Genomic DNA, 288,358 nt, shown 5'->3' on the forward strand with positions numbered 1-288,358 from the left:
TTATCATATGCCATGAAACTCCAGGAGTAAATTCTCTCAATTAGTGGAAAGCTTGATGTTTGAGATTTATATAAACAAGAAAAGCTTGAAAATAGACCTGGCACTTTTAGAAGTTGCAAATTGGATCTGTGAGTTTGCAATTTTTAACTCTATTTTGAGCTTCACAAGCTTTGTTTATAAGAGTGTTCCCAAGGAGTTATATATGGACATGTGAGAAAAAAAGTCCACATTAACATATTCTTGGCTATTTAAAATGATACTATTTGAAATCTACTTTAACTAGAAACATTAGGGCTATACCAAGTTGGAGAGACCTTTTCACAAATAGTAGTGGCCATCCTAAAAGGAAGAGAGGCGAAAGATGAATAAGTTGTAGATTGAAAACAACGAATCGTGATAAAGGGATCCACTTGTAGTAGCCTTGTATGACTCATAAAAATGGCAAGTAAAGTAGATAGAGGAAATGAGTGAAATGGTAGGCCTTTGTGTACATATTGGAGATATTGAATACGAGTGAAATCATAAGCCTTTGTGTACATATTGGAGATGTTGAATAAGAGTGATTTGTTTCCAGAAGAATGGACTCACCATGGGAAACAAGCCTTTGTGTACATAGTGGAGATGTTGAATAAGAGTGATTTGTTTCCAAAAGAATTGACTCACCAAGGGCAACAAGCCTTTGTGTACATAGTGGAGATGCTGAATAAGATTGATTTGTTTCCAAAGGAATTAACTCACCAAGCGCTTGTTATGATTGAGGCTTGTGATTATAATTTTCTTGATGCAATAAAATTTGAATGAGCTAGTCACCTCCTATTGACAAAGTTGTTAAGTTTGAAACTTTCAATTCATTTTGAAATACTATCTTCCATGCCTACCTCCAAAATGGCAAGCCCATCTTCCCCACCAATTGTTTCACCATTTTCTTTATGCAGCATGGATAGGGTAGTTGATAGTACCCTAGTGTCATCCCTTGGAAGGTTGGAGTAGTGTTGATTACATCAAAATAAGTAGCTTTCGCTAGAGATTGCAATGATGGGGGTGCCAAAGAAGGCATTGCTATTTTGTGAGAATTTGAGTGTAGGACTTGATGACTAAGGAAAATCCAACCCCAAAGCTAATATGATAACATCAACATACTTAGAGAGGTGGTGGAGCACTCCTTTTTGAAAGGCCAATAGATTAAGGACACCATGTGGGACTTCCAATCCTTCGATACTCCTTAATTATCATAGGTAGAATCGATAAGAGGCTACCCTCTTAGATGTTAGCCACCCCTCAAATCTTGTCCTCCTTGATTTTAGTTGATTTTAGTATTTCATGATAAACAATATAAATTTATCTTGTGACAAAATAAATAAAGTCTTGTATAACCCATTCTATTACTTCATGAAAAAATTTATAAGTTAATATATTGTGATGAAACAAATTAAAGGCCTCCTATACCTCATTTTACTACTTCTTGAGACAAACCATATGAGTTAGAAAAAAAATATATTACCTTTTTGCTAGAACATTTATACATGTTTAATATCTATCTAGAGGCTTCTTATGCATCCAAATATAATTTACTTGAGGTGAAAAGTGAGGAGACTTGATTGGACATTAGCAATAGAGTATTAGCTATTCCATATAAGAACTACACTTTGCCAAATCTTTCTTTCCACGTAACGAACTTTGCAAGCATTTTGAGCTGAACTTCTTATGCATCCAAATATAATTTGCTTGAGGTGAAAAGTGAGGAGACTTGATTGGACATTAGCAATAGACTATTAGCTATTCCATATAAGAACTACACTTTGCCAAATCTTTCTTTCCACGTAACGAACTTTGCAAGCATTTTGAGCTGAACTTTAAAGAAAATAAATTATTTAGAAACATAATACATTTGATATGTCTGCAAACTACCAAGTTTTTGAGGTGGAATTTTAAGAAAGAAAGTGATTTGGAAAATTTTGACATGTGTGCATATAATCAAATTTAGATGTGTAATGTGTGTGGATGTTGTATATTTGTAGAAATTTCTTTAAAATAGTTTATAACCTTGATAATGAGTATTTAATCTTGAACAAAAAAGAAGTAAAAGATTATGACATCTTAGATGCAACATGGGTTTGAAGAGCTTTGCCTTAGCAATTCTAAGGACAAACATAAGCTTCCCTTGAAATACCTTCACGCATTTATCCTATGGAATTCCATGACTTTAAAAAAAAAACTTGTTCCTTATACTCCACATGAACTTAAGAGTTGCTATTGCCTTGATTAGTGAAGAGAGAAGTCATTATGCCAAAATTGTCCTTTAAATTTGGCTCTCAAGTCCAATTCTTGACTTTCCTCCAAACTGGCACCCCATCGATGTAGTCCTACAAGATGTGTTTCTTCATCTCCTTAGGCCGCTTACAAAAAGGACATAGGGGGAAAACAAATACTCTTTTAGCTAATTAGTATAGTAGGGGAAGCTTTGTAATCATTATCCTCCATCTTAGAACATTGATATTGAAGGATGGAATTGACTTCCATGGGTGTTTCAATTTCCTACACCATGAGGAAAGTTTGGACATGGGAAACTCTTCTATTTGGCCCATACTATCATAGGTATGACTAGAGAAGGCGCAGTAATGTCTCTAGCTCTCTCATATCTTCATAATTGCTTCTTGAGTTTACTTAAGAGTGATCTTAGTATTGGACGCTGCGCGTCCACCACTGCAAAGTCACTTTGGAGTGTCTTGATTTTGTCACTTTTCTTTTGTGCTTAAAAGCTATTGGTGTTACAAAAGATTTAGTGACAAGCCATCGTTTACATGCTAAAACAATCAAACAGGGTTTGGAAAGAGCTACTTTGGTTGGCAATATACTTGTGGACATGTATGCTAAATGCAGATTTCTTGCAAAAGCACGAAAAGTGTTTGATAGGATTCATATGAAAATTGAAAGTTCTTGGAATGCATTAACCATAGCATATGCTGATCATGGATTTGGTGAATAAGCATTTAATTCCTTGGAGAAAATGCAAGTTCATGGAGAGGTCCTCAAAAGGGGATTTGAAAGTAGTTCCTCCATTGGCAACACCCAGCCAGTTAAAGTGGGTCTTTGTGAGCATCTTGGAGAAACATTCAAAAAAGAAAGTTAAGAGAGATGTTATTCCTATGCCAACAACAAGTGATGTTATGTTCACACATGCAAATGTGACAAAAGCTTAGGTTGCTCTTGGATACAACCCCACTTCAAACTTGGACATTGGATTGCAACTTTTTGTAAAATGGTACAAGTCTTGCTATATACATGAAGGTGATGAAAGACATTCAAAAGGGATACAAACCCTATTGATGCAAGACTCTATAATGACCCTATGGATGCAAGAATGTGTACATGAACATGTTCCTTGTTTTGATACCCTTCCAAAAGAAAGAAGATCAGACATGTACCAACATACATGGAGAACAACGGGGCAAGAAGATGATAGAGGAGAAGAGCTTTGGTTAAAGCTTTTAAAAGACTTAGCTCTGATAAGAAAAGCTACAAGATTTTTGGACCGTGTGCGATAGATTGAACGAAGGTTTTGGAGAAGGGCACACTAAAATTCAGAAAGGTCGAGATGGATAGGAGGGCAACAAGCGGAAAAGATGAGGACGACGATGACCAGCATGGCCGTGGAGCTTGAAGTTATGGCATTCCTGTTATGAATTAAAAGATGTTTTCATTATCCTATCTCACCACCTCGGATGGGAAGGAGCAATGGCCTGCTGATTTGTTGGAAGGTTGATATGAGAACTATTGTTGAAGGCCATGGGATCGAAAGTAGGAGGAGAGTCTTGCCTGGCCTAAGAGGCATGATTCCGTGTGAAGAGGATGATGAAACATAGTCATTGAGAAGACCTCGAGCGACTGAGGCTTTGTAGTGAAGACCAACTTTCTCTTCTTCATCATAATTCATGTAGTCTTATCTTCTATGAAGTTCTTCTTCTCTACAATTCCTCTATAACTGCAAAAGACCCTCGACAGTGATGATGGGCCACCTGCATGATGATGACGATGACCATGAGCAAAAGAGGCCTCTTCTTTTTCAATGTGACTTTGCTGCTCCTCACTATAGCACCCTAGATGTAGATGTGCAATATGCACTTAGTTAGCAGAGCTAGATAGTAAAAATAGCATGCTGATCATGGCATGACGGGCTGCATACAATGACGTTTTTGAGAGCACCTAGGCGACAAGTTATAGTTTGAATAAAGAAAAACAAGGTTGTACCCATAGCTTGTAGGTCGAGTGGAGTTCACTGTGAGTCGTCCTGAGAATACCAAGGTCTTACTATTAAGCCAATTATTCCGGCCTACAACTCGTAAAATCCCTGTAGCAAGGCAATCATGTCTTACTAGTAGGGAAGGAGGGACGATGCTGAGACAAGGACCAGAAAGAAGGAAAGAACTGTGGGGAGCGATGGGTTGTCTATCCACATGCGACTCTGTAAAATCCCAAGAGATGAAGTGAAGGATACAAAAGGCTTTCACAAAGAAAGTTCAGCGCTCCTTTTATGTAATGATGTTGCTGCGAGGGGTTACCAAAAGTTACTCATATTATTCAATACGATTCACTCGAAGACGCCAATGAATATGTCCACAGAGTAGGAAGGACTACACACCTTGGCAAGAAAGGTGAAGCACTACTATTTCTACAACCTCATGAGAGAGATTACTTGAGAGAATTGGGAAAGCATGGGGTGAGTCTGAAGGAGCTCATCTATGAGCTATAGCTCATGGAGTTTAGACCATCATGACATTGTGAATTTTCGTCAGCAATAGCTTGCACCTAGTTGTGTCACTTGCCAAGTTGCTAGAGTGTGCTTGTCCTTTATTGGTTACTTCCCATGATACGCCTTGTAATTAACCTCTTGACACACCTTCATTGAAAGCATCATTGAGTCAAGTTATGCTCACAACTGAAGATTGTAAGTATGAATATACTCTAAACTTAAAGATTCATGGTGAGAGTAGATATTACAACTTGATTTGGAATTTATGGCTATCGGTTTAGCTCCCCTGATTGAGTGCCTTTGGATTTATAATTTTTCTTGGATTTGTACTTGGAACTCCCATCTTGCTTAGCGTCCCTAGGATGAGTGACTTTTGTGTACCCCCATGCGAATCCCATGCGACGATGTAGGTACTTTTGCTTGTGGGATGATTTTATTTCATATAGTTTGAATACCAACACTTATCTTTGTTAGGAGTTTGTCAGTGATTTATACATATATATATTGGTTATATACTGAGTAGCATTACTCTTTGCTCAGTCAATTGTGCATTTAATCAATCTCTATAGTTGTCTTGAGATTTTCTACATGCATGACGTGTATGTTTATTAGCTGATGTATTGTTTACTAACACTTTGAGTTTGTGACAATCTTTGGTACTAGTGGTCTATACTTAGTCATTGCTAGTTGCATTCTTTGTATACTGGTTGCTACTTAGATATCCTTGGAAGTGAAAGCTTGCTTTCTTGGTTATTTGCTCACAGTTGTGACTATTGTCTTTATTTTAGCATTGCTATAATCATAGTTTTGAACATATTTTAGAGAGCACATAGTTTGTTTCTAGCACTCCTTTGATTGCAGTTTATGGATATCTCTAGTCCCATTTGTTCTCTTCCTTTTACCCTCCCTTTTGCATTAGTTTAGTGACTCTTTTGTTGAATTTACATTAGCATGTATTCTTGTCATTCGCAGATATTTGCAATCATAATGCCAAATTTATCAATCCATAGTCCTCTTTTCAATATTGAAAAACTTGATGGAAATAACTTCCAATATTGGAAGCCAGAGATATGGCAAGTCTTGATGCAAAAGAGGTAGATTAAGCCATTGAAGTTAGAGAGCATAAAGCCTAAGCTTTATGATACAAAGGACTGGGTAGAACTTGATGAGCTATGCAAGTTTACTATCATTCTGTCATTATTAAAGCGGGTGTATCCTAATGTTATTGATACTAAGGGGTGATGCTTATGCATTATGGATAAATATTTATGATCTTTATGACAAGCAAAGTCCTGCATCTTAGTTGTACTAGCTGAAGAAGCTTGTGGACCTTAAAATAAAGGAGGGTACATATATGTCTACTAATTTGAATGAGTTTCTTTAATTTTCAACCAGCTTGTATCACAAGGCATTTAGTTTGAATATACTATCAAGTCTTTGTTCTTACTTCTTACACAACTTGAGTTATGGAATAGCTTTCATATGGCTATTAATGCTCATCCCCCTGAGAGTGTGTAATATTTCCGCTCAAAAATATTATTGAACTTGACTCCCCGCACGCCGCGTAAAACCTGTGCAAAGTTATCTCCCATATCGTAATTATTGGCAGCTTAATCCGTACCCCGCACGCACAAAAATGAGACCTCCGCATTGTGAAACCGAGGCCGGGGTTGAAGACCGTAAAAGCCGCGGGGAAACACCCTTTTTGAAGGGGCAATTGGATAAATTTAAGTCATTTTTTTATAAATAATTATCCCTTCCCCCAGCCGATGCATGGCTAGAGAAGAGGGAGTGTGGGGAGGAATGGCCTAAGTTGGAGTCGTGTGTGGGAGCATAAGGAGAGAGGGCCATGCTTAAGCCACGTGGTGGCTACAATCTCCCCCCCCCCCGCCCCCCCCCCCCAAAGCACTATATAAACACTCCCTTGTGGAGCAAAGGGGAGGAATGAGGCGGTCGTGCTGTTGAAGAAGGAGGCTGCTACGCTGACAATCAGAGGGGGAGGAAGAGGTCGTTGCTACCGCCTGCCTGAAGAACACCCCACCGTGAAAGTCGCCAGTTGCCACTGCTGCCATACCACCGCCGCCATACTTTGCCTTGTCACCAGAAATCCCCCCTGTCGTCGTTAATTTCCCCTCCCCCCCTCAATCATTACATTTTTTCCCATGTGGTTCTAGGAAGCAGAAGCTTCCTAGAAGCTTCTTGGAAGCTTCTAAAGGCAAGGCCTTAAGCCTTGTGCACATGGATTGACCCCGAGGGAAAAAATCCCAGCCTCCTTAGGCCCTGTGCATACATCTCATTCCTAGGGTTCAAGATCCAAGCTTCCAAGGGCCTGATCCTGTGCATGAGAGAAAATTCGTAGACCATAAGTCTTTGGGACGCGCATATAACTCGAGGGAAGCTGATGCAACAAAAGTACGCTACATAACGATGGCTCCCAAGAAGAAGCAAGGCGCAACCGGGGGAGGCTCTTCCCCAAACATACACATGGACATCTCCCCGATCCCACAAGCCCAGGTTTTACGATTTTGATTCCACGCAAAAGTAATGTGTTAAGCATGATAACTTTCATGGAAAGAGAATCACTTATGCATCTTTCTAATTCACCTAGCATAGTTAAAATGCATTTGGGGAAAATTTGCCTACTCGAACCATTTACCAAAATTAAAGCATGACATGCAATTGGTTTATTTTCATTTCCAATCTTATGAATGTAAATTACCTATCCATCTTACGAGCTTAGTAGCATGTTGCCTTTCCGCGCATTTCAAAGTGACAAGCTTGAACGCATTGTTAAGTGCATTTTTTATTGGCCATGGAAAGAATAAACAATATGCTACTTTTAGGCAATAACTTCCTTATTGTGATTCGCATGAGGAAAAATCGTTATCATCTGTTAGTTGTTGTCCAAAAAATTGCATAGCATGGGATTGGAACCACGAACTTGTAAGTTGCATGAAAAAGATGCTTGGAAATGGATTAAGTCAACACTAGCCTTAGTCTTGCATGAAATTCATTTACGATGTTGTATCTAAGGGTCGCATGTTACATATTCGTCGTGCATAAATTTCATTTCATTGAGTTGCATTTAGAAAAGATTGCATGGCTTATCAAAGCATGAAATTCTAAAGCTTAGACAAAAGGTTGTAGGTATAATTCCTTGATGTAAATCCTAGTAGGTCCTATGTAAGTTATTCTCCAAATGATTATATGTAATGACTTTAGCAAGGAAAGATGGGGTTATTGCAAACCTTTTGGTGTGTAGAAGTAATGAATTGCATGTTTACATGTATTGTGATATTTTGCAATCTAGTTTAGCATCTCTAGGAAAGGATCGTCCTTGTCGCAAGACAAGTAGATCAATTTTACCCAAATCACTTGTGATATTATAACCGTTAGGGTTTCCTATAGGCATAACTAGTCAACACGATAAACACCTCAAGTACTAGTTAGGGCTTGGTATGTCAGAAATGCAACCTAGTATCGTACTTGGACGCCAAGTCAAAGCCTTCAATCCCAAAGGTCCTACCCACACTCACAGAATGTTTGGGTCAATTGGACACTCATGCAAACAATGATCTAGGGTTTCTACCCTAAGTATCGTCGACCAAATGCTAAAACTCGGATTGAGTTTGGAAACCCTAGGACCGAATGTTGCCGGCCTAGTACAAATAGGGTTGGGTTGGTAAGAAGAAATCCCAAACCCTGCGTCTTGTCTAAACATAATTCCTTGACTAGAAAATGCCGTTCAATGGGTGAAATGATCCCATGAGTTAGGTGTGACACTTGTGCAACAAGTTGCAACGTCGCGCGGCTTTGTAGTTTAACCACAAGATAAATTTGCTACTCCTTGGAATAAGGTTGGCAGGTGCTAGTGCAAGTCTTACTTGCAAGAGGATGAGTAGACATCGTGCTACATCACCTTTCTTTGGCTGATTTGCCAAGTTAAGGGAAGTTATGTATTTTCTTGGTAAGCAAAGGATCAATCAAGTTAGAGCGGCATGGTCACCAGGATTAACTATTAATTTATGAAATCTAAGGTGTTGGTTTAAGTTGGGTTGACATGGTATGACCCTAACCCAAGGACAAAAGGGTGTACAAACAAACCCTTGGGGATCTTACTAAGTCGCAATTAATCCCGGATCGAATGTTGGATGCATTCGGAGAGAAGGATTCACTCCTTAGTAGTTGGCCAAATAAATGACCACTAGATTGATTGTGCTTGTAACAGTTTAGCAGCACTGTTTACATTGTTTGCTCAAGGAACTAAAAGATGGAAAGTTAATTAATGCTTCATGTTGAAGGCCTGAAGGGAGAGACAGTATCAGTTACCCCCGACTATCTACCTGACCCTAACCAAGGGGGTTGTTAGCCACGCCGGCAACGTGGACCGAACCCACCGCGAGAGGTCTCTCCATTGGGCGCTACTTGGAGCAGGAGGACGCTTGGGTGCCAGGGGGGCTTTGGCCGTAAATTCCTTCCCTTTTTTCGGGCCGTGCACAAGAGGCCAAGGCGACTCGGGATTGGATCTTGAGGCTCGCATACTATTCTACAGGCGAAATCTTAGATTAGTAACCACTGTGGATTGCTGGATTGCCTTTGGGTGGATTATGGATAGCCTTTGGATAGATTATGGATTAGCCTACGGGCTAGATTATATAATGTTTTCCAAAGATAAATAAGATCAATTATTGTAAAGGAACTTATTTGACACTGCTTTTCTATGTCAGTGCTAAGATTATGTGAAGGAACCGATGTCTAATTGGCTAATTAAGGAAGCTGTTTTATGCATGTCCAACTAAATGTGGTAGGTAATTAGACAACTAAAACAACCCTGAGAAAAGTGCGGTGGATGTGGCCATGGGACCGTCCTACGGATGGGTGGTCTCGGTTGGCCGAGAACTTTTCTCAAGCGAAATGGATAGCAATGAACTTTTCTCGAAGGGAATGAACAGTAGGTAACGTTGACCTAGAGTTCAGGTTGCTAGAATCCCGATTTATGTTGTTTTAGGGGAACGGAATGGGACTATGCCTTATAGGCAGAGAGGTCAAGCTTTGCATCCCTCTCGTTTTCCATTCTCCTTGAACCAAGTGCAGCATGAATTCACTTTGACCCTGACATTTCTATGTAAAGTAGTTTGACGCTAGCTGCCGTTCTAGGAGTTTGACCACTAGGAAAACCCTGATTCAGGTCAGTTCTAACTGGGAACTGTCGGAATTCTTCCGCTACGTAGCAAACTCGGGAAGACCTGGATCGCAAATCCCGTAACATTGCAAGGAAGTGCTGAGCGGGGCTTTCTAGACCCTCTTTCCGATGGGCTGCTAAGACATGTCCTGAAAGCGAACAGGTGGACACGTTACAGTTGGTATCAGAGCCAGCCCACAAATGATCTGTCTTTATAAGAAAACTTAATAAGAAGAAGTAAAGCAAATGTTGTTGTTAAAAACATTTCCTTACTTATCGATGTCTTGCAAAGTCATGAAGCATGGAACAGATTCATGGTGTTCCAGGTCATATTTATGACCGCGATGCATGTCTCATATTATCGACGAAGGATCGATATGATGAACATCCTAGATTGCATTTACAATCCATCGCCTCTGTACGTGGAACGGAGATGGACGGGTGATTCAAGAATCTATTAGATCGCTGCCCACCGGTTTGCGTACCTTTGAACCAACCTAAAGAGAATCAAGTGGTTGGAGGACTTGAAGATCGTGAAGCTATTCATTTTTGTTGAGGCTTACGTAAACGCAACTTTACATGTCGAAGATCGGAAGGTCAAGCTGAACACAATGTGTACGAGGAAGTGACCCGCATAATCCCCGCCGACAGGATCAAGGTGTTGGGACTCTACGAGAAGAATGGGTACCAAAGGAAAGGATACCCCAATCTTCCAATGACTTATCGATTCCTGAAAATCCATGACCCAAATCCATACTATTACCCGGTTCCCGTAGCTGAATGTAGCACAACCTTATTCTCTTTGAATTAATGTATCATCTTGCTCTACCATCCCAAGAATTATTGTACTCCGAAAGGGCTATGCACATATGAATGAAATAAGACTTTTTTTTATCAATGATTGTCTTGTCTATGAGTATTGATAAAAAGTTAAGTGATTAAGTTTCTTGGTTGAAAGCTAAGTTGGGCATGAAATATAATGTACGTAACGTTTAGTGAGTTGTTAGCATTAAGAATCTCATACCTAGGCACAACCTGTGGTACAGATTCCTAGTCCGACCCCTACACAAAGTACGGCCATGATTCAGGAGAATAAGTTTCTTCTCGAGCAGATCAAGCTGCTAGAATTCGACGGCAAAGAAAGGACTATCCAAGCTGACGCTGAGATTTGGATTGAGTCCATGAAAGATTACTTTGAAGCGGCCAGTACTGCACCTACCAACCAGGCATTGCTCGCCAAGCTGAAGCTCACTGGCAAAGCCAGACTTTGGTAGAAGCAATGGTGCAGAGACCAAGGAATCTTGGAAGGATCCGTTACCTGGGAAAAGGTGAAAAAAGCTGTGCAAGGAAGATACTTACCACCTGCATATCATGTGTAGAAGATGAACGAGTTCTACAAGTTGAAACAACTTGGTCTGACCCTGGACACATACTACTTAAAGTTCGTCTCTCTTTTAAAGTATGCGCCACAAATGGATATGACACAACAGGTGTCGAAGTTTTTGCCGGATTAAGCCCACTTGTAAATACTCACCTCGAATCAATGCGCCCAATGGACCTTCCAGACGCACTCATTCAAGCTGTGCCCATAATTCAGGAGTTGCAGACCAGGCCAAGAAATAATAAGACTTGGTCTTATAATGATCAGAATAAAGGAGTATATAGGTCTCAAGCAAAGAGAGTTCAAGGTCAAAATCGGGGACAAAGGAAGAAAGTAAGGACCAACAATGTCAATAACTTTGTTCCTACCCAAGGTAATGGCCACAATCTCTGTTGCTTCCATTGCAACGAGCCCGGTCATTTCAAAAGGCAATGTCCCAAACTTGGCAAAGGACAATGTCAAGGACCATTCCAAGGAATCGCCCGTGGCCAAGGAGCCGCCACCCGAGGCAGAGGAAGAACCGCGTGTGTTGCCAATAGGGAAATGTGCAATGAAGAAGACCCGACCATGAAAGCAAGCTTTGAAAGGGCAACAGTCCATGCTGCCCTTCACAAGAAAGGCCCGAATCGCCAGTTTTCAGTGATTCAGACACCATTGGACTATCAAGGTAAAGGCTTCAAAACCTTAATTGATTGTGGCAGTACGCATTCCTTTATCTCACCAGCTTGTGCAAGAAGATTAGTAATAGCCACCATAGAAGCACCTACCTTGCTTGTGGAATTAGCAAATGGTTGTGAGGCTACTTGTACCAAGCAAACTGTTTAGGTGGAATTCTTTCTGGGAGGAAATTCGACTTCGGTCAAGATTCAGGGTCATGAACCTAGGTATCCATGAGTGTTTGCTCGGGATGGATTGGCTTAAACCTAATGACGCCCACATTCATTGTAAAAAGGGCCAATTTTCCTTTCGAAACTCTGAAGGGGAATTGGTCACAACTCAAGGAGAGGCTGGAAAGCCGGAAATTAAATTGGCCAAAGCATCTCGGATAATAAAGGGAGTTAGAAAGGGACTACATGTCTAATTAATTAAGCTTGATAAGTTAGATCAAAATCAGGAGCCTAGTGAAGAACCTTCATGGCTAAAGAAGTACATAGACGCATTTCTTGAAGAGCTGGCAAAACTTCTGCCTCAAAGGGAAGTGGATCATGAGATCAAGCTAGTGCCGAGAGCTGCATCAATTGCAAAGAGGCCTTATAGAATGTCCATCCCGGAAGCAATTGAGCTGAAGGAGCAATTCAAGCAATTGTTAGAACAGGGCTACATCCGTCCTAGTAGTTCACCATGGGGAGCTCCACTGCTGTTCTAGAAGAAGAAAGATGGAATGCTTCAGCTGTGTATTGATTACAGAGGGTTGAATCAATCAACCATTAAGAACAAGTATCCTATTCCAAGAATAGATGAACTTCTTGACCGCCCTTAAGGTGCGAAGATCTTCTCCAGGATTGATCTCAGGTCTGGATACTATCAGATAAGGATCAAGGAAGAAGATATCCCAAAGAGGGCATTCAACACAAGATATGGACACTTTGAGTTCCTAGTCATGTTGTTTGGGCTGACAAATGCACCTACCACATTCAATAGGTTAATGCAGGATATCTTTAGGCCATATCTTGACGACTTTGTACTCGTCTTCTTCGACGATACTTTAGTCTACTCCAAACAAGAAGAAGATCATGAACCCCAACTTCGAATTGTCCTTGAGACAATGAGGGCACACAAGATTTACGCCAAGATGCAAAAGTGTGCATTCTTGAAATGTCAAATTGAATATCTAGGATTCATCGTGTCAGCGGAAGAAATTCAGTGGATCGGCCAAAGTCAGAGATGTTCTGGAGTGGCCAATACCAACAACTGTCAAAGAAATACATAGTTTTCTTGGGTCGACAGGGTGGTACAAGGTCTTTATCAACAAAGACTATGCTTTGATTGCAGCGCCTCTGACGAATCTACTGAGGAAGCAAACATCGATTGTATGGTCAACTATTGAACAATCTAGCTTTGATAAACTAAAGCAAAGTTTGGTATCAGCACCTATCCTGAAACTTCCGAACCTCAATAAGAAGTTCGAAGTAGTAACTAATGCTAGTACGCTTGCCTTAGGATGTGTGCTTATGCAAGAAGGTAATCGTATAGCATACTCTTCAAGAAAACTGCAGAGCCATGAGAAGAATTATGCTATCCATGATCTAGAGTTGTTAGCTAACATCCATGCTCTAAATCTTTGGAGACATTACCTGCTGGGTAACAAGTTTACCCTAGTGACAAATCATAAAAGTCTCAAGTGGATCTTTACCTAGAATGAGCTCAACATGAGGCAACGTCAATGGATTGAAGTGCTGAAGGAGTATGATTTTGAAATCAAATACCGGCCTAGAAAGGAGAATGTAGTTGCTGATGCACTCAATCGCAAGGCACTCCTAAATTCTCTAATCTTGCAAGACCCATCAACAACTAAATCTCTAGCCACGAAGGTATCCATGCCAAACAACCCAATACTTGAGCTAGCTAAAGAAGAAGCATGCCATGATCCAACCTATCACAAGATGCTAAGGGAGATCCCTATCAAGGATCAGGACCAAAAGCTATAGGCTAAGTATCAAGAATTCTCTATCAATAGTGGACTTGTCTACTATAGAACGAGATTATATATACCGGCAAGTCAGTCACTCAAGCAAAAGATACTTTGGGAAGCTCATGATTCCCCTTTCTTAGGACATCCTGGCTATGCCAAGACCCTCAATGCAGTCAAGAAAAGCTACTATTGGGAGAGGCTTAAAGGTGACATTCTCAAATATGTCACTAAGTGTTTTTCTTGTCAACATATTAAGGCCGAATATGTCAAAGTGCCAGGAAAGTTGCAACCACTTGACATTCCCCAAATGAAATGGGAATTCATCAATATGGACTTTGTTGTTGGCCTACCCCAAGTTCAAGGAGGATACAACTCCATTATGGTTGTGGTGGATATGCTCACTAAGATTGCACACCTTATTCCTGTTAAGACAAACTATAGAGCTTCAGACATTGCAAGGTTGTTCATCAAGGAGATATTCAAATTGCATGGGTTGCCCAGAAGAATCATTAGTGATTGTGATTCTCTCTTCACATCACACTTTTGGAGAGCTATCTTCGAAGCCATTGGGACTCAACTTTGTTTTAGTACAGCTTACCATCCCTGATCTGATGGTCAAACGGAGTGATTCAACCAAGTCATTGAGGATATGCAAAGGGCACACTGCTGGCCGTGAACCAAAAAGGTGGATTCAATACTTGCCACTAGTTGAGTTTTCCTACAATGCTTCTTACAAACAAAGCATTCAGATGACGCCTTTTCAAGCATTGTATGGGCACGACTGTCAAAGTCCTTTAAACATCTCAGATCCAACCTTGAGGGTTGAAGCCTCAAGGCAGATACTGGAAGATATGGATGACCAAATGAAGTCAATAAGAGAGGACATCCAAGCCGCCAAGGATAGACGGAAGGCATATGCGGATTTGAAACGTCAAGATAGAACCTTCAAGGAAGGAGACATGGTCATCATTTGTGTATGCCCAAAGAAGAGTTCCCTATCAAGAAGCTAAGTCCAAGGTATTGTGGACCCTACAAGATCCTCAAGTTCCTAGGACCCAATGCTTATAGATTGCAACTCCCGAAGAACCTAAAGGTTCATAATTAATTTCATATCACCCTACTGAAGAAGTATGTACCTAATCCTAGCCATGTACTTGATGACCAACAAGTTGTAATGCCTAGCCAAGGAGTCCTTGAGCTACGGCCTGATAGGATCTTAGATGTTAGGGAGAGATAATTGAGATCCAAAACCTTGAGAGAATGACTCGTCCAGTGGAAAGATTATCTCGAGGAGAATGCCACTTGGATGGATGAAAGCACTCTCAACCAACAATGCCCCCAGTTCTTCTTGAGATGAGGACATCTCGATTCCTCCAAGGGGGAGAGAATGTAATATTTTTGCTTAAAAATATTATTGAACTTGACTCCTCGCACACCGCGAAAAACTTGTGCAAGGTTATCTCCCATATCGTAATTATTGGCAGCTTAATCCGTACCCCGCACGCTCAAAAATGAGACCCCCGCATTGTGAAACCGAGGCTAGGGTTGAAGATTGTAAAAGCCGCGAGGAAACACCCTTTTTGAAGGGGCAATTTGATAAATTTAAGTCATTTTTTTATAAATAATTATCCCTTCCCCTAGCTGATGCATGGCTAGAGGAGAGGGAGTGTGGGGAGGAATGGCCTAAGATGGAGTTGTGTGTGGGAGCATAAGGAGAGAGGGCCATGCTTAAGCCACGTGGTGGCTACCATCTCCCCCCCCCCAAGCACTATATAAACACTCCCCTGTGGAGCAAAGGGGAAGAATGAGGTGGCTGTGCTGTTGAAGGAGGAGGCTGCCACACTGACGATCAGAGGGGGAGGAAGAGGTCATTGCTACTGCCTGCCTGAAGAACGCCCCACCATGGAAGTCGCCAACTGCCACTCCATTGCCATACCACCACTGCCATACTCGGCCTTGTCACCATAAACCCCCCCTATCATCGTTAATTTCCCCCCCCTCCCCCCTAATCATTACCTTTGGGAAGCAAAAGCTTCCTAGAAGCTTCTAAAGGCAAGGCCTTAAGCCTTGTGCACACGGATTGACCCCGAGGGAAAAAATCCCAGCCTCCTTAAGCCCTGTGCATACATCTCATTCCTGGGGTTCAAGATCCAAGCTTCCAAGGGCCTGATCTCGCGCAGGAGAGAAAATTCGCACACCGTAAGTCTTCGGGACGGGCGTATAACTCAAGGGAAGCCGCTGCAACAAAAGTACTCTACATAATGATGGCTCCCAAGAAGACGCAAGGCGCAGCCATGGGAGGCTCTTCCCCAAACATACACATGGACATCTCCCCGAGCCCACAAGCCCAAGTTTTACGATTTTGATTCCACGCAAAAGTAATGTGTTAAGCATGATAACTTTCATGGAAAGGGAAGCACTTATGCATGTTTCTAATTCACCTAGCATAGTTAAAATACATTTGGGGAAAAATTGCCTACTCAAACCATTTACCAAAATTAATGCATCTCATGCAATTGGTTTATTTGCATAGGTGTATTCCTTCTTGGGATGAGACGTCGCCTCCCTGTATACATTTTACACTCACATCTAATGTTTTTGTATATGATATTCAATTAGTTTGCAACTATAAGGCATGATTGATACACATTTTTCTTACCATTTTCTCAAAGTCTGAGATCTCTTGATCAATGATCTCTGATTGAAACTTGACGAAGTATCGTATATGTTCTATAGATAAGCAACACTTTCGTCTGATTGCCAGCTTCCATTGAGAGTAAGGACACAGTACACATTGATTAAGATATGCCTCACGATCTTGAACATCATGACCATCATTGTTTTCCATTTTTTCTACGTTATGACAAACAATTGGTTTTTGTTTTCGTTCTCTTTTTCTTTTCTTAATTTGTTTGAGAAGGGATTTCTTCTCTTGTAACTCAACAAAATTAATGTCAACTAAAGTCTTAGTTTCTCCCCCTTTGTTTGCACCTTTCTTTGCGCTCTTCATTTTATGTTTTCTCCCCTTCTTTTTCTTTCTCTCTCTCTCTTTCTTTATTGCCCCTCTCTTTGTTTCTCTCCACCCCCTCATGTTTTCTCACTCATTCTCATCTCTCCCTCCCTCTCTCTCTCTCTTTCCCCATTTCTTAGTTATCGTTCATATTTATTCTCTCTCTTCACGATAACAAATCCTCTTTTTGTTTCTCTCCACTCCCTCATGTTTTCTCACTCATTCTCCTCTCTCCCTTCCTCTCTCTCTCTCTCTCTCTTTCTCTCTTTCTTTGTTATCTTTCATGTTTATTCTCTCTCTCTCTCTTGTTCTCTTTTCATTTTTCTTTCTTCTTCCTCCTCTCTCATTTTCTCTCTCAGTGCACCTCATTCTCAAGAAAAAAGAAAGAAAGAACAAGAACAAACCTCATTTTCTCTCTCAATAAGAGAAAGAAAGAACAAGAACCAAGAACAAACCTCATTCTCTACCCCCTCATGTTTTCTCACTGATTCTCCTCTCTCTCTCCATCTCTATCTCTCTTTTTCCATTACTTGGTTATCTTTAATGTTTATTCTCTCTCTTCGCGACAAACCCTCTTTTTGTTTCTCTCCACCCCCTCGTGTCTTCTCACTCATTCTCCTCTCTCCCTCCCTCCCTCCCTCCCTCTCTCTCTCTTTTTCTTGATTATCTTCTATGTTTTTTCCCTCTATCTCGTTCTCTCTTCCTTTTCCTTTTTTCTTCTCCCTCTTTCATTTCCTCTATTTTTCCCTCAATGCACCTCATTCTCAAGAAAAAAAAAAACAAGAACAAATCAATAAGAGGAGAATGGATTTTTCGTCTCCTCTTTGTGACAAACCCTGTCTTTGTATCTCTCCACCTCCTTGTGTTTTCTCACTCATTCTTCTCTCTTTCTCTCTCTCTCTCTCTCACACACACAGCTATCTTTCATGTTTATTCTTTCTCTCTCTCGTTCTCTCTTCCTTTTCCTTTCTTCTTCTCCCTTTGTCATTTTTCCTCTTTCTCTCTCAATGCGCCTCATTTTCATAAAACACGAATAAAAGAAAAGAAGAAAGAACAAGAGCAAACCAAGAGGGGACAATGTACTCACTGCAAACACTCGAGGATGGATTCTTCGTCTCCTCTTCGTGATGGTCTCTCTTCTTCCTTCGTGCATTTCCTTCTCTTCTTCCTGAACGGCGATGGTGGCGGTGAGAAGCTCTCATTCTCTCTACTTCTCTCTTCCTCTCCCTCTCCCTCCCAAAGGTACGATCTGTTTCTCTCTCTCTCTTGTACTTTGCGAGGCAAAATGTCGTGCTCGGGTTTCACCTACTTTTTTTTCCTTTGAGTATCATCACTATTTGTGCTATTTGCATCGCATTTGCGATGCAAATAGGGATGCCACTAATATGTGTCTCAATTGTCCGTCGCCATGCCCCTATATCCTTGTAGTGTATACTTGTCAAGCAACATTGGGATATCAGAAAGGGTATCATGAGGTACCTCAAAGACAATGCAAATATATGCATTTACTATGGTGGCGAGGATACTACATTCGTAAGTTACACTAACTTGGACTATGCAAGATATACAAATAGTAGGAAGTCTACCTTTGCATATGTCTTCACTTTTGCTACTTGTGTTGTGTCTTGAATGTCCACGGTGCTTAATTGCATGGCCTTATCTACTATTGAGGTAGAGTATCTTGTGACCATGGAGGCTTGCAAGAAGGCCCTATTGTTAAGCCATTTGGTAGCAATTCTTGGTAATAATGTCACTCCTACATTACATTCGAATTCTATTAGTGCCATTTAGGTAGCCCATAATCGTAGCCTATAGTTCCATCTTCCATGGAGAGACTAAGCACATTAACGTATGGCATAACTTCATTAGAGTGGTGGTAGGGAACAAGTTTGTTGAGCTTATTAAGATCTTCACGGACAATAATATTGTAGATTTGCTCGTTATAAGGCTCTAAGTGGAAATTTTTACCTTCCTTACGAGATTGGTGGCGAGGGCTCAGGCGTACATCTTTGCTCCGTTCTTTACCACGATAATATATTTTATCGCATTACAAAAAAAATTGTGTGAAGATTAAATTTGAACGTTATCATTTATCTCTTGTTTACAAATTCGTGTTGTCTTTAAGAGCGTCAGAAAACAGATTTCTGTGCCGTGTGTCGTGTCGGACCCAAATGAATACGCACGTGACGCCATCTATCCTCGGGAGTCGGCTCGAGTCTGCTCATTCCGGTGGTTTTGTCAAAGCTGGGGAAGGTCTATTTTAGAAATTCTCTTGATTTTTTTCTTGCAAAAAACTCTTTTCGGCATTCTAGCCCGACTATTTGGGAAGTTGGCGTATCTTTCCCCATCAATACAGTATTTACTATTGGGACTGTAATGATAGCTGATGCACTCTCGCTGGACTCTCCCTCTTTTCTGTCTTCCTACCTTCCGATCTCGCTCTCTCGTCCTCCCTCGGCGAGGGTTTCCCTTCTGTTTACCTGCAACTTGCCGCAGAGTCTGACACGACAGCAACTTTGTTCGCCGATCTCACAGAGCCAGAGAGAGAAGGGACTCGGGAACGATCGGAATGAGGGAAGGAAGGAGGAAGCCGGGGAGAAAGATGGAGATGCCCTCCATCGTTCCAGCTGAAGCAGCTTATAATCGTCTCAACACCAGCTGCTCTAATTCTAATGGTCGATGCAACGGTGATGATCCTGACATCTCGTCCTCTGCCGCCCCGACTAAGACCACTAATGCCAGCCCTGCTGCGCTCCCAACCAGCCAGGTGGAGCCGCCAGCTGGCGTTCGTGCGCGGGCCATCCGGCGCATCGAGAACACAATTAGCCGCCAGGTCACTTTCTGCAAACGTCGCACCCGCCTCTTCAAGAAAGCCCACGAGCTCGCCGTGTTCGGTGACGCACAGGTGGCCGTTATCGCCTTCTCTTCGAAAGGCAAAATGCACCAGTATGCCAGCTCTAGGTACTCTCAGCTCTCTTTCCACACTGGTACCGGCTTTCATCATCAATAGGCCAGTAATTTAGACATTATACATGCTCCATTTAGACAGTATACACATGTTCCATTTCTTCTGTGGTGTACTACAATTGCCTTTGGCTTTTAGCATGTCCCACATCCTGGAACGTTATCGGGATTGGCGGAGCTCACTCTACCAAGTTCCTCCTCCAGTCAACCCTGCAGATCTCTCGCTGCAAGACGGAGTAGAGGTACTACAGCTATTCCATTCTCCTTGTTTCGTCTTTCATTACTGAGAAAGGATTATCGGGGTTGCTCCGCTACTATCGTGTTTATTAATCCGGCTCTTTGCGGAGGTCAATAGAAAGTCAACATTAACTTTTGCTAGAATTACTAAGGACGCTAATATTTGTGGAAAACGTAGATAGGAAGTCTTCATGGAGCCGTGGATAGGATTGCGTTAGACATTATTCGAAGGAACAACGCAAAGAAGTCATCATGGAGGTGGCTCAAGAAGTTAGTTTGCTTACGATTGCAATGATACGTTGGGAGTTGCGTAGACTGTATATCAAGGTTGTAGAATGTGCCTTATAAACTTGACATTACTTCCCAAGTTGCAAGACTTACAAGAGATTCAAATCGTCCTTGGCATGGCGGTGTGGCGGTAGCTTGAGGGCATCTCCCTCACTAGACGATGCATTTCATTCAAATTGTCTCCGAGGCATGATGTATGGAAAATTTGTTTAAGATTCCACTAAGAGAAGAAAACATGTGAATCGGCAATATGAGAGGATGTAGGGATATGGGCATATTAGCCCATAGCAAAGAGGCCCTATGGGTGCTTAATGCATGTCTCTAGGTAGACCATGTAGGTCATATGTGATTCAGAAGAAAATAAAAGTCCCCTTAAAGCACGATGAAGCTATCCTATGTCCTAGGCAAGTTTTTCCTCAAGCAAGTTTACTAGATAATATTTCTCAATTGCAATGGGAACTTAAACCAAGGAAGAGCATGTAAGTTCTTCCAAGCATACAAGGAAATCATCAAAGTACAAATGATGGATATTCTATTTGAATCCTTAGACATACTTACTCTAAAGAATGACACAAAGATCTTCTCAAGTTGGATGAAGAAACAAGTATTGCTTCCAAATGTAATAGCTCCCAAATGCCTGAGATAGTCCAAGAATGGAGCTTCATAGACATATATAAGTCCACTATGACTATCCAACAATCCTCACTCATATGCGATGATGATTCCTTATTGTGGAAATTTTGTATCTATGAGTCTAGTATATGAATATGGACTCAAAAAATAGATAGATATTTAGGAAACTAGGTCTTGACTAGGGAAGATCCATATAGTGGACACTTTAGTAGGTGTATTTACCTCCACCTTCTTGCATTCACCACTCTATGTATGTATATGTAGTCATGGATAATGCAATTTAATTCATAATATCCATTCTCAATCTCAATATTATTGCCTCTCATCCTCTCACGACTTGTTCTCATAGATTTCAAATGTGCCCTTTCTCATTTGTGGAATCATGTGTACTTTGACATTCCATTGCAAAAGTCATTGGGCATGGGATTCTAGATCTTAGATATTGAGCGACGTTGCTCTATTCTTGCTTTCATCATCTTTCTAAGGTATTGATTGTTGCACGTGCTTTGGTTGCACACTAGTGGATTCATTTTCATTCATCTAATTTGTTCTTTGTGCTTACTTATGTTTTGTGTTTTAGCTCTATTATCTTCAGTCTTTCCTTTCTTTTTTGCATTTTTTTATTATTTTATTATAGCATTTGAATTTCAAGTTTGTTTAATCTTTGATGTATTGAGTTTAGTTTGCATGATGTTGTGCTAACTTAGGTTTGCTAGTTAATTGTTTGCACATTGGTTGTTGCTGGTATTTTCGTGTATCCATCTACCATTGGTATTTGTTATGTTGGCACTGTGCAACATGGTATCTATTGTCTAATCGTACATTTTTCATTGCTGCTCATTGGACCCATTCATCATGCTGTATATATACTTGATTAATTGACATGTGTATCATTGTCCAAGTTGATTATGTTTGCTTTTAGCATTATGCTCTCCTATTACAAGGACTTTCACGTGTGGATCATGTTATAACATTGTTGATTGCGTTAATTGCATTTTTTTCACTTGTTCATATTTAATTGTTATCATTTGTTGTTGCCTCGTTTTTAGGTGGTGACCTTACTCTATGTGTGAGGTGTTTATTGCATCATGTTTCCTATATACATATCTTTGACCTTAGTATTTTTTTTTTCATTATTAACTTTCCTATAGTGTTTATTCTTCTTTCATTAAACATTATTGAGGTATTGAATTAGATACACTTTCATCTTGTTATGCATAATACTTGTTCACATGCATCTAAGTTTCACTTTGTATAGACATTTCTGCATCTCAGGCACAATATATTTTCTTGAGTTAATTATGTTTATGATAATAAGATATCATTGGATTCTTCATTTCCTATCTAACCTTTCTTATAGAGATTGATTTGAGTTTTACGGGTCTTAACCTCAATCCATGTGAGCTTGTTTGGCTTGCTTTATCTTTCTAAGATATAGATCTTTGGAGTTGTTTTAACCTTCTCTTTCTATTAGGTCAAGGAGGGTTCTATGCTAGATTAACCATGGCAAACATCTATTTGGTGGTGATGAGATGGGCATCATAAAAGGAATGAGTGACTTAGGCATGGATGTGTATGATTCCACATGCATCATTAATGATCATGTACTTCTTTATCCTTAGTTTTCCTTGGTCGTTCAATGGTTGAGACTGGCCACTTGTTCACAGAAATGATGCTTGTCTCTTCTCCTTCTGCTCTCATTGAGGTAGAAATACAAGAGGTAGCAATGGTAGGCATGTAATGCTCCTATTTCATACCTTTCTTAGTTTCCTAAAAGTTAGTTGGATTGTCTTAATTGTGATTTTTCCATGGAAGCAACAAATATTTAATTCCCAAGCTAGCATACATAACAAAGTAGGGCATCCCAAAACTTATATTTTATGTGGATCCCTTTGAAAAATCATGTTCCTTGATGTATATATTAACCCCCTCCTACTAGCTCTTCGTAGCTCTTCATGCAATCACTTAAGTGTTATAAATGTTGGTAATACCTCCAAGTACTTTGGATAGCGTATGGGGCATTGTTTGTGAGATGCACTTTCCCATTCTCTTCATCGGCATTCCCTTCATCTTTCCTAACTCGTTCCCCCACCTCCTTGAAAATAGACAAGTGGGAAGAGAGGTGAAGCACCCAAGAGCACATATACACAAAAGAAATGGAGACTTAAGAACATAGAGAAATAGAGCTAATCTTCTTCTTCTTCTTCTTTCTTCTTCTTCCATACAAAAAAACCACATCTATATCATGAGAAAAGACTAATATGAAAGTATCACAACGTATATACAGGAGGTCACCCATTGTGAACTTGCAAGGAAAAAAGAGGTGGCGCAATGAATGTGCCATAGCCAAGGATAGACTATGTGGGTGTAGTCCAACTATAGAATCACTGGTGTATTCTCATGTCAACCATCTAAGATGCCAGTGAATAATATTGTATCATATCACTAAGGCATATAGTGGATGCCAGCTCATATAGAGCTTGATATCTCAACACTTTTCCTTGCGCTCAAGCGTGAGCTTGTAATCTTCAAGCATAGTCCTGAAGCGTTACAGCTTCTCGAATCCCAAGACCTTAGTGAAAATATCAGCAGCTTCATCCTTTGTGCTGACATAAGTTAAGTCAATATCACGTCTCAGAACCCACTCTTGAATGAAATGGTAATGAGTCTCTATATGTTTGGTCTGCACATCATACTTTGGGTTCCTACCTAATTCAATGTTATTAAGGTTATCACACATAGCTTATAATTATCTTATGCATATGCATCCCCAAATCACCAAATAGCTCGTATAACCAAGCCATCCCACATGCTTAGTTCTAGCGCCTTTGTACTTTATCTCTATACTAGACAAGTCATTTGTCAATTGTTTCTTATTGCTCAAAGTAATAGGAGCACTCCTAAATAAAAGCATAAAACCACTGGTAGATCTCCAATTTGAAATTATACCATCCCAATCTACATCTATGTAACCATCTAGTCCATTGATACATCTTCACCATAGAGTAAGGCATAATCTAATGGAGACTCAACATAATGCAATATGCGCTGAACTGCATCCAAATGTGGCTTCCATGGAAGCTGTATAAACTCTCCAGACTAATTATGTAGTTTAGGTCTGGCCTAGTGATTATCAAATAAGTAAGGTTACCCACAATCTTCGAATACATTGACATTCTCGATCAAGACACCCTCATGTGCATTAAGCTTAGCATTCATATCCAAAGGTAAAGAAATATGCTTGTAATCAACCATGCCATACTTCTTCAATATATTCAATGCATACAATCTTTATGACAACCACACTGTCCAAAGTTCTAATTTTCTTAATTTCAAGAAAATAGCATAGTTCCCTTAAATTGTTCATCTCAAATTGTAATATTTCTGCTGAAAATATGACGAGGCCATGTGAAGTTGGGCAAATGGCAATGTCGGTATTATGGTCATGAACGGTGCGGTTTTTAATTAGTATACTTTCCACTGGCAAATCGAGTCTAAGGTCTAAGAATACGCATAGCTTCATAAGAACCTCCTCTTAGGAGGAGATCAAGATGAAATTAATTGATTTATGGTAAATTTTTTAAATTATCCCCTCTTTACCCCAGCCGAAGGCTGTGCTGGAGGAGGGGGAGTAAGGCGCGGGTACATAAGCCTTGCTGGAGGACATAGGGGAGGGAATGGCCATGCAATCGGGCTACGTGGGGACGAGAAGGTCCCCTCCCCTCACCTATAAAAGCCCTGTGAGAGGGAAGTAAGGAGAGAGAGAGCCATAACGTTGTAGCCATTGCCATGTGAGAAAGAAGAGAGTAACATTGCCTCTGTGTGCGCCGTGAGGCTGAAGAAGATCGAGAAGAGCCGCGAGGCTGACAAACGTGAGAAAGAGAGGAGTAAGGAGGAGCTGACGCTGTCGTGTGAGATAGAGAGGAGAGCTACGTCGCCTGCAGCCTCAGCCGCTGCCAGAAGTTGACGCCATCAACCGTCATCTAATCGTCTCCCTTTTTCTCCCATGTGGATATCTGAAGACCACAGAAGCTTCAAGAAGCTTCTTGAAAGCTTCTAAGGGCCTCCTTCAGAGCCCCCCCTTTCCGCGGGGTTCCATCCAAGCCCCTTTAAAAGCTCATTCACCCCGGAAATTAAGCCCCTTTTTCTCCCCTTGGGTTTTCCACAAGCTCCCATTAGCCCATGTTTCTAAACCCTTTTCTGTGGCTCCTTTCCTATTGCCCTCTCAAGCGGGTTTTTATTTCCCCGGGATTTAAGCACCTTCCCGTGGTGCATTTAAAACCCCCCCTTTCCTTGGTTTTCCATAAGCCCTTCTCGAGCAATCTTTACACCCCCTTTTTCCCTTGAAGTTTAAGCCCCCTTGCCCCCAAAACCCACATTAGACAGGGTTTTAAAGACCCTTTCCGTGGGAATCCCCACTCAAATTCATATTTACTTGCGGGCTCTTAAAAACCCTTTTTATAGCCCTTCTCAAGTGGTCTCTTATAACCCCGGGAATTAGGCTTTTCTTTCCCTTGCATCCCCGGAAATTAAACCCTTTTGGGCCTTGATTTCCCCAAAAGTCACCTAGCCCGGGCTTTTCAAGCCCCTTTTCATAGTATCCCCACAAAGTTTTAAACCCTTTCCTATTGCAACTCCCACAAGCCTATAAGGCCTTCTAAAGCTCGATTCCGAAAGACGGTGCAATCGGTCAAGGAAGCCGAATCTCAAAAGGAGTTTCGCGTGCGAGGGAGATAGGCCAAGATCATAAGTCTGCGGCCAAGGCAAGAAGGTTGAATACGCGATGGCTCTTAAAAAGGCACAAGGCGCAACCGCAGGAGGATCATCTCTTAACATCCATGTGGATATTTCACCACAAGTCCAGGTTTTCTTCCTAAATTTTGATTTATGTCTAATATTACAATTGTGCATGGATCATTTATGGAATTAGGATGCACATTTTTAATTGAAATACTTTAGCTAAAGTAAAGGAAATAGCTTACGATCAAAGAATCGGTCATTTGTATTTTTCAAATAAACGATTGAAAAAAGAGCATAAGATCTCTATGCATTCCTAGCAAGTGGTTTTTATACATTACAAAGTAACAAATTTAGATCAACTAAAGATCATCTTTATAAAGTCGAAATTATTATTATACACTTCGATTATGTATGGAAAGAATAAATCGCATGTCACATTATTAGGCATCTTTCCTTTGAAATGATTCATTAAAAGAAGGTTGCTAATAATCCGTAAGAATTTGCAAGACATGGAAATGGTTCTTGAGCTGCATGAAGTAGATTAAACTCTAGTCAATTGGCTTAAATCTCAATCAACTACGTCAATATTTACGAAAGGTTGTGTAATTCTCATTCAGCGTACGAATATCTCATTTAGAAAAGAAGTTAGAAAAAGGCTACATGGTTCACATAAAACCCTAAAGCTTAGTAGCATGAATCTTGATTGCATGTTATAAAAGGATCAATAGGAATTATGCGATAACCTAACATACGCTTTTATCTTAACTAGAAAAGTTAGGGATTGTAAATCTAATCATACATAGGCAAATGAATCATGTGATTACGAGAAAGGTATCGTAAATATCTTCAAGAATAGACAAGTAAATTGGTTTATCCTAAACACCTAAACCGCAAGGGACTCGCTTAGGAGTGGTTAAATCGATGCAACATATCCGAAGTGCTAACTAGGATTTAGCACGTTAAGGACATGATCAAGTCGCTCTTATTGCTAAGCTGAAACTTTCATACCCTAAAAGACCTGCCCACATTCATGGAATGTAGGGACAATAGGACATACTTGCGAGAAACGATCTAGGTTTTGTACCGTAAGGTTCGCTCGCTAAAAGGATGAAACTTTGTTTAAATTGGAACCCTAGGACCGACAATGTCGGCCTAGTGCAATCAGGAATGGATTGGATATGAAGACAACCAATCCTGTTTCCTATCTAATCATGATTCCGTGATTAGAAAACGCCGTTTGATGGGCAAAATAGTCCCATGGATTAGATGCGACACTTGTGCAATATGTTGCAGGGTCGCATGATCTTGTGATTGATCACAAGGGAATGGTCAAATTCCTTGGAATGAGATTGGAAGATTCTTGCACAAGTTTATCTTACAAGACGATGAGTAGTCGTCCTGATATAGCATCTTTCTTGGGAAAAGTGACCAAGATAAGAGAATTAGATAATTACTTGGAAGCAAATGACTAATCAGTAAATTGGAATAACATATTTATTGCTAGTAGAACTTAAGGTATTGGTTAAGTTGGGTTAATAGGGTACGGCCCTAGCCCAAGGATATAAGGGTTATCAAACAAACCCTTGGGAATCTGGCCAAGTCTCAATTGATCCCGGATCGAATGCTGGATGCATTCGGAAAGAATGATTCTTTCTTGGAAAAAGTGACCAAGATAAGAGAATTAGATAATTGCTTGGAAGCAAATGACCAATCAGTAAATTGGAATAATATATGTACTACTAGTAGAACTTAAGGTATTGGTTAAGTTGGGTTAATAGGGTACGGCCCTAACCCAAGGATATAAGGGTTATCAAACAAAACCTTGGAAATCTTGCCAAGTCACAATTGATCCCGGATCTAATGCTGGATGCATTCGGAAAGAAGGATTCACTCCTTAGCAGTTAGCAAAAAATAACGACCACTGGAAATGATTGTGCTTGTAACAGTTTAGAGAGCATTGTTTGCTTTGTTTGCTCAAAGAATTAAAGGATGAAAAGATATCTAATGCTTCAGGTTGAAGGCCTGAAGGGAGAGACAGCCTTAGTTACCCCCGACTGTCTTCCTGACCCTAACCAAGGGGGTTCTCAATTGCACTGGGAAGGTGGACCGAACCCGCCGCATGAGGTCTCTCCGTTGGCCACTACTTGGAGCAGGAGGACGCTTGGGTGCCAGGGGGGGCTCTGGATGTAAATCCCTCGCCTTCCGGGCCCTGCACAAGAGGCCAATGTGACTCAGGATTGGATCTCGAGGCCCGAATACTAGTCTACGGGCGGAATCTTGGATTAGTAATCCTTGTGGGTTGCTGGATAGCCTTCGAGTGGATTATGGATAAGCCTACGGGCTGGACTTTATAAATGTATTTTAAAGATAAATATGATAACTTGTTGAAAATGAACTTTTTTAACATTGCTTTTCTATGTCAAGTGCTATGATTACGTGAAGGAACCGGTGCCTAACGAGCTAATTAAGGAAGCTGATTGATGCATGTCCAACTAAATGTGGTAGGTAATTAGATAACTAAAACAACTTGAGGAAAGTGTGGTGGATGTGGCCATGGGTCCGTCCTACGGATGGGTGGTCTGGGTTGGCCGGGAACTTTTCTCAATCATGATGGATAGCAAGAAGACCGTTTCAAAGGATGCAAACAGCAAGGATGCTGACCTAGAGTCTAAGTTACAATAATCCCAGTTTACGCTGTTTTAGGGAAATGGAATGGGACTATCCTTATGACAAAGAGGTCGAGTTTTACATCCCTCTCGTTTTCCATTCTCCTTGAACCAAGTGCAACATAAATCCACTTTGGCCTTGGCGTTTCTGCGTAAAGTAGTTTGCTCAAGGTTCGACGCTAGTTGCCGTTTAGGAAATGACCATTAGGGAAAACCCTGATTCAAGGCGGTCCTAAGTGGGAACGACTAGAATACTTCCGCTACGTGGCAGACGTGGAAAGTCCTAGATCGCAAACTCCATGACATTCCATGGTAGTGCCTGGCGGAGCTTTCTAGACATCCTTTCCGATGAACTGCTAACACGTGTCCTGAAGATAACAGGTGGATACGTTACAGTTGGTATCATAGCCAACCAACAAAAGATTTGTTTTTAAGAAATCTTAATAAGAAGAAGTAAAGCAAATGTTGTTGTTCCGAACATTTCCTTACTTTCGATGCTATCTTGCAGAATTATGAAGTATGGAACAGGTTCTTAGTGTTTCGAGTCATGTTTATGACCGCGATGCATGCTTCCGATTATCGACGAAGGATCAATATGATGAACATCCTAGACCGCATTTACAATCCATCGCCTCTGTACATGGAACGAAGATGGATGGGTGTTTCAGGGATCTATTACATAGATGCCCATCGACTTGCGTACCTTCGAATTAACTTGAAGAGAATCAAGTGGATGGAGGACTTAAAGATCGTGAAGCTGTTCGTCTTTATTGAGGCTCACGCAAACCCGACCCTTTATGTCGGAGTTCGAAGGGTTAATCAGAATAAGTATGTGTACAGTGAAGTGATTTGATTAATCCCTGCCGACCGAATCAAGGTGTTGGGACGTCACGAGAAGAATGGATATCAAAGGAAAAGATACCCTAATCTTCCAATGATCTATTGATTCCTAAAAATCGATGACCCCAATCCGTACTACTACTCAGATCCTATAGCTGAATGCAACATCTTATTCTCCTCGAATTAATGTAATAGCTTGTTCCATCGCCCCAAGAATAATTGTACTCCGAAAGGGCTATGCCCACATGAATGAAATAAGACTTCTTCTTAACAATGATTGTCTTGATTGTGAATGTTGATAAAGAAGTAAAGTGACTTGGTCACTTGGCTAAAAGTTGAAATAGATATGTAATGTGGAATTCTTTCTGGAAGGAAAGATGACTTCGGTCAAATTTAGAGTCATGAACTTAGGTATCCATGAGTGTCTACTCGGAATAGATTGGCTTAAACCCAATGACACCCACATTCATTGTGGAAAGGGCCAAATTTTCTTTCGGAACTCTGAAGGGGATTTAGTCACAACTTAAGGTGAGGCTGGAAAGCCAAAAATTCAATTGGCCAAAGTATCTCGGATTATAAAGGAAGTCAGAAAGAGACTACATGTCTACTTAATTAAGCTCAATAAGTTAGATTAGAAACAGGAGTCTAGTGAAGAACATTTATGGCTAAAGGAATACACGGACGTATTTCCCGAAGAGTTGACAGAACTCCCGTCCCAAAGAGAAGTGGATCATGAGATCAAGCTACTACAAGGAGTTATACCAATTGCAAAGAGACCCTATAGAATGTCCATACTGGAAGCAATTGAGCTGAAGGAACAACTCAAGCAATTGCTAGATCAGGGCTACATCCGTCCTAGCAGTTCACCATGCGAAGCTCGAGTACTGTTGCAGAAAAAGAAAGATGGAATGCTTCGACTGTGTATTGATTACAAAGGGTTAAATCAATCAACTGTCAAGAATAAGTACCCTATTCCTAGAATAGATGAACTTCTTGATCGTCTTCAGGGTGCGAAGATCTTCTCCAAGATTGATCTCAGGTCTGGTTACTATCAGATAAAGATCAAGGATGAAGATATTCCAAAGATGGCCTTCAACACAAGATATGGACACTTTGAGTTCCTAGTTATGTCATTGGGGCTTACGAATGCGCGTGACACCTTCAACATGTTAATGTAGGATATCTTTAGGCCATATCTTGATGACTTCGTACTCGTCTTCTTTGACGACACTTTAATCTATTCCAAATAGGAGGAAGATCATGAACCCCAACTTTGGATTGTCCTTGAGACAATGAGGTCACACAAGCTGTATGCTAAGATGAAGAAATGTGCATTCTTCAAGCGTCAGATTGAATATCTGGGATTCATCGTATCAGCGGAAGGAATCTCAATGGACCTAACCAAAGTCAGAGATGTGCTAGAATGGCCAATACCAACAACTGTCAAAGAAATACACAGTTTTCTTGGATTGACAGGATGGTATAGGATTCATCATAAAAAACTATGCTTTGATTGCAGCACCTCTGACGGACTTACTGAAGAAGCAAACATCCATTGCATTGTCAACTGCCGGACAATCTAGCTTTGATAGATTGAAGCAAAGTTTGGTAATAGCACCTATCCTAAAACTTCCAGACCTTCGTAAGGAATTTGAGGTAGTAACGGATGCTAGCACGCTTGCCTTAGGATGTGTGCTCATGCAGGAAGGTCATTCTATAGCATACTCTTCAAGGAAACTGAAGAGCCATGAGAAGAATTATGCTATCCATGATCTCAAATTGCTAGCTGTCATCCATGCTCTAAAGATTTGGAGACACTACCTGTTGTGTAACAAGTTTACTCTAGTGACTGATCATAAGAGTCTCAAGTGGATCTTTACCCAGAACGAGCTCAACATGAGGCAACATCGCTGGATTGAAGTGCTGGAGGAGTATGACTTTGAAATCAAGTACTGACAGGAAAAGGAGAATGTAATTGCTGATGCACTCAGTCGAAAGGCATTTCTTAATTTTCTAATCTTGCAAATTCCGTCAACAGCTAGATCTCTAGCCACAAAGGTATCCATGCCAAACAACCCAATACTTGAGCTAGCTAGAGAAGAAGCATGCCATGATCCAGCCTATCAAAAGATGCTAAGGGAGATCTCTATCAAGGATCAGGACCAAAAGCTACAGGCTAAGTATCATGAATTCTCTATCAATAGTGGACTTGTCTACTATAGAACGAGATTATGCATACCGGCAAGCCAGTCACTTAAGCATAAGATATTGTGGGAAGCTCATGATTCCCCTTTCTCAGGACATCTTGGCTATGCCAAGACTCTCAATGCAGTTAGGAAGAGCTACTATTGGGTGAAGCTTAAAGGTGACATTCTCAAATATATCATTGAGTGTTTGTCTTCTTAACATATCAAAGCCAAACATGTCAAAATTCCAAGAAAGTTACAACTACTCGACATTCCCCAAATGAAATGGGAATTCATCAATATGGACTTTGTTGTTGGCCTACCCCAAGTTCAGGGAGGATACAACTCCATCATGGTTGTGGTTGACATGCTTACTAAGGTTGCACACCTTATTCCAGTAAAGACAAAATATAAAGCCTCAGACATTGCAAGGTTGTTTATCAAGGAGATATTCAAGCTACATGGGCTATCCAAGAGAATAATTAGTGATCGTGATTCTCTATTCACATCACACTTCTGGAGAGCTATCTTCAAAGCCATTGGGACTCAACTCTGTTTTAGTATAGCTTACCATCCCCAAACTGATGGCCAAACGAAGCGAGTAAATCAAGTTATCGAGGATATGCTTAGGGCACACTGCTATCGTGAGCCAAAAAGGTGGATTCAATACTTACCTTTGGTTGAATTTGCCTACAATGCTTCTTACCAACAAAGCATTCAGATGGCCCCTTTTCAAGCATTGTATGGTCATGACTGTCGAAGTCCCCTAAACTTCTCAGATCCAACCTTGAGGGTTGAAGCTTCAAGGCAGATATTGGAAGAGATAGATGACCAAATAATGTCAATAAGACATGACATCCAAGCCGCCAAGGATAGACAGAAGGCATACGCGGATTTGAAGCGTCAAGATAGAATCCTTAGGAGATTGCAAGAAGTTAAGTCCAAGGTATTGTGGACCATACAAGATCCTCAAGTGCCTAGGACCTAATGCTTATAGACTGCAACTCCCTGAGAACCTAAAGGTTCATAATCTATTCCATATTAGCCTATTAAAGAAGTATGTACCTAATCCTAACCATGTACTCGATGACCAACAAGTTGTAATGCCTAGTCAAGGAGTCCTTGAACTACGCTTGACAGGATCTTAGATGTTACGGAGAGACAACTGAGATCCAGAACCTTGAGAGAATGCCTCGTCCAGTGGAAAGATTATCCTCAAGAGGATGCCACTTGTATAGATGAAAGCATTCTCAACCATCAATATCCCCAGTTTATCTCGAGATGAGGGCATCTCGATTCCTCCAAGGGGGAGAGAATGTAATATTTCTGCTGAAAATATTATGAGGCTGTGTGAAGTCCCTTGCATCCCCGAAAATTAAACCCTTTTGGGCCTTGGTTTCCCCAAAAGTCACCTAGCCCGGGCTTTTCAAGCCCCTTTTCATAGCATCCCCACAAAGTTTTAAACCCTTTCCTATTGCAACTCCCACAAGCCTATAAGGCCTTCTAAAGCTCGATTCCGAAAGACGGTGCAATCGGTCAAGGAAGTCGAATCTCAAAAGGAGTTTCGCGAGCGAGGGAGACAGGCCAAGATCATAAGTTTGCCGACCAAGGCAAGAAGGTTGAATATGCGATGGCTCCTAAAAAGGCACAAGGTGCAACCGCATGAGGATCATCTCCTAACATCCATGTGGATATTTCACCACAAGTCCAGGTTTTCTTCCTAAATTTTGATTTACGTCATAATATTACAATTGTGCATGGATCATTTATGGAATTAGGATGCACTTTTTCAATTGAAATACTTTCGCTAAATTAAAGGAAATAGCTTACGATCAAAGAATCGGTCATTTGTATTTTTCAAATAAACGATTGAAAAAAGAGCATAAGATCTCTATGCATTCCTAGCAAGTGGTTTTTATGCATTACAAAGTAACGAATTTAGATCAACGAAAGATCATCTTTATAAAGTCGAAATTATTATTGTACACTTCGATTATGCATGAAAAATAAATCGTATGTTGCATTATTAGGCATCTTTCCTTCGAAATGATTCATTAAAAGAAGGTTGCTAATAATCCGTAGGAATTTGCAAGACATGGAAATGGTTCTTGAGCTACATGAAGTAGATTAAACTCTAGTCAATTGGCTTAAATCTCAATCAACTACGTAAATAGTTACGAAAGGTTGTGTAATGCTCATTCAGCATACGAATATCTCATTTAGAAAGAAATTAGAAAAAGGCTACATGGTTCACATAAAGCCCTAAAGCTTAGTAGCATGAATCTTGATTGCATGTTATAAAAGGATTAATAGGAATTATGCGATAACCTAACATATGCTTTTATCTTAACTAGAAAAGTTAGGGATTGTAAATCTAATTATACATAGGCAAATGAATCATGTGATTACGAGAAAGGTATTGTAAATATCTTCAATAATAGACAAGTAAATTGGTTTACCCTAAACACCTAAACCGCGAGGGACTCGCTTAGGAGTGGTTAAATCGATGCAACATATCCAAAGTGCTAACTAGGATTTAGCACGTTAAGGACGTGATTAAGTCGCTCTTATTGCCAAGTTGAAACTTTCATACCCTAAAAGACCTGCCTACATTCACGGAATGTAGGGACAATAGGACATACTTGCGAGAAACGATCTAGGGTTTTTACCCTAAGGTTCGTTCGCTAAAAGGATGAAACTCGGTTTAAATTGGAACCCTAGGACCGACAATGTCGGCCTAGTGCAATCAAGAACGGATTGGGTATGAAGACACTCTAACCCTGTTTACTATCTAATCATGATTCCGTGATTAGAACACGCCGTTCGATGGGTAAAATAGTCCCATGGATTAGATGCGACACTTGTGCAACATGTTGCAAGGTCGCATGATCTTGTGATTTGATCACATGGTAATGGCCAAATTCCTCGGAATGAGATTGGTAGATTCTTGCGCAAGTTTGTCTTGCAAGAGGATGAGTAGTCGTCGTGATATAGCACCTTTCTTGGGAAAAGCGATCAAGATAAGAGAATTAGATAATTTCTTGGAAGCAAATGACCAATCAATAAATTGGAATAACATATTTATTGCTAGTAGAACTTAAGGTATTGGTTAAGTTAGGTTAATAGGGTACGGCTCTAACCCAAGGATATAAGGGTTATCAAACAAACCCTTGGGAATCTGGCCAAGGCGCAATTGATCCCGGATCGAATGCTGGATGTATTCGGAAAGAAGGATTCACTCCTTAGCAGTTGGCTAAAAATAACGACCAATGGAAATGATTGTGCTTGTAATAGTTTAGAGAGCACTGTTTGCTTTGTTTGCTCAAAGAATTAAAGGATGAAAAGATATCTAATGCTTCAGATTGAAGGCTTGAAGGGGAAGGCAGTCTCAGTTACCCTCGACTGTCTGCCTGACCCTAATCAAGGGGGTTGTTAATCGCACCGGGAAGGTGGATCGAACTCGCCGCGTGAGGTCTTTTTGTTGAGCGCTACTTGGAAAATGATAATAATAATCCAAAATTTGATGGAAAATGTCTAATTCTCATAGCAATAAATGTGATTTAGAAAGTGGCCGTATAAGTCCACGATATAACAACCTACTTGTCTCGTGAAAAGGATCACATGGGCAATGTTGGAAATTTTAAAATTATGGAAGAGTGACCTACAAGTAGATGTGGACAGATGGGATTTAACTTATCAATGGCCTAAGAAAATTTATGAGGAATGAAAATTCATTTTCTCATAGCAATTAGGTGTCATGTTAGTGGGTTTTAAAAATGGAGAAGGGGAGCCTTAATAGTAAGTTAAAAGAGAGCCATCATTTAAACCTTTTTGAAAGGCTTATTTGAAATATGAAAGGCCATTATAAATAAAGAGATAATCATTGTTTTAGAGAACTTTGGGCTAATATTTGAACTACACGCATAGATTTTGGGCAATTGATGGAGGGTCAATGGTGGACTATGGTGGAGCAATCTTCCCCTAGTGGTTTGAGGATTGCATTGAAAGTGACTTACTCTGTGGTGAAAGATTGAGATCGTACACTATTGAGTATAAAATAGATTTTTTAAGAGCATGAACCATTACATGATATTGAACTTAACTTGACCATAGAGTGATGCTTAACATTCATAATGGAGTTCTCATGGATGGATGAAGTTTAGCTTGATGTTGACAATTTAGCCAATAGTCTTACTGTTTGGTATTAGTAGTATTCCCTTTACTATATGTTGATAAAGATTAACCATAAATTTGAGAGAACACTTGAGAGAAAGAAATCAATAAAGATAAGAGTGCATGACAAGAGAATAGGTACAATCTTTATCCATGCATAAGTAAGCACCTTCCTCATGCATGTATATATGGAATTGCATCTTTTAGCTTTTAGTGCTAAAAAATCATGAAAAGTATCATTTTAGCATTTTTTATCTCCTTCCTTAAATGAGTTTCTTTCATCCACAAATGTTACCATGATAATAGTTAATCTTGCACATAATGGATACTTGAATAGGTTCTAGGAGCTCAAGTATACTTAAGATCTAAGGGAGTATCCATCAGAAGAATGTTTTCATTTTGGTGGATAGTGGTAGCATGCATAGTTTCAAAAATAAGTGGCCCATAAATAAATTGAAGTTTCTTCCCACTAATTTTCAGTAATCAATTAAGATACAAGTGGCTAATGGGGATGAAAAGATCACCACCCAAATGTGCTCAAAGAAGCGCACAAATTCAACCGATAATGGCACCCAAATAAATAATAATCTCATGCACTAAAGATACTCCACTATTAAGTACAAAAGTATTATATTTGGATTACTTTTTCTACTAATAATCTACTCACCAAAAATGTAGAAGACATTAATTACCTATTTATATGCTTGGTAAAAAGTAACCAATATTATGCATATGTACTTGCCACAAGTTATTATTATCCAAAAAATAGATAATGATAATCAAACTCCAAAAATAGGCTAGTAAATATGAAAACAATTTTAACTATTCTTACACTATCTATTTTCTAAAGGTTGCACAAGATTTTTGTAGAATGGCAAGATAATATACTTATGAAAAATCCTTGTAAAAGTAAAGAAGCAAATGAGAAAAGTGTTGTATTTGAGAGGAGGATTCCAAAAATCCCAACATGAGAAGCAACATATGAATAGCAACTTTACTACATATGGATAAACAATTGCATGTGTTATAGAAAATCCCTAAACTCTAACCTTGTCCTATTGGACTCCTAGATCGTTGGAGGAGACTTCAACAATCTAGAGGCTCTGGAGGACCAGCAGGGCAGAGGCAGAAACTACCAGGGCATGGATGGAGAGGATCAAGAGGCATGGAAGTTCTTTCTGCTTGCAGTCAGAGCATGTGATGCATGGAGAGACCCTGCCTTCCACAGGAGGGAGAGGTCGTTGGAAAGATTCTATGTGGGAGAGTGGGGAGGCTCTCGTGGAGGCCAGATTGAGTAGTTGGCAGGCACCATGTTGTCTGATCATTGGCTAGTTCTCCTGACACTTGACCCCCCAGCATCCGCCCTAGACACACGATCCTATCCGATCCTTGACTCGATCTATAGGAGGGAGAAGGCGATGAGAAAGATAGAGCAGATCTGGACCAGAGAATGGGACAAGAGGGACTAAATAGAAGAGGAGGTTGCAGAGGTCCTAGCCGAATCGAGCAAAATCTGCCACCAAGAGGCAGCCATACAGGTCCGACAGCAGTGCTAAGAGGAGGAGAGAGTACTACGGCGGGACCTTGCAGCCACATAGGGATTATGTAGGAGGCTCCAAGGGATCCCACCCTCCACGCACAAGAGGTGCGTGCACGAGCAGCCATTGCCGGCCTAGAGGACATGCGCTCAGAGTTCTCTTTCCGAACCGCAATAGCCTTCTGGGGGGTGCGGAAGGCAGACACGATGTGCAAGGAGTTCCTTCAGGTGCACCAGCCTAGCACTGCAGGAGAGCAGATACATAGCCTTTGGGATCAGTATGGGAGAACCAGATCCAGCCTAGAAGAGGTGATGGAGATTGCCACTGACTATTACACGTGCGTTTTCCAACAGGAGACTGCTTCAGCTAGAGGATAGAGATGTAGACAGCATGTATGGGATCACATCCCATCCCTCATCTCACAGAGGAGATGGGATGCTCCCTCCTAGCCCCCTTCAGAGAGAAGGAACTAGAGGAGGCTTTCCATGCTTAAGATGGGCAAAAATACCTGGGGGAGGATGGCCTCTCTAAGGCCTTCTTCACTATCTACTGGGAAGTGGTAAAGGACCCTGCACTTCAGGACAGATGCTAGGGAGCCTCTCCGCACGCCTTATCAGTCTCCCAAAGGGGGAGACCGGTTGGAGCTTTCCCAGTGGAGACCGATTACCTTACTCTCAGTGGCCTATAAGGCGCTGGCAAAGATGATCGGTAGGTGACTACGCCTTGTGCTTCCAGATATCATCCATGACACACAGACATGCTTTGTCCAGGATAGGGGCATCCCAGACAATGTATTTACCTTGTTTGAGGCGACAGAGTGGGCTCAACACAGTGGGTAGAGACTGGCCGTACTACTCTTGAATTTTGAGAAAGCTTATGACATGGTGGATTGGGATTTCCCAGAGGGTACCATGGTGAGGCTGCGATTCCCCTAGGCTTGGATTCGTGGGGTCTCCGCCCTGTAAAGATTGGCCACCAGCAAGGTTCTCATAGGCGTAAGGCGATGGGAGAAGTTTTGGCTGGAGAGATCGGTTTGATAGGGCTCTCACCTGGCCCCATACCTATTTCTACTCTTCGTAGAGGCGATGTCTCACTTCCTCAGATCACGTGTCAGCAGATTATGTGGCCTCCAACTTCCAGTGAGAGAAGTAACTAAGTTGTTAGACTCAGAGTACACAGATGAAACATCCCTCTATATAGAGTCGATGATGAGTTGATGCTGGAGAGAGTGAGATTGGCTTTTGACGTGTTCTGTTTTGCAACGGTAGCGAAAATCAACTGGTGAAAGTTCGTCGGTTTTCTCACAAACCCAACTCTAGCATGGAGTGGGGCGTCCACCTAGTATTTAGATGGGTGAGAGCATAGGGCAGACCATCAAGTACCTGGTGAAAGTCGGTTGGTTTCCTCAGAGATCCAACTCCAACATGGAGTGGGGTGTCCACCTGGGATTTAGATGGGTGAGCATAGGGCAGACCGTCAAGTACTTAGGGTTCCAGGTCGGACTTAGCATCACTCCTGCCTAGTAGTCTCTTCCTGTCCTTGATTCTATTCGGACAAAACCGACCTACTAGAGCACAGTTTGCCTCTCATTTGCCGGACGAGACTTGGTGGTTAACCAAGTCCTCCTAGCAACGGGTTGGTACATCGCCTCGTGTTGGTGCTTCTCCTCATCGTGCATAGTGCAGCTTCGCCGCCTAGTGAGGATTTCCTCTAGTCAAGGTCTGATTGTTCCAGGGATTCCAGGGCCAAGGTAGCCTAGGCGACCATCATACAACATAGATCAGAGGGAGGGCTTGGGATGGATCTTCAAGTTAGCCTAGATCGCCTTTCCTTTGTAGCCTACTCCGTGTGTGGCAAGGCTTCCGTAAGGCTCTAATTCAGAGCCCCCCCAGGATGCCAGGAAGAAAAAGACTGTCAGCTAGTGATATGGAACCCCCAGGTCAATGATCAGGAAGGGGCACATATAAGTGAGCGCCCCCACATCCAATGGGCTGGGTGGGAGGCCAGCCCGGCTCGTACCATCAGGACATGGCGAGAAGTGTACAGGATGGCAGGCGAGGAGATGCTATAGAGAGTATCAGGCTGCCAGAGGGGAGTGGAGTTGAGGAGAAGGGAGATAGACCCACCAATACCTCTAGAGTGACTTGCTCCCACTATACAAGAGCCGATAGAGCCCGCGGAGGTATGGGCAGCTAGGTTTTCACCAGCAAGCATCCCCCTTCAGGTGATAGGTAGAGTGGGTGGTGCCCCACAAGGGACTTTCTTCGCCATTCAAGAGAGGGGATGTCTGGCCTAGAAGACATGGCGACTGGACCCTTATGTTTTCTAGGAGCTCAGGGAGTGGCGCCTTTAGATTTGGGAGAGTACACCACTTGATGAGCTGGAGTGGGATCCAGGAGAGTGGATGTGGCCGGCATCTGCGGTCGTTAAGAAGTCACCCAGGTTCCTAAAGTACACTACCAGAATTGGTAGATATGTACTGATGCAGGAGGATATGGACTGGGCGCTGTCATGTAGCAGACACTGGGGGGAGAACAGCATTACGGATCCCTTTCGACGGACCTTCTAGCATTGCCTATGGGATAGCTGGAGGCGGAGGAGGGTATCATACTTCTTATGGCGTGTGGCACATGGAGGCTTGGCAGTGGGATATTGGCTTGCCCAAATGTAGGAGGGAGGCTGTAAGCGCTGCACTCAGCAGCCTCTAGAAACCCCAAAGCACCACCTTTGATCATGTGAGGAGGCATAGCTCATGTGGAGAGGACAATGCTGCATCCTTCGCCGTATAGCACCTAGCCTTGGGTGTATCTCATGGGGAGCTTTCTGTTGGCAGGCAGTCAACCAAGGCCGTCACCTTTTGTATGAGGCCAAGATGTAGAACATGATATTCATTATTGAGGCATCGTCGTGTGCAGTGGTTGGTTTGGTGGCTTTACCCATCCGCCAAGTACTGGTGCCCATAGCAGACCACTTAGAGGTATGGGAGATCCTAGGGAGTCTTACTGGATGGCATATCTGGAAGGCATGGTGTTAGGAGGCTTTCCACGGAGAGAGACTTTTAGCACATGTGACCTTAGTAGAGCTCTGGACCTCCATCATCCACTCCCTCCACGGCCAATGGGATCGGGTGCAAAGCGAGTCCAGGGCTCATTAGGAGCTGCGAGGTCACTTCATGTGCACTTGGGGCAGTCAGGGTCTGTTTTTCGTGATGCAGGCAAGTAGCCCCAGTTTGTGATATACCCCCCCTTCCCCTCCCCCCCCCCCCCCCCCCCCCGCCCCCATGGATTCTTGCCCCCTTCCCCCTCAGACCGCCTTGAGAGGCTTGTATACATGATGTATTGGTGACTTTGCGTTAGCTCCAGCTAGTCCATGGAGCATGAGCACTCTCTTGTAATCATTGTTTTTCAGTAATATAATCAGCCACATTTTATTTGCAAAAAAAAAAAAACCTTGTCCTATTAAGTTTCTTAGATACAGTGATAGTTGCCTCCTTTTTAAGTTATTTTGATAGACTACTAGTTCGTGAGACCTGTCCATGATGCAAGCTTGTCTCTCTTACTTGTTGAAGTTGATATTGTACATCTTGCACAATTGGAACGACACCTTGGGATTCCTCTACATGTAATTGTGCATTGCTCTCATGACTCATGCAACAATTGCCTATATAGTTCAATGCTTTGTTGGGTATCAATGACACTTTTCATCATAGGATCTAGTAAGGCTAGGCAAGATCCAAGGCAAGATCCAAGGCTAGGCAAGATCCAATATGCAATAACTCAATGATAACTTGGATCTTTATTTTACAAGATGAAACAAAATTTCCCTATCTTGAATTAAAATACGAAGAAAATCAAGAAACAACATATGAGACAATTAGCCATTGTCGTGCCATAGCTGAATCTTACACTGATCTATAATACAATGTATCCATAGCTAAATTGAATCAAGATACAATGAGAATCATGATGAAGGTTTTTGTAAAAAATCCACCTCTTATAATTCTAGGCATTGAGTATACACCCTCAATATTTTTGGGGAGGTAAGAAACCCTCAAGCTCTAAGAAATGGAGAAGTTTACAAATGTTCAAAAAGATCCTTACATTAGCAACCTCTTGCCTTTTATATTTCAACCTAAAGTAACCTAATCCTCTAAACCAAGGGTGTAAAATTTGTTTTCATACAATCCATCCCCACCCCAAAAGTTTTCCTAAAATTTTTGAAAAGTAAAATGCTAAATGGATGGTTCAATGAAGAAATAAGAGGCCAATGTTAAAGTAGCCTTGTAGAAGCATCATCGAGGGTCAAACAATGGAAATCTTGAATGCTATTTTGAATAGGGTAGCTATAGAAAATGACCCATAACTTTGGGTATGAATGTTGGATTAAAGCCTATGAGGTACAAAAATGAAGTATACTCCATAGGGTATCCATCCAAATTACCAAAAGTCAAATTTGATACAAATAGGCCAATTATTTTTAACACAAAAATTTAATACAAGAAGATGTCCACAACTCAATGTACTAAGTATCTTCTTAAAGAAGCCATGGAAATTGTTTCAAATATGACGTATCTTGCCATGAAGACTCCTCCATAGTCAAACCCTTCCATTTGAAAAGATATTCCATGACTATACAATTCCTTTTTAAAACCCATCTTCATGAAGGGGAGAGAGATCTTCAAACACTTGAATATCACTACCAATATACTTCTTGATTTGAGAGACATGAAAAACATTGTGATACTTGTGGTTGAAGGTAAATCAAGTTGGTAAGAAAGATCTCCAACTTTCCTTGTAATTTTATATGGACCATAATAGTGATGAGCAAGCTTATTATGTCCTCCCTTAAGAGATACATAATGAGATGTAGGTACCTTCAAGAATATCCATTCTCCTTCTTCAAAATCCACATGCCTTCTTTTTTATCATCTGCATATGATTTCAAAATCTCTTGTGCCTTTCGAATATTTTCCTTATATTTCTTAACGCTTCCATATTTTCCAAGTCTTCTCGAGCAAGAGGATTCACATCATCGTGAAACAATGTTGAACGTAATTGGACCTTGTATCCATAAAATGCCTCAAATGGTGACATGCCTATAGCCATGTGATATGTATGATTGTAACAAAACTCCGCGAGATGAATTAGATCCCATACATTTGGTGTATTATGGCAAAAGTGTCTTAAATAAACTTCTAGCCATTTATTGATCCTTTTGGTTCGTCCATGTTTTTGTGAATGATAGGCCATGCTTGGAGTTAATTTGGTTTCCATAGAAGTGAAGAGGCTTTTTGAAAAATGTTCCATGAATTTTGTATCCCTATTAGGAACAATCTTCATGAGTAACCCATGAAGTCTTAAAATTCATTTCATGAACTAATGTGCAACTTGCTTGGTTGAATATTGGACTTTGGTAGGTATAAGGTGGAGTGATTTAGTAAACTAATCAACCACAATAAAAATATTATTTCAACTCTCCTTAGTGGTAGGTAATCTTATAGTAAAATCCATACTTATATCAATCCATTTAACATGTGAAATAAGTAATGGTTGAAGTAGAAAACCAAGCAATAAATTTGAAATTTTATTGTCTGGACATGTTAAGCACTGTATAACATAATCTTTGACATCTTTCCAAAGTCCTTTCCAATAAAATCATTTATGGATCTTATCAAATATCTTAAATAATCTAGTACACCCTACTAAAGAAGGACAATGCATCTCTTATAAGATATGTTTCACAAATGATGTCTTAGGAGTCAAATACATTGTCGCCCTCAATCAAAGAACTTATATTACCACTTGAAATTAAGGACTTTAGATTCATTTCCTTATTGTAATTTCTTCATTGCATTGGCAATGTGCTTGTTCAATAAATATTTATCTTGAATATTATGGATTCAAACTTAATGAAGAATATAAACAGTAAAAAAGAAACATGCTCACATCCTTGATAATAAATCTACTACTACATTATCCTTCCATATAGGAGTCTCAATCATAGCCTTGTAGTGTAGCTAACCATCATCTTTGCTTAGGAGAAAGATTAAACTGTGAAATAAAATACTTCACCACTCGATGATCACTATTGACTTTGAAATGCATGCCATAAATTTAGTAATGCCACTTCGTAATGGTATGAAGTATGGCTAATATATCTTGCTCATAGAAGTGGAGTTCACTTTCTTTCTCATGTAGCTTTCCACTTTCATACGCAATAACACCATGATCTTGACCTAAAATAGCCCCAATACCACGACCAATAGCATCAACATATATAATAAACTCCTTTGAAAAGACTAGACACACTAAATAGGTGTTGAAATAAGAAGACTTTTCAACACATTGAAGCACTTTGTGGCTATAACATCCTAAAAGAAAGCTTCTTTATTTAATCTATTAGAGGAGATTCTACATAGACATAATTATTGACGAATCTCCTATAGAAAGAGAATACTCCTAGAAATCCTTGCAATGAAGTAGAAATTTGTGCTATAGGCTAATCCTTAATGCATTGTACCTTCTTTCCATACATGATAATCTCTCTCACCCACAATGTGACCCAAATATTCTACCTCACTGGCCATAAAAAGTACACTTGCTTTCCTTTACAAATATCTTATGTCTTCTCAATGTAAGAAGGACTTCATAGACATGTAAATGATCCTCTCTATATCCTATTGTGTATAAAAATATCATCAAAGAATACCAAGAAAAATCTATTCAATAATGGTTGGAAGAATTTGCTCATCAAATCCTTGAAAGTAATAGGTGCATTGAGCATCCCAAATGGTATAACCAAGAAATGATAGAGACTCCTTTTTGTCCTAAATGCTATCTTGTACTCATCACCTTCCTTCATCCTAATTTGATGTTAGCCTAATCTTGGTAAACACCTTTGTATCCTTCAGTTCATCCAAGAAATAATCAATGTGGGGGATTAGGTACCTATTCTTTATGGTTCTTTTGCTAAGATCTCTATAATTAATGCACATCTTGTAACGTTCGCGTGAACTACCTCTTGGGGATAATTATATAAAAATTTTTAAAAAATGGATAATGGAATTTTTTTTTTCCCTCTTATCCCCCCCCAGTCGACGGTCGTGCTAGAGGGGGAGAGGGAAATAGAATGTCTAGCAAGCTCCTTGCTGGAGCTTGCTCACCTCTAATCGCCATAGAGTCGACACGTAGGGAGGGAGGATCCCCCTCCCCTCCTCTATTTAAATAGAGGGAGCTGCCTCCATGAAGGGAGGACAGAAGACATTGAGTGCCGTCCGGTTGCCGAAATGAGGGAGTGAGTCTCCCTATTTAACTTGTGGGAGTGAAGGCCGCTACCGTGAGGAAAGACGGGAGGTGGAGGGAGTGGAATGTCGTGACAACTGAGGGAGGGCTAGAAATCGTGAAGAAGGGTGCTGCCGCCTGTGTGGAAGGAGGATTGATGCACGCCATCGGGCCCTGACATCCCAGTCCGCGTTTCCCCCCAGCTGTCAAATTGCCACCCGAGTCGTTGTTGCTCTTCTGCTTCCACATGGCGTGGAAGCTTCCAAGGGGCCCTTCAAGACCCCCCTTCCTATACCTTTCACCCCGTGTCCAAAAATCTCCCAAGGCCCCCCTTCTTATGCCTTTTGGAACCACACACACACACCCTCCCCCCCCTTGTGTTTTAAGCCCCCTTTCCCATGGGTGTTGGAATCGCTTGATTTAAACCCTTTTTCCCCGTATTTAACCCTTAAGCCCCTTTCTTTTGGGCTTGTTACCCCCCCCTCCCCCCCGGTGTGTAAACCCTTATAGGGCCTTTTCCTTGGGCTTTGTAAGCCTTTCCCTCCCAAAAGAACTAAGACCTTAAAGGTCTTATTACCCCCCTCCTCGTGGTTAAACCCCTTAGATGTTCCTTGCCCTTTCCAAAATACCCTTGGGACTTGGTTTTTTTCCCCTACTCGAAAAAGAGAAGTAGAGTATTGAAGTGCAAGGGAGCGACGGTGGAATTCCGAAAAGGAGTGTAAAGTTGCTTCCACGTTCGAAGGACTACAATTGCGATGCCTCCTAAGAAAGTCCAAGGTGTAGCCGCGGGAGGGTAATCTCCCGGTATCCATGTGGATATCTCACCCCAAACCTAGGTTTTCTGTCCTAATTTTTATTTGATATTGTTGTAATTTAGTCATGCAAGGTTAATTGTTAGAAATAGAATATATTCTCGTCCTAGTTGTTCACGACGAAGGAACTAGTCATCAATACGTTTAAAACATGCGAATTAAGAAAGCATGAATGCATTTCTAGCAAATAGCTTTATGCATTGAAATGAATTATAAGTTAGATTTTTATCCATTGAAATAGTATACTTCGATTAAGCCTAGAAGTATAAACTGCATCTCATACTATTAATCCATATCCTCTTTGCAATGAATCATCATGGAAGGTGCAAGCATGAATGATTCTTACGATGCATAAACTCTAGGAAAATATCGTTTATCAACAGCATAAATTATCAAGTAAAAGGTTGCTTGTTTAGCATGAATTTCGTTCGCAAAGTGTAGGAAGATTATTTGGAATTAACCGATTGAAAAATCAATTTACGCATAGACAACAAATCATGTGGAAGTAATTATCTTCTAGAGTTAACCAAACTGATATAAACTTAAAACACCTAAGCTGCGAAATATTCGTTGGAAATGAGTTATTCCAAGAAACGCCTATAACTTAAATACTTGGCCACATTCACCGAATGTAGGGACAGTGAATTGTAATCGTAAAAGGAACTAGGGTTTGTCCCTGAGAATCTTACAAAGATGAAGCTTGGAAGTCCTAGGTCTAACAACGTCAGCTTAAAGAACCTGAAATGGATTGTTTCGTGACTCCATTATCGTATAGTATGATGCGGGACTTGCGTAGAAAGTACGGAGTCATATGGTCTTGTGATTGAATCACAAGAAGAAAGGCCAAATTCTCGCAACAAGGATGGCAGATCCTTACGCAAGTTATCTTGCAAGAGGATGTATACTTTGATATTCTTCTTGAGTAAGGAAGATTGACTGGAGATTAAAAACCAGAAACTGAAGTACCCAATGAACTTTAAGGTTTGACTAAGTTGGGTTAATAGGATACGCCCTAACCTAGAATATAAGGGATCTTGCCAAGTTGCAAGGCACCTCGGATCGAGTGTTGGATGCATTCGAAAGGAAGGATTCATTCCTTAGCAGTTTGCCAACAACAAAAACGATCAATGGAAATGTTTGTGCTTGCTACAGATTTTAGAGCACTGTTTGACTTTGTTTGACCAATGAATTACAAAATAAATGAATATATATACTTCAGGTTGAAGGCCTAAAGGCAGAGGCAACTTTAGTTACCCCCGACTGCCTGCCTGACCCTAACCAAGGGGGTTGTTGACCGCGCCTGGAACGTGGACCGAATGCGCCGCGAGAGGTCTCTCCGTTGAGCGCTACTTGGAGCACGAGGACGCTTGGGTGCCACGGGGGGCTCTGGCCGTAAATGCCTCACCTTCCGGGTCCTGCACAAGAGGCTAACGTAACTTGGGATTGGATCTCGAGGCCCAAATACTAGTCTATGGGCGGAAACTTGGAATAGTGATCCCTGTGGATTGCTGGATAGCCTTTGGGCGGATTGTGGATAAGCCTACGGGCGGAACTCTTTGTATTTCAAAGATAAATGTGATGACATGTTAATAAGGAACTTGTCTAATATTGTTTTTCTATGTGAAGTGACAAGATTACGTGAAGGAACCAGCGCCTAAACAGGTTAATTAAAGAAGCTGGTTGTTACATGTCCAACTAATGTGTTAGATAATTAAATAACTAGAACAACCCGAGGAAAGTGCGGAGGATGGGCCATAGGTCCGTCCTATGGATGGGTGGTCCTGGTTGGCCGGGAACTTTTCTCAAATCATGAGGAACAGCGGGATGATTGTCAAAGGACACCAACAACAAAAGCGTTGACCTAGAGTTATGATTTAACCCGATTTACGTTGTTTTAGGGGAATGGAATGGGACTATGCCTTATGGTAGAGAGGTTGAGCTTTGCATCCCTCTCATTTTCCATTCTCCCTAAACCAAGTGCAGCGTGAATCCGCTTCAGACCTGGCGTTTCTGCGTAAAGTAGTTTTCTTGGGTCCGACGCTAGTTGCTGTTAGGAAATTACCAATCAGGATTACCCTAATTCAGGTCGATCCTAAGTGGGAACGGTCGGAATACTTCCGCTACGTGGCAGACGCGGAAAGCCCTAGATCGCAGACCCCGTAACATTCCATGGGAGTGCTGGGCGGAGCTTTCTAGACATCCTTTCCAATGGACTGCTAAGACGTGTCCTAGATTATTCTAGTGGACACCTTACACATCTTGTAAGAGCCATCTTTCTTCTTGAAAAGTAATATGGGAGATGTAAAAGGTGACTAACTAAGTTGAATAAACCTCATTTCCAGCAAGTCTTTAACATGTTTTTTCACTTCTTCTCTTTCATACTTTGACAATCTATAAGGTGGATTGTTGATAGGTTTAGTGTCAGGTACCAAGTCAATAGGATGGTCCACTTCTCTCTTAGAATAATGATGTAGAAGGTTGAAATATATCCTTAAACTCTTCAAAAAGTATACATAGACATGGATTATGATCCTTGGATGAAGAAGATTGTTGATTTTCATCCACCTTCAAAAGGAAGAGTGTGAAAATACAAGACATAGTATTGATTTCCTTGATCTTCTTTTTATTGATTATTTTCACTTGTTTTCTATTTATGCCATTAAGTGTTTCTTGTTACCCATTCCAAGTAAATTCCATAAGTACATAATTGAGATCCTAGAAAATTTTGCCAAGCTTTTTGAGCCAATCATAGCCAATAATGATGTCAACAGAATCCATATCGATAATCAAGTCCGTCATAATGGTGCAAGATTGAGATAACTCGATGGGATTTTATAGGCATATCTCCTTGACTGTTGTGCCTCATTTAAAACTTGTATCTTCACAGTGAAGAGTTCATTTCATAGGGCAATAACTTCAAATGATGCAATGATTTTTGGCATTGACAAAGCTATGTGTGCTATTTTTATCTATGAGAATATGAGAAACCATCTTCATTTGTATTCTCAAGCACTTTCTCCTTGTTTTTAACCATTGGAGTACGTGCAATAGAAACGGACTACCTATCAGAAAATGTGTGATATCTTGAGTTGTACTCCTCCAATCGTTTTGACTATTGATTCTAAATGAAGCTTATTATATATGGGTAAGGTAGATTAATTGAAATACCAAGTTGGAATTAGATAGTGGAATGATGTGGGTCAAAATATTAACTCGTGTTTAGCTCTCGAGGAGTTGTCTATAATCACCACTTGTTAGTAAAATGGCCATGTCTTATTATCCGCAACTTTTTAGCTAGCATCAAAGCTAGCTTTATCCTTTTTCAATAAAGTACAAAAAAATTTCTTTGAAATCAAGACATCTGTTTTTGCAATAATTATTTTATGATAGCAAAGAAATTATTAAGACAACATGTATACACTTGTATTCGTACTATTTAGGTCCCCCTGTTTTTTCAAATATAACCACGTCTTCATTACACATGTGGCTATTGGAAATAATTGTGTATATCCTACACATACCATTCAACCACTTATATATGACTTGTAAAATTGTAAATCCCTGCAATTATTTATGTTCATTGGATTACTTTATCTTGTTTTAGTACCAATGAATCCCAATGATCCTTGAGTCTTTTTCACTCTTTCTCAAGTGGTCTTCCATGGTCCACCACTTGCAGTGAGGAATAAAACGGTAGATGGGATACCTTAATAGATTCTGAAACTCTGAAAGATATGCGAAGTTCCTTCCAAGCCAGTTTTTGCACCCTTACAAAGTCCTAAATAGCAAGGGAGGACCATCTATCTTTTGTCTCACTGTCTTGTTTGGATTCGACCTTTTTCTTGGTCGGTATATATACATGGTAGTGCTAGTGTTCCAGAAAACAAAGATAATATGAGGATGATATACACTAGAAAATTTTAAAAGCTCAATGAAATCAAAGAGTGCTGAGAAAGGTTTACCTTTAGTAATCAATGACTTATTGAATTACTAAACTCACATTTTATAATTTCTTAGATATTTCAATATATATGATTAACAAGAGATCAAAATTCAGAGATTAGTCAATCACAAATGCAAAAATTCACTGGAAGTTTTAGATAACAATATGCTTGTATTCATGAATCATTCATAAAAAGTGTCAATGAAAAAAGCAAGTTGAAGGACTAAATTGTCAAACTCTTAATGATGAAATTTCAATCTTCAATAAATGAGCATTAAATTTCAGTAAAATAATATTGAGAATTTCAATCGAGCAATGAGGGTGTACTCAACTCGACCTCTCCTTTAGCAATTGGCTAAAGCTTCAATAAATAGAGATGGTGAGAATGGAAAAGAGTAGACCATGTACCTTCTTCAATTCTTGAGGAAGAAGAATGCTAAGGTTGATCAAACTCCATTATAAAAGTTGATGAAAATCCATATAAAGTCTCCAATGGTAGGGAATCCACTTGAAGTATTTAAATGCCTACAAGAATGCAATTCTTGAACCAATGCCTTTAATAATTACTAAAGAGAAGTTCATGCTCCATCAAAACAATTCAATACTTGATTTGAATAAATTTAAGAGATTTTACACATTTATGACTGTCCAAATATTCAAGGAAAAGAAAAATATCATGAATCTTGATAGATTTCTTCAATGCCAATCCAATCTTCATGGTGTGGCCTTGCTCTTGCTTTCCTAGAGTAGAATGCTTTATAATACTCATGTTTTGAAGTCGGATTCACAAAAAGTTTGAAGAAGCTCGTGGCTACCTTGTTTTCCTAAAACTTGAGGGACAAAAGTACACAATCTTACCAAAATACTTCAATCTTGCATCCTCAATGCATACTGAAGATTAAGAATAGTATTCAACAAGAGATTGAGTAAAGGCCCCATGAAATTTTAAAGATTCAACTAAAATATTGGTTTTTGTCCATAAATTCCATAGCTAGGGATGAAAGAAGGTTCAAGAGTAAAAAATAAGTTCAATGTCTAATCATTGAAGTAAAAGAAGACTTCTTGGAGCTCAGAAGAGTGAAAGTCCTATGAAATATTGAAGAAACTTATGAAATTTTATTGCTCTCTTGAGATTTCAGTAAGAAAGAGAAAGAATACACCATAGCAAACCTCAATTCTTGAAGAAATGGTTCCACCATGTAGAGATTTCACCAAGAAGTTCCAAGAGCCATGCTTGATGCATCAGAGAGGAGATTGATGATAGAGATCACTACCGAATCCCTGCCAATAATTTTGGCATAAAATATGCGAATTAGTCTTTCTTTGCCGCATGATTATTTCCTCCAAATACTCATGAAAATGGTTCTCAACTTGCTCCTAGGAATGAGAGGAATAATGTTGTGCACTCAGAAGAGGGAGATCAAGTCATGAGAAGATTATTTAAGCCAAGAAATTAGCCATGGAGGCTTGAAGCAAGCTGAGAAAAAAGAAAAAATCCCAAATTAACAAAAGTAACCCTGCTTAGGCTTTTCTTAAACTCCATTAATCACAATTAGACCAAGAACCTCCAAAATGGACCTCTTCTTGACCATGAATTGCTAAAATCTCCAAGATCCCATCATTTCTTCTTTTGATCTTCTCCAAGAACTTTAGAAATAGTCAAGACTTACTCTAGAGGGCCCCAACTAGTCATGATTTGAACTATACTAAGTCTTGTAACAAAATCTTTTGCTCTAGCCACCATGTATGGTGCTAGTAACCAGATCTAATCTTGAAAACATGCTTACCAATGGATCAAAAACCATGCTCTCATACCATTAAAATGAAGTTAGTCTATCTTGAATTAAAATACTGAGAAAATAAAAAAATAACATATGAGACAATTAGCCATAGCCATGCCATAGCTAAACCTTTACATTAATCTACAACACAATGTGGCCATAGTTAAATTGAATCAATATACAATGAGAATTATGATAAAGAATGTTATAAGAAATCCATCTCTTGCAATGTAGGCATTGAGTCTGCACCCTTCAATGTTGGTGGGGAGGTAATAAACTCTCAAGCTCCAAGAAATGGAGAAGTTTACAAATGTACAAAAAGATCCTTACATTGGCACCCTCTAGCCTTTTATACTTTACCCTAAAGTAAGCTAATCCTCTAAACTAAGGGTGTAAAATTTATTTTATTACATAATAAGATCGATTATAAGAGTAGATACAAGAATTAACATGAACACAAGACATGATATGAGTGGATTCAATATGAGTTAAACTAGTAAAGGAATTTTCTTATTGCAAGAGCTTCAGAATTGGTATTGGCAAGACTAATGAGCTTCTAGCCCAAGACCTCTAATAAGACTATTATCTAGAGAGTTTAAGAGAGGTAATCTTTTAGGATAGGGCTCATGTAAGCAATGGTACAAGTACTTATGATATAAAATACAATGTAAGCATCGATACCATTAGCAATAAATAAACATTATTTTTATCAAGGATGATGCAAACATTTATATAATAAGCAATGATATATGTACTCTTTTCAAATTTTCTTTGAGAATGTTCTAAAGACTTTTAGAAACTTTAAGAGAAAACTAAGTCATTTCTTAGCTTGAGTAGCCATGATAGGTTATTCACCTCAATCCACCATTTCTCTCATAATCTCACTCTACAATGAAGACCCTAAGAGCCATAATGTGTTAATGATAAATAAATCAACAAGTCCACATCTCAAGAATAATCATGATAAGAGAAGGCAATAAGGAAAGGCCTCTCACTTGACAAGAGTATAGATATGTCATCTTTGCACCTCCACACATACTCTCTCTAGCTAAAAGCATATAAAGGTAAGACAAGCACTAAAATCCCAATAAATAGATCACACACATGGTTGCAACTATGTGAACTAGCTCGTTGCAATCCCCTACATGAACAGACACTCAAAAATCATTTTACAGGCTAGGAGATATGCACTTGAGGATCAGGGATTGTGTGTTGTTTGAAGTGGGGGGAATGAAAAAGGAGGCTTAGGGAGGGGTGTGGAAAATAGGGTCTAGGAAAAAGGAAGGTGTAGAAGAGAAAGGGTCATGCAGGAGGAGGAGTGTTCAGATGTCTTGGCTTGGCAACATGACATGATATTATTCACTAGTGTGTTAGGTGACCAACATGAGGATACACCAATAATTCTATAACTGGACTATACTCACGTAGTCCCACATCCTTGGCTATGGCACATTCATTGTGCCACCTCTTCTTTCTTAGTGAATATACACTTAGTAACTGCATATATATACATTGTGGTACTTTCATATTAGTCTTTTATCATGTTATAAACTTACTTCTTTTGTGTGAAAAAACAAAAAACAAAGAATAAGAAAATTTCAGCCCTCTCTCTTTGTGTTCTCAAGTCTCCATTGCTTTTTTGCGTGTGTCCTCTTAGGTGCTTCACCTGTCTCCCCTCTAGAAGCGGCCCCCAAAAGCATCACGTGCTCATCCCCAATAGATGGATAGTCTTTCCCAGGATTCTCACCAACGGATTGGACGAAATTTTAAACACTAGCTTGTGATTGGTTGTAAGGAGCATACATTTTTGTCCTTCTAGCTCGACACCATCACTCCTTTTTATTCGTATAGTTGATATATTTGTGCAAGTAAATTTTTCACCTTCCCTTTGTTTCAATGATCCTCGTTTGCTGCAGTAGAAAGTAGGAAGATCAAGCAAAGAGATTTTCCAACACGGAAAAAGTTTGGCGACACTCTATTGGCCCCTCCACCCTATACTACAAATAGACCCTTTAGAGCTTTTTCACTGTGATTCTTGGCATCTGAGGTTATTTCAACTCGTTTTGGATCCAGCACAAGTAGTCTCGGTAGCAATTTTTTGGGTAAATTGCAGTTTCGACTATGTTGATCTTTTACAAGTGCAAAGGTTACAGATTTCAAATCAGTAAGATTTCAAGTGTTGATTGGGTTGCAAACACAAAAGGCATCTGCATATAAATTGAAAATTGTGATTATTATTATAGTTAGAGAAAAATATCGTATGTTTAGTTATGGTGCATCAAGTATCAACTTATTTGCAAATTGTAGTTTTTGCAAGGTTTTCTATGTTGTTAAAATAAGTATCAACTTTACCCAGATTATTTAGCGAGAAGCTTCATAACAACAATTACCTTGCATGGAAGTTTAGGATGATAAATTTCTTGAAGGAAAAATGTATTTGGAATTATATTAAAGGAGACATAGTAGTAGCACTTGAAGTTCTTGTACAAAATGTTATTGCAGAATATGTAAAGTCTAAGAAAGATTAGAAGAGCAAACACAAAATAAACTCATGTATTGGCTGTTTGTCAATGTCACATATAGCATGATGAGCTATTTGCAAGAATCTAAAACCTTCGCTATTGCATGAAGGAATTTGGTAAAGTTGTTCTAAGTAAATATAAAAACCAAAATGTTGCTACTTCAGTCAAAACTAAACCAAGTTAAAGGAGGAAACTTGTCCATTAATGATTATACCATGAAGATCAAAAGTATTGTTGAACCTCTTGGATCTATTATTGTAATATATGATAATGGTGATGTTGTGCATGCATGCTTAGATGAACTTGGAGATGAATACAAGAGCTTCACATCATTTATGAATATAAGGGATGATATCCTTAGCTTTGTAAACTTGATTTCTATGCCAATACTTCAGGAGAAGAGCCTTGGCTTAAATTCCTTTTCTTCTTAAAGCAAAAACAAGTCAAAGAGGACAAGTTGCAAATTTTAATAAGAATGGAATTCTAGAAATAGCAGAGTGTTGGTATCGTGGTCAGCAAGGCCATATTTATAGATAATAACACTTATAGATATAGAAATAACACTTATAGATAATAATACCTATAGATAAAGAAATAGCAAAGAGTGTTGCTATGGATAAAAAAATGGATGCACTTATAGATAATAACACATGGAAGTTGATGCATTTACCTGAAGGTAAGAAAGCTATTGTCTACAAATGGGTTTACAAGGTCGAAGATGGATCTATTGAGTGCTATAAAGCATAACTAGTTGACAAAGGATATACATAAGATTATGGCATTAATTATGAGGAGAATTTTGCTCCACTTGCTAAAATGGAAACTATAAGGGCTGTCATATCAATGGTTGTATCAAGAGATTAGATCATGCATCAAATGGATGTTAAGAATGCATTCTTGCAGGAGAGTTGCAAGAGGAAATTTATGTGGATCAGTCACTTGGTTATGTGAATGAAAATCATCGAGATTATAATGCAGGCTTCATCAGATCTTATATGGACTGAAGTAAGCATCTAGGGTATGGTATGAGACAGGATTGCAAAATACATAATCAACATAAGATTTCATAGAGCACAAGCTAATTACTCACTCTATGTATGTGAGAGTGATACAAGTATTGTGATCATTACTATACGTATGAATGATTTGATTGTTATGAGTGATAGTGAGATAGAGATTTATAATGTAAAGGATCTTCTCAAGACTAAATTTGTGTAACATGTCCACCTGTTATCTTCAGGACACGTCTAAGTAGTCCATCGGAAAGGATGTCTAGAAAGCTCTGCCCAGTACTCCCATGGAATGTCACAGGCTTTGCGATCTAGGACTTTCTGCGTCTGCCATGTAGCAAAAGTATTCTGGCCGTTCCCACTTAGGACCGACCTGATTCAGGGTTTTTCCTAATGCTCATTTCCTAAATAGCAACTAGCGTCGAACCCCGAGCGAACTACTTTACGCAGAAACGCTAGGGCGGAAGCGGATTTACGTTGCACTTGGCTCAAGGAGAATGGGAAACGAGAGGAATGCAAGGCTCGACCTCTCTGCCATAAGGCATAGTCCCATTCCGTTCCTCTAAAACAGTGTAAACCGGGATTATTGTAACTAAGACTCTAGGTCAGCGCCCTTGCTGTTTGTATCCTTTGAAACGATCTTCTTGCTATCCATCATGATTGAGAAAAGTTCTCGGCCAACTGGGACTACCCATCCGTAGGACAGACCCATGGCCACATCCACCGCACTTTCCTCAGGTTGTTTTAGTTATCTAATTACCTACCACATTTAGTTGGACATGCATCAATCAACTTCCTTAATTAGCCCGTTAGGCACCGGTTCCTTCACGTTATCATAGCACTTGACATAGAAAAGCAATGTCAAACAAGCTCCTTTTCAACAGGTTATTATATTTATCTTTGAAATACATTTATAAAGTCCAGTCAGTAGGCTTATCCATAATCCGCCTGAAGGCTATCCAGCAATCCACAAGGATTACTAATCCAAGATTCTGCCTGTAGACTAGTATGTGGGCCTCGAGATCCAATCCTGATTCACGTTGGCCTCTTTTGCAGGGCCCAGAAGGAGAGGGATTTACAGCCATAGCGTTGTATAATATGACTTAAGAATAATTATCTACGTACTAGAAATTGTTGGGCTAAAGCAAGTCATGCCAACAAGAAAATTAGAAAGCCCAAAAGGATCATCATGACTTTTTAGCACAGAAAGATAAGAAATACAAATCCATAACTACATATATTAGGGAGGTGCTCACTCATGTATGGGGATAGATTGTATCCATTCTTGTGCCATGCACTCTTATCTCTATTTTTATATTGCACTCATGTCTTCTCTTAGTTTTGTTGTTAAATCTTTTCTTAAGTATAGTGAAGGGAATAGAAGAAACTAAGATTAGCAACTAATGACATGGATCAAAACCACCTTCAATGTATGCATTTGAATGTTGAAAACTTACTTATATTATAATATGGCATGAGGATTACTTCATTAGTAATAATCATTGGAGATTAGCTCCTTGAGAGACTAAAAAAAGAAAAGGTATTCACCAAGATTGACCTTCATGTAGATTATAACCTTGTTAGAGAAATAAAAAATGACAAATGGAAGGCATCCTTTTGTACAAGGTATGGATACTTTTAGTACTTCTTAATATTGTTTTTGATCACTAATTCTCTTGTAGTTTTCAATGCTTGATTAATAATGTCTTTGGTGAATAGCTATATGACTTTGTGATGATTAATTTGGATGATATATTAATATTTTCTAAGGGTCAAGAGACAATTGTTAGGTAAAGATAACTCTTAATAAGCAACAAGATATTGGATTCTGCGCAAAATTTGAAAGATGCTCTTGCGAGTCTAATGGAGATCGAGTTTCTTAGGTATTGTCCTTTATAAGAAGGGAATCTCTATGGACCCCAAAAGGTAGGTACCATTTTGGAGTGGAATATGTGAACTATTACACAACATGTTCAATGCTTCTTAGGATTTGTTAATTTCTATAGGATCATAATAAAATATTACGCCAAGATTTCTACTTCTCTAACTAATTTACTGGGAAGGATATGTTTACGTAGGTTGAGAGTATGAGAAAGAATTTCAAAGTCTCAATATAACTTTCATAATTGCACTCATTCTTATCCAATAAGATCCAAATAAACCATGCAACTTGAAGACATATGCTTTAGATTATGCATTTCGAATTATCTTATACCACATTGGTGATGATAATCGAGCTCATCTTGTAGCTTTTTGCTTTTGAAAGTCCCTAGCTATAGGATTAAATTATGATATCCATGATAAGAAGTCTGGGAAATTGTTTACTCATTCAAGACTTGTCATCATCTGCTTAAAGGGGCTCCTCAAAAAATTAGAGTCTATAGAAATCACAAGAATTTGGATTACATCATGACCTCTTATACAGGAGGCCATTAATAAGAAAAGTTAAATTATTTATCACAAAGATCCTACCTTGTACCCCAAGGAAGGAGACGTAGCTTATGATCAACAAAAATCAATACTTTTGAAACTTGAATAACTCAAGCGCAATACAACTGTCAAGAAGGAATATGAGAATATTTGACTTTAAACCTTTAGTTAAAGAAGCAAACTACCAAACATGAGTTGTAAAATTTATTAGGAGGCAATTACAACATGATTAAGAAAGAGACAATGTAGACTTTCAAGACATTCATTGTTTCATCTATTATCAAGGACCCCTTTGTATAATTCCAAGTTCAATGATGTTAGAGGTACTCGAGAAGGGGAATGATATTCCAACAATAAGGAAATTTGGTTGCAATAAGATAATAGAGCTTATATAAAGTGACTTTTGGTGGCTGAGATGTGGAAGCTACGCTAAGATTTTGTGCTAAAAAGTGGCACTTGTAATAGAGCTAAAGTTCCTTATCATTACCCTAATGGATTGACTTATCCCTTGCTTATATTGGGAGCATGACGTACTCGATTATAGTACATGTGATTAGGGCCATAGTTTGTGACCAAATTTTAGATAAGTCTCTTCAACCTCATGGGAATACAATTCAATCTCTCTTACATGAATCACCCACAAAGTGATAGAAAATTTAATTATCAAGTGCTAGAGTAGTAGATTTTGGTGCAAAGTCAACTATCATCAAGACAGTTGGGTGGACGTGCTACATCTAGCCAAGTTTTCTTACAATAATTCATCCGCACCTCCATAAGGTATATTTTGTTCCTTGCCAAGTATGCCAAATACTCAAGAATTGATGTCCATCTAAATCATGAGGAGAGGAATCAACTATTACAAATGTAGATCATTGCTCTACCATCCACAAGGAATTCAATGTAGAGAATAAATAAGCTTAAGAAAAATACAAGGCAAATGTGAATCAATATTGAATGGAACATCTAGCTTAAAAAAAGAGAGAGAGTCTAGCTTCTACATTGCAAATTGTGTCTCTCTCATCCATTACAAAAGATGAATGATTAGATGCTTGCATAATTCAAGATTATTTTGATCTCCTATCATCTATAGCTCCCCCAAACTATGAAAATTCATGCTGCATGCCGTGTATCATTATTAGAGCCATGTCACACATCAAGTATTCTAAGAAGAACTTCAAAATAATTGCCATCAATTTAGATAGACTATTCTCAAGAATATGAAGTGGATATAATTTTGGATTTGAGGATCTCATCAAATGGACTACAATGCCTCCACAAGGAATTCAACATAGACAATAAATAAGCTTAAGAAAAATACAAGATAAATGTGAATCAATATTGAATGGAACATCTAGCTTTAAAAAAGAGAGAGAAAGTCTAGCTTCTACATTGCAAATTGTATCTCTCTCATCTATTACAAAAGATGAATGATTAGATGCTTGCATAATTCAAGATTATAATCTCCTATCATCTATAGCTACCCCAAACTATGAAAATTCATCTTAGATGCCATGTATCATTATTAGAGCCATGTCGCACATCAAGTATTCTAAGAACTTCAAAATAATTGCCATCAATTTAGATAGATTATTCTCAAGAATATGAAGTTTGGATTTGAGGATCTCATCAAATGGACCACAATGCCCTTGTACACTGGAAGGGATATGATGTAAGTGAGGGAACTTGGGAACTAGCCTCTAACCTCCAATGAGCAGTTGCTAAAATACTTCAGTTTCATCAACATTATCCATTGAAGTTGAAGCCCATGCAAAAAAGAAACACAATCCCTTATGGAACTTGTTATTAGAAGGGGGATTATGGAACTTGTTATTAGAAGGGGGAATGCTCTCATGGATGCTCAAGCTAGAGGAGGCCTAAATTCTCAATTCAAGTTTGTAGAAGTTTCTAGAAAAAACTCAAAGAATACCCTACAAGATTATTTATTTCATCGCTTATGTAATGTTGCATTATCACTTATGTAAGCATTAATTATCTCATTATCAATGACATTGAGTCTTATATCATTGCTTATGCCATGAATTCTTGCGTTGTCACTTATGTCATGGCTATCCTAGAAGCTTCCCTCCTAACCTCCTTAGGGTTTCGTATAAATACAGGCCTTGAGGTACAAACGTGTTAATTCCGCTAAACACAACTTGTGAGATTTTTGCGACATAAGTTATATACTAGTTCAAGGCTTGCATCCAAGTCAACTAATATATATTGTATGCTTGTAGTAAAGATTCATGTTCTTATTGATTAATTATCTTGAAGTTGTGAGAGGGATAATGTTGGCTCTTCAAGAGCACTTGTTGTATTCACAACATGATATGCTATCTCCAAGCTCATACATGATAATACTTTATGCTTCTTATACTTGTAAAAACGAGGAAACCATTAGGCATAATCGTGATAATGAGCGGGATTTCAAAATTATTACATGATAGGCTTTGTGGGTGGTTGGTGTGACTTTGGTGTGTGATGATATGAATATCTTCTTTCCACACTTGGCTATTGTTGGTGTGTTAGGCTCATTTTGCTACTTTGAGGTATATTGAATAGAGGTAGAGTCCTCTCCAAGAGCATCCATGATGCACGTATTTCATGTTCCATGTTTCAATTATGATCCATGAGAAGGTTTTAAGAGATCATTATTGTGCATGATGCATCCATGTTACAACTAGGTAGCCACTCGTTTAGGCCACATGGATTCCTCTCATGTGTTCCATATCAACCATATAATGCTCTCAAAATAAGATGGACTCTCCAATGTAACTTACTATTTGAATACTTGATATGCATGGTACTTGATAATACATTTTCTTATATGTTTGATTCTTATTCTTGTTTCTTGGGTGTCTACATGGTCATTTTTTTCTTGGGTGTCTATATAATCATTTTTTCTAACATGTTTGGTCCTTATTCTTGTTTCTTGGGTGTCTACATGATAATTATTTTCTTTTCAAATAGATTGTGGTATTCATATGCTAGGCTCATTGAACATTTATGGAACTATTATGTTGTTTGGCTAGCACTGTAGACTATCTCCTTGTCATCACCAACAATATTAACCAACATTATCTCCTTATAAGCATTGCAACATGATACTATGTTTTTCATGTTATAAAAACAATGTTATTTCAACCTTTTCTCCGCCACCTTCAACCTCTTATTGCTATATCAACATTTATGGGAAGAGAAAAAGGGTGGCTACCTAATAGCATCCATGATTCTCTCTCTGATTCTCCTCTCTCTCTCTCTTTGTGGGAGAATGAATGGGTGCTCTCTAGTAAGAAGGGCATCTCATGGTCTATGCATGTTGACCATGGCTATAATCCTCATCCATTTTCAAGGCCTCTAGCCTCTTTGCGGTAGCCTTGAGCACAATGTTTTCATCTCATGGCTCATCAATGCCATTGGGTTGTTTCTATGACATAGAAATCAAGCCAAAGAAGGCTATCACTACCACACACATACGGAAACAATACATTCCCCTCGTGGTGGCCATGTCTTTGCCACTCTCACATATATAATTCATTGATGATGTAAGTCTATCACTGTCACTATAACCACCTTGATCCATCTACTTCATGAAATCTATATGTCGTTGCACGACACTAGTATCTAATTCCCTCACCATACCCCTCCCCTGTGACCCCCATCACAATCTTGACAGATCATAACACTCCATAAAATCCTACTCATCATCCATTTAGATAGTGTAGCAAATTTAAATGAACCTCCAGCATCTTCCTAGGCTCATATTGTAGCATGTTGTTGTTATTAAACTTAGGTAAGAAAATATTTCCATTATAATTGGTCCTCACAGGCCATGGCCTACCTTAACTTTAAGAATAGAGCAAGCAATGAAGAAAAAGCTAGACCAATAGAAAACAAAATTCAATGATCCACACTGGATCCACAAGAGTCAAAGGAGGAAAAAGAATGTAGCTTTTGTTTATTTATAAAAAGTTGAGGTTGCACATTTCCAATACTTTCTTTTCATAAAATAGTAGGTCAATAGCACCTAGAAAGGGTTGTAGTTCAAATTTTTATTATTACTAGCTTATATATTTATTGGTTTATTATGTATTCCTTGCATCTTGAGTTGGAGTATTCTCAAAATGTTTTGTGTTTTAGTATTGAAAGCTTCCTCAAGAGAAATTGTTCTCCATGCATTCTTCTCTATTTCTTCCACCCTTTTACTTTGGGCCCAAAATATTTCCTTTCATGCTTGCTATCTATAGTTTTGTTTTTGGTCCACGTTGATGTTCCCTTGTTATTTTGTCATGTGGATATCTTTGTCATTGTATGCAACTTTTGAAATTGTCACTATGTCAACATCATTGTTATCATCTAAAGTGTATATCAAGACATACTCAAGTTGATTTCCTACAATTAGGAGTATAATCAATGTAGTTATAAATCTCATCTTTTATAGATTCAATAACATCAAACATGTGCACACAATCGTCTGAATGCATGATAGAGTAGGTGGTTGATAATGTGCTATCAATTAGGTAGTGTGTATGCCCTTCATGATCCTATCTTGCAAACACATTGACCTTGTTTACTCCACCTTCATTCTCTATGAAGGCTTGCAATCCTTGGAAGTTTTATGGTAGAGGCAATAGATTTTTCCGGTAAACGTAAAATCTAGTTTAAAATCATCTATAGGATCAACCAATTCATTGCTAAACAATGTTATGTTTCTATTGTGCCAAATGTTTCATAAATGTAAGCTTTTTAGCCAATCCAACGTGGTAGGAGGTAGTCCAAAAATTTCCCCCGAATACAAGTTCTTGCAAGGTGAGGAGTGGTAGGCTGAAATGATAGTGTGACTACATTTAGGAGATTCAAAACATTCTAGTTAGCTTTGGAATTTTAAAAAATATTAGTTTCAATTTTTGTGGTCACCTCAAACAATTCTTATTACCAATACCAATTTTTTCTTTTCTATATTAGTGCAAAGTTCTTTAAGCAATATGATCCACATTAGACATATCATTTTAGATTGAATGTTGCTAATTCTATTTTTAGGAGTTCTAGCTAAGGTTCCATTGCTATTAACTTTAGCAATAAGCTTACTTTGGTCATTAGTCAAGGTCATTAGTCAATGGTAATAAAGGTGGTCATTAGGTAATGGTAATAAAGATTTGTCACCCTTTTAATACATAATTCCTCTAGGGTGTTTTTGTTAAGTGTGGTTCCCAATAGTTTCTTCTACTTGAAAGACCTAGATATCTTGCATGGAGAGTTGGTGGATTTATTGAAGTTGCTAAGCTTGTAGCCAATCACTCATGTTAAAATCAATAGCTCTTTCCATGCTTTAATTCCTTATTTAAACATTTGCAATTGATAGGATTTGTTGAGACATCTTGTATCTACCAACTTATGGAAGGTACCAAACCAATTAGAGTGATCGGGGTTGTATCGATTGCCTTATGAAAGATACCAAACCAATTCGAGTCATGGGGGCAATAGGAAAGGGTGAAATTCTTCATGGGGGGATATTACAATGAGCTATTTGTATGGCATTTCGAGAGAGATAATGGCTTTTAGCCAATCATGACACCCTCAATATCTACTACACTACCTGTTGTCGTAGGGGTTTTTGTCAAAAGGTCGTATCCACCCAGGATCAAAGATAGAAAAAAGTAGAGGATAGGAGATGGAGGAGAAGACAAAGAATAGACAAGAGGTAAACATGATAAAGACAAAGCACAATGAATCAAATCAATATGTATTGATAGAACTTGAAGTTCCTTGTTTGGCACTACTCAGAAACAATCTCCAAGCATTAGATCTCCTAGAGATCCCTCGTAGACAAAAAATGTGTATGAAAAAACAACTTCCTCTTTGCACTGCTCAGAACCCAAATCTCATGGCTCCATTGATTCCAAAAGGAGGGTAAAACCTCAAGACACTTGATCTTGAATCTGCTAGTTCACTCCTTCCTCATCTTCTAGTCCAAAGTGTTGTTTGGTGCATGTCAACACGATCGCAATGCGCGCGATTTCGTCCATATTTCTTTTTCATGAAAAATCCAAAAGTAGCTGAAAAACCCCCTTAATTTTTGCATGCCACCCTATTCTATAAGTTTCCATATATTTTTAGGATATTTATAATAAACAATATCCAAAATATCAAAAATAGGTTAAAATTGTTCAAAAATCTAGTATTTTTGGACCATCCATGCCACAGACACTAGCACTAATGACTCAGATGACATTGACTCTCTAGATCAATAAGAAAGTCGGATGATGATGAACTTGAGAGTTTTTCACAGTATGTCCACATAGCGGCATGACATCCACCCCCTTTGAATTTGCACATCCTTTGATATGTGCCACCGATGCACCACCCCAGTCAAACACCCATAACATCAACTTGTTGCTTATCATACATATAAGAAGGTTACCTTTTGGATCATAGATTAAGATACTCGGCATCTGCACAACTCTTGAGCCATACCTAGTATCCCCTCTAGGGTCATAGGACCTTGGGAATGTATCATACACTAGAGGTTGTTGAATCTCTATATACATGCTATCAATGCATCCATCAACAAATACATAGAAACGTGTGTGCTCTTTCAAAGTCCATTGAATGGAAAGTTGCTTTTGAAAACTTTTTTCCTCCACATCCAATATAAATTGAGCCTCTCTTGCATTCAACACATTCTCACTATCACCAAAAATTGTGAAACAATCCATATCTTGAATCATCTTAGAATTGTCTATCAAGGCCTCTAATAGAGTATCTGAAACATTTTTCATTTGTGGAGCATCACATCTAACATCCTCTAAAGTCATATCCTTGAGCTCATGAATTATCTCAGAAACGATAACTTTATCATGCAAATCATATGCATCCAAAAAGTCACCAATATCCCTTTGAGTTCTTGCATCAAGTAAAACATGATCTTCGTAAACCTCTTCAAATGCATTAAGAAAATCTATAGATGTAATGACTGACTCTTCCACTATAGGATCTTCCAAGGCATGTGTGTCTATCTCAATATTAGACTGCAACTTATATGTTTGTCCTCTTGCTTGTTATTTTGTTTTTTATCTTGCCCAATCTCTTCCATAACATGCTTGAGAGGTGGCTAGAATTTGCAACTGTAGATAAATGCACACTTCTTTTTGTCACTTCCTTGAATATCCTTGCATTTTCTTTATCTCTCTTTTGTTTCTCTTCCACGAGTACATCTATGTTTTGCCCTTTTGCTCAATATGCATCTAGTGGTGATTCCCAATCAGTTATATCATGAATGTCCTGCCTTGCATGAGAAATTTCACTATCACTAACTTTCATCTTTTTAGCTATATGCAAAGTATGTATCCGTTGCAGCCTTTGGACCAACCATCACTTGGTTATGCATTCTATCCAAGTGTAGACTAAAAGAAGAAGCATGTACAGCCGCATAAGCATTTCGGATAGCCAAGTCTTCTAATAACTTTTGCATATCTCCCTTTCTAAAATTCAAAGCAAGAGGAAATCATATTTCTTGTGCATGGATCTTGCCATCTTTCGAAAAGATAAGGTGTCGTACCAAGGTCTCCAGATAGGCAGCACAATTCTTTCTCTCATGCTACAAACTATCACACCATATACATCTTTTACTTGGCTTAAGGGTTGTTGCCTCATGGAAGTTACTATATGTATATCCTATACATCACGTGCGTTCAATGCCTATTTATCAATATTCTTCTCTCTAAAATTTTTTATGAATAAAACATAACCCTTTTCTATTCAATCTATAAATAGCCCCTTTATATTGCACCCTTCTATATGTAAAAAATGTATAAAATTTATATTTTAAAAATACTTTATTTTGAACCCAGGTGATGCACATATATATTCATGAGTAACTTACCCGAGGTTGTTGCCTATCCCCTTTCCTCTTGTCATTTTTCATCCAATTTTGCAACCTTCAATTGAAGATCGCACATGCCTTTGACCAATTCATCTAATACATCTTTCTCTCGAACATTGGGAGGAACAGTAGGTGCAGCCATAGACACAAAAGTGGGTGGCTTATTGGATACATCAAGTGTTTTTCCTGTAATAGTGGGCAAGCTAGAGACATGCAATCTTTCTCTTCTTCAATGCTTTTTCACAAGTGTAATAATAACTTCCTTGGCATGTCTCCACTTTGTTTTAAGACCTGTCTCTTTAGTTTGATCCTTTAGCAAATCATCAAGCTTCTATTGAAGCTCAGGATCTATCACTTATAGAAACAATTCAATTTTCTAACTTGCAAGAGCTTGTTGTTCTGCAAGATCTAGTTTCTCAAATCGAATCTCAAATTCTCTTAACAATTTTGTAGCTACATGACCCTTATTGGGTTGTAAAACCCATTCCCAGAAAAGTCTTCAATGTAACATTATTCCCTAAGTGTCTTCTTGAAAGCTACCTAGTCAGCATCCTGCATGTACAATTCAGTAATTTATGCTGTCAATTCATGTACAATAATCTGTACAAAATACTGGCTCCATGCAAGTTGAGCCACTCCAAATAATTCCATCTTTTGAGCATAGGTATGTAAATATGCAAATACATTCCTGCCATTGAATAACTTCATCTCTCACACTCAACTGCTTGTAGGGCATTCATCACAACAGTTTCTATTTGAGTAAAAGCCAGTATCACCTGTTGTTGTTGCACCTATATAAGCATGTTCATATTCAGCACAAACTACTACAAAACATCATTGGAAATTGTGTTTGAAGGTTCTCCCATCTTGTGTTTCCTTCTAACGACCTTTCACGTCGGGTTCACCAATGCCAGAGGGGTTTTTGTCGAAAGGTCGTATCCACCGAGGATTAGAGATAGAAGGAAGTAGAGGATAGGAGATGGAAGAGAAGAAAAATAATAGACAAGAGGTAAATATGATAAAGACAAAGCACAATGAATCAAATCAATATTTATTGATAGAACTTGAGGTTCCTTGTCTGGCACTACTCAAAAACAATCTCCAAGCATTAGATTTCCTGGCAGTCCCTCGTCGACAAAAAAAGTGTATTTAAAAAAAGTTTCCTCTTTGCTCCTCGGAACCCAAATTTGATGGCTCCATTGGCTCCAAAAGGGGGGTAAAACCCCAGGACACTTGATCTAGAATCTCCCAGTTCACTTCTTATTTTTTAGTCCAAGGTGGTGTTTGTTGCCTGTCAACTAGATCGCCATGCGCGCGATTTCGTCCATCTTTCTTTTTCATGAAAAATCCAAAACTTGGTGAAAAATCCCCTTGCTTTTTGTATGCCACCCTATTCTAGAAGTTTCCATAGCTTTTTATCCAAAATATCAAAAATATGCTAAAATTGTCTAAAAATCTACTACTTTTGGACCATCCATGCCACTAACACTAGCACTAATGACTTAGATGACATTGACTCTCTAGATCAATAATAAAGTCAAATGATGATGCACTCTAGATTTTTTCACACTCTGTCCGTGTAGTGGCATGACACCGTGAGTACTCGAGGTATAGTCATATCAACATAATCATTTTTCTTAGTTCTTATCCTATTACACCTTATATGTTTAGCCCAACCTCCTCTTCACATGCTAGTAGTCTATATCTCATGTCATTTTAACCACCCAAACTTCATCAAATAAAATACTTTGCAAGGCATAAGAATCTTTCCTTATCATCCTTTTCTTTTTGAAAATCTACAACATTATACCTCCTTATATGGGATGTGTTGTTTTTGCGAGCTTTCTTAGGGGAGATTTTAAGTCATGGGTTTAGGTGAATGAGTTTCAAGGTCAAGTGCATTTAAGGTAATTCCAAGTCAAGGATATTCATGTAGGTATATTAAGCCCATGTGAGCTATCCAAGGCTTGTCTCCCTTATGGCACATTGGATAATGGAGGTCATAAATCAACAACACTTGTAAATGGAAACTTGCAAATATGCTAGATCAGGGTTCAAACTAGAGTTAACAAAACCTATTGTATTTTATACTTTACATGATGTATGTTTTATTTTAAAATTAAATTATACGTGTTGCATACTCAATTGCTGCACAAAAACCTTATCCCATGTATAAACAAGGCCATGAATAAATTGGGGTCACATCATAACAACTTAGAACAACAAAATGTGGGAAAGGCCATTACATGAAGTAGTAAATATATAATGTGATTAAAGGTGGAAAACATTGAAGGGGACCTTGCTCTCTTCTATGCAATAAGCTTTCCATATATGATGGGCTCCTCCTTTCTCACATGTAAGGACTCATACTCTAGGATGTCGCGTGGTGTGCTAGAAACGATTCTCACCTTTGTTTATTATGTATCCCTCATATCTCTCAACCTCCTTGTTAACTTTTGGAGAAATAAAAAATGAAAATATAATTTTCTCTTTGAACTACTATTTCATCTTGGGATATTCTAATATAATCTCTAGAGTATTTCATACAACAATCAAATTGGCTAGTCAGCTACCCACAAAAATCTAGACTCCTATCTACCTATCTTTGTAGTTGAATTATTGAAGCTATAGTCATTATCTTGAGATAGAGTGAGAAGAATGTTGGTTTCCCATATATGAAGAAGCTAATTATTGAAGGGTTTCTGAAAATTCATTGGGTCTTTAGAGAAATATCAACCATTTTGCATAACTAAGTTTTCCTCCTAGATTAGAGAGTGATAGTAGATAGTGGTGCACTATAGAGGTACTAGTTAGAGTATAATGGATAAGTGTAGTCCACATTATCATATAAACTATTATATTAGAGCTAGTTGAGATCCTTCATATTAGCTTTGGTCGGGTATTATTCCACCGGGTATTATCCCATCACTTGTGCTTGGCAACCTTAGTTGTCCTCTCTCTCTCTCTTGCAACGTAGTCACCCTCCCCCATTGTGCGTGCACACACTCTCTCACCCTACAACACACACTCCCCCCTATAAAGCGCATGCACACACACACACACACAGAGTCTCTCTCTCTCTCTCTCTCTCTCTCTCTCTCTCTCTCTTTGTGTCTCTGTCTATCTGTTTGTCTCTCTCTCTCTCTCGCGTATATTTGTCATAAAGATGCTATTATTATAGCCCCTTGAGTTGGTAAATGTGCCAACCCATCTTGGTTGCATTGTCATGAGATTGGCACCTCCCTTGGGTATTTGGTTATCCTTCTTTTAGAACATTAGAGCAAAGTTGCATCCTTTCTAAATAAGTTACAAGTATGTGCTTACTCAAATAATAGGCATTATGAAAATCAATGAATTGTATAGTTTTGATTCTCATACTTGAATCAAAATAATGAGGTACTGCAATCGAGAACATGAGAAATGAAAGAATGAATAAATATACCCTATCATGTTGATACACTTTTATGTGTACTAATCCTCAATTGAACAATGTAGAATAACTAGACTATAGAAGAAAAGGGCTCACTAAGAGGGAGGTGGGTATGTAGCAATGGGAATTATGGGAAGGGAAAGGAGAATTATGTCATGACTGAACAATGATCAATGATTTCTAACAAAATCATAAGCCTCTAAATAACAAATGGTAAGAAATGCATATCGATGTGGAGTCACTGTATACTTATTGAGCCCCTTTACCATACAATAATAAATTATTAACTCAAAACTCATAAAATACAAATTATAAGAAGAGAAGGAAAATAGAAAAAGCATGCATGGCACAAGATTGGGTATAAACTATCCCCATGCATGGGTGAGCACCTTCCCCATGCATGCATTCATAATATCAGAATAAGCTTTTGTGCTCAAGATACATTGATAGCATCCTTTTTGTATTTCTTGCTTTTCCTCACCTCGTACAAGTTGCTTTTATGCAAATAAATAAAAAATCGCTATTTTAATAGCTCCATAAAAATAAACTTTTGTATTTTCTTATAAATACATCAAAATAAATCTATTATGATTCTGTTACACACGAGCACATGCAAAGTCCTTGTGCTAGTTAGGCACATACAAAATATCATGCTTTCGATAATATTTTTTCATATTGTAGAACACATAACTTCCATGCATTAAATTTTGTGCTCTTAAATAATAGTTTCTCTTAACTCCATCTAATTATTTGCCCACCACAATACAACACACATTAGTATCCTTCCATGTATCTACTAAGTATAATGCTACAAGTATCATATATATATGCTCTCATGATAAGTCAGAGATTACACGGCAAATAGAAAAATTCACAATATAAATATAAATCCATAAAATTTCTTGGGGGTTAAAAATCAATTGTCCTTAGTTACTTGATAACACAAAGAAAAATATGCAAGGAGGGCCAATCACATGCTAATGTTGCCTTGTGTAGCTAGTGAATTTACATTGTATATACTAGTGTGGCCTTCTATAGGATATCTGCACTATAAAATACTTTGTGATATTGTAGAGTTAGCGTTGATTTCTGAATCCTTTGTGATTCTCTCATAAAATGATTATTGTACTTGACTAAAGATATATAATATTGATTTTCTATTCTAGTAGTGATTTGGTCATTGTCAAAGTTACTTCAAGAACTAAAATTTAAGTATTATCTTCCATAACAAAGATGGGTCGTCAAGAGTAAATCGAGGTGTTTGACTGTGAGAAGGGATTATGTATATGATAGTCAGAAGGGATTTCTAGTCTAAATGTAAAATTTTCAGCTAACTTCAAGTTTGGATGCCTTTCAATGTTTAGTCAGAAGGGATTTCTAGTCTAAATGTAAAATTTGAAGCTAAATCAAAGTTTGGATGCCTTTCAATGTTTTAGTCTCCTCCTTTCAATCACGAATCATAGTATAGCAATCTTCATAAGTAAATCTAGGAATAGGATATATCAAATCACGATTATATTACTTATGTAAGTAGACTAAAGTCAAAATTTATTATTGAATACCAAAGTCAATTGAGATTAATGGGTTCTGAAAATGACCACTACTAGAATGTTTGCATGGATGATAGTTAAAGCATCAAATATTTGGGATAAGCAAGGTCTAGGAGATTCCTTACCATAGAATTTCTCAAAAAGTGTTTTATTAGCACTTACATATGTATAGACTATGATAGCTATATACTCAGATACTCAATAACATAAATAATTAATAACCTAAACATTTATATTGAGCTAAGGACTACCCTTATAATAGCAAACAATCATAACTTGGAAAAAGAGAAGAGCATGATCCTTCAAAGTTAAAGGCAAACCTTCTACACTTTAAGAAATGTTTTCATATAAAAACCATCTTACAAATACTCATATTTTCCAAGGTACCAGACACATGTGAAAAATAGAAAATGCATGCAAAAAATGTAGTATAAATATTGGTCTCAAATAAGTGAACAAATGTAACAAAATACCTATGGGACTAAAATGACTAGTCAATCCCAATATAACTTTTAGAAATTCTTCTTGTTGATTTCAGACTATTGTATGGAACATTCAACTTCCATCCTAAAGTTTTTTTTGTTTTTTTGGTAATAGAACTTTCTATGGTTTATTTTGTTAATAAGTTTACTATGTATTTAAATATATCAAATCTCAACTTACCTCTAAGGTTTCAACCACTATGTTTTCTTAGCCTTGTTGTAGTAAAATATTCTAGCATTGTGGTTTTAGTATAGTATGAATCATATTCTCTTTATAATTAATGTTTGAAAATGAAATAGGTATTTCTATCTCTATGTTGTATGTTAATTACTAGATCAATTACTATATTGAAACCTTAGAAACTAATATCCTCACTAGTACCGAGACATAACTAGCCTTAGGTGCTTAATGAATACCCACAATAACTTTCGAGATGAAACTTGGATCTATTGATTTGATTGAGGGACCATTGAAATGCCTTAAGTTGTTGAGGATAGTCCTAAAGCATCTATCCATTTGATCTTGAGGCCTATGTGCAAAATGAGTAGACTAGCAAACTTGGTGTATATAACTACAAACAAAAAATTGTTAGTTTGGTTAGCACAAATATATGCTTGTGTGGGTGTATTTGAGTAGGTTTCCATGGAGACGCTCATATTATGTGATTAATATAGGTTACAATGAATTAAAGTAACTTGATGTAGGGACATGTCTTTAGAAAATACTATAGAGTCACATTTGTTGCATGTGAATAGTACTATGAAATATTAAATAATAAGGGACAACTCCTAATGTAAAAACAAGGCCAAGGGAAAATCCTCCAAGCTTGTAGAAAGAAATTTTGAAGTCTTATATAAGAAGTGCACCTTGTGGTGGTGGAAAATAAACCTTATAAGATGGAAATATTTCTAAGAAAGAGAAAAAATGTGTAAAAGGGTTCATAAAAGCAAGCTCTTTCCCCCTTCAATAAAATGATTTCCATTGTCATGTGTGTGTAAAGGGCCTGTTTATATGTGATTGACCCCCCACCTTGAATTATATGGCGGGTAGTTGTTTTGAATAATTTAAGTAACCTACTACATACAAGGTTTCTAAATCTTTTAAAGATTATAGTATGATTTTCGTAAAAATTAAAAAAAGGTGTTGTGTTGGAAATGAAATGGCACCATATGTTGTCAGAGGTAGCAACAAACAAACTGGTTGCACACCATAGGTTCAATAGATCGAGGTGTTGTAGGCTTTGAGATAATTGATGATGTTGTGGAGGAAATCATCATTTAGTTGCTATCAATTTAAAATAAAAACAATAATTATAATAATAAATTTTTCTTAATAAATCCTTAACATTAGTGATGTAGCATTGCCAATGAATTAGGCCATCAGCCACAATGGTAGTGGAGCAAAGATGTGAGGGCAATGATATTTGTATGGGTAGTAGGCTTCTGGATGATGTTGGCCATCACTTGTTTAGAAGGGCTCATCATGCCCCCTCCCTTTCAAACTAATAATCAAGAACTTGTGGGGACTTTAATAAGCTTATGCACAACCACTTCCTAAACACATCACAAGGAATGATTCCTTCCAATTTTTGCAAAAGAGTTTGTTAGTCTCACAATCCCCTTCGAGAGACGCAATAATCTCATAAATACTCAAGTAACTTAAATGCATGGATAGAAGCTACTTGTAAACCAATTTCCAATATTAGCTAAGTTAAGTACTAGGATGGCTCTTGTTAGAGCTGGATATTCCCTGAACAAGCAAGAGCAGTTGGCTCAATAGGTAGAGTAGGCAAGAGGTGCAGGAGTGCCATGTGGCAATTGATATGGCAGAGTCGGCCAGTTTGTAGTAGTTGAATAGCAGTTGACCTACATTATTTTTTGTGTTTTTTTTTGTCTATTTATAGGCCCTAATTTCAATAGTCTTTCTCAGTTGTTGGTGTTCACATATTTCAGGCTCTATAAACTGTGAACACTACTCTCGGGGCTGACGGAGACTGAGATCTTCAAGGTGGAGACATACGCATGTATTCTCTTTGCACCCTTCGGAAGGCGTCCAAGGGATAACTTATTCAAGGTTTGCCATATATTGTGGTGACCCAATAGCCTTAGCCAATAGCCTTGTGTATCTTGTATCATCTGGTGGGAAGCCAACTCGTGATGTGGTTCCCAACAAGGCTTCAAGAGGCTGTCTTTAGCACCCTTGGAGCTTGTTTCTATCGATCTTTCTGGATCGATGAGGATAGAATCCCTTCGAGGGAGCTTGTATTTCATGCTAATTGTGGATGAATAGAGCAGGATGACATGGGCTTATTTCTTGAAGCTAAGGTCATAGACTTTCTCCAACTTTAAGAATTGGTTGATCTTTGAGGAGAACAAATTGGGCTGGAAGCTAAAGATCTTATGATCAAATCATGGCGAAGAATTTTTTTCTCATGAGTTTACTTGTTTTTGTGTAGATCTTGGTATTCATCGGGAGTTTGCCAATACAACTACCCCTTAGGAGAATGGCATCTCGGAGTGGAAGAATCACAGTGTAATTGAGATAGCATGTACCATGATGAAGCATCGTCAAACACCTCAGTGTTTATGGGGTGAGGTTGGGACTATTGTAGTTCACATCCTTAATCATTCCCCAACTTCCGTTGTTGTTGGCATGACTCCATATGAGGCGTACTTTGGGTCTTAGCTAGATGTTTCTTATTTCAGGGTTTTTGGGTGTGATGCCTATGTTTACATCTCGAAGACACATCGTGATAAATTTGAAGCGGCTTCCAAAAGATAGGTGTTTGTGGGCTATAGCACGCAATCTCAAGGCTACCAATTGTATGATCTTGTTAAGCGGGATGTCTACATGAGCCTTGATGTTTGGTTTGTGGAAATTTCAACCTCAGAGGGAGGTGAGAAACACCCTTTTCTTGGAGATCTTGGCAATGATAGGTAGGCCCTAGCGACTCTTCCTCTCGAGCCTATGCCTCTTGAGGACTCTTCTTCGGATGAGGATCTTAATTGTCAGCCACTCAATTCACTAATTGCTCATTTGTCATCGGTGGACCTTCTAGAAACTTCAGCAGACTGAAAGCAATGAGGTGAGATCTAGGCTTCTCCTTGTTGGACTCATAACACTCTTCATGATGCAGGGATTGAGGGGGTCCCTGAGGAGTGGCATCCACAGGATGGCCCATGCCATTCTTAAAGGAACCAAGCACACCACACCAATCTTGTTTACACTAATTACTATTTGATGACTTGTGTCATGTAGAGTTTGGATCCCACTTTCATGAAGGAGGCTTTACACTATGATCATTGGCAAAAAGGGATAGAGTAGGAACTGGCATTGATTGAGAGCATTGGCACTTGGTTTCTTGTGTCGAAGCCTCCTCATAAGAAAATCATTGGAGTCAAATGGATCTTCAAGACGACCAAGTACCACAGTGATGGCACATTGGACAAGGACAAGGCCCGCCTTGTTGCTAAAGGTTTTGCACAATGCCCAGGCATTGTTTTCGATGATACTTTTTCCCCTACAGCTTGGATGACCACTATGCACATAGTTCTTGCCTTGGCTAGTCTTAGGAGATGGCTAGGTCTATGAGCTGTATATGAAGTCCACCTTCTTAAATGGGGAGTTGAAGGAGGCGATCTATATTGAGCAGCCTCTTGGCTTTAAATCTTTTGATGGTAAGGTGTATAGGTTACAAAAGGCTCTTTATGACCTTAATCAGGCTCCTTGTGCTTGGAATGAGAAGATTGACTCATTGCTCTAGGAGAAATTAGGGTATCCGCATTACAAAGTCGATCCCCAGTTGTATGTACACACCTCAAGGGGAGGTTGTGTTATTTGTCCTTTATGTGGATGACTTAATTGTGATAGGTGACCATACTCAGATGGTCGAGCAGACGAAGACAACACTTCATGAGAAGTTTGAGATGATTGATATGGGACTTCTTTACTTCTTTCTAGTTCATGATATCTATCAAACTCCAATGGGAATCTTTATTTCCCAAGAGCGGTATGTACAATAATTCTTGGCTACATGTGAGATGGAGGGATGCAAGTCTCTTATGATTTCTATGGACTTGAATTGGAAGGCTATAGCTTATTCAGATTCTCCTTTGGTGGATGCTACCCGTTATAGGGAGTTGGTTGGCTCCTTGATATGGCTTCTTAATACCCCTGTTGACTTATGTTATGTTGTAGGTGTGTTGGCCCCGTTTCTGAGTGAACTCAAGATGGTGCATTGGCAAGCTACTTAGAGGATTTTGTAGTTTCTATGGGGGACTCTTGATCTTGGGATCTATTATATTACTAGTACAGGTGCTACGGACTTGGTACTTATAGGTTGGGTGGAGTGATTCAAATTGGGATGGTGATGTGGATCATCAGAGGTCCATGACAAATTATTGTTTTACCTTGGGTGCTGGTGCTATTTCTTGGAGCCACAAGAAGTAATTCACAGTTGCCATATCTTCGATTGAGGGCAGAGTATTAGGTAGCGTCTTCTACTACATGTGAGAGGGTGTGGCTTCACAAGCTCTTACAGGAGCTTGGCTACCCGGCTGACAAGTCCTATTGTTTTGCAGTGCAACAATGAGAGTTGCATTGCCTTAGCTAGGAACCCTATGTTTCATGCTCGGACAAAGCACATTGAGATCCAGTACCATTTCATTTGGGAGAAGATTTTGGAGGATGAGACTATTTACGTGGTCTATTGCAAAACAGAGGATAATGTTGCAGACTTGTTTATCTAGGTGCTTTCCCATGCTTTACTCCTACAACACTCTAGATCCCTTAGCCTTTTATTGTGTCCAAGATCTGAGAGGGGGTGTTAGAGCTTGACATTCTATAACGTGCCCACTTGTCTACTTGCGGGACACGTCTTAGCAGCCCATCGGGAGGAGGGTCTAGAAGGCTCTGCTGGCACTTGTAGGGAATGACACAGGGTTTGCGATCTAGGTCTTCCCGAGTCTCCCCCGAGTGGAAGTGTTTAGCCGTTCCCACTTGGGATCGACCTGAGGTCACGGTTACTTTCCTATCAACAAAGTCTCTAGGATGAAGCTAGCGTCGAGCTCCAGATGTACCACTTTGCATAGGAACAACAGAGTCGAAGTGGATTCATGCTGCACTTGTAGGGAATGACACAGGGTTTGCGATCTAGGTCTTCTCGAGTCTCCCCCGAGTGGAAGTGTCTAGCCGTTCCCACTTGGGATCAACCTGAGGTCAGGGTTCCTTTCCTATCAGCAAAGTCTCTAGGATGAAGCTAGCGTCGAGCTCCAGATGTACCACTTTGCATAGGAACAACAGAGTCGAAGTGGATTCATGCTGCACTTGGTTCATGGAGAATGGGAAACGAGAGGGATACGGAGCTCAACCTCTCTACCATATGGTATAGATCCATCCCTTTCCTCTAAAACAGAATAAACGGGGATTCTACATCTACTGACACTAGGTCTTCATAGTTTTATTATCTTATCATTTGAGAAAAGTTCCCAGCTAATCGAGACCACCCTTCCGTAGGGCGGACCTAAGTCACGTCCACCGCACTTTCCTCAATTTGCTTTAGTTATCTAATTACCTACCACATTATGTTTTGACATGCAAAAGCAACTTTCTTAATTAATCAAATTAATCACGGGTTCCTTCATGCAACTTAGGCACTGACACAAAAACAATGTCAAGCAAATTCATTTTTCTCCAATATCTCCTCTTTATTTATAAAAATTCTGGAGTACATCCAATATCATGCTTAAAGGCTATCCGAGCAATCTACAGGATTGTTGCTCCAAGTTCCATCCGTTGACTAGTACACAGGCCTCGAGATCCCATCTTGAGTCAGGTCGGCCTCTTGTGTGGGATCCAGAGGCAAGGGATTTACAGCCAGAGCCTCCTGTGGCCCCGAAGCGTCCTCCTGCTCTAAGCAGCACCCACGAAGAGACCTCTCGCGGCGGGTTAGATCCATATACCCGGCGCGGCTAATAACCCCCTTGGATAGGGCTAGGTAGACAGTCGGACGTAAATGTTCTTGCCTCTCCCTCCAGGCTTTCAACCTGAAGCATTAAGTGTTTTCCTTGACTTAGTTCCTTGAGCAAAGAGATCAAATAATGTACCTAAGTATAAGCACGAACATTTCGGAGGTCGGTTGTACGACCACTGCTAAGGTGTGACTCCTTTTTTTTCCCGGATGCTCCCAGCATCCGATCTTGGGTCGTTTCGCGACTTGGCAAGATCCCAATAATCTCAAACAAGATTATGCAAGCAAATGATCTTGTTAAGTTAACTTATTTTTTACTTGCCCTTTTCCTTTGGGTTTTACCTTAGGGTATCTTAATCCCTAACTTGAGCATTAGCGGGTCAGTCAAGGTAACGGACATGCCTTATTTGCAACCCAACCAAGGGTCTTTTAATCTTTTAGTTCCAACCAAGCTCAGTTAATACACATGGCAACACATGTCTCTTCATTTAGACCTCCAAGATGCAGTCTAGATGCATGCGATCCTTCCAATTCTCTTAGTGTGGTTCTATGCAGGATTTTCCAATCAACCTTAACCATCAAGCACATGGTGCGTTTAGTATAGTTGTACTCCCTAAAAGTCTTCTATCTCTCTTCATTCCTGGCAATGAGTACTCATTTCTAATGCACCGGATGACATGTGACTTGCGTATATGAAAGTCCAGGGTTTTGTTCCAACGGTGCAAGTGTATCTCATGAATAGAAACTAACATTTCATGTGTTTCTTTTTACCATGATTGCGAAACGTGAATTCTAAATGACTATTCATACACTGAACTGGCTAAAAAGCTATCATTTTATGTGAAGTAAGGCGATAACCTTATCATTTTATGTGTGTAAAAGCTATCATTTCATGCATAAAATCTTATGCGAATTCGAAACTCTATCGTTTCGTGCATACAACTTAGTACTTAGAGTAAACAGAACCCTAAGACTCGTTCTTGTTCCATGCACGTCACCAATCCTTTCATCTCTTCCATGAGAAATAATACCTAATTAATTTTAAAGCTTAGAACCTGGGTTTGATTTTTGTTTGTTGCGTTGGTCGCTCCACTCGCCTCTCCAGCATTACCAGTAGCTTTGGCACCTACGCTTCCCGTGACTTTCTTCTTGGGAGCCATTCGCCTCATGGAGATTGGGTAGTCTGGACCTTAACGGTTTTCAGGTTGACAGGTTTGGGTAGGAAAGACCGTTGGATGGAGTCCTTTGCCAAGGGGATGGTTTGAGTGTGGCTCCTTGCAGTTACTCACCAACTCTCACTCCCTCTCCTTCTTTCTCTCTCTCCCTCTCTTCTTCTTTTTCTCCTCTTCTCCTTCTTCTCTTCCTCTCCTCTTCCTCTTCTTCTTCTTTTCTCCTTCTACCTCTTCTTCTTCTTCTTCTCCTACTACTTCTCTCCTCTCTCCTTCTACCTCTTCTTCTTCTTCTTTTACCTCTCTCCTTCTCCTTCTTCTTCTCCTCTCCTCTCTTCTACCCCTTTCTTTTTCCTCCTACTTCTCTCTCTCCTTCTCTTCCCTCCTCCTTCTCTCGCTCTTTTTCTCTTCTCTCTCCCACTCCTCTCCTTCCCCTTCTCTCCCTCTTCTTCTCCTCTCTCCCACTCCTGTTCTCTCCTCCTCCTTTCCCTCTTCTACTCTTCACTCTCCCACTCCTTTTCTCTCCTCCTCCTCTCCCTCTTCTTCTCTTCACTCTCCCACTCCTTTTCCTCTCTCCTCCTCTCCCTCTTCTTCTTCTTCCTCTACTTCTCTCCTACTCCTCTTCTTCTTCTCTCCCTCTACTTCCTTCTCTCACTTCTTCACTCTTCCACTCCTCCTCTCTCCTTCTTCTCTCCCTCTTCTTCTTTTTCCTCTACTTCTCTCCTACTCCTCTTCTTCCCCTTCTCTCCCTCTACTTCCTTTCTCTCACTTATTCTTCTTCACTTCCTCATGGGTCCACAACTGGTTGGCAAATGGGCAGGGGTGGCTCAAGTCACAGCGGCATATCAGACAACTCAACGACATAGAGCTTTCCGACAACATGATGGAGAAGGCCCCTCTCTCCTTCACAGGGACCTGCTGCGACTGACGTTCAGGGGGGGAGATGGCTATGGTCGGAAGCCTAGGGGGTGCTATTACTGCGGACGGAGGGGGGCGAAATGGCCTTCAGTCGCAGAGGCCCAGGGGCCCTGCGCAGCAGTTGACGGGGGGTGGCGACGTATGGAAGGGGGGGCGTAGCCCTTGTGTCTGCCACCGGGGGGGGGAGAAGATAGGGGAGGGGAGGAGGTAGGTGGCATGGCCACCCCTCCCACCTGGAGGTTGCATGCCTCCCCCCCCATCATCACCACTCCCTCTCTCTCCCCCCCTGACCTATTGTCGGTGGGGAGAGAGGGGGGAGTAAAAAAATTTGTACTAATGATAATATATATTTTTTTGAAATTACAGGGGGGGTTCCTATGGCATGTTACACATTCCCTAGACAAGCAAGAGCAACTGGTTCAACCCGTACAACAAGCAACAGGTGTAGAAGTGCCATGTGGTGAGCAATTAACGTGGCAGATTCGGCCATATTGCAGCAGTTGGGACTGCATTTAATGCAACAACTGACCTGCATTTTTTTGCCTATTTATAGGCCTTGATTTTAGCGTCTTTCTTAGTTGCTTTTCATAGTTTTGAAGCTCCAGACCATGGAGAATGCTCTCGGGGCTGACAGAGACTAAGATTTTCAAGGTGGAGACATACGTAAATATTCTCTTTGCACCCATGTATATTTTGGCATCCTTATACAACATTCTTCAGTGCAGATTTTCTGTCTCTCTCTCTCTCTCTCTCTGTTCACTCTTTGTCTTGGTCATTCGCTTCTGCATTGCTTCACTCTAACAGTTCTTTCCAAACATTCTACTTTATTTAAACTATAATGATGAAGATCACATCTGTGGAGTCAAAATGTACAACTTCTAGGATTAACCTTTATCCATAGTGTGACCTTGTAGAGTCAAAATGTACAACTTCTAGGATCAACCTCTATCCCTAGTTTGGCCTTTATAGAAAATTACTCTAATTGATAATCACAAACTTCCCTTTAAATGGTTTAACAATTTAATAGATGCAATCCTTGTGTTATTGTATCAAGCAATAGTTATCTTTGTTTCTACCTTCCCCTAGGTCTCTTAAATTCCATAGGGCATGACCAACTTAGGTAATACTAGCCATACAAGTTACTACTTCACAAGACAATTTTATGCACATCTCTTTACTTATTAACTTTATGAAAATTCTTCATTCCTATGGATTAGCAAGAGGTCTCAATACTAAAGATATGCCTTATTAGATTAGACTAGGACTATATGACGACCATAATTCTCAACTCGGCTTTATGACACAAAGGAATATAGAGGGACACCTAGAGTCCTTTTTAGGTCGTGGACTTGATGTGCCCTTGTATCTACAGGAATAGTAAGATCAACTTGGGGTTAAGGGACCACCTTCTAGCTAGGTATCACCCAACTTAGCACTTGTCAAGATTCGATAGTTAGATCAACTATCACACAAGGATCAATGGAAGAACTCGCAATGGTGAAACTTGCTATCCAACCCTTAGTCATAAGGTTTCTCCTCCTCTTCTTTTTATCTTTCTCTTCTCTTAATTTCTTTCTATCTCTCACTCTCACTCTTTCTCTTCTTCTCTTATCCTTCCTCTCTTCCTCTACGTCTACTCCTTTCTTTTCTTACCTCCCCTTCTCTTCCTCTTCTTCTTCCCTCTTCTCCTCTTCTACCCCTCTTCTCCTTCCATTCTTCTCCTCTCCTTCTTCTCTTCCCTTCCTTCTTCCCCTCCTCTCCTTATCTTACCTTCCTTCTACTCCTTCCCACTCCTCTTCTTTTCTTGCCTTCTCTCTCTCTCTCTCAACATTAAAAATCCACATATCATATATTATCAATCATTACTATTGATATATTTGTATTAAATACATTCATCATCTATTTCATAATGAATAATTTCTCATTATCAACTGGATTACTATAGATGCATAATTGTTATGCACTCTTATCTCATTTGTGTTATTTCCAACGCTGTTTATATGCAATATGAGCTTTGTGACTGGACTGGATTTCCTATATGTGATTACTCCTGTGAGTCACAAGATTGTCCCTAATTTTTCCCATAACATCCACCATTGTAGCGTCTACCACCATGACTTGTACATCTACTTATCTTAGTGTAGAGCACCTATTCTAAACCATTCTAACTTTGTGACAAATATATAACAAGATTTAAGTTTTGTCTCCTAATATCAACATAAATATTAGATCTATAAAATCAAGGATGGTGTCTCTTATATTGATGGAGGTTTGGAATCGCTTGTGCTCCTCACCTAAACCATCTAAGCAAATAGTCACTATATGTTCATAATCAATTTACACTTTAATAGATTCAAAAGCTTCATCAATGCTCTTTAATCTTCAATGCATAGTCTTTGATAAAGATATTTTCATGCTTGATATTGTTTAACTTAGATTTCAACTACAATTTTCTAGCTTTGGTATTTGTACCAAATAGCTTGACTAGATTATTTTGAGCCTAAGAAGGGCTAATTTCATAATGTGCATACCTAATTATATTTTTTGAAACACCTATGAAAACCCAATACATAACTTTTTGAGCCCTTAGTTCAATTCTTTAAATACCTTAGGTTTTAGGCTTGGCATTTTTCTTTAGTAACTCTGAAACATCTGCATTATCTCCTTCAATGTAGTTCAAATAATTTTTATCCATAAAGAAAATTATTCAAATTGAAATTTCAAGTACAAAAGTTATGCTTGTTAAGATTGTCATTGAAAATTTGATTAGACCCTTAAGAAAACTTGTAGTAAAATAAAAAAATGTACTTTTATAAATAACTTGTCAACTCATGTAAATTCTCACATGTATTAAACTCAATACATAAGCATACCCTCATAGCACCTATAATGTCTGACAGTTTACAAATACTATCTGCCACAGCCAATACTCGCAATATCTTTGCAAAATAACAAGGTTTACATGGTTCATAAACCTTACTAGATTTGCATATGAATAGTCACTAGCTCCTAGATAGAGGCTAAAATACACCTGAAATGCAAATTTGATAGCAGAAGATTAAACAAATTGGAGATTTGTTATATCCTTGAGTAGTCCAAGTTGGAAAGATAGCTTTGTCGATCAGAGATGGTTCATGAACTAAGTTTAATGATAATGTGTTAGCCTAGTGTTAGGTTGTGTTGAGCTTGATAACTTGACATAAAGGAATTCACATTACAAGATATAGGCCTCATACCAACGTTCAAAGTGACCAAAATGTTCACAAAACAAATTGTCCTCGTTGTTGCTAAACACGTCGTTATTAGCGTCTCCATAGAACCGTCGCTATTGTCGTCACTATTAGCGTTGCTATTAGCATTGTTATTTGCGTCGCATGATGCGAATAACGATGGTTTGCGATGGATATTGCAATGATAATAGTGACGTATGTAGTAAATTTGTGATGCTAATAGCAGCGGTTAAAATGAAAAAAAAATTATGGCAGGGTAGCTCCACATGTAGCACTATGTGCTATATTTACATTATACAAATGGATTACATGTAAAGTATACAATGGTCGTGAAAATGAAGGCAAAATGTAGTTAGAACAACAAGATTGATATATAAAATAAATATAAGATAGCTGAATGAAAGCTCTTAGAATCATGACAAGATACAAAGGATGATAATAACATAGGGTATAGAACCGTCACTATTGTTGGCGCTATTGGCGTCATTATTAGCATTGTTATTTGCGTCACTATGTGCTATATTTACATTCTACAAATGGATCACATGTAAAGTGTACAATGGTCGTCAAAATGAAGGAAAAATATAGTTAAATCCACAAGATTGATATATAAAATAAATACAAGATTATTGAATCAAAGCTCATGGAATCATGACAAGATACAAAGGGTGATAATAACATAGTGTGTAGAAAATGCCTACATAGATCGTAGGACCATAAAGGAAGAGGATATGTGCTTCACAAATCCAAGTATGAGCTATAGATCCTCGCTATCCAAAAGATCGTCTCAACATAAAGGAGCATTAAATGGGCTCTACAAAAAAAAAATCTACACATTAGTCCCCATATATAATACATTTTAATAAAAATAGTAACTACGGATAAGAAAGATGAGTGACTTACTGGGATGCCGCATACATACAGTCTATCGATCAATATAGTGAGACTATGTCTCTCTGGATATGGAGTCTCTAAGCTGATGGGATCGCGGTTTGTAATGAAGTGTTGCAAAGAAAACAAAATACAATTGTTAGAAACACAATTGCCAATACAAGCGATATTGCAAAAAAATAAGTGAGAAGAACAAAAGAAAAACTTATAAAGTTCTCAAAATAAGTCATTTGGCCGCCACTCCCAAGATGATAGACCACCCCTGTCTTTAGTCATGTCCTTGTTGCTTCGTGCTCTCGTGCAAAATTTGTAGCCTTCTCCCTGCATCTACGCCACTAATCTGCATCTAGCCACTCGGACTTTGACGTACCACTCTTAAGTGCCTTGCATGCATTCGATCATCTGTGTGATATGTATGCATGTATGCACTCCATCATTGAGCCTGTGGAAAATCTATCTACCGCGATGGGTATCAGAAAATCCTCATGCAAGAATGCTACTATATAGTCCTTACTCCCCTTGGGTATATTCTTCTAATGGTCCAAGATGTTCTGAAAAACTTGTTGGCACAACCTTCTTATATGAGCCATCACCCTCCTTCCCTCATTATTCATGATTATTGCTCCTGTTTTGTCATCTACAAGGTATCCATGCCCCTCTCTAGGGTATATCTAGAATGTGTCCTCCAATCTATAACTGCGCTCCTGGGCATAACCAGGTGACCCTTGTACATTTAGTGTACCCATGGGGGTGGTATCTCTCTAACTAGTATCCATAGGGGTGCTACCTATAGAGGATGATCGAGCAAAAGCTGGAGTCATTGGAGTAGATGTCGATACATATGTGAAAAATTCTACAGGTGACGCAACTCCACTAGAACAACAAGATAGATACACTACATTGGTGCCTTCACAACAACTACCTAAGCCACCCTCTCTCAAACGTGCACAAGAGAGGGGAGTAACACTTGCATCTCGAGTCGACCGCAGGCTCACCACCCACATCTCCGCAGCATTCCCTAGAACCACTTCCTCCGTCCGGCCCAAGTCTCGAGTGTCGACCTTATCTACTGGAAACTGAAGCATGAGAGCGTACCAATGTAGATCTAACGGAACGGCCTGGTGGTGTCCAAAACAGTTCTACTGTATCTCTAAAAGGAGCCATCTGATCTGGAGACATATGTGTAAATATATTCTACAACTCGTCGCTCATCCCTTGACTTATAGTGATTTTCAAAATATTGTCAAAGGTCACCTACATGGACAAAAAGTGATGTTACCATAGTCAATATAAAGATTCAAGTAAAGCACGGTAATATAACTATGAAAAAAAGGATGTTACTTAAAATGCATATTCTAGAGTACCCTTATAAGTGATTCATCAACGAATGTGTGGGCGGATGTTGCAAGTATAACGTAATGTATGGTCCCATGTCAATCTCCTGGCATAACTCTGCATAGACTAGAAGGTTGATAGATAGGTCACCACAAAAGGATGAGTCCACCTTGTTCTCAAAGAATTCTCAGTCTTCTATCTTTCCGTCATCGCTACTCGATTCTATCTCATCTATACGTTCCAAGCCATCTTCAATCTCCACCCCTTGCAATATCAACCCCTCCATCTGCAAACTATCCTTATCTACGCTCAAAACATTGGTTTCATCATACACTCTCGCACTTCGGGAAGCTTAAGACACAACATACCACCATTGAGGTTGTCGGGGGTTTGGATACAAAATTACATGTTCAAAATTACATACAAGAGAGATTCAACATTTGAGACATCTACCATGTTGTAATAAAATTTTAAAAAATAGGTCATGCATCTATTCACAATGTACCGGCAAGGCAAACATATCGTGCAGACCCCTTCATCTTTTTTCAGAATCTATTTCAAGAAATTCAGATAGATCTTGTCGAATGGTTGCCCCGGCTCCTTTCAGTACCACTTTGAACCGCTGCACGTTGAATATGATCATGGAGAAGCTACAGTAATCCACCGTGATAACACTTTGCAAGTTTCCAAAATACTCCATCTCATCTATAACGATGTTTGGATGCATGGGTCGCCATTTTCTCTCTTCCTCAAACTTTACCATGACACCACAATCCGTTGTGGAGCGCATTTTGTCGATGCGCTCGATGCAAAAATGTCGCACGCGCGACCATGCCGCACTGTATATTTTGTACTATACATTGAAACAATTAGATTAGTTGTCACATATAAAATCTAGATATGACAGCTTATAAAACATATGGTCACCTTTGGACTACATCCCCTCGAGAATTCCCACTCCTCAATAGAGACCTCCACCACTTTGTGAGAGGCTATGATCAAAGCTCCATGTAACCATCGTATAGATATAAATCGGGACATCTCATCCATGCCCTCGGGACATCGAATTGGTCGATGGTTCATACTATGTTGAATTTTCAATCGCGTTTCTTCCCGATCTGTCTTGGCTTGCTCGTACCTAACGAGCCACATCTCCATGGATGCATGGTGCAACATACAAAAATGATTCACTTTCTCCTCCATTGCAACATCCATCCTTTTTTCTATCCCATTTTCAACCACCGCATCTCCACTCAGTCTATCATCGTCCTTCGGTGACCATCACATATTATTGTCTAGCTATTGTAAAATATGCACTAATGCCTCAAACACCAACCAACCTTCACCCATGTTACCTTCTAGCCGAGTGACATTCGTGCGTGGGCCATCCCGCACATCGAGAATGCAAGCAGCCGCGAGGTCACTTTCTGCAAACGTTGCACCTGCCTCTTCAAGAAAGCCCATAATTTCCCTGTGTTGGGTGATGCACAGGTGGCTGTTATCGTCTTCTCCTCGACATGAAAAATGCACCATTATGCCAGCTCGAGGTACTCTCAGCTCTCTTTCCACACTAGTATCGGATTTTATCATCAATCGGCCAATAGTTTAGACATTATACATGCTCCATTTAGAGAGTATAAACACATTCCATTTCTTCTGTGTTGTACTATAATTGCCTTTGGGTTTTAGCATGTCGCACATCTTGGAACGTTATCGGGATTGGCAGAGCTCACTCTACCTTCCTTCTCCATTCAACCCTGCAGATCTCTCACTGCAAGATGGAGTAGAGGCACTATAGCTATTCCATTCTCCTTGTTTCGTCTTTCATTACTGAGAAAGGATTATCAAGTGGTTTGCTTTGCTACTGTCGTGTTTATTCATGCGGCTCTTTGTGGAGGTCGATAGAAAGTCAACATTAACTGTTGCTAGAATTTTAGGAATAGGATCTCATGTTATTGGATCTCATTACGAAGGATGCCAATAGTTGTGGGAAACGTACACAGAAAGTCTTCAAGGAGCCGTGCATAGGATTACATTAGACATTATGCGAAGGAACAACGCAAAGAAGTCATCATGGAGGTGGCTTAAGAAGGTAGTTTTCTTACGATTGCAATGATACGTTGGGAGTTGCTTAGACTGGATATGATGGTTGGATAATGTGCCATGTGAACTTGACATTACTTGCAAGTTGCAAGACGTACAAGAGATTCAAATCATCCTTGGCATGGCAGTGTGGCGTTACCCTTAAGGCATATCCTTCACTAGATGATGCATTTTATTCAAAGTGTCTCGAAGGCATGATGTATGGCAAATTTATGTAAGATTCCACTAAGAGAAGAAAACATGTGAATTGTCAATATGGGAAGGATGTAGGGATATGTGCATATTAGCCAACAGGAGAGAGGCCTCATGGGTGCTTAATGCATGTCTCTAGCTAGACCATGTAGGTCTTATGTGATTCATGAGAAAAGAAAACTCCCCTCAAAGTATGGTGAAGCTATCCTATGTCCAAAGTTAGTTTCTCCTCAAACAAGCTTACTAGATAATATTTCTCTATTGCAATGAGAACTTAAACCAAGGAAGAGCATGTAAGTTCTTTGAAGCATACAAGGGAATCATCAAAGTACAAATGATGGATATTCTAGTTGAAGCCTTGGACATACTTAGTCTAAGGAATGACACAAAGATCTTCTCAAGGTGGAATGAAGAAACAAGTATTGCTTCCAAAAGTAATAGCTCCCAAATGCCCAAGATAGTCCAAGAATGGAGCTTCATAGACATATAGAAGTCCCCTATGATTATCCAACATTCCTCACTCATTTGCGATGATGACTCCTTATTGTGGAAATTTTGTATATATGAGTATAGTATATGAATATAGACTCAAAAAATGGATAGTTATTTAGGAAAACTAGGTCTTGACTAGAGAAGATCCATACAGTGGACACTTTAGTAGGTGTACGTACCTCCACCTACTTGCATTTACCACTCTATGTATGTATATGTAGTCATGGATAATACAATTTAATTCATAATATCCATTCTTAATCTCAATATTATTGCATCTCATTCTCTCATCACAGCTTGTTCTCATAGATTTCATGTGCCTTTTCTCCTTTGTGGAATCACTTGTACTTCCACATTTCATTGCAAAAGTCCTTGGGCATGGGATTCTAGGTCTTAGATATTGAGAGAGGCTGCTCTATTTTTTCTTTGATCATCTTGCTAAGGTATTGATTGTTGCATGTGATTTGGTTGCACACTAGTGGATTCATTTTCGTTCATCTCATGTGTTCTTTGTGCTTACTTATGTTTTGTGTTTCATCTCTATTATATTCAATCTTGTGTCTCTCTTTCACATTTTGTCATCATTTTACTATGGTATTTTAATCTCAAGTTTGTTTAATCTTTGATGCATTGAGTTTAGTTTGTATGATGTTGCACTAACCTAGGTTTGCTGGTTCATTGTTGGCATAGTGTTTGTTGCTAGTATTTTTGTGTATCCATCTACTCTTGGTGTTTGTTATGCTAGCATTATGTATCATGGTATTTATTGTCTGATCATATATTTTTCATTGCTGCTTATTCGATCCATACATCATTGTGTATATATAGTTGATTAATTGACATGTGTAGCATTGTCCAGGTTGATTGTGTTTGCTTTTAGCATTGTGCTCCTCTATTACAAGGACTTTCACATGTGGATCATGTTATAACATTGGTGGTTGTGTTGATTGCGTTTGTTTCACCAGTTCATATCTAATTATTGTCATTTTGTTGCCTCGCATTTGGGTAGTGACCTGACTTTATGTGTGAGGTGTTTATTGCATCATGTTTTCTATATACATATCTTTGACCTTAATAGATGATTTTTTTTACAAAAATTTCATGTAATGTTTATTATTCTTTCATTAAACATTGTTCATGTATTGAATTAGATACACTTTCAACTTGTTACATATGATACTTGTTCACATGCATCTAAGTTTTATTTTGTATAGATATTTCTTCATCTTGGACATAAGATATTTTCTTGAGTTAATTATGTTTATGATAATGAGATATCACTGGATTCTTCGACATTTTGTATCTAAATTTCTCATAGAGATTTTTTTGAGTGTTATGGATCTTAACCTCTCCTTGGCCGTTCAATGGTTGAGATTGGCCACTTCTTTAGAGAAATGATGCTTGCCTCTTTTCCTTCTGCTCTCATTGAGATAGAAACACAAGAGGTAGCAATGGTTGGCATGTTAACACTCATATTTTATACATTTCTTAGTTTCTTACAAGTTAGTTGTGTCAAAAATAACATGTACGCTTTGATACCATGCCAAAATAAGTGACGGTGCACAGAGATAGTAGGGTTTGTAGGGAGTAACATAGAGTGTTATATGGCAAATACTGAGAGAGAAGGGAAAATAAAAAACACAACAAGAACATAGTGATGATGCATTGAATCATGCTATGAGAAGAAAAGTTTATATAGCAGAGGTGAAGCTCAAAAGATAACTACACTGACCTCTGTGAATTAGGTAGCAATACTTGTGGAAAATCTACACAGTGAAAGGAGTGAAATGTAGTTCTTCGAGCTGTGGGCTATCAAAGTAATCACTAAAAGGTGAAGGACAACTGTGGAGGGAGCAAACCATAGTCCTCTAATGTCTTCTATTAAGAATCACGTAGTGGGAAACTTACTTGAGCTACTACACCAAACACACACCATACGCACAAGATGAAGCTCATCAAGAACACAATAAGAGAGATGAAGGCCAAAAGATTTTATTGCTGGTTTTTTAAAATTCTTCCATACATAATACAATGTATACAAAGTATAGATACAACATAAAGGAAAAAGTATTCTACTAAGTCAAATAGTGCATAACTAACTATACTATCAACTCAACGTTATAACTGTGTTAGCTGTAGGTAGGTGCAACAAACTAAATATAATAAGTGATAAGTCAGTGGCTATGTGAGGATCACAATGACCACCAATGTGCTAAGTGTAGACGTGCCGATCCATCTAGCCAGGCGGTTCATCATCAATGTCTGTATGTATTGAGCTTGATGTCTCAATATTTCTCTCTCAAGGTCAATTGCAACTCTGCAACTTTAAGTAAGCTTCGAAATTTTCAAAGCTTCTCTATACTCAATGCCTTTGTGAAAATGCCAGCTATCTGATCTTGTGTACTCACATATACCAAGTTAATCTCTTCTACAATTACGTTTTCTCTCACAAAGTGGTAGTGCATGGAATACTAAGCATAATGGTGAGCTGCATAACTTTTAAAATCAAATCTTGTAATAGGGTATCTAACCCTACTAGACCTACGTACTGTTGGATCAATTAATGGAGCCCTTCCATTATCATGTGTTCTCTGTACACTTGGTGTCTTGATTAAAGGAATACCAAGCTCATTATCCAAACTCTTTGAATTACTAAAATCTCCATAAAATCTGAAATGACTAGCAGATGCATCATTATCATTCAACTCTTTATTATTTTTTTAATATTTACTTGCAACACTTATAGTTTAATCTAAAGATGTAGGGCTACCTCTTAGTCTCCGAGACCAAGGGCTAACTGTGGATATAGTACCAAATGATGTTTCTAGTCCACTAGGGCTTTATAATTTTTACTTTTCTTTTTGCACATAACTATCACGATTATCAACATCATCTAATGCAACTAGATTTATATCAACTGCTCATCTCATAAAAAGTAACATCCCTTCTCACTTTGAACTCACCTTTGATAGGGTGATAACAATGACACCCTTTTTGCTCTAAAGAGTATGCAATAAAAATACCATTTTCACGCTTTGGATAAAGCTTCTTTCACAACTCATCTAGCACATGAACACATGCAATATAATCAAATATTTTCAAGTGTGACACATCATGTTTCTTATTTGTAGAGCATTCTTTGGGGTTCATCCCATGAATTGCAATTGTGGGAGTTCTATTCATAATATAGATAGCAATATGAATAGCTTCAAACAGAAAATGTTTTGACATATTCTTTTCAGCCAATGCCTGTGTACTTGTGTAATGTGCTTATTTTTTCTTTCAGCAACTCCATTTTGCTGTAGGGTATACTTGCAAGAAAATTGGTTTTTTATCCCATGAGAACTTAAGAAGCCACTAAACTCATTAGAGAGATACTCTTCCCCTCAATTTAATCTCAAGCGCTTAACTTGCAAGTCTATTTCTGTTTCAATTGTAGCCTTGAAAGTTTCCTTCTTAGCATGACAATGGACTTCAATATGACATGTTTTGCCAGAATAATGGCAAACAATAGCAGAATTTTTAGAACCTCTATTTTGCTATCCGTCTCTTCCTCTAGAGCTCCTTCTACCTCTAAAGTTTTCAGGCCTCTTGAAACCTGCATTTCACAAAATTGTTGATTTAACTTATTTTGCTAGTTATCACCAGCATGTCCCATACCACAGCCTCTCGAAGAGGATCTACCACATTCTCTTCTTGAACTTGAGTAAAATTCTTGTACATATTTACCATTTCTTTCAAATGTGTCACCCTGCATATTGATCTCTTCAGTATTCATGAGAGAGGCTAACTTATTAAAATCCAAAAATGGCTTCTGTACATATATAGAGGTGACAAATGATTTTCAAGTCTTCTCATTATTAGAGGTGCTCAAAGTAGATGAAACCAAATCATCATCATCACGCATTGCATTAATCGCTGTCAAAGCATTTGCAATGCTCGTCACCTTCAATACATACTCATTGATAGACATTTTTCATTTCTTCAAAGTTTTCAACTCTTGCTTGAGTTGAATCTTCAGTGCCTTTGTATTTACTGAAAATATGTTCTTAAAATTTTGTCTAAGCTACATGCGAAGTTTTTACATTGTTGATATATCCCAACATAGTATTATCGATGACTCCAGATAGGTAATGCATCACCTTTTTATCATTTTCATTCCATTATTTTCACGTCTTTTATTCATCTGCAGTTGCAAGGATACTCAACGTTGGCTTCTTTTCCTCAACTGGAACAAACTCAAAAATGTCATTTTCTAATAACGAAGTTTATCACATGAAATTTCCATGAAGGGTAGTTGTTCTTGTCTAGCTTGTCAATGATGTAGATTTTCACTATTCTCACTCATCATCACAAAAATGATACAAAACAAATAAGTCTTTTGCAACCTTTCACAACAAGTGTATAGTAATACACCAAGCAACCTTTTTCATTGATTATTCAATAGTATATATGTAATTTGCACCTTGTTTGCAGATAAGACTTATGTTTGCTTCCTACCAAACACCTAAAAAATTACAGATTCAAAATTTGCAACATGTGTACCCACTTTCGATCAATATGACCGAAATCGCAATACACCCTAAGATTGTTGTTTGCAATATTGTGGCTCCAAAACGGGGCTTGAAACGGCCTTAAATGTCCAGAAAAGTAGTGCACAAGCCCTAAGGGGCTTGCCTATATAAGATACAGTGCTCTGCTTGTACAACAAATCTTAGCAATTAAAGATTTTTGCTATGCCTCTCTTGCTTTTGGTGCCACCATAGACACTATCTAAGAGAAAGAGTGGAAGAATGGGAGAGCTTCTTATCATTGCTTGCTTGCTCGAATCTTTGCTTCTTCTTTTTCACTTCAGCCTTCAAAACTAGCCTCTCTCAGTGGCATCGCTCTGATACCATCTCAAGAATTATGTGGCAGGGAGACTTTCTTGAGGTGCTATACCAAACACACACCATACACAATTAAGAGAAAGCTCACTCAAGAACACAAGAAGAGAGATGAACGCCAAAACGTTTTCTTGCTAGTTTTTTTTCTTATTCTTTCACACATAATAGAATGCACACAAAGTATAGATAAGATGCAACTTAAAGAAAAGTGTACTACTAAGTTAAATAGTGTATAACTAACTATACTAATTGATTGGAGCTATAGATAGGTGCAACAAACTAAATATAATAAGTGATAAGTCAGTGGCCATGTGAGGATTATAATGACCATGATGTATTTAGTGTAGATGTTCGGACCCATCTATCTAGGTGGTCCATCATCATCACTATTCGCATATGTTGAGTTTTCCATCTTAACAACATTTGAGATGTGGAAGATGATCATCAGCTGTCAAGGGAGTGAACCACAGTCTTCTAATACGGAGGAATGACCTGAGTTGTAAAACACAAATCCTAGAGTGTCAGAGTTGTCAAACGTAAGGAGAGTAGCACAGATACTGATGCCTTGTGGATAAGGATGATGCTTGATGATGGAGGATGAGTCAGGCTACAAAATGGTAGGTCCCAATAGCCTTTGTGAGAGACAAGTGATGCCACGTGATGGAGTTGGAGTCAGGTTGCAAAAACACATGTCCTAGTAGTCCCTATGATAGACAAATGATACTAGGTGATGGAGGAGAAGCTAGGCTGCAAAAACACAAGTTCTAGGAGTCCCTTAATAGATAAGTGATGAAATCACTTACACTTAGTAATGTAGATTATCACCAAAGGCTAGGATATTGATGACAAGCTGGAGATGATGACGCCAGGCAAGGAGAAGATATCCACAATGAAAAACATAAGTGAAGGTGGAACCTAAAGGAGAAGGGTGTTGACGCCAAGTAGATGATTGTGACACCAGGTGGAAGATGCTCCAAATACAAGACCTGATGCTCGAACACGGTGCTTGAAGTAGAAGAGGAAGGGTGAAGGCAACCATGAGCCATGAACTCCAGTGTCCTCCTAAAGGGGTGTGAGGGTAGTAGAAGGGGCTTGTGAGAGAAGAGAAGGGTGTTTGATGATGGAGAAAGAGGGATGAAGAATGAATGAAGAGTGGTTGTGGTGGGGTGAAGAATGAACGCACTGCCTCTTTATAGGCATAAGCTGTGTAGCATGGTGCACTGTTGTGTGGGCACCCATTGAAAAAGTAGCCAAAATGTAGGCACTAACCGTTTTTGGGGCTATGAGAGTGCAATACTCTAAATGAAGTCTAGAAATTGAAGAAGTGTTTCTCAACACTCCCCTCTCAGGCCCAAAAAGGGATAAAGAAAGAGGAGCAAAGAGGGATACAATGAAGAAGAAGAGAATCTCAGAGATCTAAGATTTCCACCTGAAAAGGTAACTTGTAGTAAGGAATAGTAGATGCGACGAGCTATAGAACGTGAATCCACTTCGAAAGAGAAGCCACTAGCTTTGTAACTCCATGCTGGGAGAAATCGGAAGGCCTCCTCACCAAAACCTCATATGCCTTGATCTACTAGTCTTGGAGGATCTTGGGTATCAGTAGAAGAAACGATTGCATGAAGACAACCACCCCTAGAGATTAAATGATAGGTGATGAACTTTATGATGAGGAGGTGCCCCCCTTGAGGGTTGAGATGTAGGGGACGCGCTGTCTTTGAAGCTGAACAAGTACAATCCCCTTCTGAGGGCAAAGAGAGTACATCCCCCTTTGAATCCCCCTCTGTGAGAAATAGGGAATCCAAAAACTCATGGATCATGGACTCAAAATCATATGATGGTGAAGGAAGTGGTTTTGATCTTGTTGAAGAAGGTATTTGGGATATCAAAGATATTTGAGAACTCCCAAAGGTAACCTCTCAAACTTTAGTCGAGGGTGGAGAAAAGGGAGACTCAAGAGGCTAGGAAATTGACACTATCTCTCAAACTTGAGTAATAGAAGGGATCAAACAATCATTGTCTCTCGAGTGTATTCTGGATGGAAATGATATTGAGATAAAGGTGGCTATATTTGTATAAAGTGCACAAATTGTGATTGATATTAACATTTGGGATAAACATATTGGCTATGTAAATTTGCAACGGATGAAGAATATGCAATCACATGAGGGCTTGCCTAAGCTCAAAGTGGTTGACGTATAAAAAGTATATGAAGCGTAGCAATTTACAAAACAAACAAGACATAAATTTTCTCATGATATATATATTGAAATGTCAACGTCCACACGAGTTGTCACTCACATACATGGATCACCATTTCTCCATTCAATGATACTTTGTAACTAAATATAAATTAGTCTATCTATCCTAGTCATGGGGTATCTATCTAGTTATCTTTTTAGTTAGTGTATTTACACTATGAACCGCTTGTATATTATATATGTTGTACTATCTTATTCTTGGGAGACTATTATAGTGACGAAGAATAAGAAGAAGAATAAGAAGAAGAAGAAGAGAAGAAAGATAGGGGTTTTTAGCTTCCTATATTATGTGCATTCTCTATATATTGTGCATCTTATAAGAGCTCAAGCTTCCTCTCTCTTCCCTATCTTTTCATGGTATCAAAGTGACAATTAGGCAAGGAGTTGTGAGCTGCAAGCACAAGAGTTTACAAGAAAGTCGTATGGTGGAGTATACGTGTGGAGATCTCTCTCATATGATCTCTGATTGAGGAGTTGTCTTCATAAGCTTAGAGTGCTTGATTTATAACTATACAGTAGCATACATATTCTGGGCTTGTTTTGGTCTCTGGTTGGGAGTTAGAGGCTATTTGTGTGCAAATTTGGCAAGGCAAACCAACTTTTCAAACCTTGTGATTTTGCAAACAGGTTGCGGATGTTGGGTGTGGTAGAAAATATTTAGATATTGTCAAACATTATAAGTGTTTCTCAGGCTATGCTTATGTATTAAGTTCAATACAAGTGAGAGTTTACCTAAATTAGCACGTCATTGGTAAGAGAAGATTTTTAAATATGTTGCATAATGTCTGAGAGATTTAATCAAATTGTTAATGATAAGATTGAGAAGTGTAGCTTTCATGTTTGAAAGTTGAGATTGACCAATTTTCTTAACGGTTACTCTCACTGCATTAAAGGAGATGATGCCAAGGCTCCAGAGTTATCAGAGGAAAATGGCATACATAAGTAAGCGAAGGCATTTAAGGAATGGAATCAAGGTGCTCAAAAAGTTACGTATTGGCTTTTCATCAGCATTTCAAATAACATGATTGGACATATCTATGATGTAGATAGTCCTGTAAAAGCAAAGAATAACTTGGTCAAATAGTTTGGTACAAATACTAAAGTGAGAAAGTTATAGTTGAAGTCTAAGTTGAATAATATAAAGTGTGACAATTTGTCTAATAATGACTACGCACTAAAGATTAAGAGTATTATTGAAGCTTTTGGATCTATTTAAGTGTAGATTGATGATGATGATATAGTGGTTGTATGTTTGGATAGCACAAGGATTAGTATAACCAGTTTGGAGCCTCCATCAATACATGAGACACCATCCTTGGTTTTGCAAATCTAATATCTATGTTGATATAAAGAGAAAAACTTGGGTCTTGCTCCATCTTCATCACAAAACAAGAATAGTTCAAAACAAGTGCTCTACTCTAATACAAGTAGAGGTAGAGGTCATGGTGGTGGTTTTCATAGTAAGAATCAAGGGTAATCTCATGACATGGGAGTAGTTACATATGTATAGTAGAGACCAGTCTGGAGATAGGGGAGCCATAGAGGATGTCGCACATAGAATGCAAATTATGATAATAGAGAATGCTATAATTGTGGTCAAAATGGTCATATTATATATGTTTATCCATAAAAGAGAAGAGATGGAAATAACAAAAACGAGATAAGTTTGTTGTGCAACACATGATGAATGCAATAAATGCAGATGTATCAATAACAATGACTAATGATGTATGGTATGTGGATTCAAGTGCCTCTAACAAACATCTCATGGAGACTAGTTTAGAGAAATAAACAATCCTAAAATCCTTGATTTTGTGAGAATCGCTAACAATACAGTGCATCCTATTGTTCATATTGGGAGTGTCCCATTCTTTATATTTCAAGATATAAAAGTGTTTGTTTTGATGTGTTGTATGTGCTTAACATCACAAAGAACTTGGTTTTTGTTGGGCAAAGAGTTGAGCTGGGATTGGAAGTATAGCTCAATTAGAATGGCTTCTTCATAGAAAATTTCAAGAATGGATGTAAACTAGTTGCAAAGGGCAAGTATGTGTGGGAAGGATGTTTAACTTGGATATAAATGTACCCAAGCTAAAGGTTGCTATGTTTGCATGAGGTGTAGGAGTTGTGGTTGCCATTGATATTTGGTATAGTTATATTAGCCATGTAAATGTGTAATTGTTGAAGAATATCTAGTTACAAGAAATTTTGATAGGCTTATTGAAGTTAAAGGTGGCTAATATGTAGAAAGTGTGTGAAGTATGTCAATTTGGAAAAAAGACAAGATATGTATTATTCTCATGATAAACATGTAAGCATGCATTTGCTTTATATTTTATATTCAGATGTATGGGATCTTATAGATATTGCATCAATTGCTAGATGTAAGTATTATGCAATCTTTATTGATGAGCATACAAGAAAGATATATGTGTACCTCATTAAGGAGAAAACTTAGGTGTCATCTCACTTTAAGGATTTAAATTTGATTGAGAAGCAAACATGTGTGTAGATTGAGTACCTAAGGTTAGATGGAGGGCAAGAGTATTCCTTTGATTTTCTAGACAACATGGAATTCAAAGGAGGTTTACATATATGTATACTTCGTAACAAAATACTGTTATCAAAAGGAAGAACATGTACATTGTAGAAACTACACCAATCTTGATAGTTGAAAAGAACGTGTCTCATTATTATTGGGCTTACGCTATCTCTACAGTTGTGTATATTATAAATAGAACTCCCATTGCTGCAGTGTGATGTGATACCATAGGAGAAGTCTACTAGTAAGAAACCAAATTCATCACATGTTAAAGTATTTGGATGCATTACATATGTACATGTTCTTGATGAGCTAAGAATAAAGTTGGATTTGAAAGCTAAAAAGTGTGTATTTCCTTGAGTAAAAGGGTTATATGTACTCTAATCAAACTACACACAAGTAAGTTACAAGTAAGCCAAGATATTGTGTTTAATGAGATGAGAAGTTGATATGCTATTGAAAAATAGATTGTTGTAGATTATGGAAAAAAAAAGGTGATTGCAAAAAATATGGATTCATAGTCGTCTGCATTGAATGGGCCAAAAGACACTTTGTTTAGTAGATCTATTGAGCTCAGGCAGATCATGGATGAATATAAAAATGCATAATGTGAGTTCAAAATAAAGGTTTTTTAAAACATTGTTTTTATATATTTTTACATAGAGAAGGGTATCATATGAAGGGGTTACTTACAGATTGAATAAAAAAGAGCTGTGTTTTATTCAAGAAAAAATTAAATATTAGGATATTTATAAATAGGCCATGAATGCACATGATATAGAGAATATATATATATATAGTGGATCTCTTGAGCTATTAAGAGACTATAGAGTGGTAGGTTGCGAATATACTCCTATTAGTATAAAAAATATATCACATAAGTAGAAAAAAGAGTGGTTTATTTGCTTGGTGTGCTAGATATTTCTCTAGGATATTCACATGTAGATGGTGAGTCTCATGGATCAAATCAGAGCATGGATGATGAGTTTGGTATTCCACTCACTCGTACATATGGGCTAAGGAAAATGAAGGTTGATGTTGAAGGGAGTGAGCCCTCGGTCAAGCCTATGAGTGGAAGTAAGAGCTATGATTGAAGGAGCAAGAGAGATCGAATGTGGGAACTTCAATAGTTACAATGTATGATCGGTATTCCATATTCAAATGTCAATAAAAGAATAAATAATGAAGTAATAGTTATGGACACTTGTCACCTATAGTATACAGGGGTGCCAAAATTATCAGTGTAACTAATACACTAACGAATAGGCACATGTACATTTATCCCTAATAATCTCCCACTTAAAGGTAAATGTGTCTGAAGTGAAAAGTGAAAAGTAGAAAGAAGAAAGTATAGCATATACATACGATACAACAAGATGAGGAATAGAGGTCATCTCATCCAACATCCATCAACCTCCTAAGAAAGGTAAAATGCTTCGCTACTACGAGACTTTTCGTGAGAAGATTTGTAAGATTTTGGTCAGTTTTTTTCTTGACAAGCATAATGGACTTGTCCTCAATGATGCTTCTAATAAAGTGGTAATGCATCTCAATGTGCTTTGTCTTTGCATGGAAGACTAGATTCTTGGCTAACTAAATAACACTCATAGAATCTAAATACAATGTAAGGACCATATCAATAATACTAAGGTTTGCCACTAGACGGCCTACTCAAAGAGCCTCTTTGCGAGCCTCAATGGTTGCAATGTACTTTGCCTCTATAGTAGAGAGGGTCATGCATTTCTAAATCCTAGACATCCAAGAGACAACACTTCTAGCAAAGGTAAAGACATAGCGAGAGCTAGACTTCCCACTATCTACATGTCATAAATAATGAGAGTGAATGTATCCCATGACTTTTGTATCTTAGTCGCCATAACATATGCACATATCTAGTATGTCCTTAATGTGTCTCATGATACTCTTCACGGCATCTCAATGTTGCCTGCCAAGTGTAGCTACATAGCATGTCATAACTTTGACTGCAAATGCTATGTCAAGAGGAGTGGTTATCATGGCATACATCAAACTACCCACTATGGATGCACAAGGGATCTTGGCCATCTTGGCCCTCTACTCATCTAGAGGTGGACAATCCACGAACAATTAGTCTAACTAACCTTCACATGAGAAGGTAGAGGTCAACCACTAGGTTTATAATCTTGCATATAAAATTGCTCAAGGGCTTTATGAATATACTCTTGTCATAAATAAAGGAGCCCCTTAGAGTGATCACGTGTAATGCACATCACAAGAATATGTGAGGCCTATCCCATGTCCTTCATTCTCAAAGTGCTTCTAAAGCTTAATTTTTGAGGTATCCAACTCATCATGAGCTCTCCTAGTAGTAAGTATATCATCCATATAAAGTATCAAAATCCTAAGAGTTACATCACGAGCCTTCTTTGTATATAAACATAGATCCATAGTATTAGGGCTATATCCTTGTGAATGCAAAAAAGCATCAGACTTACGGTACCATTCCCTAGGTGCATGTTTAAGGCCATAAAGAATCTTTCTTGAACTTGCATACTAGGTATTTCCTATCTTTTTCCTTAAAGCCCATAGGTTTCTGTGTATAAATATCATCATGCAAGTCTCCACATAGAAAAGATGTCTTTACATCCATCGATCTAGTTGAGCAATCAATGCTAGTACCAAGCGTAGGGTCATCATCTTGACCACAGGAGAAAAGACTATATTGAAGTCAATTCTATATTCCCACTTGAAATCGTTAGCTATCAATTCGCCTAATAATTGGGCTTGAGCCTTACAACCTATATGTGAGACCACGAGACGATTGTGGCATGGAGGGTCATATGGAATAGACTAGATTTAGGGGACTTATGCCTTGGAGTCCTCGATATCTATGCTCTTAGTGAGGTTAGCATACGTAGCACTTTTGAATGGAGATTGCAATAGGACTTCCAAAGGTGGACTCTTGGATTGCTAGAGGAGACTTCAAAAACCTGGAGGCCTTAGAGGATCTATAGGGAAGAGATAGAGATTACTAGGTATGGCTGGGGAGGAGCGCGAGGCATGGTAGGTCTTCCTCCTTGTGGTAGGAGCAAGTGATGCTTGGTGGGACCCAGTTTTGCATAGGAGAGAGAGCTTGCTAGACTGCTCTTGGAGATGCAGGCAGCTGGGCAGAGCTCTTTTGGAGCAGTTGGACTATATCTGTGGAAGAGTGGGGGTGCTCTCGAGGAGGCCAGGTAGGGCAGCTAACTGGCACCACTTTGTTTGATCACTACTCAATTCTCCTCACACTTGATGCTTCCACCTCTGCCCTTGACACGTGATTGTGTCAGATCCTTGACTAGGGAGGTGGTCAGGAGGGAGATTGAGTAGCTTTGGACTAGGGAGTGGTGGGCTAGGGGGGACCGGATCATAGGGGAGGTTGTAGAGGTCTTAGCTGAGTCAAGTAGGATCTAGCTACGAGGCAACCCTATAGGCTAGGTAGCAGAGTTGGGAGGAGGAGACAACACTCTGGTAAGACTTAATAGCCACTCAGAGACTACTCTAGTAGGCACCGGGGGATCTCACTCTCCGCGTGCAGAGAGTTCATGCAAAGGCAGCCCTCACCGGTCTTGAGTACAGGTGCTCTAAGTTCTCCTTTCGTATCTCAACAACCTTTTGGGCACGGAAGGGGGACACAATATACTAGAATTTTTTTCAGGTGCATCAGCCTCTTACCTCCGGAGATCACATTTGTAACCTTCGTGATTAGTACGTGAAAGGAGAGAAGGATCGAAGCTTGCTTGGAAGGGCTATGGCGGGAGAGCAAGAGCAAGAAAGAGAGACCAAATCGGAACTCCAACAATCACAATGTATCACCGGGCCTTCCTTTACTCAAACTTTCACTAAAATAATAAAGAATAAAGTGATGGTGGAAAAGAAAAGACAGTACAATGTAGACATGTATAACAAGATGAGAAAAAATGTCATCTCATCCAACGCCATCAATTTCCTAGGAAAGGCAAATCGCTCAGTAGTAGTGAGGCTCTTCTTGAGTAGATCGGCAAGATTTTCATCAGTGGAGATCTTGATAAGGTCAAAAGACTTGTCCTCCATGACCCCACATATGAATTGATACCTCACCTCAATGTGTTTCATCTTCGCATGGAAGACCGAATGCTTTGCTAACTGAATAACACTCATAGAATCTGAATGTAGCATAGGTATAGAATCAATCCCAAGGTCATGAACCAAACGGCCCAACCATATGGCCTCCTTGCAAGTCTCAGTGGTTGCAACATACTCTGCCTCAGTGGTAGAGAGAGCCGTATACTTTTGAACCCTGGACATCTAAGAGACAGCATCTCTAGCATAGGTGAATACATAGCCAGAAGTGGACTTCCTACTATCTGCATGTCTTGCATAATCGGAGTTTGTGTATCCCACAACTCCTGTATCCAGGTTGTCATAGCAAATACACATATCTACTATGCCTTTTAAGTATCTTATGATACCCTTCAGGGCATCCCAATGTTTCTTGCCACGTGTAGCCATATAGCGTGCCACAACAACAACTGCAAAGGCAATATCTGGTCGAGTGGCTATCATGGCGTACATCAAAATGCCCACAGCTAATGCGCAAGGAATCTTGGCCATCTCAGCCCTCTGCTTATCTATCTGTGGACAATCGACCTGTGAAACCTTCACATAAAAAGGTAATGGAGAGCGAATAGGCTTCACGTCTTGCACGCGGAAATGCTCAAGGAATTTATGAATGTTCTCCCTCTCTGAGAGGTAGAGTAGTCCCTAATGCCTATCGACCTTAATGCGCATATCAAGAATGTAAGAGGTCTATCCCAAGTCCTTCATCTCAAAGCTCTTCTTCAACTGAGATTTAAGAGCATCGAGCTCATCATGAGCTTTCCCTACTATCAGCATATCATCCACATAAAGTACCAAAATAAGCAATGAGCTATCACGGGCTCTCTTAGTGTAAAGGTACGGATTCATAGAGCTCCTGCTCTAGTCTTGTAACTACATAAAGGTATCATTGTCTGCTTCAAGCCATAAAGACTTTTCTTCAACTTGCACACTAGGTGCTCCGTGTTAGGTTTTGCAAAGCCCTTATGCTATTCCATGTAAATCTCATCATGCAAATCCCCATGCAAGAATGCAGTCTTGATATGCATCTAATACATGTCCAAGTCAAGCTGCGCGACTAAGGCCAAAACCAAGTGTAGGGTGGTCAACTTGACCATAGGAGAAAAGACTTCATCAATGTCAACTCCACGCTTGTGATTAAAACCCTTAGCAATAAGTCTTGCCTTATAAGCTAGCTTGGGGTTTCCAGGGGTACTTTTGAGCTTGTACACCCATTTGCATGTTAGAGTCTTCTTGCCAGTAGGCAAGGAAACCAAATTTCAAGTCATATTCTTATGCAGGGAGTCCATCTCAGACTGCATAGCCCTCTCCCAGGAGTGATTGTCACCCTTACCCATAGCCTCATCATAGGTGAGAGGCTTTTCTACATCTATAACCAAGAAATAATGCATGGAGGGCTTAAATCTATCAGGTGGACGTCTATCTCTAGTAGACCGCCGCCTTACGGGCAAGCTCTGCTACCTGTCCAACACCTTGGCCATGTGTATCAACCATTGATGCAGGCTGACCATCTTGTTATGTAGGCTGTACTGGAGCATGTGGGTCCTCTTGGAATATAACACTGCTTATCTTGACCACCTTTTTAAGTTTCCTATCCATCTTGTGTTTATGGAAGACTACATCATGGTTGCGGATGACTTTCCATACCTGTGGATTCCAAAGGTAGTAACCCATTTCACTTGCATCTCCATAGCCAAGGAAAATGCATTTGACACTCTTAGGATCCAGCTTGCTACGCTTGTCCTTGGGCACATGGAAGAATGCTTCACATCCAAAGACACGTAGATGCGGATAAAATGGAGTTTTTCTAGTACATATCTCCTTTGCAACCTAGAAATCCAAACCACTGGAAGGTGATCTATTTATTATATGCACAGCTATGTTGATTGCCTCAGCCCCAAAAGCTCTGGTGGTAGGCCTACATGGCTAAGTATACTGGGTACATACTCTTGGATGGTTCTATTCATCCGCTCAGCCAAACCATTCAGAGGTTGGGTATAGGGGGATCAAATGATGCTTAATACCCCTCTCATCACATAACTGCTTAGAGGCTTGTGACACATATTCTCCCCCATGGTCAGTCCTAAGGCATTCCAGCCTATGCCCAGCCTATGCCCAGTCTGGTTCTCAACCAATGCAAGCCATCTCTCAAAACACAGTCAATACATCTCACTTAAGCTTAATGGGATAAGCCTGGACTTTACACAAAAAATCATCAATAAACATCACAAAATACTTTGCACCACCCATAGACTGACAGGGCATGGGCCCATAGACATTTGAATGTACTAATGCCAAGGGCTCACCCATGCATGTCTGACCAAAACTTCTTATGCGTATTTGTAGTGTGTCTGCCATAAAGACAATGCTCACATGAATCAAAACATGAATAGTCAAGGGGTGGCAAGTACTGCAAAACCAGAAAGCATTTTCATTTCCTTCAAAGGCATATGGCCCAAACAGACATGCCAAAGAGACACATGTGGGATGGAACTCACCGACAAAACATGGTCAACGGAGGACCTATCAACTACAAGAAGATAGAGACTGTTAGCTTTGGCACCTCTAGCAAGCACAAGTGTGCCACATGTGATCTTCCAGGCAGAATCCCCAAATAATACATTAAACCCAATATCATCAAGCTGCCCTCTTGCAGACATAAGACTGTGTGTAAGCGCAGGTACATGATGTGCATCATGTAACAGAAAAGTACTATCAGTAGAGGACTGTAGCCGTACGTTTCCAATGCCAAGAATAATAAGTAACCTATTATCACCCAAGCGAACCGAACCAGAGACAGTTTTGTAGGAATGGAACCACTCACGGCATGGTGTAACATGAAATGAAGTATCACAATCCAAAAGCCATCACTACGCATACATAGAGTAAACCTCGGTCAATGGCATAACATCATAAGAACTAACTGCAAGTATATACTTCCCATCGGAGTCATCAGTCTTCATGACATTTATTTCCTTGATTTTCACACTGGATTTCGGAGGCATAATGCTGCGACCTGAGGACTTTTCTTGTACTTTGTCTTTTCCCTTCTCTTTGCGCTTCTCATTGTGCAACTCATGACACTGTGGGCGTATGCGATCCTTCTTATCGCAATGATAATATGTCACATTAGCATTTTTTCCATGAGACTTGCTGCATGGCTTACCACACGACTTAGACTTAGACTTCTGCGATTCTCTACCACATCCATATCCGTGGTCATTCTTTCCATTACCATCTTTGCCTCTAATAATCAAAGCATGCGACACATGAGAGGCATCCAAGTTCTTCTGGTTGATCTCTTCTTGCAGAAGAGCACTCTCTACATGAGGCAAGTTTAAAATAGTAGCAGGAGCACGTAAGGCAGTGTGGAATACATCCCATGACTCACTCAAAGTCCTAAGAAAAAACAATGGAGTAACCTTATGATTAAAGGTAGTGCCTTGCGAAGTCAAGTTTTTGAGAATAGCATGGAATTGGCTCAAATGAGTAGACATTGTCATATTCTCCTTCATATGCAGGTCCATAAGCTGGTTTAGCCAATACATTTGACTTGCTAGACTTTTCTTGGCATAGAGATTCTGAATTTTATCCCAAAGCTACCAAGAACTCTGTGCTTCCTCAACCACATTGTAATGCACATATTCTGTGAGAGATAAGATGAGGGTGGACTTGCATAACTCATCAAGCTCATCCCATTCGTAATCAGTCATAGTTTTAAGCTACTCTCACCATGTATCTTAGTCGCTTGATATGAGATTTTTGCACCAATACGTGCAAACTTGGCTTTTCCAATAGATATAATTCATACCATTAAGCTTAATGACGTTGAAGATAGAGTTGTCAGTGTGGAAGAAGGTGCCATACTGCAGTCCAAAATGGTGCAGAGAGTTCAAAACTACTTGTTTTTTGCTGTAGATAGCCAAAATACCACCAAAACCAAGGAAAAATGACTAGGAACTAATAGCTAATGATGGTGCCCACCAAGTACCATCAAAAGTACATAAAGTTAGGATGATTCAGCAGGAAAATTCTACATCAGTCCATGCACAAGTGCTTGTTGTAATAAGTTACAGCCAGGCAGAATGAGAGCAAACTATAGGTAAAACGAACGCACCAAGTTAACCACCGACTGTCAAATCATAACCAACATCAAGCGGGCATAAATCAACATGTGATAGTCATATGGACATTAAGCAAACACCCAAGCATACCAAATGAATCTTTCAGTAGGTCGGCATACTCGCTGTGTAATAGGGCAAAGTGTACGCAACACTAGCAAGAAGTGACACAAAGAGGTGTATGCTCAGGGATTGCAAAGCCCAAATCATCCCAAGTACATTTGTGAGGACCGCTGCATATCAACCATGCAATATCCAAATGAAGATCCCAATCTCAAGTATCAGAATGCTCAAGTGCCATAAACTGTTGTCTGTCAAGTATATCAAGATGCTCCCACTGGCACAAAAGGTGTACATATCAAGCAAAGAAACTCAACAAGGGTATATGTTAGCACCAGTGCCAGAAGATCCAAGATCAAGCATGAATAAGACCTCATGAGCATATAGACCATGTAGCATCCGTACATAGTATCCATAGACATAAATTATATCCAAACTGTAACTCTAGCAAGCCGCCGAGAAATAGCCAAAGTAAGCTCCAGGAAATCAAATGTCAAGCTAAATCAAGGCTCGGTAGCATCTAACTCTAAACAATGTAACGGGCATGTAGTAGTGGCATAGGCGAAGCATGTCAAGACCAGTAAGACATAAGCAAAGTACATGTCGTTGTCGTGCCGCTACGCGCTATCGAAGTGGTTTTTGTCAAAAGGTCGAATCCACCGAGAATCAAAAGTAGAATGAAGTAGAGATAGGAGATGGAAGAGAAGATAGAGAATACCCAAGTGGTAAACACTACAAAGACAAATCACAATGAATGGAATCAATATGTATTGAAAGAACCTGGAATCTTCACACTACTCAGAAGCAATCTCCAAGTATCAGATCTTCTGGAGCTTCTTTGTAGAATAAAATGTGCATAAATATTATAGTTCCTTCTCTGTTGCTCAGAACCCAAATCTAATGGCTTCGTTGGCTTCGAAAGGGGGGTAAAATTGCAAGATATCTACTCACGGATCTCCCAGATCACTCCTTCTTTTAGTTCAATCTGCAGTTTTTAGCCTGTTTACAGCGAACACGACGCGTGCGATTTTATCAATCTGTCCCTCTTGTGAATATCCCCTAATTGGTTGAAAAAGCAACTACCTTTTTGCATGCCATCCTAATCTAGAATTTTTTTTAAAAAAAATTAGATTTTTTATAATAAATAATATAAAAATAAGCTAAAATTATCCAAAAATCTAATATTTTCGGATAATCCATGCAACTCACACTAGCACTAATGGCTCAGATCACGTTGACTCTCTAGATCAATAAAGAAGTCGGATGATGATGCATTCCATACTTTTTCACACTGTGTCCTCATAACATTACGACAGCGCACACCATGTAAAAAAATCTAGAGTGTGGCTTCCTTTTAGATTTAGAGAGCCAATGCCATTTTAGACATTAGTGTTAATATCCATGGTTTAAAATTATTAGATTTTAGTTAATTTTTAATATTCTAGATATTATCTCTTGTAAAAAAATCTACAAAACTATAGACAACTCCTAGATTAGGATAACATGCAAAAATAAGCATGTAGCTTTCAGCTAATTTGAGAGGATTTTATGTAAAAAGAGAGATTAGTGAAACCCCGCGACACGCGATCACTATTTTGAGGCACTGAATAACACTCCAAAAGTGGGAGATGGAGTGATCTGGCAAAATTCTGGGTAGGTGTCTTGGAATTCGATCCCCCTTTTGGAGCCATTGAAAGGATCAGATTGGCGATCTGAGTAGCATAGAGAAAGGTATTATTTTGTACATGTTTTTGTCTATTAGAGTTATATTTTCCCATAATGCTGAAAGAAATTGACAGGCTTCATCTCTGTTAGTATTCTTTTATATTTTCTAATTCTTTTTTAAAGTATTCTTCTACATCTTCAATCTCTTCGAACCCCTTTTCTTCTGTCTACTCCTCTCCTTGAATCTACCTTCACCCTATTGTCACTTATCTTCAAGAACTTGGCTTGAAACCTTCAACCCTTCTCTTATCTCTACCATCTCTGGAATCTAAGCTCTTGGATCCCCATACATTATTCTCTTGCCAAACTCCTGTGGTGACCTTCAACTATACGCGCTGCGACATTGGTAAACCCGACGTGAAGGTTGGTGTAAGAGAACTCCAAGATGCGGGATTCTTCAGTAGATACTCTACAACAATTGGTGCGCATATTGCAGCAGACTCAACCACAACAAATCCAAATGTTACAATAACAATAACAAAGGCAAGAAGAAGAGAAGATTGATTCCACAGCTATCAAGGCCCTAGAAGAAGTTGGACGTGAATTAAAACAGTTTAATGGTCAAAATGGCTCTCTTTTCATTCGTTTGTATGTTGAGAAAATGCTCTTCTTTGGTGTACCGCAACATGCATGGAGTTGTTATTTTACCAGACTAGCCAAGCATGGACTTCAAGAAAGAATGCATGGTCTTTTCCAACAAGATGCGGATTGGACTGCATTCAAAAAAGCCCTATACGAAGAATGTTTCTTAGAAGACTCTGGACTTATGACGAAGAAAAGTTTCACTGAATGAATTGAAAAACCCAACAAACAACAAAGGTTTAGTTGCAACAACTATAGACCATGAATTTGAAAGTAAATTTCGACAACTTAGTGCTGAAGACCAACAAAGGATGGAAGGTTAAAGGATTGAATTATTTCTTAAGGTTGCAGATCCCATTCTGCAAGAAAATCTTGCTGATCGTCTAGAAGATGCTACCTCCGAATCAGGAGTCAAGACTACATGGGTAGATGTTACTGATGAAGTTAACATGATTTCTCGAAGAGAGCGGATGCGACTAAGATTGGGCTCTACTTCAACTTCAATAACTCCATTGATGGAGCTTGTTCCACCTTCAAAATCCCCTATTCCTTTGACTAATCAACCAACTCTTTCTTCTTCTGTTCCTTCTAAAAACGATGTCATGGATGAACTTATTAAAAGCATGCGTGACCTTCATTTGAATCTTACAAAAATTAGTTCCAAAGTAGAGAAGCTGGATGTCAAAGTTGAAGAACGAGGACAATCATCAACTCAAAGATCCATGAGAGAAGGCTTTAAGAGGCGTTGTATTTGGTGTGACAGCTAATAACATGACAAGAGGGAGTGTTCTGCCTTCTGTGAGGCTGAAGCACAGAAGCTCGTCTTTTGGAAAGATGGAAAAATCCATGCAGTTGAAACTGGTCTTCCACTGGAGCCAAATTTTGGCAATGATGGAATGAAAAAAAGATTAGAAGATTTAGCTGTAAAGAATGCCTATGCAGCAATTGATGCAGCTACCTATGGGCTGCAAATTAACCCAACTAAATCAAGTTTGAAAGCATGTAAAGCTAATGTGCAATTTAAAGTATGGATGCATGCACTAGATCAAATGGAACGTGGTAAAGTAGCCAAATAAGATTTAGCTAATGCCAATATCAGTGCATTCGAGAAAGAACTGGTTGGAAAGAACTGGTAGATTCTTTTTCCACCTTTGCACATTTGGCTGACGTCAATCATAAAGAAGCCTTGATTGAAGAAAAGAGAACAAGAGAATATGAACTAGGGCCTTCCTCTTATGGCCCTCCAAAATGGGTAACTAGAAGAACGCCTGAACAACCAAAGCTTGTTGAAAATATAACCCCAGATCAAGAGATGGAAGATGCGCCACAAACAAAGAAGACTAAAGGAAAGAAGAAATGCAAGCAGCCAGGTTACAAATTGCAGTCTGACATAGAATCTACAACCGATCTCAAACGAGTCCTAGAAGAACGAATTCTAGGAAGCAAAATTGACTTCACCTTAGGCAAAATTCTTGGAATTGCCAAAAATGAAATCCATGATATAATTATCAATGTAATCAAAAGGAAAAGACAATATGTTGGTGATGAAACTGAAGAAATAGTGCATGCTTTTTTTTACAAGCTCTTCGAGTTTTTGTGTAGGATGAAGATAAGCTGACTTCATAAGGAATTCATCTTGAAGCAGTTAAAGAATTAATTGGAGAAATTGAAGCTGAAGATAAAGAAAACATGAATGCAAAAATTAAAGAAGTGAAAGCTAAAAATGTAATGGTCGGTTGGTCCAAACAAGTTGGGCAGCCCACCTCTCAAAAAGAAGGCCGTCTACAGCACATGCATGAGGAGGAAGAGGCTCGGTTCATTCCAAGCAGTCACGACTCCTATATGCATTGGGCAAGAGCAACAATGGAGACACTCATCAAAATTGGAGAAAAAGAAACACCATGTATTGCACTCTTAAACCATGGCTCGGAGATAAATGTCATGGCAAGGAGTCTCTATGAAAGTGGCGGATGGCCCATAGATGCTGATTTAGGATGGCAAATGAGAGCTGAAAACAACTCTTCTAGAGAGTTATATGCTGCATGTCCTAATGTGTAGAAACTATTGGAGACAAAAGACAAATTTCACTTTTTTTTTCAAGACTCTTGTAGTTATCCTATCATTCTTGGGCAACTTTACATTTCTGAAGCCTGCCTAAAAACAAAAGCTCTTGATGATGGTTCTTTCTATGCTCGAATCCGAAGTAAGGATAATGAACAAGCTATCCAATTTCTTACTATGTGTGTTAACCATTATCGAAATAGAGATCAACTGCGTGATTATCTTGTGCCTTCTAATGCCCAAGAATTCAAGGGTTTTCGGGCTGCACTTTTATAAAAGGAGACTATGGTAGTGCATCATATAAAAAGATTGAACCTCCTTATGCTACAGAAACTGTATCTCTAGTAAATTTGTATGTATGTACAGCCAATAGTATGGGCTATTATAAGTCTCTTCCAACCATGACTAAGGTTGAAAGAAAATATTTATGTCATGTAAAAAGGGAGCTAAAAACTTATGACATGATGGCTGCAAATGAAGATATTTTAGGCATTTGTTTTGGACTGATTACTACTGACACATTGGCTGAAATATATGCAGCTTCTTATGCAAAAAATCAGGTAGAAAATCAAGCCATAGAAGTATGTACATTGGATTTTTATCAAACAATTCAAGAATTTGTTGAGAGGAAGACATTGGTTTACTCAACAATGTTGAAGCGCAAGCGGAGACAAAATATAAGACGATGGATAAAAAAGTTAAACCTGTGGCAGTCCCACTGCCTCTTGAAAGTGAAGGGTTGGCTGATAGGACAGCAAATCAGCCAAGTCTGGTGTGCAGATCGGACGCAGGTAGCTCACGTAGTGAATTCCCAAAGGTCCCCAAGAACAAAGTACTCTACTTTTTAGCACAAAAACCAATGTAAAAGCAAGCACGACATGAGACAAGAGACAAATTGGGTTGAATCTCCCCCATGCCTTGTGTGAGCGCTTCACAAAAGCATGTATTTAATGTATATTTCCAATCTTTATGCTCAAAAATAGCCCAATTACAAAAATATGACAAGCTTTTAGCTTTTGAGTTTGCTTTCTACCAAAAATAGGAAAATAAAGCTAATGGACGGTGCCCATAGTGTCTGGCACGCCCAATCTCAATGTCGAAATAGAAATAACATATCCAGGCGCATAAGCGCATACAAAATAATAATAAATAATCGATGTCTCTATAGACATAACAAAATATAGGCGTAGCGCCTATCAAAATATAGTCCAAGAGTCGAAAATCCGCTAGACTCCAATGCTTTCCTCCACACTGCTGCTATCTCTACACATCAACTGAAGCATTCACAATCGTTAGTAAAATAACACAATTAAACCGACAAAAGTGAATACCTAGCAGTCTTCAGCTACATAAATAAATCAACTGGTTAGAAATAAATCCTAACCTTAATTTATTACGAGTGCGCACTCTAAACTCATAAACGTTTATTAATTTAATATGCATTTTGCGGAATCACCCGCTATGGAATCACCCATGTACACACTAAATTAATGAAACGCCCGAAAAGGACAGGCGTCCCCATCAACTTCTCGCACAAAGAATCCTCTTTGCGTATGAGCCCCGGTCATCTAAGTTTACGGAATCCACCGTAAAACCTCACGGAATCCACCGTGGAATATGCCTCCTGGCATCATACCCCCGGGGTGGGATAGCAATTGACCTCAATTGCTATTAGCTCAATGTGGAGCTAACAGAGTGGGGAAAGCATTTAGGTCTCTAGCGTGCATCCATTGTGCTTCCTCTACAGGATGGTTCTTAAATTTTACTAGATATCGAGAATACCTTCGGCCAGTTCTAGTGGTCATGTAGTCAGTGTCTATAATGGCTTCTGGTTCAAGGATTTCAGTCTCTTCTTCTAGTAAAGGTGGGTTTTCATAGACAGGGTGGATAGGTAATTGTCCTCTAAATGGTCTCAATAAACTAATATGAAAGGTATTATGAATTTTCCAATGAGATGGCAGTTCTAACTTGAATGCATTGTCATTAATCTTATGAATGATTCTAAATGGTCCGTAGAATCTAGGGGCTAATTTGACAACTCGATGTTTATCTACACTTTGCAGTCTACGCTTTTCTATTCTAAGCCAAACATAATCATCAACTTTGAAATTCATGGCTTGTCTTTTCTTGTTGGCTTGTTTGGTATATGATTGTTGGGCTTTAGCAATCATATCCTTGACTTCATCAAAAATAGTGTTATGCATAACAGCAATATCATCGGCACTTTGTATTCTATTAGACAAAGATGCAACAAGTGTAGATAATCTATATCCAGAAATAACTTCAAAAGGTGCTTTCTTTGTAGATGTGTGCGGAGTATTATTGTAAGCAAACTGTAATAAATGCAAATGAGTATCCCATGTCTGAGGTTTAGAGATAGTGTATGCACGTAAAAGATCTAGAATAGTGCTATTTGTGGCTTCTGTTTGTCCATTTGTTTCTGGATGAAATGCAGATGAGAAATCAATCTTTGTGCCTAGATTTGCAAACAGTGTAATCCAGAAATTATTACAAAATCTAGAATCTCTATCTGAAATAATCACTTTCGGCAATCCATGGTTTGTAAAAATAGTTTTCAAAAATAACTGTGCTGCTTGTGATGCTGTTAAAGTTTTCTTACATGCAATGAAATATGCTTGCTTACTAAATCTATCTACAATTGTCCAAATCATGTCATGGTTAGATTTAGTATTTGGTAAGCCAGTAATGAAATCCATAGATATATGTTCCCAAGGTTTAGATGGAATAGATAAAGGCATTAATAGTCCATACTGTTTACCATGATGTCTTTTTATTCTTTGACAAATCAGACATTCAGAAACAAAATTAGACACATCTGCATCCATATGCGGCCAATAAAAATCTTCAGTTAACATGCGTAATGTAGAAATGATACCTCTATGACCTTGATATGGGGGACAATGAATTTCATTCAAAACAAAAGATCGGAATGGAATAGTAACACACAGTCTCTTTTCAAATAACATAAATCCATCATTATATGACAATGAATCAACAGGAATGAAATTATTTTGAACTAATTTTTGCCAATCAGAATGAAAAGTAATATCCTGGTGATATGTGTCTTTCATAGCAATCAAAGAATCAAAAGAATCACTCAATGCATCGGCAACTACATTTTCTTTTCCAGGTTAGTATTGAATGATAGGATGGAGACTTTGAATGAATGAAGCCCATTTGATATGGCGGTCAGAAATTTGGGGTTGGCTAAGTAGATGTCTAATGCTTTGCTGGTCGGTCTTTATCATGAATTCTGAACCCATTAAATAATGCTTCCATTGTTTCAATGCTTGGACAACTGCTAAGAGTTCCTTGTCATAAGTGGAATATTTAAGCTCAGAGGGTTTCAGCTTAGAACTAGAATATGCTATTGGATGGTTGTCTTGCATTAGCACGGCTCCTATTCCTGATCCGCTAGCATCGGTCACAACTAAAAAGAATGGTCTATTAAAGTCAGGCAATTGTAGGACAGGGGCATTGGTCAATGCACGTTTAAGTAAATCAAAGGATTTCTGCTGGTTTTCAGTCCATTGATAAACAATACCTTTCTTAAGAAGTTTGGTCAGTGGTAAAGTAAGTAATGAGAAATTACGTACAAACTTCCTATAGAAACTAGCAAGACCAAGGAATGAGCGTAATTCATGTACATTTTTAGGAATAGGCCAATGCAATATTGCATCAATTTTCTTAGGATCAACTTTTATTCCTTCTTTTGATACAATATGACCTAGATATTCTATTTCTGTCTTAAAGAATTCACTCTTGTCAGGATTTGCAAACAATTGATTTTCTTTCAGTAATTGAAAAACTAATGATAAATGCTCATAATGCTCTTTTTCACTTTGACTGAACACTAAAATATCATCAAAGAAAACAATCACACAATATTGATATTTTAGAAAAATACGGTTCATCATTCTACTGAAAGTAGCAGGTGCATTAGTTAATCTGAATGGCATAACTAAGAATTCGTAATGGCCAAACTGTGTCCTGAATGCAGTCTTAAATATGTCGGATCTATCTAACCTCACCTGATGATATCCAGATTTAATGTCAATTTTACTAAATATAGAAGATCCTTGCAGTTTGTCCATAAGGCCATCAACTCTAGGTATAGGATACCTATTCTTTACAGTGATCTTGTTTAATGCTCAGTAGTCAATACACATCCGATAAGTATTATTATTTTTCTTGACTAAGAGCACAGGTGCACCGAATGGAGAACTGCTAGGTCGAATTAAACCTCTATTTAGTAATTCTTCTACTTGAGTCTGGATTTCTTTTTGCTCTATTTAATTGTGCCTATATGGGGCTTTGCAAGGTGGTTGTGTGCCAGGTATTAGGTCAATCTTATGGTCTTCTGGACGTGATGGAGGTAAACCGGGTGGTAGGTCTTCTGCAAAACAATCCTTAAAATATGCAAGAAATTCCTTATGCCTAGGGTGTAGATGATGTTCCTTTGCATGCAATTCATTCACCCAAATGAGATATGATTTAGTGTTCTTGCGTAGTGCACGTTTTGCTTGAGTATGCGAAATCAGTGGAAACATATGAGATGCATGCATACCAAATAATGTAATAGATTTTCCTTGAAAATTAAGATTCATTGTGTGTGTGGAATAATCTATATTGGGATTATGTTGGTGTCTCCATGGCATTCCTAGAATAATGTCGCTAGATTGTAATGGGATAACTAAGAAATTTCTTCTTTCAATATATGGACCAATTTGAATTTCTAAATTTTGAACTTCTTGTGTGCCATTGTACCTAGTGCCTAAAAATGCAGCTTTTACGCGATAGTGCGTAGGTACAGTATGCAATTTCAATTCCTTTACCAATTTTGCTGAAATAAAGTCATGCGTACTACCGTCATCATGTAATATAATTCTTTCTTTTCCATGCACCATACATTTCATAGTCAACAATGAATGTAAAGTAGGCATACCTGGTAAAGTGTCGGAAGTAGTAGTAGGATCATCTTCTTCTTCAGTGAAATCCGGCATATCCTCATGCTCGTCTTCGTCCATAGCTCCAAGGTAGTTGATATGTGCTGATGGCTTCTTTGAATGACAATTTACTGCGAGATGGCCTGGCTGGTGACACTTGTAGCATACGATGGGCTTGGCTTTGGTCACATTATTTGCAATGGCTGGGAGTCTGGGTATATTTGGATTTGCTTGTTGGATAGGCTTAGGATTTGGATTGACAGTAGATGGTAATGTGGGTGGTTTAAGCCAATTCTTGCGGAAAGATGGTGATGAAAAACGACCTGGATTAAACCTTCTGAAATTTGAATTGAATTGTTTAGATCCATAATTACCGTTTGCTTGGAATGGCTGTGGTCGTCGTTCTCTTCCACGTAACTTATCTTCAGTGTCGTGAGCTAAGGAGATGTCATATTCAAGGGTAGCAGGCTTGAACATATTCATCTCAGCGTAGTAATGTCCAAGAAGTCCAGACATGTACTTCCGCTTATGTGTCGTCTCTGGTACGTCTTCAAGCATGCGTAGCTGTAAGAGTGCATTCCAAAAACGCTCTGTATACTGTGGAATAGGCTCACGGTCGCGTTGTTGAAGTAAATCCCATTGCTTGATTGCCTTCTCATGAAATTGCGGTGGTAGAAAATTTTGCATGAACTTCTTCTTGAAATCTTCCCATGTAGCAGGACATTCTATGCTCTTGCGGACGACAGTCCACCAAAGTGATGCTCTATCTATCAGATGATTAGTAACACACTTGATTTTATCTTTCTCAGGATAAGTTTCCTCATGGAAATAGTCATCAAACTGGCTAATGAATGATAAAACAGTCTTTCCTTCTCTTATTCCATTGAAAGTGCGAAACTTGAAACTTCGTTTACTTATCTTGGATTCCTTGCGAATGGTTTGTGCTTCAAGAGTGGCGTCGATGGTACGGCGAATCAGATCTTCAGCTTGGGGTTCTTCTTTATCAGTGGACGCTCCTTGTAGCTTTGTCAATTGCGCTTGCAAGGCTTGCCTAGCTCTTCGCTCTTCGTCCAATTGTAGCATGATAAGATCCAGCTTTTGCTCCATGGTAGGCTCGGGTAGGTCGTCTTCAGCCATAGGATCATCCATATGTGGGGTAGTCATCCTGTAAAACTCAACAAACCTTACTCACTCAAAATCAGTTAGCGGGATGAGCGTAGCTCAAATTTGGGGTTACAAGGCTATGTATTTTTGGGTATTTTCTTCTTCAATTTTCAGAAATTCTGAAATATTTCTGTCTCCGTTTGCTGAAAGTACTTCAACGAACTTGTAGATAGGTAAAACAGCTTGCTGCGAACAACTTTCCAGTTTTGAGTTTTTGCAAACGAACAAGTCTTCTAGGAGTTTCGAGCGTTAGTTAGTTCTGATTTAGTCTGACTTGCAGAGTTGCAGACTTAACAGACTTGCAGGGTTGTGAACTTGCTGAACTTGCAGGACTTGATTAGTGTCGACTTGCGAAACTTGACTTCTGGTGCGCAGGACCCGGAGTTTACAGACTTCTCTGCCTTGTCTGACTTGAGAGTAGCTTGATGACTTAAGCTTAATTTATTAAGCTTAAGCTTAATAAGCTTAAGAAGAAGGCCGCTGTTTTTCAATCGTGTGGGGGGGGGGGCCGTTTTGACTGCGCGTGATTTTCGGACTGATCCTCCTCTTGCCACGACTTGACGATTTGTTGATTAGAAGCTTTTTAAGCTTCTTAAGCTTTGTATTAAGCTTTTACACTAAGCTTTTTGAAGATAGAGATATGGCTTTCTTACTGTTTATCACAACTTGATGAAGAGAATTGATGAGTGGTCCTCCGCCGACAGAGAGTGGTCCTTCGCGATCTAACAGTGGAAACAGGGGTTCTTGATCGCCAGAAGTCTGCCTGTATCGACGGTTCGCGACGAGATTGACTGTAGAGGCCGTTTGTTCCTGGAGCTCCGCCTTCGCCCGAGATTGGTAGCGATTGGAAGCCCTTGATCTCTGCTCCGCTCTGATACCACTGGTGCGCAGATCGGACGCAGGTAGCTCACGTAGTGAATTCCCAAAGGTCCCCAAGAACAAAGTACTCTACTTTTTAGCACAAAAACCAATGTAAAAGCAAGCACGACATGAGACAAGAGACAAATTGGGTTGAATCTCCCCCATGCCTTGTGTGAGCGCTTCACAAAAGCATGTATTTAATGTATATTTCCAATCTTTATGCTCAAAAATAGCCCAATTACAAAAATATGACAAGCTTTTAGCTTTTGAGTTTGCTTTCTACCAAAAATAGGAAAATAAAGCTAATGGACGGTGCCCATAGTGTCTGGCACGCCCAATCTCAATGTCCAAATAGAAATAACATATCCAGGCGCATAAGCGCATACAAAATAATAATAAATAATCGATGTCTCTATAGACATAACAAAATATAGGCGTGGCGCCTATCAAAATATAGTCCAAGAGTCGAAAACCCGCTAGACTCCAATGCTTTCCTCCACACTGCTGCTATCTCTACACATCAACTGAAGCATTCACAATCGTTAGTAAAATAACACAATTAAACCGACAAAAGTGAATACCTAGCAGTCTTCAGCTACATAAATAAATCAACTGGTTAGAAATAAATCCTAACCTTAATTTATTACGAGTGCGCACTCTAAACTCATAAACGTTTATTAATTTAATATGCATTTTGCGGAATCACCCGCTATGGAATCACCCATGTACACACTAAATTAATGAAACGCCCGAAAAGGACAGGCGTCCCCATCAACTTCTCGCACAAAGAATCCTCTTTGCGTATGAGCCCCGGTCATCTAAGTTTACGGAATCCACCGTAAAACCTCACGGAATCCACCGTGGAATATGCCTCCTGGCATCAAAGTCTTCGTGATCCTTCCAACATTAGTCACAAGTTCACATCTGAAAGTATAAAAGAGCTCAAAATAGGTGAAAATTATTTCCTTTCGCCGGCTAAAAAACACTCTTTTATGCAAATGTTAATGAAAAATATAAATGCTTTTGCATTTCAACCAAGTGAAATAGGATGTGTGGATCCAAATATTGTGGCTCCTATGGTCATTTTTACTGTCCCACACGTGCCTTGGAACCTCGATCCTATTCCTATTCCAAGGATGCATTTTCCCAAATTACTAAAACTTCTAAATGAAAAGTTCAGAATGAAGATTTTAGAATATTCTTTAGCACCTTACTCAAATCGATGGTTTACCATACCCAAGAAAAATGGATCTTTACAATTCATCCAAGATCTACAGCATGTTAATCGTGTCACAATTTGAAATGTTTGTTCGGGTCCAATTGTTGACGAGTTTGCTGAAGCTTTTGCAAGTAGAGCAATTTATTCTATGGGTGACCTATATTCAGGATATGACCAATTTCAGCTTTCATTAGAAAGCCGAGACATTACCACAATGAAGACACCTCTTGGATTGGTCCAAATGTGCACTCTACCACAAGTGCAAAAAACTCCATAGCTCAAATGATGAATGCCATGCACAAAGTCTTAAGGGACTTTATTCTACAACTTACTCTTTCATTTCTTGATGATGTAACTATCAAGGGATGTGAAGTCAATGAAAAGAATAAGGAGCTTGACGAAGATGGCTGCAGGACATTTGTAGTTAACCATATTCATGATTGTGACAGGATTTTGACAAGGCTAGAAGAGATACATCTTATCCTTTTTGGAGCTAAGTCGATTTTTGGAGTAGAGGAAGTCCTACTACTGGTCGGTCATCTATGTGGCCCCTATGGACGCAAACCTTCTCCAATCAAGATAGATGCCATCAATAGAATGCAAGAAAAATGCATAAATGTTTCAGAGGTGAGAAGATTTCTTGGTGTATGTGTATTCTATCTCATATGGATACCACATTTTGCTCATATACCTGAAAATATTTATCAATTATTAAGAAAAGGCCAAAGATTCTCTTGGGATAATGAGCATACTCTCACTATGCATAAATTAAAAAAGCTGTTAATTTCAGCCCTCACTCTCAAAAGGAGAGATTATTCAAATGGTCAACCCATCATCCTTACTGTGGATACAAGTGTTAGATATGATCAATGCCCCATCCTCATTAGGTGCTACCAATGATCCATGGTGCTCAAAGTTGTAAGGCCCCCATTATGAGGAGAAGCCAAATGTGAGCCCGGACATTGGTTGAGTCCTGACTTGTATATCAGATGAGGTCTATGTGACCGGATGGCAAAAAGGTGACTGTTGTGGGTCTAATCTTTGGGTTAGACGGAGTGGTTAAGCTGGTAGCAACTCGAGGCACATTGCATTGAGTTGCGTGGTAAGGGAGTTAAAAGGGGCCCCTATTGGCCCTTGGCTGGGGGGTCCCAGGGGGGCCAGCGGCCCCCCTGGCGGGGGTCCGGGGGCAGCGCCCCCGGCCCGATGGTAAAGGGAATATTCCCTGGAATATTCCCTAGCCGACTAGTGGAGGCTCATATGGTAGGTCGGTCAGCAGGCCGACCTAACGACCTTCGCGGGCTATAAAAGCTAAACCCCTTCGCAGCCATCTTACACTAATCTTTCACCCAGTCAGAGTTGTTGTTCCAGCTAGCCTTAAGCTCTTCACCTATCTTCTGTCTAGATCGCCATCTAAGCTTCACATAGTGGAAGCGCACGGGTGGACAGAGCCATCTTTGTATCAGTTGTTTGGAGTTAAAGAATTTATTGATTCTCCTCTTATCTGTTGTGTACTCTCTATCTCTTTCTCAGATTCTGTTCGCTGCGCCGTGTAATATTTTACATGGTATCAGAGCCCAGGGGGCTCTAGAGATCGGAGAGCGTGCAAGAGGCAAAGGCTTCAACAGCAAAGAGAAACTATGTCGACTCCGGGAAGCAGTTCTGGCGCATCAGGAAGCGGTGCAGGAGGTGGTGTTGCTGTACCGGCTATTCAAACACTGAGGATTCGTCCACCAACCTTCAGCGAAGGCAAGTTAGATGGTACAAACTACACCTTGTGGAAGTTCAAAATTACAACTATCCTTGATTCTTATGAGCTTCTGGAGACTGTGCTGGGGATTGACGCAGAACCACAGCCTACCCCCGACCCATCAAATCCTAGTGTGATGATTCCTCCGAATGCAGATCTTCTACGAGCTTGGAAACGAAGGAATGCAGATGCATTGTGTGCCTTAGTTACAAGCTGTTCTGACAGTGTTTTGACTCTGATTCAGCATACAACCAAAGCGTCAGATGCTTGGAATGTACTAAGGAGTCAGTATGAAACACGAAACCAAACAAGGATTCAAAACTTGGAGAATCAACTAGCAGCGGAGAAGTTTGCTGAAGGAGAGACAGTTGAAGCATTCATCACTCGGATTAAGAATCTGCGCGACCAGATGGCTGGCGCTGGGATACAGAAGACTAGTGAAGAGCTAGCTCGGAGGTGTCTTCGGATTTGTCCACAAAAGTTTGATGGACTAGTAACTGCCCTTAATACTCAGGTGAGACCTCAAGCTTTGACTTTTGAGGAGTTTTGTGCATTATTAATGGAGGAGGAGTTGAGGCTGAAAGCCCGAGAAGGAAGCAACAATGGAGATGCTGCATTCTCTGCCAATGCAAAAGGCAAAGGTATTTCCTCCACCAAAAATGATGGTGACAAAAAGAAGAAGGGCGGCAAGAAGAAGTTTCAAGGAGAGTGCTTCTACTGTAAGAAGAAAGGACATGCAATTGCAGATTGTCGTGTCAAGAAGGCAGATGAAAAGAATGGTACCCTTAAAAGTAAAGGGAAAGAGACAGCCAATACGGCTGAAGCAGAGTTGGAATTATTCATGGCGACCATTGAGGAAGTGTGCTCCTCGGCGCAAGAAGAATCTACCACTGACTCTTGGGTGTTGGATAGTGGGGCCTCCCGTCACATGACCAACAAGAAAGGTCTATACAATTCTATGCAGCCTCTACAAGAATCCATCACTGTGACGGTTGGAAATGATGCTAAATGCCCTGCTGCGGGCACAGGTACTATTTCTTTTGTTGCTGCAAATGGTGAAGTCAAAAAGCTTTCAAATGTGTTGTATGTTCCCGAAATCAGGAGAAATCTCTTATCAGTTGCTGCCATAACTGATCTTGGTCATGAAGTGAGGTTCAAGAAGACAGGTGCAGAAATTATTGATAGTGCTGGCACAATTGTTAGCAAAGGAGAAAGAAGGAACAACCTGTATGAGCTAAGTGCTCTTACAGCCACCGCTGGAGTGGGCACAAGTAAGCTTTGGCATGAAAGGTTTGGACACATCGGATTTGCAGTATTGAAGGAGATGCAAAAGCAAGGTATGGTTGCTCACCTACCTACAATAACTGAATTGAAGGAACCATGTGAAGCTTGTATGATGGGCAAGCAACAGAGAAAGGCATTTCCACAAGAAAGCAAGAATAGAGCACATGCTCCTCTAGAGTTGGTGCATGCTGACTTGTGTGGTAAGATGCCTACACAGGCCTTGGGGGGATCTTCTTATTTTATGTTGATTGTCAACGACTACAGTAGGAAGATGTGGGTGTACTTCCTTCGTGATAAGGCTCAAGCTTTTGGTAAGTTTAAAGAATGGCTAATACTTGTTGAGAATGAAACAGGGAAAAGTGTGAAGAAATTTAGAACAGATGGTGGTGGTGAGTTCAACTCAAAGGAGTTTGAAGGCTTTTGCAAGAGCAAAGGCATCAAGCGTCAATTGACGACGCCTCACACACCTCAGCAGAACGGTGTTGTGGAACGCAGAAATCGCACCATTGTGGAGATGGCAAGATGCATGCTAAAGGGCAAGGGATTGCCTAACCATTTTTGGGCTGAAGCTGTTAATACTGCAGTCTACATTCCAAATCGGAGCTATACAAAGGCTCTCAAGGGAAAAACACCTCATGAGGCTTACACTGGTAAGAAACCATTTGTTTCACATTTCAGAATTTTTGGATGTGAATGTTATGCACATGTTCCAGATGAGAAGAGAAACAAGTTACAACCAAAAAGCAGAAAATGTATCTTCTTGGGTTATAGTGATGAGCAGAAGGCTTACAAGTTATATGACCAAGAGGCAAAGAAGATCATCGCGAGCCGTGATGTGGTGTTCAAGGAGGAGCCGCATACAGTGGAGGAGGAGAAGGCAAGTTCTTCCACTTTATCATCAAGCGAAGAAGTAGTCCACTATGAACCTGTCCCGAGAGCTATCCCTATCCTTAAGGAGGAGGAAGCATCATCTTCAGATGATGAGGAAAAAGTTCACCAACCTAACATCACCCCACCGGAAAAGCCATTGCCGCGCTGGGTGAAGCAGCTCTATGACCACAATAATCCTATGCCTGCATCTGTTGAGGAGAAGGCAGACGGACCAAGGAGGTCTCAGAGAATAGAGGAGCAAAGGAGGGCTTCTGCTCACATAGTCAACATGGCCTTGATGGTTGAGATTATGAGAGAAGTAAAGGAGCCAACTGACTTAGAAGAAGCACTTGCAGATCCATCATGGAAGGCTGCTATGCAGGCGGAGTATGACAACATAATGAAGAATGACACTTGGGAGCTAGTGGATCGACCAGCAAAGGGGAAGGTTATTGGCACCAAGTGGATCTGGAAGGTAAAGTACAAGGCTGATGGTACCTTAGAAAAGTACAAAGCTAGACTGGTTGCCCAAGGACTTTCACAAGTTGAAGGGTTTGATTTTCAAGAGTCATTTGCCCCAATTGCCAGAATGACCACTATTCGCACGGTACTTGCAGTGGCTGCCCACAAGAAGTGGCCAGTGTACCAAATGGATGTTAAGTCAGCGTTCTTAAATGGTGACCTCAAGGAGGAGGTGTACGTGGCTCAGCCACCAGGGTTTGAGGCCCCCCATTCTGAGAACAAAGTGTGTAAACTGAAGAAGGCATTGTATGGGCTGAAACAAGCCCCCAGAGCATGGTACCAGCGGATAGATAGGTTCTTTTTAAACCTAAACTTCAAAAGATGTGCCTCAGATGCTAACTTGTATGTTTACAGGGATGGTAAAAAGTCTGTAGTGATTGTTCTATATGTGGACGACCTTCTTATTACAGGTGACTATGAAGATATGATCAACCAAACTCGAAAGGCTTTGAGTTCTGAGTTTGAAATGACAGACTTGGGCTTGCTGCACTACTGTTTGGGGATTGAAGTCTGGCAAGAGCCAGTAAAGATCTTCATCTCTCAGAAGAAGTATGCATGGGAGATCTTGAAGGCATTTGGCATGACCGAGTGCAAGGAGATAGCTACACCTATGGAGGTGAATGTAAAGTTATCCGTTGAGGATACATCAGCACTAGCACACATTGGGAGGTATAGGAGGTTGGTCGGCAGTCTGATCTACTTGTGTAACACCAAACCAGATATCAGTTTTGCTGTTGGTGTTTTGAGCAGGTTCTCAAACAAACCTCATGAGAGTCATTGGAAGGCTGGGATGCGGGTGCTCAGATACTTGAAGAAAACTCTTGACTATGGTATCACATACAGTTTCGGAACCTCTCTTGTGGGGAACTGTGACTCAGATTGGGCAGGAGACATTGATTCCAGGAAGTCAGTTTCTAGTTATTGTTTCTCTTTGGGTTCAAGAATTTTCTCTTGGATTAGTAAGAAGCAACCAACAGTGGCATTGTCTTCTACCGAAGCAGAGTACAAGGCAGCTTGTTTTGCTGCATGTGAGGCCGTATGGTTGAGAAGGATTCTATGGCATATGGGAGTGCAGGATGAAGAACCAACTGTGCTGAGATGTGACAATCAGAGTTGCATCGCCATTGCCAAAAATCCAGTGTTTCATGCACGCACCAAACATATAGAGATCCAGTATCACTATGTGCGTGATTTGATGGAGGATGGGATAGTGGAATTGGTCTACTGTCCAACAGAGGAGAATGGAGCAGATATCTTCACCAAAGCACTTACGAAGGATCTGCTTCAAGTTCATCTTCAGAGACTCGGCATTGGGCTGAGGAGATAGTTCACCTATGGGTGGACATTGAGGGGGGGTGTTAGATATGATCAATGCCCCACCCTCATTAGGTGCTACCAATGATCCATGGTGCTCAAAGTTGTAAGGCCCCCATTATGAGGAGAAGCCAAATGTGAGCCCGGACATTGGTTGAGTCCTGACTTGTATATCAGATGAGGTCTATGTGACCGGATGGCAAAAAGGTGACTGTTGTGGGTCTAATCTTTAGGTTAGACAGAGTGGTTAAGCTGGTAGCAACTCGAGGCACATTGCATTGAGTTGCGTGGTAAGGGAGTTAAAAGGGGCCCCTATTGGCCCTTGGCTGGGGGGTCCCAGGGGGGCCAGCGGCCCCCCTGGCGGGGGTCCGGGGGCAGCGCCCCCGGCCCGATGGTAAAGGGAATATTCCCTAGAATATTCCCTGGCCGACTAGTGGAGGCTCATATGGTAGGTCGGTCAGCAGGCCGACCTAACGACCTTCACGGGCTATAAAAGCTAAACCCCTTCGCAGCCATCTTACACTAATCTTTCACCCAGTCAGAGTTGTTGTTCCAGCTAGCCTTAAGCTCTTCACCTATCTTCTGTCTAGATCGCCATCTAAGCTTCACATAGTGGAAGCGCACGGGTGGACAGAGCCATCTTTGTATCAGTTGTTTGGAGTTAAAGAATTTACTGATTCTCCTCTTATCTGTTGTGTACTCTCTATCTCTTTCTCAGATTCTGTTCACTGCGCCGTGTAATATTTTACAACAAGTTCCATTAGGATAGGATGGGTTGTTGGCTAAGAGGATCTTGAGAAGGTAACACGTATGCAATTCATTTTGGAGTAAAAGTCCTCAATGAATGTCAAATAAGGTATGCACAAGTAAAAAGGGAATTGTGGGGAGTTGTAATAGCATTAAAGTGTGATCGTGAATACTTTATAGGTGCTTCCGTAGTGGCAGAAACTGATTTTCATCCACTCTTGGGCATGATTGTCAACTGTTGTACACCTGATATTGCTATGCTAAGATGGATTGCATATATTAAATCTCTCAGCCCCAAATTAAAGCATATTGCAGGAAAGGTGAATCCAGTTGCTGACATGCTATCACGTGCAAGATATGACAATGAAGAAGAGCTGATGGAAGAAGATGAAGCTGAAGAATCTATACTTGCTAAATTTCTTTCCATGGCTACTGAAAATACATTTTCAGTTACTGCATATGCTGGTCCAAAGCTAAAAACAACAGGATGGTCAACTAGAAGCCAACATGCTCATTGCATTGCTCAAGTTGTAGTTCATTTCCTTGAAGAAGATTATGAAGAAAATTGGCTGAAGATCGGCCAATATTTGAGCATAATGAAGAAGAAGACTTGGAGTGATGAGGAGTTTAAGCATATCAAGAGGAAAGCTTATGGCTTTTTTCTTAAAGAAAGACATCTATTCAAGCACGCAAAGAAGAAGAAAGGACCGCCTGTCCGAGTCTTAGGTAACAAAAGATTGCAACAACAGGTAATGAAGAAATTTCATGAAAGCCTGTGGGCTTGCCATAGAGGCATATGGAGAACCTTTAGTAAAGTTAAATAAAAATATTGTTGGCAAAATATGTATCGGGACATAGCACATTTTGTTGAAACCTCTTATATGTGTCAAATGTATTCTATGGTTAAGCATTGAGATGGGTTACAATCGACAAATCCCTTGTCTATACATTATAGATGGGTTATTGATCTTGTAACCATGCCTACAGAAATATGAAATATGCAGTATTTAGTGCTTGCAAGAGAGGATCTAACCAATCAAGTTGAAGGCAAAGCCTTAACAACCAAATCTACTCAAGCTGTTTGTCGTTTTTTACTTAAAGAAGTGTTTTGTAGATATGGTTATGTGGGTAAAGTAACTGCAGATAGAGGAGAGTTGGATGCTGATGAGGCACGCAACTTCTTTGCTCAATTGGGTATTAAGTTCGCTTTAACATCAGCCTACAACCCTGAAGGCAATGGAAAGAGTAAGAGAGGTCATCAACCTATTCTCAAAGCTCTAGCAAAGTCTTATAGAGGAAATATCAAAGAATGGTCTAAAATGTTACCTTTTGCATTATGGGTTGATCGGACTACTCAAAGTTTAGTGACTGGCTATATGTCGGCTGAACTTATACATGAACAACAACCAATTATGCCAATTGAAAAATCTATTCTCACATGGATTCTTCTACCTTGGGAGGAAGGTATCAATAGAGAAGAGTTACTGACTTTGTGCATATGGCAGCTAAAAAGAAGGCTTGAAGATGTTCAAGCAGCTATTGAGAAGCTAAAGACAGCAAGACTAAAGAACAAAAGAAGATTTGATAAGCGACATCGACTTCCGCCAATAACAATTTAAGAAAATGACCGGGTGCTTGTCTATGACAATAGCTTAGACAATCAATACAATGCTTCTAAGAAGATGGTGAAGCATTGGTTTGGCCCATATGTGGTAAAGGTCGTTCAAGACAATGCCACATATTCATTGGCTGAATTGGATGGAACAAGCATGAAGATACCCATAGATTAAAAAAGAATCAAGCTCTTCAAACGAAGAGAAAGTTCAACATATGAGCTAGAAGACTTGAATATAATTCAAGAGGATGAAGACATAGAGGAAGAAGAAGAGGCAGAAGATGAAGACATTGACATGGCAGAAGATACTTTGTCTGATATTGCAAATCCGTAATACTTTGGCACATGCCAGAGGATGTGCAGGTTAGGAGGGGGTGGATGTCATGCCACTATGCGCACACCGTGTAAAAAAATCTAGAGTGTGGTTTCCTTTTAGATTTTGAGAGCCAATGCCATTTTAGACATTAGTGGTAGTATCCATGGTTCAAAAATATTAGGTTTTAGTCAATTTTTAATATTCTAGATATTATCTATTGTAAAAAAATCTACAAAACTATAGACAACTTCTAGATTAGGATGACATGTAAAAGAAAGCATGTATCTTTCAGCTAAATTAAGAGGATTTTATGTAAAAAGAAAGATTAGCGACATCGCGCGATGCGCGATCACTATTTTCAGGCAGTGAAAGCACTCCAAAAGTGAGAGATGAAGAAGGAGTGATTTGGCAGGATTCTGGCCAGATGTCCTGGTATTGAATCCCCCTTTCAGAGCCATTAGAAGGATCTGAGTAGCATAGAGGAAGGTATTATTTTGTACACATTTTTGTCTATTGGAGTTACATTTTCTCTTAATGCTGAAAGAAACTGACAGGCTTCATCTTTGTTAGTATTCTTCTATATTTTCTAATTCTTTTTTGAAGTATTCTTCTACATCTTCAATCTCTTCGAACCCCTTCTCTTTTGTCTACTCCTCTCCTTGAATCTATCTTCACCCTGTTATCACTTATCTTCAAGAACTTGGCTTGAAACCTTCAACCCTTCTCTTATCTCTACCATCTCTGGAGTCTAAGCTCGTGGACCCCCATACCTTCTTCTCTTGCCAAACCCCTATGGTGACCTTCAACCCTACGTGTTGCGACACCGTAAGTACATCAAAGATGAAGATCCCAATGCTATGCAAAGCGAGCTCAAGCTCAACCAATGATTTGAGAGCAAATCCAAGCTCTATGTTGATCCCCGAGAGTCACTACATCAATGTATACATCCAAGATATAGCCTGTCCAACAAGTATATCCAAATATAATCAAATAAACTTCAGCATTGAATATTGGAGCAGCAAATAAACATCCAAAATTGAGCAAACTGTGGCTCAATCCAAGCTCACAACCATAGATAAATATAGGCATACTTTCCCATATGTATAGGCACCAACCGGGCATAATTGGGTATCAAATGACTATGTAGCATGAGTATAAAGTGTAATGATAGGCAGCTGCCCTATTTTGTGCTGCTTATGGACTATGTAAAACAATCAATGACTGAGCAAATTCAGTCCCAAAAGCATCTCATATCATAGGCATACATTCCCCAGCATTCGAGGAGCATTCGGGACCACAACCGAGCAATCAATGTCAATGCCAGCCAAGCATAAACATAAAGTGGTGATGTAACACTGTTTGTGGCTCCTTGTGGACTCTAGAAAAAACTCTTGGACTAAGGTAAATCAATCCACAAATCAATGCCAATGATAACCACCAATGTTGAGCATCAAGGGGGTGTTTCCAATTGCCAAATGAAGTGTTTTCAAGCTGCTAATGAGTGCCAAGGGAAGGTTGAAGTTTTTTTTTTTTTTGCAAGTCTTCAAGCTGGCCCAAACTGATTTGGGGCTTATGAAAGGGTTGGGCAAAGTCAAGGCAAGGTTGGGGAAGTAGTCAATGGCCCCTAAGAGCTCCCTCTTGAAGGGAAAAGTCACTGATAGAGAGTAGGCATCACAAAAAGCAAGAGAATACGACTGCATTGCTTTACAAAACCTATGGACTAAAGTAAAATAACAAAATAGAGCTTCAATACCTTTGAAGGAATGCCTTGAGGGTGCCCAAATGGGCTAGGTAGGTGCTTGGAAAGCCAGGGGGAGCTCGGAAGAGTCGGCTATGGCTGTCGGGAAGGAGACCCAATGAGTGTAGGTAATCAATAGGAAGCTAAAGGAGTCACAAACCAAGTCAGAATGCTCGAGTAACCATGCTCTAATACGAGTTGAAAGGAGAGATGGATCCAAGATTGTTTGAAAGAGCTATGGTGAGAGAGCACGAGCAAGAAAGAGAGAGAGACCAAATGGAAACTCCAACAGTCAAAATGTGTGACGGGGCATTCCTTTATTCAAACAGTCACTAAAAGAATAAATAATAAAGTGACAATGATGGGTGCCCGCCACTTGAAGTGTGTAGTGGCAGGTACTCTAAGTGTAGTAATACACGAGCGGCTAGGTAGAGGCGCCTTTATCCCCAACAATATAGGAGGATTCGCTCTAGCCCAGATGAGGTAATGGAGATTGCCACTGACTTCTACAGACAACTTGGTCAGCATGAGGCAGTCCCAGCCAGAGTACAACATTGTAGACAATAGGCAAGGGATTGCATTCTATTCCTTGTCACAGAGGAGATGGGATGCTTCCTCCTAGACCCCTTCATAGAGAAGTAAGTTGAGGCCTTCTTCACTACCTACTGGGAGGTGGTGAAGGACCCCCTACTACCGGCCTTTCATGAGATTTTTAGCTTAGGCCAGATGCTAGGAAGTTTATTAGCAGGTCTTGTCAGTCTCCTCCCCAAAGGGGGAGACAGATTGGGGCTGTCCTAGTGGAGACAGATTACCTTGTTGTCAGTGGCCTATAGGGCACTGGCCAAGATGATCTGTAGTCGACTCCGCCCCGTGCTTCCGAACATCATTTATGATACCCAAACAAGTTTTGTCCAGGATAGGAGCATCCTAGACAATGTCTTCACTTTCTTCAAGGCGACCAGTGGGCTCAGTACACTGGTCAAGGATTGTTTGTACTCCTAAATTCGGAGAAGGTCTATGACAGGGTTCACTGGGACTTCTTAGGGACACCATGGTGAGATTTGGCTTCCCCTAGGATTGGGCTTCCCCCAGGCATGGATGTGTGGGGTTTTTGCACTCTATAGATCGGCCACTAGCAGGGTTCTCATAAGTTGCAAGAGAGGGGAGGAATTTCGGCTAGAGAGAGTTGTCCGGCAAGGCTTCCCTCTTGCCCCATATCTATTCTTACTATTTGCGAAAGTGATGTCCTACTTCCTCTGCTCACGTGTGAGTAGGCTATGTGGCCTTTGACTTCCGATGAGGGAGGAGACTGAGCTGCTAGACTCAAAGTATGCAGATAATACTACTATTGAAAGATAAGTATGGAAACTCTCCTTACACTGGAGAGGATAAGGATAGCTAGGTGTAAATGGATTGGAGGATAGGGGAAACCCTAGCCCTAACTCCTCCAGAGGCTTTATAAACAACCTAAAGTACACACTCAAGTAGAGGAGAGTGTACTAGTTGTACCTTGAACAACGAACCAAACAAGATCTTGTTTTTGCACTTGAGCTCTCTCTCTCCCTCTTGTGCACACTCTCTCATTCTTCCATCTCTGATTTGCAACATGGTATCAGAGCCACCTCTGATCCCTCTGCTTTGCTTTTTAGCCTCTTCATACATCTAAGTGCACAAGAAGAACTCTTGCCATTGTAGTTACCTTCTTTTCCACCATAGCCAACTAGACCCCTTGACCTTGGAGGAGCTTGTGTGAGCAAAAGAGGTAGTATGAGCTCTTGATTTCTTTTGGATACTTCATCCTTAGCTTAGGTTAGTCTAGCACGGCGCATCTCTCTCGCTGACATTGGATGACGTGGAGGGCAGCATTTCAGCAAATGTAGAAATCGGTGCAATTTTGATAGCATGAAGTCCCAGAGCTTGTAGCGGCTTGGAGTATGCTCAATAATGGTGGTGACCAAGGGGCTTTGATAGCCCCCTAAGTGGGCTATCTGCACCCAAGAGGGTTCCCAAAAATTCTTCCTTTGGTGCTCCCAGAGAATCAAATCCTAACTGTGGATTTCATGGCAACCATATCCACAAGCTTGAAAGCTTGACCTTCTTGTTTTTTTCATCTTCTGCTATCACTAACAGTGATTTTAATCACTGAGTTATCTCTTCCAAAGTCAGTTACCAATCTGGGAACTCCATTTCATAGGTTCTTTCACTTGGTAAGGCATCACCCAGCTCATCAAGACCAACATCTACCATCTCCAGTAGCATAAACTAGAGATGAGTGCTTGTAAGCACTCAAGCACATTGCTCAATCATTTTGTTGCTAGTATTTACACAACCTAAGTTTTTTCATCACAAAATTAAAACCATTAAGTGCTCCACTTCATTTTGTAAGGCTATGTGTACAACTATAAACACATAGACCATCCTATCCTAAACTTGTGTTACTTGCTGCATATCATGTGTGATTTCTTTCAAATACCTTGGTCAATGAAATTAGAGAGATGAGTGTCATTGTACTCTCCTCGGAGTCATCAACAACAAGCATTGAAATCATAGACCATCCTTGTCCAACACAAGGTTCATCTACTAAACCATACCACAAGGAGGAGTCATAATTCCAGTCTAGGTTCACACCATTGAAGCCTAAAAAGACCATTAAACCTTGGAAAAAGATTGCACATAAGAAAGGTCCGCCAAAGTCATATTTTGAAATACTACATATGTATGATTTTTAGCGTTTCTCTTCATTACAACTCCTGATATCAATTGTTTGTAAGGGTGTCCTTGATTTGCTTCCTCATTCATTGGCAAGTTTGTAAGGGACTAGACACTGCCCTTGTCCTAGCAAGTGGTAAGACCTTCCCAACGGCCATGACTTATGCTGATATCCGCCATCAAATTTGAAAATTTAATGGAAAAGATTTCCATCCTTGGCAAGCCTTGGTCAAATATGAAATGATCGAAAGAGGCTACTAGCTATTCATAAAAGGGACCAAAGTAATTGACCCATCAAATCCCCTTGATGTAGAAGATGATGAGCGCGCTCAGGCAATCATCATGCTTCATTTAGATGAATCTTTAATTCATCACATTGACCAACTCTCAACTGCCAACGAAAAGTGGGATGAGCTTGAAAGGCTCTACGGTGCTAGGAGGAGGAAGAACTCCGAGGTATTTCTCAAGATTGATTTTTTTAGCTTGGAATACAAACAGGGAGAAGGTCTAAGCAAGTTTATTTCACATATGTAGGGGCTTATGGCACAGCTTGCCTCCGTTCAAGCACATGTCCATGATGAAGATGCCATTACCATCCTGCTAAAGTCAGTGAAGAAGGCTTTTCCAACCCTTGTGACTACCTTAACTATTATCTTGAACCCAACTTTAGCAAGTACCATCCAGTCATGCCTGGATGAAGAGAGGAGAAACCATACTAAAGAGTCTTTAGCATTTATTTCCCATGAGCAAGTGTTAGTCTATACAGCTTCCACTAAGTGCTCCTTCTGTTTAAAAAAATGGCATATTGTGAGCAATAGCTGGAAGAAATATCCTAACACAATGAAGTGCAATAGATGCAAAAAGGCGGGGCATATCACAAGTATAAGTGTCCCAGTGTTTCAGAAGTACCTAAGGAATTGGAGGCCAACTTTGCCTCCCAATCCATAGATGACCGACTCTTTTGAGTCTTGTAACACTCTCTACCTATAACCTTCTCTTGTAGCTTGATTTATAAAGGCATCTCATTGTGAATTAAGGGGAGGCATCCTATCATGCTTTATCCAATGCCACCTGGCATTGAGGAGGGGTGTTAGAAGATAAGCATGGAAATCGCCCTTACACTGGAGAGGATAAGGGTAGCCAAGTGTAAATGGATTGGAGGATAGGGGAAACCCTAACCCTAACTCCTCCAGAGGCTATATACACAGCCTCAAGTACACACTCAAGTAGAGGAGAGTGTACTACTTGTACCTTGAACAACTGACCAAATGAGATCTTGTTCTTGTACCTGAGCTCTCTCTCTCTCCCTGTTGTGCACACTCATGCTTCCAACTTTGATTTGCAATAACCGCTCTTTATGTAGAGAATGATGAATTGATGTTGAAGATAGTGAGTCTAGCTTTCGAGGTATTTTGCACTGGAGAAAAAATCAACTGGTGAAAGTTGGTTGGTTTTCTTAGAGATCCGAACTCTAGCACGAAGTAGGGTGTCCAACATCTAGGGTTCTAGGTGGGACTCGAGATCACTCGTGCCCAACGGTTTATTTTGATTCTCGACTCTATTAGGTGGAACGTGACCTACTGGAGTAGTGTCCGCCTTTCCTTAGCAGGCAGAGCCTTGGTGATCAACTTGGTCCTCCTCGCGATCGCTTGGCACATTGCCTCTTGTTGGTGCTTCTTCTCGTCTTCTGTGGTTCAACTTTGCTACCTAATGTAGAATTTTCTCTAGACCGGCTCAGATGTTTTCAAGGATTCCCAGGTTAAGGTGGCATGGGCGACCATCATCCAGCATCGGTCGAAGGGAGGGCTTGGGATCATCAACCCAAAGGTTTAGATCCTAGCCCTTTTGGGCAAGCTAGTGGTCCATGGTCTAACACCAGGTGGGTAGACCTAGAAGGTCCTTCTGTAGGAGGGTGTCCCTAGGAGTGCAGAGGCTTGGAGGTGGTTGGGAGACTATCCTTGAGATGGATCTTCATGACTCTCTAGATCACGCCACCTAGATCTTCCTTCCTCCACAACTTACTTGGAGTGTGGCAAGGCCTTCACAAGGCCCTAGTTCAGAGGCCTTGAGGAGATAGACCTCCAGCCGATTGTCTAGAGCCGCGAGGTCTAAGATTGGGACGGGATACAGATTGGCAAGTGCCCCCACATCCAGTGGGCTGGCTGGCCTTGCTCGTACTATCAGGACATGGTGGGAGGTGTATAGGATGGCGGAGTAGGAGGTGTTGGAGCAGACATCAGGTTATTAACGAGGAGTTGAGATGAAGAGGAGGGCGACTAACTCAGCGATCCCTGAGGAGTGGCTAGACTCCGCGATTCAAGAGTCGGTGGAGCGTGGTGAGGTGTGGGCTGCTAGATTCTCACCGGCAAGTATCCCCTTACAGGTGGCAGGTAGAGTGGGCAATGCCCTCTACGGGACTTTCTTCATCTTGCAGGATGGGAGGCGTTTGGTCCTTGATAGAGGGCAGCAAGTGGAACCAAGTGCATGGCGAGTCTCGAGCTCATGAGGAGCTCCATCTTCACTTTCTGCGCACTTGGGGCAACCATGACCGGTTCTTCATGATGCAGGGGGGAGCCCCAGATGGCGATACAACCCCCCTTCCATGGTTTCTTGCCCCCATCCCCCCCAGACCACCTTGAGAGGCTTCTATACATGATGGATTTGTGATTTGCATCAGCTCCACCTAGTCTATTGAGCATGCGCACTTTGTTGTAATCAGCCTTCTGAGTAATATAATTAGCCACATGTTACTTGCAAAAAAAAAGAAACACACACACACACACACCCCCCCCCCCACACACACACATACACACACAGACACATACATACACATATATACATAAGTATGTGTATGTGTGTATGTATCACACACACCCACATACACATTGATTATATATTAATAATTAACTATGAACTATTATTATGTAAATTATACTTAACTTATAATTAATACGTTGCTAAGCGAGTAGAGATCAAGAACAAACCTCTCTCACTACGCAATAAGGAGATGTAAAGGAGTGTCGGTAGGAAATTGAGTTTGTCTATGGATATTTCTAAACGAAAATTGTAATCGTTTCTTGAATACAACACAACTAACATGAGAATACACACCAAGTAATGGCCTCTTGTAGCAAAAAAGTTTGATAATATATGCGGAGTTTAAGCATCAAACACAAACCTTAGTACAATTGCAAATAATTTCTATACCTTGCCAATGTAAAGGAGTGCCAGTAGGAAATTGACTTTGTCTATGGATATGTCTAAACGAAGATTTTAATTGTTTCTTGAATACAACACAACCAACACAAGAAGACACACCAAGTAATGGCCTCTTGTAGCAAAAAAGTTCGATAATATACTCGGAGTTTAAGCATCAAACACAAACCTTAGTACAGTTGCAAATAATTTCCATACCTTGCCAAAGTTGTTACACAACATATTGAGAATTCTTTGCTTTTTCAAACTGGAAGTCCAATACAACAAGTCTCCTTTGTTTGTGTGTGACCCTCCACTCTTTTCTCACAAGTTTCGACTTGAATTACTTCTTCTCTCACACCTCTCCTTAGATAGGTTTTTCTACGTGCACACTTTGTTAAAAGCTAAGCTTTTCAATCCGTTCCACGCTTTCATTAAGGCTTTCTTGATAAAACTCAAAAGCTGAAGACTTTTAACCTTAAAAACTTTTCGATTTAGAAAGGCTTTCTTGATAAAACTCAAAAGCTTAAGACTTTTATCCTTAAAAACTTTTCGATTCGTCGAAAACTAAAAAGCTTTATAGCTTTTTCACCGTTCTTGAGATTAATCGTCATCTTTCTCACTGTTTACTGAAGAGTTCCGGTAGGCCGCCATACGTGCGTTTGTGCCTTCAGCATTTCAGAATTCGTCATCGCCATATTTGCGTTTGTGCTCGAAAATGCTCTGTTTCATCAAACTGAGCGAATCCACCGCACCACTTGCAGGTCAGAATATTGCTTCTTTGCTGCTCCCCTCTATTTTTTGTGCTCTGGAGTTTTCTTAAGAGAGCGAGCCGGTGTCATTCAAGGCAGGAATGAATCAGAGTGCTTTTTATAAATCTATTTTCTTGGTCACTTTGCTTATAAACGTGTTGACCTGTACCCTCATCGTCCTTATCTGCTCCGATTTTGAACCAAGGCAATCAAATGCACCCACTAGAATACAGATAATGTTGGTATACTCTTTGAAGTATCTGTCATTGCCCGTCGGTTGAAATTAGCTAGGCTGTTGAAGACGAGACAATGGCTACATATATTGTTTCATGTGCATCAAACACATAATATCCAGTTTTCGATGAAGATGCATTCGAGACTTCAATCAAGTTAGTAGTACCTCGTGCTCTCTCTCTTTCTCTCCTTCTCGTTTGTAATCATCCAGTTATTACATTGCCATGCATTCGAGACTTCAATCAAGTTAGTAGTACCTCGTGCTCTCTCTCTCTCTCTCTCTTCTTCTCGCTTGTAATCATCGAGTTATTACATTGCCATGGTGGTCAAATCTAACATCGTCTTCTCAAGTTTCTTTGTGGCTGAAAACAATCATTTCCCCATCGGTGTCAATCCCTCTTGGACCGTCTCTTCACTATCCTTAGATGCTTGCATAGCCTCCAGAGTTCGTGTAGCGTCTCTTCACTATCCTTAGATGCTTGCATAGCCTCCAGAGTTCGTGTAGCATCAAATTTGGATAATCTAACTTGCATAGCTCCCCACTCTCAGATTCAATATAGGTCAAGTACACTTATTCTTCTACACACTTGAGAAGATCTAACTTTCACAATACTTGCACCATCTTGAATAGGAAAATTCTCCTTCAAGAACAATAGCTCTAGAGCATAAATCTTTATGCAACTTCGAATGAAAAAAATTGTTTTTCTTTCTGAATTGCCAACCAACTCATAGCAATCCACCACATTGATGTACACACCCTTTGAGTCTTTAAAACGGATATTTTCTTCATATGCACCTGACTATTGTTCATGCAATTTGTCCTACTAAGAATATGCTATTGAAATATATATGTCGTGCTCAATCAAACATGATTTGAGAGAAGATGCAACATCGAACCCATGCTATGCCATCAAACAAGTGATGCTCCACTCGAAAATAGATACGCATTGGAGAAATAGTGCCTGGCCTATCTATATGTGCCCGTGCGTTATGCAAGATGTAAACACAATTTCTTGATTATTTAAAATCCTTAATGCAACACTCTCAAAAAGGAAAATGTCATATTCCGCTCCACTCACCCAAAATCTCACAATCTCTCTAGAAAATAATAGTCCTCAAGATGTTAACCAAGAAAACAACCCATCTCACAACTGGATGCATCCTTCATGACCCTTAAGCTCACCCAACCACATTTCCCACTCAACCAGAATTTCCTATTTGGCTGATGAAATTCCCAACTCGTGCATGTAAGAAACAGTATGCGCACAATGAAATGTGCTCTCTCAAGTATACGTACGTATGTATGTAAGATTTATTGCATATAGTTGCAGCGGATATCATGCTGTGCTAGTGCTCAATGATGGTGCAAACATGCAACAACCCAACCCTTGGCATGGAAGTATTTGAAAAAATCAGGAGATGACCCCCGAATGCAATGTATCAGATAAGTGCAGCATGAAGTGGTCGTGAACCCATAATCCATGTGATGTTCAAGAGTTTTTAGTAAGAAAATATACTAGTTTCATGATGTTCGGCAGCTCTACTAGCAAACTCTAGCTCCAACCTATTTAAAAATACCAAACTGGACCAAAGCCATCAAGTTTCCACACTCATAAAATCAAACAAAATGATAAAAACAAATCTTAAGCTAAACAGCTACATAAAATCTAACTACTTAATGACAAAAAAACCAATCACATAACATCTAAACTCTTAAAAAAACTTGCTACAGGGGTTTTTGATTGTTATGAAAATGCTTGACAACGTATATATATAGTTAATATTCATATTATATATTAATACTTAAATATTATATATAATTATCATTATTTAAATAAATTATAATTATAATATAAGTATTATAATTATTAATACATAATTAATCATTTATACATTTATTATTATTACTAGATATTTAAGCTAGTTCTCAACGATGGTACAAACGTATATCAACCCAACCTTGGCATGGAAGTATTTGAAAAAATCAAGAGATGATCCCCGAACGTAATGTATCAAACAAGTGCAATGTGAAGTGCTCGTGAACCCATAATCCTTGTGATGTTCAAGGGTTTTCAGCAAGAAAATATACCAATTCCATGTTGTTTGGTTGCTCTACTGGCAAACTCTAGCTTCAACCTATCTAAAAATAACAAACACGACCAAAGCCATCAAGTTTTCACACTCATAAAATCAAACATAATGACAAAAATAAATCCTAAGCTAAAGAACTACAAAAAATCTAACTACTTAATGACAAAACAAACAACCACACAACATCTAAACTTTTTAAAAAAATTCTATAGGGGTTTTTAGTTTTCGCGAAAATGCTTGACAACGTATATATACAGTTAATGTTCATATAATATATAAATACTTAATTATTACATAATTAATCATTGATACATTTATTATTATTATTACTAGATATTTAAATATACATACATACATACATATATACATATTCATTATAATATATTTTACATATACAATTATGTGTAAATGTCATTAATTATTAGAAAGGAAAAAGTGAAAGAAGTAATTCTCAATATAATTTATGGAGTGTTAAATTTATGTAATGTTATTGGGTCAATGCATGCAGATAATATGCATATCATAATAGGCTCCATATGCATACAGATCGCCACTAAATAAATTTGTTTTTGAGAAGCTTTGAGAAATGGTCATAAGATTTCGTTGGAGGTATAGTTTAGGCTTGATCTCGTTAGTGTTGGTCTTTCACTCCATATACATTAATGAGTACCACATATCGCTATATATTGTATTTGCATGCATTCAACATTGTATTAGTCTAAGTTGCCAAAGCTTTTGAAGTTCAAATTATGTTTCTTATATCAACCTTTCATGAACCACCTAATGAAATGTGCTTTCAAAACTCAATGCGAGAACTACCAGAAAAACATTTGTGCAAAGCGCTCAAAGAATCTAGGTGTCCAGCACCTAGTTTATACATGAACTAACAAGCCACCATCTAGATAATAAAGTACAAGTAAATAAATTTTCATTGATATATTTGGCTCTTTGGTTCCTTTAGATGATTGACTATTTGACTCTTTGGTGTAAGTGATTCTTGGCCTCTTATTGTTTATTTTCTGTCAATATAATGCATATAGTTTTGGAGACGTGAGGCCTTTTTCTTACAACAACATATCAAGCATTTGACGGATCTTCACAGCAATAGGTAAAACATGTCTTGTGACAATTGATGTTAGAATTGCTTTTGTTTCAACCCTAAACCTACATTTTTTGTATTGAAATATAGATACTTGATGGGTGAAAATCTCTCCTTTCTACCACTCTCTGATATTAAAATGATTGAAAGTACCTTAGAGGCTGCTGTTCACAAGACGAGACTGCGAAAGGTAAATTGTATCCATAGACATACATGCATGCTTTTATTGAATTAGAATCATATGTATCTTTGAATGTTGGGGATTGGTACAAATATACTCAACCATGAGTCTAATATATTGTTGCAGATGGAACTCCTACAACTTCAAGATCAAACTACTTCTCAAAAGGTGCATTTGCTATGCAATTCTACTCAATGCGAATTGGGTGGGACTTATCTTTTTCCAACCTAAGACTTAATTAATTTGCAAGGTAAAAATATTCAATAAGAGAATGAGAGAATGAGTGGGAAAGAAGATGAAGTAATTTGAATGGTAGTCTTTATCACTTCCATAACTTATTTAATAATCTCATGAAAATATTGAATCATTATATGGGCTATTGGAATTATGAATGTTGCACAAACGCTAAGAAATATGCATGTTCCTAGGGTTTTATATTCTTTAAAACGTCCTAGTTGAATGGTTTGTAAGTTTTTTCACTAGGATATAGATGCCAATGGCATCAATGGATTTGTAAGAAGTCTAACGCAATAAACACAGCAAAAGTGGGGCATTCATTTAAAACACCATAATAAGGAAGAACACCATAAGGACTAGTGTGGATATGTTTTCAGCTTGTGCCGTGCGTTCAAAGTGAACTCAAACCACTCATACTTGTAGGTGATGGTTTAATAACACTACTATTTTTTTGAGTACTGTTAGGACTAGAACTTCACCATCTATTTAGTACTATTTCATACCTTAGTATTAGTATGCATGTAGTCTTCTGGGTCGGCATATGTAAAGCAGACTTTATACTTCATATGATGTGTCGCCTGAAAGTCAGGGCGCAGGTAAAAAACGTCAGGCAGTTGTATTCGAGCAGTTGGTTCTTGATCATGAATGGAATATGACTGTGTGCAGTGCCCAGAAATGGTTGCTGATGTCCGATTCCATTATCTTTTGATTTTCTCTTGAGTGTTGGTGTTATTCTCTTTCACATTGTTCAATCAATAATGATTATGGTAATAGAAAACAGTGTCACAATTGATGAACATCAATTTTATGTTGCTGAGTATGATGTTTGCTTTGTGTTTGAATGTATTTCTTGAACATAATGTAGTGTTGATGGCTACAAATACATTCAAGAAGTTCCTTTACAGCACTGTTATGTATTCAAGTAGAATGATGTTTCGTGGCTATTATGGCATGTTGAAAGGCCATAACACTTTGGCGATCCTTGTCAGGTTTAAGAAAATAATTTCTTGATTTAGATGTAGATCTAGAATCAGGTTCTAAGAGATTCCGGCAACAGGAATGCTGATGGTATCAAGATTGGATAAGACGCCTTCTATGGGTAGTATTTATGTCGGATAATTACCCTTATTTATCCAATCCTATCCTTACGAGGAGTAGCAGGTCCCAGAAAATCAAGGAGACTTTGGCAAGATAGCAACAACAGGTTGCATGGCTGGATGAAAGGGGTGGATTAGAAGGTTTGGACAGGTTGTCTCCAAATTTTTCAGATGATGAGGGAATATTACCTCTGGACCAGCAGGATACTCCTCCTAGGCAGGCATTTGAGTGGCTAAAGCATGCAGTGCTTGGGAGAACATTTTTGTTAAGAGGTGCTAGAGTTTCACCTTAGAGGGTTCTGAATTTTAATCCATTATCACCTCCAAGGAAGCCCAAGAAGAGACCCAAAATGAATCCGAATCAGTTGGTTAATCCAAAGGTTCGTGCATCTAAATTTTCAGGCAAGAAGAAAAAACAACCGGATTGCCATGTGGCACAATTTGAGACCAGATGGATAGCCAGTGGTTTCAATCAAATGTGCGGGGATCAGGTTAAAATGCAACAGTTTTTGCCACCTTCCAAGGAAAGGCTATGAACTCGTTTGCCAGTTTTGGTATGGCAACCTTTAATTCATATGATGCTTTAAAAACAACATTTTTGGGTAGGTTGCGTAAAGATAAAACTTCAGGAGACATTCTTAGGAAGATTAAGAAGATCAAGCAAAAGGCTATGTTGGTGGATAACTATGGCCAGAATTTCAGGAATCTGTTAAATAGGTTGCATGTTGATGATATACCTTCAGTTGAAATGCAGATTACCTACTTTATGAAGGGCTTGAGAGGTAAGATTTGAAATCCCATTGCCAATGTTGAGATGGGCCAAAATGATACATTGGACACAATGATCAAGGCAGCTATGAGAGTGGAAAAAAGACTTGGTATCTCTAGATCTAAGAACACTAAAGATGAGGACTCTTCGGATTGAGATTCTGATGCAGATTCATGATCAGATTCAGATACAGATAGTGATGATGAGGGCAGATTTTAATGATGATTCTTGTGACTCTTGTGAAGATAATTCTAGTAGGAGGAGGCATAAGAAGAAGAAGAAGAAATCAAGATCAGCCAAGACCAAAAAGAAGAAAGCAAAGGACAAAGATAGGAAGAAGTTAGCGGACAACAAGTTTGATAAAATGATAAAATAGAAGTTAAAAGATTTGGGTATTTTTGAAAGTAAGAGGAAGGAAAAGCATCATGAGATATGCCAGAGAAATGGCCATGAAACTGGGACTTGCTGGTATAATCCTAATGTCAGGATGGCATAGCAGATGCCAATGATGCAGGCTAGACTGAAACCTATTCAACCAGCTGGAGTAAATTAGATTACCCCAGACACCATACCACAGAGACCCTTCAGAGAACCTAGACGAATGTAGGTTAGGCAACCTTGGGAAAATTTTCAGGCACAGTAGCAAACTACACAAACGGGAGCATGCAACTATTGTGGAGGTCAAGGACACTTTGTTGGACCAAACTGTGAGCTTTGGGCAAGGTATCGGACTGAGAGAGAAATACCAGTAGCGAGGTTCCACAATGACAGAAGACCTGCAGGAGCATCTGATCAACAACATCCACCTGCCCTAGTTGCAGCAGCAATTATAGAGTTACCTGATCAAGATGAGAAAGGGCAGACTCCTGAAGGTAACGAACTATTGGCTGTATGAAAATTCAGCAAGAGAAGGTTCATGAAGAGGCAAAGGAGGTGTCAGCTAACACTAATGCTATAAATATGCATGTTAATTGTGATTGTTCTAATTGTATTGAAGTAGAGGAATGTCAAGAGGAACCAATGGTATTAGCAGTAACTAGAAGCCAAGTCGGTAAGAAGCTTGATTGGCAGGAACAAGCAAAGACAAGAAAAAAGGAAACACAATAGGTTAGCAAGTTGCAAAAACTTATTGAAGAATTTGAATTTGATCAAGTTGATGATGTAGGGACTTTAGGCATACAGCAGCCTGAACTGCAGGACCAACTTATTGAACATTAGGAGTGTGTTCCTGAACAATAGAATCAATTTCTTGATAGTAGAATTGCTAGACAATTATAGCAAGGAGGTTCATAAGAGCTTTTTCAAGCTTTGCCCAAGTGTTCTTTGCAGTTGACCTTGGAGAAAAATTTGGATTTGATACCAAGATTTAAGGAGAAGTTACTCCTGAAGATCAGGTAGAAGCAACAGGAAGTCCTTGAAAGTACAACAGTTCAAGATTAAGCAATTCCTGATTGTCAGGCAGTCATACCAACTCAACAAGAGGTTGTGGATTACCAAGTACCCACCATTCAAGTTGAGTATGCAGAAAGAAAACATGATGATGTCTTGTTCGATGGGGGTTCAGGAGTTAATATACTTCCTGAACATACATATTTGGCAACTAAGCAAGAGGAGCTTTTACTAGCCCCATTTCAGGTCCGGATGGCAGATCAAAGGAGGTTACAGCCTTTGGGTATCTTAATGAATCAACAAATTTTAGTGGCTGGTCTCAAGTTCAGGGTGAGCTTTGTTGTGCTGAGAGTGTTAGAAATTGGAGACCCTTATGCAATGCTTTTGGGGAGACCGTGGTTTAGATTGGCCAAACTTAAGCAAGATTGGGGAAATGATTATGTGTTTATTCCAAGAGGACTCAGGGAAATCAGGTTATCTATAGTTAATAAGGTTATCTTGAAAAGTTCACCCAGACTTGTAGTAGCTCAGACTATTAACCTTGTAGATGAAGTAGAAGATGATGAGAAGGAATTATTTCTTCAGACAAATCCTTCTATGGTTCCAGTTTTTGAGATAGATGTTGATGGTATTATACAAGGGTATCAAGAGCAGCCCAATGTGGCTGGAAATGCACTTTTGGAGCATCCATCTATTGAAACTGCAGGTAAAAATCAATCTAGACAGCAATCAGAGGGTCTTCATGAGGGTCAGGAGCATCCTGAATTTCAGGATAGGTCAGCGAATGAACATAATAAATTATTTCAGGACCAAGGCACTACTCGTCCTAAAGTTTTGCAGCAAGGACCCGAAAAAAGAAATTTGGTATGGACAGTTTTATAGACAGTTCAGGTGTACTGGATGATGAAGGGCAAAAAGCCATTGTGCAGGCTGAATTAAGGTATGAGCATACAATGAGAAGATTTGCAAGAATTGTTGAAGATGAGGTTCAGGAGCTTAACTTGAATATTGGAGGAGAGCCTAAACCCATCAAGGTCAATATTTTTGTTGAGGACAATTTCAAGCAAAGGAAACCATTTCCTAGACATGTTCAAGAGAGTGAGAAGCCATTGGAATTAATCCACTCTGATGTGTGGACTACTAAAGCTGCATCTCTTGGAGGCTGTCATTATTTTGTCACTTTTATTGATGACTATAGCAGAAAAGTTTGGGTGTATTTTATGAAAAAGAAAAGTGAAGTTTTTGGGCATTTCAAAACCCTTAAAGCTATGGCTGAAAAAGAAACAGGTCTGCAAATAAAATGCCTGAGGTCAGATGGAGGGGGAGAGTAACTCTCAAATGAGTTTGCAAAGCTCTTGCAGGAGCATGGCATAAAGCAGCAATATTCATGCAATTATATCCCACAACAAAATGGAATTGCATAAAGGAAAAACAGGCATATTGGAGAGGTATCTCGTGCCATGCTCAATGAAAAAGACTTGCCAGATTTTTATTGGGCTGAAGCAGTTGCTACAGCAGTCTACATAATGAACAGGACTCCCACTGCAGCAATACATGGAATGACTCCAGAGGAGAGGTATACTGATAGGAAACCAGATATTTCTCATTTGAAAATTTTTGGTTGCATTGCCTATGTACATGTGCCAGATGAGCTGAGATCCAAGTTGGATCCAAAAGCTGAAAAGTGCATCTTTATTGGTTACTCTCTGCAGCAAAAAGGGTATAGATGCTATAACCCTTCTACTCGTAAGTTTACAGTGAGCAGAGATGTTTTTGATGAGATGAGTAGCTGGTATAAACCAGTAAATGTGATTGATGATGTAGATGCACAAAATGGTAATGCTGCACAGAATTCACAGCAGCAGTCACAAAATATTAGTGGACCTGGAGCGTCCTCTAGCAGTGGTTCACATTCTTCGCCATGGACAGGCAGATTGAGATCAGGAGAATCTTCTCAAAGTAATGCAGATAGTGGTATACAGGTATCACGAAAAGGAAAAGAGAAGGTTGATCAGCCCATGTTTGATGTGAATGCAGGTCACTCTTATGTGGATGGTGAATCCAGTGGCTCAGAACAGAGTATTGATGATGAGTTGGGTATTCCTTCTATTGTTACACCTGGAGTAAGGAAGACTAGGGATGTTTTGAGAGCAGCTGGGAGTGAACCCACTTTGCGCAGGTCTACCAGAGTTAGGTATCCGTTTCCCAAAAGGGTGAAGGGATAGAAGTGAAAGGTTTCCACATCAAGAAGGAGCTGGCCGAACACATCTCGGATGATCGCCTTCACATTCAACTGATGCGACTGTTGCGTCTATGGAGTTGGAGCCGATCAGCAGATTCCCCAATTTGATGCACATCCAGCTGAAGGTTTAATACCTTTCCTTCATACGAAACGTGTTAAAATTCAAAGCTTGAATGAGACCTCCGTCAAAACGAAAAGTTGAGAACATGTTGTCATTTACTGCTGCATCATACTGTGGATTCGATTGTCCCTCTCCACTCGACATTCGAATCATCCGATGCCTCCTCATCAGTTTCTACAAGAGGACCCTGCACAGCTGAGGACCCATGGTCTTGAAGCTTTTTCCCCAGAGCGAGCGCAGAAAGGGGTTCCGGGCGAGAGAAGACAAGCACCTTAGAAACTGCCTGCTGAATTTTGATAAATTTCAATAATGATGAAATGGAGCTGAGAAGGCCATCCAAATGAACGATGGAGCCAAGAAAGCTCGGAAGGGAGCAAGGCGGTGCGGCAAATCGGTAGTGATGGAAAGTCCTGTGGAGATATAGGCTGCCTCTCCAGAAGTGGATCAATCTTCCAAAGCAACAGCAAAAATTCACGGAATTGTCATCATCACTGGGAGCATCCAACTCCTTCACATAAGAATTTATCGCATCTACTCCCTGATGTCGAAGTCCTTCCCCCCCCACCATATGCTGAGTTTCCTCAACCTCTCTGATCCTCATCCATCTTCAGACTCCTTCGTCTTCCTATACAAAGCACCCCCTTTTGCATTGTCTTCTGATTCTTGCTTTCTTCCTGATTCGTGAATCTCCTTCGTCTTTTTTTTTTCCTTTCGATCTCTCTTCTTCTGTTTTTAGTTTTCCATGCCGTTAACTGCGTGCAAAATACGATGAGAAAATAGGGCCTCTCCGCATCATTCTAGCCATCCAGAATCAAAAACCATTCTTCCCCTCCAAAACAGCCTACTTTTTTCCCTCCAAAAGCAGTTTCAAACCCAAATATAGGTTTTCCCTCTTCCTCCTTAAATAACCTTTTACACCTTTAGCTTTGACGCTAATCTCCAATTCTACTAGTTTGCTCTTTGAAAAATCCAAATGGGGATCAGTGCTTAGTTTTAGCTAACCTTCAAGACCCCTTTTACTACTTTTTCTGCAACACCATCCACCTCTGAGCCTTTCTTTTAGGGTATTTTTGGAGTCATCAATTGCCCCATTAACAGACAGCTTTGTGATGGGTGATCTACGCACAACTGCAAATTCGGCCTTGAAGATTGGATGGCAAAGTATTCCATCGGTGCCTGCACTTTTCTTAGAGTTCATCATTAAAATTATCAGCTTGATAATGTCCTTTGGCATCAGTTATTCATATTTTTCTAACGCACACACATCATGCATCCAAACGAAATCATACATACGCACTAAGGGAATATATACATTGGATGCGGATTATCGAAATGCATCACACAAACAATGAATCACACGGAGAAAATAACACAAATGCACAACAAAAGAAATGGAGGTGTATACGACTCGGATGCGCAGCACCACGACACCCACCCCCTCTAAACCTGCGCGTCCTCCGGATGTGCCAACTATCCAGGATCATTCAAATCCACAAACAGGTCAAGTCCATCATCTATTTCTAGTAGACCTGTTTCTCCATCAGCTTCATCATCTATGTTCTCTGTTTCTTCTGCTTGTCTTTCTTCTACCTACTCTTCTTCTGTCAATGCTTCAAGTGCATATTCTTCATCTTCTCTTCTCTTGAAAATCTTGACTCGTTTTCTAGCAATAGGCACCCTGAATACTGTTCCATCTAATTCAGCCAGCTCATAGGTACCATTGTCAAAAACCTGCTTCACTTCATACGGTCCAAACCATCTTTGAACCATTTTTCTCATGCTACTATGCTGATTTTCTAGACTACTGTCGTAGACTAGAACCCAATCTCCTTCTTTTATGGCTCTAGGCCTCAAGCGATGCCTTAAATCAAACCTGTCCTTATTTCTAAGACGGGCTACCTTCAAACGATCAACTGCTAGCTACACATCTTTTGTCCTTCTCTCTAGTTGACGAATCCGAAGAGCTAGAAGCTCTTCCCTTGATAAATTCTCATGCCACGGAAGAACACTCCAAGTGAGAGCACAAATTTCTGTAGGCATGACAGGTTTTTGCCCATACATCAACTCTGCAGGCATGTATCCAGTAGTCACACTATGTGTAGAGCGATCAGCCCACAACGCAAAAGGTAGTAATCTCGGCCAATCTCCAATCCGACCTTTATAAGCTTTTTCCAATGCTTTAACTATTGGCGGATGTCCTCTTTCACTCTTGCCATTTCCCTCTGGATTATAGGCAGTAGTAAGAGCCAATTTAATCCCAAGCCGTGAGAAGAATTCTCTAGCTTCATCTGCATCTAGCTCTCCACGATCAGCTGTAATCTTGCTTATACATCCATACCTGCAAAATATTTCTTCCAACAAGAATTTACATACTGTAGTGGTGGTCTTTGTCCGCAAAGATCTGCCTTCAACATAGTTTGTAAGATCCTCCCTAGCCAAGACAAGATATCTCATTTGCCAAAGTCCCACTAGCAAAGTAACCAAGTCTACCACCCACTTATAATGCATACATAGTGGATAAGTCGGATGCAACTCATCACGATGTCGCACTAAAGAGTAAAGCTGGCAGTCCTTGCAAGTCTCCACAAAGTGAGAAACATCTTTATACATCCCTTTCCACCAGTATCTTTCTTTGATTTTCTCATAGGTAGCCCACACACCTCTATGTCCAGCCCATGAGCTCTCATGAAACTCTCGCATAATCTGTATCTGCATCGCTACATCACAAACTACTCTCAAGGGCAAGCCTCCTCTCTTCTTTGGATGCTTCCAAAGAAAACCGTCTTTCAAGAAATACCCATAAGCCTTCCTTCTGATTTTCTTGAATTCATCATCTGTCCAATCAGCTCTTCGAGTTAATGAACTTAGATACTGTCCAATTTGCAGCCACTCGTCAACATAAAGTTCTTCAATAAAGGCTTCAACAGTAGATACATGACAATCATGAACAAGGACAGAAGCAGCAAACTCTGTCTCATCATCTTTTGCAAGCATTGACTCCTCATCCTTATATCTCGCTCTAGATAGCATGTCAGCAACTGGATTATCTTTCCCTGCTATGTGTCAAAATTCTGGATTCAATGATTTGATATAGGCAATCCACCAAAGCATCGCTATATCTGGAGTCGAGCAACTAGTAATCATGCCAAGCAAAGGTAAACAATCTGTTTCCACAATAACTGAAGCTCCAATAAAATACCCTTTGTCACACTTCAGTGCAGTGACTACTCCCCACAACTCTCTTTTGATCTGTGGATATCTCCTCTGTCGCTCATTAAGAACTTTAGCTCCAAAGCGGATAGCATACCTATTTCCATCAGCATCATCCTGTCCCACAGCCCAACCTATGCCAATAGGGCTAGTATCAACTGTCAACATGATCGGCCGTCCACACTGATAATCCGCTTTGCGTAGAGTAGGAGCTAATTGCAACAGCTTCTTGAGCTTACGCATGGCTTTTGAATGCTTCTCATCCCAATGAAATTTCTGCCCCTTTCGAAGCAGCTGATAGAGAACATCTGCTATATGAGCAAAATGAGGAATCCAAATCATGTAAAATACACAAGCTCCCACAAATCTCCGCACCTCTGAAGTAGTCGAGCAATACTCTGCAATCCTGTTTATGGCATCCACCTTTGCAGGAGAAGGCTTCCTGCCATAATATCCAACCATATGCCCAACTATGATGACTTCATTAACACCAAAGACAGATTTCAGCCCTGAAAGTGTCAAATTTACCTCCTCTAATCGTGTCAATATTTGCTCGCAAGCAATCAAGTGGTCAGCCACAAACTGTCTACATCCAAGCAAATCAAGACTTTCATTCTTTTCTTCTTCTGCACAACCCTTAATAGGCACATCATCTAAAAAAGGCATGGTATACTGCGGAATATAGTCTCGTAGAACTCTATGCATAGCATTCATCATATGAACAACTGAGTTTGTGGCACCTTGAGGCAAGGTACACATCCTCACAAGACCAATAGGTGTCCACATAGTAGTAATATCCCTGCTTTCCAAGGCAAGGTGAAACTGATCATAACCTGAATACAAGTCACCTAGAGAATAGATGGCTCGTCCTGCAAAAGCCTCAGCAAATTCATCCACAACTGGACCTGTTCCTACATTCCTGATTGTCACTTTGTTCACGGGCTGCATATCCTGAATAAATCTCAAAGTACCATTCTTCTTTGGTACAGTAAACCACTTGTTAGAATAGGGTGCAGAAGAGGGTTTCAAAATCCCTATTTTAATCTTCTCATTTAGCAACTCTATCAGCTTTGGCAAGTGTGCTTTAGGCACAGGTATAGGACGCATATTCCATGGTACATGAGGAACAGTGAAGATGACCATGGGTGCAACCAATTCGGGACTAATGCAGCCAATTTCATGTGGAAAGAAAGCAAATGCCTTACCATGACGTCCAAGCATCTCTCTAAAACATTCTTTTTCCACTGGAAGCAAAAAATCATCATTTCCAATCTTCAATTCTGCAAGAGTTTCAGCTGTAAACTTATGTCCAATATTTGCAGGGTCTCTCAACATAGGCTGCTTCATAGCTTTTTCAATCTGTTCATCACTATCAGAAGGAAGCGGGCCTACAACCGGCTTAACCTTCTTATCAACTGTTTTATATTTTGTGTCAACCTTGGCATCATTCAAGCACTCTTTTCTTTGCTGCAATTTCTGCAAATTTTCAGCAACTTTCAACTCTGTTGGCTGAAAATTTTCAGCCTTTCGCTCTATGGATTGCATGGGTGCAGCCTGAAACTCTGTATGCAGAAATTTTTCTGCATTCAACTCTGTTGGCTGAACAAATTCAGCCCTCTGAAGCTTTGTTAGCTGATCAAGATCAGCCATAAATTCAGTTTGCTGAGTTTTCTCAGCCTCTAACTCTGTTTGCAACATAAAACCAGAAATTTCCTGAAACATTTCCAAGGTTTGCACAGGTATGATCTTTGAACCCTTACATTCATCAGTTTTCAGCATTGCTCCCATCTCAAACAATGTATCTGCATAAGATATCCCTTCATACAATCCATCTACATGCTCTTCTGCTTGCAAAATACTTGCATTCTTCAACTCTTTCTCCTTACGACCAATGTACTGCCTGGCAGCTCTAGGCAAATCTGAAATTTTCTGATAACTCACTGAATTATCTGAAGAAAAACCAACAAAATTATTGGAGAAAGACTGGCTGCCAGGAGGCCAGATCTCCTCTTTTCTCCGCTTCGTACCACTGGCGTCTCGCAAGACAGCGGTACCTAATGAAATTCCAACTCCTTCGCAGGTAGTGGTGCCTCACGCAAGGAGTCCCTGTTTCTCGGATGATTTACTCCAACAGTCATAAACTGAACAGCTCGCATACCATCTTTACTGCGTATCCGCGCATAAGCTGACCCGTCATCCATCACTTTCGTTTCCATTCTTGCTTCTGTAATGAAAGGCTGTCCAAGAATAATCAGATAAGAGCATGAATCCTGAACAAAGCAATGATAATCCTCTTCAACATTACCAATAGAAATTCTGATACTCGGACAAGCAGCATACATATCACCAGAAGTATTATTGGCGGCTCTCATGCGCCAGCCATGCTCTGCATCCATAGGCCACTTGCCACTCTCATAAACGCCTCGAGCAATAAGATTAATCTCAGAACCATGGTCGACTAAAGCAACCAATGGAATTTGTTTTTCACCAATCCTTACCACTGTCTCAGTGGTTGCTCTAGCCCAATGACTTCGTGAAAAATGGCTGCGAGGAATGAGAATAGGGGTATCATCATCTTCATACTGCATAGGCTGAACTATTTTCTCCAATTGCGGATTGATAGAAGCATTCTCAACCATCACTGCATCATCATGCTCTTCCCCAAGAGCTCCATGCCACAATCCCTGTAAAGCAGGTCCTTCCATCGCATGTCGTTTCCTCCGCAAAAGATCCTGCATCTGATCCTGTATTTCTCTTCTAGCAATCCTAAGAGCTTCTCCAACAGTAAAAGTAACTTCACTATTCAAAATTCTTTCATGAAAAATCTTACTCATATCCGTTTGCATATCAAGGTCTGACAAGAGCTTGAATCCTGGCTCTTTTCTTGGTTGTCTCTTTTCTTTCTGCTTGTCTCCCATTGGTTGATCAGAACCTGTTTGAGCTGGAGAATTTAACATAGGTGGAGCTGTAACAGGTAGTGAAACAAAGTCACCCCCTCTAGTCTTTTTGGAGGAGCTAGGACCCTCCTCATCTCTTCTTCTCTTTTCCTCAACCATGGCATCTAAACCTTGCGTTTTAGCCATATAAGCAAAAATAGAATACCTGTCAACAGGAGAATCCCATCCTGTTTCTCCTCGGATGCTGGAGCCCACACAAGTCATAGTAGATGCTTGAACTTTCCCTCTTCTCGCTATCTCCAAGGCAGAGGGCCATAAAGCAGAGTCTCCATCAGATTTCTGCTCAAGCTGGACTCCAAAAGCTGAAGCATCTCCTCTAACACTCACATAAGCTGATCGCGCCGCCATATCATCAACAAGCTTATTCATGCCTCCCTTTCCGAAGTTCGTGTCAAGAGGAGCTCCAGTCTCTGTCAGCCATATCTTCCCATCTTGTCCCAGAACACTACATTCTTCTTACGTGCTTCCTGAAAAGCATCACAATCTCTGCAGTGTTGGTGCTCTGTACTATCACACCAAATACATCGTCTCCCTTTTCTCTGACCAGCTTGAAATGCAGTCGCTGGAGCAGGTGCTACAGCAGGTACTGACATAAGTTGGTCCTTTAACTTACCAACTTTAGCTTTGACTGCTTCAATCGTCAAATCTGCTAAGCCTTTAATAACATCATCTACAGATAAGGGCACTGGAGCAGCAGGAACTGGTGGATTCACAGCAGGAGGAGTAGGCTTAGGCAAAGAAGTTGCAGCAGGGGTAGAAGAAGAAGTCTCCAAGGATTTTTCAGGAACTGATCCTGTATTACGATGCAATCTTACTCTCCTGCGCTGCTTCTTAACAAGAGCATTCGCAGCATCAATGACATGTCTCCACTCAGTCTTTAAACCTGAATCAGTAGCTTGATCTTCCAAAAGATCATCCAACTTTTCCTGTAAATCAGCATCTGCAGCTTGTAAAAATAACTCCACTTTCTGCATCTCCAAAGCTTGCTGTTCAGTCCCATCTAACTGATCATAGCGGCTTTCAAACTCTCGCAGAAGAGCGGTAACACAAAGTCCCTTATTAGGCATAGAAACCCATGCTAAAAAATTCCTGCGATTCATAAGACCTATATCCTCCAAGAAATATTCATCTTTTAATGCATTTTTAAATTCAGCCCAACCTGCATGTGCTTCTTGAATTTCTGCAATTCGGCCTTCAAGAGCGTGCACCACGATCCGCAAGAAGTAGCGGCTCCAAACATCTTGAGAAACCCCAAAAAACTTCATCTTTTCTTCATACAAATGCAGGTAAGTTGACACTTGCTGGCCATTAAACTGCTTCATCTTATGTTGAACAGCTTTCAAGGCATCCATAGCATCACTGTCACGTTTTGCGTGAGCTTGCTGCTGCATATACATGGTAAATGACTGAAACAGGTTCTTCATGACATTATCATCTGTCATCTCTTCTTGCGAGTCTCCCATCTTGCTGCAAGGTGACGCAGCACTTTCACGTTGGGTTCACCAGAAATGTTGTAGAGTTCGTGCAAGAGCTGCAGAACACGGAGTTCAAGGTACAGCAAGGAAAGAGGCTAACAAGATGATCTCAATAACTCAATATTTGATGCCAAAGATCACTATAATGTTTGTCAAGTAAAATAGATAAGATCCATGTTCAGAAAAATCTGTAGTATCTCATAACCAGCTTTGCATCAACAAGTTTCAGTTTAGAAACTTCACAACTGTATTCAGCAGCAATCCTCCAAAAGAGTACATGTCAGATTTTTCTGTGAGTTTCCATTTAAGGCATTCTCAGGGGCCAGATACCCAAATGGTCCCATAACTCTAGTGGTCACATGTATATTTGCATCTCATGTTGGCTTTGCAAGGCCAAAATCTGAAACTTGTGCCTCAAAACATAGCAGAATATTAGAAGATTTGATGTCCTGGTGGATTACTCGAGGATGACAATCTTCATGCAGGTATGCCAAACCATGAGCAGCACCATGTGCAATTTTCATGCGTGTTTCCCTGCTCACAGTCAACTGATAATTCTGCAATTTGTTGCGGCATATGTGGGAAATTGTGGAGGTACATTCCAATGTCAGCTCTCCATCAACGGCAGAGTTGAGATAGTTAGCTAACTTTCCAAATTCTTTGGTAATATGCTGAATTCTGTCTTTTCTTGTTATTCGGCCATAATAAAAGACAACGCTACCTCTGTTGATGATAGACCACCACCACAATCCAGACCAACAGATACCCTTCCTAATTGCTTTCAGATGATGAGGTTTGTTCAATTAATCACCCTGATTGGCTTGCAAGGAAGCAATGGCTATGGCGGACGTATTGTGGAGGGATTTCGATGCCATCTCTCGATCCGTTTCCCAAAAGGGTGAAGGGATAGAAGTGAAAGGTTTCCACATCAAGAAGGAGCTGGCCGAACACATCTCGGATGATCGCCTTCACATTCAACTGATGCGACTGTTGCGTCTATGGAGTTGGAGCCGATCAGCAGATTCCCCAATTTGATGCACATCCAGCTGAAGGTTTAATACCTTTCCTTCATACGAAACGTGTTAAAATTCAAAGCTTGAATGAGACCTCCGTCAAAACGAAAAGTTGAGAACATGTTGTCATTTACTGCTGCATCATACTGTGGATTCGATTGTCCCTCTCCACTCGACATTCGAATCATCCGATGCCTCCTCATCAGTTTCTACAAGAGGACCCTGCACAGCTGAGGACCCATGGTCTTGAAGCTTTTTCCCCAGAGCGAGCGCAGAAAGGGGTTCCGGGCGAGAGAAGACAAGCACCTTAGAAACTGCCTGCTGAATTTTGATAAATTTCAATAATGATGAAATGGAGCTGAGAAGGCCATCCAAATGAACGATGGAGCCAAGAAAGCTCGGAAGGGAGCAAGGCGGTGCGGCAAATCGGTAGTGATGGAAAGTCCTGTGGAGATATAGGCCGCCTCTCCAGAAGTGGATCAATCTTCCAAAGCAACAGCAAAAATTCACGGAATTGTCATCATCACTGGGAGCATCCAACTCCTTCACATAAGAATTTATCGCATCTACTCCCTGATGTCGAAGTCCTTCCCCCCCCACCATATGCTGAGTTTCCTCAACCTCTCTGATCCTCATCCATCTTCAGACTCCTCCGTCTTCCTATGCAAAGCACCCCCTTTTGCATTGTCTTCTGATTCTTGCTTTCTTCCTGATTCGTGAATCTCCTTCGTCTTTTTTTTTTCCTTTCGATCTCTCTTCTTCTGTTTTTAGTTTTCCATGCCGTTAACTGCGTGCAAAATATGAGGAGAAAATAGGGCCTCTCCGCATCATTCTAGCCATCCAGAATCAAAAACCATTCTTCCCCTCCAAAACAGCCTGCTTTTTTCCCTCCAAAAGCAGTTTAAAACCCAAATATAGGTTTTCCCTCTTCCTCCTTGAATAACCTTTTACACCTTTAGCTTTGACGCTAATCTCCAATTCTGCCAGTTTGCTCTTTGAAAAATCCAAATGGGGATCAGTGCTTAGTTTTAGCTAACCTTCAAGACCCCTTTTACTACTTTTTCTGCAACACCATCCACCTCTGAGCCTTTCTTTTAGGGTATTTTTGGAGTCATCAATTGCCCCATTAACAGACAGCTTTGTGATGGGTGATCTACGCACAACTGCAACTTCGGCCTTGACGATTGGATGGCAAAGTATTCCGTCGGTGCCTGCACTTTTCTTGGAGTTCATCATTAAAATTATCAGCTTGATAATGTCCTTTGGCATCAGTTATTCATATTTTTCTAACGCACACACATCATGCATCCAAACGAAATCATACATACGCACTAAGGGAATATATACATTGGATGCGGATTATCGAAATGCATCACACAAACAATGAATCACACGGAGAAAATAACACAAATGCACAACAAAAGAAATGGAGGTGTATACGACTCGGATGCGCAGCAACACGACAGCGTGTGGTAAATCAATAACAACCATTACATAGTCAATAGACCCAGACACAAACAAAGGATAGAGGCTACAAGCCTTGGCATCTTGAGTAAAAACAAGGTGACCATGACTAATCTTTCATCCAGAATCAAAAAAAGAGACATGATATTGTGTATTATCTAACTTTCCAACAAAGAGTAGGCTTTTGGGCTCAAAGTCAGTACATCCATATGTTATGCAAAACAAAAGAGCTACCTAAAGCAAACTATAGTCTAGCATCGCCAATGTAGTGTCATTTTCCATTCTTATAGAAACTATAATACTACAATAGATATTAAACCAATCTCAATATGGCGTCACATGAAAAAATTCCCCAAATTAAGTATCCAATATTAGAAGTAAATAGATAAAGCATTGGTCAAGTGAATAGCATGAAGAGACGAAGCAACTAAGATATAGTCATCATCAAACTCAAGCTACACTACATTTATCTCTTCAATCTCCATGCTAGACTTACTAGGGATAATGCTATGATAATCAAAATTCAAGTTATCTTCCTTGCACTTTGCCTTGTCATCCTCACTACACCTATCCTTGCGCATTTTATGGTACTATGGCCTAGTATGACCCTACTTCTCACAATAGTGACATGTCAAAGAGGACTTACATGCGTGGGACTTGCTGTAACATTTTCCACAAGATTGAGACTTGCCCCTATGGGGCTGGGGTTCTCTACCACAATTATTATTTCCCTTACCACCATTTTTGCATCTAACAATCAATGCATGAGAAGTGCGAGTTGTAGCAATGCAAGTATCAATGTTATTTCTATTTACTTCTTATGTCAGTAGAGCACTCTCTATATCACTATAAATAAATCCACTATCAGGGGGATGAGTACTCATAGTAGTACGAAAGGTATCCCATGACTAAGATAGTATAACAAGTAAGAACAAATACTTGATATTATTTTTAAATTCAAAGCCCTATCATACAAGGTGATTCAAAATGGACTATTACTCATTCAAATGAGTAGACATGGCCGTACCCTCTACGCAAATGTCCACAAGCTTCTTAGACCATTATAATTGAGATGCAAGACTTCTTTTGTCATAAATATTACAAAAAAATTTCCATTATGTATAAGCACCACTTGGAATGTCAGTGACATCAAAGTACACATGTTTTGATAATGGCATAATGATAGTAGGTTTCGATAACTCATCAAGTTATGCCCAATCCTTTGCATCATAAAGATTAGGGTCTATGCTCTTTAACTTCAATGGTTTAACCTCTCTCTTCTGCACCAAGATTTTGCGTATCTACATTCAATCAAGCTTTTTAATATTGAAGATAGCACTATTGACTGATGAATTTACCATAATGACTGCAGATGTCTACAAATGACAAGAGTACAAGCTACTATAGATTTTTAAAAAACCCAAAATTGATCCAAAAGCATAGGAACAAATGAGGGTATAGCTTTCCACAAACTACAATCAATAGAGCGCCAGAACCGATTGCTTGCTCTCCCAAAGAATGCTAAGAACTGTAATTACAGCAATGCTAAAACAAGGAAAGTAGTATATGGCATTTCCATTGTGGGAAAATAGCAAAAAAACAAGCTCCCACTTCCAAGGATATTTGGGTAGCAATCGGGATACAAAGAATGCAACTCACAACAATGATTGAGCATACACCATCGATACCAAAAAAATGTCATGAACTTAAAGTATCAGTAAACCTTACATCCCATAAGCATATACATCATGCATATAGAAGATCTCAAGAGTAACTACAGAGATTGGTCAAATGCACAATTTACTAAGCAAAGAGTAATGACACTGAGTACATAACCAATATACTCTTTTTTTTTGCAAGTAAAATGCGGCTGATTATATTACTCAAAAAATTTGATCACAACAGAGTGCGCATGCTCAACAGACTAACTGGAGCTGATACAAAGTCACCAATACATCATGTATACAAGCCTCTGAAGGCGGTCTAGGGGGGATGGGGGCAAGAAGCCATGGGAGGGGGGTATATTGCCAAATGGGACTGCCTGCCTACATCACAAAGAACAAGACCTGGCCGCCCCAGGTACACATGAAGTGACCACAAAGCTCCTGATGAGCCCTGGACTCGCCCTACACTTGATCCCATCGGCCGTGGAGGGAATAGATGATGGAGGTCCATAGCTTTGCTAAGGTCGCAAGTGCTGAAAGTCTCTCTCCGCCGAAAGCCACCTGACACCGCGCCTTCCAAAAATACCATCCAATAAGACTCCCTATGATCTCCCATATCTCCGAGTGGTCTGCTATGGGCTCCAGTACCTAGCGGATGGGTAAGCCTCCAGACTGACCACTGCGCATGACCTTGCCTCAATCATGAATATCGTGTCCTATATCTCGGCCTCATACAAAAGGTGATGGCCCTGGGTGACTGTCTGCCAACAGAAAGCTCCCCATGAAATACACCCAAGACTGGGTGCTATACGTCGGAGGATACAGCATGCTCCTCTCCACACGAGTTGCGCCTCCTCACAAGACCAAAGGCAATGCTTTGGGGTTTCCAAAAGCTGCTGTGTGTAGTGCTTACAATCTCCCTCCTTCTACATCTGGGCAAGCCAGCTTCCCACCCCAAAGCCTTCATGTGCCACCAACCATAAAAAATACAACACCCTCCTCGGCCTCCAGCTATCCCATAGGCGGCGCCAAAAGGTCCGTCAGAAGGGCTCCGTGATGCTGTGCTCCACCTAGTGCCTGCTGTGTGACGGTGCCCAGTCCATATCCTCCTGCATGAGTACATGTCTGCCAATCCTGGCAGTATACTCTAGGAACCTAGGTGGCTTTTTGGCGATCGCAGAGACAGGCCATAGCCACTCTCCTGGATCCCACTCTAGCTCATCAAGTGGTATACACTCCTAGATCCAAAGGCACCACTCCTTGAGCTCCTTCCAGAAAACATAGGGGTCCAATCGCCAAGTCTTCCCCTGAAGACCCACCACCCAAATCCTCCTCCATGAAAGGGTGGCAATCCCCTCATCCTGTTGCCCTATGTCAAGTGCCAGACGTCCCCTCTCCTGAATGGCAAAGAAGGTCTCCTGGGGGGCGCCACCCACTCTACCTGCCACCTAAAGAGAGATGCCTGATGGAGAGAGAACCTAGTTGCCCATACCTCCCCTGCCTCTATCGGCTCTCGTATCAGGGGGCAAGCCACTCCGGAGGTATTGCTGCATCTACCTCTCTTCTCCTCAACTCCACTCCTCTCATGCACCCTGATACTTGCTGCAGCACCTCGTCCGCCATCCTGTACACCTCCCGCCATGTCTTGATGGAACGAGCCGGGCCGGCCCCCCACCCATCCCACTGGATGTGGGGGCACTCACCTATTTGTGCTGCTTCCCTATCTTTGACCTGGAGGTTCCAGATCACCGCCTGACAGTCTATTTCCTCCTGGCAACCTAGGGGGCTCTGGATTAGGGCCTTACGGAGGCCTTGCCACACGCGGAGTAGGCTCTGCTAGAAAGGTGATCTTGGGGGGTGATCTGGGCTGAAGTGAAGATCCATCTCAGGGACGGCCTCCACTCACCACCAAGCCTCAGTTTACAATCCTAAAGGCCCTCCTGCAGCAATAAGACCTTCCAGGTCTACCCGCCTAGTATGAGACCACGGACAACTAGCTTGCCCAAGAGGGCCATACTCGGATATTCTGGGTCTATGATCCCAAGCCCTCCCTCTGATCGATGTCGTATGATGGTCGCCCACGCCACCTTGGCCCTGGAGTCCCTGGAGCCATCAGACCCAGACCAAAGTAAATTACGCACTAGGTGGTGAAGCTGCCCTATGCACGATGAGGAGAAGCACCAACATGAGGCGATGTACCAGGCCCTCGCTAGGAGGACCTGGTTAACCACCAAGGCTCAACCAGCTAGTGAGAGGTGAACCGTGCTCTAGTAGGTCAGTTTGCTCCAAATAGAATCTAAGACAGGAAGAAACTGCTGGGCAGGAGTGATGTCAAGTCCAATCTGGAACCCTAGGTATCGGATGGTCTGCTAAATCCCAAGTGGAAGCCCCACTCCGTGTTGGAGTCCGGGTTTGTGAGGAAACCAACTGACTTTCGCAGTTAATTTTCGCACCCAGTACAACGCAGAACACATCAAGAGCCAGCCTCATTCTCTTCAGCATCACCTCATCGTCCTTTATGTAGAGGCCTGTGTCGTCTGCGTACTCTAAATCTAACAACTGAGTCTCCTCTCTCACTAGAAGTCGGAGGCTGCATAGTCTACTCACACATGACCTGAGGAAGTGAGGCATCACCTCTGTGAAGAGCAGGAATAGGCATGGGGCCAGGGGACAACCCTATCGTATCGATCTCTCCAGTCGAAACTCCTCCCCTCGCCTTCCGCCTATGAGAACCCTGTTGGTGGCTGATCTATACAGGCCGGAGACCCCGTGAATCCAAGCATGGGGGAATCCCAACTTCACCATGGTGCCCTCTAGGAAATCCCAATCCGTGTTGTCATAAGCTTTCTTGAAATCCAACAGTTGTACTGCCAGTCTGTGCCCACTGTGCTGAGCCCACTCTGTCACCTCAAAGAATGTAAATACATTGTCTAGAATGCTCCTATCCTGGACAAAGCCTGTTTGTGTGTCATGAATGATATCTGGAAGCACATGGCGTAATCGCCTACCAACCATCTTTGCCAAAGCCTTATAGGCCACTGACAATAAGGTGATCGGTCTCCACTAGGAGAGCTCCAACCGGTCTCCCCCTTTGGGGAGAAGACCGATAAGGCCTGCCAAGAGCTTCCCTGGCATCTGTTGTGAGGTGAAGATCTCCTGGAAAACCCTTAGTAGGGGGTGCTTCACCACATCCCAGTAGGTAGTGAAGAAAACCTTAGAGAGGCCATCCTCCCCCGGGCATTTCTACCCATCTTGTGTATGAAAAGCCTCCTATAATTCCTTTTCTGTGAAGGGGGCCAGGAGGGCGTATCCTATCTTCTCTGTGACGAGGGACGGGGTGTGATCCCATACCTGATGTCTACATCTCTGTCCTCTAGCTGAAGCTATCTCCTGCTGGAAGAGGTGCGTATAATAGTCAATGGCAATCTCCATCATCTCATCAGGGCTAGAACGGGTCCTCCCATACTGATCCCTAAGGCTGCGTATCTGCTCTCCCGCGGTGCGAGGCTGGTGCACCTGGAAGAACTCCCTGCACAACCTGTCCCCCTTCCACGCCCAAAAGGCTGCTGAAGTGCGGAAAGATAACTTCGAGCGCCTGTCCTCTAGGCCAGCAATGGCTGCACGTGTGCGCACCTCGTGTGTGTGGAGGGTGGAGTCCCTTGGTGCCTCCTGCAATAATCTCTGTGTGGCTGCAAGGTCCCGCCGGAGTGCTCTCTCCTCCTCCCAACACTGTTCCCTGGCCTATAGGGCTGCCTCTTGGCAGATTCTGCTTGACTCCGCTAGGACCTCTACAACCTCCTCTGCTATCTATCCCTCTTGACCCACTCTCTGGTCCAAATCTGTTGTATCTGCCTCAACACCTCCACCCTCCTATAGATTGAGTCAGGGATCCGACATGATCGTGTATCTAGGGCGGATGCTGGGGGATCAAGTGCCAGGAGAATCGGGCAGTGATCGGATAATGTGATGCCTACCAACTGCTCAATCTGGCCTGCACGAGAGCCTCCCCACTCTCCCACATAAAAGCTGTCCAACTGCTCTAGCAAGGCTCCACCTAGCCGCTTGTATCCCCAGGAGAAGTCCAACGACCTCTCGATCCTGTGGAAGGCAGGGTCTTTCCAGGCATCACGTGCTCCAACTGCAAGCAAAAAGACCTCCCATGCCTCCTACTCCTCCCCACCCATGCCCTGGTAGTTTCTTCCTCTGCCCTGCTGGTATTCCAAAGCCTCCAGGTTGTTGAAATCTCCTCCAACAATCCAAGAGTCCACCTCTGAGAGTCCAACTGCAATCTCCACCCAAAACATGCTGCTTGCTCTGACCTCCGTAGGGGCATAGACATTGAGGACTCCAATACACGAGTCCCCAATATCCAATTTGATCGATAGAACCCTTCCTGCCACTATCGTCCCGTGGTCTTGTACATAAGTGGTGAGACTCGGGCCAATAGAGGTGCATACGCCTCCGCTCCTGCCGTGGGCAACTATGGCGTGCTCCTAGTAAGTATGCGAGCTGCCCGAAAGTACCTTCCCAACCAGTGCGAGCCTCGGTGAAGGTGAGCTTGTGCTCCTGCAGAAGCAATATGTCTATCCGTCTGGCAAGGGTAGGCTGCAACTCGTGTCGAACAATCAGCTTCCTCAAGCCATGTGCCCCACTGTAGTGGAGACTGTTCACATTCTAGGATGCAAGATGTAAGCTCATGGGAAAACCTGTGACTGACTGAACAAGCATCTATTCGGTGTGGATGCTGCAGATGACGAAGAGAGACTGTGAGGCATGCAGGTGTGTTTTGCCGCCGGTCTGGATGGTAAACTCCAGTCCCCCATGGTGGCCCTCGACCAAACCATAGGGGTGATAGATGCTCCATGTGGTACTATCAATGCATCTATCAGCCATGCTGAAAAAGGCGACTCTGTACACTGGTAGAAGCGGGTTGCCTGTGCCAAGGGCCATTGGATCACATCCCTCGGTGCTCTCCACTGTGGGGGGGGCTCAAAAGATAATGCTCAAGTGCCGGACGGTGGTGCGAGCCCACCAGTTAATGTCCATCATGCAACCTGGCCACTATTATGCAAACAATGCTAATCCTTCATCTCCCATCCACTGGGAGATGCGATTTGCCACCTTACTCTTCAACTCCTCCTCAATCTGTGTGGACATCCACTCCTCTGAGTAAGATGACTAAAGAAAAAAGGCGTAGTTTGGTCCATACGGTGGTGCTAGTAGGTGGACCTTGCCCCTCCTTGACTTACGAACCACAAAGATCCCCACCTCTAGAGTTAGTGGGAACTCTCCGCGCTGCGCAACTCGCAGGTAGGACCGTGGGCCACAGCGGAAGAACTCTTGTCGCAGCAGTTGTGCCTGTCTTGGGAAAGTATGGTGGGTGGCAGGGGCAAATGAGCTGGTGGCTATGTGGATGGGGGAGACTGCTGGTGTGTAGAGGAGGTAGGTGTGTGTGGCTCATCACCTCCTGTGGGAGGAGGGGGGGTGGGTCTGGGGGGCTCACCTGACCTGGGTGCAAATTAGGGGGGGTGATGGGGGTGAAGAGGATCGAGATATGGTGGGATGGCTGGAGATGCATGGCAGGTGTGGGAGGGTGGGATGGTGGCCCTGGCCAGGGGGGACTGTGGGCCAAGGTCACTTGGGGGAGGGGGGGCATGGGATGTTGGGGGGGGGGGGGGTGGATGAGGGGCCTGTGGGAACTCAGGCGAGGCAGTTTGTGGAGCATGTGGAGAATGTGGGGGGTTGCGGTCCTGTCGGGTGGGGCAGACACAGGGGGATGTGGAGTGCTTTGCCAAGAGGGGGCCGCTCGTCCGTCAGCACCTTGCTGACGAGGCTAGGTCTGAGAAGCTAGCTGCGCCCCCCCTTGCCGTCTCCCTCTCTGTCGCCTCTAGACCCGTGTGAAACTGTCAGTGTCCACCTGCGGACATGTGAGCGGAGCTGCCTTGGCTCCGAAATGCGTTCAAATTGCTGCCTGATGCCCAAAGTCGTGGCAGCACACGCACTGCCCTGGTTGCCCAGTTAGAATGACATGCTGCCTAAAGGAATACCCGCCTGCCTCAATCTCTAGGAACTATGGGATATTCTTGACCTCTTTCACTGCCACCCGTACCTTTGAGACCCCTACAGTTGTCACTGTATCCGCGAAGGACGCGGGAAGGATAGTGCCGAAGAGCCGCCCAAAGTCTTCCACCAACTCGCGATACTTAATTGCCAAGCTGGGGAAAAGAAGGGTGACCGGGTGCCGAAGAAACCTGTTGTGGAGTGCAAACGCCTCCACAGTAAAGCCACTGTACCAAGGGTCATTTTCCCATAGTTAAACATATACGATGACACTTTGATTTATCATCCTTTTTCTTTTTTACTAATCCTTTTTCAGTTTGTTATCTTTGTTTGCCTCGTGACGGTGTATCAGCTAGTCTTATAGAAGCATGATTGGTTTTCTCTACTCCACCTAACCCCTATCTCCTTACTCCAAGGTTTGCAATCAAAGGTCATGGGCACATGCTCTTCCCAATAGATCGTATCTCAAACCTTGGAGGTGAGAAGAGTGGTGTAGAAACTATAAACTTCATATTTAGGCAATGAGGGATGTGATAAGAAGATCACAACTATATTCTCCAAAAATCCCTTCCTTTCAAGGGATGCTACTCATCCCGAGTCTCCCCATCTTATTGATGTGGTTCTTCATGGTCAATGAGTCAACAACAAAAAGTTGAGAGAGGCATCTTGAGAGTCATGCAATGTGCAACTAGAGACAAGCACACGCATGTGCTTCAGAGAGGCTTTGGAGCAATCTTATGTACATGCACAAGGATGGAGTCATGGAAACTCATGAAGAGGAAAGAGCATTGAACTAGCCCAAATGAGCCACCTCATCAGCTTTGGATACGATGTGCGGATCCATAAATGGGGTAGTGAAGAAGTCCCATAGATCGAAGGTGTTTAGGATGCACTCCACCTTATAAGGCCAATAATAGTTGGAGATATCCAATGTTTCCTCCTTGGAAAGTAAAGGTAATAGGGCACCTAAACAAAGGGAACCATATTGCCAAGGTGTGGACTCTCCATACCATGGAGGGTAGAAACAAGAAGGAAAGGTGGGTGGGAGGGATCTCAATCATGATCAAATTCTCAATCTCTTTGGTCTTTAGAATGATCCTCTTGATCTTCACAATTATGAGTCTTTACAATGATCCTCTCGATCCTGAAAGTCATTACACCCAACTTTGTAATCCTTGTTCTTCCTTTGTTTGTCCTCAGAGCCATTATCATATTGATGGTCTGCCTTATCTTGCCAATTGTAGTGGTGATCCATTGTCCTTCCAATACATTAAAAATGCACAAAAACACAAAAAGTATATTATGTTCAAATGTGGGAGGACTGTAGAGAGGAGAGAGGCCTAGTAGAAAGGCTGCATGTCTCTATCAGACTCTGATGGAGCTCACAACCAAGAGATGGCATGCATGAATATATGGAATGCTAAGCATATCCTCCTCTACTACCTTAAGGACATGGAATCTCTACATGTGAACATGTGATGGTAGTGTTGTTAATACCAACCATTCTTTGATTGTATTAAGGAGAATCTATCCATGACAATTGTGGCATATAAAGAATTATGGAGTTGCATGATGAGGATTTCTCTACTTCTCTTCAATAGTTTGGGAAACTCTCTTACAAAGTCTGAGGTAAACAATTCTCCAAACTCCAATGATGGCTCATTCAAACTTTACCTTTAATCTATGGCCTAGATCTATGGCTCCACTAGTAAAGCCCTACTCTTTCACACTTTTGATTAAGTATCCCTTGTCTTGCTTTAGAACTTAATGGAATAATCACATCCCAAGAAGCAGCTTCAATTCAGGTTGAGCTCCCGTAAAACCTCCAACCAATGAAGTAACCACACTAAAGTACTTCACTTGTCCAATGTACACAAAGTCACAAAAAGAACCCAATTGGCAACCTTGATACTAGGGAGAGCTTTACTATACTTCATTGTAAAAGCCTAATGCCCAATGGTATTGGGCCAACTATAGCCTTGACAGAATGTCTCTTTCCCTGACAAATTGTCTCTCCAACCTTTTGGCTACTTCACTTTCTAACTTTTTAAATCCTTCAAACATGCTTGGCAAGGTTGCTTCATCATGTTAGGTTCTTACTTGATTGTTTCTTTTTGTCCTCTTCTATCTCATTTTTCGTATAGCTCTAGTCACTATACATACTAGTAATTTTGTTATCACTATAATCTAGTCTTCTTTATCCTTATCTCTTTTTGTTTTTCCAAATTTTCACATTTTAATTAGATCCACTCTGTAAGGTCCTTACCTACCATGGTTTGCTTCTACTCTATTAAGTGTCTCATCAAGTTTCCATAGTCTAGCTTATGATGTCCCCTTTGTCCATGCTATAAGGACTACATATATACTAGTTTGCAACAATCACAATGCTTGTAGAACACCCATAGAGCATGTATTCTCATACATTCTCTATGCCATAACAGCCACGAAACATCATTTTTCCTGAATACATAACAGTGTTGTCACGGAACTTCCTGAATGTATATCTAGCCATCAACACTACATTATGTTCAAGAAATACATTCAAACACAAAGCAAACATCATACTCAGCAACATAGAATTGCTGTTCATCAATTGCGACACTGTTTTCTATTACCATAATCATTATTGATTGAACAAGGTGAAAGAGAATAACACCAACACTCAAGAGACAATAAGAAGATAATGGGATCAAACATCAGCAACCATTTCTAGGCGCTACACACAGTCATATTCCATTCATGATCAAGAACCAACTGCTTGAATGCAATTGCTTGACATTTTTTACCTGTGCCTTGACTTTCAGGCAACACATCATATGAAGTATAAAGTCTAGACAGTGAACTTCAAGTCCTAACACCTGACACAGCCCGGTGGATGACTGGGCCCCACAAGCATATAAATAGCTATCTGAACATATGGAAACTAAATATGATGAAGAACTACTCAGAGAACACAATTATGCCTTGCCAGAGGCCTTGCACCCTTGACAAGTCACACTATGCTATCATGAGTAGAGCCCCTCTAGGATACTCATAATCCTCTTATGCAATTGCATAATTGGTTCTAAGATTCAATGGGATGAACAAAATATATCATGAACAAAACAAAACTACATCCAAAGTGATAGCTACAAAGATCTAGGAGTATAGGGAATGATGTCTGTGCATGAAGATATCTAACATGCCACAGCAACAACATCATGATTCTGAACTATCCCATAATCCATGATAGAAAAATCTTGATAAAGTGTATGAAGCATCTCCTAAATGACCAAATCATGCTCATCAAAGCAAAAATCTCTATGCTGCAACAAAGAAGCTACATGCTCTTCACTTGCTCTCTTTGCATTCAAAGCCTTCTCCAATTTTGCATTGACATCCATGCATTTTGTCTCCAATTCCTCCACTTTCAATTTCAAAGCATCTCTCTCATGCATGACATCCTCATAATCTGCGAACACAAAGACATTCTTAAGCATATGATAAGGACGAGAAATCATGCCATCAAACCTATCTACAACCATTTGCCATGCAAGTTTGACATCATTTACCAATGCATTTCTAATATCCTCAAAGTTAGATTTCAATATCACTGAAGCATCGACTTCAACTTCAACATTGCTCAAAATTTACTTTTCAACTTCCTTCAATGGCTGAAATCTCTCCAACAACATTTGATAATCAACCTAAAGTTGAACATGTTTCCCCATAAAAGCCTGCATCTCCTCCAAGCATTTAGTCTTAAGTTCACTGGTCCATTTTTCAAAAAGTGCAATAGACATTTCGTTTTTATCCAACATCTGTTGCATATCTGCAATTTTACCCCTAAGATCCAATTCTAATGCATCATACTCTGACGGCTTGTGCTGCAACTTTTGACTCAAGTCCTGAGTTGCCTTCTGCCTGGCAGCCAACTGAACCTACATATCAATAATCCAAACAGCAGTCCGCTTATCATAATCCTGAAAGCATGCCATGATTTTCTGCATAACTCCAACAGCATCAGAAAGACTATCAAATTGATCATCATGCATCCCAGAACCAGGAACAATCGAAGGTATTTCTGCTGAACATTTATTCACTTGCTGATCACCAAAGACATTGTCAAGATGATTCCGAGTATCAAGATTAGCATCTTGCTTCTTCTCCTATGATACATACCTACTTCTCAACCATATTTTCGCAATTTTTTGCTTTTTCTCTGCATAAAGATTTCCATCCATATTAAAAGCATCCCCATCATCTTGCTTACCAAGATGAAGTACATCTTTAATACTTGCATCTTTATGATCTCCCTTAGCAAATTCGAAAGCAACCTCCTTGGCATATGCCTCATCATATCCAACCTGTTTCAAGTCACAATAAATAGCGTGTTTTGCAGCATCACCATCAAACATATCATGAGCATCATTGAATGTTTAATCTCATGAGAAACATCAACCTTATGATCAGCTTCCACTGCATCTTCGGCCAAAGAAGTAACATCCATTTTTAGCAAATACTCAGTCGTAAGCTCTGGATACAAGACCCGTGCAATGCTCATACAAACCTGCTAGAAAGCAACCCATCCGAGATTTCTGAAAGATCTTCTTAGTTTTGGAGATCTTTATCTCAGCCTTTAGCCTATCAAACATAACGCGTGGCCAATTTGGCATCCCCAAATGCTTTGCATAGTAAAGAATGCCATAAGTATCTCGAGCAATACTATCGGTCTTAATGAACATCATGAAGCACTCCATGAACCAGCGCAACTACAATTTCTTGACACCATCAATGCGCTTCAGCACATAAGCATTCCTAGGTCTAGCTGGTTCACCGAAAACATATTGCATTTGGTCTTCCGTACACCGATATGCAATTGGATTATCATTCATAGGGAGTGCAAACACTTGACTGACAATGGCAGGAGTTAACTCAAGACGACCTGCAATTTTGCAATTTGAGTGCCTTGAAATATCCATATGTTTGGAGACATGCATATTCGATGCCCAACGATCCCATGGCAAACGAGCATAATCATACAACCCGATTTTTTGCAAACATAACCGGTGAACTTTTGACTCAACATTCAAATACAAGTTGGAGTCCACGAAGGGAGTACCAACAACACTAGGGTTGGAAAGAGATGAAGCATTCAATGGTGTTACCTCTTCATCTCCTTGTTGCACCAACTTGTCGTCATCGTTGGCCACATAGAGCTCATCATCGTCATCTTTGTGGCAACCATGCTTGATCAGGGACAGCTTCCAGGCTGAAGAGCGATGAGTATGCGTCATGGCAGTGAGAGTTGGAGGCCGAGAATGAGTTGAGTGGAGAAGGAGAGAAACCCCCAAAAGAATACATGCCCTTTTCCATTTGCATGCCAAAGTCCAAGTCCTCTCTCAGTCCACCCTGTTGTGTGCTAAGTGTCACCTCAACATCATGGTATTTAGACCATTTACACATGTAACTACCAATAATTGATTCTTTTGTTCCGTTTTGAATGATAACATGAACATTTGAATAATAAGGTTGTACTAACCCCTTAAGCTTAAATCCATTCACTGCAGGGTGTAAAACCTTCCCTTGCAAGTCCTGCAACAAAAAAGTACCCTCACCCATGTCTTTGAAAATGACAAAGGGACCTGCATACATGAGTTTTAACTTACCAGGAAACTTGCCAATGCGAGAGTTATAAACTACAACCCAATCTCCCTCCTGAAACATTTTTTTCTTCACATGTCTATTAACCCAGGCATGTCTCCTCTTTTGTGTGACACCTGTAATATAATCTTCTAATATCCGATCCTCTTCCAATTTCAAAAGTTGTTCTAATATATGCTACATTGATTCTTCAATATCCATCTTGCTCATAACAGCAACTCTCAGACTTGGAACTACAAATTCCATAGGAACTACTACTTCCAAACCATAAACCAGCCTAAAAGGTATAAGCCCTGTTGTAACTTTATATGATGTCCTGAAAGCCCACAATGTTGAATCACGTTTAATATCCCAATCTTCTCGATTATCGTCAACAATTTTTTTCAAGATACGAAGCAAAATCTAGTTGGAACTTTCAGCTTGACCATTAGCCTCAGGATGATAAGGAGTAGACTTCTTATGCATAATCATATGCCCGATAGTCAGTTCTCTAATCACTTGATTCAAGAAATGCTTACCCTCACTGATCAGCTCAATAAGACAGCCAAATCTGGTCATAACATTAGAGTATAAAAACTTTGCCACACTTGCTATTTTATTATCCTTTAATGCCTCGGCTTCTACCCACTTAGTAGCATAATCAATGCAAACCAAAATGTATATGTTACCTGTCCTTTTTGCAATTGGTTTGATGGGACCAACAAAGTCAATCCCCCACTTTTGAAATGGCTCAAGTGGCAACACACGATGATCTTGCATCCTATCCCTGTCAAGTGGTTGACCTTCCTTGAGACATTGCAAAGACTCTTTAGGATACTGATGAGCATCTTTCAACACAGTAGGCCACCATAACACTGCTTGCAGTATTTTCCTGCTTGTAATCTCTCCTGAAAAATGATCTCCTGACAGTCCGACATGAGCTTCATGTAACACTGCTGGTTGCTCAAACTCACGAACACACCTTCTCAAGACATTATCAACTCCCCTCCTGTACAGTGTGTTCATAATAACCTGAAACATTTTGCTCTTCAATGCCAACCTTCTTCTCTGATCTACTGAAAGGTATGTAGGCATAATTCCGGACTTCAGGAAATGCAACATCTTGTCATAATATAAATCAGGATCAAGGACCCGAACCTCAAAAAGTTCAGCATCATGTAACTAATTAGAAACTCCAACTTCAGACTCGTCATTTTCCAATCTACTTAAATAATCAGCTATAGCATGCTCTTTCCCAGGGGTATACACAACCTTGAAGTCAAACTCCTGTAACAACAACATCTATCTTTCCAATCTACCTGTCAATCGAGGCTTATTTATCAAGAACAAGAGTGCTTGATGGTCGACATGAAAAATGACTTGATTTCCCAACAAATAATGTCTAAATTTTTGCACTGAAAAAACCTTTCCAATTGCTTCTCTTTCAGTTACTGAATAGTTCTTTTCAGCAATGCTTAATCTCATGCTTGCATAATAGATTGGTCTATACCAAAACTAGATACCTTATCGTGCATTAGAACAGCTCTCACAGCCAAGTCAGATGTATCAAAAAAAATATGGAAAGGTAAATCCCATGCTGGAGGTTGTAAGATTGTAGCCACCACTAACATTTTCTTGAGAATACTAAAGGCTCTCTCATGATCTTCCCTCCACACAAACTGTATCCCTTTCTTAGTGAGAGTTGTATGAGGAGAACAGATATGTGAAAGGTACCTTAAATACCTGCTATGCCACTTAACTTTGCCCACAAACCGCATGACTTCCTGCACATTACTTGGAGCTTTAGCTTTCTGAACAGCTGCAATCTTTCTGTGATCAATACTCATCCCTTCTTCTGACAAGATATGACCTAACAACACACCCCTTTTGGCTGCAAACACTAACTTAAAAGGATTTCAAGACATGCCAAACATTCTACATCTTTGAAAAAGTAGTCTAAGGTGTTTTAAATGTTCTCTCCTACTGCCCAAACACAAAAATCGTCAGTAAAGACCCTCATAAAAGTTGTTAGATAAGGCTCAAATGTCTTATAAGAAACTCCCTGAAACTCAGGCAGTCCATTTTTCAACCCAAAGTTCATAACTGTGCTAACATAAGCTCCCCACTCTATGATAAAAGCTATTTTATCCATGTCTTCCGGATGCATCCTAATTCGATTGTACCCTCAAAACCCATCCAAAAAACTGTATATCTCATGACCGGCCACATCATCTAGAAGAGAATCAATAAAAGGAGTCGGGAAAGGATCAATAATAGTAGCTGCATTTAATTTCTTGTAATCTACACAAACTCTTATCTTCCCATTCTTCTTTGACACTACAATAATAGGAGATAACCAAGTAACCTCATTAACTGGTTTAATGAGCCCCACTCTCAAAAGCTTATCAATTTCTTCCTTGACCTGTTTGGCATAGTTAGGATTCATTCTATACCTCTTCTGAACAATAGGCTTAGCATCTTTCTTCAAGTTTTATTCTGTGTTGACACACAGCTAGATAAAATCCTTTCATAGCTCTGTTTTCCAAACAGACAGGCTTCACATACCTTATGCATTTCTGCAACCTTGAATTTTGGCAATCCTGCAACAATATTTTGGGCCTGCATTGATTTAAGTCGCTGTACATTAACATGACCAATGCGTTTATGCCAGATATCAATATCTGCAACTACACCGGTCCCATGTGCAAACATTGCTGCACTCAATTCAGACATGTCTACATCCAACGTAAACATTCTGCCCTTCTTCTTTCCTTTTGCTATCAAGCGACCTTTATTTTTCATATCCTCAACAAAGCATCCATGAGGATTAAATCTGACCTGCAAGCCCTGCTCAACCATTTGACCGACAGAAATCAGATTCTTGGTGATATTCGGGACATGAAATACATTGGATAGGTATTTCTTTTTCCCATCCTGCATAGACAAGGGAATTTTTCCAATCTGCACAATAGGATGTGCAGTATCATCACCAGTCTCCACAAATCCTGGTTTTTCCATTTTCCTTGCATCCTCCATCCATTCTACATGACCTGTCATGTGGTTTGATGCATCTGAGTCAACATACCATACATCATTGCTTTCTTCTGCACTTGTCATAGAATTGTTCATGTGCTGCACCATGAACAAATGATCATTTCTGTCATCACCCTGTCTGCTAGAAGATGCATAATTCCCTTGTTGCAGTTTTCCATTCATGATGTCATTCTGCTTTTTATAGCAGTCTTTAGCCATATGACCCATTTCACCACAGTAGTAGCATTCAACATTACTGTTTGCATTTTGACCTCTTTGCCATCCACCACGACCTCTTTGGCTCCCCCTGCCTCTAGAGTTACCACGTCCTCCTCCATAGGACTGGTTTTCTTGAGTTTGCTGCATATTCTGATTTCTACCACGGCCTCCTAATCGGCCTCCTCTACCTCTGCCTCTACCTCTTCCAGTATTTGAGTAGAAGACAGCTTCTTTTGAAGTTCCTCCTGAAGAAGATGCACCACCATTTCTCTGTTCCTCAGAAATTAGAAGAGCAATCAACTCCTCAAAATCAGGAAATCTTTCACGAACTGAAATGGATGTCCGAAACTGTGCATAATCCTTTCCTAGACCATTCAAGGTCACAGAAACTAAATCATCATCTTCCACTGGTGACCCAATGGAAGCAAGTGCATCTGTAATCTTCTTCACCTTCATATGGTAGTCGTTGATGCTCATATTTTCTCTTTGCACATTGTGCAACTCTTGCTTGAGCTGCATTTTCCTGGCTTGCGTATTTGTGCTATACATTTTTGACAAAGTATCCCATGCCTCCTTTGGCGTACTTGCATCCTGAATATGCACAATCATAGAGTCTGAAATGCTGATAGACAGCCAATACATAACTTTCCTGGCTCTCTCATGCCATGCTTTAAATGCCTGCATTTGCTGTTGATTGGGAACATCAGGAAAAACTGGTTCTTCTTCATTTCCTGCAACAAATTCCCAATATCCTTTTCCCATAAGGAAATTCGTCATTCTAAACTTCCATGCTTGGAAGTTGTTCTTGTCAAGCTTTTCAGTGACAATCTGTGAAAGAGAATCAGATGCCATTACAGAAGACTGCAAAAAATTCTGTCACTGCAAAAACCACAGCTTTAACCTCACAAGGGAAAATCTGCAAAACTGGCGAAAGTGGTATTTGACCACACAGTCACTTCCTAGTGAGGATTTTGCATCAACAGGCAACATGGATGATTCTGTAACTCCCAATGTCTCTGCGCACAAGCATACAATGCAATTTTTACAGTAACTATTCACCAACCTGTAGAACAGTGGCTGCACAGCATAAAACTGGGCCTTTTTCTGATTGCGTGCAGAAAACTTCCGCCTCCAAAACAGGGTCCGAAATGGCCTCAAATAAAAAAAACAAGGTCGTCTCAACCTGAGACAATGCACTCCTGCACTTTCCGGCTGTGCTACCTGCAGAGATCTGCTCCCAAAACAGAAAATGAAAGCAACACTGCTCCTCTTACCAGAACACCGCGAGCTTGGCTTGCTTTCTTGAGCTCCTTACCACAAACAAGGCTCTGATACCATGTCAAGATTGTGGGAGAGAAGAAAGGAGTCTCACTTGTAGCTTTCTTGCTTGCACAATGGGGGAATACACACAAGGGTGGAGGCTGAAAACAGTTTTCCTCTTCTTAGTTGTGGAAGCCAAAAGAACTCAAGTACAAAGAAATAGAAGAACCCTAGATATGGGTCTCAAACCAAACTCAACTAACTAAGGTGGCATACTAACTGAGCCACGAACTAGAGTAGATAAGGATAGCTATCATGTAGCTATTATTCAGGGGCGGTGTACCAACCGCATTTGCAACTGACAAGTCGGTGACATAAATACACAACGGTCACCCTGGCGTATCACGAGTGGAGCTCGATATGTCAACAATTCAAGCTTTGAATTTTAACATGTTTCGTATGAATGAAAGGTATTAAACCTTTAGCTGGATGTGTATCAAATTGGGGAATCTGCTGATCGGCTCCAACTCCATAGACTCAACAGTCGCATCAGTTGAATGTGAAGGCGATCATCCGAGATGTGTTCGGCCAGCTCCTTCTTGATGTGGAAACCTTTCACTTCTATCCCTTCACCCTTTTGGGAAACGGATCGAGAGATGGCATCGAAATCCCTCCACAATACGTCCGCCATAGCCATTGCTTCCTTGCAAGCCAATCAGGGTGATTAATTGAACGAACCTCATCATCTGAAATCAATTAGGAAGGATATCTGTTGGTCTGGATTGTGGTGGTGGTCTATCATCAACAGAGATAGAGTTGTCTTTTATTATGGCCGAATAACAAGAAAAGACAGAATTCAGCACATTACCAAAGAATTTGGAAAGTTAGCTAACTATCTCAACTCTGTCGTTGATGGAGAGCTGACATTGGAATGTACCTCCACAATTTCCCACATATGCCGCAACAAATTGCAGAATTATCAATTGACTGTGAGCAGGGAAACACGCATGAAAATTGCACATGGTGCTGCTCATGGTTTGGCATACCTGCATGAAGATTGTCATCCTCGAGTTATCCACCACGACATCAAATCTTCTAATATTTTGCTATGTTTTGAGGCACAAGTTTCAGATTTTGGCCTTGCAAAGCCAACATGAGATGCAAATATACATGTGACCACTAGAGTTATGGGACCATTTGGGTATCTGGCCCCTGAGAATGCCTCAGATGGAAACTCATAGAAAAATCTGACATGTACTCTTTTGGAGGATTGCTGCTGAATACAGTTGTGAAGTTTCTAAACTGAAACTTGTTGATGCAAAGCTGGTTATGAGATACTACAGATTTTTCTGAACATGGATCTTATGTATTTTACTTGACAAATATTATAGTGATCTTTGGCATCAAATATTGAGTTATTGAGATCATCTTGTTAGCCTCTTTCCTTGCTGTACCTTGAACTCCGTGTTCTGCAGCTCTTGCACGAACTCTACGACAACGCATTTCCACAGTATTTTTGCCTTGGGTACATGTCTCTGAAAGGAAAGAGAGTACTTACTCATTTACAATATCTTCTACATCTTGATTACTTGCATCTTCATTCATGAGATCATTCAACTTTATGGTAAGCAAACACGTAACACTCATAAAACATCTGGTTCTATGTGTGTGGGTGAGTGTCTATTAATCATTGGGTGGTGCAAAGTAAATTTTAATATTTATTAATGGTTATTTACATAAGATGAAGGATTTTTCTATTACGAAAAAATCAAATGTTTTGGCTACATTTTAGTGCTTCATAGCTCTGGTTGAGAACTAGTTTTGGTATAGGCTGAAATACCTAAGGTGTGACTATGGGGATGAATATATCTCAAAGAAATTTGAGTAGCTTTACGATGAATAGGGTACTAAGCATCAATTGACTACCCCATATATGCCACCTAAGAATAGTATTGCAGAGTGCATGAATAGGACTATCCAAGAAGAAAGAGTCCGTAGTACGCTTAGAAAGACTTAGTGCACTATTTTTGGGTTGAGACAATTACTATTGTTGTGCATATCATTAATAGATTCGCATGCACTACTCTTGGTTCTTAGGTTACAGAGGAGGTATGGTTTGGAAAATCCCCATTACATGCTTGTTTTAGGGTCTTTGGATGCGAGGCTTTCTACCATGTTTTCAAGGACAAGTGCAATAGGCTAGATCCAAAGTTTGCTAAATGTATCTTTCTTAAATAGAACGTGCCATTTTCTACACTAAATCTCTTCTTATTTTTAGCGAATCAAAGCGTGGAAATTTTGCATCTCACTCCTAGGAGGAGAATGCCCGATGCCAAGAGGTACAAGAAACCAAGTTTTTAATAAAATTGAGGGGTACCGAAAATAATGCAGCCCTTTTTTCCCTATTCGTCAAGTTTGTTGTGGTTTTAGGCTTCTTGAATCTTGTTTATCACTAATCTTTTTAAAAAATGGTCTTTTTCATCATGTTTGTACTATTTTGCAAGTGGTTTCAGGCCAAAATATTGATGATATATTTATAGCTGGGAGTTCTTATTGCTGAGTTGGATGCTTTAAAGACTCAGTTGAAAATTTTTGAGATAAAGGATATGGGTCATGTCTCACATATACTTGGTATACATATTACATGCAATTTCTCTAAGGGACTTTTCTACTTATCCCAGGAGGAGTACATCCATAGTGTACTTGAGCGATTCTATATGCGATATGGTAAACCCATTAGTTGTTCTTTGCCCTCTCATGTGAAGGTTATTTTAGATTGATTGTCTAAAGTCAGATGATGACATAGCTGAGATGGCCAAGGTTCTGTACACATTCATCGTGGTGGGTAGTTTGATTTATCCCATGATAGTTACTCATCCTTATATAACATTTGTAGTGGGAGTTGTGTGTCAAGAATCGCATGATGGGAAGATGTGCTTGAGTTGCTGCACCAAACACACACTCTATACACAAGAGCAAGCTCACTCAAGAACACAAGGAGAGAGATGGATGCCAAAACGTCTTCTTGCTGGTTTTTTCTTCTTCTTCCACACACTATACAATCTACACAAAGTATAGATAAGATACAATATAAAGGGAAGTAGCCTTTTAAGTCAAACAATGCATAATCGACCACACTAATCGACTAGCGCTATATCTTTTCCAGTTGTAGGTAGGTGTAACAAACTAAATATAATAAGTGATAAGTCAGTGATCATATGAGTATCATAATGACCACCAACATGCTAAGTGTAGACGTACGGACTCATCTAGCCAGGCGGTCCATCATCAATGTCCGCACGTGTTGAGCTTGCCATCTCAACACTCCCCCTTAGGCTCAACTCTATCTTTGCAACTCCAAGTAAGCTTCTGAACTTTCGAAGCTTCTCTGCACCTAATGCCTTTGTGAAAATGCCAGCTATCTGATCCTGTGTGCTGACATATACCAAGTCAATCTTTTCTACAAGTACCCTCTCTCTCACAAAGTGGTAGTGTACCTCAATGTATTTTGTTCTAGCATGGAACACTGGATTTCTAGCTAATTGTTTGCTGCTCATGTTATCACAATGAATGACAACTGGACCATCTCCATGCACATCCAAATCACCTAATAACTTTTCCAAATATACCACCTCACATGCTGCCATAGCAGCACCTTTGTACTCAGCCTCTGTACTCGATAAAACAATAGTAGGTTGATTTTTGCTACTCCATGTAACTGGTGCACTACCAAGGAAAAACATGAATCCACTTGTAGGTCTTTTGCCTCACATGCTACCAGCCCAATCTGCATCTGTGTATCTAAAGACCTATACATCCTTACCTACTTCATAAAAAAGTCCATAATTTAAAGTGGACTTTACGTACCTCAATATACGTCCAAATGCATCCAAATGAGGCTTTCTAGACATCTGCATAAATTGACTGACAAGGCCAACAGCATAGCTCAAGTCTGGCCTTGTGATAGTCATGTAAATCAAACTCTCTACTATCCTTTTGAACATAGTAGGATCTTCTATCTCATTCCCAACATCAGCAGTCAACTTCACAATTTGCTCCAATGGTACTGAAAGAGGCTTACATGTTGTCATATCATACTTGGATAACATATCCAAGCCATACTGTCTTTGGGATAGCCATATACCATCATCACATCTGATCACCTCAATACCAAGAAAGTATCTCAGCTCAAACAAAATTTTCATCTCAAATTTCTTCTTCAAGAAGTCCTTAACTTCAACAATCCCATTGTCACTGTCACCTTTAATAATCAAGTCATTCGTATAGATGACTATGATGACCAACCCTGCATCTCCCTTTTTCACATAAAGTGAGTGATCAGCATCAGAAATACAAAATCCAATATTGACAAGATACTCTCCAATCTTGTCAGACCATGCTCTAGGTGCTTGCTTTAGCCCATAGAGCACCTTCTTTAACCTGCACACATATGTGGGATGCTCTAAATCCTCATAATCTGCTAGCTGCGCCATATACACTTCTTCTTGCAATTCACCATGCAAGAAGGTATTCTTAACATCCATTTGCTGCAAACTTCAACCTTTGGCTACTCCCAAGGCAATTATCACACACCTAATAGTTGTCATTGTAGCAACTGGAGTGAATGCCTCGTCATAATCTATGCTATATGTTTGAGCATAGCCTTTTTTAACTGGCCTAGCCTTATACCTACTAACTGAACCGTCTGCATTATGCTTTGACCTTGTAAACCCATTTACAGCGAATAGCTTTCTTACCCTTAGGTAAGGATACCAAATCCCAATTCTTATTGGCTTCTAATGCAGCCATCTCCTCATCCATTGCTGCATTCCAATGAGCATGACCAATAGCATCCTCAAAACAGGTGGGCTCAACATCCTCAACTAGTTTCACTATATAAGCATAATGGTAAGCTACATAACCTTGAAAACTAAATCTTTTAATAGGGTATCTGACCCTGCTAGATTTGCGTACCACCGGATCACTCAATGGAGCCTTTACATTACTATGAGCTCTCTGTACACCTGGTGTCCTCGCTGAAGGAACGCCAAGCTCATCATCCAAACTCTCCGAACCACTAGAATCTCCATGAAATCCCAAATGACTGGTAGATCTATCATTATCATCTAACACTTTCTTCTTTCCTTTTTCCTTTCCTGCAACACATATAGATCCACCTGAAGATGTGGGACTACTTCTTAGTCTCCCAGACCAAGGGCTCACTTTAGGTATAGTACCAGATGATGTTTCTGGTCCACTAAGACTCTGTGATTCTTGTTTTTCTTTTTGCACATAACTTGATCATTATCATCATCTAATACATCACCAGTAGGTGCATACTAGCTGCCCATCTCATCAAAGATAACATCCCTGCTCACTCTCAACTCACCTGTGACAGGGTTATAATAGCGATACCCTTTCTGCTCTAAAGAGTACCCAATAAAAATACATTTTTCAGCCTTTGGATCAAGCTTCTTCCATAGCTCATCTGGCACATGAACATATGCAGCATATCCAAATACCTTCAAGTGTGATACATTGGACTTCTTGCCAGTAAAGCACTCTTCAGGAGTCATTCCATGAGCTATAGCTGTGGGAGTTCTGTTCATAATATAGACAACAGTATGGATAGCCTCAGACAAAAAATGTTTGGGCATATTCTTTTCAGCCATTAATGCCCGTGCAACTTCTGCAATATGCGCCTGTTTTTTCTTTTTGCAACACCATTTTGCTGTGGGATATACTTGTAAGTAAATTTCCTCTTTATCCCATGAGTCGTCAAGAAGCCACTGAACTCATTAGAGAGGTACTCTCCCCCTCCATCTGATCTCAAGCACTTCACTTTTAAGCTTGTTTCTGTTTCAACAACTGCTTTCAAAGATTTGAAGTGCTCAAACACATCACTCTTTTCCTTCATGTAGTATACCCATAACTTCCTTGAACAGTCATCAATAAATGTAACAAAGTATTTACTGCCACCAAGAGATACATTCTGTGTAGGCCCCCAAATATCTATATGTACTAGATCAATTATATTCCTGCTCACTTCTCTATCATGTGAGAAGGGTTGTCTCGCCTGCTTACCAAACTGGCATGCTTCACAGACTTTATGTAATTAGCAACTCTAAAAGAAGGCAACCCTGTAACCAATCCTCTTGTGTGCATTGATTTTAACCTTTGCACATTTGCATATCCAATGCGTTTATGCCATATTCAATATTTGCAACTACTTCTTTTCCTTTAGCATACATAGCAACATCCATTGCAAGAATTCCAGCATCTAAAGTGAACATCTGGCCAACTCTACTTCCTTTTGCCACCAACCTGCACTTATCATTAAAGTCTACTACAAAATAACCTTTTGTATTGAGTCGGACATGCTACCCTTGCTCTACCATTTGGCCAACAGATACTAGATTCTTTGTAATTGATGGCACATGTAATACATCTGTCAAGACTCTTTGTCTGGCCATCATAAAAGGATAAGGGAACCTTTCCAATGTGTGAATTGGGTGACATGAATCATCACCTGTCTGCACATAACCTGGGTTTTGTAAGTCATGCATCTCTCCAAACCATTCAACATGACTGGTCATATGATTAGATGCATCTGAATTGACATACTATATATCATCATGTGTCCCCTTTCCTGTAACTGCATTCATCATATGCTGCATAACATACAGATGCTCATTTTTATTTTCATTCTATCGCGAAGACGATGCATAGTTTCCTTGTTGTAATTTACCACTGCGAATATCATCCTTCTTTGTATAGCAATGGACTAAAATATGGCCTCTTTTGCCACAATAATAACAAACAATAGCAGAATTTCCAGAACCTCTATTCTGTCATCCATCTCTTCCTCTAGAGCTCCCCCTGCCTCCAAAGTTTCCTTTGCCTCCAGAAACTTTCATTTCACCAAACTGTTGATTGAACCTGTGTTACTGGTCATCGCTAGCATGTCCCATACCACGGCCTCTCAAAGAGAATCTACCACGTCCCCTTCCTAAACTTGAGTAAAATGCTTGGACCTGTTCACCATTTCTTTCAGGTGAATCACCCTGCATATTGATCTCTTCAGTAATCATGAGAGAGATCAGCTCATCAAAATATGGAAATGGCTTCCGTACATATACTGAAGTAACAAATGATTTTCATGCCTTCTCATTGTTAAGGCCACTCAAAGTGGATGAAACCAAATCATTATCATCCGGCATTGCATCAATCGCTGCTAAAGCATTTGCAATGCTCCTCACCTTCAACACATACTAATTGATAGACATTTTTCCTTTCTTCAAGACATTCAACTTTTGATTGAGTTGAATCTTTCGTGCCTTTGTATTTACTGGAAACATGCTCTAAAAAATTGTCCAAGCTACATGTAAAGTTTCTACATTCCTGCTATGTCTCAGCATAGTATTATCAATGACTACAGATAGCTAGTACATCACCTTTTTGTCTTTCGCATTCCACTCTTTCCATGCTTTTAACTCATCTGCAGTCGGAGGGATACCCAGCTCTGGCTCATTTTCTTCACCTGAAACATACTCATAAAGGCCCTTTCCAATGAGGAAGTTCGTCACACGGAACTTCCATGAAGGATAGTTGTTCTTTTCAAGCTTCTCAATGATGGGATTTCCACACGTGCACAACAATACACCAAGCAATCTTTTTCACTAATTGCTCAATAATACATGTAATCTGTAACATGTTTGCAGATAAACCTTATGTTTGCTTCCTGTAAACACCTAAAAAATTACAGATTTGCAATCTGTAACCTACGCACTCACTTTTGGTCAATACAGCCGAAATCACAATGTACCTTGAAACTGCTATACGCAACCTTGCGGCTCTAAAACGGGACCTCAAACGGCCTCAGACACCCAAAATAACTGTGGAATATCAAATATGTTCGCACACCAAATCTCACAGCAATCTGAGATTTTTGCTCGACCTTGCTTCCAGTGCATAGCGAGGGGAAAGGTGAGGAGGAGATAGATCGTGGGATGGTGGGGTGATCGGATGTAGGAGGCGCATAGCCTTGGAAGGGGGAGGGCTATAAGATGGGTCAAAGGGAAATCCCTGAAGAGGGGTGGGTGTGGGGGCTGTGGGATCTTTGGTGGGGAAGCCCATGACGCCTTTGTGGGTGGTGGAGGTGGAGGTCTGTGATCCTATTGGGTGGGATGAGCTGGGGGGTGTTGTGGGGTGCTCTGTGGGGGGTCGCTGACGCATGCCCTCCTGCTCTTTGCCTACTGTGATTGATTCTAAGGGACTGACTGAGGTCCCCCTTGTCATCTTCCTCTCTATCGTTGCTAGACATGTGTAAAACCATCAGCATCCACCTGCGGGCCTGCCAGTAGAGTTTGAAGGAGTGTCTATGAAGATCTGACAGTCATGGCACGCCAGTAGAGTTTGAATGCGTGCGATGCGATGACTGAGGCCCACCTGTCAGATCTTCGTGCGATGCCATGCATTGTCATGGCTGTCGGATCACAATAACTTGCAACTTGAAGGAGTGTCTACCCGTCTCAATCTCTAGAAACTTTGGTATGTTCTTTGTATCTTTACATCCACATGTACCTTCGGGAATCCTCTGGCTGTCACTACATATGCAAAGAAGATAGGCATCTCTATGCCGAAGAGCCGTCCAACGTCCTCCACTAATTGGCGATACTCTACCACCAGTTCAGGGAATAGTAGGGTGAGCTGGTGTTTGAGAAACCTATTGCGGAGCGGGAACTCCTCCATTGTGAAGCCTCTATACCAGGGAACCATATAAATGATCCCCTTCCTGGAGGCATAAGGTGAGCTATCCACTAGCTCACGGGTTGTGTCCGCAGAGGTGAGTCGAATGATGAAGATCCCTTGACCCAAGAGAACTACCTCCGCGATTTGCGCTATGCTAATGCATAGCGTGGAAAGAAGCCAATCCTGAAGCTCAATCTTGGATTGAAAGTGTCCTATGACTTGACTAGAGATTATTGTTTCTTTCAGTTCTAGCTGCTTTGTGGCATGAACAACTAAGAGTTGTTCCCCAGAAAAAGGACGGTGTGCAAGGTGTTTGAGTGGGGGGCACTCACAGAATGCACTGGCATCTAACCGGAGGTTTCAATTGTGCGTCCCTGTTGGGAACCTATGGATCAAGCGGTTGTACTACTGGGGGGGGGGGGGGGGTTGGGAATGTTAGTGCAGATGGAGGGAGCAACTGGGGGGAGGGTGGTTGAGGGGACAAGGAGGGGTCGTGTGGTAGGTGGGGGGGCGTTGGCGAGGAGGGGGAGATGCTATTTTCTGGCGGTGGAGGAGATGCTGGATGCCATGGGTGACAAGCGTAAGACTAGAGCCGCATGGGTGGGGGGCCTACAGGCCAAGGGCCGGAGGGTGAAGGAGGCGGGGGACAGCACAGGGGAGATTATAGGGTAGGAGGGTAACTAGGTGGGGGCAACGCGATGGAGAAGAGTGCCTGTCGGGAGGGAGAGGTGTAGCGCACCATGGGGCGTGACAGGGCGGGAGGAATGGGGGGTAGCGGGGGCGCGATGGCGGATCAGTGGTGTGACAGGCAGGAACCATTGTCTTTGTCTAACTGCATATGTTAGATATGTATATAATATGGTTAGGCACCATTAGAGATGGAAAATACCCGTTTTCAAGAGGGGAGGGAAAATGTTACCTTTTGGGGTCAAAATTAATCCACCCTACCGATGTGGCACTTAAGAGGAGTACTAGGGTATAGATATGGTATGTAACTACCTCTACAAGGTCTCACAAACTTCTTATGAGGGTATAAAAAAGTATAAACTGATTTGGAGGCTATTCAATGTAAAAAGGTGTATTTCAACTTGCAATATGATTGGGCATGTTTTGAGGGAAATAAATCTATTTTTTGTGAGAAAATTAAAAAAGTTATTTTAAATACAAATTGCTGATGTGACACTTTTGGAACAGTGGTTAGAGAATGAAAAATGCTAGTTACTAGGGTGAAAAGAAAAGGAGACCCTCTCCTTTCTAGATGGGGCCTATAACAAAAAGTAGAGTGGAGCCTAGGAACGTTGGGAGGACTAGTGAAAGAAAAAGCATGCAATGATGACCATGGAAGAGAGACTCATCCAAGATTGAGGATTCCTAATCAGTTTTTATGGAGGCCCTTTTTGAGTTCATATTTTCCCTAATGGTATGGAAGGCTCCTTAGCCTCCTCATAGGAGGACAAGCTGTAAGTTTTGCCCAGTAGTTTCAACATTATCTATAAGAGTTTGAGACGCTAGAGGGACCCTACAAATTAGCCAGGAGACAATAGAGGACTGGATATTCATTTTGTGTAAACTTTGTCGTTATGACTAGTATATTGGAAGACTATGAGCCTACCACTCTTGAGAAGGTTCTTGCACATAAGCCATGAGCTCGATTCTATCAAGGAAAATGAGACATAGGAGTTAGTTCTGCATTTCCTTGATCCTACGAGACCCTGAATCGAGAAGGGGATACTTTGGTAGGCTTGAGTCACTTTAATTGGCTACATGACACTCGCACTTGTTCCATTACCTAATATGTCTTCTCCCTTGGATTCGGTGCAGTTTCTTGGAGCAATAAGAATCAACCTGGCATGGTTCTTTCATTGATGTAGGCTGAGTACTACGCATTGTGGTCTATCACTTAGGGGGCACTGTAGCTGCGCGATATATTTGCAGAGGTTATATTCCCACAAGTTGGAGGTGGGCTATTGTCCTACCACTCGACAATGTAGTGAAAAAATGAATGGACTAGCAAAATTTGCACTATACCAAATGTGCACCGAGTTTGATGCGAAGAAGACATTGGACAGCTTGCAGATTGGTTTGTCCTCTTTCAGTTGAGGGTATTGGCTCCGCACCAATATAGATCTCCGATTAATGTGCATAGTCCTCCGGGTTGTAGACTCAGCTAGTGGGGTGATATGCTGAAGGTGATGTGTGAGGTGGATCACGAGCATAGGGCCTCAACCTCTTGCTAAATCTTCGCCTCAGGATAGACACATATCCCCACGGGTGAGAAGATCTAATTTACCTCATAGGAGTGTGAAATGGGTAGAGGGTACCCATTCCTTGATGCTGACAGCATAGGCTTTGAGGGAGATTGCTTTGGTGAAGATGTGAGACATCTCACAAGGAGTTCTCACTTCTGAATGTCAAAATTGTCCTTCACACAGACTCCAGAGTGTGAATCTTTAGCTTTTGAGAGCACCTTTGCTCTGATACTCTGTAAAGAAATAGCATGGCAAACATGGAGAAATGCAAAATGTACGAAAACACGAGAACACTATTTGATCATGAATGAATGGGAATACGAATATCTGTAGAAATTTGCTGAATGACAATGAATGAATGATACAATCAGGGGGACCTGGATCCTCTGCGTCTCAAAGGACAGGCGCAGAGGTGACTGAGAATGGTTTCAGAAGTGTGTCGTGATGAATCCTGCAATGCAGCAGCAGTTCTGATCCGTGTGCCAGGCTGAGATGAAGATGTCGATGCATTAGACGGAGAAGTGTGCAATCCTCCAGAGTGTCTGACAGTCTCGGATGATGAGACAGTAGAAAGTACAGAAACCAGCAGTGAAAACCTAGAAGAATGATGGTCAATGATGATGTCTGCAATCCGAATGTCTCCAGATAATGAAATGACCGCTGGGTTGCCTGGTGGACAGGCAAACAAGCCGAGGTGTGGGATGAAGTTGCCTGTCAATCAGCTCTAAGCATGGAAATTTGTTCTTCCTTTTCAATGTCACCTTTATATTGTACCTAGTATTAGCATGCCAGCTTCAATTAGTTGAGTTTTATTCTCTTGCATGAGTGGTCAGGATGCTTTGGCATGCATTCTAAACAGCTTGCCAAATCTGTCTCAAAGTCATTAGTCTGCAAGAAAAACTGTATCCTTAAAACTTTGTCGTACAACATGCACTTGACTTGAAATCATGTCACCATCTTGCACACCTTGCCGCCACATGAATCATCATTAATTGTCATTGTATTCATAATCACTGTTGTTGTCTCATCATTATCAGCATCATTGCCCTCATATATATTGTTCATGATGCTACTTAGTAATTGTGTGCACAGACGAGCTGTTTACATATAGAGGAGGAAAATGAGTTTCTAAAATGTTAAATTTTGTCACTTGCAGTGGGAACATGCTCAGGCTCAAGCTTGGCCTGTGTCCCTTATGTCATGTTTTGACTGATGTGTGAGGCGATGGCTGACTGTGTGAAGTTACACGTTACAAGTAATATTGTTCTATTGATATTGTTGTACCTTTCCTGTGATTGATCTGACTAATTTGATGTGAGTATGCACATTGGAAAGCTGGCTGAAGTTGCTGCAATCAGTCATGGTCCAAACAAATCAAGTACCACCATCGGGATGGCATGTGCCAGACCAAATTTTGCCAGCCATGGTGAGAAGCCTGAACTTTTAGGTGATCTGCTGTTGTTTTCACAGTGAGACTCCTGGGTCCTGAACTGTAAAGCTGAGATTGTAAAGCTAGGGTTTTTTTAAAGATGGCAAAATTCACAAAAGAGTAGGGTACTTCACAAGTTGTCATGGATGGTTGTATCAGATCCTTTGATAGAACTGTTTTATAACTAGCCTAAAAGTAATTCTTTCCTTTCTCTTAAAAGCTCCCCCTCATCCTTCTTACAGCGCAACTAATGACAAATTTCCAAGCTGCTCATACATCTGATGATGCCGATTGTGGTACTGTTATGTTGGAGCTGGGGTAATGTTGTCCAATGCTTCATTTTCCTACATGCTTTTGGCGATTTGATCAGGTGGATAATGGATTGTCTGTCTAAAGATTGTAGTAGTTCACCATACACTTTTTGTGATCTGCTGTACAGGCTGTAGCTGACTACCTGCTTATGACCTATGTGGATATCCTGGAACATTAGTGTAGGACATTCTCCTATGATGATCACAGACAGACAGACAGACGAAGAGCTATTTGGGTTCTGACAATTAAGTACTACGTACTCTGTAAAAGGTACTTAGACCAAAGAGTTGATATATATGATGATGCAGAATGTTAGTCTATTTGCCATATTATAATAACATGGTGTGTAAAAAATTCATGCTAGTGTACATCTGTAGCCACCATTGCAAAGTAACAAAACCTTGGGCAGCCATGAAGTCGAGTATCACCCATCTTTGTGAAAATCTAGTTCTGCTGCTGACCCGTCTTTAACAAAATTATTGCCAAAAGGGTGTAAAGCATCGTAATATCCCCTGTAAGGCAATAATAGTCTCAATCCTGCACGTATATACAGAACAAGTGTCATGATACCCCATTGACCATAATGATACTAAAGTGTTGTACCTCATCATCCACCATAGGATCAATCCAGCCATGTATAACGAGGCTTCTATTTGTGCTCGCTCGATCTAAACTCTTGACACAACAGAATATGGTGAAATATGTCTGGAATCAGCGCACCTTAAGATGAGACCGACAAGCAAGGCTCAGAGAAAGGATGGTAGATACACATTTGAACCGCGATCGAAATACATATAAGTACAGAGTTCTTTTAAGGATGGCCATAGTTGGGATTGGCATCAGTATTGGTTCCGACTAATCCATATTTCTACGTCGAGCATTCATAGCTAATTTGACTGCTTGTAAGACCACCTCAACATTGCAATTGCTATCAAAGGCCAAGTAATACACACTACATCTGAATTCTTTCTTCAACCAGCCCACATGCGCCTATGCGCTAGGATTGAAACCAATTAAAAATAAAAACCAATGTGTGTACCGCCAGTCTGGGAGGGTGAACATATGTGTTGGAGGTAGACTCTATGTTTTGTTCTCGTGGTCTATAACCTGCAAAAAATAGCCAATCACAATCATCAGTACATCGAATTGTAGGGGGTGTGTGCGTGTGGAGGTGGTTACACATATAGCCTGCAAAAACTAGCCAATTACAATCATCAGTACATCGAATTGTAGGGGGTGTGTGCGTGTGGAGGTGGTTACACATAGCTCCCAATTGTAGAAGAGAGTTTCATATACTAGGAAAAAACACAATATGCCTTAAGTTTTAAACTTAAAAGGTGCAATCAATTAAGCTAAACCTTTCACCACCATAAAGACAATAGTATTGCTAGTGTAAGTCTTTTTTAAGTTACCTCTGATCTTCTCTTTCGCTTGGTTTTCATGGGGATGGTTATAGACTGTATACTTAGTGTACATAATGAACAAACGAGTAAATAAAAGTTGGACAGTTGCAACTTGAACAACATTAGAGATGGATGATACTGAACCCAAACAAACAATTGTAGAAAGCAATCACTTAAATTGAGAAGAAAATAGAATAGAGATATGGATAGACCTAGAATGCTTTGTTGTGATTAGTCCCTTTCATTCACCACATGACTAGGTACATCATGATTGTATGTTGAAGTGGCATAACGTATTAAAGTAACTTCATACCTACATGGTTATGCTAAGCATGCTTACGACCGTAATACCTAGCATAAACATGTGTATGGTATTTTGCAGGAATTAAAAGGGAGAAATTTTAATATAATATAGAAAGAGATTGCAATTTTTTTCTTGAATTTGATTTAGAATAACTTAATATATCATTGTCGTTTCCCTTTTCAAATGCACTTTACACTTCATCAATTTTTAGTGGCTTAGCATTTATTACAACTTCAAAAACAATGTCAAGTTTCAATGTGCAATTTGCAAATTTTCTTCTAGTATAAGAAAGAGACAAAATGGGAACTCCAATAGTCATAATATGTGATTGGGCTTTTCTTTATTCAAACTCTCATCAAAAGAATAAATAATAAAGTGACGGTGGCGGGTGCTCGTCACCTGCACTACTGTGCATTGGTGGGTACTGTCAATGTAGTAATACATAGGCGTCTAGGTAGAGGCGTCTTTATCTTCAACAACCTCTCATTTAAAGGTGAATCTATTCCATTGAGGAGTGAAAAGAAAAAAAGACAGTACAATGTATATATGTACAATAGGATGAGAAAAAACGCCATCTCATCTAACGTCCATTAATCTCCTAAGGAAGGCGAAGCACTCAGTAGCGAGGCTTCTCATGAGAAGATCTGTAAGATTTTTGTCAATGAAGATCTTGAAAAAGTCAACATACTTGTCTTCCAAGACTCCACGTATGAAGTGATACCTCACCTTAATGTGTTTCGTCTTCGCATGGAAGATCGGATTCTTGGCTAGCTAAATAGTACTCATAGAATCCAAATGTAGTGTAGGTATAGTATCAATTCCAAGGTCATGAATCAAACGGCCCAACCATATGGCCTCCTTGGAAGCTCAGTGGTTGCAATATACTCGGCATTAGTGATAGAGAGTCATACACTTCTGAACCCTAGACATCCAAGAGACAACACCTCTAGTATAGGTGAATACATAGCTAGACGTGGACTTTCTACTATCTTCATGTCCTGCATAATCGGAGTTTGTATACCCCATAACTCATGTATCCTAGCGGCCATAGCAAATACACATATCTGCTTTGTCCAGATATCTCATGATACCCTTCACGCTATCCCAATGCTTCTTGCCAGGTGTAGCCATACAGCGTGTCACAGCACCAACTACAAAGGCAATATCTAAACGAGTGGCTATCATGGCATACATCAAACTACCCAAGGTTGATGCATAAGGGAGCTTGGCCATCTTGGCCCTCTACTCAACTGTCTGCGGAAAATCGGCTTGTAAGACCTTCACATAAGAAGGTAATGGACAACTAATAGGCTTTACGTCTTGTATGTGGAAATGCTCAAGGAGTTTATGAATACCAGGAATGTGAGAGGCCTGTCCCAAATCCTTCATCTCAAAGCTCTTCTTCAGCTAAGACTTAAGAGCATTCAGCTCATCATGAGCTTTTCCTACTATCAATATATTATCCATATAAAGTACCAAAATAAGCAATGAGCCATCATAGGCTTTCTTCATGTAAAGACACAGATCCTTAGCACTCCTTCTCTAGCTCTGTGGCTCTTTAAAGGCATCAAACTTGTGATACCACTCCTAGGTGACTGCTTCAAGCTATAAAGACTTTTCTTTAATTTGCACATTAGATACTCCTTGCCAGGTTTTGCAAGGCCCTTGGGTTGCTCGATGTATATCTCATTGTGCAAATCCCCATTCAAGAATGCAGTCTTGACATCCATTTTATACATGTCCAAGTTAAGTTGCACGACTAAGACTAAAACCAAGCGTAGGGTGGTCATCTTGACCACATGACAAAACACTTCATTAAAGTCAACTCCATGCTTCTGTTTAAAACCCTTAGCAAAAAGTCTTATCTTATAAGCCGACTTGGGGTTTCCAAGGATACTTTTGAGCTTGTACACCCATTCGCATGAAAAATCCTTCTTGCTCTTAGGCAATGCAACCAAATTCCAAGTCATATTCTTATGGAGGGAGTTTATCTTAGACTATATAGCCCTCTCTGAGGAGTGATAGTCATCCCTGCACATAGCCTCATCATAGGTGAGAGGCTCTCTTGCATTTGTAACCAATACATAATGTATCGAGGGCTCAAATCTATCAAGGGGATGTCTATATCTAGTAGACTGTTTCACTACAAGCTCTTCTGCATTTCTAACATCCTCTTCAACACCTTGGCTATGTGTACCAAGTGTTATGGCAGTCTATCCAACTGGCTGTGCAGGAGTACATGGCTCCTCTTGGAATATAACCTTGTGTATCTCTACTACCTTCTCAGGCTGCCTATGCATCTTGTCTTTATGAAATACTATATCATGGTTGCGGATGACTTTTTGCGCCTGTGAATTCTAGAGGCAGTAACCCATCTTGCCTATATCTCCATAGCCAAGGAAAATGCATTTGACACTCTTATGATCCAACTTACTATGTTTTTCCTTGAGCACATGGTAGTATGCCTCACATCCAAAGACACATAGATGTGTATAAGATGGAGGTTTCCAAGAACATATCTCCTCTACAACTTGGAGATCCAAACCAGTAGAGGTGATCTATTTATGATATGCACAACTGTACGGACTGTCTCAGCCCAAAAGCTCTATGGTAGGCCTCCATGGCTAAGAATATTATGTACACGCTCTTGGATGGTTCTATTCATCCGTTGAGCCAAATTATTTTTGGGTGGGGTATAGGGAGCAGTCAATTGATGCTTAATAGCTCTCTCTTCACATAGCTACTCAAAGGCACGTGACACACATTTTCTCTCATTACGAGTCCTAAGGCATTTCAGCCTATGCCCTGTCTGATTCTCAACCAATGCAAGCTATCTCTGAAACATAGCCAAGACACCTGACCTAATCTTAATGAGATAAGCCCAAAATTTATGTAAAAAATTATCAATAAATGTCACAAAATACTTTGTACCACCCATAGACTAATAGGGCATGGGCCCACAGACATCTGAATGTACCAATTCTAAGGACTTACTCATGCGTCTTCTACTAGACTTTTTATGCGCTTTCTTAGTTTGTCGGCCATAAAGACAATACTCACATGAATTAGAACATGCATAGTCAAGGGGTGATAAGTACTGCAAACCAGAAAGCATTTTCATTTCGTTCAAGGATATATGGCCCAAACGGGCATGTGAAAGAGATATATGGGGGATAGAGCCCACTGACAAAACATGGTCAACAGAGAACCGATCAACTACAAGAGGATAGAGGCTGTGAGCCTTGGCACCTCTAGCAAGCACAAGTTTTCCTCGTTATATTTTTGAGACAGAATCCCCAAAGAGACATGAAACCTAACGTCATCAAGCTACCCTACAGATATAAGACTGCGTGTTAAGTGTAGGTACATGATATACATCTTGTAATACAAAAGTAATGCTAGTAGAGAACTGCAACCGTATATTTCCAATGTCAAAAATAGCAAGTGACCTGTGTCATCACCCAAGAAAATTGAACCAGAGATAGTGCAGATGGATTGAAACCACTTAGGGCATGGTGTGACATGAAATGAAGCACTAGAATCCAAAAGCGAGCACTGTGCATACATAGAATGAACCTCGGTCAAAGGCGTAGCATCACAAGAACTAGCTGTAAGTATGTACTCCCCATTGGAGTCCTCAATGTGCATGACACTTATTTCCTCAATTTTTACATTCGATTGCGCATGTACCATGTTCTGATTAGAGGACTTTTCCTGTGCTTTGTCTTTTTCCTTCTCTTTTCATCTCTCATTGCACAACTCATGACACTAAGCGTATATGACCCTTCTTGCTGTAATGATGATATGTCACATTAGCATTTCTCCCACAAGACTTGTTGTGCGACTTACCACGCTTCTTAGAACAAGACTTCAATGAGTCTCTACCACGGTCATTTCAAAGGTCATTCTTTCCATTACTATCTCTGCCTCTAATAGTCAAAGCATGCAAAAACGAGAGGCATCCAAGTTCTTACGATTGATCTCTTTTTGCAGAAGAGAACTATGTACATCACACAAGTTCAAAATAGTAGAAGGAGCACATAAGGCAATGTGAAATACATCCCATGAATCACTCAAAGTCCCAAGCAAAAACAATGGAGTAATCTCATCATTGAAAGTAATGCCCTGTGAAGTCAAGCTCTTGAGAATAACATGGAATATTCTTCTTCATGCGTAGGTCCATAAGTTGCTTTAGTCAATACATTTGACTTACTTGACTTTTCTTATCTTAGAGGTTCTTGATCTTATCCCAAAGTTTCCAAGCACTCTGTGCTTCCTCAACCACATTGTAATGTACCTGTTCACTAAGAGACAAAATGAGGGTGGACTTGCATAACTCATGAAGCTACATCCATTCGTCATCAATCATAGTTTCAGGCTGCTCTCCATGCAACCTTAGTGGTTTTATCTGTGATTTCTACACCAATACCTGTCAAACTTGGCTTTTCCAATAGGCATAACTCGTACCATCAAGCTTAATGATGTTGAAGATAGCACTTCAGTGGAAGAAAATGCCATACTGCAAGCTAAAACAATGTAGATAGTTCAAAATTGCTTGTTTCTTTTGCTGTAAATAGCCAAAATACCACCAAAACTAAGGCAAAATGGCCATGAACCGATAGCTAATGATGTTGCCCACCAAGTATCATCAAGTATATAAAATCAGGATTATTCAATATAAAAGGTATATGTTAGTCCATACATAAATGCTTGTTGTAATAAATTGCAGCTACGTACAATGAGAGCAAACTGTGGGCAACATGAATGCACTAAGTCAACCATTGACTGTCAAAGCATAGCCAACATCAAGTGGGCATAAATCAGCTACGGACATCGAGCAAGCACCTAAGCATATCAAATAAATCAGTCAGTAAGCTAGTACACCCCTTGTGTAATAGGGCAAAGTGTACACAACATTGGCAAGGCCTGACACAAATAGGTGTATGCTCAAGGAGTGCAAAGCCCAAATCAGCCCAAGTACATCTGTGAAGACCATGATATATCAACCATGCAACATCCAAGTGAAGATCCCAGTCTCAAGTGTCTAAATGCTCAAGTAGCATAAACCGCCTGCTCAATGTCTTTCAAGCATCCAAAGACGCTCCCACTGGCACAAAATCTATAAGTGTCAAGCAATAATGCTCGAACAAAGAATGTAAGAGTGCACCAGTGATGACAAGTGTTCAAGATCAAGTATTAATGAGACATCCTGAGCATATAGGATCCATATCATCCATAGACATCAAGTATATCCAAACTATAACTTTGGCAAGCCAAGAAATATCCAAAGTAAGCTCCAGGCAATCAAATGTCAAGCCCAAGTAAGTCACAATAGCAATCAACTCCAAGACATTGTAACTAGCATGTATAGAGATGGCATAAGCAAAGCATGTCAAGACTAGTCAGACATAAGTAAAGTACATGCCATAATTACATCAAAGTTGGAGATCCAAATGTTATACAAAGTGAGCTCAAGCTCAACCAATGATATGAGAGCAAATCCAAGCTCTATGTCAATCCACTAGAGTCAATATATCAATGTATACATCCAAGACATAGCCCAAATCCAATAGGCATATCCAAACATAAGCAAATGAGCTTCAGCCTTGAATATTCTAGCAATAAATAAATGTCCAAAACTGAGCAAACACTGGCTCAATCCAAGCTCAAAACCATTGGCAAACCATAGGTATACTTTCCCATATGTATAGGCATCAGCTTGGCATAATTAGGTATCAAATGACCATGTAGCATCAGCATAAAATGTAATGACAGGGGGCTACCCTATTTTGGATTGTGTGTGGACTGTATAAAATAGTCAATGAATGAGCAAATTCAGCCCCAAAGCCATCTCACATCATAGGCATACATTCCCCTAGCATTTGGGGAGCATTCAGGACCAATTGAGCAACCAATGACAATGCCAAAGTGGTCCAGACATAAAATGCTAATGTAGCACTATTGTGGGTTGCCTCTAAACTGTATATAATAGTCCCAAACCTGAAGTAAATCACATCAATGCTTAATTCCAAGGTTCGGGATCAAATACCAAGCATAAACAGTGTATAGTGTCCAAATCTTGGGGGGTCAACTAGGGTTTATCGTATGGTACCACGTGAGTGTAAGGGAGGGGGTTATTTAAGGAAAGAAATGTACATTTTATAAGCTAGGGTCCCATAAATAGGGGTAGATAAGGGGTATTTTCATATATTTCTTTGCAGGCAGCTGACGTCTCCTTATTACTACTAGTGAATCCCTCGTGGTCCAAATGAGGCTACCAATGACTAGGATGAGCTATCCAAGGGCTGCCATAAACTAGCGCAAATTCACGTTGATTGTATGGGGTTGCTGCTCATATTTTTGTGCTGGTCAGGGTGGTAGGAAGCTCAAGTGGATGCCAAACAAGGCACACAACAAGCCTAAGGTGCCCCACAAAGGCCTATTTCAAGATATGGAGCCAACAAGCTACAATGGTGTTGCCCCCTTCTTCTTCTCAAACCTGTAGACCTGTAACCAGCATGTAACCTTGAAGAATATGAATAAATACCTTTGTTGGATTGTCGTGAGGATGCCCAAGGGGGCCAAGAAGGTACTCAAGAAGTCAGGGAGTGATGGGAGCTTGACAGGGTCGGCTATGGCTACCAAGAAGGAGACCCAATGAGTGTAGGTAATCAATAGGAAGCTAAAGATACCACAAACCAAGCTCAAGTACTCATGAATCCATGCTTTGATACCAGTTGAAAGGTGAGAAGGACCGAATATTGTGTGGAAGAGCTATGTCAAGAGCGTAAGAGCAAGAAAGAGAGGGAGACACAAAATGGGAACTCCAACAGTCACAATGTGTGACTGGGCCTTCCTTTATTCAAACTGTCACTATAAGAATAAAGAATAAAGTGACGTTGATGGGTGCTCGCCACCTGCAATGTGCAGTGGTGAGTACTATCAGTGTAGTAATACACGGGTGGCTAGGTAGAGGTGCCTTTACCTCCAACAACGAAAGTTGTTCACTTTATTGTTAGGATGATGTTTGATGTAGTATAAAGTTTGAGAGATTTACTATAATTGTGAGTTTTTGACATTAACTATTTTGCATGCAAAATAAATGAAGGTTGTTGGGATTCTCCTTTGTGAAGTTTTCCTTGATGTGGACAACCATTGGTGATTCTCATCCTAAATCCATTCACAATTGTCTTTCAAGTAACTCCATATATGTCCTTAATAATAAAGTTCCTCATCTTTCCTCAAAGTTTTCTAGCTTGGGGTTATCAACCACAGCTAAGTTTCCATTCTCAAATATCTTCCTTTCATATGTTCGTTGAGCAAAGATCACATTCTCTTATGGATAAGCCTTAAGAGATATGATGCCAAGAATTTGTCGTCTAATTGTATCCATTGTGGCTATATTGAATCCTTAAGAGAAAATTTATTCTCCACATTAACCATTAAGAATGGTGCTATAACTTCCAATAGAATAACTATTTCTATTCTCATCATTCATATTTTCCAAAATCATGTGAAGAATCTTATTAGAATTCGTTGTTTTTTCATTAGCTTGAATGGGATGTGGGGTAGACTTCTTATGCAAAGATCATACGGTTTCTTGTCAACTTCTTTGTGAATTTTCTCAAAATATGTCTTCATTGGCCACTACCAATTTTGATAGTATATCCAAGCCTATCCATAATGTTAAACTACAAAAGACTTGCTACATTCCCTACAATGTTTTCCAAAAGGCCAAGTTTTCCCTAGAGTGAACAAGCATATATAAAGGCTAGGGACAAAACCCCATATTGTTGAAAAATAATGTCTTGGTAGCCCTAAGGATGTTCACACACTTAACTATTTAAATATGGTAACAATTTCCCATAAGAGTGGTATGTTGACCAAGGTTTGGCACTCACGTAAAGAAAAGAGCCAAGTATAATGGGTTGGAAGAAGCTCAAAGCTTTATGAAAAGCTTTAAAATTCTCACAAGGCAAAGCATTTGTGCAAAGATCTCTACAGTTGTCCTAAGTTGGTACACAAGTCAAGTAGCCCTCTCTGGTAGAGCCTCACCTTGTTGACATAATGATAGTGCACCTAATGTGTTTAGTTCACATTGGATCTCAAGAAACTGTCAATGCACTCTTAACAATATATATTATATTGTTGACTCCAAATAATGATTCAGTAACATATATGCATTGATTATGTGACGAGTATTATTTTAGTAGTCACCCAGAGTTTACCTTTCAACGGTCGCCATCCATACTCCAATCAATATGATCCGGCTAGTTAATACTAGGTCTACCCTACAGGGGAAGCGTCTTGCTGTTACCCACGGAGGACCAACGTAAAGGTTTCTAATTGACCTAACAGTCACCTATCATCAACGAGCTCACATTCGGAGGTGTCCTTTGAGAGGTTTCTTGTTCCAAAGGAGCATTACCCTTGGTTCATGGAGTACAATGCTGTTTTCAAGTAGTAGTAGCACAACTACCGTACCTTTCCCCTAAGATAATTTACAATTCAGTTCTAAGACCAAACCCTAGGTAAGTGAGCAAATCGACCCTTCCTAGATTTTCTTCCTAGCGTTTGTTTTTGGAAAAATCTCTTGCTAACCGAGACCACCCTACCATAGGACTGGATTCGTCGGAAATCCTCCTCTATGGAAGTTCTTGGTTATCTAATTACCTACCACATTACATGAAACATATAAAAATAGCTTTATTATTTAAAAATCCCTTTATGCAGAGTTGTTGATTTGCGCAATTTACTCGTGGATATACAATCAAAATAAAAGAAATTCAATGATTACATTCCATAATGTGTGTTCTCCCCCCCCCCCCCCCCCATACAGGAGAAAAATTACAATTTCACATAATACTTCCTCATCCGACATATCAGCATGTCACCAAGATCAAATCCACCTATAGCTAGCGGTTTTAGGTGTCCAATTAAAACTTGGCCATATAGGGAACCAAGTAGTTCCTAGGTGCATAGAGGATTTACTAGCCAGAGCCCCTGTGGCACCCTAACCGCCTCCTACTTTAATATGATCCCTGCTGGGAGACCTCTCACCATCAAAGCCAGTCCATGCTTCCGCAGTGGTAAAAACATCCCCTCTTGGTATAGGGATTTGGTACCTATCCTTCGGGGAGGTATAGGGATCCTCATTTTTTATATTTTCCAATCCTTATTTCAATGAAGATCTAATCTAGAAAATCACAAACAAGATTGATGTCTTCAAGCAGTTATAACTTCAATCAATCATGTAACTTTCATATGATGATTAATCTAGTAGCAATCGATCCTTTGAATTTCTCATAGTGAACTCTTTCCCTTGGATTTTAACTAAGGGTATTTAGATTTTGGAGACTGTAACTTTTGAGTTTAAGGTTTAGTATTGTAACCAAGTTTCTTGGCCTTAAGTAAGTTTCCTTAACTTAGAGTTGTTTCCGGTCTTTAAAATCTTCTATCAGAGCTTCTAGATTAAAACTATATCCTTGGCTAGTTTCTTCAAGGTTACAGCTTCTAGATTAAAACTATATCCTTGGCTAGTTTCTTCAAGGTTACATTCTTAGTAAATTCAGCTTGAATTCACTTTTTTTTTGGCTTAACATTAAATTCCTCACGATTTCTCTTGAGTTCTAGGTTTTCATAGTTCCCCTAAAACTTTATAGTCTATAAGATTTCTAATAATTTACTAAGTGAATGCTCTAAGATTGCAATACTTCTTAAGAAACTTATCTTATTTCTATTTAATTTGAATAATTTTTTTAAAATAAACCTATGGTATCGTGATTGGTAAAGGTTGTTGTTGGCGCTCATGACTCCGTTAGTGACTCCCGTGCTCGCAACTCTTACCATTGCTTCCATGTAAGCAAGGCCACTTGCGATTCTCGCTTTTGAATTCCTTCTCTTCGAGACCATGATGGAGATATGATTTGTAGAAGTAGAAGAACACAGGAAAAATTGCGGCTAGCAATGATGTAAGAATCTCGATGATAATGATGGTTATTACAAGATTTGATAATGTAGGCCTTGTGGATGGTTCTTCTTGCTTTGTGGAGAGTAATACTTATCTCTCTCACCTTGGCAAGAAAGGGTAAGAGGAAGAGTAGCTCTTTCTCTAGTATAGAGCAAAGCAAGAGAATAGGTATGGTCTCTCTCTCTCTCTAGTCAATGGAGTAAAGTTTTCTCCCTCTCAATTAGCGTCTCCTCCTCATCAATGATCGCCTTCTTTTTTTCTTCCCCTTGCCGGTTATCCTCATGCCCTCAATTTATAGTTTTGCAGGGGGTGTGTTGATCAAGGCACGTTAAATTTTACTTTCTTGTAAAAAAAAAAATTCTTGGGGGGGGGGGGGGGGTTATTATTCTTCCTAGTTTGCAATGCAATAGTGAGGATGATGTTGACGTCTATAATGATGAGGATGCTGACGTCTGTGATGAATGTGTTAATTATATACCTTTGAGTATATATCTTAATACTTAAAACAAAACAAAGCATATAAATTACGTAAGATTTTTTTCGTCAGAAAAAAAGAGAGTTTTTTTTTGTGAGGGAGAGGGAATTGTGAAATTAGAAGATAATTTTTCTTATGGGTCAAAACATTACATCCTTTTCCCCTTAGAGGAATCGAGATCTCCTCATCTCGAAAGAAGTTGGAGGTGTTGTTTATGTAGGGTTTCTTTTTCTTCAATCTACGTGGTATCCTCCTCAAGATAATCCTTCCACTCGACGAGATATTCTCTAAGGGTTCTATTCCTAAGGATTCTTTCTTTTACATCCAAAATTCTATCAGGTTGAAGTTCATGTATACCTTAGGTCGGAATTACAGCTTGTTGATCATCAAGAATATGATTAGGATTGGGTACATAGGGTTTCAAGAGACTTACATAAAATACATCATGCACTTTTAGGGTTTCAAGGAGTTGCAACTTATAAGCATTAGGTCCAATAGCCTTTATGATTTTGTAAGGTCCATAGTACCTTGGGCTTAGCTTCTTGAATTTTCCCAAGGATAAAGAACTCTTCTTTCGGCGTACACTGATAAAAATCATGTCCCCTTATTGGAAGATTTGTTCTTCTCTCTCTAGGTCAGCATAGGCTTTCTGCCAATCCTTGGTAGCTCATATATCTTGCTTGATTGTTTTGACTTGTTCATCCATCTCTTCAAGCATCTTCTTAGAAGCTTCAACCTTCAGGGTAGGGTCAGAAAAGTTTAGCGGAGTTAGGTATTCTTGTCCATATTGAGCTTGAAATGGGGTCATATGAATGCTCTAATGATAGGACACACTGTAAGCAAATTCCACCAAAGGTAGATATTGTATCTAGCGTCTAGGTTCTTTGCAACAATATGCTCTAAGTATATCTTTAATGACTTGATTTACACGCTCTATTTGCCCATCAATTTGAGGGTGATAAGCTGTACTAAAACAAAGCTGTGTACCAAGAGCTTCAAATAGTCCCTTTCAAAATTGTGAAGTGAATAGAGAATCACGATCACTGATAATTATCTTTGGTATTCCATGAAGTTTAAAGATTTCGTTGACAAATAACTTGGCAATATGTGAGACTTTATAGCTGTTTTTGACTAGAATAAGGTGGGTAACCTTAGTTAATATGTCCACAATTACCATGATTGAGTTGTATCCTCCTTGAACTGAGGGTAATCCAACTACAAAATCCATACCGATTAATTCCCATTTCATCTGAGGAATATCAAGTGGTTCTAGCTTTCCTAGCACCTTAACTCATTCATCTTTTACTCATTGGTAACTCAAGCATTCGATTATATATTTAAGTACGTCACCTTTGAGATTCTCCCAATGATAGCTTTTCCTAACTACATTGAGAGTTTTGGAATAGCCATGATGTCATGATAATGGGGAATCATAAGGTTCCCATAGTATCTTCTTCTTAGGTCCTTGACTTGAAGGAATGCATAATCTTGTCTTGAAGTAGACAAGTCCTTCATCAATAGAGAAGTTAAGATACTTTGTCTTAAGCTTAGGATTTTGTTCTTGATTCTAAATTTCCTTCAGCATTTGCTAATATTTGGGATCATTGTTCGCCTTCACCTTGGCTAGCTCATTGATGGGATTGCTAAGCATTGATATCATTGTAGCTAGTGTTTGAGCTCTAAGAGGTTCTTCTCAGATAAGAGTATTGATAAATGATTTGCATCTTAAAGCATTTGTAATTACATTCTCTTTGCCCGGTCTATATTTGATCTCAAAATCATACTCTTGCAAGACTTTGATCCACCGATGTTGCCTCATATTTAGATTCGGTTGAGTAAAGTTCCACTTAAGACTTTTATGGTTCGTTATTACTAGTGAGAACTTATTCCTCAGTAGATAATGTCTCCATAACTTAAGAGAGTGGATAACTGCAAGTAATTCCAGGTCATGAGTAGCATAATTTCTCTCATGAGTCTTCAATTTTCTAGAGGAATATGCTAATGGATGTCCTTTCTACATGAGTACACATCCCAAGGCAAGAGAACTCGCATCGGTTATCACTTCAAATTCTTTGCCAAGATTGGGTAATTTGAGGATTGTAGCTAAGACTAAGCTTACCTTGAGCCTGCTGTCAAAGCTAGACTATTCAACTTGGGTCCATTTAATGGCAACTTGCTTCTTGAGTAGGTTGATGATGGGTACACCAATCAAGGCATAATTCTTGATAAAGACCCGATACCATCCTTTTAAACCCAAAAAGCTACAAACTTCACTTATAATGGTTGGATGCGGCCAGTCTTGTACATCCTTGAACTTAGTTGATCGAATCTACTGAAATTCCTTCTGCTAAAATTATAAACCATAAATATTCGATTTACTTCTTGAAGAACTCACACTTCTTCTTCTTAGCATATAGCTTGTGAGTCCGCATTGTCTCAAGAACTCTCCGCAATTGTGACTCGTGACTTCATTCATCTGTTGAATATGTTAAGATGTCGTCAAAGAATAGAAGGACAAAATCATCAAGATAAGGTTTCAATATATCTTGCATTAATCTATTGAAGGTAGCAAGGGAATTTGTTAATCCAAATGACATTATGATAAACTCATAATGACTTTATATTGTGCTAAAGCCAATTTTTGGAATATCTTCTTTCTTGATCCTAATTTGGTAATACCCTGATCTAAGATCAATCTTGGAGAAAATATTCGGTCCTTGTAATCGATCAAGTAGTTTGTTGATCCTTGGAATCAAATACTTATTCTTGATCGTTACTTGATTTAGTCCTCTATAATCAATGCAGAGATGGAGAGTCACATCCTTCTTCTTTTGAAATAACATCGGAGCTCCCCAGGGTGAGCTATTGGGTCTAATATATCCTTGATATAAGAGTTGTTTAAGTTGTTCCTTTAATTCTATGGCTTCCGGAATGGACATTCGATATGGTCTCTTTGCATCTGGTGCAGCTCCTAGTACTAGCTTGATTTCGTGGTCGACTTCTCTATGTGGTGGAAATTTAGTTAATTCTTTAGGAAATACATTAGCATATTCCCTAAGCCACAATGGTTCATCTCCGGCTTCTTTATCCTCTTCAGTCTTGTTTAATTTGATTAGGTATACAGGTAAGCCTTTTCTTAAACCTTTAACTATTTAAGAAGCTTTCACTAATTGAATCTTTTGTTTTCTTGCTTCTCCTTTGTGGTCACTTGTTGTCCTACGTAGTCCAATAATGTGACTTGGTCCTTTTCACAATGAATATGAGCGTCATTGGGAGTCAACTAGCCCATTCCTAATAGGCACTCATAGGTTCCCAAGTTCATCACTGTGAAATGCATGCTGGTCTGATTTCCATCTAGATTAGACTCCACCTTGCTATGTCGAGAAAACTTCTTTTCCATAAGCTAACTCAATTATCAGCCTAGGTGCATGCATTGTGTCTATGCCTAGTTTTCTAGCACACCTTGGTGATATCAATGAATGTGTGCTTCCACAATCAATCAAAGTTTTAAAGGGTTTAATGTTATTGGTTGATGGCGTTTGAATCACTGAAACTATCAATTTTATCCCTTCTTGTTGAGAGAGGTGTGAAAATTTTCTCTCTCCATGTCGGTTTCCAAAGTGGGACCTTTATCATCTTCTACTTCCTTGAGGGTTATACCAGCAACTGTTCCTCTAGTTGTGGCTGTCCGAACTCTAGTCATTATGAGACCAGCTTTGGCGTATGTTCTGTCTAAGTTTATGGCATTGCCTTTGGATGTGGCCAAGCTCGTTACAATAATAGCACATGAAAGTATTCTTATTACCACCAGTAGATGCGATAAAGCTCCCCATCACCAACGACTTAGGCTTCTTGCTATTAACAGATTGGAATTGACATTGGGCTCTTTTTGCATAACCCCTAGTCATATTTCTATTTCGGAACTTATTACTCAAAGGCTTATTGTTTCTTGGCTTGGACTGGAGTTCGTGCACAATCAATCTTGCTCTTATCAATGCATCTTGGAGGCTAGATGGACACATTGCTTCATGCTGTGTGCTCAAGGGATCATCCAATCCATGGCAAAACTTGGATACTTGCTGCGGAATTCCATAGATGGTGCATACTTGAGAAGTGTTACAAACTTTGAGTAATAGGCTTGCAACGCCATTCCAAGTTGATTTAGACCAAAGAATTCATTCATCTTTCGCGTGTTGTACGTTGGTGGGAGATACTGGCCTTACACAACATCCTTTAATACATCCCAACTAATAGGTGCCTTGGAGATTCCTTAGTCTTTACACCATTCTTTCCACCAAATTCAGGCTTCTTCTGTTAGCTTTAACTTGCCAATCATCATTTGATTAGTTGGGACAACTTCAACCGCAATGAAATAATCTTCCATGGACTCGACCCATATTTCCGCTTTAGCCTTGATGTTTTTGCCTTTGCCATCAAACTCAGGTGGTTTGATTTATTTAAGCAAGAACTTCTTTTCTTGGATCTCAACAACATTAAGTGTACGAATGATTTCCTCGGTTGTCATAAAATTTTTCTCTAGTCAGCTCTACAAATGTTATCATACAATTTGCTCATATATTTCCAAAAGGAGAAATCATTTCAGAAGGAAATAAATACTTTATATTAAATTTTCAAAGAAGGTTACATCTTGATAGAGTTTTTTGAATTAACTTAAGGAATCCAACCATGGATTTCAAATATATCTACTGACTCATAAGATGGTTTTTCAACATATACATTCAATATTTGGTCTTTAGAAGGAGGCTTCGGATATCCCTCTCAAGGGTCTTGGCCTATGATCACAATCCTATGAATTGGAATAATCTCAATTAATTTTTTTGTATACATATTGATTTTGGGAAATCTAACATACTTCAATATGTAGAATGAGATTTGGATCAGAATCTTCAAAAGGAATGATTCTATGAGCTCCAGGCTTTCCATCCATTAAACTCGTCTCAGGTTAACATGGAGATAATCAAGATGATCAGACTCAATGTAACAGTCTATACCATATCTCCTTCATCACCACTCAGGATAGGAAGGAAAGAGACTGTATATACCTTCTAAGATAGTCATGAAACGTTTTAGCCATCGATAGTTTGCAAAATGTATAGTGAACGTGAATATAGCACGAAGCACTATAAATTTTTTCCAGGCATCATCGCCTTGGAAAGGAAAATAAATAAATAAATAAAAATAGTAATATTATTAAAATTTTCTTGGTTGCTAGAATGGCAACCAACATCATATACAATGAGTAGACAAAACAATCTCTTTCGCCATAGGGAAAAAAAACACGATTTATTTGTGATGGCTGGTTATTTGAGAGAGATAATTTCCCCTAATACAATCTAAGCATGGCATTCCAATACATCAATTGGGTAATAATCAGGCTTTGAAGAATGAATATCTGAAAATTGGTACTTTAGAGGAAGATCACGAAGTCCATCTTTGACGTGATTGTGGCATTTAGAGTGACCAACAACCATAACTTGGTTCATTGGTATGACCTTTGTCGCTTCCTTGTAAACATATCGATTTAGTTGAATCTCTCAGCCTCTAGTGAATAAAGTTGAATTCACTCTAGCTTCATGGAATAAATAAACCTTCACGACTTTAAGGTTTTCCATTCATCTTATCCTCTTAAAATTAGTTTGAAGGAAGGCAAGATAGTTTACGTGATATAACAATATCCACCGCTTATCATCCAGTTCCTTTCTTAGTATAGTGGAGAGGGATCGTGGATGTGATCTAGAATCTGCATTACTTGCATTCTCCATTCATAATCCGCAAAATGTGTTGCCAATGTAAAAATTTCTTGGAAGACTAGGAATTGCTCTCAATCTTTGTTTCTCTAGATAAGTTAAAAACACATATTAGCAAGAGAAGGGAAAAGCAACTCATATCTCATGCTACAATTTCCAAGTTTTTGATCTCTTTTGGCTCTAATACTAGTTTTGACGTACCTGCCTTGATTACATGACGAGTAATGTTTTAGTAGTCACCCAGAGTTTACCTTCTAGCCATCACCATCCGTACTCCAACTAGAATAATTGGATATTTGACTAGTTAACCCTAGGTCTACCCCGCAGGGGAAGCGTCCTGCCGTTACCCATGGAGGACCAACCTAAAGGTTCCAAATTGACTTAAAAGTCACCTATCATCAACTAGCTTACATCGGGAGGTGTCCTTCGAGAGGCTTCTTGTCCGGAAGGAGCGACTGCCATTACCCTTGGTTCATGGAGTATAACATTGTTTTCTAGTAGTAGACTAAGGATTTATGAAATCCCTAGTAGTGCTCTAGCATAGCCGTCATACCTTTTCCCTAAGATAATTTACAGTTCGGCTCTAAGACCAAACCCTAGGTAAGTTAGCGAATTGACCCTTCCTAAATTTTCTTCCTAATGTTTAGTTTTTGGGAAACCTCTTGGCTAACCGAAATGACTCTACCATAGGACTAGATTCATCGGAAATCCATCCACCTGCTTCCCTTTATGGAAGTTCTTAGTTATCTTACTACCCACCATGTTACATGAAACATATAAAAACATATTCATTAATTAAAAATCCATTTATGCACAGTTATTTGTTTGCGTAATTTACTTATGGACATACAATCAAAATAAAATAAATTCATTGATTATATTTTATAATGTGTGTTCTCCCCCCCATACAGGAGAAAAATTACAATTTCATATGCTGCCTCATCCAGTACATCAGCACATTACCAAGATTAAACCCACATATAGCTAGTTCTTTTTGGTGTCAAAGTAGAACTTGGCCCATACAGGGGACCAAGTAGTTCCTAGGTGCACACAGGATTTACTAGCTAGAGCCCCTACGGCATCCTAACCACCTCCTACTTTAATATGATCACTGCTAGGAGACCTCCCACCATCAGAGCCGGTCCATGCTTCTATGGTAGTAAATTAAACATCCCCTCTTAGTATGGGGATTCGGCACCTATTCTTGGGGGAGGTATAGGGCTCCTAAGTATTTATATGTTCCAATACTTACATCAATCATCATCTAATCTAGAAAATCACAAACAATATTAATGTCTTCAAGCAGTTATAACTTCAATCAATCGTGTAACTTTCAAGTGATGATTAATCTAGTAGCAATCGACCCTTTGAATATCTCATAGTGAGCTCTTCCCCTTGGAATTTAAGTAAGGGTATCTAGATTTTGGGGTCTCTAAATTTCCAATTTAAGGTTGATTCTTGTAACCAAGTTTCTTGGCCTTAAGTTAGTTTCCTTAACTTACAGTTATTTCTGGTCTTTAAAATCTTCTATCAAAGCTTCTAGATTAAAACTACATCCTTGGCTAGTTTCTTCAAGGTTTCGTTCTTAGTGAATTCATCTTGGATTCACTAGTCTTTTTTTCTTTTTTTTTTGGTTAACATTAAATTCCTCATGATTTCTCTTGAGTTCTGGGTTTTCATAGTTCCCCTAAAAGTTTCTAGTCTATAATATGTTCTAATAATTTACTAAGTGGATGCTCTAAGATTTCAATACTTCTTAAGAAACTTATATTATTACTATTGAATTTGAATAGATTTTTTTTTGAAAAACCTGTGATATCACAATTGGTAAGGGCTTTTTGTCCGCGCTCGTGACTCTGTTAGTGACTCCCCTACTCACAACTCCAACTATTGCTTCTACGTTAGCAGGTCAACCTGCGATTCTTGCTTTTGAATTCCTTCTCTTCGAGGCTACGATGGAGATATGATTTGTAGAAGTAGAAGAACACGTCAAAAATACCAACTAGCAAATGTGTAAGACTCTCGATGATGATGATGGTTATTGCAAGATTTAATCATGTAGGCCTCCTGGATGGTTCTTCTTGCTTCGTGGAGATTAATACTTATCTCTCTCTCACCTTGGCAAGCAAGGGTAAGAGCAAGAGTAGCTCTTTCTCTAGTATAAAGTAGAGCGAGAGAATATGTATGGTCTCTCTCTTTCTAGTCAACGGAGCAGAGTCCCCTCCTTGATCAGCATCTCCCCCTCACCAATGATATCCTTTGTTTTTTTCTTCCCCTTGCTAGTTATCTCCATGCCCTCAATTTATAGTTTTGTAGGGGATGCTGATCAAGGCATGTTAAATTTTGCTTTCGTGTTTTTTTTTTTGGGGGGGGGGGGGGAGTTATTATCCTTCCCAGTCTGCAATGCGATAGTGAGGTGATGCTAATGTCCGTGATGATGAGGATGCTGATGTCTGAAATGGTGAGGATATTGTTGATTTGTCGACGTTCGTCAAGCTATTATATAGCTTATAATCGACCATTTTTTATTTCTGATAAAGAAAAAGCTTAGGTAGTTTATATTCTTTGGTTTGTTTTAAGTATTAAGATATATACTCTAAGGTATATAATTTACACATTCATTGTCTTTTTTTTGTAGGGGGAGGCGAATTGTGAAATGAGAAGATAATTTTTCTTGCGGGTCAAAACATTACAGATTCTTATGGACATTTTACTCTATTGTTTGGCAGCCACTTGAATAATTTATGAATATACTACTAAAAGAATTTCCAATAGGAATATAAGATATATAAGATAATTTCAAAGGTTTTCAACCATCTTGAAAAGTTTTTATTTGCATTCTCTTTTCTTCTTTCACCTTGCAACTCTTCTATAGTAGTCAACCTTCCATCAAAACTTTGTTTCTTGACTCTCCTTTTCATAGGTAGCTTCTTAATAGTTATTTTATTATTAACAAAATTAATTTTATTTGATTTATTTTAATGCTCTATTTGTGTTAAAGGTTTACCTCACTTAAAAAGTATTTAAAAATATTATTTTTTATATTACTGGCATTAAAGGTTTGTCTCATGTTGACTTTTAAAAAAATCAAGATTCTTATGTTTTATTTTTTAATAATTCTATTGTGTTAGAGGTTTATCCTATATTTTAAAAATAATTTTTAATTTAGTCTTCCATTTTGTATGTGTTAGGGACTTGCATGCCTCACACTTCAAAACATGAATATTAGATTTCATCCATCGTATTGTGTTAGCGGCTTGTATTTACACTCATAGCACAAGCAAACAAATTTCGTGTATTTGTCTTGCTAGTGTTCGAGGCTTGTCCTACTACTCCAATAGTAAGTCTAAGAAATAAAAAATTAATTCTTACCTATGCAAGATGCCTTTCTTACACTCTAAATTGTGTGATACTATTATTTGTGTTATATTAGAGGCTTGCACTCACACTCACAATACAAGCAAAAGATTTACTTTGATTTCTTATTGTTAATGTTTGAGGCTTGTACTTACACATTAATTATAAGTGTTAGTAATAAAATATTTATTTATTAAAATCTCTTATCACACTATAGGATGAACTTAATTTGTGTGAGACTTGTACTTATGTTGTGTTAGAGGTCAATATTCACACTCATAATACAAGTGTATACTTTTCCAGGTATTTTTGAGAGTAATAATTTTTTTAAATTGTGTGCATAAAATTTTTAAAATTTTATTTTTTCTTTTATTTTAACTTAATATCAAAATATAAAATTTATTTATAAAATTTTATTTATTTTCCATTAAATTTTACTTTCACTGTCTAGAAAATGGCAAGTGATAAGTTTAAGATCTTCAAGAGCCACATAAAATGCTTGAGTGAAATGGTATGTGAGTGTTTATATCAATCCAATGAGCATTAGCTTCGTGCAATCTTAGTAGCAAGGGTGCATATGATCAGTTTACTAGCGATTTAGTTGTATATGCATTCAAATTTATTTAAGAGACTTTCTATTTAAGCATTTTAATTCAAGATTTCGTATATTCAAGCTATTATATTGGAAATTACATGAATCATGGGTCAAGTTCTAGTCATGGAAAAAACACTCTATGAATCCATTTTATAGCTTAAAAAAAAAGTGAGGATGTAACTAGTGCATTGACTCTTATGGATGAACAAAAGAAAATCCTAGTCATCAAAAGAATCACAATGCAAATGTGCACAAGTGATGAAGCCAAGTAGTGACAACACAATATAACTAGGTGCACCAAGGAGAGAGAGAGAGAGAGAGAGAGAGAGAGAGAGAGAGAGAGAGAGAGCTCTTGAAAAGAAGGCCAACGGGAGCACTAAGGAAATTGCAAAGAGAAAGGATAAGCAAAATATCATGAAGTATTGAGATAGCAAGCTCAACACCTGCGGACATTGATGATGGACCACTTGGCTAGATGAGTCCACACGTCTACACTTAGCACGTTGGTGGTCATTATGATACTTACATCTATCTACAACTGGAAAAGATATAGTGTCAGTCGATTAGTGTAGTCAGTTATGTATTGTTTGACTTAGAAGGCCACTTTCCTTTATGGTGTATCTTATCTATACTTTGTGTATATTGTATAGTGTGTGGAAGAAGAAGAAAAAAATCAGCAAGAAAATGTTTTGGCCTCCATATCTCTTCTTGTGTTCTTGAGTGAGCTTTCTCTTGTGTATACAGTGTGTTTAGCACAATAGCTCAAGCAAGTCCCCCACCACGCAATTCTTGACATGATATTAGAGCCGCGCCACAGAGAGAGGCTAATTTTGAAGGTTGAAGTGAAGGAGAAGAAGCAAGGTTCGAGCAAGCAAGCAGCGGGTAAAACGTTCTCCCATTCTTCCACTCTCTCTCTTGGATAGTGCCTGTGGAAGCACTAGAAGCAAGGTAGAGTGAAAATCTCAGATTGCTCTGAGATTTGGTGTGCGAGTAGAGCATTGTATATTCCACAGTTATTTTGGGCGTCTGAGGCCATTTGAGGCTGTAACGTGTCCACTAGTATCATCCAGGACATGTCTTAGCAGTCCATCGGAAAGGATGTCTAGAAAGCTCCGCCCGGCACTCCCATGGAATGTTACGGGATTTGCGATCTAGGGCTTTCCGCGTCTGCCACGTAGCGGAAGTATTCTGCCCGTTCCCACTTAGGATCAATCGGAATTAGGGTTTTCCTGATTGGTCATTTCTTAACAGCAACTAGCGTCGAACCCAAGCGAACTACTTTACGCAGAAACGCCAGGTCCGAAGCAGATTCACGCTGCACTTGGTTCAAGGGGAATGGGAAATGAGAGGGATGTAAAGCTCAACCTCTCTGCCATAAGGCATAGTCCCATTCCGTTCCCCTAAAACAGCATAAATCGGGTAAGACATAACTCTAGGTCAACGCTTTTGTTGTTCTGTCCTTTGATGATCATCCCGCTATTCTTTGAGATTTGAGAAAAGTTCTCGACCAATCGGGACCACCCAACCGTAGGACGGACCCATGGCCCATCCTCCGCACTTTCCTCGGTTTGTTTTAGTTATGTAATTATCTAACACATTAGTTGGACATGTAACAACAGCTTCTTTAATTAATCCGTTAAGCACTGGTTCCTTCACGTAATCTTATCATGTGACATAGAAAAATAATATCAGACAAGTTCTTTATTAACATATCATCATATTTATCTTTGAAATACAAAAGTTCTGCCCGTAGGCTTATCCAATCCCGAGTCACGTTAGTCTCTTGTGTAGGACCCGGAAGGCGAGAAATTTACGGCCAGAGCCCCCCCTGGCACCCAAGCATCCTCTTGCTCCAAGTAGCGCTCAACGGAGAGACCTCTCGTAGTGGATTCGGTCCACGTTCCCGGCGCGGTCAACAACCCCCTTGGTTAGGGTAAGTCAGGCAGTCGGAGGTAACTGAAGCTGCCACTCCCTTCAGGCCTTCAACCTGAAATATAGATACTTATTTATTTTGTAATTCATTGGTCAAACAAGTCAAACAGTGTTCTAAAATCTCTAGCAAGCACAAACATTTCCATTGATCGATTTTGTTGTTGGCAAACTGCTAAGGAAGGAATCTTTCCTTTCGAATGCATCCAGTACTCGATCCGGGGTGTCTTGCAACTTGGCAAGATTCCTTATATTCTGGGATAGGGCGTAACCTATTAACCCAACTTGGTCAACCCTAAAGTTCATTAGATACTTCAGTTTTCCGATTTTTAACCTTCCTTAATTAGAAGGATATCAAAGTATACATCCTCTTGCAAGATAACTTGCATAAGGATCCGCCATCCTTGTTACGAGAATTTAGCCTTTCTTCTTGTGAATCAATCACAAGACCATATGACTTCGTACTTGCCGCGCAAGTTCTGTATCGTACTATGCGATAATGGAGTTACGAAACAATCTGTTTCAGTTTCTTTAAGCTGACGTTGTTACCTACGGTTTCCTAGATTTATTATTTTCTTTTAAGAAACTCACGGATGAACCCTAATTTCTTTTACTTTTACAATTTACTGACCCTACAAATAGGGAATGTGGGCAAGTTTTTAAGGTATAAACGTTTCTTGGATTTTAATTCATTCCCAATGAATATTTCGCAGCATAGGTATTTCTAAGTTTATATTAATTTGGTTAACTTTTAGAAGGAAATATTGAGATCACCTCCGCACGATTTGTTATCTATGTATCAATTGATTTTTCAATCCTAAACTTTATTGATTTGAGGTTAGGTAAATTCAATTAACCTTTCTTTTTCCTTGCGAACAAAACTCATGCCAAATAAGCAATCTTTCCCTTGCTAAGTTATGCAGTTAGCAATGATAACTTCCTAGTGTTTAAGCATCGTAAGAAACCTTTCATGATTCGCACCTTCCATGATGATTCGTTGTAAAAAGAATAGGGGTTAATAGTGCAAGATGCAGTTTTATACCTTCTAGGCTTAACGGAAGTACACTACTTTAGTGGGTAAATAATATCACTACAAGGATTTGAGCTGGTAGCGACGGCGGGAAGTGGCATCGCTATTTGCGTCGCTATTGGCGTCGCGATATGCGTTGCTATTTAGCGACGCAAATAGCGACGCTTCACAAGGAAAAAAGCAGGCCAAAATCGAGCGTGGCTTTATTTCGCGTTTTTACGTTTTGTGTTTTGAGAGCGAGAGCGAGGGAGAGAGCAACCGTCGTGAAAGAAGGAGAGGAAGAAGACTTGCCGCCTCCGCCGCTGGCGCCGTTGTTCACGAAGGAGAGGAGGAGCCTTCATCGCAAAGAGGAGCCACCCTACACTCGCCATACCTCATCGGTGAGTCTCTCTCTCTCTCTTTCTTTTGCTTGTTTAAGGTTTAAGTCACTTTCTCTTTTGCTTGTTTAGGAGAGGAAATGAGAGAGAAAGAGAGGGAGAGGGAGAGAAAGAGAAAGAGAGGGAGAGGGAGAGGGAGGGAGAGTGCATTTTCTCTCTCCCTCTCCCTTTTGCTTGTTTAAGGTTTAAATCACTTTTTTTTTTGCTTGTTTAGGAGAGGAAATGAGAGAGAAAGAGAGAAAGAGAGGGAGAGGGAGAGGAAGAGAAAGAGAAAGAGAAAGAGAGGGAGAGGGAGAGGGAGGGGGAGGAAATGAGAGAGGGAGAGAAAGAGAAAGAGAGGGAGAGGGAGAGGGAGGAGAGTGCATTCTCTCTCTCCCTCTCCCTTTTGCTTGTTTAATGTTTAAATCACTTTCTTTTTTGCTTGTTTAGGAGAGGAAATGAGAGAGAAAGAGAGAAAGAGAGGGAGAGGGAGGGAGAGAAAGAGAAAGAGAGGGAGAGGGAGGGAGAGAAAGAGAAAGAGAGGGAGAGGGAGGGAGAGAAAGAGAAAGAGAGGGAGAGGGAGGGAGAGTGCATTCTCTCTCTCCCTCTCCCTTTTGCTTGCTTAATGTTTAAATCACTTTCTTTTTTGCTTGTTTAGGAGAGGAAATGAGAGAGAAAGAGAGAAAGAAAGGGAGAGGGAGAGAAAGAGAAAGAGAGGGAGAGGGAGGGGGAGGAAATGAGAGAGGGAGAGAAAGAGAAAGAGAGGGAGAGGGAGAGGGAGGGAGAGTACATTCTCTCTCTCCCTCTCCCTTTTGCTTTTGGAGAGTGTTAAGATATATTGTGAGAGGGAGAGGAAATGCGAGAGAGAGAGGGAGAGGCAGAGGGAGAGAGAGGGAGAGAAAGGGAAAGATAACATATATTGGAACGATAGCATATCCATGATTATGGTAATGGTATCGACTTTGTTTTTTTTATGGGTACCATTACATCGACTCCTTAAGAGGGCTAAAAATTAGTCATACACTTTATAAAGTCTAATTAGGAGATTTAAAATGTACGATAATAGACTTATCGATAATGGTATGTAATGTGCTTTGCCATGGGCCACGTACATTGGTGACTCTTTAAGATGGCTTAAAATTGGTCATATCCTTCATAATGTCCAAGTAAGGGATCTAATTGTGATATGCATAATTCATTGTTTTTTTATTAACTTTATAGGCATAACAAATTAGAAATCATGCCAACTAGTCAACGAAAGGACTAAAAGAAAATGATACCCTAGCTAATGGTCATTACGGTACTTCATCAAAATGAATCCAAAAGTATTGTTATAGAAGAAGAATCCCTTAAATTGAGCATAGGATATTTTCTTCAAATGTTATGACTATGAGTAGAATTGATTGAAACAAATTTTATTACTATAGTTGATAAATTTCACAGATGGCATTAATTTTAATACATGGACCTAGGAGAAAAAAAACCACATTTCTAAGATGCTTTTTGTTGAGACTGATTTATTATTAGACTAAGATATCCTAAATGATGCTCATAAATGGATTACTTATACTCAAAGCCCTCTAGGGCAGTTGTATAAGTAATCCTAGTAGATCCCCTCAAAGCTACTCAAAGTATATAACCTAGAGACCGTAGCTAGGTATATAAGGTATAATGGTTGTATAAGAAGACACCTCAATAATAATTGACTTATCACCATTAAATCCCAAAGAAGAATCGTGTTCCATCCCCTTCAACTCTATATTCACCTCGTGAAGAACTTCATTAATCATAGCATCCTTGTCACCAATCTTTTTGTTGCAATGATGAAGTAACATATTCATCACTTTTTCTTTTAGCATCTAAGCCATTATCCAATCTTTTAGTCAAGTCTAAACATTTAGTCTTTGACTCATGAACCTTATGAACCAATGCTTTTTTTTTTAACAATAACAAATAATTATCTATCGGGACAAACAAATCCTTGAGCATGGTATATGGCCGAGATATAACATCAATAAATCTCTCAACTATTATGTACAATGCATTCTTTACATTAATCAATAAAGCATTTCTTATATCTTGAAGTTTATATTTCAACACGATGGATGCATCAATATCAACCGAGCGTGTTTTACAAAATTTGCTTCTCAAGCTCTTGCAGAGGCTAAAACCTCTCAAGCAAGAGCTTATAGTCAACTTGCAACTTTACATACATCTCCATAAAGCTATCCATTTGAGCCTCGTTTGCTGTAATGTAGATAAGATGGAAAACGAAGAAGGTCTTATTGTTCAAGATCGTGAGGCGTATCTTAATCAGCGTGTCCCATGTCCTTGCTCTCAATGCAAGTTGGCAATTAGACGAAAACGCCGATTGTCTATATAAGACATACGACGATTTGGCGAGTTTCAATCTGAGATCATTGATCAGGCGATTGCGGATTTTTAGCAAATGGTAATTTGAAGTTAATATTAATCATGCATTGTACTTGCAATCTAATTGAAAACCATACACTATAAGATTGGGTCTTGTTGGCAAATTTTCTATCCAGGGGGTGATGTCTCATCCAAAGGGGGAGTGCACCCTTTGCAGCCAATTAGAAGAGTTCGTGGGCGTGCGATGGATGGAGTGCAAGAGCTAATCCACCACTTGCAAGGCCAATCTATACCATCAATGCCAGAGGAGACAGACAACCTTCCAGACCTACCTACAATCTTTGAGCCTGAGATGGAGGCAATGATCGATGCATTGATTCCCATGGATGTCGAGACATCTGATCCGCTTAGAGAGGAAGCATCCATACCATTATATGATGGGTGCCGAGTATCTCGGTTGAAGACATTGTTTGCACTCTTAAGTGTACAAGCAATATACGAGTGGATTGATACGAGTGTGACCGAGTTATTCAGGTATCTTGCACATAGGCTTCATTGATTATTATTTTTTGACACTATTATTACAAACATTTGTGCTTTTTCAAGGTGTTTTATGATTTTTTTCAGGTTATTAAAATATTATATATTACCACCTCCAAATACCATGCCTGAGTCTTGTGATGATGCACGACATGTTTTACGGAAGCTTGGCATGGACTACAATAACATCCATGCATGTATCAACGATTGCATACTATTTCCAGATGAATACGAGACTATGGACACATGTCCAAAGTGTGGTGCTCACGGATATCGACAGGACTTGCAAGGGCAAACCATCCCTCAAAAAGTTCTCAGACACCTTCCGCTCATCCCCCGCATAAACCACATGTTTAGTACGTCCGGCATGGCAAGCTTGACAACGTGGCATGTGCAGAATAGGTCCACGGATGGAGTTCAACGAATATCAACGGATTCGCGTGCATGGATCCACATTGACTCTACCTTCCCAGGCTTTGTGCGAGAGCCAAGGAATCTTTGGCTCGGTCTCGCAATGGATGGTGTAAACCCATTCGGTCTGCGCTCAACTTCTAACAGTGTGTGGCCTATAGTCCTTGTCAACTACAACATCCCTCCATGGCTTTCTACGAAGAAAGGACATCTCATCCTTAGCTTGCTCGTCCCAGGCTGCTACAAAGTAAAAAATATGGATGTGTATCTTCGTCCATTAGTTGATGAGCTTAAGATTTTGTGGGAGAAGGGGGTCACTGTGCAAGATATGAGCAGGCGCGATGGTCGGCGGTCAGCCAACATTCGAGCCATTCTCATGTGGACGATGTATGACTTTTTGGGATTGGGAGAGTGCTCAGGTGAGCAGACCTCCATTCTCGCTAGTAATATCTATATTTTATCTCATTCAATCAAGTATTCACTAGGTCGTGGCTCGCCTTACAGATCTGGTTACCTCAGGTTATTATGCATGTTCATTGTATGGGCCACAGTTAGACTCCTGAAGGTCACGAACCATGAAGAAGATGGTATATCAAGGACATGCCGCTTTCTTGCCGGAGGATCATGAACTCAGGGAAGGTTTCCTTGGACGACCTCCAACACATATGAATGCCGCAAGCTGGTACGAGCTGAAAATGGTCAACCCAGAATCACATCCAAATGGAATGCGATAGTTCTCAGTTTACTACGAGTTTCCATATTGGACCCACTTATAGGTCAACCACTTGTTGGATCCCATGCATATTTTCAAGAATGTGGGCAGCTTGCTATGGGACCATATCACAGGAAAGAGAGACACTATAGGGGCACGAATGGATTTGAAGGAGGTAGATAAGATGGAGGCACTTTGGCCGCAGTCAAGTGCTGATGGTCATGTGCAGCTTCCTTGCGCTCCTTGGGTTTTGTCCACTAAAGAAGAGCGCATTGTGAAGCAAGTAATCAAGTCTATCCGCACTCTGACAGGTATGATGCGTTCTCTTAGGTCCGCATTTTCTAAAGATGACCAAGGCTAAAATCCCATGACTGGCATAAGATATGTCAGGTTTGTGCTACAAATGGATTGTAATTAGCGTGGGCATTTTGCAATTTGAAAAGTGGCCATTATTCATAATGCTTTCTCATTTGTGGCAGTTTGTCCTACCGATCGCGATCGTAGGATGCCTTACTCCAGAAATTCGTGGGGCCATTTACAAGTTGTCGACTTTGGTGCAATGGATCTCACAGAAAGAGATTAAGACGTCCTCTATTGAATCTGCGAGGCGGGGAGTAGTGGAGACAATCTGTCTATTTGAGAAATACCTGTCCACTAGCATGCTCACGATACAAGTCCACCTTCTTGTGCATCTTGTGGACGAAGTGGAGATTGTTGGACCTGTCCATATGCGATGGATGTTCTTCCTGGAGCACTTCATGAAAACCCTGAAAGGCTTGGTGCGACAATGAGCTCGACCAGAAGGTAGCATGGCTGAAGGTTGGTTGGTGTCAGAGGCGTTAGTGCATATCCCTTATATTCTGGGTTAGGGCATTTCCTATTAACCCAACTTGGTCAACCCTAAAGTTCATTGGATACTTCAGTTTTCTGGTTTTTAACCTTCCTTACTTAGAAGGATATCAAAGTATACATCCTCTTGCAAGATAACTTGTGTAAGGATCTACCATCCTTGTTGTGAGAATTTAGCCTTTCTTCTTGTGAATCAATCGCAAGACCATATGACTTCGTACTTGCCGCGCAAGTCCTATCACGTACTATACGATAATGGAGTTACGGAATAATCCGTTTCAGTTTCTTTAAGCTGACGTTGTTATCTACGGTTTCCTAACTTTATTATTTTCTTTTAAGAAACTCAGGGACGAACCCTAATTTCTTTTACGTTTACAATTTACTGACCCTACAAACAGGGAATGTGGGCAAGTTTTTAAGGTATAAACATTTCTTGGATTTTAATTCATTCCCAATGAATATTTCGCAGCATAGGTATTTGCAAGTTTATATTAATTTGGTTAACTTTTAGAAGGAAATATCGAGATCACCTCCGTACGATTTGTTATCTATGTGTCAATTGATTTTTCAATCCTAAACTTTATTGATTTGAGGTTAGGTAAATTCAATTAACCTTCCTTTTTCCTTGCGAAAAAAACTCATGCCAAATAAGAAAACTTTCCCTTGCTAAGTTATGCAGTTAGCAATGATAACTTCCTAGAGTTTAAGCATCGTAAGAAACCTTTCATGATTCGCACCTTCCATGGTGATTCGTTGTAAAAAGAATAGGGGTTAATAGTGCAAGATGCAGTTTTATACCTTCTAGGCTTAACCGAAATACACTACTTTAGTGGGTAAATAATCTTGCTCATAATTTGTTTCAATGCATAATGCTATTTGAAGGAAAACTATGTTTATACTTTATTTATTTTGCATGTTTAATTAAACTAAATTCCTTCGTCGTAAATAACTAGGACAAAATATATCTTATCCCTAACAATTCATCTTGCACGATTGAATTAAAACCGATATAAAATTAAGAAGGAAAAACCTAGGTTTGGGGTGAGATATCCACATGGATACGAGGAGATGACCCTCCCGCAGCTACTCCTTGGACTTTCTTAGGAGGCATCGTAGTTGTAGTCCTTTGAACGTGGAAGCAGCTTTACACTCCTTTTCAGAATTCCATCGTCGCTCCCTTGCACGTCAATACTCTTCTTCACTTATTCGAGCAGGGGAGAACCCAAGTCCCAAGGGTATTTTGGAAAGGCAAGTAACCGTTAAGGTTTTAACCACGAGGAGGGGGTAATAAGACCTTTAAGGCCTTAATTCTTTTGGGAGGGAAAGGCTTACAAAGCCTAAAGAAAAGGCCCTATAGGGGTATATACACGGGGAAAAGGGCGTGTGTGTGTGTGGTTCCAGAAGGCGTAAGAAGAGGTCTTGGGAGACTTTTGGGCACGGGAGTCAAAGGTATAGGAAGGGGGGTCTTGGAGGGGTTTCAGGACACGGGGGTGAAAGGGGCTTATAGCACCGGGGGGGGGGGGGGGGGGGGAGGGTGTGTAAAAAGGGGACATGAGGGAGGAAATTGGGCTTTTGGAGGGTTCCAATGGGAAGGGGCTTTAAATCCCCGGAGATAAAATAGACTTGTGGTGGATCCAATAAGAAGGGGACTTAAAAATCCCGGGGGTAAAATGGGCTTTATAGGGACTCCACGGGAAGGGGGGGCTTAGAGGAGCCCCCCTAGAAGCTTCCTAGATTCTAACAAGCTTCTGGCAGCACGTGGCGACGTGGCGACTTGAAGGATTGTTGGTGGCGGCTAAACGAGCCCAGGTGGTGACGTGTCACTCGTTTCTTCCTCTCCTCCATGGCGCAGCACGGCGATTTGTCCTCCACTCCTCCTTCCTCTACAATGGCAGCGTCAATGCCTCCCACAGTCAGGTCGTCGTCTCCCTTCACTCACGTCTTATGCAGCCTTCTTTTACGACGTCCTTTGTAGCCTGTTGCAGCCTTCCCTCCTTCCCTTTTGGTAGACGGCGTTTAGCATCGACTTTCCCTTCATGGAGGGAGCATCCCCTCTCTTAAATAGGGGAGGGAGGGGAATCCTCTGTTAGATATGATCAATGCCCCACCCTCATTAGGTGCTACCAATGATCCATGGTGCTCAAAGTTGTAAGGCCCCCATTATGAGGAGAAGCCAAATGTGAGCCCGGAGTCGTGACTTGTATATCAGATGAGGTCTATGTGACCGGATGGCAAAAAGGTGACTGTTCTGTGTCTAATCTTTGGGTTAGACGAAGTGGTTAAGCTGGTAGCAACTCGAGGCGCATTGCATCGAGTTGCGGTGTAAGGGAGTCAAAAGGGGCCCCTATTGTGGGGTCCGGGGGTTAGCGCCCCCGGCCTGATGGTAAAGGGAATATTCCTTGGAATATTCCCTGGCCGACTAGTGGAGGCTCATATGGTAGGTCGGCGGCGATCAGCAGGCCGACCTAACGACCTTCGTGAGCTATAAAAGCTAAACCCCTTCGCAGCTATCTTTCACTCATCTTTCACCCAGTCAGAGTTGTTATTCCAGCTAGCCTTAAGCTCTTCACCTATATTCTGTCTAGATCACCATCTAAGCTTCACACAGTGGAAGCGCACGGGTGGACAGCCATCTTTGTATCAGTTGTTTGGAGTTAAAGAATTTACTGATTCTCCTCTTATCTGTTGTGTACTCTCTATCTCTTTCTCAGATTCTGTTCGCTGCGCCGTGTAATATTTTACATGGTATCAGAGCCCAGGGGGCTCTAGAGATCGGAGGCGTGCAAGAGGCAAAAGGCTTCAACAGCAAAGAGAAACTATGTCGACTCCGGGAAGTGGTTCTGGCGCATTAGGAAGCGGTGTAGGAGGTGGTGCTGCTGTATGGGCTATTCAAACACTGAGGATTCGTCCACCAACCTTCAGCGAAGGCAAGTTAGATGGTACAAACTACACCTTGTGGAAGTTCAAAATTACAATTATCCTTGATTCTTATGAGCTTCTGGAGACTGTGCTGGGGACTGACGCAGAACCATAGCCTACCCCCGACCCATCAAATCCTAGTGTGATGATTCCTCTGAATGCAGATCTTCTACGAGCTTGGAAACGAAGGAATGCAGATGCATTGTGTGCCTTAGTTACAAGCTGTTCTGATAGTGTTTTGACTCTGATTCAGCATACAACCAAAGCGTCAGATGCTTGGAATGTACTAAGGAGTCAGTATGAAACACGAAACCAAACAAGGATTCAAAACTTGGAGAATCAACTAGCAGCGGAGAAGTTTGCTGAAGGAGAGACGGTTGAAGCATTCATCACTCGGATTAAGAATCTGCATGACCAGATGGCTTGCGCTGGGATATAAAAGACTAGCGAAGAGCTAGCTCAGAGCTGTCTTCGGATTTGTCCACAAAAGTTTGATGGACTAGTAACTTCCCTTAATACTCAGGTGAGACCTCAAGCTTTGACTTTTGAGGAAATTTGTGCATTATTAATGGAGGAGGAGTTGAGGCTGAAAGCCCGAGAAGGAAGCAACAATGGAGATGCTGCATTCTCTGCCAATGCAAAAGGCAAAGGTGTTTCCTCCACCAAAAATGATGGTGACAAAAAGAAGAAGGGTGGCAAGAAGAAGTTTCAAGGAGAGTGCTTCTACTGTAAGAAGAAAGGACATGCAATTGCAGATTGTCATGTCAAGAAGGCAGATGAAAAGAATGGTACCCCTAAAAGTAAAGGGAAAGAGACAGCCAATACGGCTGAAGCAGAGTTGGAATTATTCATGGCGACCATTGAGGAAGTGTGCTCCTCAGCGCAAGAAGAATCTACCATTGACTCATGGGTGTTGGATAGTGGGGCCTCCCATCACATGACCAACAAGAAAGGTCTATACAGTTCTATGCAGCCTCTACAAGAATCCATCACTGTGACGGTTGGAAATGATGCTAAATGCCCTGCTGCGGGCACAGGTACTATTTCTTTTGTTGTTGCAAATGGTGAAGTCAAAAAGCTTTCAAATGTGTTGTATGTTCCCAAAATCAGGAGAAATCTCTTATCAGTTGCTGCCATAACTAATCTTGATCATGAAGTGAGGTTCAAGAAGACAGGTGTAGAAATTATTGATAGTGCTAGCACAATTGTTGGCAAAGGAGAAAGAAGGAACAACCTGTATGAGCTAAGTGCTCTTACAGCCACCGCTGGAGTGGGCACAAGTAAGCTTTGGCATGAAAGGTTTGGACACATCGGATTTGCAGTATTGAAGGAGATGCAAAAGCAAGGTATGGTTGCTCACCTACCTACAATAACTGAATTGAAGGAACCATGTAAAGCTTGTATGATGGGCAAGCAACAGAGAAAGGCATTTCCACAAGAAAGCAAGAATAGAGCACAGGCTCCTCTAGAGTTGGTGCATGCTAACTTGTGTGGTAAGATGCCTACACATGCCTTGGGGGATCTTCTTATTTTATGTTGATTGTCGACGACTACAGTAGGAAGATGTGGGTGTACTTCCTTCGTGATAAGGCTCAAGCTTTTGGTAAGTTTAAAGAATGGCTAATACTTGTTGAGAATGAAACAGGGAAAAGTGTGAAGAAATTTAGAACAGATGGTGGTGAGTTCAACTCAAAGGAGTTTGAAGGCTTTTGCAAGAGCAAAGGGATCAAGCGTCAATTGACGACGCCTCACACACCTTAGCAGAACGGTGTTGTGGAACGCAGGAATCGCACCATTGTGGAGATGGCAAGATGCATGCTAAAGGGCAAGGGATTGCCTAACCATTTTTGGGCTGAAGGTGTTAATACTGCAGTCTACATTCTAAATCGGAGCTATACAAAGGCTCTCAAGGGAAAAACACCTCATGAGGCTTACACTGGTAAGAAACCATCTGTCTCACATTTCAGAATTTTTGGATGTGAATGTTATGCACATGTTCTAGATGAGAAGAGAAACAAGTTACAACCAAAAAGCAGAAAATGTATCTTCTTGGGTTAGAGTGATGAGCAGAAGGCTTACAAATTATATGACCAAGAGGCAAAGAAGATCATCGTGAGCCGTGATGTGGTGTTCAAGGAGGAGCTGCATACAGTGGAGGAGGAGAAGGCAAGTTCTTCCACTTTATCATCAAGCGAAGAAGTAGTCCACTATGAACCTGTCCCGAGAGCTATCCCTATCCTTAAGGAGGAGGAAGCATCATCTTCAGATGATGAGGAAAAAGTTCACCAACTTGACATCACCCCACCGGAAAAGCCATTGCTGCACTGGGTGAAGCAGCTCTATGACCACAATAATCCTATGCCTGCATCTGTTGAGGAGAAGGTAGACGGACCAAGGAGGTCTCAGAGAATAGAGGAGCAAAGGAGGGCTTTTGCTCACATAGTCAATATGGCCTTGATGGTTGAGATTATGAGAGAAGTAAAGGAGCCAACTGACTTAGAAGAAGCACTTGCAGATCCATCATGGAAGGCTGCTATGCAGGCGGAGTATGACAGCATAATGAAGAATGACACTTGGGAGCTAGTGGATCGACCAGCAAAGCGGAAGGTTATTGGCACCAAGTGGATCTGGAAGGTAAAGTACAAGGCTGATGGTACCTTAGAAAAGTACAAAGCTAGACTGGTTGCCCAAGGATTTTCACAAGTTGAGGGGTTTGATTTTCAAGAGTCATTTGCCCCAATTGCCAAAATGACCACTATTCGCACGGTACTTGCAGTGGCTGCCCACAAGAAGTGGCCAGTGTACCAAATGGATGTTAAGTCAACGTTCTTAAATGGTGACCTCAAGGAGGAGGTGTACGTGGCTCAGCCACCAGGGTTTGAGGCCCCCCATTCTGAGAACAAAGTGTGTAAACTGAAGAAGGCATTGTATGGGCTGAAATAAGCCCCCAGAGCATGGTACTAGTGGATAGATAGGTTCTTTTTAAACCTAAACTTCAAAAGATGTGCCTCAGATGCTAACTTGTATCTTTACAGGGATGGTAAAAAGTCTGTAGTGATTGTCCTATATGTGGACGACCTTCTTATTACAGGTGACTATGAAGATATGATCAACCAAACTCGAAAGGCTTTGAGTTCTGAGTTTGAAATGACAGACTTGGGCTTGCTGCACTATTGTTTGGGGATTGAAGTCTGGCAAGAGCCAGCAGGAAAGATCTTCATCTCTCAGAAGAAGTATGCATGGGAGATCTTGAAGGCATTTGGCATGACCGAGTGCAAGGAGATAGCTACACATATGGAGGTGAATGCAAAGTTATCCGTCGAGGATACATCAACACTAGCAGACATTGGGAGGTATAGGAGGTTGGTCGAATCTACTTGTGTAACACCAGACTAGATATTAGTTTTGCTGTTGGTGTTTTGAGCAGGTTCTCAAACAAACCTCATGAGAGTCATTGGAAGGCTGGGATGCGGGTGCTCAGATACTTGAAGAAAACTCTTGACTATGGTATCACATAGAGTTTCGGAACCTCTCTTGTGGGGAACTGTGACTCAGATTGGGCAGGAGACATTGATTCCAGGAAGTCAGTTTCTGGTTATTGTTTCTCTTTGGGTTCACGAATTTTCTCTTGGATTAGTAAGAAGCAACCAACAGTGGCATTGTCTTCTACCGAAGCAGAGTACAAGGCAGCTTGTTTTGTTGCATGTGAGGCCATATGGTTGAGAAGGATTCTATGGCATATGGGAGTGCAGGATGAAGAACCAACTGTGCTGAGATGTGACAATCAGAGTTGCATCGCCATTGCCAAAAATCTAGTGTTTCATGCGCGCACCAAAGATATAGAGATCCAGTATCACTATGTGCGTGATTTGATGGAGGATGGGATAGTGGAATTGGTCTACTGTCCAACAGAGGAGAATGGAGCAGATATCTTCACCAAAGCACTTACGAAGGATCTGCTTCAAGTTCATCTTCAGAGACTCGGCATTGGGACGAGGAGATAGTTCACCTATGGGTGGACATTGAGGGGGGGGGTGTTAGATATGATCAATGCCCCACCCTCATTAGGTGCTACCAATGATCCATGGTGCTCAAAGTTGTAAGGCCCCCATTATGAGGAGAAGCCAAATGTGAGCCCGGACATTGGTTGAGTCTTGACTTGTATATCAGATGAGGTCTATGTGACCAGATGGCAAAAAGGTGACTGTTGTGGGTCTAGCGGGGGTCCAGGGGTAGCGCCCCCGGCCCGATGGTAAAGGGAATATTCCCTGGAATATTCCCTGGCCGACATGTGGAGGCTCATATGGTAGGTCGGTGGCGGTCAGCAGGCCGACCTAACGACCTTCGCGGGCTATAAAAGCTAAATCCCTTCGCAGCCATCTTTCACTCATCTTTCACCCAATCAGAGTTGTTATTCCAGCTAGCCTTAAGCTCTTCACCTATATTCTGTCTAGATCGCCATCTAAGCTTCACACAGTGGAAGCGCACGGGTGGACAGAGCCATCTTTGTATCAGTTGTTTGGAGTTAAAGAATTTACTGGTTCTCCTCTTATCTGTTGTGTACTCTCTATCTCTTTCTCAGATTCTGTTCGCTGCGCTGTGTAATATTTTACATCCTCCCCCTCCTTATGTGTCAATCTGCATGGCGGTGGAAGGCACCGAGCTCCACCAAGGAGCTTAGCCCTCCATTCTATTTCCCTCCCCTTACAGCATGACAGTCAGGAGGGAAAATAAAAATAAAAAAATTTGCATTTGATATATTACATAGGCCCTGCTTTAGAGCCGCAAGGTTGCGCACAACAGTTTTAGGGTACACTGTGATTTCGAGTGCATTGACTAAAAGTGGGTGCACAGGTTACAGATTTTTGAATTTGTAATTTTTGAGGTGTTTGCCAAGAAGCAAACATAAGGTTCATTTGCAAACAGGTTGCAGATTACATGTACTATTGAGCAATCAGTGAAAAAGGTTGCTTGGTGTATTGTTGTGCACTAGTTGTGAAAGGCTATAGAAGACTAGCTTGATGTGTTGTATCCTTGGTTGTGATATTGATAGAGAACAGTGGAAATACCATTATTGAGAAGCTTTACAAGAATAACTACTCTTCATGGAAGTTTCGTGTGACGAATTTCCTCACTGGAAAGGGTCTTTATGAGTTTGTTTCAGGTGAAACAAAGGAGCCATAGCTAGGTATTCCTCGACTGCATATGAGTAAAAACATGGAAAGAATGGAATGCGAAAGACAAGAAGGTGATGTACTAGTTATCTGCAGTCATTGATAATACAATGTTGGGACATATCAGAAATGCAAAAACTTCACATGTATCTTGTATAATTTTTGAGAATCTGTTTTTAGTAAATACAAAGGCGCGAAAGATTCAACTCAAGCAAGAGTTGAATGCCTTGAAGAAAGGAAAATCTCTGTCAATGAGTATGTGTTGAAGGTGAGAAGCATTGCAGATGCTTTAGCAGTGATTGATGCAATGTCTGATGATGATGATTTGGTTTCATCCACTGTGAGTGGCCTTAATAATGAGAAGGCATGGAAATCATTTGTTACTTTAGTATACGTACGGAAGCCATTTCCAGATTTTGATGAGCTGATCTCTCTCATGATTACCGAAGAGATCAATATGTAGGGTGACTCATCTAAAAAATTGGTAAACAAGTTCAAGCATTTTACTCATGTTTAGGAAGGGGATGTGATAGATTCTCTTTGAAAGGCCATGGTATGGGACGTGCTGGCGATAACCAGCAAAACATGTTCAATCATCAATTTGGTGAAATACAGGTTTCAGAAGGCCGAGGAAACTTTAGAGGAAGAGGAAGATCTAGAGGAAGAGACGAATGGCAAAATAGAGGTTTTGGAAATTCTGCTATTGTTTGCCATTATTGTGGCAAAACAGGTCATATTGCAGCCCATTGCTATGTTAAGAAGGATGATATTCGCAGTGGTAAATTGCAGCCAAGGAAACTATGCATCATCTTCACAACAGAATGAAAACAAAAATGAGCATCTATTTGTAATGCAGCATATGATTGCAATACAGGAAAGCGGACACATAATGATGTATGTTATGTCGATTCAGGTGCATCTAATCATATGATCAATCATGTTGAATGGTTTGGAGAGATATAGGATGTACAAAAACCAGGTTATATGCAGATGGGTGATGATTCATGCCACCCAATTTCACACATTGGAAAGGTTCCCTTGTCCTTGTATGATGGCCAAACAAAGAGTCTGACAGATGTATTACATGTGCCATCAATCCCAAAGAATCTAGTATGTGTCTATTGGCCAAATGGTAGAGCACGGGTTGCAAGTGTGATTCAATGCAAAAGGTTGTTTTGTAGAAGACTTTAATGATAAGTGCAAGTTGGTCGCAAAAGGAAGTAGATTTGGCCGCATGTTTACTTTAGATGTTGGAATTCTTGTAATGGATGCTGCTATGTATGCTAAAGAAAAAGGAGTAGTTGCAGATATTGAAATATGATATAAACGTATTAGACATGCAAATTTTCAAATGCTGAAATTAATGCAGTCCAAAGGATTGGTTACATGGTTGTCTTCTTTTAGAGTTATAGAATTGCATAAAGTTTGTGAAGCATGCCAGTTTGGTAAGCAGGCAAAACAACCCTTCTCGCATGACAGAGAAGTGAGTAGAAAAATACTTGATGTAGTGCATACAAATATTTGGGGACCTATACAGAATGTATCTCTTGGTGACAGCAAATACTTTGCCACATTTATTGATGACTGTTCAAGAAAGCTATGGGTATACTTCATGAAGAAAAACAACGATGTGTTTCAGCACTTCAAATCTTTTAAGGTAGCTGTTGAAACAGAATGAGGCTTAAAAGTGAAGTGCTTGAGATCAGATGGAGGGAGAGATTACCTCTCTAATGAGTTTAGTGGCTTCTTGAGGACTCATGGGATAAAGAGGAAATTTACTTGTAGGTATACCCCATAGAAAAATGGGGTTACAGAAATAAAAAATAGGCATATTGCAGAAGTCGCATGGGCATTAATGGCTGAAAAAAATATACCCAAACATTTTTTATCTGAGGATGTCCATATTGCTATCTACATTATGAACAGAACTCGCACAACTACAGTTCATGGGATGACTCCTGAAGAATGCTTTACTAGCATCCGTGATGCACCTCTGGCAGGTAGAATTCTTGAAGCTCGATGTATCACACTTGAAGATATTTGGATGTATTGCATATGTTAATGTGCCAGATGAGCCATGGAAGAAGCTTGATCCAAAGGAAGAAAAATGTATTTTTATTGGATACTCTTTAGAGCAGAAAGGGTATCGCTATTACAACCCTGTCACAGGTGAGTTCAGAGTGAGCATGGATGATATCTTGGTGTAATATTCCGCATGGAGGAAAAAAAAATGGGACTTACGGAATTGTTTTTTAAAATTCCCCCCCTTATCCCTCCAGCCGACTGACGAGCTGGAGGGGGAGGGGGATAGAAGGAGCTGTAAGATCCTTGGTGGAGCCTTAGGAGGGAGGGGGACCATGCATGTTGACACGCCATGAGGAAAGATCCCCCTCCCTTCCACTATTTAAACGAGGCAGGGGGAGAGGCCACGGCACAGGGAAAAAGGCAGAGCCCTGAGAGAAGAGGCCGTGAGAGAAGACTCCGAGCCGAGGGAAGAAGACGAGAGGCCGCTGCCATCCGCTGCCGTTCAGCCACCATTTCGCCATCGACTATTGCAGTCCCTCCAATCTGTCAACGTGCCGCCGTTATGCTGAAATAAGCTTTTCCCCCCACGTGGAAGCTTTAGAAGCTTCCTGGGGGAAGCTTCTAAAAGAACCTTCTTAGCCCCCTTTCACCGCCCCCCCCCCCCCCCCCCCCCCCCTTATGTTTTTCCTTAATTCCCCCCTAAGGCCTTGTTTCCCCCCCTCCCGGTATAATCCTCCCCCCCTAAGCCTTGTTTTCCCCCCTCCGGGTTTTAATCCCCCCAAAGCCCTTATTACCCCCCCCTCCCGGTATAATCCTCCCCCCCCTAAGCCTTGTTTTCCCCCCCTCCGGATTTTAATCCCCCCGAAGCCCTTATTACACCCCCCCCCCCCCCGGGTTTAAATTTCCCCCCATAAGCTCCCTTGTTTTCCCCTCTCGATTTTAATTTTCCCCCCTAAGCCCTTGCCCTTTTCCCCTCCTCATAGCTCTTTAGACTATTCAAGTCACAACCATAGGCCTACTTTGTCTTTAGGCTACCTTGCAGACTTCCATTCTCTTGCATTGATTCCTTCACTCACTTTTAAATCTTTTTGTGCAAGTGCTCTCGTAGTTGAGCTTTGTGTTCTTAGTCTTATCAAACAAGCCGGTGTCCACACACTCCCATGTCCTAAAAATCCAATTCATCATCATGGCCTCGTATGGTATCCCGTAAGGAAGAAATAGCCGTGAGATAAAAGATAGGGAGGGAAGTAGAGGGAGTGAAAAGAGGGAGTGAAGGAGGAAGAGTGGGAAAAAGATAAAAGAAAAGGAAGGAGAAGATGGTGGAATTCCAAGAAGAAAAAGGAAAAGGCTATCTCACATTCAAACTACGATGCCGCTGAAGAAAGTCCAAGGTGTAGCTACGGGAGGGTCATCTCCCGGTATCCATGTGGATATCTCACCTCAAAGCCAGGTTTTTCTTCTTGATGTTAATTCAGTTTTAAGTCGATCATGCAAAGAAAAATTGTTAAGGATAGGATATATTTGTTCGAGTTATTTTTAACGAAGGAGTTAGCTTATGAATGACAATGTATACAAATTAGCTTTCTTCAAATTGCATCAAGCATTATAAAATTATAGGCAAGATTAACCATTTACTATAAGTGTAGAAATTATATCTTGCACCATTAGTTTTATTCTTTTCGCAACAAATCATGGTAAAATGGCTAAATTCATGAAAGGTTTCTTTCGATGCCCAAATTACTAAGGAGTTATCTTTGCTAGTTGCACATCTTAGCAAGACAAGTGTTGTTATTTGGCATGAGTTCATCTTTAAAGAAAACGGAAGTTAAATGTTAGGAATTAACAAGTATAAAAATTAGATATACGAACTCATTTGGAAAGAAAATGTAATGGGGAATTGCTGGATGACACTCTATTAACACTTTTCCCCTGCTATTTGAGAACTTGGGACTAATAGAGTGTGTATACACCAATTTCTCAGCTAGGTCTTTTGTCCCAAGGAGTATTGTCGCCTTTGTATCATCTTGGCATTATGCTATATGCCAAATTAAACTGTATTGATTGGGAAAGTTAATTGTCACAAGGATAGTAAAACCGTGACAAGACAAGTAAGATTACCTTCCGAAAGCTAACCGAACCAATCTAAACATAGAAACATTCATACCCTAACACTTGACTACTTTCCTTACCGTAAGGACAATAATTTCATAAAGATAAGAAACTAGGGTTTGTTACTAAATGAAGAAACCCTAGGCCTGACATACGTCAGCTTAAAGAATCTAAACAGATTATTCCATCGCAGGACTTGCGCAACATGTATGAAATCATTTTGTGATTGATTCACAAGGAAAAAAGGAAAGAACACTTCCTAAGCAGTTTGCCATACAACTGGGTTGATTAATGGAAATGTTTGTGCTTACTAGAGATTTTAGGGCTCTGTTTGAATTATGAATTACAAATTAAACAAGTACCTATACTTCAGGTTAAAGGCCTGAAGGGAGAGGCAGCTTCAGTTACCACCGACTGCCTGCCTGACCCTAACTAAGGGGGTTGTTGACCGCGCCGGGAACGTGGACCGAACCCGCCGCGAGAGGTCTCTCCGTTGAGTTCTACTTGGAGCAGGAGGACGCTTGGGTGCCAGGGGGGGCTCTGGCCGTAAATCCCTCGCCTTCCGGGTCCTGCACAAGAGGCTAACGTGACTCGAGATTGGATCTCGAGGCCCGCATACTAGTTGACGGGCGGAAGCTTGGAATAGTGATCCCTGGAGATTACTGGTTAGCCTTCGGGCAGATTATGGACAAGCCTACGGGCGGAACTTCTTGTATTTCAAAGATAAAATGATGAGATGTTAAAAGAACTTGCTTGATGTTGTTTTTATATGTCACGTGATAAGATTATGTGAAGGAACCAGTGCTTAACAAGATTAATTAAAGAAGCTAATTATTATACGTCAAATTAATGTGTTAGATAATTACATAACTAAAACAAACCGAGGAAAGTGCGGAGGATGGGCCATGGGTCCGTCCTACGGTTGGGTGGTCCCGGTTAGCCAGGAACTTTTCTCAAAAATCTTAAAGAACAACGGAATGATCATCATCATCAAAAAGAATAACGAGAACGATGACCTAGAGTTACGTCTTAACCGATTTACGTTGTTTTAGGGGAACGGAATGGGACTATGCCTTATGGCAAAGAGGTTGAGCTTTGCATCCCTCTCGTTTCCCATTCTCCTTGAACCAAGTGCAGCGTGAATCCGCTTCGAACCTGACGTTTCTGCGTAAAGTAGTTCGCTCGGGTCTGATGCTAGTTCCTGTTAGCTAATGACCCATTAGGAAAACCCAAATTCCGGTCGATCCTAAGTGGGAACGGCTAGGATACTTCCGCTACGTGGCAGACGCGTGAAGAACTAGATTGCAAAACTCGTAACATTCCATGGGAGTGCCGGGCGGAGCTTTCTAGACATCCTTTCCGATGGATTGCTAAGAAGTGTCCTGGATGATACTAGGGGACACGTTACACTTGGATGAGATGGATAGTTGATATGCATGTGATGTGATGTATTAGATGATGATAATGATCAGGAAAGCTTTGTGTAGAAAGAAAAACAAGAATCACAGTCTTACTAGACCAGAAACATCATCTGGTTCTATACATACAATGAGCCCTTGTTCTGGGAGACTAAGGAGTAGCCCCCATCTTCAGGTGGATCTATAAGTGTTGCAAGGAAGGAAAAATGAAAGAAGAAAGTGTTGGATGGTAATGATGCATCTACTAGCCCATTGGGATTTGATGGAGATTCTAGTGGTTTGGAGAGTTTGGATGGTGAGCTTGGTATTCCTTCATTCAGGAAACCAGGTGTACAGAGAGCTCATAGTAATGTAAAGGCTCAATTGAGTGATTTGGTAGTAAGAAGATCTAGCAGGGTTAGATACCTTGTTAAAAGATTTGGCTTTCAAGGTTATACAGCTCACCATTATGCTTATATGGTGAAAGTAGATGAGGATGTTGAGCCCACTTGTTTTGAGGATGTTGTTGGTCATGCTCATTGGGATGTAGCAATGGATGAGGAGATGGCTACATTAGAAGCCATTAAGTTTTGGGATTTAGTACCCTTACCTAAGGATAAGAAAGCTATTGGCTGTAAGTGGGTTTACAAAGTCAAGCATAATGCAGATGGTGCAGTTAGCAAGTATAAGGCTAGGCAGATGCAAAAGGCTATGCTCAAACATATGGCATAGATTATGAAGAGACATTCAGTCCAGTTGCTAGGATGACAATTGTTAGGTGTATCATCCATTTGCTGCAAACTCCAACCTTGAGGATAGTAGGGAGTTTGATTTACATGACTATCACAAGGCCAAACTTGAGCTATGTTGTTGGTCTCGTTAGTCAGTTTATATAGATGTCTAGAAAGCCTCATTTGGATGCAGTTAGACATATATTGATGAGATATATGAACTCCACTTTACATTATGGACTTTTTTATGAGGCACGTAAGGATGTACACGTCTTTGGATACACAGATGCAGATTGGGCTGGTAACATGTCAGACATAAGATCTACTAGTGGATTCATGTTTTCCCTTGGTAGTGCAGCAGTACATGGAGCAGCAAAAAGCAAGCTACATTTGCTTTATCAAGTATAGAGGTTGAGTATAGAGGTGCTGCTATGGCAGCATGTGATGGGATACGGATGCAAAAGTTATTAGGTGATTTGGATGTGCAGGGAGATGGTCCAGTTGTCATTCATTGTGACAACATGAGCAATATAGAGTTAGCTAGGAATCCAGTGTTCCATGCTAGCACAAAACACATTGAGGTGCACTACCACTCTGTGAGAGAGAATGTACTTGCAGGAGAGATTGACTTGGTATATGCTAGCACACAAGATTAGATAGCTAAAATTTTCACAAAGGCATTGGTTTCAGAGAAGCTTCGAAAGTTTCGAAGCTTACTTGGAGTTGGAGAGATAGAGTTGAGCTCGAGGGGGAGTGTTGAGATGGCAAGCTCAATACGTGCAGACATTGATGATGGATAGCCTGGCTAGATGAGTCGGCACATCTACAGTTAGCACGTTGGTGGTCATTATGATATTCACATGGCCATTGACTTATCACTTATTATATTTAGTTTTTTACACCTACCTACATCTAGGAAAGATATAGCGCCAGTCGATTATGCACCATTTGACTTAGAAGGCCACTTTTCCTTATGGTGTATATTATCTATACTTTGTGTTTATTGTATAGTGTGCGAAATAAGAAGAAAAAAATCAACAAGAAAACGTTTTGGCCTCCATCTCTCTTCTTATGTTCTTCAGTGAGCTTCCTCTTGTATATACAATGTGTGTTTGTTGCAACAGCTCAAGAAACTTCCCCCACCACGCGATTCTTGAGATGTAGAAGAGCTTCAAGGTAGCAAATGATTGTCTTCAAGACTTGAGGTAAGCCCTTTTCCCCTTCTCTCCCTCTTTGCTATGTGCATTGTTGTTTATGTGGAGGGAGGGAGAGAGGGAGCAAGAAAGAGACGAAGGGCGAAACTTTGCTTTATGTATTTTTGTTTATGTGGAGAGGGGGAGAGAGGTGGAAAGAGAGAAAGAGGGGGGGAAGAGAGGGATGGAAAGAGAGAGACTAAGGAAGAGAGATAAAAAGAGAGGGAGGGGAAGGGAGAGATGGAATGAGGGAGAGAGGAAGTATTAAGAGAGAGGATGAGAGAGAGGGTAAAAGGAGAGAGTTAGGGATGGTGAGAGAGAGAGAGAGGTAAAAAAGGGAGAGTAAGAGACAAGATTAAGAGGGAGATTAAGAGATGGTAAAAGGAGGATGAGAGAGAGGGTAAAAGGAGAGAGATAGGGATGGTGAGAGAGAGAGAGAGGTTAAAAAGGGAGAGTAAGAGACAAGTTTAAGATGGATATTAAGAGATGGTAAAAGAGGAAGAGTAAGAGAGGGAGACTACGACAGAGGGAAAGAGAGGGAGATTAAGAGAGGGTAAGTGAGAGAAAGGGAGATGGAAAAAAAGAGGAAAATTAAGATGGATACTAAGAGAGGGTAAGAGGTAGAGAGAGGGTAAAAGAGGGAGAGTAAGAGAGATATTAAGAGGGAGAAAAAGAGAAAGGAAGAGAGGAAGGGAGACAAATAGATGGTGAGAGATAAAAAGAGGGAGTCTAGAGAGATGGAAAGAGACAGGGGGAGAGAGAGAGAGAGAGCGGAGGGAGGGAGATTAAGAGAGGGTGAGAGAGTAAAAGGGGAAAAGATTAAGATAGAGATTAAGAGAGAAGGAAAGAGGAGGGGAGAGATGGAAAGAGGGAGATTAGGAGGGAGGAAGAGAGATGATATGACCCCATGGTTAGTTGGTACTCTCCTCTCTCTTTGAGATTTTGGGGAGGGTGGTTTTAGTACTTGATGCAAAGATAAAAATGTAGTGTCTCTCTTCCATCGATTTATTGGATGCTTAGTGTCTATATCAACTACATTTAGAGTCACTTTCACTCCTATGTTGACTAGATTTTCTCAATCATTTGTGGGTGGCACTCTTATAGGTGCCAATTTATAGGTACACCGAATGTATAGAAATCTCCTACTTATGCTTAGGAGTGTACTGCTAGGTGGGAGAGGATGCACCTCACTAGGCTATGAGTGCTTGGTGGAGAGGTCCACTAGTGTTGTGTATATAAATGAAGATGGGAAGAAACTCATAGCACATATGCATGAGTTGTACTAGTAGATATTTTGATACAATGTATTGGATAGCAAAAAAAATTAATAGAGGCTAGTAAGGACCGTGATATAATGTCATTACATGAATTATTAGTAGGTCACTTTCCCTCCATAAAAATAGTGACAGGAGCAAGAGGTAATGAGGGCATGATTGGAGATGGAAGTTGTACATCATATTGGGAGTGGCAACCATGTGATCTATTTAGAGGATTTTGTAACTTTTTTATTTACTATGATGGTTTTTTAAATTTCTATGTGGCTCATAGTAGTAGTCTCATTCTAGCAATATTGATTTATCCTTTTTGTTTGTAGCACTTTATCTCACAAACCGCAATCCTAGAGGTCTCGAAACAATATATGAAAAAAGATATGGTTTGGACTACAATTATTGATAAGCTCTATATGCAAGGTGGTTCTATATGTCATGTCTCTTGTGATAGTGTAGCAACTTTTTAGAGCTTAAAATGCATTTTCTAATTTTGATTGATCTTTGGTTATGTTGTAGAGTAGTTTCCATGATCTATTCCATCAAGATGAGATTTTGGATGCCAACTAGCTCTACAAGCTTGGATTCCTAGAGCACCATTATCTTTTTTGGTATGATGCTCTATTCACACTTCTTATGAGTGATTGTTAACAACTTTGTTTTATACACATTATTTAAACTTATTTATGTGATTCATATTGAGTGATACTTATAGATACTTTTCTCTATTGTTGTTCTATCCTATCGCTCATTGATTAATGTTAGTCATGTTATCATTGTGCTTTTTTGAAAATTCAATCAATTGATTACTTGTTTTTGGTAATATGTTTATAATCTATTGAATGTATTTCTTAGCTCATGTGGCTAGAAGGATGATATGGTTGCTTGCATGCAACCCTATCACTATTTTTTCCTTTTTGCCTATAACTATTTTCATGGAATTGTATGTTTAAAAATTAAAATTCTATGGTATTCTCATTTATGTTTTATTTCATGTGTCTAAAGTAGCATTAAGTCGTGAATAGGGAAAACTCTCTTAGTATTTTAGGAGTTGGAAATATTACTTATTTGACGCCATCATTAGTGTGAATAGTAGAAGCAAAGGTATCAAGGTAATAAAATTGATAATCTCCAACTTAAGCAGCACAATGAAAAATAGAGTAAAAACACAAAGAAATGAGGATATACACTTGTGTATTCTTTCCTGTCTTTGGAATAGCATGGGTTGGGCTATTTTGGGGAGTTTTATTATTGTATACTCAAACTTGATAGGGCTGAACTTTAGAAAACTCAAGATACGTTGTTTCTTACCTTATTAGGAATGCCTTCTTGCTTGAAAAGCTTGCTTGGAATAGGTAAGAAAGTAGATATATTTGAAGCTTTTGATATGTACTATTATAGGCATTTTATATCATAGTTTTTACTTCCACAAGAGAGCATTTTTCATAGGTCTTTGTAAGAGAAAATAGGCTTAAGTACATCCAATTGTCCACATAGCATTCCAAGTTTTTGGTTAGTGTATGAAGTATAGTCTTTCATTGTATTATTGTAGCAAAGAGTTTAAGATTACATAGAATGATCAAGCAATTCTCTTGACATATTTTTGTCTAAGGCATCATCTGCTTTGCACTTGAGTTTTGGAGCAGTTGTTTGAAGATAAGACCAAAGAGTAGGGTTTGAAAACTAATTGATAGGATGCAAAAGATGTTATTTCTGTACTTGTAAAGAGAGAAAGACAAAGAACTAGAATGCAAGTTAGATTTTTACTCAAATGACTACTCTAGTGCCTAGCAACACTACAAAGATTATGGAAAAATAGTAGGTTTCTACAATTCCTTTTATAAAGGATGATAACATGGATGATCTAAACAAAATTATGTTACCTATAGATAAAAATATAAAAAATGGAAGAGTAGTATGCTTTGTAGGGACCTTCTATAGTACCAAAGAAACCAAATAGGGAAGAGTAGTATGCTTTGTAGGGACCTTCTATAGTCCCAAAGAAACCAAATAGGGAAAATGTTGTATGAATATGTATTTGGTGTGATGGTGCTGACCATGACAATAGGGACTACGATGCCTATAGAGATGCTATTAGGAATATTCGATCTTTTTGGAAGGATAGAAAGATCCATGCAACTAAAACAAGGTTCCCACTAGCTACAAATTTTAGAAGAGGTAGCATGCAAAAGATTCATGAGGATATATATGTGTGGAATGCTACAACCTATGGGCTATAGATAGAGAAAGTGTGAGACTATAAGGAAGCAAATAATTGTTCTAATGATCTATAAAGTGCAAGGAAAGATATCAGGGAAAAAACTATGTGGGGTTCATGTATATATTTATTTACAATGCATGCGTATTTGGAAAAGATATAGAACACAAAAGTTTTAGTTGAAGATAAGAGAAAGAGAGATGAGAGGAATAGAAATTACCCAAGGATATCTAAGAGAAAACTAGAGGGGGTGGCAAGACTGATTCTGAGCGATGTTGTCTTTTAGTAGGGCTAAACTTGAACATGTCATGGAGGAAGTACTGAGAAATCAAAAAGAATATTAGAAAGAGCAAAAGAGATGAACATGAATAGAAAATGAAGACAAAAAAAGAGCAAAAAGAGAAAGGCGGGATGCTTTGATAGATGGTATTGTAGATACTACTGTAGTACATGATATACATGATTTATTTGATGAGGATATGCATACTGAAGGTATTGTGATTGAACAAAAATATTAGAGAGCTTGTGGATGTGATAATATAGTGCATGTATATAGAGATGATGTATTGAGAGAGGACATATAGGATAATCATGCCTTTTTCAATGCTTTACCAGTAAAAATAGAGGATATAGTTACTCAGGATGTAAATGATATGGATGCTTTGATGATTTATGATGGGAAGAAGTCAAAATTCTTGTAGGAAGTTGAAGGTGTGAATTATGCAGGATGTATGGTATCTAGATAGGTTGGGGATGTGTGTTGCAAAACAAGGATGGGTGAACACCTTTTAACAATATTCCCTTCCATGCAAGGTATGTAGAGAAAGATGATAAAAAGTACACAACCATGTATTTGTGTGTGTGATCAGAGACAGATTGAATGCTTGATTATGGAGGATACAAGTATTTAGGTTTATGATCTAGGACAAAGAGAAAGCATGTGGTTTGTATGCGTAGCTTATTGGGCGATTATGATGTGGCCATTTAACCTAGGAGAAGGTTATGAAAGCATGTTGCTTTAGTTGACTATTTAGGGTAGATTTGGTTTCTTAAAATCTAGTATGAATTGAAGATATTGTAATGGTGGGCATGACACATCCAAGATGGTCTTTCACACCTAAGAAACGTGCCACCAAGTTTGGTAGCCAACAGAGTCAGTAAGTGGGAGTTACATGATTGAGAAACTTGATGTCTACACTGGACTGTGCATACAAAAAAGTGAATTTTGGACTATGAAAAGTTTTTAAAGACGAAAGATTTGAGTATTTAATCCTTGTGTATTTAGAGAATTTGTACATCAGAATTAGGAGTATAGTTTCACTTCAAAAATCTCAGTGATTTGAGTTACGGATTAAGAGGCATGAATAGTTTTCTATAGGGTAGTCTTGATTGATAGTTTTCATAGTAGTGAGTGATTAAACATGATAGATACAAAGTATAGACACTGACAATTTGATGATAATGATGCCAGGAGGTATATCACACAGTGGATTCCGTGCCACGATGGATTCCGTGAGGTTTTACGGTGGATTCCGTAAACTTTTATTATCGGGACTCATACACAAAGTGGATTCTTTGTGCGAGAAGTTGATGGGGACGCCTATCCTTTTCGAGCGTTTTGTTAATTTAGTGTGTACATGGGTGATTCCATAGTGGGTGATTCCGCAAAATACATATTTAAATTAATAAAAATTTATGAGTTTAGAGTGCGCACTCGTGATAAATTAAGGTTAGGATTGATTTCTAACCAATTGATTTATTTATGTAGGTGAAGACTGCTAGGTATTCACTTTTGACAGTTTAATTGTATTATTTTACTAACGATTGTGAATGCTTCAGTTGAGGTGTAGAGATAGCAGCACTGGCGGTGAAAAGCATTGGAGGATAGCATGTATTGGAGTTATCATCTATATTTTGATGGGCGCATACCTTAGACATGGCGCCTATATTTTGTCGTGCCTATTTATTAAGGCATTTGATATTTATTTATTATTTTTGTATGTGCATGGACGCACGATTTAGATATTGGTATTTGGACATTGTATTTGGGTATGCCTGACTTCTTGGGCGCCCGCCCATTAGCTTTATTTCTATCTAGCACAAAAGCAAACTCAAAAGTCAAAAGCGTACTATTTTGTAATTTGGGCTATTATTTGAGCTTGAAGATTATTAATACATAAAATACATGCTTCGTGGAGCGCTCACACAAGGCATGGGGGGAGATTGCACCCAATTGGTCTCTTGTTCATGTCGTGCATGTCTTCTACATTGATTTATGTGCAAAAAATAGAGTTCTTTTGTTCTTGGGGACCTTCTGACGCTCACTACGTATGCTTACGGCATCCGATCTGTGCACCAGTGGTATCATAGCGAAGCTGAGATCAAGAGCTTCCAATCGCTACCCATCTTGCGCGAAGGCGGAGCTCCTGGAATGATCAAGCTCTACAGTTAGTTTCATCACGAAGGTCGATACGGGTGGACTAATTACACAGTGGATTCCGTGCCATGGTGGATTCCGTGCCACGGTGGATTCCGTGAGGTTTTATGATGGATTCCGTAAACTTTTATTATTGGGACTCATACACAAAGTGGATTCTTTGTGCGAGAAGTTGATGGGGATGCATATCCTTTTCGGTCGTTTTGCTAATTTAGTGTGTACATGGGTGATTTCATAGCGGGTGATTCCGTAAAATACATATTTAAATTAATAAACGTTTATGAGTTTAGAGTGCGCACTCATGATAAATTAAGGTTAGGATTGATTTCTAACCAATTCATTTATTTATGTAGCTGAAGACTGCTAGGTATTCACTTTTTTTGGTTTAATTGTATTATGTTACTAACGATTGTGAATGCTTCAGTTGATGTGTAGAGATAGCAGCAGTGGCGGTGGAAAGCATTGGAGGATAGCGTGTATTCGAGTTATCATCTATATTTTGATGGGCGTATACCTTAGGCATGGCGCCTATATTTTGTCACGCCTATTTATTAAGGCGTTTGATATTTATTTATTATTTTTGTATGCGCATGGGCGCATGATTTAGATATTTGTATTTGGACATTGTATTTGGGTACGCCTAACTTCTTGGGCACCCGCCCATTAGCTTTATTTCTATCTCGCACAAAAGCAAACTCAAAAGCCAAAAGTGTGCTATTTTTTAATTTGGGCTATTATTTGAGCTTGAAGATGATTAATACATAAAATACATGCTTTGTGGAGCGCTCACACAAGGCATGGGAGGAGATTGCACCCAATTGGTCTCTTGTTCATGTCGTGCATGTCTTCTACATTGATTTGTGTGCAAAAAGTAGAGTTCTTTTGTTCTTGGGGACTTTCTGACGCTCACTACATGCGCTTACGGCATCCGATCTATGCACCAGATAATGTCACATATTCTCTAAGTGAATACGATGAAATAGAGATTAGAAATCTAGTCAAAGATCTATAAAGACCTAGAGCTTGAAGAAGAGACAACATAGGATGCTGTTGCAAAGGAAGAAGAAGAAGAGATTACATAAGATGAAGAACTTGGAGTAGATAAAGAAGACTCTAGTTAAGATTGGAGATGAAGAAGAGTGAAGGTAAAACATGTTGGAGGATGTGCAAGTTTAGAGGAGGTGGATGTCATGACACTTCATGTCCACCATTTAAAAACTCAAGGCATTTTTACTAATGACATGATTTTAGGGTATCATATGACTTTGTCAAAAAGAGTGTGTTGATAGTGTTATCTATAGCTTTTGTAGTGTGTTTTCATTAGATTGGAAGTCGAGTTCTATGTTTGTATAAGAGAGAAAGAGGTTAGTGGATTCCAAAAGATTAAAAAAGAGGAAAATGAAATGAACTAGGCATTGTAAGTGACTTGTATGTGTGCTTTTTATGACCTATTAGGAAAAGGACAACGTATGCTAGTGATTGTGGTTGTTGTATTATATGAAAAAGTGGAGGTTTAAATGTGAAAAGAGATCAAGGTTTCAAGTTGTTTAAGTGGGAATAGTCAAGATCTATAGTAAATGACCTTAGAAGTACCCAATGAAAAGCACAATAAAGAAAAACATGACAAGCAAGAATTCCTAGCCCTTTCACATGGACTACCTAATGGTGCAAGATGAAAACACTACCTAAAGGGTGTCATACTAAGCATGAGAAGTGATAGAGATATTGCAGCTTCAAAAGTGAGAGTTCATAGAACTCAAGCTCCATGAAAATCAAGAGACATAAAAAGTAGACTCTCTTGAGCTTATGGAAGATAAGAGTTTGGAAAGAAAAGAGCATGATAAAGCAAGTATGGAATGTTATAAATACAAGAAAGAGAGATTTTGATGCTTGTGTGAAATCATAGAAGTGATCTACAATTGTACTATAGAGAGCTAAAGTAAAACTACAACTTTCTGGGTGCCTTTGGTCTAAAAAGGCTTGTTCGAGAGTACCAAATTTGGGGAAAGGTTTACATGAAGAGTTTCCTACTACTATAGGTGTTCAACTAGAAGAGTTTTACTATTGTAATAGAGTATTCTCCATGAGTTTTGAAAGGAAAAGTATGCTAAAGTACATCCAGATGGTTTATTATGCTTTCGAATAATTCTTGGTAGAGTTTACAGTCTTGTATCAATGTATATTGTAGTAGCAAAGTGATTACATGTTTCATAGTGTGGTCAAGCTATCATGCTAATAGAGTTCTGTTGAAGCTATCACCTTGGACATAGTGTTTGTAACTAGTGTGTGCTACTACAATGTACAGAGTTTTCTTCAAGAGTTTATTTAGTGTCTTTTGGTTTCATCTTGATTCTTCCACCTCTCCTATCTTGTCTCTTGAACCGTAATGGTTAGTGGTTTCGACATATATCCCCTCAATAGTGATGCAATTATAAACTAAAGGGTGACATTAACTATTAAGTACCTCATGTAAGTAACAATCCTAAGAAATTTGACTTTTACTTCACAAGTTCATAGTACTCAAGGCAATCAAATTTGTAACTTCTTTAAATAGATCAAGCCAGTATATACTTAGAAAAATTGTCCCTACTCCAAGTGTTACAAGATTAGACACCTCAAAGCCAACTACCATGAATGTACTGAGAGTCTCAAGTATCACCGAGATTAAGGATGCAACAAGATTAGATACTTTTGAGCTAACTATCCTACATGTTCTTGAGAAAAGAATAAATAAGGAGAACACAACCTAGGAAAAAAATAATTTAATGTAAGATAGAAATCGCAAATAAAGAGCTAGAACCACATCTACCCTTCAAATGATAATAGAGTTTCTCCCAAATTCTAAGGTTCTTAGGTGCTATTAATGAGTCCTATGATAAGTTGTACCCAAATAAGTTGCATCATCTAGAAGGTATGTAGTGAAATCAAAACCTAGGAAATGAACTATTAACATAAGATATACAACACAACTACTAATAAAGAGATAGAATCACGTCCACCCTTTGGAATGGTGATAAAGTTTATTGCAAATTCTTGGGTTTTTACGTGCTATTAATGAGTCTTATGATAAGTTGTGCCTAAATAAGTTACATAATCTAGAAGGTATGTATCAAAGAAAAAGTCTTTGGCATTGAATATTGTTACTCACAAATAAAGAATCTTCTATTAACAAAGCTACATAATTTTGGAGCCATAGTTGCAAAAATCAATTCTCTAGTTTTCGTGAGAGGAGAACATCTCATTTTCCTAAGGGAAGAGAGTGTAATATATTTTCCATCTCCCAAATGGGATTATCACATACATAAGTCATCACTTGTGGTGGACATTAGATTTATTCTGAATTGTAACGTGTCCACTAGTATCATCTAGGACACGTCTTAGCAGTCCATCGGAAAGGATATCTAGAAAGATCCGCTCGGCACTCCCATGGAATGTTACGGGGTTTGCAATCTAGGGCTTTCTGCGTCTGCCACATAGTGGAAGTATTCTGGCCGTTCCCACTTAGGATCGACAGGAATAGGGTTTTCCTGATTGGTCGTTTCCTAACAGCAACTAGCTTTGGACCCAAGTGAACTTCTTTACGTAGAAACGCCAGGTCTGAAGCAGATTTATGCTGCACTTGGTTCAAGGAGAATGGGAAACGAGAGGGATGCAAAGCTCAACCTCTCTGCTATAAGGCATAGTCCCATTCCATTCCCCTAAAATAGCGTAAATCGGTTAAGACATAACTCTAGGTCAACGCTTTCATTGTTCGTGTCCTTTGACAATCATCCCGTTTTTCTTCGAGATTTGAGAAAAGTTCCCGGCCAACCAGGACCACCCAACCGTAGGACGGACCCATGGCCCATCCTCCGCACTTTCCTCGGTTTGTTTTAGTTAGGTAATTATCTAACACGTTAGTTGGACATGTAACAATCAGCTTCTTTAATTAAACCGTTAAGCATTGGTTCCTTCACGTAATCTTATCATGTGACATAGAAAAACAATATCAAACAAGTACTTTATTAACATATCATCATATTTAACTTTGAAATACAAGGAGTTCCGCCCGTAGGCTTGTCCATAATCCGCTGGAAGGCTATCCAGTAATCCACAGGGATCACTATTCCAAGCTTCCGCCCGTAGACTAGTATGCGGGCCTTGAGATCCAATCCCAAGTCATGTTAGCCTCTTGTGCAGGACTCGGAAGGCGAGGGATTTACAGCGAGAGCCCCCGTGGCACCCAAGCGTCCTCCTGCTCCAAGTAGTGCTCAAAGGAGAGACCTCCCTTGGTTAGGGTAAGTCCATGTTCCCGGCGCGGTCAACAACTCCCTTGGTTAGGGTAAGTCAGGCAGTCGGGGGTAACTGAAGTTGCCTCTCCCTTGAGGCCTTCAACCTGAATTATAGATATTCATTTAATTTGGAATTCATAAATCAAATAGTGCTCTAAAATCTCTAGCAAGCACAAACATTTCCATTAATCGATCTTGTTGTTGGCAAATTGCTAAGGAAGGAATATTTCCTTTTGAATGCATCTAGCAACTTGGCAAGATCCTTTATATTCTGGGTTAGGGCGTACCCTATAAACCCAACTTGGTCAACCCTAAAGTTCATTGGATACTTTAGTTTCCGGTTTTAATCTTCCTTACTTAGAAGGATATCAAAGAATACATCCTTTTGCAAGACAACTTGCGTAAGGATCCGCCATCCTTGTTGAGGGTATTTAACCTTTCTTCTTGTGAATCAATCACAAGACCATATGACTTCGTACTTGCTGCGCAAGTTCTGCATCGTAATATGCGATGAAACAATCCGTTTCAGTTTCTTTAAGCAGACCTAGGGTCTCATTTTATTATTTTCTTTAAGAACCTCAGGGACAAACCCTAGTTCTTTTACGTTAATGATTTATTGACCCTACAATCAGGGAAGGTGGGTAAGTATTTAAGGTATAAATGTTTCATGGATTTTAAATCATTCCCAATGCATATTTCACAGCATAGGTATTTCTAAGTTTATATTAATTCGGTTAACTTTTAGAAGGTAATATCGAGATCACTTCTGCACGATTTGCTATCTATGTGTCAATTGATTTTTCAATCCTAAAATTTATCAATTTGAGGTTAGGTAAATTCAATTAATCTTCCTTTTTCCTTGCGAACAAAACTCGTGCCAAATAAGCAATCTTTCCCTTGCTAAGTTATGCAGTTAGCAATGATAACGTCCTAGAGTTTAAGCATCGTAAGAAACCTTTCATGAATTGCACCTTCTATGATGATTCGTTGTAAAAAGAATAGGGGTTAATGGTGCAAGATGTAGTTTTTATACCTTCAAGATTTAACTGAAATATACTACTATAGTGGGTAGATAATCTTGCTCATAATTCGTTTCAATGCATAATGCTATTTGAAGGAAAACTATGTTTATAATTTATCCATTTTGCATGTTCAATTAAACTAAATTCCTTCATCATAAATAACTAGGACAAAATATATCTTATCCCTAACAATTCATCTTGCATGATTGAATTAAAACCGATATAAAACCAAGAAGGAAAAACCTGGTTTTGGGGTGAGATATCAACATGGATACCGGGAGATGACCCTCCCGCAGGTACTCCTTGGACTTTCTTAGGTGGCATCGCAGTTGTAATCCTTCGAACGTGAAAGCAGCTTTACACTCCTTTTCGGAATTCCACCGTCGCTTCAATACTCTTCTTCTCTCTTTCGAGGCAAGGAGTTGTTAAGGGATTGACCACGAGAAGGGGGTAATAAGACCTTTAAGGTCCTAATTTCTTCGGGAGGCCAGGGTTTACAAAGCCTAAAGAAAAGGCCCTATAGGGGTAGAAACACGGAGCAAGGGTGTGTGTGAGTATGGTTTCAAAAACATATGAAGGGCCTTGGGAGATCTTTGGGCACCGGAGTGAAAGGACTTAGGGGTTTCAAACCTGGGAGGGGGGGGGGGGGGAAATGAAGGGTAACAAAAGGGGTTTGTAGGTTAAACACGGGGGTGAAAGGGGGAAATTTTAACACCAGGGGGTAAAAGGTGTGTAAAAAGAAAAGGGCACGAGGGGGGGTGAAACAGGAGGTTTCAAAAAAACACAAGAAGGGGCTTAAAATTTAAGCACGGTGGAAAAAAAAGGTAATTTTTAGGGGGGGTTCCTTCCATGGGAAGGGGGGCTTAAGGGTTAAAACCTGGGGTGAAAGGGTAAAAGGGGACAAAACCGGGAGGGGGCAAGAAAAGGCTTTAAATAGGCCCACATGAAAGGGGGCTTATTAGGGCCTTTGGAAGCTTCCCCAAGAAGCTTCCAAAGCTTCTGAAGATTTCTGTGGAGCCACATGGAGAGAGCCCAAAGCAATTCAACCAGCGACAGAGGCAACGTTTTGAATGGTTGGCGGCATGGCGGCTCCTCCTCAACAGCAGCTCAGGGCGGTGCCTTCGTGCTCTATGGCAGCACACAGCGAATGATGTCGTTCTCTCTCCCTCCCTCACGGCACATAGACGGCGTTTTGGCATCCCTTTTCTTTCTAGGTGAAGGGAGGGGACCTCCCCACCCCCACACGGCCCGCATGCATGGCCGTGAAGCCAAGCAAGCTCCAGTGAGGAGCTTGCTAGCTCTTCTATTCCCTTCCCCCCTTCGAGCTCAATCGTCGTGGACAGGAGGATAAGGGAAAAAAAAATTTCCCTTTTACTTTAATTTGATATATTACATTCTCTCCCCCTTAGAGGAATCAAGATGTCCTAATCTTCAGGATAATCTTTCCACTGGACGAGGCATTCTCTCAAGGTTATGGATCTTAATTGTCTCTCCCTAACATCTAAGATCCTATCAGGCCTTAGCTCAAGGACTCCTTGACTAGGCATTACAATTTGTTGGTCATCAAGTACATGGTTAGGGTTGGGTATATATATTTTCAATAGGCTGATATGGAATACATTGTGAACCTTTAGGTTCTCAGGGAGTTGCAATCTATAAGCATTAGGTCCTAGGCATTTGAGGATCTTGTACGGCCCACAATACCTTGGACTTAGCTTCTTGCAATCTCCTAAGGATAGAGAACTCTTTTTAGGGCGTACGCGAATGAAGACCATGTCTCCTTCTTCAAAGACTCTTTCTTGATGCTTTAAATCCACGTATGCCTTGTGTCTATCCTTGGCCGCTTGAATGTCTTGTCTTATTGTCTTTATTTGTTCATCCTTCTCTTCCAACATCTGCCTTGATGCTTCAACCCTTAGGGTTGGATCAGAAAAGTTTAGAGGACTTCAACAGTCATGACCATACAATGCTTGGAAAGGGGTCATCTGGATGCTCTACTGGTAGGAAGCATTGTATGCAAATTCTACCAAAGGTAATATTGAATCCACCTCTTCGGTTCTCGAGAGCAGTATGCCCTAAGCATATCCTCGATGACTTGATTTACTCGCTCTGTTTGGCCATCCGTTTGGGGATGGTAGGCGGTGCTAAAACAGAGTTGAGTCCCAATAGCTTCAAAGATAGCTCTCCAGAAGTGTGATGTCAAGAGAGAATCTCAGTCACTAATGATTCTTCTGGGTAAACCATGTAGCTTGAATATCTCCTTGATAAACAATCTTGCAATGTCGGAGGCTTTATAGTTTGTCTTTACTGGAAGAAGGTGTGCAACCTTGGTAAGCATGTCAACCACAATCATGATGGAGTTGTATCCTCCCTGGACTTGGGGTAGGCCTACAATAAAATCCATACTGATGAATTCCCATTTCATTTGGGAAATGTCAAGCGGTTGCAGTTTCCCTGGCCTCATGACATGTTCGGCTTTAATACGTTGGCAAGAAAAACACTCAATGACATATTTGAGAACGTCATCTTTGAGCCTCTCCCAATGGTAGCCCTTCCTAACTGCATTAAGAGTTTTGGCATAGCCAGGATGTCTTGCGAAAGTGGAATCATGAGCTTCCCACAATATCTTCTACTTAAGTGACTAGCTTGTTGGTATACACAACCTTGTTCTGTAATAGACAAGTCCATTATCAATGGAAAATTCCTGATACTTAGCTTGCAACTTTTGATTCTGATCCTTATTAGAGATCTCCTTTAGCATTGATTGGTAGACCAAATCATGGTATACTTCCTCTCTAGCTAACTCAAGTAATAGGGTTGTTTGGCATAGATACTTTTATAGCTAGAGATCTGGCCGTTGATGGATTCTGCAAGATTAGGGAATTTAGGAATGCCTTGCGACTAAGTGTATCGGCAACTACATTCTCTTTCCCTGGTCCGTACTTAATTTCAAAGTCATATTCTTCCAACACTTCAATTCACTGACATTGCCTCATGTTGAGCTCGTTGTGGGTAAAGATCCATTTGAGACTCTGATGGTCGGTTACTAGGGTAAACTTGTTACCCAACAGGTAGTGTCTCCAAAGTTTTAAAGCATGGATGACAGCTAGCAAATCCAGATCATGCGTAGCATAATTTCTTTCATGACTCTTCAATTTCCTTGATGAGTACGCTACTGGATGACCTTCCTGCATAAGTACACACCCCAAGGAAAAAATGCTAGCATCAGATACTACCTCCAACTCCTTATTGAGGTCTGGAAGTCTTAGAATAGGTTTTGATACCAAACTTTGCTTCAATCTATCGAAGCTATTTTGTTCGAGAGTTGACCATGTAATGGAAGTCTGCTTCTTCAGTAAATCTGTTAGAGGTGCTGCAATCAAAGCATAGTTTTTGATGAAGACCCTATACCATCCTGTCAATCTAAGAAAGTTACGTATCTCTTTGACGGATACTAGTGTTGTCCACTCAAGCACATCTCTAACCTTGGCTGGGTCTACTGATATTCCTTCTGATGATATTATGAATCCCAGATATTCAATCTGACGCTTGAAGAATGCACACTTCTTCATTTTTGCATACAGCTTATGTGACCTCATTGTCTCAAGGACAATCCGAAGTTGAGGTTCATGATCTTCTTCCTGTTTAGAATAGACTAAAGTGTAATCGAAGAAGACAAGCACGAAATCATCAAGATATGGCCTAAAGATATCCTGCATTAACCTATTGAAGGTGGCAGGTGCATTCGTAAGCCCGAATGACATAACCAGGAACTCAAAGTAACCATATCTTGTATTGAAGGCCATCTTTGGGATATCTTCCTCGAGTAGCGGCTCCTTGACCAGGGCCTATTCCTTGGAAAGGCACTTGGCGATGTCCTCTACCAAGCTTGGGACATTGCCTCTTGAAGTGACCGGGTTCGTTGCAGTGGAAACAACGCAGGTTTCGGCCATTACTTTGAGTAGGAACAAAGTTGTTGATGTTATGCGTCCTTGCTTTCTTTCTTTGTCCCTGATTATGACCTTGAACTCTCTTCATTTGAGGTCTGAATGCTCCTCTGTTCGGGTCATTATAAGACCAAGTTTTGTTACCCCTTGGTCTAGCTTGCACCTCCTGAATTATAGGCACCGCTCAAATGAGTGCATCCTGAAGATCTGATGGATGCATAGATTTGAGACGGGTATTTACTAGTGGATTTAAGCCCGCACAAAATTTGGACACCTGCTGTGTCATGTCCATCTGTGGCGCATACTTTAAAAGTGAGACGAATTTAGAGGAGTATGCGTCAAGAGTGAGTCCTAGCTATTTTAGCTCGTAGAACTCGTTCATTTTCTGCGTGCGATATGCAGGTGGTAAGTATCTTCCCTGCACGGCTTTCTTCAGCTTCTCCAGGTAATGTATCCCTCTGCGATCCCTTGATCCCTACACCATTGCTTCTACCAAAGTCTGGCTTCGCCGGTGAGCTTTAACTTGGCAAGCATAGCCTGATTGGCGGGTGTAGTACCGGCTGCTTCAAAGTAATCCTTCATGGATTCAATCCAAATTTCAACATCAGCCTGGATGAATCTGCCTCTCTTGTCAAGCTTGGGTGGCTTAATTTGCTTGAGAAGGAACTTCTTCTCCTGGATCACAGCAGTACTTGATGTAGGAGGCGAATTAGGAACCTGTACTTGGGGTTGTGCCTAAATAAAGGTTTTCTTAACGTTATTATATGATATTCGATGTTAGCTTATATTACATCTTTAATTCAGCTATCTCGTAAACAATGTAGCTACTTAACTTTTTATCAACTCTCATGCACAGCCAGACATTGATAAAAAGAAGTCATTATTTGTATTTATATGGGCATAGCCCTTTCGAATACAAAGTTTCATGTGATGATAAGCCAATTGTTACATTTAGTTTGGGGAGAACAACGTTGTATTGCATTTATCTACAGGAACTGTGTAATAGTAGGGTTTTGGGTCATGGATCTTCAGGAATCGATAAGTTATTGGAAGTTCAAGATATCCTTTCTGTTAGAATTCATATTTCTCATGGTGGCCTAACACTTTAATCTTGTCGGCGGGGATTGCACGAGTTACTTCCTCATATACATATGAGTTCATCTCAACCTTCCGACCTCGAATATGTAAAGTCGAATTTACGTGAGCTTCCACAAAAACGAACAGCTTCACGACTTTCAAGTCTTCCAACCACTTGATCCTCTTTAGGTTGGTCTGTAGATAAGCAAACCAGTGGGTGGCTTTATAATAGATTCCTGAAGCACACGTCCATTTTCGTTCCATGTACAAAGATGATGGATTATAGATCTACTCCAGGATGTTCATCATCCCAATTCTTTGTCTATAAAGCAGAGAATGCATTTCAGTCATAAACATGACTCGAAATACCAAAAACTTGTTTCACGCTTTGTAATTTTGCAAGACAGTATTGAAGGTAAGGAAATGTTTGGACAGCAACAATTGCTTTACTTCATTTCTTTGAGATTTCATAAAAACAATTACGCTGTTGGTTGGCTCTAATACCAACTGTAACGTGTCCACTAGTATAATCCAGGACATGTCTTAGTAGTCCATCGGAAAGGATATCTAGAAAGATCCTCCCGGCACTCCCATGGAATGTTACGGGGTTTGCGATCTAGGGCTTTCCGCGTCTGTCATGTAGTGGAAGTATTATGGCCATTCCCACTTAGGATTGATCGAAATTAGGGTTTTCCTGATTGGTCGTTTCCTAACAGCAACTAGCTTCGGACCCAAGCAAACTTCTTTACGCAGAAACGCAGGGTCTGAAGCGGATTTATGCTACACTTGGTTCAAGGAGAATGGAAAACAAGAGGGATGCAAAGCTCAACCTCTCTGCCATAAGGTATAGTCCCATTCCATTCCCCTAAAACAGTGTAAATTGGTTAAGACATAACTCTAGGTCAACGCTTTCGTTGTTCGTGTCCTTTGACAATCATCCCATTGTTCTTCAAGATTTGAGAAAAGTTCCCGGTCAATCAGGACCACCCAACGGACCCATGGCCCATCCTCCGCACTTTCCTCAGTTTGTTTTAGTTAGGTAATTATCTAACACGTTAGTTGGACATGTAACAATCGGCTTCTTTAATTAAACCGTTAAGCATTGGTTCCTTCACGTAATCTTACCACGTGACATAGAAAAACAATATCAAACAAGTTCTTTATTAACATATCATCATATTTAACTTTGAAATACAAGGCGTTCTGCTCGTAGGCTTGTCCATAATCTGCCCGAAGGCTATCCAGTAATCCACAGGGATCACTATTCCAAGCTTCCACCCGTAGACTAGTATGCGGGCCTCGAGATCCAATCCCGAGTCACGTTAGCCTCTTGTGAAGGACCCAAAAGGCAAGGGATTTACGGCCAGAGCCTCCCTTGGCACCAAGCGTCCTCCTGCTCCAAGTAGTGCTCAATAGAGAGACCTCTCGCGGCGGGTTTGGTCCACGTTCCCGGCGCGGTCAACAACCCCCTTGGTTAAGGTCAGGCATGCAGTCGGGGATAACTGAAGCTGCCTCTCCCGTCAGGCCTTCAACCTGAAGTATATATATTCATTTAATTTGTAATTCATAAATCAAACAGTGCTCTAAAATCTCTAGCAAGCACAAACATTTCCATTAATCGATCTTGTTGTTGGCAAACTGCTAAGGAAGGAATCTTTCCTTTTGAATGCATCTAGCACTTGTTCTGGGGTACCTTGCAACTTGGCAAGATCCTTTATATTCTGGGTTAGGGCGTGCCCTATTAACCCAACTTGGTCAACCCTAAAGTTCATTGGATACTTTAGTTTCTGGTTTTAACCTTCCTTACTTAGAAGGATATCAAAGAATACATCCTTTTGCAAGACAACTTGCGTAAGGATCCGCCATCCTTGTTGAGGGTATTTAACCTTTCTTCTTGTGAATCAATCACAAGACCATACGACTTCGTACTTGCTGTGCAAGTTCTGCATCGTAATATGCAATGAAACAATCCGTTTCAGTTTCTTTAAGCTGACGTTTGTTAGACCTAGGGTCTCCTTTTATTATTTTCTTTAAGAACCTCAGGGACAAACCCTAGTTCTTTTACGTTAACGATTTATTGACCCTACAATCAGGGAAGGTGGGTAAGTATTTAAGGTATAAACGTTTGTTGGATTTTAAATCATTCCCAATGCATATTTCGCAGCATAGGTATTTCTAAGTTTATATTAATTCGATTAACTTTTAGAAGGTAATATCGAGATCACTTCTGCACGATTTGCTATCTATGTGTCAATTGATTTTTCAATCCTAAAATTTATCAATTTGAGGTTAGGTAAATTCAATTAATCTTCCTTTTTCCTTGCGAACAAAACTCATGCCAAATAAGCAATCTTTCCCTTGCTAAGTTATGCAGTTAGCAATGATAACGTCCTAGAGTTTAAGCATCGTAAGAAACCTTTCATGAATTGCACCTTCTATGATGATTCGTTGTAAAAAGAATAGGGGTTAATGGTGCAAGATGTAGTTTTTATACCTTCAAGATTTAATTGAAATATACTACTATAGTGGGTAGATAATCTTGCTCGTAATTCGTTTCAATGCATAATGCTATTTGAAGGAAAACTATGTTTATACTTTATCCATTTTGCATGTTCAATTAAACTAAATTCCTTCATCATAAATAACTAGGACAAAATATATCTTATCCCTAACAATTCATCTTGCATGATTGAATTAAAACCGATATAAAACCAAGAAGGAAAAACCTGGTTTTGGGGTAAGATATCCACACGGATACTGGGAGATGACCCTCCCGCAAGTACTTCTTGGACTTTCTTAGGCGGCATCGTAGTTGTAATCCTTCGAACGTGAAAACAGCTTTACACTCCTTTTCGAAATTCCACCGTCGCTTCAATACTCTTCTTCTCTCTTTCGAGGCAAGGAGTTGTTAAGGGATTGACCACGAGAAGGGGGTAATAAGACCTTTAAGGTCTTAATTTCTTCGGGAGGCCAAGGTTTACAAAGCCTAAAGAAAAGGCCCTATAGGGGTATAAACACGGAGCAAGGGTGTGTGTGAGTGTGGTTTCAAAAACATATGAAGGGCCTTGGGAGATCTTTGGGCACAGGTGTGAAAGGACTTAGGAGTTTCAAACCTGGGAGGGGGGGAAATGAAGGGTAACACAAGGAGTTTATAGGTTAAACACGGGGGTGAAAGGGGGAAATTTTAACACCAGGGGGTAAAAGGTGTGTAAAAAGAAAAGGGCACGAGGGGGGGGTGAAACACGAGGTTTCATAAAAACACAAGAAGGGGCTTATAAAATTAAGCACGGTGGGGAAAAAAGGTAATAAGGCTTTTCAAGCCTTAGTTCTTTTCAGGGGGGTTCCATCCATGGGAAGGGGGCTTAAGGGTTTAAAACCCGGGGTGAAAGGGTAAAAGGGGATAAAACCGGGAGGGGGGAAGAAAAGGATTTTAATAGGCCCACATGAAAGGGGGATTATTAGGGCCTTTGGAAGCTTCCCCAGGAAGCTTCCAAAGCTTCTAAAGACTTCTGTGGAGCCACGTGGAGAGAGCCCAAAGCAATTCGACCAACGGTAGCGGCAACGTTTTGAATGGTTGGCGGCAGGGCAGCTCCTCCTCAACAACAGCTCAAGGCGGCGCCTTCGTGCTCTATGGCAGCACACGGTGAATGATGCCATTCTCTCTCCCTCCCTCACGGCAGATATACAGCGTTTTGGCGTCCCTTTTCTTTCTTTTTTCTTCCCTTACTCCTCTCCCATAGGATCTTTTATAGGTGAAGGGAGGGGACCTCCCCACTCCCACGCGCCCCGAGTGCATGGCCATGAAGCCAAGCAAGCTCCAGCAAGGAGCTTGCTGGCTCTTCTATTCCCTTCCCCCCTTCCAGCACAACCGTCGCGGACAGGAGGATAAGGGGAAAAAAAATTTCCCCTTTTACCTTAATTTGATATACTACATGAATGCATTATATACAAATTCCCAAAGGAGTTAGTGAATCATATGTGAAACCCAAAAAATTAGTTGGGAAAGATGAGTTAATATAGAAGTTATTTGGAGTATCCATAGGGTAGTTATAACTGATTGAGTTTAATTTAGCTAATTCATATTTAAAGTAAAAATCTTATGGATATTGGCTAGAGGGATTTCTAGATCTCCCTACAAGGTACTTTTAGCCTTAGATGTAGTGAGTGAGTCACTTAAATACTATATTATTTCCTTAGAGAAATCCTATGGTTGATCTTGTATGACACACATGACTTTTGATTAAAGCCATTGTAATAGTGGAATAATATATTTTTATTTTTCCTTTCTTTTTTCAAATGAGAAGTCTTATCTTGAGAAGAGTTGTGATTGAATGAACTTACCTTGTTGTCATACAGATTTGAACCAAGTTATGGCATGACTTTCTAGTCTTTTGCACATTGTGGACCAATCCATCTCGCATTCATGGGATCACCCTTGGCAACAATAATTTATGAAGATCTTTGAAAGTCTCTAATATCCCCCAAGATATCGTGTCGAGTGTCGAGATAGGAATACATTGTCCACGTCAAAATTTCTATGTATGACAATTTGCAGTAGAGCAACACTCAAGTTCATTTTGCAGGCATATGAGTTATCCAGTTACTTGTGTAGGTATGTGTGCTTGTCCAAACCTATATATAGCTATTGAGTAGGTGTTTTTTAATACTGATGTAGTCAAGTATTGCAAGGTAGGAACCATAAGCATCAATGTAATGCCCAATGAATTTTTTTGATATCTACTACCTTGAACATACCCTTAAGTGATGTAATTATGATGTGTAGTTTATCCATATACACTATATCTAGTATCCCTCCATATTAGGCACACTTGAGGAATATCTAGGATCTCCAAATAGTAAGAACACTTGAGGAATGACTAATAATCAATTGTAAGAAATAGTGGTATGGAAAAAACTAGTAATTTGGAGACCAATTGGAAAGATCTTATTGAGAGAATGCCTCTTGACTACAATCCAAGTCTTATTAGCTAAGTCTTACTTACAAGAACCTTGATCTCCATATAATAGGGTATTGTAGCTCATGTCAAGACCTATACTTGAGTCTAACAAATCACTCATCCATCTACAAATTGGTCATGTTTGAGAACCATTGTAATAGTCGTCCACATGACCACAAGCAAGAAGAGGTGCCAAACATGGGAAGGCTAATATTCTTTTTATTATTCAGCTTTGACTACCCCTACACTTTAGTAAGGGTAGCATGAGTAATTTTGTAGAGGATATGTTTACATGGCTAGCCTATGCCATCGAGATACCACCATGGTTGATGCAATTTATGGATTGCCGATTGAGAAGATGCTCAAAGGAGAGAAGATAGAGATTTGGACATATGCCTTGCAAATCATAGGTAGGGGCGAGGTGCCTTAGATAGAGTTATCGAGCAATTAGATCATAGAATAGATGGGATTCTCATGTAGTACTTTGTTTATGCTTATCTGGCCAAAACTTAAAACATAGAGGTGATTCCTGAATAGAAAAGAAAGAGAGATTATGGGAATCTTAGCACTTTAAAAAGAATCACTAGGGATTGAGTAGTTTGCACCTCCTACTAACCCCAAACTAGACTAGACTATGAAAGATGTGTAAAAGAAATGTAGAACGTAGCATTCAAAGCCAAAGAAATAGCTACGATATAGATTACTCATAGATATAGAGTCAACAACACATTTGAGGAAAGTGTTGGAAGAAAGGATTCTAAATAGTCAAGTCAAGTCAATTGTAGTTGAGATCCTTGGAATTGCAAAGCAAGAGTTTCATGAAGAAATCATCAAAATCAAGAAGAGAAAAAGTAATCTTGTGGCTGAGCCTACCTAGGTTATGACTTACAGCAGATAGGAGTCTATCCTGGAGGGGTATTTAGAGTGACTCTAATGATGTGATTGTTGATAGTGTTGCAAGATGTAACAAGATAGTGAGGGATGTACAGCCTGTACAATACACTTTTAAGGTTGAACACTAATTTTTTGTGCATGTTTCTTATTCATATTCCTTTGAGTAGGGATGAAATGTTTTGATGTCCTTAACTCGCGCTATAATGGCATAAGGAGCATATGATATAGGGTGGCTTTTGGTCTTTTGGATCTTCACCGGGATTCTTCCATACTGGGCCCTTGGCAAAGGATGCTCGAGCTCAAGTGCGAGGACCTGTTAAGACAGGAGGTGGCAAGATTGGGTTAGAAGAAGAAACCACACACCCTTGCATCATTAGATAGAAGGTTTTCTAAATAGATGGTGGGAAGTGCTCCCACATGTATTTTGCCTCCATGTTTGCATCAGCCAATAGGTACTTCAACTTGCATTAGGGTCTAGTCCCGCTACTACTAAAGAGTGTTGTAGTATTCTAAGGATAGAAGCCAGCCCAAGTGAAGAACTTTATGAGGCTTCCAAAAACCTCATAGATTTATTTGATCCCATAGAAATAAGTGCATCATGGCATCATAAGATGTTTCACTTAAATGAATTGGTCAGTGCTCAAAACATCAAAAATCACAAACAAAAGTACTACTTTAAAAATCACTCTTGTTTACTGCAATACCAGCAAAGGAAAAAAAGCGAGAAAATAGAAAAATTTGAGAAGTAGGAAAAGACGTAGGGCAGGCATGGAGAAGGCACCCAGAAGAATAATAAGTTCAGAAAAAATCCAAAAGCATGGAAAAAACAGCCAAAAGTCCAAGGCGCAGCTGCTGAAGTCTGGAGGAGTTAAAAGAAAGAAAGCAAACCTTTCAATGCAAAGGCGCTCTCAAATCCTTGTAAAAGAGTGCTAGGCTCCCTCCTGTGCAAATTATAAACTTAGAAGGGCGATAGGACTAGCTAGGAAGTGAAAGAACGGAGAAAAAGGGCATAGGCCTTTGCCGGCCATGTAAAAATTGAGGATGACCGCTCGTGGGAAGTGAGGCATGTATATAAACTTGAAAAGTGAATGAAAAGCTCATTCTTGTGTGTGGAAAAAAACTTATTCTTATTCTTCTATTCTTCTTGCCTTCTTACTTGTGCTTGAGAGAGGGAGTGAGTGTGTAAGAGTGAGGGACCTAGGAGAAGAAGCTCCCCATCTCCTCTCTTCATCTTCTTCTCTTCTCTACTCTTCTTTTGTCTCACATGGCTATGGAGGATGCAGCTTGTTGGAGAGGGATTGAGGTTGCTTGAGCTTGCCTCAAGGATCGTGGAGCTACAAGCGTGCACGAGAGAGGAGGGTACTCGATTGGGCATCAAGGTAAGCTCACTACACCCCATAGGTAGGGAGGGCGTGTAGGCTATGTGAGAGGTAGCCATGGCTACTTGGCTTGAAACACATGACCAATAAGCAGTCCATAGATCTCGGGGATTGAGCTTGTAGGTCCCTTCATTTTGGTTCCATTGGCAAGACACACAGAATCAAGCCTTGAGCACTGTGCGCTTCGAATCGAGCATAGAGATAGGGTTTTTTGCCAGAACCGGTGCTTGAGATAGATAGGAGATTTAGGTGGTTTGATCTTCGGAACAAGTAAGTATTTTGGTTTGTTGTTGAGTAGGCAAGTAGGTAAATCAACCTTAGCCCATTGTTTTTTATTTTTGTTGCACTTGGATAGGATTAGGACCAAGGAAATATGGAAAATAGAAGGGTTTTTTGTTGCTAAAAACAGGTTGAATAGTGGGAGAAAGGGGCATCAAATCTAAATCTTGAGTAGATGGGTGCAAGAAGGGTAACCATAAGGTTAAAGAAGACTTGAGTAGGGCAATAAGAGCTCAAAAGGTTAGGGGAGGCCTCAATTTGTAGTCAGACATCGAGAGAGAGAGAGAGCTTGAGAGAGTGTGTGTGAGTGTAGAAGGGGTTCAATCCGATCGTTTTGTTGTTGCCCAGCCATTCCTGAGAGAGTGAGAGTGTGTGTGTGAGTGGAGAAAGGGTTCAATCTGGTCGTTTTGTTGCCCAGCCATTCCACGTATTCCTTGACCTTCTCTGAGTTATGCTTCTTTGATCTAGAAAGTTAGAGCTTGTACCAGGACCCCCACGCGTAGCATTCGTCACTCACGTCCTCGCAATTGCGTCGCGGAAAATGCAGTTGGACCAAGCTTTAGGTGTCCGATTCTAAGAATCGAACACTCAAACTTTCCAACTCTCGGAGACGGACCGGACAGTCCGACTTGGACAGTTGAACCACCCAGAATCGGAGAGTTCAATTCCCCATAATTGGACCACCAAGGCCGAACATTTTAAACTGGTAAGTGAGCCACCTCCTCAGACCAAGGCCACTTTGAACACATCCCCAAACATCCATGAGTACCTTATCCAACTCTCATAAGCAATAAATTGGAGAAACCACACCTGGGCAGCCTAGAGTTAACCTCTAGTAGCAGGCCATAGAATAGACAAGACTTAGAGCTGAAACTTACCCTTGGATTCCAATTCGGCCTTGACGGGGTCTTGACGAGTGTAGAGTGTATAGCATAGATCCTAGACAATACGAGAGGACAGCCAGGAAATGTGCTTAGAGCCATATTAGGCTACAAACAAAAGGGGAAAAAGCGAGAACTACATTGTTCATTTTGCATTCACACCCCACGCTAATTTCATCATTTAAAGTGCACTAAAAGGGAGAAAGCCTGATTTGGCACTATGCACAGGAAAGCACTAAACACAAGTGTTAATAAAATTGACACATGCTTTCAATAACAAGGAACTCACATAAAATCATAATAATTCAAAGAACCCACCACTAGTAGCAGACCCTAAGATGTAGCTGGGTGCCACAGAGCCCTGTTAATAGGACCCTGAAGACCCCAAAGAGTTTGAAGACAATAGGATTAAGGGCTAGTCCTTACCCAAGCTTTTGGACTGATCGATAACTAGGTGGAGCGAGAGGCTGCAAAAATGGCAGGAGCAGGAGCGGACCGAGAGGACCGGCTAGACTTGGGCAAGTTCCCAATCAAATTGCAGCATATGGTCAACCAATACGATCAGCTAATAAGGACCGTGATCCACGGCAGACCGATCAAGGAAGTAGTTATGAGCCTTGAGGAAGAGAGGAAGGTAGCTAGGAAAGCGTTGTAGAGCATCACGGCATAAAACCGCAAGCAAAGGATGAGGAAATTGTGTCAATACTTAGAGGTGCACGAGACACGACGCATTCTAGCCTTAGCTTGTAAGGCCACGATAGGGCCAAATGCAAAGAGGGAGAGGGAGCTAGAGGTAGACCTAACACTGAGCGAGCTTGTCACCAAGCAGCTCATTGACAACACAGCTGTAGAACAGAGTGCAACTACGCTAGCCACCTCTTTGCTTACAGGCTTAGGAGTCATGTAGGGGGCAAAGAGCCACAACAGGATCCTTGCAATGGCCAAGTAGCTGGACAAGTACCAGCCCAGTAATGACCCCTATAGATTTGTGGAGCAGTTCGAGCAGGTTTGTGAAGCCAACGGTCTCACAGACCTTGTTCAACGATCGCAAGATTTTGGGCTTTGCTTGGGTGATAAGGGAAGGATGTGGTATACTAGCCTAGATGCATCGGAGCGAACGAACTTCAATCACATGAAGGATCTCTTCATTAAGAGATTTTCAGAGACAGGGTATTCAGACAACCTCGTTCGACTGATGAATGTCAGTCAGAAGAACAAAGAGGACATTAAAGACTACGTCACTCATGTACGTAGCCTGTTTAAGAGAATTCCTACCAATGAACGACCAAACAAGAAAGCGGTCTCTACTATTTTTATAAATGGAATCCACAACAAGGGACTTTACAAGGCACTCGCAAGAAACTCGAGCTTGCAGAGAGATGTGCTTGCTAGGGTTTTTGATGAGGCAATAAGGATAGATGACTAGCTTAGGGAGAGAAGCGCTAGAAGCTCGAATCGAGATGGCTCTAGCCAAAGAACCATAGAGAAAGACAAAAACCTATAGCGAGAGATCATACCCTGACATGTAGGATAAGGACAAGAGCATGGCACAAGACCAAGAGCTAGCCGAAGTCAGGATAGAGCTAGGATGGTTGCAGGAGTTGGTAAAGAGACCCACTAGATCGCATGCCCAGTGTATGCACTACTGTGGAGACAACCACATCCCTACCGAGTGCCAAGATCCAAGATCGATGCCTTGTGAAAATTGTAGAAGGTTTCTCCACGACGCAAGTCATTGTCGATTGCCAAGAAGGTTTCCTTATGCACAACAGTACAACTCACCATACTACGGGAATAGGCTGCCTAATTTCTTCGAGAGAGGAGCCCCATTGGCCCTCCCAGCACCTAATGATGCAAAACTGGACGTTCCTAGATTAGAAATCAGTCCCACGGGCATACCTAGACCACCTGGACCCTTTCTGACACATTCACCAAGTGACACTCCCATCCACACATGAAAGAGCCCAATGAGGAGGAGTCATATGTGAACCATTACATCTCGTATGATGAAGAGGGTAATTTGGTCCTCATGAACCATCGACCAGTGCCGATGATGCAATTAGGAAGGGAAAGAGGCATAGGTTTTTCATGGCCAACCCAAGACCTAGTCACGTGCTGAACTTGTGGTCACCCTCATCACATATCAACATGATGCCGAGAAAAAGAGTAGGCTAATAGGGAGAGAGCTGATCTCAAGTGTGCCAATTGGGTCATCACCCATCTCTTCAAGGAATGTCCTAGACAAAATCCATCCTCGAGCTAAAGTAATGTACCATCAGTACCTTTGGGGCTGTTTAGCATTGAGACATTTGATAACGAGGATACACCCATCTTGTTGCATGTCATGACACGTGCACAAACGCTGTAGGCTGGCATATCACTGCCTAGGCCTAGCAACCTAGACGCTACCTCAATCGAGAAGAAGAGTTGTAGGCAGAGAAAGAATAAAACCGATGCTAAAATCACTCTCAAAACTAATGGAGAAACAACGCTAGTGAGTGGCAGGAAGGTAACTGATTCTGAGGCTGAAACCACCGCTCCAAAAACAATAGAGAAAGGGAGTGCTAAGGTAGGGGAGTACCCCTGCCCAAAGCACCAATTAGAAGCAATTGAAAAGGTCAAGGAGTTGGTAAAGGAAGCCCAAGAGAACCTAAAGGATACTGAGGTCATCATAGAAGACGGAATTGAGGACTTCTCTAGTGTGAGCACCCTAGTCTCACCCTCTTGATCAAGGTCAAGAGATGTACCTATGCCACGGGTAGCACCACCCAGGAGAAGCTTAGGTGCCACAGGCCAACAAAACACCCAAGGACAATGGCCTAGAGGTGTGGGAATGGAGGAGAGACAAATGATAAGTAACCTCCTCACGACATTAGTAACAACCCCATTAACCCTAAGCCTGGGAGACCTACTTAGGAAACATTCGATGCTTTGGATGGAACTGAAGCACTAGGTGGAGGAACCAACTGAGCATATTGCTATTGAGGTGCATGAGCATGATGTAGTCACACAAATACCAAGCTTGACGTTGCACTTAATGTCTAAATTTCTTTATGTAAATGCTTTTTGGGAGGGCATCGAGATGCATACTGTGCTACCTATCGTGGCCCTAAGAGACATGACGCGGAAAGGAATCTTAGACACGAGTGTGGGGGTTAGTGTCTTGAGCCACACAGTCTTGCAGGTTTGAGAAAACCATCCCATAGAGACTGCTAGGTTCAATGTCACACTAGAAAATGGAATGAAGGTAAGGCCGTTCGGAGTTCTAAAGAATTGGCCAATGAAGATTGCAGGTGTCCAGTTCTTCGTACACTTCATTAATATGAAGGGAGTGGACTACGATATCTTGCTAGGCCAACCTTGGATGAGGAATGCACGAGTCATCGAGGACTGGGGCAACGGTCTAATCTTCTTAGGGAATTGGAAGTAAGCAGTAAGGGTGGAGATGGATACCTAGAAGAAAACACCTGTTGATCTAGATGCCATCTTAGCAACATTGAGGGGTGACACGCAACCAACCACATCCTATGGGCCACTAACCAAGTATATCCCCTGTCCTGAGGATGAGCAAGATTGGATGCATGTCCTTGCAAACATCGATCTCCCATTCTCAGATGATGAGGAGGAGTATAAGCAAGCCGCACAAGCTATGTGCACACCAGATGAGGAACACTCAGTACCACTTTGCATGATGGCAAGGAATGCGTGTGGTCGGCCCAAACCTGTCACTTTCCATGCCCCAAATAATAAGCTAGAACTCTAAGAGACCCTAGAGTATTTGACAGACAGATTGGAGGGAAATTCTTCCACTAATCTCTTGCCAAGGTCTTGCTAGGAGCAAAGAGGCAGGGCCAGACTAGCGAGCCTATTGAAGGACCTACCAAGGTCAAGGAAGTCAACCTAGCAGGGGAAGGTGAGAAGCCTTGACATGTATTCATAGCAAACAACCTAACCAAGGATGAGGAGGCTAGCCTTGTTGCTCTCCTACGAGAGTATGTGGACGTGTTTGCCTCTGGATGAACTTAAGGGAGTTGACCCAAGAGTTGTGACCCACAACATCCCTATGGTCCGTGACATTGTCCCTATAAAACAACACCCTTATCCCATGAACCCCAAACATTCCCATGTAGTAAAAGAGGAGATTGATAAACTCATGAGAGTTGGATTCATCTATCAAATAAAGCACATGGAGTGGGTATCACCAATAGTGATCGTTATGAAGAAAAACAGAAAGATCCGAGTGTGCATCAACTACAAGAAAGTCAATGCTGCTATGAAGAGAGAGAACTACCCATTGCCATACATCGAGCACATGCTTGAGAGGGTGGCAAGTAAAGAAGCCTACAATTTTCTAGACTGCTTCTTGGGCTACAATCAAGTGTGAGTACACCCCAACGAGAAGCACAAGATTGCCTTCACTACAGAGTGGGGGGTATTCGCCTACATCATTATGCCCTTTGGCCTAATGAATGCGCCCGCAACCTTCCAATCCGCCTGATGTGCACGATCTTCAAAATGCATGCTCAGACGTGAGCTAGAGGTGTTTGTGGTGGACGATCTATGCATACACTCTAGCTGGGCGGAACACTTAGAGAAACTACTGGTAGTCTTTGAGCGGTTTCAACTTTATAATCTCTCGTTGAACCCCCTGAAGTGCCAGTTTTGGGTGAAACACGGATACATCCCAGGTCACGTGGTGTCCAAGAACGGCATCACCACTGATTTCTTCAAGATCAGGGTTATTGTCAACTTGCCACCACCCAATAATTATAAGGTTCTTTAGTGCTTCTTAGGTCACACAGGGTACTATCGGTGCTTTGTAATGAATTATACACTAATCGAAAGATCATTGTACAAGCTGCTAATTGTATTTGAGTGGACCAAAGAATGCCAACGTGTTTACGAAGAATTGAAAAAGGCTCTTACCACCTCATCCATCTTACTAGCCCCAGATTGGAGGAGAACATTCCATGTGCATATAGATGCATCAAAGTTTTCCATTGGAGCTGTTCTGTGCCAACCTGGTGAACACAACCTTGATTACCCAATGAGCTTTGCTAGCAGGCAGCTCACTGACACGGAGATGAACTATTCCACTATGGAAAGGGAGGGGCTAGCCATGGTGTTTGCCATTAAGAAATTTAGACATTATCTTTTTGGCACACCCTTCATCTTTCTTATTGACCATCAAGCATTGCTCTATCTAGTGAACAAGCCTTGCACTACAGGACGCATTGCACGATGGTTATTGCTTCTTCTAGAGTTTTGCTTCTATGTGGTTGTACACAAAGGGAAATAGCATTACATGGAAGATCACATGTCCTGCATACCCACAGGTGAAGCCGTTGGACAAGGCCTAACGGATGACCTTCTAGATGTGGGTCTCTTTGGCCTATCCAATGACAAGGAATTATTCAAGGCTGATTTAATGCCATACTGGGCTGACGATGTCGTCCACATGCTCGAACATGGTCTACTTGAGAGACCTATCAAGAAGGCCTTGTGACAAATGCGGGATCTAGAGCATGGAAAAGGCGGAAGCTATGGAGGATGGAAGATGAAGATACTACTCATGTTGACATTGACAAAGAAGACAACTGTTACACAAGTGAATTAGGTTTCAAGATTGAGACTTGAACTCATAAACACAATCTTGTGTAGGACTGACAATGACACAGAGACTTGACAGAAAGAGACAAGTAATATTGCATTATCATCATATGAAAGTGATAGCCAAGTACATCATTATATAGGATTGCTTGGTAACACATTTCATCACTGTGCCTATGGGATCTGTCTCTCTTCCTAGAATGAACTGCATCTTCCTAGCCTAGTTGTTCCATACAAAGGGGCATACATAGGGTGTGATTGGCAGATTCTCAACACCCCTCCTCAATCAAACCTGAAAGTACAAAGTGTGTAGAGGCTTTAGTGAGAGCTGCACCTGCAAAGTGTGGGCATACCACAAACATGGCAAAACTCCAGAGGCTGTCGCAAAAAAGGCTAAGTGTGGGTACCATAAACATGGTGGACATCCAGAGGCTGTAACAGGGGCCTCACAAAGTGTACAGAGGCTATAGTACAAGGCTACATGAGGAGTTTACAAAGCTTATGAAAGGAACATTAAGGCAGGTACAATGCTTTTAAAATAGAAAATGAGAGAGAAGGACCGATAGGCCCTGGTGGTCTTTTTCAGCATAGGATTTCTCTTTGTCAGCATGGAAAATCTTCTTGTCTTTCATCTTTGGTTCTTCAGCTTTGAATGATGTGGTCTTTTGGTTTTCATGGCTGATCTTCTTATTGTCCTTCTTCCTTTGCTCTTTGATTTTATGGTCTTCTTGGTCTGGTTCTTCTTTGACTTTGCTTGCAGCTTTAGTCTTCATGTCCATGTCTTTGTCCCCCTCAAGCAAAGACATCTCATTTTTCATGATGGCCAAGGTAACTGGAGTGCCTTCAAAAACTTTAGATGGAATCATTGATTGCACTGTAGTATGAGAAACTCCATGTCTCTCTGCAAGTAGATCACAAAAATCTTCTATGTAGTGTAGATAAGTAAGATAGGTCATGTTACTTTTCATGAAGTGCATCCACATAGAAATCTTCTTGGTTATCATAGATATGACCAAGAATCTGCTTCAAATCTGTGAGTAAGTGGTAACCAAATTGATCTTCAATGTGTCAAAAAACACAAGTGAAAATAGTGTTAAATCAACACTCTTAAGTATCAAGGGATACTAGAGTTGAAGATGGTGATTCTTGATGCCGATCCTTTGCTTGATGAACCCGTTGTTTGAGTCCCCTCCTTGCTGGTAAAATCTTGCTGAACACTGAGTAAATACTCAGATCAGATTAGCAAAACCTTCATTTGAGTGAAAAGAGTAAGAAAATGAAGCTTTGGAGCTCAAGTCTATGAGAGGTCTTCAAATCTTCAATGGTCTTTAAGTGCTTGAGAGATCTCCCCTCCTTGATTTGATAGACAAATGTTGTTGGAGACTAATCAAATCAGTGAATCAAAGTGGCAGGGTTTAGCTTGACTCAAGCCAATGAGGAAAATCAAGTGAAATGAAAGCTTGAGACAAAATAGCTATGGAGTCCCACAGTTAGAGTTTTCAGCCTGACTAGTTTTTCTGCTACATCAGCCCATAAACACGATCATCCGGCGTCAAACTCAAGCTGGAGGTAGCTTAGGTCATGGGCTTACAAAGCCCTATGGTTGCAGGACACGGCGCAGTACAGACGGGCTCCATGGCGTGTACGACTAGGCAGAGGCACAGATTTAATAGCGATCTTGAATTCACGCAATGCTAGGCTCGATGATGAGCAATGTTGGACTGTGATGTATCAGAAGGCTTTGCCCTGACCTAGGCAAGATATCTCTAGAAGAAAGCGGGTCAAAATATTGAGTGTGGAAGGAGATCAAGAAGCTCCAAGGAGGCAAGGTGCAGTCCTGGCTATGGCAGACATAGTTCACGATGAAGGTCAAGTTGAAAAATGGAGTCATGAGCTGACATTGAGTTGGATGTGAGCTGGATAGAGGTTGAGAGGAATCAAGAGAGGCTGGAGAAGTAATGCCATGCCCAAGTGGGCTCTGATACCATGTGACAAATGCGGGATCTAGAGCATGGCAAAGGCGGAAGCTATGGAGGATGGAAGATGAAGATACTACTCATGTTGACATTGACAAAGAAGACAACTGTTACACAAGTGAATTAGGTTTCAAGATTGAGACTTGAACTCATAAACACAATCTTGTGTAGGACTGACAATGACACAGACTTGACAAAAAGAGACAAGTACTATTGCATTATCATCATATGAAAGTGATAGTCAAGTACATCATTATATAGGATTGCTTGGTAACACATTTCATCACTGTGCCTATGGGATCTGTCTCTCTTCCTAGAATGAACTGCATCTTCCTAGCCTAGTTATTTCATACAAAGGGGCATACATAGGGTGTGATTGGCAGATTCTCAACAGGCCAAGCTTAGGAGGCTTATTATGAAGATCCAACCCTATCAGTTGATTGCCGGCCAACTCTATAGGTTAGGCAAGATGAGTTGCTACATAGGTGTGTGTGCAAACATGAGATGCACGACATGTTAAGAGAGGCACACACCTGAATCGCTGGGGGCATTTCAGTGGAGATACGACAGCCCACAAGGTGCTGCGGTCTCAACTGTGGTGGCCCACGTTATTCCGTGACGCAACTAGATTTGTCAAGCACTTTGATGAGTGCCAAAGGACCAAGGTCCCCACATGGAAGGAAAAAATGGAATTGACCCCTGTAATAGCACGGCAACCTTTCGAGAAATGGGGCATTGACTTTATCGAACCCATTAGTCTTGTGGTCCAATACTCATAGGCTCCATATATCATCATAGCAACTGACTATTTGACGAAATGGGCTGAAGAAAGAGCCACAAGAAAGAATGATACAAGGACCACAACGAAGTTCTTATGGGAGCAAGTCATCTTGAGATTTTCTTGCCCTATTGAGATAGTGAGCGACCAGGGCACCCACTTCATCAATGAGGTGATCGCCCACTTGCTCTCAACCTTCTTGATAATCCATAGGAAGTCTTTACCGTACTATCCCCAAGCCAATGGCCAGGCAGAATCAACAAATAAGATCCTGGTCAACGTGCTCACAAAGGTGGTTTCCACTTCTTGGAGCGACTAGGATAATAAGCTCATGGCAGCTTTATGGGCCTATCTAATAACCTATAAAATGGCTATGGAACAAATGCCCTTCAGGCTAACATACAGAATCGAGGCTATCCTACCTTTAGAATTTTTTATCCCTAGCTTGAGGATAGCGATGCAGGAGCATTGGGAAGGGAAAGAGGCTTGGACTAACCGTCTTACCAAGTTGGAACGCCTCATTGAAACTAGACTCATCGCCACCCATGCTCTAATTTGTGAAAAGGCGTGAAGAAAGATGTGGTTTGACAAGCATGTCAATCAATGTGATTTTGACTAGGGCGACCTTGTGTTGTTGTACTCTGTGAAAGGCCATAAGTAGAAAATCAAGTTTCGAGGGTTAGGACCTTTTAGAGTGTGTGCCATCAATAGGACGGGAAATGTCGAACTAAAACACTAGAAGGCGAGGGCATATGATTTTTCAATGGCAGTCGCATGAAGAAGTACTACCCTCCCACACATCATTTATATGAGCCCCCTATGATAGAGGCCCCTGGCAATGTCTACATCACAACCATCACCGAGATAGAGGATGATGAGGAAGTTGTTGCTCTAGCTTATTTACGAATCATGGGCACAGTCCAAAAGACACATTCTTTTGATGCTTTTATCAATGAGGGAGGTGACTTCAATATCCTAACCCATGCTCATTGGACCCTCATTGGTCAACCCCAATTGCAATCAACTAATGCTAAACTTAGCCCATTAGGGGGTGAATCTTATGCACTCCTTGGGAAGTGCAAAGTCATTGTCTCTATTGAGTCTGAAAGTTTGCCAATCATCTTTTATGTGGTACCCAACACAAAGGAGGCAAGCAAGGCATCGCTACTAGGGTGCACTTAAAAAAAAAAACCCATTGTTACGTCGATTACGACCTGCATCGTATCCACCTCGCCATAGGAAATGTGTGCATCGTGACAACTTTCAGCAAGGGCAATGCGGGTCCCTCCACGGCCGCCACTCCATCAATAGAGAAGACCATGCCTAAGGCTAAGGAGGGGAGTTGTGATGTGTCACACCCCACTCAGCCCACAAAACAACCCCCCATGAAACCCACCCCTAAGGTTAAGCAGCCTACATTTCAATGGGTACCTAAACATCAAGGCAAGCCTTTCCACAATAAGAAAGCGTGACCCCGCAGACCAAGGAACTCTGATGCAAAGCCTAGAAAGCAGCCTAGAGGCCAAATTCATAAATGCACCCTTAAGCCACGATGGTCCCCATAACCCTATTACGTGCTCAAGGACACTATGAGGACAACAGCTCAATCTGGGTGCCCAAGATATCTGTCTTTAAGAACAAACCCCTTACATAGCTTGCAGCCACACATGCTTCAAGTAGCGTGTTCACTAAACAACCAACCATACCTAAGACCCAAGCTGTCAAATCTATGACAACCACAAAGGCCCAAGCCCCAAAACATAAGCCTATATATCGGCCAAATCCGCAACCCACTGGCTCTAAACCAGCCACTACTGATGCCAGAGTAAAGTCTCTAAAGACTCGACCAATCAATCCCATGCAGCCTAAACCCACTATGTCTCTTGAGATCTCACAAACCTATCAACTTATGCAGCAGCCAGATGTCCCACAATCATCTATTGTGACCGGCTCTTGCATGCTCAAAGCAGCTCACGATAAAGGTTGCACGTCTTCCAAGCCGCAGGACACACAATTAACCTTCCAAGCCGATGCTCATCCCAAGGAGAAATCTAGCAAAACATTATCACTAATGCATCCATCTAGTTCTATTCCATCGCAGCCACCAACAAGTCTTAGGTCTTCATATGAGCAACGCTCATTTCTTGCTATGGCCAAGGACCTTGCTATCAATTTAGGTGATGACTTGGTTACTTGCATTAAAATGTTGGACAACACATTCATGACCTTCGTTCGAAGTTATGAGTGGCTAGACCTTGGCCTTCTTGATGAGCCACTTGCTTCTAAAGTCAGTGCTTTACCATGCATTTGGGAAGAGTACGAGCTCATGACCATCAAATTCCCCAAGATTGTAGCTGATCTTATCGCTAGCGGTGAAGTCTCAAAGGAGCAAGCAATCATCGACATGATGCTGACCTCATACCGAAAGCCTGCCGGCTCTGCATCAATCCAAGAGCTTGAAGAGCTCCTGAGTCTTGCAAACTCTACCTCTTCATTCTTACAGCAATGGTACGCCTTACGCCTCCAATGGGAGTGAAAAGGTTACCAAATTATGACGAATGCTAAGCAGAGACGCGCAAACAAGGCTGCGGAATATGACCCCAAGTACGTAGCTCCTACTTCTTTTAGGGTTATGGCCATCCTGCGTAGCAAACTGCTTGACGACCATTTATTGGCCCATCCTTACATCAACCAATTCCTTACAAAAGAAGAGCTACTCATTGCTAGCTGCCTCAAATTTGGCGATGTGCTACACAATGTCCTAACGTATATCATGCAAGCATCCATTAGACTGCATGAACTTGACCATCATGCCCAATTGGAATATAACCCAAATTTCTACCAATGGTTGTTGTCAAATTAAACACACCATGCTATGCTTTAACGCCCTTGCCTTGTCCTATTCAATCCTGGGAAGGATTTTCATCTTTCTACAAGGGGGAGGGGGTAAGGTGATCAGGAAAACATAACACAAAGGAAAAACATAATGAAGAGTTGAACTACACATATAAAAACTTAATAGCAAAGCGCACTTGGAAAATTCATGTCTTTTCTTTCAGTTTGTTATTTCTCAAATTTCACGTTCTCGTGCAGCTTTTCTAATTGTTCAATTATTTCATAATGCCATAATTCAATCTTGCCTACCCCATCAATACTAATTATGGGTATTGTTGCATGGTAGGTACCCACAATGGAAGGACATGAAAAAGGCGGTAAGATTTCGTTCATGGAAGAAGAAGAAGCCAAGTACGGGATAGGTGTGGAGACACGTCAGTTCACCTTCAAGCACACTCTAAACCTGGACGAAGCCATCCTAAAGGAGCCAGTAGTAAAGCAGTTGGTGGACAAGTGTACTCTCCAAAAGTATGTGGAGAAAGTGGGACAAGCAGTGGATTATAGCACTTGTGCAGAGTTCCTGAGGTGTTTTGATGCTCGTAGGAACTGTGGCATAGTGTGTAAGAAGAGGGGATATTGCCCACCAGGTGGAGGTAACCCTTAATGCTGAAGTGGTGGAGAAGGCCCTTGGCTTGGCCCCCAAGACTATGAAGCATCATAGAAGAGACGTATATGCCACGGTGGGGATGAACAGGAGTGAGGTGCACACAGTGGATGGAGTAAGTTTAGTAGACATCCCAAATCCAGAAGTAAAGATGGTCCACACCCTCTTCTCAGGACAGAGATACAATGCTTTGATGAACAGAATCAGTGTTCCAGTGTTGGAAAGCATAGCGGCAAGGTCCCCTGAGGAAGTGGATTGGAACGTGTTCTTCATAAAGACCATCAAGACAATAGCAAAGGCCCTTGCTACGGGTGCAACATGAGCTGGAGGAGAGTCCCCAGCCTCTACAGTGAGATCAGCCCGCAAGAAGTCCTTTGCCAAGGCTTCTACCATCAGATATGGTGGTGTACTGATGGCCATTATTCATGAGGCCACCAAGGAAGTAGGGGGAATTGAAGAGATATTAGCACTCTTCCAGCAAGAGCCTGAAGCAACATCCACTCAAGCCAAAGCTAGGGCACAAGGAAAGGCAAAGACTGCCAAGATCCAAAAACAAAAGAAGGAAAAGTTAAGAAAGGAAGAGAAAGCTGAGTTGATAAGAGCACAAGAAGAGTTCAAGAGAATGGAGGAGGAAAGAAGGAGAAAAGAAGAGGAAGAATTTGAAAGAATCAGAGAAGAGTCAAGAAGAGCCGAGGAGGAGAGTAAGAGAAGAGCTGAAGATGAAGCTGAAGAAATGAGGAGGAAGGAAGTTGTAGATTTGGTAGAGGCAACTCACAAGTTCATGGAAGAGACCCATGGAGGGGGAGAGATGAGCCCACTAAGCCCGCATCATGATGCTGGAGTTGGTGGTAGTGTAGAAATAGCCCCGGTGGTTGTAGAAAAGGGCAAGGCTCCACTGCACCCCCTCCCCTCTTCCCTTGTGCCACTCCCAACTAAAACCACACCCACCACGACAGAGGAGTCGGTGCTAGATGTGGACACAGCTCAATTAATGGCAATGATACAGCTCTTGGTGGCTAACAAAGTGGCGGAGATTGCCCCCAAAGGAGGAACAAAGAGGCCAGCTGCAACAGATGTAGAATCATGGCAAGACCCTGAGCGGCAGAAGCTGGAAGCATCAACCACTACGACCCCTCTCACAGTGTCACCAGGAGCAATAGACTATGATGCATATGCAGTTGAATTCCTCACTCAGTTGAGCAAGGCTAGAGAGGAAAAGAAAGCAACCTTGGCAGAGATGGATGTTGAAAAGGAAACCTCCACAACTTTGAGGCTCAACGTGTCCAAGCAAGTCGCGCAGATAATCAAAAAGAGCTCAAGGCCCTAAAAGAGCAGTTGGATGCCAAGACCAAGGAAGCTCAAGAGAATGAGGATCATTTGAGGCAAATATTGGAGGAGGAAAAACAGGATGTACTAGCTCATCTAAAGAGTCAGAAAATGTTAATTCAGCAGTATGATGAGCTAACAGAAAGGACCGCTTGCTTGGAGAAGCACTGGTAGGAAGAAAGCCAGGAGTTGGAAGAGAAACGTCAGGAGCAAGAGGATGCCCTGGCGTTCCGGCTATGGTATGAAATAAAGGAGCAAGGAAGACTAGAAGGAGAGATCCAAGTCCTAGAGTAAGAAAGGTAGGATGCCATAGGAAGAAGCACACAAGAGCTGAAAGATGACTTGGAAAACACAAAAAGAGATGTGGAAACTCTCATGGCTATGGCAATAACAGAAAGAAGACTGCATTTTGCAAAATTAGAAAGCTAAGATCAGATTCGGTAAGAACTGTCAGACAGATTCGCAGAGGCACAGCTCCAATTTGCCATTGCGGAACAAGCAAGGAAAACAACAAAAGAGCAGTTGAACCGCCTCAATAAGGAGAAGACGCAGATGCTAGAATTAGTGAATGAGTAGCAATAGGTGGTAGTGATGCTGTCTCAAGAAAAGGAGGAGGAAAGAAAAAAGATGGAAGAGAAGGCACGGCAATGGGAATGGCACAACTTCGAAAGAGTGCGTGGACTAACAAAATACCTGGCGAGGAGTGAATGCAAAAAGTGTCCACAAAATCAAGAGCAGAGGCTAGCGAAGTGTGCTCAGACACTCATAGACAAGCCTTCTTGAGCACGGTGCTGAATGTCACCCAAGTTGAAGGTGAGGACTCAATGGAAAGCATAAAGAGGAAGTTAAAATTGACATCTCCTACCTTGACATACGGCCTTCAAGAATACACCCTTCCAATCAGCACAGGTATTACTGTGGCACAACAATACAGTTACCTACGGCAAGCTGGTTTTTCTATTGAGGAGCTCAAGGAACTAGGGTTTGAAGGACAAGTGCAACAGCTACCACCTGAAGACCAGTCGGTGGTAGAGCAAGCCACGAAAGAGGGGCCAGAATTTGAGTAAGAATTTGAGGAAGAACAGCATAGAGATCCCAGTCTGCCCCTGCCTGAATTGCAATGGGAAGAGCCAAAAGGGGCACAAATTCATGAACCCATGGTAGTAGCCCAAAGAAGAAGGCAAGAGTTTGCGGAGAAATCCTAGAGGAGAGCAAGAGTACAACCATCGCAACTCCCTGGAGAGCCCATGCCAATACGCGAGGATTCCCATCCTGTCAACTGGTCTCAAGAGTTAACTATATGGTGACAGCAGGAGTTCTAGACAAGACCATTTTGAGATGTCCTTTTCTTATCCACGAGCTTTGGATCATGTTCTACCCTAGAGACGATGGAAATAATCAATAGATAATGGCTAATGACCTCGCCAACAGATGGATAGAGGAGAGAAACATTGTAGTTACCAGATGGAGGCAGGAACCAACAGATTATTGGCAGGACAAGGTAATTGAGTTCCCAAGATTGTCCAAGGCTACGAGACATAGCCAAAGTGGAGGAGGAGGATTTGGGATACCAACTTTGATGCCTGGACTACTTTCTATAACTCATTTCCTGAAGAGCGGAACGACCCCATCTACATGCCTTACCCTCTCAGACATGGAGTCGACCATGACAAGAACCTACATGGGCCCCTTGACTTTCTAACAATCTACAATGTCAATGCATGGACTCCTGAGGAATGCTTGGTTTTTAGATTGAAGGATATCCTTCCATCCATCAACCGCTTCCTTGAGGATTTCTCCTCATGTCCAAACATGGCATTTATAGTAACCTGTAATTACCTTAGGCTCATTAAGTTCTTACTTAAGCAAAAGCTTGCAGCTGAGGAAGCCCACCTTCCCCTGCTCTTTTTTTATATCAACTTAGGCATTGATACTCATGCCATGGCTAGGCTCATGATGAGAGTGACCTTACTCCCCTCCTTCTGCATGGTAATCCTAGAGGACACGAGCGATACCCACTTCATGAGGTGTAGCCATCCATTTTTGTCATCAACACCTCTGAAGGTAAGAGCTAGCATCAAAGAATATCTGCAAAGCCGCACATTTTTGACTAAGTTCCTGAGGCCACCTCATGGACCATTTGAGGATGATAGGAATACAACATAAGAACTCTTTTTGTATTCCAGTCGCAGCCATGATCAATAAGTCATTTAAAAAAAAGAGAAAACAAAAAAGAGAGAGAGAAAGAAGAGAAAAAAGAAAAAGAAAAGAGGCCAATGCCAGGAATAAAAAGAGAGAGGGCATTAGAGGACAAAAAGATGCAAGAAAGAGAAAAACAAAGGCTTAAGCTCCCCATGAAACATCTTGAGTGCCACATTAACTGCACCTAGGGTTTCCACCTAGCCCCTTGCCCACCTCACGCTTAGGGCACATCAAGGGTAGGACTACCAGACTTGCCACCCTAAGCTATGCACTACACCCATGACAATGTACGGACTGGGTCCTCAAGTGTGGGACAAAACCGTGGTCTTGCCCAAGGTTCGACCCAACTCCCAGTTCCACTGCCACCTGCGTTGCATGCACCACGGAGAGGCAGACACACCCCTTAGGACGTGCACAACTTTGCCTTGCAGGTTAAGATCGGGCCGTATCAAGGAGAAAGCACATCAACCAATGGATCTTCCCCAACACCATTTTCAATTTCAAGGGCAGATCTTTGTCAAGACTTGACAAAGCATATCTTTGTCAAGACACTGGGAAGTAGGGCATGTATATAAACTTGAAAAGTGAATGAGAAGCTCATTCTTGTGTGTGGCAAAAAGCTTCTTCTTCTTCTTATCTTCTTCTTGCCTTCTTACTTGTGCTTGAGAGAGGGAGTGAGTGTGTGAGAGTGAGGGGCTGAGGAGAAGAAGCTCCCCATCTCCTCTCTTCATCTTCATCTCTTCTCTATTCTTCTCTTGTCTCTCGAAGCTATGGAGGATGAAGCTTGTTAGGAGGGATTGAGGTTGCTTGAGCTTGCCTCAAGGATCATGGAGCTACCGGCGTGCATGGGAGAGGAGGGTACTCGATCGGGCATCAATGTAAGCTCACTACACCCCATAGGCAGGGAGGGTGCATTGGCTATGTAAGAGGTAGCCATGGCTACTCGCCTTGAAACACTTAACCAGTAAGCGGTCCGTAGGTCTCGGGGGTTGAGCTTGTAGCTCCCTTCAACTCTCTTGTCTTTTATGTCAAAGGGTATCATGTCATCTACTTCTTTAACCGCTCTAATGGTAATGGCAAGCTATCTTTTGTCCTCAGCATGTGATCCTTGTGAAGTCCCCTGTGAGTCATTCTCATCCCCTAGGAGATGAAAATAGCAAAGGAATGCAAAATAGGATTGCAAAAATTGACATCTTTTTGAGTATATTGGGTAGGTCTCTATATTGTACTGTGCATTGCCAGCTAATTTATGTAGTGCCTAGGGTAGCTTTCTCTTTGCAACTTTATTGGTTGCAAAGTGATGGGTGTAAACATACTCTTGTGCCTTTATGTTTATTGCACCACTTAAAGTCATATTTTGGTATTCCTCTATGTGGACACTTAGCACACTTGTACAAAAATGTAAAATACTCTCAATCTGATTTGGCCAAGTAAACATAAGCAACAATTCATGAGCATCGGAATGAGTGCAGTACTATCGAAGAGCATGGAAAGCTTCCAAGTTGGGGTTCTCTCCAAGTCAACCTCAAACTCTAACCCATACTTCATCTTTGTTCTATTCATTAAAAAAAGAATAGGTAAAATGGATTAGTACCAAGTGTTACAAGGTCTCTTCATAAGTGGGAGCATCCTCTCTCTCTTGTAGTGACCTTATGTGGGCTTTACATCACAATAGGGTTAGTGTCAAGCAATATGGGGTCCCTCCATAAGTTGGAGGGTCCTCCATTGCTTGTGGTGACCTGCATACACTTCAACACACAAAAGGTTAGCACCAAGTCATATAGGATCTCCTTGCTAATGGAAGGGTCTTATCTTTCTTGGTGATGACCCATGTAGGCTTCACTATATACAAATATCGATACAAGAGATACAGGGTCTCTTTGTAAGTTGAAGGATCCTCGCTCATTTGCGTTGATGCATATGGCTTCGAAACATATGGGGGTCATTATTTAACAATATAGGGTCTATCTATAAGTGAGAGGACCTCCCTCGCTTGGTGGTGGAGGGTTAATACTAAGTTATATGGGTTATCTGTGCAAGTGGAGGGTCAGTACTAAGTTATATGGGTTCTCTCTACAAGTGGGAGGGACCTCTCTTACTTGATGATGACTTGTGTAAGCTTTAGCACACATGAGTTCAGTCCTAAGCAATACAAGGTCTCTCCACAAGTGGAAGGAGCCTCTATTGCTTGGTGGTGACCCATATACAAGCTTCACTATATATAAGAGTCACCACCAAGCTCGGGGAAGTTACTATATGTATATCCTCTACATCACGTGCATTCAAGACCTATTTATAAATATCTTTATCTGTGAAATTTTTGTGAATAAAAAATAACCCTTCTCTATTCAATTTGTAAATAACCCCTTTATATTATACCTTTTTGTATGTAGAAAACATATAAAAATGGTATTTAAAAAATACCTTATTTTGAATCCACATGATGCACACATATATTAATGAGTAACTTACCTGAGCCACCAAGGGACACAAAGGCCCTTTGTAATTAGAGGGACGTCACTTACGTGGTGGTGATCCGTTGGACTGCACCACACACAAGGGTTGCTACAAGTGATAGAGGTCCTCTATAACAAGATATAGGTGCCCTCCCTCACTTGGTGGTGACCCATGCAGGCTTCACTGCACACACAAGGGTTGCCACCAAGTGATATAAGGGCTTCTATAATTGGAAGGCCTCCTAGAACTAGACATGGGTACCTTCACGAGTGGGTGGGAGGGGCTTCCATGACTTTATACTAGCTAGTTCAAGGTTCAATCCACACCATGATCATGAGAGAGTGATATGACGACTCTCCACTAAATGGAGGCACCACTTACTTGGCAATGAATCATTGTGCATTTACACCATACAAGGGTCGCAAATAATCCATTATCGGAGGGAAGTGTGCATTAGTCCTACAAAGACATGGGGTCTCAGGAAGGCATTGCAAGTCAGGAAAGAGGAGAGAGATGAGAAATTTTGATGAAATTCAAGAAGAGATGCTAGGTAAACTCACGATTATACTCATTGTTTGTAAGTTCCTATTAGCTCTACAATACTAAAAGTAGGCAGAATAATATGATCAAGAAATCATAAATCCATGATTATGATTCATTAACAAAGCCTCTGTACTTTCTAGTCTAGAGGGATATGCTCCTTGTGATTATTAGTGGAGAGTATTTTTTGTGTGTGTAACACTTAGTAAGGCACAAAGAACAAGATAAAAACCTCTCAACTACCTAATTTGAAGCACTCCTGAATGGTTCCAACTTACTTTGATTGGACTATTTAAATGTGGCCTCACAATCTAATAAGTGAAATAAGAAAAAGCCTTGAATATCATTTTCTTTTCTTTCCTATTCATCTCTTCTTCTTTCCTTTTCAATACTAATCATACCACTTTCTCTCAACAATGTAGTAGCTTGTGTGATGTGTAGGCTTACAAGCATTAGCTTTTATCAGATCATCCAAAACTATTCCTATTCTAAATCTTCATAGTCATAGGTTTTAGCAAAGGTTGCCATCTATTGAATATGCTCACTATCAATTTAAACAAACCCCACCTAGTTGATCCTTTACTCTAGTTTTTGGGATGATCAAGAACCACCAAAGATACTACACACGTGCCTCGAATTTCTTCTAAACACCTTCTACAATCAATCCTTGAGCAAAAACCACAGATGTAGTTGTCCCATCATTCACTAGGTCATTTTAACAATCATATTTCCTACCCGATAATTATTACCACCACTAATTGCTACCACATGAGCAAGGCCACAATTTTCAACTTCTTTAGATAAAGCCTTCAACTGAGATGCAAAATTCTTGACCTCCTATTACTTCTTCTAGTTTCCCTCTAGAGACTTATGACATGGCAAAACAGAACATACAATCTAGCCTCCCTCTCTCTAGCCCAAGTTAGTTGTTGCTGCTACTTATTGTAGTAATGCTTTTCAGTTTACAGTGTTTCTACTCCTACCTTCAAACTACAAGTGTTCTTCTTATATATGAGTAGGAAGAGTTGCTCCTAATCTCAATCGTCCATTTTCACTTGGAAAGCTAAAGGCTACTCATCATTTTTTATTTCATGGCTACTCCCCTTAGTGTATTTACTAATAGACATGTACCTCATTTTTCCAACTAAGATCGCTACATGTAGTAGATGTCTTTTAGATGTATTTTTTTCCTACATTTTAATCATGCTAGAGTAGCTACCTTCACCTTCTTTATGTGAAGATAGAGCAAATGATGATAGATTGCACATACTATTTCATGTATGACTATTGCATCATGTAGAGTTCACTATAGTTATCTTGTACTTTTGATTTCTATGAACTGAAAAATAGCTAAGTAGTGTCATTTCTTGTTTACAAGAAAACTTTCATCCTTTGATGGAGCAAGTCTTGTGTAAAGGCTGACATGTGTGTCAACTCAACCTATAATGTGCTATGACTCAAAAGACCTAGGTGAAATATTTTGTCAATGCATGAGCTAAAGGAGATAGTTGTTTCAACTTCCTATCCAGAATCTTAAGAGATCTTTTGTGTTATATGGTTGAACACTAGAGTCAATAGAACCTAGTATTCTCCTCATCATTGTTTTGTTACATTATCTCTTCAAAATGAGTCCCTTTCACCTCCACTACATGCTATCAATACATGAAGTCTTATCACCACTATATCCATCCCAGTCCTTCCCTTCTCTTCTCTTGATGCTGGTTTCTATGGTTATCTCCTTTTGTGGGATAGTGGATCATAGAAGTCAAGAACCATTTGAAGAAGAAGTTTGTGATGAAGGATTTGGATGAGCTAAGGTACTTTCCTAGTATTGAAATGATACAATATAATGGTATATAGCTATTCCAAAGGAAGTATGGCTTAGATATGTTATCTGAGTATGGTATAACAACATATACGCCTCTTTCAATGCCATTGGAGTAAAATTAGTTTATGCACATGTCTAAAAAGCATCATTTGGATATAGTAGATGCATACTGAGGTATGTGAAGTCCTCCTTGCATTATGGATTTTTTTATAAGGCAACTAAGGATATACCGGTTTTTGGATATGTGAAAATACTTGAATTTAGGACATGGCTACGGACGTTGAAAGAGGAAAAGTGAGCTCATGAGGACATAGACATTAAGACTGACTGTGACACAAGTGAATTAGGTTCCAAGATTGAGACTTGGACTCATAAACACAATCTTGTGTGTTGACAATGACACATACACTTTTCTAGAAGGACAAAAGTACTATGACATTGCATTAAAAAAGAGAGCAAGTACAATGCTTTATAGGGATAGACTTGGCTGCATTTTTTTACCACTGTGCATATGGGATTATGCATCCTAAGCCCACAATACTCCATACAAAGAGGCTAAGCTGGGTGTGATTGCCAATATCTCAATACCCCTCCTCAATCACAACCAAAAAAGTACAAAGTGTGTAGAGGCTTTAGTGAGCAAACACCTTCAAAGTGTGGGCACACCACAAACATGGTAAACTCCAGATGCTATCGCAAAAAAGGCTAAGTGTGGGTACCAAAGACATAGTGGAAATCTAGAGGTTGTAAAAGGGGCCTCACAAAGTATACAGAGGTTGTAGTAAAAGGTTATATGAGGAGTTTACAAGCTTATGCCAGAAGCATTAGGGCTATGAAATACAAGGCTAAAAAATTATATTAGAATAGGAGTAGAAGAATTGATGTGGCTTTTTCTTTTCCTAGTGGTCTTCTTCTTCTTCTTCTTCTTCTTCTCCTCCTCCTTCTTCTTCTTCTTCTTCTTTTGCTCCATGGTATTCTTCTTCTTTAACAGTAGCTAGATAGACCTTTTGAGACCTCTTCCTGACATGACAGAATTTCCTCAAAATTTATCTGTTTGCCCAATACTTTTGCACAAGTCACATACCAGTTGATCTTTCTTTCCATTATACTTATTACCGACATATAACATTTTTTCATCTTTAGAGGTGCTTGGTTCTTCTTTGGAATTTATCTTCTTTTCTTCTTCTACCAGGGAGGCCTTAATGTCAACCAGTTTAGGACTGGGGATGTTAATTAATGTCGTTGACACATTATTATAGTTAGGAGGCAGGCTTTTTAACAACACACCAGTATAAATATCTTCACCCATCTTGAGATTTATCTTTGCAAGCGGGGTTAGGAGACTTTCCATGTAGTTCAAATCAGATGCGAGGGATGTATTAGGTTTCATATCAAGTTGAAAGAATTCAATCAATAAACCATACTTTAAGGGTTTGGATTGTGCACCAAACAAGGTATCTAATCTATCCCAAGTGTCATGGGACATGTCGCAGGCATCTACATGATGTATATAGTTGTCATCCAACTCCAATTTGATGATGGCCTATGCTTTGTCATCATTATTCTACCAAGTAGCTACAAGAGTTGAATCATGGAAAATCTTTTCTTGTCCATTGGTAATGGCCCATTGGCCCTTCTTCATCAGGATGAGTTTGATGCGGGTTTGCCCAGTGTGAAACCCAACTCCATTGAATCGAAAAATTGGAGAGTCTTTACCCATGCTGGAGTGGTAGAGACAGCAACAAATCAATTCCAAATTTATCAGATTTGAGTAGGAGAAGAGTTGATTGAGATGTGTCAAAAGAGCACTGGATGAGTGTCAATGGACACTATGTTTTTTCTTTTAGTCTTCCAAATCTGCAAGATCCTTCAAGTTTTTTTAAATCCAAATCTTCCCCTCCTTGGTTTGATGTTGGGACCTTCAGATCTGAGTGAGAGGACCTTCACTTTGTTGGAACTAGTAAGTTGATGAACGGAAAAAAAGCTTTAGGTGAACTAGCTATGGAGTTTTAGGGTTTTCAAAAATAGGGCCCTGGTTTTGTGCTTACTTTACCTTATAGAGATAGCCATTTGGGAAACTTTTTGAGTGGGAGAGGGCTAGGGAGTGGATCTTCAATTTCCCTATGGTAGACATTAGGATCGCAACAACTTACACGCAGCACGCCATTAATACGAACATGAACAGGTGCAAACAGGGCATCAATGGTGAATTTTTTCAATGCTGGAAGTATAGTCCACCAACGTGAGCAACTAAAGTGTCATAGAGAAGCTTTGGAAGTAGGGAAACAATTCTCCAAAAGAAAACTCAGTGAGATATGGCTTGGTTTGAGAGATATGAAAGCGCCAAACAGGGTAGGTATAGGTTGGCTATGGCTGCCAAGAAGGTCAAGTGGAGATAGAGGTGGAAGATGAGACCTTGAGTTGGACTTGAGTTGATGAGAAATGGTGAAGAGGGTCTGGAAGAGCAGAGAATGAAACTGAGACGAGCTAGGCCATGCCTGATTGGGCTCCGATACCATGTGAAAATACATGGATCTAGGACATGGCTATGGAGGTTCAAAGAGGAAGAATGAGCTCATGAGGACATAGATATTAAGACTGACTATCACACAAGTGAATTAGGTTCTAAGATTGAGACTTGGAATCATAAACAAAATCTTGTGTGTTGACAATGACATAAACACTTTATTGAAAGGACAAAAGTAGTATGACATTGTATAAACACAATCTTGTGTGTTGAATACTTTATTGAAAGGACAAAAGTACTATGACATTGCATTAAAAAAGAGAGCAAGTACAATGATTTATAGGGATAGACTGGGCTCTATAGTTTCCACCATTGTTCATGTGGGATTCTACATCTTGAGCCCATAGTGCTCCATATAAAGAGGCTAAGTTGGTGTGATTGCCAATATCTCAGCAAGATACACAGATACATATTGGGCTGGTAGTATGTCTAATAGAAGATCTACTAGAAGATTCATGTTTTTCCTTAGTACTACAACAGTTATGTGGAGTAGCAGAAAAAATTAACCTATAGTTGCTTTATTGAGTATAGAAGCTAAGTATATAGTTGTGCTATGGCAACATGTGAGGTGGTATGGCTATAAAAGTTATTGGGTGATTTGGATATGCAAGGAGATAGTCTAGTTGTCCTTCATTGTGACAACATGAGTAGCATACAACTAACTAGCAACCTACTATTCCATGTTAAGATAAAACATATTGAGGTGCACTATCACTTTGTGAGAGAGAAGGTTCTTGTAGGATAGGTTGACTTGGTATATGTCAACACATAGGATCATATAGTTGACATTTTCACAAAGGCATTGGGTATAGAGAAGCTTCAAAAATTTTAAAGCTTGCTTGGAGTTGTAGAGATTTAGATGCTTTGAGGGGGAGTGTTAAGATGTGAAGCTCCATACATGTGGACATTGATAATAGACCATTCGGTTAGATGAGTCCACATGTTTACACTTAGTACATCAATGATCATTACTAACCTCATATGTGTCAAGATTGTGGGAGAGAAGGAAGGAGTCTCACTTGTAGCTTTCTTGCTTGCACAATGGGGGAATACACACAAAGATGGAGGTTGACAATAGTTTTCCTCTTCTTAGTTGTGTAAGCCAAAAGAACTCTCGTACAAAGAAATAGAAGAACCCTATATATGGGTCTCAAACCAAACTCAACTAACTAAGGTTGCATACTAACTGAGCCACGAACTAGAGTAGATAAGGATAGCTGTCATCTAGCTATTATTCATGGGCGGTGTACCAACCGCATCTGCAACTGACAAGTCGGTGACATAAATGCACAACGGTCACCCTGGCATATCACGAGTGGAGCTCGATATCTCAACACTTTCCCTTGAGCTCAATCCCAATTCCTGCACATCAAGCAAGTCTCTGAACTTGCACAGCTTCTCTGCGCCCAATGCCTTTGTAAATATGTCAGCTACCTTATCCTCTGTGCTGACATAAACCAGATCAATAAGATCTAGTAAAACCCTCTTCCACACATAGTGATAATGCACCTCAATGTGCTTTGTTCTAGCATGATAGACTGGGTTATTTGCCAAGTGTATACTACTCATGTTGTCACAATAAATGACAACTGGCCCATCTATAGGCTGATGCATATCATAAAGTAGCTTATGCAACCAAGCTACCTCACATGCAGCCATTGCTGCACCCCTGTACTCAGCCTCTGTGCTCGACAAGGCAACTGTAGGCTGTTTCTTGCTGCTCCAAGTGACTGTAGCACTCCCAAAAGAGAACACATATCCACTGGTAGATCGTCTATCAGAAATACTACCAGTCCAATCAGCATCAGTGTATCCATGCAACTGTATGTGAACCCCAATCTCATAAAGTAGTCCATACTCCAATGTGGACTTCACATACCTGAGTATGCGTGTAGCCGTATCCAAATGCGGTTTCCTTGGAGCCTGCATAAACTGACTTACCAATCCAACAGCATAGCTCAAATCTGGCCTGGTAATAGTCATATAAATCAAACTTCCTACTATGTGTTTGTACATAGTAGGGTCTTCTAGAAGCTCACCTGCATCTGCGCTCAGCTTCACATTCTGCTCCAAAGGAACTGAAATAGGCTTACAGCTCGACATCCCATATTTGGACAGCATGTCCAATCCATACTGCCTCTGCAAGAGCCGTATCCCACTTGGTGATCTAATCACCTCAATGCCCAAGAAATAACATAGCTCTCCCAAATCCTTAATCTAAAACTTCTGCTTCAATAGCATTTTCACATGAAGGATATCTTCATCACTGTCACCTGTCATAATCAAATCATCAACATAAATGACAAGTAGCATAATACATTTCTCTGTTTTTCTCACATAAAGTGAGAAATCTGCCTTGGAAATCTGAAAGCCAATAGTGACAAGATACTGTCCTATCTTGTCAGACCATGCTCTAGGTGCTTGCTTCAAGCCATACAAGACTTTCTTCAACCTACAAACAAACTCAAGATGAACAGCATGCACATAACTTGGTGGCTGCTCCATATAGACATCTTCTTGAAAATCACCATGCAAGAAGGCATTCTTTACATCCATCTGATGTAAAGACCATCCCTTTGATGCAGCCATAGCAATGACTGCTCTTACGGTTGCCATCCTTGCAATCGGACTGAATGTTTCTTCATAATCAATGCCATATATTTATGCATACCCCTTGACTACTAATCTTGCCTTCTATCTATTCACAGAACCATTTGCATTGTGTTTCACCTTATAAACCCACTTACAACCAATTGCATTCTTATCTTTAGACAAAGGTACCAATTCCCATGTAGCATTTGCTTTCAAGGCATCCATTTCTTCATCCATGGCTTTCTCCCATTTTTCTTTTCCCATGGCTTGTTCAAAAGAAGTGGGTTCTGGTTGCTATATCACTTTGACCATATATGCATAGTGAATGGCTGTAAATCCATCATATTTCAGCCTATCCATAGGATACCTAACTCTGGTAGACCTGCGCAAAGTAGGTTCACTCCGAAGTGCTCTCAAAACATCTCTGGTCTTCCTTACTGCAAGTGTAACAATAGAAGGAATACCCAACTCATCATTAATGCTCTTTTCTGAGCCACTAGACTCACCATCCACATAAGAGTGACCTGCATTCACATCAAACATGGGCTGATCTACCTTCTCGTTTCCTTTTTGTGATACCTGCATACCACTATCTGCATTGCTTTGAGAAGATTCTCTTGATCTCAATCTACTTGTCCATGGCGAAGAATGTGAACCACTACTAGAGGACGCTCCAAGTCCCCTAATATCTTGTGACTGCTGCTGTGAATTCTTTGCAGCATTACCATTTTGTGCATCTACATTATCAATCACATTTACTGGTTTATACCAGCTACTCATCTCATCAAAAACAACATCTCTGCTCACTATAAACTTACGAGTAGAAGGGTTATAGCATCTATACCCTTTCTGCTGCAAAGAGTAACCAATAAAGATGCACTTCTCAGCTTTTGGATCCAACTTGGATCTCAACTCATCTGGCACATGAACATAGGTAATGCAACAAAAAATTTTCAAATGAGAAATATCTGGTTTTCTACTAGTATACCTCTCCTCTGGAGTCATGCCATGTATTGCTGCAGTGGGAGTCCTATTCATTATGTAGACTGTTGTAGCAACTGCCTCAGCCCAATAAAAATCTGGCAGGTCTTTTTCATTGAGCATGGCACGAGATACCTCTCCAATATGCCTGTTTTTTCTTTTCACAATTCCATTTTGCTATGGGGTATGACTACATGAATATTGCTGCTTTATGCCATGCTCTTGCAAGAACCTTGCAAACTCATTTGAGAGGTACTCTCCCCCTCCATCTGACCTTAGGCATTTCATTTGCAGGCCTGTTTCTTTTTTAGCCATAGCTTTAAGAGTTTTTGAAATGCCCAAATACTTCACTTTTCTTTTTCATAAAATACATCCAAACTTTTCTGCTATAGTCATCAATAAAAGTAACAAAATAATGACAGTCTCCAAGAGATGCAGCTTTAGTAGTCCACACATCAGAGTGGATTAATTCCAATGGCTTCTTACTCTCTTGAACATGTTTAGGAAATGGTTTCCTTGCCTATTTTCCAAACTGACAGGCTTCACATACCTTATGCATTTCTGCAACCTTGAATTTAGGCAATCCTGCAACAATATTTTGGGCTTGCATTGATTTAAGTCACTGTACATTAACATGACCAATGCGTTTATGCCAGATATCAATATCTGCAACTACACCGGTCCCATGTGCAAACATTGCTGCACTCAATTCAGGCATGTCTGCATCCAACGTAAACATTCTGCCCTTCTTATTTCCTTTTGCTATCAAGCGACCTTTATTTTTCATATCCTTAACAAAGCATCCATGAGAATTAAATCTGACCTGCAAGCCTTGCTCAACCATTTAACCAATAGAAACTAGGTTCTTGGTGATATTCGGGACATGAAATACATCCGATAGGTATTTCTTTTTCCCATCCTGCATAGACAAAGGAAATTTTCCAATCTGCACAATAGGATGAGCAGTATCATCAAAAGTCTCCACAAATCCTGGTTTTTTCATTTTCCTTGCATCATGCATCCATTCTGCATGACCTGTCATGTGGTTTGATGCACCTGAGTCAACATACCACACATCGTTGCTTTCTTCTACACTTGTCACAAAATTGGTCATGTGCTGCACCATAAACAAATGCTCATTTCTGTCATTACCCTGTCTACTAGAAGATGCATAATTTCCTTGTTGCAATTTTCCATTCATGATGTCATTCTGCTTTTTATAGCAATCTTTAACCATATGACCCATTTTACCACAGTAGTAGCATTCAACATTGATGTTTACATTTTGGCCTCTTTGCCATCCACCATGACCTCTTTGGCTCCCCCTGCCTCTAGAGTTACCATGTCCTCCTCCATAGGACTGGTTTTCTTGAGTTTGTTGCATATTTTGATTTCTACCACGGCCTCCAGATCGGCCTCTTCTTTTGAGTAGAAGACAGCTTCTTTCGAAGTTCCTCCTGAAGAAGATGCGCCACCATTTCTCTACTCCTCAGAAATTAGAAGAGCAATGAACTCCTCAAAATCAGAAAATCTTTCACGGACGGAAATGGATGTTCGAAACTGTGCATAATCCTTTCCTAGACCATTCAAGGTCACAGAAACTAAATCATCATCTTCCACTGCGACCCAATGGAAGCAAGTGCATCTGCAATCTTCTTCACCTTCATGTGGTAGTCATTGATGCTCATACTTTCTCTTTGCACATTTTGCAACTCTTGCTTGAGCTGCATTTTCCTGGCTTGCATATTTGTGCTATACATTTTTTACAAAGTATCCCATGCCTCCTTTGGCATACTTGCATCTTGAATATGCACAATCATAGAGTCTGAAATGTTGATAGACAGCCAGTACATAACTTTCCTGGCTCTCTCATGCCATGCTTTAAATGCCTGCATTTGCAGTTGATTGGGAATATAAGGAAGAACTGGTTCTTCTTCATTTCCTACAACGAATTCCCAATATTCTTTTCCCATAAGGAAATTTGTCATTCTGAACTTCCATGCTTAGAAGTTGTTCTTGTCAAGCTTTTCAGTGACAATCTATGAAAGAGAATCAGACGCCATTACAGAACACTGCAAAAAATTCTGTCACTGCAAAGAACACAGCTTCAGCCTCACAAGGGCAAATCTACAAAACTGACAAAAGTGGTATTTGACCACACAGTCACTTCCTAGTGACGATTTTTCATCAACAAGCAACAAGGATGATTCTGTAACTCCCAATGTCTCTGTGCACAGGCATACGATGCAATTTCTACAGTAACTTTTCACCGACTTGTAGAACAGTAGTCGCACAGAAAAAAACAGGGCCTTTTATGAGTGCGTGCAAAAAACTTCTGCCTCCAAAACAGGCTCTGAAATGGCCTCAAATAAAAAAAACAGAGCAACCCTCAGCATATACTACCCTCTTGCTACACCGCGAAGGGCGTTTCAATCTGAGACAATGCACTCTTGCACTTTTCAACTGTGCTACCTGCAGAGACTTGCTCCCAAAACAGAAAAATGAAAGCAACACTTGTCCTCTTGCCAGAACACCGCGAACTTGGTTTGCTTTCTTGAGCTCCTTACCACGAACAAGGCTCTGATACCATGTCAAGATTGTGGGAGATAAGGAAGGAGTCTCACTTGTAGCTTTCTTTCTTGCACAATGGGGGAATACACACAAAGGTGGAGGCTGAAAACAGTTTTCCTCTTCTTAGTTGTGTAAGCTTAAAGAACTCTCGTACAAAGAAATAGAAGAACCCTATATATGGGTCTCAAACCAAACTCAACTAACTAAGGTGGCATACTAACTAAGCCACGAACTAGAGTAGATAAGGATAGATGAAATCTAGCTATTATTCATGGGCAGTGTACCAACCGCATCTGCAACTGACAAGTCAGTGACATAAATGCACAACGGTCACCCCGGCATATCACGAGTGGAGCTCGATATCTCAACAATATGTCCATTGACTTATCACTTATTATATTTAATTTGTTGTACCTACCTATAACTGATATAGTTATAGGACCAATAATTTAGTATAGTCAGTTATACACTATTTGACTTAGTAGGCCATTTTCCTTTATTCTATATCTTATCTATACTTTGTATTCTTGAGTGAGCTTTCTCTTTGTGTGTATGGTGTATGTTTGGCATAAGAGCTCTAGCAAGTCCCCCCGTTACATGATTCTTGATACAATCGACAACTTGTTTGTAGATAAACCTTTGTTTTCTTTTTTAAAAACACCTCAGAACTTACAAAATTTAAATTTTTAACTTGTACACTTGAAAATGGCCGATAAAGCCCAAATTATTGTATGCCTTAAAACGACTAGTAGCTGCTGCCTCTATGTCTTTTGACTTTCTTTCCAACTGTCTAATGCATAAGGCCAACAACTCCTCTCAATTCAACTTCTCCTCCCAAGGTAACACACTACATGTGACAGTCATCTCTTCTATCGGCATGATAGGTTTTTGACCATGTATCAATTTTGTAGGCATATCCTGTAACAGCACTATGAGTTGTTCTGTCAACCCACAAAGCATAAGGGAGCAATCGTAGCCACTCTTTTATCTTCTCTCCACATGCTTTTGCCAATGCCTTCACAATAGGTGGATGACCTCTTTCACTTTTGCCATTTCCTTCAGGGTTATAGGCTGATGTTAACACAAGCTTTATCCCCAACCATGCAAAGAAATCATGAGCTTCATCTGCATCCAAATCACCCCTATATGCTGTAATTTTTTCCACACAATCATATTGACAAAAGTTCTCTTCTAAGAGAAAAGTACATACGGCATTTGTTGTCTTAGTACGTAGAGCTCTCCCTTCCACTTGATTAGTCAAGTCTTCACGAGTAAGCACAAGATACCTCATTTGCCAAAGACCTATAGGCATTGTGACCAAATCCACCACCCACTTAAAATGAAGAGACGATGGATATGTGGGTTGCAATCCATCTCGATGTCTCACAGTTGAATACATTTGACATGTCGTGCATGTTTCCACAAAGTGAGCAACATCCTTATACATACCCTGCCACTTTCTTTGATCTTTGTAAAAGTACCCCAAACACCTCTATGACCAACCCACAAACTTTCATGAAATTCTTGCATTACTTTTACTTGTGAAGCTGTCTCACCCAAAACTTGCAATGGCATACCCTTTTTCTTTTTAGCATGTTTCCATAAGTATCCATCTTTTAAGAAAAATCCATAGGCTTTCCTCTTGATCTTCTTAAACTCCTCATCTGACCATTCATCTCTCTTTGTTAATGTACTGAGATATTGACCAATTCTCAGCCATTCTCCTGTATATTTGTCTCCCAGAAACACTTCTGCACAAGATGCAAAACATCTAAAGTGTCTTCTCTTTATTGTCTAAGCTTCTATTAATGCTATAGCAACACTTTGCATTACTAAATTCACTCTTGCAACATCATTTTCAGCCATAAGAAAGTCATCTTCTTCCTCCTCATCCATCATCCCATTTTCATTCTCATAGCATGCTTGAGATAACATGTCTGCCATTGGGTTATCTCTTCCTACAATATGCTGAAATTCAGGGTTCAAAGATTTGATATATGCAATCCACCAGAGCATAGCAATATCCGGGGTAGCACAACTAGTAATCATACCCAATAGTGGTAAACACTCAGTCTCAATGACTACATGAGCACCCATAAAATACTCCTTATCACATTTAAGGGCTGTCACAATTCCCCATAATTCTTTTTTTACCTGTGGATATCTTCTCTGTCGTTCACTCAATACTTTTGCACCAAAGCGTATTGCATACATTTCCCCTTCCTCATCATCTTGCCCAATTGCCCATCCAATCCCGATTGGGCTTGTATCAATAGTAATAATGATAGGCTTTCCATGTGAATAGTCAGCCTTTCTCAACGTAGGAGCTAATTATAAGAGTTGCTTCAATTTCTTCATTGCTTTCTGATACTTCCTTTCCCAATGAAATTTTTGACATTTCCGTAGAAGCTGATAAATAACATCGGCTACATGTGCAAAGTGAGGAATCCATATCAAATAGAACACACATGCACCCAAGAATCTACACACCTCTGATACATTCATGTATACATCTCGCATTCTATCAATCCCATCTATTTTTACTAGTGATGGCCTTCGCCCATAAGGCCCACACATATGCCCAACAATCAAAACCTCCTCAACTCCAAAGACAAACTTTTGTCTAGAAAGATTTCAATGCATCTCTTCTAGACGTGTCAAAATCCTCTCACAATCCACAATATGATCTGCAACAAACTGTCTACATCCATGAGAATCCATCTCTTCATTCTTTTCATCCACTGCACACCCTTTCATTGGAACATCATCCAAGAAGGGCATAGTCAATTGTGGTATAAAATCCATGAGTACCCTATTCATAGCATTTGTCATGTGTGCCAGTGAGTTTGTTGCACCTTGTGGGAGAGTACACATCCGTACTAACCCCAAAGGAGTCTTCATGGTTGTGATATCCCTACTTTCAATTGCAAGCTGAAACTAATCATACCCTGAGTAAAGATCACCCAAAGAATAGATCGCTCTACCTCCAAAAGCCTCTGCAAATTCATCAACCACAGGACCTACACCCACATTTCTTATGATCACTTTATTAATCGGTTGCATGTCTTGAATAAATCTCAAAGTCCCATTCTTTTTGGGCACAGTAAACTAGCGATTTGAGTACGGGGCTGAAGAAGGCTCCAAGATCTTCATGCGAATCTTTTCATTTAGCAAATCCATCAACTTTGGCAAGTAATCTTTAGGCACTGGAATAGGCCTCAAGTTCCATGGTACATGTGGCATAGTAAATATGACCATAGGAGAGACAACATTTGGATCCACACAACCTATTTCACTTGGTTGAAATGCAAATTCCTTCCCATGTCTATCCAACAAATGCATAAAATAGTTTCTCTCAGCAGGCAAAAGAAACCCTTCTGAACCAACTTTCAATTCATGTAATGTTTCAGATGTAAACTAATGACCTATATCTTTAGGATCCCATAAGCTTGGTTGCCTTGACACTTTTTCATACATACCCTCACTCTCTGGTGGAAGTGGCAAAGCAATTGGTTTCACCTTTTTGTCAACTGTCTTATACTTTGTCTCCACAAGTGCTTCAGCCCATTGTAATCCTTCCTGCTGAGCAAACAATGGTATAACATCATACATATCCAAAGAACATACTGACAACACTCTGTTTTCAGCCTCATTTTCTGCATGTATAGTTGTTGAAATTTTAGCCATAGTGTTAGTAATATTCAGCCCATAAAAGATGCCTGACATGCCATTATTTTCAGCTAACATCCCCAATGATCTCAGTTTCTTAATAGCTCGTTTCATAGATATGCGTTCAGCCCTACACATAGCTTCCATAGGCTTAAACCAACATGAACTATTTGCTGTAAACTGAAAATTACCAATAGTAAATACATGCTTCATTTCATCAAGAGGGGAGTACACCCTCCGATCAGCACTACTGTAGCCCCGCATTACAGCTATGCTTAATGAAAATCCAGGTCTTTGAATTCCCTTGCATTTGGAACCAAAGGAGACTCTCGAAGCGTATCACGATTTCTAGGATGATTAACACAAACAGTAAGAAATTGGACTACTTTTCTCCCATCTTTGCTTCTGACTCTTGCATAAGCAGAACCATCATCAAGCACCTTTGTTTCCATACGCACACCTGTAATATAGGGCTGTCCCAAAATCACTGCATATGAGGAATTATCTTGTACAAAGAAGTGTTGCTATTCCTGTACATCAACAATTGTCACTTTTACATTAGGACATGCAGCATAGAGCTCCCCTGAAGGATTATTTGCAGCCCTCATACGCCAACCATGATTAGTGTCCACAGGCCATGCACCATTTTCATACAATCCCTGCTCAATGATATTTATCTCAAACCCATGGTCAAGTAAAGAAACACAAGGAGTTTCATGCTCCCCTATTTTCATTACTGTTTCAGTGGTAGCTCTAGCCCAATGATTTCTTGTGTAGTGACTTCGAGGAATAAATCCTAGAGTCTCTTCTCCATATTGTCACATTTGCCTTACTCCACCATGCATATTTCTATAAGACAATGTATTTTCAACCACTTTCTTTTGTTTTCCACTTGCTATCCATTGATTGGTAGCATCCTGCATAGACAATCCTGTACTTACTTCATGCTCATATTCAACCCCGATACCCAACAAACCAACTTCCTCTTCAAATTGTAGCAATGAACTAGTGGTATCACCAAGAAACTGGCGCTTCCTTTTAATTATGTCAATGATCTCATCATGAAATTCTCGCTTGGCAATGCCAAGCACCTTTTCCAAGGTAAATTCCACCCGACTGTTTAAGATCCATTCTTCAAGAACCTTCTTACGATCTGTGGCTATCTCAATGTTAGATTGCAGCTTATATCCTGGCTGTTTGCCCTTCTTTTTTCCCTCTTGTTTGTTATCTTGTTTTTGCTTCTGACTGACCTCTTCCATATCATGCTCGGGAGGTGGTTGATTTGCCGCTTTAGGTTGATCCATACTTCTTTTTGTCATTCTTTTAGATGTCCCTGCAATATCTTCATCTCTTTTTCG

The 288,358-nt window shown here is 40.4% G+C and overlaps 1 protein-coding gene across 2 annotated transcripts; it reads left to right on the forward strand.

Annotated features, from left to right (window-relative positions):
- Positions 1 to 19,256: 19,256 nt before the first annotated feature.
- LOC148030963 (MADS-box transcription factor 23-like) lies at positions 19,257 to 185,138 on the forward strand. 2 transcript variants are annotated; one of them, XM_087684512.1, is made up of 8 exons: positions 19,266 to 19,916; positions 20,059 to 20,161; positions 137,381 to 137,448; positions 137,530 to 137,629; positions 137,747 to 137,788; positions 183,788 to 183,878; positions 184,124 to 184,199; positions 184,321 to 185,138. In XM_087684512.1, exons 1-8 carry the CDS (start codon positions 19,525 to 19,527, stop codon positions 184,325 to 184,327), a joined length of 879 nt encoding a protein of 292 aa, XP_087540638.1. In that variant the 5' UTR covers positions 19,266 to 19,524; the 3' UTR covers positions 184,328 to 185,138. The 2 variants fall into 2 exon arrangements, with proteins under 2 accessions (XP_087540639.1, XP_087540638.1); XM_087684513.1 differs by lacking the exons at positions 183,788 to 183,878; positions 184,124 to 184,199; positions 184,321 to 185,138 and adding an exon at positions 183,609 to 183,779 and having other exon boundaries at positions 19,257 to 19,916.
- The last annotated feature ends 103,220 nt before the right edge of the window (positions 185,139 to 288,358 follow it).

The sequence above is a fragment of the Lygodium microphyllum genome, chromosome 9 (genome assembly GCF_053477565.2).
Source record: "Lygodium microphyllum isolate KBCC chromosome 9, Lygodium_microphyllum_v1.1.10, whole genome shotgun sequence".
Classification (NCBI taxonomy): Eukaryota; Viridiplantae; Streptophyta; class Polypodiopsida; order Schizaeales; family Lygodiaceae; genus Lygodium; species Lygodium microphyllum.

Coding starts and splice junctions, on each gene's coding strand:
- LOC148030963 (XM_087684512.1), top strand. CDS start 19,525: ATGAGGGAAGGAAGGAGGAAGCCGGGGAGAAAGATGGAGATGCCCTCC. Junction 19,917..20,058: donor CACCAGTATGCCAGCTCTAG/GTACTCTCAGCT, acceptor TTTGGCTTTTAG/CATGTCCCACATCCTGGAAC. Junction 137,449..137,529: donor ACGGATCTTCACAGCAATAG/GTAAAACATGTC, acceptor ATTGAAATATAG/ATACTTGATGGGTGAAAATC.